The 288358-nt window shown below is 38.6% G+C and overlaps 1 protein-coding gene and 1 long non-coding RNA gene across 28 annotated transcripts, besides 1 other annotated feature; both read right to left on the reverse strand.

Moving 5' to 3' along the window:
* Nucleotides 1–689: 689 nt before the first annotated feature.
* On the reverse strand, nucleotides 690–5234 carry LOC124902900 (uncharacterized). Its single transcript, XR_007063247.1, has 3 exons — nucleotides 4886–5234; nucleotides 2248–2571; nucleotides 690–828 (listed from the first exon to the last, which is right to left on the reverse strand). It is a non-coding gene; the product is annotated as an uncharacterized LOC124902900 (long non-coding RNA).
* A 5589-nt stretch (nucleotides 5235–10823) lies between these two features.
* On the reverse strand, nucleotides 10824–183320 carry LMNTD1 (lamin tail domain containing 1). 27 transcript variants are annotated; one of them, XM_011520575.2, is made up of 13 exons: nucleotides 127237–127677; nucleotides 120693–120854; nucleotides 119163–119353; nucleotides 117164–117205; nucleotides 87613–87731; nucleotides 84068–84288; nucleotides 81116–81296; nucleotides 61511–61697; nucleotides 60841–60960; nucleotides 54600–54817; nucleotides 53537–53709; nucleotides 38480–38542; nucleotides 10824–11202 (listed from the first exon to the last, which is right to left on the reverse strand). In XM_011520575.2, the coding sequence occupies exons 5-12, from the start codon at nucleotides 87699–87701 to the stop codon at nucleotides 38502–38504; spliced, it is 1230 nt and encodes a 409-aa protein (XP_011518877.1). In that variant the 5' UTR covers nucleotides 87702–87731; nucleotides 117164–117205; nucleotides 119163–119353; nucleotides 120693–120854; nucleotides 127237–127677; the 3' UTR covers nucleotides 10824–11202; nucleotides 38480–38501. The 27 variants fall into 27 exon arrangements, 25 of the variants coding, with proteins under 25 accessions (XP_011518877.1, NP_001243195.1, NP_001139200.1 ...); XM_011520576.3 differs by lacking the exon at nucleotides 10824–11202 and adding an exon at nucleotides 31058–32536; XM_047428410.1 differs by lacking the exon at nucleotides 10824–11202 and adding an exon at nucleotides 31058–33626.
* Nucleotides 245534–246733: an enhancer, noted in NCBI's record as "MED14-independent group 3 enhancer chr12:25863726-25864925 (GRCh37/hg19 assembly coordinates)". NCBI's record gives its function as "activates an origin of replication core promoter dependent on BRD2, BRD4, P300/CBP and CDK7 cofactors, and independent of MED14, by STARR-seq in HCT116 cells {active_cell/tissue: HCT116}" and the evidence as "EXISTENCE:reporter gene assay evidence [ECO:0000049][PMID:35650434]".

Raw genomic sequence — 288358 nt, forward strand, 5'->3', positions numbered from 1 at the left:
TGAATAGTGCCGCAATAAACATACGTGTGCGTGTGTCATTATAGCAGCATGATTTATAATCCTTTGGGTATATACCCAGTAATGGGATTGCTGGGTCAAATGGTATTTCTAGTTCTAGATCCCTGAGGAATCACCACACTGACTTCCACAATGGTTGAACTAGTTTACGGTCCCACCAACAGTGTAAAAGTGTTCCTATTTCTCCACATCCTCTCCAGCATCTGTTGTTTCCTGACTTTTTAATGATTACCATTCTAACTGGTGTGAGATGGTATCTCACTGCGGTTTTGATTTGCATTTCTCTGATGGCCAGTGATGATGAGCATGTTTTCATGTGTCTTTTGGCTGCATAAATGTCTTCTTTTGAGAAGTGTCTGTTCATATCCTTCACCCACTTTTTGATGGGGCTGTTTGTTTTTTTCTTGCAAATTTGTTTGAGTTCATTGTAGATTCTAAGGGCTCTGTTCTGTTCCATTGGTCTATATCTCTGTTTTGGTACCAGTATCATGCTGTTTTGGTTACTGTAGCTTTGTAGTATAGTCTGAAGTCAGGTAGTGTGATGCCTCCAGCTTTGTTCTTTTGACTTAGGATTGACTTGGCAATGCGGGCTCTTTTTTGGTTCCATATGAACTTTAAAGTAGTTTTTTCCAATTCTGTGAAGAAAGTCATTGGTAGCTTGATGGGGATGGCATTGAATCTATAAATTACCTTGGGCAGTATGGCCATGGTGAATGTCTATACTTTCATGTGATTCTTTGAAACATTAAGGGTTTGGATTTCTCATCACTAGGGTCAACGCTTGGCACATAGTAGGTAGTCAAACATTATCTGTTGAATAACAAAATAAATAAATAACTGGTGTCCTTAACTTTACTGTGAAGTTGAAGATACGGTATTATTTTTTATTCACCAGACTAGACACTATTAAAGCTTCAAAAAACTCTACTGAGATCTATGTAGGGTTGGGTTAAAAATTCCCGCCCTGCCACAGCAACTCTCTGATCCTGCATCTTTTCCCTTCCTAGAATGACATGTACCTTGTAAGGTAGGCATGAAAGTTAAAGGAGAGGGGGTGTACGCAAAGCACACGGTAAGTTCTCAGTGAAAATGGGAGTTCTTGCCGTTCTTGGTGTGCTGAAATAATAACCATACATTGATACAGAGATTTTGTCATTCATGTGCTTTTTATATATGTATCTTATATAATCCTAACAATTTATTTCCCCCAAATAATTAATCAGCATTGTCATAAAGCAAATGAAAGTCCACAGAATCTTCCAGAATAATAAAAAAATAACTGGCTAAAATTGGAATATTTGGAGACTTGACAACAGAGCTTTGCTTGTATGGAGGTCTCTTAAACACCACCTCTATTTCTGGTTTTCAAGAAGAACATCTGAGCTTGCATGATAGACCTTGTCTCTCAAGTTTTCTACCTGTTCTTTCTCATCTAGTTGTGTGTGCCAAAAACTATTTCTCACACACTCTCCTTTGTACTCACCTTTTATAATGTGAGGCCTAAAGTTAATAGTATGTGCTGTCTTGACATCTGGTAAAATTGGGAAGGCCTTGAATGGCCTAACTGCAAGTTCTCCTCCCTACTCTCCTCTCACAGATGACATCCCCCCAGCCAAACAACCCTCCTTTTTGAGGGGACCAGGTGCAGTTCCTATTTAACCCTGAGTAGTGGGTTTTAATTTCCTCCTAAGCAGTTTTTCAAACAAGCCAATTACATCCTCCTGTGGGAACCAGGAGGCACCACACCCTCTTGACACTACAAAGCCTGCCTCTCACAGCCCCTGGTTATTCATTCTGTTCCCGATTGCAACCCCTGTGTGGCCCTGAATGGTGTGCTGTGTCCTCCTCCCCTAGGCTGGGGTATATGTGACTAATGAACTGCTGTTGGTCTCATCTGTCCAATGCTTAGTGTCGTGTGTTTGGCCATCTTCCTAACCCTAAGGGGGAATCTCTCTGTCACTGATAGGATGAATAGAAACCCATTCAAACCCACTATGCCTCCTACTTGCATTGCCGCTCCCAGTCTTTCAGTTCTTATAGTGAAATGTCAAGGCAGTGCCTCCAGATTCACTCCATTGAACACGAAATTTAGGTTAAAGAGTGTGAAGGGGAGGAATGGGAGGAAGAAATATGGCATTTAAAAATGTGCTTGCTAATACTTTGAAAACTCTGGAGGTTTAAAGATAGGTTCCTATAAGAGATCAGGGAGGAGGGAATAAGAAGTGAGACCTGGTTTCTCTTGCTCTGGCTTTGCCATATGTTGGGAGAGGATAACCTGAAGTTTGGCAGACAGGATGCTCTTCCTCTTCACTCTATTCTTCTCTTCATTCGCACCCATCAGGGGAAGGAGTCTTTAAACCCCATTATATATCCAAATTATGCTGTGAGATGTGGCCGGTAATTGGGAAGAAGAAACCTTGCTTGTTTAATGACCTCTTTGGTCAAGGCTCCCAATAGGAATATTGGAATCCACTGTTACATCCCAAAATAGAACCAGAAGCAATGGTCTGGTTGTCTTGAAGAGCTAGTAGGTAGGAGGGACGGAGCCAGAGTCTTTGGGTGAGAAAAGGGAGGGAAAAACAGAAGTATCAGTACAGCATCTGTCCTATTGGAACTGATCTATTTAGGGGTATAAAATATAATTTTTACCACATATATAAATAATAAGAATATAATTAAATTAAAAAATATGATGTTTCTGTCTATAGTGTATTTCCTCATAAAATTCCTAGTTTTAGACACATTTGATTGAATACTTTCAGTTAAAAGGAGAATTTTAGATGAATCTGGGAACTTTTCATAGGTAGCTGAATTTATAGTTTTCCTGCTAGCTGGTAAGATGTGTAATTGTCTCAGCTGGCAAAGATCTTCTTTCACCTTGACTAAGAATGGTCTTTCCTAAGATAATGAGAGAGAATTCTACTAATATTCATCGAACAGTCTGGGAACCATACAAATAATACACCAGGCTCTATGCTAAGTACTTGCTTCCACGTGTTAACCCATTTAGTCCCCATAAAACCCTACAAGACAGACGGTGTCACTGGTTGTTACTTAACTTCTCTGGGCCCCATCTATAAAATGGGTGGAGTCACAGTACCCATCTCATTGAAGTTCTTGTGAAAACGAAGTGACAGAATCAATGTAAAGCACGTCACCCAATTCCTAGTACACACTAATTGCTAAAAACATTAGCAAAAAAAAGCTACACTAATTTTATTCCTGACTATTCATGGGAAGTGTTCACAGATGTTAAAAATATTTGAAATTTTTAAAGCACTCAAAATGTTACACATTTCATCACTGGGCCATGATTTGAGCACAAGCTTGGATCAGTACCTGTTACAGCTAGGTCATCTCTCAGACCACAGAGGTGTGTTGTGTTTTCTGGCCCACGGCACAGGGTAGGCAGTGCAGTATTTGGGCTAGCACAGGGGCTAAGACAAGGACTGTGGAGCCAGATTGCCGGCCGTTTAGTAGCTGAGTAACCTTCGGCATTTACTTAAACTTCCTGCGCCTCAGTTTTTGTAAAATGGAGAGAACTAGTACAAACTTCAGAGGATGGTCATGAGGATGAAAGCAAACAGTGCATGTAAAGTGTGCCTGGCATGTAATGAGCACTTATAAATGGTAGTTATGACACCTCGATGAACAGCATTTGAGTAGATCCTAATACAAATACTAACAAGGCATGAGACCCGGAGTTCTCACCATTATCATGTAGAGAAGCCTTTGATAAGAATGGGTTTGGGTGTTTAAAGAGCCAGCATGTATTATTTGCAAGGCATCATGTTAGCACTTTACCCATTTTATTTAATCTTCATACTAATGCTGTATGATAGGCACTATTGTTCTTCCTATTTTACAGATGAGGAAACTGAGGCACAGAAAGGTTAAGCACCCATTACTCCAAGCAGTCAGCATGACTCATTACACTGAAGGGCCATACAAATGTGGTTTAGGGTACAGGGTACAGCGCTCACTCAGCGATAGTGTTCACATGCTCAATGCTGGGCCGTTGATCAGGAGGCAGCAGCCTGGTCTTGGAGGGCAGAGGGCATGCTAAGCCCTTGCAAATTCATTTGTTTGTTAGCAGAGAGGGCCAGATGTGGTGGTGACGGTCTGCGGGCACATTTCTTACCCGTTCGCTGAGAAGCCACTGTCTCAAGAGGCCACCTCACCGAGCCTATTAGCTAAGGAGATACCAGAGAAAGTCTTTCCCAAACTGTGGGTACCTGGCCTTAGGGTGAACTGAAAAAAATCAAGGGAGAAAGGGATGGATCATGTTTCCTAGAGTAACATGCCTCCCAGTACAACACTGAGATGAGTCAGTGATGGCTTGTTTCTGCCCAGAAATATCCATCCTACCACCTATCTAAAAACCTCTCTATTTCCAGAATTCCCCGTTACAAAGGGAAGGACACAGGGGCCATGTTTAACTATCTTCAGTTAATCCCTCAGAGTAGCTGCTTTATGTATATTTGCTGAAAACATCAAATTTAATGTCATCCAGCTGAGGACAACAAAGGTAACAAGGATGGGAAACTAAAGGGTGTTTGTGGTTGGGGATAGGGTGGTGTGAGAGAAAGGATGGGGATGGGGAAGGAGGAAATCTGAGAGGGAAATTGGTTGAGCACCAAAGACAGTCCCGCTGGCTTCCAATTTCTCTTAAGCAGCCTTGGAAATGGCATTCAGGAGGACCTCGTGATTTCTTGGCATGTGAGTTGTACAACACTGACCTTAGAAGAGGAGTATTGTTTCTTTCATCTTTAAAAACACTTTACTTTCTATTCAGCAGCTGTCTTATTGCAATTTGAGTACCCATCAGTCAAGTAGACATTAAGTGGTTTCTTATATAAATACTTACAGAGTTCTGACTTTGCAAGCATCTCTGAAAAGCATTCTGTTCCTTCTAAGTTCTTTGAAATTTTCTTTTGGCTCCACCAAGTGTATACAGACATATCCAGAGATGGAAACTGTTCCTGTGCAAATTAACTTCACAATCACAAAGTTAGGACAAAAGATAATGCTCAAAATTCACTACTGGAAGCCCTCTGGAGGATCATCACCAGGCAACATGATTGGGAAATTTCTTTTGCTATAAATTATTGACCTCGTTTAGAAGAGAAACTTTAAGAACTGTTTTTCTTGACTTAAAATGGTCTTGATAAAATGGTGTCCCGGCTCAAGCTATCCTCCCGCTTCCACCTCCAGAGTAGCTGGGACTACAGGCGCGCACCACCATGCCCAGCTAATTCTCTTTTTTTTTTTTTTTTTTTTTTTTGTAGAGACGGGGTTTTGCCTTATTGCCCAGGCTGGTCTCAAACTCCTGGGCTCAAGCGATCTGCCTGCCTCCACTTCCCAAAGTGCTGGGATTACAGGCGGGATCCACCGTACCCCATTAACAAATTTTGTTCAGATTTTTTTCTGTATTCTTATCTTTGTCTCTATTGATCTACCAATTGATCGATGAGCACAATACCATTTTGAGATATTAATAACTTTTTATTATGCATTTTATTGAAGTATCGTATATAGACAGAAAAGTACATAAATCACAAGTATACTAAATGTGTTTCTGTAAGCTGAACACACTTGTGTGCCTAATACCCGGCTTAAGAAACAAAACATTACCAGCACTGGTGTGTATCTCCTCTGAATTTACTTGTACCCCAAGGCCCTTTCTTCACCTCAAGCATGTAGGATTTTCCACCTTCATGCCTTGGGAAAAGGAGACATTAGCAGATGTAGAAAAAAAGAGCAGATGTAGAAAATAAGCCAAGGGATTTGGAAGAACATGAATCAGTTTGAGCTGATATTTTGAACCTTAAGTCTTGATAAAGGATTCTTGTTGAGGGGGAGGAGAGAAGACAATAAGGAAATGGTGCATAGACATTGGTGAGTCTCCCAGAAGTGCCATTGGTCCTGCTTTAAGTTCAGAGATTCTGTAAGAGAAGCTGTGGATATGAATTTTGATGCATATGGAAATATTTCCAAATCTTCCTACTTCAATAGGGTGAAGGCCTGAACTCTTGTTCAATTCAGCCAGAGCAGCCCCCAGTGTTCCACTTCTCAATGAAGCCTTCCATGTCCTAATGTGCACATCTCAGACATGCAGGTGACTCGGATGCAGACGGTCCTTGGTTCTCACTTGCAGAAACGTAAGTATAGGTTTTTGTCCATGCCATGACCATGGTTCTCAGGCTTGTCTGTACATCAGAATTACCTGAGGATCTTATTAAAAACAGATTCCTAGGACCAGCAGCTGACTTTTATCAGGTCTGGCAATCCGAATGTTCACCAACTCCCTAAGTGATTATTATACACCAGTCTGGCATCCATTGAAGGGTTAGATTTGGGATGGCTCGTCCCTATGGCCTACGAACTGTATCGTTGTATGAGGGCAAAGATTCAGTGCAGTGCTGTCCAAGTGACCCAGCAGATCCCATCTGATGTTGATGGGAGGAGAGGAGAAGGTGTTGATGGGAGGCGAGAAGCTCAGATGGTAAGGCTCCTTACCTGCCTCTTATTCAACCAGACCAGTCCCTTCTACCTAACGGATACTTGCAGAAAGGATTCCAAGGTCAAGAGAGGTTTTCAAATCACTCTCTATGCCACAATACCAACCATTATCAACCATACCTTTTGCTCTGTCATTTGTTTTATCAGCAGAGGAATTTATGTGAGGATAAGGGCACCCCCTTTGTAGGCCAAAGTCCTCTCTTATTCCCTGAAGAAGATCAGCACTATCAGCTCTGATACTGCTGATCTCTTCTTTTTAGCACCATGCCAGCATCTTCAGGCCTCCTGAGGCTCCTAAGAGATGCTGTCACGGATTAGATTATGTCCTTTGATTACAAGGTCCCCTGAGCATGGATGTGGAGGCTTTTAGAATTCTGTTGTCAATTATTAAAAATGTAGTAAGGGTCCAGAGAACACTTACAATTAAAAAAGACCTTTAAAAGCCACAGTTATAACAGAGCTGTATGTATAATTTTTTTTAAACCCCTCTAGGGGAGCTACTCTAAAGTGAGAACTCCAAGTGCAATGGACTGTTAGGATAATATATAAGCCATTGATCAGTTACATTTAGAATATGTTCTGCTAAAGCCAGCACCTGGCACCACTAATGATGGGGCATGTCTTCTTGTTTAGGGCAGCTGCTGACTGGGATGAAAGTACAATTGAGACTCCATGTGTGTCAATGGGAGCAAATGGAAAAAGGAGAAACAAGATAGAGCAAAAACTGAGAATTTCAGACCCCCTCAAAACAATCCTTCAAATTTGATACTGAAGGATAAGTTAGAGAGGATACAAAAGAACTCACAGGAGCCAGGTGATTTTCATTCAAAATATGGAACTGGCCAGCAAAAACAAAGGATGATGAGGTCATCATTCTGTCATTCAAAATCCTGGTACTGGCTGTAGGGTAAGATGGTGTCTTAGTCTGTTTTGTGCTGGTATAACAGAATACCTGGGACTAGATAATTTATAATTAACAGAAATTTATTGGCTTATAGTTCTGAAGGTTGGAAAGTCTAATACTAAGGTGTCAGCATCTGGCCAGGGCCTTCTTGCTGCATCAGAACATAGTGGAAGGCAAAAATGTGAGAGTGCAAGAGAGCAAACCCATTTTCAAAAGCTTTTTAAAATAATGTTTTTACTCAATTCATGAGCGCAGAGCCCTCATCACCTAAACACCCACCATTAGGCCCCATTTGCCAACTCTGTTGTATTGGGGATTAAATTTCCAACACATGAATTCTGAGGGACACATTTGGACTATAGCAGGTGAGGAACATTCTAACCTCTCAACTGGATTTAAGAAGCAAGGATAGGAAAATCAGAATCAGGTGGTGTTTTGTTTTTAAATTTTCTTTTTTCCAAGTAAACTTCGGTGGTTTTTTTTTGAGACATCGTCTTGCTTTTTCACCCAGGCTGGAGTGCAGTGGCTCAAACACAGCTCACTGCAGTCTTGACCTCCTGGGCTCAAGCCCCTCCCACCTTAGCCTCCTGAGTAGCTGAGACTAACCATGCTTGGCTAACTTTTTTTTAGTTTTTGTTGAGGCAAAGCCTCACCTTGTTGCCCAGGCTGGCGTCAAACCCCTGGTATCAAGCAATTCTCCCTCTTCAGCCTCTCAAAGTGCTGGCATTACAGGTGTGAACCACCACATCCAGCTCCAAAGTGGACTTCTTACTGAAGAATATTGTACATACATGAAAGTACTAAATCATGAATGAATGGCTAGGTGAATTTTGATAAAGCAAACTTGTCATTTTACAAAGCGAGCACAAGATGATAAGACAGGACATTCACAGTTCCTCAGAGGCCCCATCTTGCCTTCTGATCACTGCTTCCCAGGAAGGAGACTCCTATTCTAATTACTAACACAACAAATTCATTTTGCTTATTTCGAGCTTATATAAATGGATCCAGACAGTATATACTTTAAAAATCTTCTTTAGCATTATACTGTCATTCATCTATGTATTTGTGTGCAGCTGTTCATTTTCATTACTGTAGAGTGTTCCAACATATGAACACACCACACATCCTCTATTCTGTTGTCAGACCATTTAGCTATTCTCAATCTTTTTCTATCACAGATAATGCTACTATAAACTTATGCATTTTTAAAATAATTTTTATCCTTTATATTATTATAAAAAGAATTCAACTACTTTTATTGAAGGAGAAAATGTAGAACAAACAGCAAAATATTTTCTTAGAACTAGGAGCCACATTACAGCAATACTATTTTTTCTATAATAATAAAATATAATTAGCATACATATTATTGATTAATCATGATCTTTTTTACATTTGAAATAGTGGTAGAAACCCACAAACACACGATTAAGGGACTGAGAAAGTATTAAGTGGCAATACAATTACATTTATGGGTGGAGCTTCTTTAGTTGAGAAGACAAATGTATAATGTAGTTTTCTGCTTTCCTTATTGTCTATAATCTCAGTGATCTTTTCATGATAGGAAATTCTTAAACCAATTCATAATACGTTATAACTGTATCTTTTTTTTTTTTTGAGACGGAGTTTCGCTCTTGTTGCCCATGCTGGAGTGCAACCTCTGCCTCCCGGGTTCAAGCGATTCTCCTGCCTCAGCCCCCCGAGTATCTGGGATTACAGCCACCCACCACCACGCCCAGCTAAATTTTTTTGTGTGTATTTTTAATAGAGATGGGGTTTCACCATGTTAGCCAGGCTGATCTCAAACTCCTGACCTCAGGCAATCCACTCACCTCGGCCTCCCAAAATGCTGGGATTACAGGCGTGAGCCACCGTGCCTGGCCTATAACTATATCTTAAAGTTTCATTCGAAACTGTTATTTCCCCATGTGTGTGTTCTAATTCTGGTCTTGTCTTTATAAGCACATAATGAATGAGTATTAACTCACTGCTGTTTCTCCCCATTCTCTGTAACTTGCAGGTGATCTCCGTGTCTCAGGGTTAAGCTCAGCTCCACATGACAAAACGTCAATATGGAGCAAACAAAAAAATAACTGGTTTAAACACAACAGAAATGTATGTTTCTTAAGCAGTCTAGGGATATAATATGATATCTTAAAGGTAATATCAGAGATACAAGCTTTTATCTTTCTTATCTGTCATCTTAAGCACATGGCTTCCATTTCTGTGGCCATTTTGTGGCTCGGCATGGTTGTTAATGATCTAGCTGACAGCATATTCATGTTACAAGCTAGAAGCAGGAGGGAAGAAAGAAGGGCATGCCACCTCTGTCTAGAAAGATTTCCTGAAAGTCACATGTACTTCCATTTACATCTCACGGGCCAGAATTTTATTGGGAAATATGGCCACCCCATATGAATTGCAGCTATATTGAGGAATGGGAAAATTGGTAGAAGTAGGCATTAAAAATGTTTGCCACATCTTTCAAGGCCCCAGGAAAATTCTGGATTTTGCTCAGGGGTGTTGGGCCAATGCTGTGTAGCAATGTGATGGATACCAGAGAAAGACACAGAAGGCTGCAGAGATATAACTGTATCTGAGAAATACCAGGTGTTAGGCCTTACCTGGCATAAGGAACTCTAGATTACTCCTGTAGGGGCACCTTCCTTAGTGCCATGCTCTTTCAAAATACAAAAGATAAGTGAAGGGAAAAGAAATACCTTACTTTGATTAGGAGCATGAAGAGACAATGTGTTTTTGTTTGTAGATTGGTTTTGCTTTTGCCAGTGAGGCAAAGAAAGACAATAGAACCACCTCTGCGGACTTTTATTAATTAAAAAATATATATCTGGCTAAGTTGGTGTTAAATATGGTCCTTTCTGAAGGAAGGAGTATTAACTAGATTACATTGTAATGGATTTTTAAATCTAGTAGGAGAAAAGAAATCTAAGTTTAAATAGCTCTTACTGGATTTTTAAAATATTTAGCAAATGACTATTATTTATTAGTATTATATAGTGTTCTCACATTGTAAAAACTTAAAAAAAAAACAAAACATTTAAATTTATTTGAAATATAGCTCTCACTGTATATATATCCAGAAAACAATTTTTGAATATTTTCTCTAAACTGGCTTGGGAATTCTGTACTATTCATTTCTTATATAATTTGTTTGGTGTACTTATAACAACAAGAAGAACAAAAACAATAATAAAATCGTGTTACCCTTTAAGTAAAAATGAGCATGTAGGTTGAGAACAATCTGAAAAAATCAGGGAACAACATTACTTACTCCAGCTTTGGGAATATGCATGGATCCGGATCCCATAATGGAATCAAAACCTCCACTGAATATTTAATGAAATGTGGCACAGTTATGGAAAAAAGAGATTTATCAGTCAATGTAAAATGGTTAAACAATTGCACGTGCTCTTCTTTTGTGAGTTCTGTACCCAAAATAACTTTGTTTACAAAAAGAGAAATCTAAGGCAAATAGCAATTTTATCCATTGAATAATACTAACCATCTGCTTGTTTTCTGCAGGGATTTGGAAGGCAGGAGTGGTAGGACTTGTGATTTCATCAAGCATCTATAATTCACCAATTCTACAGCAATACAAATTTTGGATCCTTTTTCCATATAGAAATGTGATGTCTTCACCCTCTCATGGAATAGCAGGGAGGTTGCAGAGCAGGCCTCAGGGATTTGAGTTCTCTTTTGCTTTTCTAGTAGCTGGTTGAGGGTGGACTAGATTACTAGTAATTATACAAAATGAGAGTGATCTGTTATTGAGCTCTATGTGTCAGACTATGCTAAATTCTTTACACTACTGTCTCAATTAATTTAATCCATACCATAGTTCTATGAGGTACATGTGCTTACTCTCTTCATTTTACAGATAAAGAAATCAAAGAAGAAAGAGATTGAAACTGACCAAAGGTTGCATGGATGCTTGGGTTGAATTGGTAGAACTGAGAGCTCTAGACTAAAGGATTTCTATGATTTTCCCCAGTTTTGACCTTGACTTCTAGAGTTTTTTTAATGTGGATATTTAAACCATGTTGGAAAGTCATCTATGAGCACACTGGGCAGAACTCCTGACTGAAAGCAGCCCTGGATAACTGACTAATGGAATAATGTCCTCAGTGTTTATGTTGTTGGAATTATTTACAGAAATAATTTTTTAAAATCTCCCAGGGTCTCCAGGACAAATCGAATAGATAGCCGAGGTGCAGCTACTGCCATGGCCAGGGTAATCCAGGGCCATTATCACCACACCAAGGTGAGTTTCCTGAGGCAGCGTGACCCATATTCCCTCTGTGCCCATCCCCAGACCCTTGGAGAATCAACACATGGGCCTCACGGAATCCATTAACCTCCTGAAAGCAGATGAGACATTTGAATGTAGGCTATATGAACGTTTTTCTGAGAGGAAACTGACAGCTTTTCTATGGAGAACTATTACATTATTATTATTTTTTAAAAGAAGTTTGTCAATGAAGAGAGAATAAGATGGTAAAGACATCTTGAAGGGAAATTGGGGCTGACAGAAAGTTTATTTTAACATACGAAGGAGCTGGGGACATCTTTGACTTCAGGGGAAAAAGGCGACAGAGAGAGGGAGAGAGAGAGAAAGTGAAGAAATAAGAGGAAAAGAGTCAATAGAACATTGTTCTAGTGGGGATTGGTGGGGATAAAATCGGTCGTAGAAAGCAACCGTAGAAAGTGACTCTTTCCCCTGAGAGAAAGGAGAGGATGGTGAAGATGGAGGATAATAGTTGGAAGGAAGAAAAATTGAAAGGTAAGTTACTGGTTAAGAGTAAGAGATCAGGGATGAGATTAAAGTCAGGAGAAAAGTAGACAAGTTTGGAAAAGCTGTCTTGAGGGATGCCACCAGCATAAGGAGCCAGCTGGGATGGAAGAACAAAGATTTGTTTTTTTCCTGGTGGAGTGACCCAAACTTTCATTCCTGAAGGGCCTGGGTGATTTGTAGTTCTGCCTGGATTGGGCTATTGTAGTTTCCCATTGACCTTTATCACAGGGCATGGTAATAGTAAGGGATACCATATATATACATATATATGCAGGGATTTGGAAGCAAGAGTGGTAGGACTCTTATTATTATTAAAACTTATTAAGTTTTAAGTCACACGATCACAAGGTCCCACAATATAGGCTGTCTGGAGGCTGACAAGCAAGGAAAGCCAGTCTGAGTTCCAAAACTGAAGAACTTGGAGTCCGATATTTGAGGGCAGGAAGCATCCAGCGCAGGATAAAGATGTAGGCTGGAAGGCTAGGCCAGTCTGTCTTTTCACATTTTTCTGCCTGCTTATATTCTAGCCGTACTGGCAGCTGATTAGATTGTGCCCACCCACCCAGATTAAGGGTGGGTTTGCCTTTCCCAGCCCACTGACTCAAATGTTAATCTCCTTTGGCAACACCCTCACAGACATACCCAGGATCAATACTTCAATCCAATCAAGTTGACACTCAGTATTAACCATCACAAGTCCACCCTTTGTCAACTTGAACCCATACACATCTCCTGAGATCATACATAATCTTCAAATAAAGACAATAATAAGGTCATAATTACACCTAAGATAATATAACTATCCTTCATACAACCGGAAATGCACCAATCCCCAACCCAAATACTATTACATAAAGTTAACAATACTTTATGCTGATGTGATGTGCTGATGTGAAGTCAATAAATCTTACATGATAAAAGAGAAAGGAAATAAAATGAAGATATTTTCTTAGTACAAGTGTATACATGCACAAACAAGTTTTTAACAAAAGAAGGTGGCTCATGCCAGTAATCCTAGCACTTTGGGAAGCCGAGGTGGGCGAATCACCTGAGGTCAGGAGTTCGAGACCATCCTGGCCAACATGGTGAAACTCTATCCCACTAAAAAGTACAAAAATTAGCCCGGTGTGTTCGTGGGTACCGTGTAATCCCAGCTACTTGGGAGGCTGAGGCAGGAGAATCACTTCAACCTGGGAGGCGGAGGTTGCAGTGAGCCGAGACTGTGCCATTGCACTCCAGTCTGGGCAACAAGAGCGAAACTCTGTCTCAAGAAAAAAAAAGCTGGTATTGATGACTACCTTCTTCTACTACCCCTTCTGTATTCCCTTTGCCTTCAGCAAACATCTCAGCAGGTCATGATTTTTTTTTTTTCTTGGTGGAATGACCCAAACTTTCATTCCTAAAGGGTCTGGGCCATTTGTAGTCCTACCTGGATTGAGCTGTTGTGGTTTCCCATTGACCTTAATCACAGGGCATGGTAATACTAAGAGATGCCCTAAGGGATCTCCTGTATTCCATGAGTACTCTTCCCTACCTCTGTTGTGGAGTAGTAAACTGATTTCATTTTGATAGCTCGAGTCAATCACCCCAGCCAACACTGTAACTCCCTTCTTAGCCTGTTGACTTAAAGGTAGGAGGAGCCCAAAGTGTACAGGTGGCAATCTTAACTTCCAGTTTAATGGAATCGCTGTTGTGTCTACTGGTGGAAGCATTCCTCCTTCTGGAACTAAGACCTCTAGACTAGCAGAACGTATTGTCGTGGGAATAGGAATCAAAAATTTTGCTAGTGGATCACTAGGGGTGATGGTAAGTGGTACTACTTCTACTTCTACCCCTTGATTCCTAGCCCTGTGAATCCTGGCTATGGGAGAAACAGTACCATATATTAGATGCTGATTCAGAACATACACAGCCTTCTGGAGAACTTTGCCCTAGCCCTGCAAAGTATTGTCATGTAGTTGGCATTGTGATTGTGACTTCAAAAGGCCATTCCACTGTTTTATCAATCCAGCTGCTTCAGGATGATGGGGAACATGGTAAGACCAGTGAATTCCATGAGCATGAGCCCACTGCCGCACTTCTTTAGCCGTAAAGTGAGTGCCTTGGTCAGAGGCAATGCTGTGTGGAATACCATGACGGTGGATAAGGCCTTCCAATGAGTCCACAGATGGTAGTCTTGGCAGAAGTGTTATGTGCAGGATAGGCAAACTCATATCTGGAGTAAGTGTCTATTCCAGTGAAGACAAATCGCTGCCCTTTTCATGATAGAAGAGGTCCAATATAATCAACTTACCACCAAGTAGCTGGCTGATCCCCTGAGGAATGGTGCCATATCAAGGGCTCAATGTTGGTCTCTCCTGCTGGCAAATTGGGCACTCAGCAGTGGCCGTAGCCATGTCAGCCTTGGCGAGTGGAAGTCCATGTTGCTGAGCCCATGCATAACCTCCATCCCTGCCACCATGACAACTTTGTTCACAGGACCATTGGGCAATGACAGGGGTGGCTGGGGAAAGAGGCTGAGTGGTGTCCACAGAGTGCATCCTATCCACTTGATTATTAAAATCCTCCTCTGCTGAGGTCACCCAATGGTGAGCACTCACGTACAATACAAATACCTTCACACTCAGATTAAATAGTTCCTATCCAGACTTATTCACACCTTCTTCTACATGTGTGGCTGCCACACATGGTTGTATGGTTTGTGCAGTGTGCAACTTGAGGGCATGCACTCCCATTGTAGGCATGGTGCATTTGTATTTTATCATGATTTTCTGGCAGATGGCAGTAAAGCATCTTGTTCTCACAACATCAGTATGCCACAGCTTTCCAGTGCTGAAAGTAGTGTCTTGAAGGGACACTTGAGCCTTTCTCAAACTTGCAGAAAGGTGTTCTGTGGCCTAGCAGCAGCCCTAGGTGCAGAGGGATAGCAGAAATAATGTAGTAGGTGGAAGGATGCAAGGCGGCTCCTGATCCTATGCTGTAGTCAAAAAGGTCAATCCTCTGTCTGCTCAATAGACCTGGGCTTTTCTGTCTTGGCCAATGCAGATCATCTTACTTTGTGCTGCTCTTTCCAAATACCAAGGATGGTTAAAAACCTAGACCCATTCTCCCTTTATCCTAAAATCCTTTCCAGAATTGAATGCCTGATTATTTTTCTCTGCTAAGTTTATTTGCCAGCACCTTATCTGCTTCTAACAAGGCACTACCTTGTATTAATATTACTATATTTTCAGATGCATATGTCTTTATAGTCCCTAAATAATTTGAAATCCACAGATAACAGCAAAGCTAGTTGAGCCAACAAGGCACTATTGATCCATGTGGGTCAACCATGAGGTAAAGATACCCTATCTCACAGGTGGGCCTGTCTAGCTTGCTGTCCAAATAACTGAGGCCTATACTATTCCGTAAAGTCAAGAATCTTTAGGCATCAAGGTAATTTATTTCACAAGGCTCTACAAGACCTGCTCTACTGGTTGCCTCTCTGATCTACTCTCCTCCCATACTCACTGGTCCCAGTTATACCCCCCTCTTATTCCTCCCACCACAGAGTCTTTGGGCTTGCCATTTCTACTGCTGAACTCTTCACTCCACATCCCACGTGGCTTGTTCCCTTGCCTTCTTCAGTACTGGCTGACATGTCACCTTCTTAGTGACACCTTCCTTGTCCATCCTATTTGAATCAAAGTAAACCTCCTTCAGCAGTTCCTTATCATCCTTCTCGGTTTATTTTCCAGCATATCACCACCTTCCAACATGCTATCTTAAAGTATTTATTTTGTATATTGTTCGTTTCCCATCACTAAAGTACAAGCTTCATGAAGACAGATAATTTTGTCTGTTTCTTGCCCTTGGCACCAGTCCAGGATCTCCCTAGCACAGAGAACATAGCAGGCAAGTCATTCTATATTTAAGTTGTTTGCAAATAACTTCATATATTACTCTCCTAGATTGTGTGTACAACCACCAAAGTATTTTCTAAACCAAAATTTGATACACGTGTCTGACGTTTTAAAGACACTTCCAGATTTCTGTGCAGCCTCAACATAGACTTTGGGCACTAATGCTGCCATATTTTGGGAAAATTTTGAGGATTCAAAGACAATAAAATGGTGATTTGAAATCAGGATCGTTCTGTAAAACATAGAACTTATCACTGCTAAACTGTGGCTGGATAGACAACAGGCTAAATCCCAATAGAAATTCTTTAAATCTCTGAAGAGGGTATCTTGTGTGACGGCTGTGGCTGTAGAGAGATTCTCGAGCACTCAGGTTCTTTCAAATCGCAACCTAACTACCTAGTTTACTTACGTGAGGTCATCAACATATAGTAATATATTGCCTCTTCACACACACACACACACACACACACACACACACACACACACATATAGTGAAAGGTGGTTGAAAAATTTCTCTAGGTTTGTATTTAAAGACCCTCAGTTGAGCAATAATGTTTCTTTGAAACCTAAGTCTCTTCAGCAGTATTTTCCTTCCCTTGTGGTAATGGAAAATAGCTGACTATAGAAATAAATGAAATAATTTGGAAAACATTTCAGGATAAGTATGAGGATAAAATGGATGCAAAAAATGAAGAAGTAATTTCTCATATTCTGCTTTAAACTTTAGGCTATACAATTGCTGTCATCAGCATGTACACATTTGAAAGTTATGAGGTAAAGTGATGAACTGGCTGTGTTTGATTAGAATCAATAGAAGATAACATGTTAAGAACAAATAACTTAACCCTGCATGTTAATCCCAGAACCACATTAACTTCAGCAATCTCCATCAGCTTTAATTTTACATCCCCCAGTAACTATATTTTTTTATAGTTGTCAGAGACAGTCAATCTTAAAGTTCTAAGATAGTCCATCTACTTTCATGAAGAAAAAAAAGAAACTGAAGCCTTCGATTTAACACAAATCTAAGTGCTACAATAAGGGATTATTAATACAGATCTGTTGACCCATTATGCTTTTTGACAATGAATTGGGGATGTCTCTTTTCCTTTGAACAAAATCAGCTAAATTTTGAATATATCTTTGAAAATGTTTCCAAGTGTCAATCAGTCATAAAATTTAAGCGTTAGAAACAAGTGGCTGCTCCTAAAATGAAGAAACAGGAAGTGGTATCCATCTTATTTTCAGTTTTTCCAGAAGCCTCTCTTGTGTGTCCAGAGCAAGCACAGAATGTCTGCAGGACCCTTCTCTAATCCTCCTGGTGCTGAGTTGGTGAGTGTGTTTATGTCCTGCCTCTCACTTGAAGAGGCACACGCTTAGGAAACAGCTGTTGACAATTAAATTAATTATCATTTGTCAACAGCATTCTGAGGCCCAGAAAGTCTGTGTTCACGGAAAAGAATGCTGTCGGGCCGCAGTGCACTTTGGAGCGTGTGTTCACTTACAGGACCCATCTAGTTTGGTAAAGTATCTTTAAGATTAAGGTTTTCAAAGCAGTGACAATAACAACTGCCACACAGTTCAGTAATCTCTGCCTCCTAACTTTAGGGTACTTGCTCATCACTTATTTCAGCATTTGTGTTTACCTTGCATTTTAACACAACCCTTAAAAATTAAGGACAAAGAGCAGAGACTAAAATGGATATAAGAAGTCTTAATGTGGGCTGGGCGTGGTGGCTCATGCCTATAATCTCAGCACTTTGGGAGGCTGAGATGGGAGCACTGCCTGAACTCAGAAGTTGGAGACCAGCCTTGGCAACATGGCAAAACCCTGTCTCTAAAAAAATACAAAAATTAGCCAGGCGTGGTTGTGCGCACCTTTAGTCCCAGCTACTCGGGAGGCTGAGGAGGGAGGATTGCTTGAGTTCAGGGGTTGAGGCTGCAGTGAGCTATGATCATGCCACTGCACTCCAGCTTGGTGACAAAGGGAGATCCTGTCTCAAAAATTTATATTAAACAATTATTTTAAAAAGGAAATATCAATGTGGGCATTTAAGAATGAGTAGTTAGGCTGGGCATGGTGGCTCATGCCTGTAATCCTAGCACTTTGGGAGGCCGAGGTGGGTGGATCATTTGAGGTCAGGAGTTCCAGACCAGCCTGGCCAACATGGTGAAACCCCGCCTCTACTAAAAATACAAAAATTAGCCGGTCATGGTGGCGCTTGCCTGTAGTCCCAGCTACTCAAGAGGCTGAGGTTGAAGCATCATTTGAACTCAGGAGGCGGAAGTTGCAGTGAGCCAAGATTGCGCCACTGTACTCCAAGCCAGGGCGACAGAGTGACATTCCATCTCAAAAAAAAAAAAAAAGAATGCATAGTTGACGGTTAAAGCTTAAGTTCCTTGGGTAATAACCCCAAACAATCTATGAATGAGAAATCTAACCATTTAACTCCTTGGTTAAAACACTTGGACATAAATAGTCTGAAGAGCTAAATATGACAGAGGACCAAGAGCTTTAACTTGCTGACTAACCTTTCTTGGTTATGTCTATTTCTACAAAGTTCAGCCAAAAAGCGATTAACCTCAAACTTGACAGATGACTGAGAAAAAAACAAGTGTATTTAAGTCACCCGGATAGTTAACTTTTGTGTTTTTCTTTTGTAAATTAAAAAAAAATGTTGGGAGTTGAGAATGAAAGAGACATATTTAGAAAATATACTTTATCCAATTAGAGCTTTCAATTAAAGTCAACTTCTTTCTAAATTATTTTTGTTTTTAAAATAAAAGTGTTTACGTAGAAAAATAATTTGCATGAATATGCTTCTTGAAGCATTGTTGTTTTTCGTTTTTTTGTTGTTTTAAGAGACAGGGTCTCTCTATGTTGCCCAGGCTGGTCTTGAACTCCTGAGTTCAAACAAACCTCTGGCCTTAGCCTTCCAAAGTGCTGGGATAACAGGTGTGAGCCACTGCGCCTGGCCCAGCATTGTTTGTAATAAGAAACATTTGGTAAGGAATTTAAATACCCCCTAGGTGAATGGGTGAGTACATTATGAGAGAATTGACCCAATAGCCATTTCTTTTTAAATTTATTTTTTTATTATACTTTAAGTTTTAGGGTACATGTGCACATTGTGCAGGTTAGTTACATATGTATACATGTGCCGTGCTGGTGCGCTGCACCCACTAACTCATCATCTAGCATTAGGTATATCTCCCAATGCTATCCCTCCCCCCTCCCCCCACCCCACCACAGTCCCCAGAGTGTGATATTCCCCTTCCTGTGTCCATGTGATCTCATTGTTCAATTCCCACCTATGAGTGAGAATATGCGGTGTTTGGTTTTTTCTTCTTGCGATAGTTTACTGAGAATGATGATTTCCAATTTCATCCATGTCCCTACAAAGGATGTGAACTCATCATTTTTTATGGCTGCATAGTATTCCATGGTGTATATGTGCCACATTTTCTTAATCCAGTCTATCATTGTTGGACATTTGGGTTGGTTCCAAGTCTTTGCTATTGTGAATAATGCTGCAATAAACATATGTGTGCATGTGTCTTTATAGCTGCATGATTTATAGTCCTTTGGGTATATACCCAGTAATGGGATGCCTGGGTCAAATGGTATTTCTAGTTCTAGATCCCTGAGGAATCGCCATACTGACTTCCACAATGGTTGAACTAGTTTACAGTCCCACCAACAGTGTAAAAGTGTTCCTGTTTCTCCACATCCTCTCCAGCACCTGTTGTTTCCTGACTTTTTAATGATTGCCATTCTAACTGGTGTGAGATGGTATCTCATTGTGGTTTTGATTTGCATTTCTCTGATGGCCAGTGATGGTGAGCATTTTTTCATGTGTTTTTTGGCTGCATAAATGTCTTCTTTTGAGAAGTGTCTGTTCATATCCTTCACCCACTTTTTGATGGGGTTGTTTGTTTTTTTCTTGTAAATTTGTTTGAGTTCATTGTAGATTCTGGATATTAGCCCTTTGTCAGATGAGTAGGTTGCGAAAATTTTCTCCCATTTTGTAGGTTGCTTGTTCACTCTGATGGTAGTTTCTTTTGCTGTGCAGAAGCTCTTTAGTTTAATTAGATCCCATTTGTCAATTTTGTCTTTTGTTGCCATTGCTTTTGGTGTTTTGGACATGAAGTCCTTTCCCATGCCTATGTCCTGAATGGTAATGCCTAGGTTTTCTTCTAGGGTTTTTATGGTTTTAGGTCTAACGTTTAAATCTTTAATCCATCTTGAATTGATTTTTGTATAAGGTGTAAGGAAGGGATCCAGTTTCAGCTTTCTACATATGGCTAGCCAGTTTTCCCAGCACCATTTATTAAATAGGGAATCCTTTCCCCATTGCTTGTTTTTCTCAGGTTTGTCAAAGATCAGATAGTTGTAGGTATGCAGCATTATTTCTGAGGGCTCTGTTCTGTTCCATTGATCTATATCTCTGTTTTGGTACCAGTACCATGCTGTTTTGGTTACTGTAGCCTTGTAGTATAGTTTGAAGTTAGGTAGTGTGATGCCTCCAGCTTTGTTCTTTTGGCTTAGGATTGACTTGGCGATGCGGGCTCTTTTTTGGTTCCATATGAACTTTAAAGTAGTTTTTTCCAATTCTGTGAAGAAAGTCATTGGTAGCTTGATGGGGATGGCATTGAATCTGTAAATTACCTTGGGCAGTATGGCCATTTTCACGATATTGATTCTTCCTACCCATGAGCATGGAATGTTCTTCCATTTGTTTGTATCCTCTTTTATTTCATTGAGCAGTGGTTTGTAGTTCTCCTTGAAGAGGTCCTTCACATCCCTTGTAAGTTGGATTCCTAGGTATTTTATTCTCTTTGAAGCAATTGTGAATGGGAGTTCACTCATGATTTGGCTCTCTGTTTGTCTGTTGTTGGTGTATAAGAATGCTTGTGATTTTTGCACATTGATTTTGTATCCTGAGACTCCTGAAGTTGCTTATCAGCTTAAGGAGATTTTGGGCTGAGACGATGGGGTTTTCTAGATATACAATCATGTCGTCTGCAAACAGGGACAATTTGACTTCCTCTTTTCCTAATTGAATACCCTTTATTTCCTTCTCCTGCCTAATTGCCCTGGCCAGAACTTCCAATACCATGTTGAATAGGAGTGGTGAGAGAGGGCATCCCTGTCTTGTGCCAGTTTTCAAAGGGAATGCTTCCAGTTTTTGCCCATTCAGTATGATATTGGCTGTGGGTTTGTCATAGATAGCTCTTATCATTTTGAAATATGTCCCATCAATACCTAATTTATTGAGAGTTTTTAGCATGAAGGGTTGTTGAATTTTGTCAAAGGCTTTTTCTGCATCTATTGAGATAATCATGTGGTTTTTGTCTTTGGCTCTGTTTATATGCTGGATTACATTTATTGATTTGCATATATTGAACCAGCCTTGCATGCCAGGGATGAAGCCCACTTGATCATGTTGGATAAGCTTTTTGATGTGCTGCTGGATTCATTTTGCCAGTATTTTATTGAGGATTTTTGCATCAATGTTCATCAAGGATATTGGTCTTAATCCTGAGTTCTAGTTTGATTGCACTGTGGTCTGAGAGACAGTTTGTTATAATTTCTGTTCTTTTACATTTGCTGAGGAGAGCTTTACTTCCAAGTATGTGGTCAATTTTGGAATAGGTGTGGTGTGGTGCTGAAAAAAATGTACATTCTGTTGATTTGGGGTGGAGAGTTCTGTAGATGTCTATTAGGTCCACTTGGTGCAGAGCTGAGTTCAATTCCTGGGTATCCTTGTTGACTTTCTGTCTCGTTGATCTGTCTAATGTTGACAGTGGGGTGTTAAAGTCTCCCATTATTAATGTGTGGGAGTCGAAGTCTCTTTGTAGGTCACTCAGGACTTGCTTTATGAATCTGGGTGCTCCTATATTGGGTGCATATATATTTAGGATAGTTAGCTCTTCTTGTTGAATTGATCCCTTTACCATTATGTAATGGCCTTCTTTGTCTCTTTTGATCTTTGTTGGTTTAAAGTCTGTTTTATCAGAGACTAGGATTGCAACCCCTGCCTTTTTTTGTTTTCCATTTGCTTGGTAGATCTTCCTCCATCCTTTTATTTTGAGCATATGTGTGTCTCTGCACGTGAGATGGGTTTCCTGAATACAGCACACTGATAGGTCTTGACTCTTTATCCAATTTGCCTGTCTGTGTCTTTTAATTGGAGAATTTAGTCCATTTACATTTAAAGTTAATATTGTTATGTGTGAATTTGATCCTGTCATTATGATGTTAGCTGGTGATTTTGCTTGTTAGTTGACGCAGTTTCTTCCTAGTCTCGATGGTCTTTACATTTTGGCATGATTTTGCAGCGGCTGGTACCGGTTGTTCCTTTCCATGTTTAGCGCTTCCTTCAGGAGCTTTTAGGGCAGGCCTGGTGGTGACAAAATCTCTCAGCATTTGCTTGTCTGTAAAGTATTTTATTTCTCCTTCACTTATGAAGCTTAGTTTGGCTGGATATGAAATTCTGGGTTGAAAATTCTTTTCTTTAAGAATGTTGAATATTGGCCCCCACTCTCTTCTGGCTTGTGGGGTTTCTGCCGAGAGATCCACTGTTAGTCTGATGGGCTTCCCTTTGAGGGTAACCCGACCTTTCTCTCTGGCTGCCCTTAACATTTTTTCCTTCATTTCAACTTTGGTGAATCTGACAATTGTGTGTCTTGGAGTTGCTCTTCTCGAGGAGTATCTTTGTGGCATTCTCTGTATTTCCTGAATCTGAACGTTGGCCTGCCTTGCTAGATTGGGGAAGTTCTCCTGGATAATATCCTGCAGAGTGTTTTCCACCTTGGTTCCATTCTCCCCATCACTTTCAGGTACACCAATCAGACGTAGATTTGGTCTTTTCACATAGTCCCATATTTCTTGGAGGCTTTGCTCATTTCTTTTTATTCTTTTTTCTCTAAACTTCCCTTCTCGCTTCATTTCATTCATTTCATCTTCCATTGCTGATACCCTTTCTTCCAGTTGATCGCATCGGCTCCTGAGGCTTCTGCATTCTTCACGTAGTTCTCGAGCCTTGGTTTTCAGCTCCGTCAGCTCCTTTAAGCACTTCTCTGTATTGGTTATTCTAGTTATACATTCTTCTAAATTTTTTTCAAAGTTTTCAACTTCTTTGCCTTTGGTTTGAATGTCCTCCCATAGCTCAGAGTAATTTGATCGTCTGAAGCCTTCTTCTCTCAGCTCGTCAAAGTCATTCTCCATCCAGCTTTGTTCCGTTGCTGGTGAGGAACTGCGTTCCTTTGGAGGAGGAGAGGCACTCTGCGTTTTAGAGTTTCCAGTTTTTCTGTTCTGATTTTCCCCATCTTTGTGGTTTTATCTACTTTTGGTCTTTGATGATGGTGATGTACAGATGGGTTTTCGGTGTGGATGTCCTTTCTGTTTGTTTTCCTTCTAACAGACAGGATCCTCAGCTGCAGGTCTGTTGGAATACCCTGCCTTGTGAGGTGTCAGTGTGCCCCTGCTGGGGGGTGCCTCCCAGTTAGGCTGCTCGGGGGTCAGGGGTCAGGGACCCACTTGAGGAGGCAGTGTGCCCGTTCTCAGATCTCCAGCTGTGTGCTGGGAGAACCACTGCTCTCTTCAAAGCTGTCAGACAGGGACATTTAAGTCTGCAGAGGTTACTGCTGTCTTTTTGTTTGTCTGTGCCCTGCTCCCAGAGGTGGAGCCTACAGTGGCAGGCAGGCCTCCTTGAACAGTGGTGGGCTCCACCCAGTTCGAGCTTCCCGGCTGCTTTGTTTACCTAAGCAAGCCTGGGCAATGGCGGGCGCCCCTCCCCCAGACTCGCTGCTGCCTTGCAGTTTGATCTCAGACTGCTGTGCTAGCAATCAGTGAGATTCCGTGGGCGTAGGACCCTCCGAGCCAGGTGTGGGATATAGTCTGGTGGTGCGCCGTTTTTTAAGCCGGTCTGAAAAGCGCAATATTCGGGTGGGAGTGACCTGATTTTCCAGGTGCGTCCGTCACCCCTTTATTTGACTCGGAAAGGGAACTCCCTGACCCCTTGCGCTTCCCAGGTGAGGCAATGCCTCGCCCTGCTTTGGCTCGCGCACGGTGCGCGCACCCGCTGACCTGCGCCCACTGTCTGGCACTCCCTAGTGAGATGAACCTGGTACCTCAGATGGAAATGCAGAAATCACCAGTCTTCTGCGTCGCTCACGCTGGGAGCTGTAGACCGGAGCTGTTCCTATTCGGCCATCTTGGCTCCTCCCCTCTCAGTCCCCAATAGCCATTTTAAGTAGTTATGAAGAAACTCGCTTGTAATGAAATTGCAAAAGAAATGAAATTACAAAAGAAAACCTGGTGATATTATTGAAAAATAAAAAGGTGAATGACGATTCAGGATATAAGGATTGTATGTACTGATTTCAAATATTTGAAAGCACTTCCAAAATCTTTATGTTGAAAAAGCTTCCAAAATCTTTATGTTGTGGCTATAAATTTATTGGTTTCACTTGAAGTAATATATCAGAAAGATTTATTTTGATGCCAAAGAGAAACTGTAAAAACGGTACTGATAAAAATCTAAAGGAAACCAGAAAGCTTAGTTTCTTTTTAAACTATTTGACTGTAAATAAAAACCAGTTCAGCAAATATCCTTTCTAACTCTCTGCTTCTCCACCCCACAATTTGTTCGGTATCTGAAGGCTTTGGATAAGCCTGTAATGTGTAATGTATTCTTCTGTAACACTATCCCTTACTTTTCTCTAATCCCTCCTGTTTAAAAAGTTAGCAAGAAATAAGCAAGCAAACAAACCTACAGCTAGCGAAGAAACTATGGAAAATGACAGATATTCACAATGGGTTTTTTGCTAGTTGCAAAAGAACTAGCAAAACTCCACTTGGGAAGTTCAAAGAGGGTCTATTGACCATAATATTTTTTTTAACATTAAGTGAAGTTTAAACTATAATATCCTTTTTCAAGGGCCTCATTTCTAAAACACTTGGCAATTACAAATCTGAACAAGGTATATACTCTTTAGTTGCCAATGAGCAAAAGTAGTAAATCTATTATCTAGGTGGAATGGATCATTCTATAAAAGTTAGAAGTGAAGCCCTTACATTCTTACATTTAAGGTATGGAAAAAGGAAACCTCATTTTACAGAGGTGCGGAAGGGAACTATAAACATGAAAATCAGTTTTTAAGTTTTTGCAAATAGTTTAAATTCAGAACTAAAGCCTTCCCTTTATTTTTGGACAGTTATTTTGCTGCTGCTTCTGGAAATATAGGGTCATCAATGTCCTCTAATGCTGAGCCAGCAATCCTAATTGAATACAGACATTAATCAACAAGAATCTATAAAGATACTGTGAACCTAGTAATATATGGAGATTTGTGCTTCTCTAAATCTGATGTGCACACTAACCACCCAGGAAGAGAGTTAAAATGTGGATTCTAATTTGGTAGGTCTGGGTGGGTTCTAAGATCTTGGAGTTCTAACAAACTCCCACCTAATGCAATGCAACTGCTGTAAGGACTAGTCTTTGACAAACACAATTCCAGGGTTACAAAAGGCAAAGTGGCATGCCTTTATAAAAGTGAAATCAATAATTGACTGAGGCAAACCATATGGCTCTTGCCAGATAGAGATGGAGCAGCTACAGATGAGCTCTAGCTGGCTACTGGTGTTGGGGCCCAGTGCCGCCTGAGGATGAAATGATAACTAGTTAAAAGTATCTAGTTCAGTGGCTGATTACCACATAGGTGCTTGATCATTTTTTCCCCTTTTTTCTATAAAATAATTACCAAAGGAAACTTAGCATTTTATACGGAGAAAATCAAATGTTGATCAAGAGAGTGGGGCAATGGGTATAATGCAGTATGAAGCAGACATTGTATCTGAAATGTGTTTCTTTTGGAACAAGACTAACCTTATTTAACCAAAAAAGCTTGAAAGAGAAACTTTCTATAAGAGAAGTAACAGGAAAGTCTACAGAGGGGTGGTGGGGAGGAGCTAGAACTGGACTATGAAGCTAAGGAAAAGAGACGAGAAAGGAAGGTTGATGGAGCAACGTAACGTGCCTGTATGGGGAGAAAGTCCTTGAGAAATTGCTAGAGATGGGAATGCCCAAAAGACTTCAGAGACAATAAACTTTCAGTTCTAAGTTATTTGCTGGGTTATAGACCAAGTAACAAATTCTCTCTATTGCCCCAAGGCAATGTGGGCTGGACACATACAGTCTTGTGTAGAAAGTAGTTTGGTGCTGGAGGATTTGAGGTGGTGCCAGCCTGATGGTGATGTGCTGCTGGGAAAGAACAGCATGCACAGAAGGCAACACAGGGATAGACCATGGGGAATTCACCAGGAGGTCATTAGTGACCAGGGAAGCTTAACCCCTAAACAATCAACATTCCTCAGAGTTATTAGGAGAGACAATAGGTTTCCCATTGTGGGGGCAGGTTACAAGCCAATTTTTTGTTAGCCTTTTAAAAGGATAAGGTAACTTTAGCAAGCTGGAGTCCTTGGGAACATTTAGGGAGTTGATAATTTACATAAAATAAGGTGCTAATTGAGGCAGTGATTGCACAAATAAACACAGAAGGGAGAGATATACGTCCAGAAATCAACCAGAAAACTTAGCAAACATTAGAGTTTACTTTAGATTTCAAACTATGGGAAAGTAAGAGTCATTGTGGGATCTTGAACAGTAATGTGAACTAAATGGTGCAGCATTTTGGCAAAACCAGCAGGACAAGTTTAGAAGAACATATCAGTCAATCTTATGAACACATTTTTTCAAAAGTCTTAAGACTGGAATATCCATCAAGTTTTTACCTGAAAATGTTATAGCATAGGCTTAGCATAATAATTCAAGCCAACTTTTCAATTTAGGTTGATACTCTTAAAGGATGTCCTTCTTACTTCCTGAGACAGCTCCTTGCACATGTCAATTTCCCTATAGCATATTTTCATAGCGGAGATGGAACAATGTGTAATTTATTAATTAGGGATCATGAGTTGCATTGTATAGATTGATATTGGCTTAACACTGAATTTTTAGGGGAAAAAAACTTGTCACGAATATTTTATGCTTTGTTCATTCAGATAGTAGATGATAAAGGAGAGAAGAATTTTAAGAAGTCTATGCTGATAACAAAGGCAGACATTTACTCTGAAGCCAAAGCTAGATGTCATCACTGTATTTGATCAATCAATGATTTTTAGGTTTTATATCTATACATGTGAGCTAGAAATGCTATGATCCATATTTTCTTTGGTAAACCTTTTTTCAAGCAAGTCATAAAAAGCAAGATTGAAAAGGTTGAGGTTTCTTAGAAAAATAACCGCTATTTTATAGTGGAACAAATTCTATCTTCATCTCTCACTATCCTACATGCTGCTGGATTCCAAAGGAGAAGCTGGGATTACTCTTTCTCTTCTATAACTTATGGGAGCATGTTCAAACACTTGGCCCCAGAATACAAAGCTCACAATCTACTTTTCTGGACTCATCTCCTTGTTCCTTCTTTTATTCCATATTCTAAACGTACCAACATAAATGACCATTCCTTAAAGCTGCCCAGTGTGTTCCATGTATTTGCTGCATGTCCTGATCAGCCTTCCTTTTCTCCATTAGCCTGAAACATCTAGCCTGTCTCTTAAAATCAGCTCCTTGGCACCTATCTGCAATTATTGTTCTTCAAAGAACCCTCAGGATTTTGTATTTGGTTTTGTTGTAGTACTTCTATGATTCTTTAAATATTTGATTACAAGTATCTTTCCCACTGGTCTATGACTTCTTTAAAGGTATGAACAATGTATTATTCTTACACATTATTTTCATGCTTAGTGTATAATAGATGCTCAAAAAATATCTGATGATTACAATGCATAACAGGGAAAAATAAGCTTGAAAGGTAAAAACTAAACAAAACTACAAGCCCTTCACAGTATATCTCCAGCTAATCCCACTGGATTTTAGTGACTAAACGAAGAGGGAAAGATGTTGAGGGGTCCTACAAAGGTGGTGCGAGGAATTAAGAGTTAATTTATAATCTGTAGAACCAATTGTTGCTTCAGAGAAGTATTCAAACAGATTCTCCTTGTTTCAATTAAATTCACAATATACCCACCCAAAACATAAAAGGCCATAGTCTCTTCCTTTGTTCTGATTCTTTGAAACATCAGGATTCAATGGGTCCACCAACTGAATTTGGGGTGGACTTGGAATATATTTTATTGTCAGTGATTGGGGCAGACATTCCCGTTCCCAATGCATTTAGAAAGGCAAGATCAAGTTGAAAAGTAGTAATTGGTTGGCAATTTACAAATAATAATGGGTTTAAAATGGCACACAATCCTTTGACAGGCCTTCTACAGAGAGGTGAGTTCTATATTCCCTCCCTTTGAATCCAGGCTCTGTAACTGCTTGACAAATAGAACATGTCTGAGGGATGCTGTTGGTTTCTGCATCCATACCCTAAGAAATAGGCAGCTCCCACTTCCTGTTTCTTAGGCCACTCACCCTTGGAACTTAGGGACCAGGTGTGAGGAAGCCCCAGCTGCCTTAAGGAGAGGACGTTGTGGACAGGAATGTGCTGTCAGGACCGCTTTGCCAACCATGTGAATGGGGAGTCGTGGAAGTGGATTCCTTCCCCACCCCAACCTATCCAGGAGGCTCCTTGTTTTCTGCATAGTAGGAGGCATAAGACATAAACTTGAAAACCATTTCTTGTGGTAGTTATGCTCCTGTGACTACGTTCCTCCTTCTGTCTGAACTCTATTCATTGACTAATATAAAACACAATGTGCTATGCAGATAGAAGGTAGAGAAGAGTTTTATTACTGACCTTTGCAATCTGTTGATATTAAGGTAAAATTTGGTCACTTCGTAATCATATTGACTTCTTATTTAGAGAAACTTTCCCCTCATTTTCCGGACCATAATCCCGATACATACATAACTTATTTAGGACAGAATAATACTATTCTCAAACAATTCCAAAAGTTTTACATTTTTTCATATTGCTGTAAAATTTAAATAACAGGCTGATAATCTTATGGCATTGAATATACTGAAACTATCGTTGGCCTACGAAAAGTAAAAGTTTAGGAAAGCAAAACCTCAAAAATAAAACAAAATTTCTACTTGTCTCTGGTTTGTCTCCATAATGTATTCCAAAGAATATGATTATGAATAAATTTATATAGATATATTTTAAGTCAGTACTCTCATAAGCATAATTAAGTGGTAACCATCTATATTGTCTAAGCACAAAGTCACATTATTTTTTTCCCCCAGCTTTATTAACATAGGATTGAAAAATAAAAATAGTAAATATTTACAGTGTACAACATGGTATTTTGAGGTATGTATACATTGTGAAATGATTAATTATATATTGTGAAATGATTAATTCAATCAAAATAACATTTATGCTCACATACTTAACATTTGTTTCGTGGCAAAAACATATAAGATCTACTCTTTTAGCAACTTTCAAGTATACAATACATCATTATTAACTGTCACTGGGGTGTAAAATAGATTTCCAGAACTTGTTCATCCTGTTTAACTGAAGCTTTGTACCCTTTGAGCAACAATTGCTGCAAAGTTGTATTGTTATTACGAATGTAAAACTTAGATTGGTTAAGTGCTAATGTCCCCTCTACTTAGACACTGGAGGAAGGGCCAAGAATAGCAAAAGTTTGCCCTCTAAAAGAACTCTAGCCCTGATACTTATCTGAGAATTTGGATTTCTCTTCAAAGCTCATTGGTAATTAATCAAAAACATTATCATAGGACCAGTGCTTACCATTTCATATTTTCTTTTACTATTTCCTGCCAAAATCATAAAGTGTGTACGTGTGTGTGTGTGTGTGTGTGTGTGTGTGTGTGTAGGCAGGATAGTTTAAAATGCTTATCTATTTGGGGGTATAAAGCAGTAGGTAAAGTTTTGGATTTATTTTTCATTGTATTCATCTAGTTCATCCATCTGTAGATGAATTTGTTTCCCTAAAATGAATATTATTAATGCTACTCATTCAAATGTTAATGAAGTAACACTCACAATTCCTGCAAGATATTTATAAACAGAGTGCTGTTGCTAACTTGCAGAGGGCGATGATGAAGTGGCAAATTTCTGACACCATAAGATAAAGCCCATTGCTATCTAAGGCTGTTGAAACCTAAAAATCAATCTTTTAGCTTTTATTCATAGAAACTTAGGAAAATAAAATGCTGCAAAAACACATTCTTTCTTTATAATGCCTGAATAGTCCTGCATGAACATCAACATTTAGGCAGTTAATTATTTATACCATCAGAGATGAGTCTATCTTCCCTCACCTATGCCTTACTAGACAGTTCCTGAGCAGCAAGATAGTGGAGGCATTGTGCTGGAATGCCCTGTGGTGATGTAACTGACAAGGAATCTACCACAAATCCCAGTGCTGAGCATTCATTTCTCTCTTTCTTGCAAGGGCAAAGGTTATATACTTTCTAAGAGCACACTTCACAAAATAAATACTTAAATATACCACATTTTTGGCTACTCATGGAGGAAATAATTGTGTAGAAGAGCTCCAAGGAGATGCTTTATTGATGAAGATCAATGAATCAGAGATATGTAGATGAAATTTTCCTGAGATAACACCATCTTCAAAAATAAGGAAAACCCTTTGAGCTGAAACATGTTTTGGATCCAGGAAACCTCTGTTCATAGGAGGGAAATAATTGAAAACACCTGAACCTTACATACCACTTGTTTCACGTGTTCCTATTACAAATCTTTGAGGAAAAGAGGTTGGGAGGGAAGTCTGTTAGGGGTGAGATGGCTTATTGGCCATAGTCACCAGAGCCCTTTTGGTTGTATGTTTATACTCCCAATGTGAACATGATAATCATCACAAATGGAGACAGCTGGAAGAAATTTTAAACCATGAAATAAGTTAACTTTTATTGTACACTCTTAAATTTCCTGCTAGTCTCCTCAAAACATTATGACTGCACAGTTTCCATAGTAACCATGAACAAAACGGAACAGTCTACACGATTTGGCCAACACCTGATTCAAAGATAACACTTAATGGTGCAAAGTGGCAAAAAATGTTATTGACAGTTTTCTGAAAATGTACAAGTCTGCTCCGGAGTGTCCAAAAATGAGGAAATAATGTCAACGGTGTGGCCCAGCAACTAGAAAATATTTATGTTGCAGTATAACCAGAAAGTATACGTAAAGTTGTTTTGTTGAGCAATGGATATCTTCTCAGAGGCTTGAGACTAGAATATGATTTTCTTCCATCTTGGAAATACTAGCTATATTTTATTAGAAGTACTTTGTAAACCATTTTAACCATTTTAGTGTACAATTCAGTGGCATTAAGTACATTCACAATGTTGTGCAACCATCATCTCTATCCATTTCCTGAATATTTCTCATCATCCCCAACAGAGACTCTATACCCATTAAATAATAGCTTTCCATTCTCCCCTTTCCAGCACAGCCCCTAGTAAACTCTGTTATACTTTCCATCTCTATACATTTTTTATTCAGATAAGTGAAATTACATAATATTTATCCTTTTGTGTATGGCTTATCTCATTTAACATAATGTTTCAAAGTTTATCCACGTTGTAGCATGTATTAGAACTTCATTTTTTTAATAACTGAATAACATTTCATTGTATTATACACCAGATTTTAAAAAACCCATTCATCTGTCGATGAACACGTGTTGTTTCTATTTTTGGGCTTTTGTGAATAATAGTCTATGAACACTAGTACAAAAGTGAGTCAGCCAGGTGGGAGGGGTTCCCTGGAAAAACTCCAATCAGCCTGCAACTGAGGTGGAGCCTTGGGTTCCTGCCCTTTGCAGCGAGGATGAGACCGGCCCCTCCTCTTCCTGTGTGGAACCTGGTATTTCAACGGCCGGCGGGAAGCACTGTAGCAGGGGACTGGCCTTGCAGAGGATCCCTGTTTCTCCCATTTAACCCCCCTTTCACCCAATAAAACCCTGCTTTACTCACCCTTTAACCATCTGCGAGCCTAAATTTTCATGGCTGTGGAACAGACAAGAACCCCGTCTTTAGCTAAACTAAGGAAAGGTCCTGCAACAAAAGCATATGTTTGCGCCGGGCATGGTGGCTCATGCGTGTAATCCCAGCACTTTGGGAGGCCAAGGCAGGCAGATCACCTGAGGTCAGGAATTCGAGACCAGCCTGGCCAACATGGTGAAACCTCGTTGCTACTAAAAATACAAAAATTAGCCATGCAGGGTGGCGGATGCCTGTAATCCCAGCTACTCGGGAGGCTGACGCAGGAGACTCACTTGAACCTGGGAGGCGGAGGCTGCAGTTAGTGGAGATCACACCACTGCACTCCAGCCTGGGCAACAGAGTGAGACTCCATCTGAAAAAAAAAAAATGCATATGTTTGAATCCCTTGGCATATTTTTAAAAATATATTTTTAGCTCTTGGTGCTTGGGTGTAATAAACCAACAAAACTCAATGAATTTCTCTTCATGGTCACCACTGATAAAATTTTTGGGTTATTTTACTTTTAATCTTTTAAAAGAAGATATTGGGGAAAAATTCTCACTTCTCTCCTTCCCCTCAAACTCCAAGAAAGTATGCACCATATCTTCCTGTATATGCTATATAAATATACATGAATCAATTTAAATAGAGCTACAAGGAATAGGCAGGATATTGTCACAGAATCTGAAGCAATCATACTTTCTCACTACAAATAGGGTCAACATTAATAATTGGCATATTTCATTTTTTTAAACTTTTAGACTGTTGATAGGTATAGAATAAGATAGCTGTAGAATAAGGACTGAGGATGGCATTTTTAAAAGGTAGCTCCATTACATTATTTAATTAAAATATTTTTGTTCCTTTGTCATTTCCTGTTCTGTCCATGGGATTTTGCACATAGTAAGTATCACAAGCTGAAAGGTGAGACTTTTTTGGCAAATTTTAGATAAGTGTAGGCAGGTTTAAAAACTCCCAGCTGGTTACTCCGTAGAAATTTAACTCATTCTTTCATTAGGAAGCTGAATTAACCCCATACTTCAAGGAGACAGATTCCAACTGTAGAGAATCAGACAGACTCCAAGATTCATAATTCCTGACACATATGCTTTTGGAAAATGCATCTGTAGAAACTGTGGAAGTTGTAGACTTGATAGTTGGGTTGGATATAAAAGACTGAAGTCACAAGGGCACTTCATGTGAACAAAATAAAGACTGTGCTGGTTTTGCTTTTGACCAATGTTTTTTTCTCAACTGCTTAGAAAACAAATACTTTAACTTGTCCACTAACTCTAGCTTTTTCTTTCAGAAATGGTGACAGTAAAGTCCTAAGGAATTATTTTTTTTATCTAAAAGAAACTATTTTCTTGCTTGCTTGCTGCTGGCTTCCTCTCCTGTGTGATGAAGGTTGGTTGCAACATGCTAGGCATCTTCATTTTCTCTAGACTTGGATATTATTGTCCTGAGCAAAAAAATTAATGGCAATGCCTGGTGAAATGTAATTCTGACCGGAATGCTTCAGTTGTTATAGCAATATGAAGTAAAGGTGTTCAGAGTCTTTCCATTCATATTAACCTTAAATTAAGACCCAGAATCATCAGGTCTTGATCATACTCACAGATGCACGACAGTAACAGCAGGAAAGAAATTCTTTTTTGTTGTCTTTTCAGACAGGGTCTGGCTCTGCTGCACAGGCTGGAGTGCAGTGGCATGATCCTAGCTCACTGCAGACTTAACCTCCTGGGCTCAAATGATCCTCTAGCCTCAGCCTCTCAAGTAACTGGGACTACAGCCAGGTGCCAACACACCCGGCTGTTTTTTAAATTTTTTTTGTAGTGACAGAGTTTCACTATGTTTCCCAGGCTGGTCTTGAACTCCCACCTCGGCCTCCCAAAGTGTTGGGATTACAGGCATGAGCCACAGTGCCCAGCCATGGGAGGAAATTATGAGAACTCAACTTTTGCCAAGGTGAAAGGATTATTCATTTTTTTTTCCCTGTGAACTCAACTCTGTAATGTGCACTTGTTTAGTTTACAGTTTAATGGTGATTTATGATGTTCAGGGCTCTTTTATGCCTAAGCAGCTTAGCTATTATATTTCATTATCTGGGTATGGATACTGTTTACTTCTGGTTTTGAATATGGGGATCAAAATTGTTTGGAGGCAGCCAGTTTACTGACCCATTTTTAAATGTTCACACCCTTCATTTTCTTCTTGCTGGTACTTGAGTAGTGCCTAATTATCTTTTCCTTTAAATATTTTAGGTGTGCCCCAGACTTGAAAGAAACCAGGTAACATACTTAAAGTGTGATAGAAAAAAAAAAAAACAAAAACAAGCTTTGTTTTCCTGTGTGCAGCAGGCTTGAATTTTCTGTAGAAGTCTTAGTAGGAGGCATTACAGCCTGAGATGTTTGTGTTCTATGCCTCCTCTATGAAAGCGGAACCCGCTACGTTTGCTCAGGCATTTGATTTTCTTTAAGTTGTGGAATGTCTTTGGCCAGCATGGCAGGGAGCCTAGATTGCAGGTCTTTTTACTCTTCCATACAACTGGACCATGACACCATAAAGGTAAAGCTGGGAAAACAAGAACAGGGTAACTAACAAGAAGTGCACAGTGTACTTCTTTGAAAGAAGGAGGTTGTGGGAAAAAAAAATTCATGAAATTTCAACTGACTGAAAAATTTTGGAAATTGATAGATCAGCTTGGGGCTGAGAGGAGAAACATATTATCAGTGCAGAGATTGAAGGAATATGCCACAAAGTAGAGATAGAAAACACTGATATCAGAAAATGTAACTATTAGACTTTCAAAACTCCTTTAGGGCAGGTTTCACATTAAAGAGCATTAAATATTAGTCCCTCTCTCTGGGGGTTAAATACCAACTCCCCATTGACAAAAAGTGGCCCCAGGAGAAACTGTTATAAAAACTTCTTGTCAGGTCCCAAGGAACACTCCTTGGAGGGCTAGAAGAATATCCCATGTTTGGACTGTCCAGTTTAGACCACTGAGGACAGTAAGAGATATGTGAACATAGCTCAGTTCATGAAAAGACTCCATCACCAGCACTTTTATTAGGAATGCCTCCTATGTGTAAGAGCGTTTACTGGTTGTGAGTTTATATGCTGTGTTTGCAATGTTGGTGCTTTCTATGGGTCCTAAGCAATTGCATACTCTTGAGGACAGTTCTGGTGATCTGTAACAAGACCCATTTGTTCCCCTGCTCTTTCTTCCATTTTTATACTTTTTTTGAGAATCCTCAGTATTTCCTAGCAAGTCTAAACGTTCACACGACAGGTGGCAGCCACACAGGAAAATTACCTGGCCTTTCCAGAATTCTCTTAACTTGCGAAAAGTTCTGTTTCTGTGGCATTCTTTGGCATCGCCCACAGACACTGTTCATTAGTCACACAACAGAATGCCCACACATTCTTTGTAAGGTACTGAGTAAGGAGAGCATTTGAGAGCCTGACTCTGAGCACATTGCATGCTTTTAATCAGTTGTTGCACAGAAATGTAATTAGTGGTCAAATAAACTCGAGATTGAACTTTGTTTTTGTCTGTTTGTTTGTTTTTGTTGTTGTTTTGAGACAGAGGCTCACTCTGTTGCCCGGGCTGGAGTGCAGTGGTGCAATCTCAGCTCACTGCAGCCTCCACCTTCCGGGTTCAAGCATTTCTCTTGCCTCAGCCTCTCGAGTAGCTGGGACTACAGGAATGTGCAACAATGCCCAGCTAATTTTTGTATTTTTAGTAGAGATGGGGTTTCAACCATGCTGACCAGGCTGCCTTTGAACTCCTGACCTCAAGTAATCCACCTGCCTAGGCCTCCCAAAGTGCTGGGTTTACAGGTGTGAGCCACTGTGCCCAGCCATGAGATCGAACTTTCATTGCTTGTTTGTCTCTGTAATTGGCATTCTGTTAAATTAGCAATTTTAGAAGTAGAACCTAAATCTTTCTTGCAGTTTGGAACAGTGGTAGCCCACTCCTCCTTTTGTGAATGAAAATGTTTCTTCTGGTCCTGCTTCTAAATGTGTGGTGTTTCTTTCTTTCAGACAAATTTGAGTGGGGAAAAAAGACAAAGACAATCTTAAAGGTTAATTAGCAGAGTGGTGTGGAAGAGCAATGGCATCATGTTGAGATTCTAGTCTTAACTTTGCTACTTACTATCTAAGTGACTTTGGGCAAGTCACTTAATCTCTCTGATCTGAAGGTTCTTTAGCTATAAACTGGAGATAGTATCAGCCCTGCCTACCTCAAAGGCTCAAGTGACATAATGTAAAGCCATGAAATGCTATCCAAATGTCCAGCATTACAGGTTGCCAAGGATGCTCATGAATACCAGTAAGAACCAAACAAACAATTGCCTCATCTCTGAACAATTTTCCACAAACTGACAAGTCCGACTCAGGAGCTGATAGCAATAGATAAATCATCCACTCATGAACAGTTAAACTGAATAAGTAAAATTTTGCTCCCAGTAAGGCTTCAGAAGGGCACAGTGAAGGGCACATTGATGATCAACTCTGAAGATACCACCAGAGGGGGGTGGGAGCTCTGAGAAAACAGAAGTAAGGCATCTTAGGAGGCCCAGAACTTTTCAAAACAGGGTGGGCAGATTTTTTTAAAAAATCAAAGCTACCAAAGAATATGCCACAGAGAGGATCAATGAACAAGTCTTTTACCGTGGTAGTTAAGCAAAATAATAACCGAGGAAGATCAACGAAGGCTAAAAACCTCTGCCAAATTGTTATTCAATATCCAATGGGATGATTCAGAACATTTTTTTCCAAGCAAAACATAAAAAATTCCCCCCCTTTTTTTTTGTATACAATAAAATGTCCCCTTTCCAACTCATATGCAAATTCAGTAGAATTCTCTCTGGCTACAGGGAGTGAAACATAATCAAATTATGGAAGTGCTGTTGCTAAATGCCTGGGCAGATTTCAGACCTCATTCTTTGCATTTCAATTGCACACTACTAAAGCTTATGACAACTGAAGGAAATTGATCACCAGGTAGACATAACTCAGGATCTCCGGGAGCAAGGACTATATTACTAGGAGCCAAATCTGAATTCTTGGCTCCCAGTAATACAATTCTTGCCATTAAAATACCTTGGGATTAGTTCTGGCTTTGTGGTTAATTACTGGTTAATTTTGGTAAATAACCTCTTCAGACTGCAGTTTCTTTTGCCCTAAAGGAAAATGGTTGGATAAGTCCCTTTTCAGTCCCAATGTCCTAGAAATGTCTGTGAAGGAGGCTTTGAATAGAGAAGTTGTGGCTATCACATTTTCAGGAAGTTGGCAGTTCAAGGATATGATGCTATAGGAATGGAGAGAGTGGGCTTGACAAAGAGCAGTTGACTTTCAGAAAAATAGAAGATGACAATTAGGGAAAATCTAGGGAGAGACAGGCTGAAAGAAACTGGACAGCTGAGCAATCAGACAGAACCTGATAGGCTTGTGCATACATGAGGAGAGCTGGAGAAACCCGGAGAGCCAGTAGGCTGTATGGAGTAGTAAAATTAAGTCATTTCTACCAGGAGAGTCCAGAATACCAACAAGTTAGGGTTCACGTGGCTGTAGTTTTCATCTTAAGTCAAGTAAAGAATAGGAAGCCTAGGCAGAAAACAACAACAACAACAAGAAAACATATAAATAGACCAGTAGTGAACGAGGGCAACAAAGAATGTGAACTAGAGAAAGACACAAACCAAAAGGAATCTTCATCAAAACACCACCTTGTCATTAGCTATTTAGGGAAGCATTTAAACTCAACCACTTAAAAGACAGAAAACCAACTTTGTTGAGATATTCCTCAATTACTTAGTTGATATCATCGTGAAAAAGAGATGATACAACATAGGAATTGACTCATTAAATGATACAATATCATTTAGCAAGTGAGAACAGCTGCAGTCTCATTAGCCAGAGTGATTTCTGTGATGTAATTAATACTCTCTTGCTCATAGGAATTAAAATGTACTGGTGTAGTTGCAGAGTTGTTTTTTGAGTGTTTGAAGTGACTCTGGAGTTCAAGGGCTCATTGCTTAGCCATCAACAAGGATAAATTGAGGATATGGGGCAAAAAGTAAAGATGTGACATTTCCAATTTCCCATTCTTAGAAAGCTTATCATTCAACATGAAGACAAAAACTGATGGCTCTAAAGGCAACATAAATATTTAACAGAAAATTAGTGACTATGGAATATATAAGGACAACCCATGTTCTGATGACTTTCAAAGACATTTCTGCCCATTACTTTAGTCATATTATTTTTCTGTGGAGAAAGCAAATTTGCAATACAGTTACTTACCTTTAAAGGTTGAGTTGACTGCTTATTGCTTTTGTGACTCAGATGTCTTCTTTTTCTTAGACCCTGAAAATTAAAAAAAATAATTAAAAAAAGGAGAGAGGCTAGGTAGGGAAGGGCAAGAGTTCAGTCCAGTATTCCAAGTATTGATTTTTCCATGTTAAAACAAATCCTGGAATAAGCTAACAACAAAAGGATTTTCTTTCACTTGAAGAAGAAATTTGTGGCTTCAGGATAGTATTTAGGGGAGACTTGAACAAAGTGGTTTAAAAACCACCTGAAAAGTATTATTTGATTCTTATGAAGTTCAAGTTTCCAATGAATCATTCTAAAAGGAAGCATATATTTCAGGACATAATTAGTCAAAATTTTGGGACACAAAATATCCATCTGGAAGATATATTTTTTAAAATGGAGGTTTGCAGAATAATTTTACCAGCCTGTAAAATTCCTCAAATGCTTTCTATATGTAGAACTGCCATAACGACAAAGTAGCTAGGGGAGGGAGGTCCAGCAATTGGCTGCATCAGGAGGGATGTGACAGAAGGGGATGATGCTTCGCCTGCTATGTCAGTCAACTCCAGCCTGGTGATGAATGAGGTGACAGATATGGTGGCCTTCCTTACTCTCATCTACTTAAGCAGGAATTGAAAGTCACTTTGTTTAAATATAATTTCCAGATATGAAGCAAGTGTATCAAACTAAAATAGTGTTGAATTGAATGATACCAAGTACAAATTACTTCTAGACCAAAGATGAGTGTTATTTTTATTCCTGTAAAACAAAAGAGAAGAAAACGAAATAATATCCTAGGTGTAGACGATAATGAGCTCCTTTGGAAAAAAACAAAATAAAACAGGAAAATATCCTCAGTCATACCTAAGCCTTTCTTTTTCCATGCAAGCTCAGAAGAATTATCAAGTTAAATTGCTGGTATTTTATTACAGAGAAACAATATCCAAAGCTGGAAGTGAAAATGTGATCTACAAGGAAGATTAACAAAAATGAAGAGTGTTTCTGATTATCACGGTAATTTTCTTAGCCACAAATAGGATTCTGAATCTAAAGAATCAGGATGCTGTTTGGCACATCACAGTATAAACTTGCTAAATAGTAAGTTATGAACCTAGAATATAAATAGGCTTCTAAGATATTTTCCTTACTATAAGCAGTGGCTTAGATATAAGAAGACTCTGGCTAATCTTCTAGAGCAGTTTGTTGGCATGAAATAGACCTTGTAAATATTTTATGTATGTCCTTCCAGACTGACTAATCTAAGAACAAAGGTTTTCAATTGTACCCTGAAAGTTTATCCTCAAGAAATGGTGTACTCTATATTTTAGAGCTACAAACATCTGTAGAAAATTCCCATCTACAAGTTTTTGAAATTGAATGACAGGACTGTCAGTAGTGGTGGTGTCTGTCTGTTTCCATGTCAGTGGGTAATGGCAATTTTGGGTTTTTTTTTGAGCCTCAAGCATTTAGCACCTAGTAACTTTAATCTAAATCCCCTGAATTTCTGAAATCATATTTTTTACTTGTGTAAAGAAATGGACATCTATTTCTGTAAAGAAGGTTACAATCTTTCATAACTAAAGGACAATTTAAAACACTTGTTTTGTAATATTGAAATGTTTTGAAATAAAATATCTGGTCATAATGTTACCTAATTATTCTGTTACTAAGACTAATACCTTGGAATTCATTATTCAGCCATTAAAGAAACGTTTATTTCAATTGTAAGAAGCAGCACATAAACTGTTCTTACTTGTCTATTCTTTTTTTAAAAAGTCCTGCAGAAATATGGTGACTTTTTAATCTAAATTTTCTGAAAGTAAGCAAGGGAAGAGAAAAATTATTACTTTTGAATATACGATGCAGTAAAATTTTCCTTTATATAAAAGTTTCTTTTGGAAAAATTATTTGATAATAGAATATGCACAGGACCCGTTAGTATTTTGCAATGTTCCTTCAAATTATTGTTTTCTACTCAGTCTGATGATAAGTGGTCCAATACAGTAATGAGTTTTTTCTATCCCTCTGGATAGTCAGTTTTTTTCATTTAACATTTTTTATACATTAACTCATATAATTTCTAGTTATGTCATTGACTAATTTAGCCATATATGTTTATATGTATATAATATTGACTAATACTCTGCCTATTCACAGAAACGTCATGTTATTCCAAATTCCTAGTCTGACAAATTTAAACCATGCAATACATGCAAACATCAATAAACAGAACAGACACTAATCTGAGGAATATATAAGGAAAAACTCAAAAATCTCAAACTTGTATTGGAGGCAATTTCTTATGGGAAAAATATACTTTGATCCTAAGACAGATAAGTCAGATCTATTAAATTATAATGAGCCCACAGTCCAGCTTAAGTAAAATTCTATAGATATGATCTTAATGTGGAGCTCACATTGATGAGATTTTAAGTGTTTCATTCCTGCGTAAGGTTATCTATGTTCTGCTTTTATTTATTTTCTAGCAGTTAGTTTTTCACAGTGTGGCTTTGCCACACTCAGAAACAAAGGAGCATCATCATTATTATTACTATGATAACATTTACATAGAAGACAGTAGCAGGTGCAGAGTCCACAATTAAGATGAATTCCACTGCAGTATATGAGATGGATTGCAGAAGACAGGCAAAGCGCATTCAACCATGAACAAATAAAGTACATTAAACTGAATATGCTCACAATATCAACTCGAAACAATGCAAAATACTATCTTCAGACTAGTTTCTGTCATTTAACTTGAATTACAGAAGAACGCTGGCAAAATTGTCGATAATCTACAAGCTAATCAGAGCAAGAAGAAAGCACATTCTCTCTAGGTGTAGGATGAATAATGGCAACACAATGTAAACTTATCTGCTGTGTTAAAGGGCCGTTAGCCTTCATTCTGACGACTCCTTCGTGCTGTACTCAGGGCCTTGCCTTTGTGCTCTAACAGCTCCTGGTACATACTAGATTCTATCAAAAAATTGGTCTTATTTATTTTACTATTTCAAATTTTTATTGTGAAAAATTTAAACATACAGAAAATGTTAATGAATAATATAACCAAATTTGTATACTTATCACCCAGATTTAATCATTAATATTTGCCAAATTTGCATTATCTTATTTATTTATTTATTTTTTGAAATGGAGTTTTGCTGTTGTTGCCCAGGCTGGAGTGTAATGATGCGATCTTGGCTCACTGCAACCTCCACCTCCCGGGTTCAAGCAATTCTTGTGCCTCGGCCTCCCGAGTAGCTGGGATTACAGGCATGCTCCACACCTTGCTAATTTTGTATTTTTAGTAGAGACAGGGTTTCACCATGTTGGCCAGGCTGGTCTCAAACTCCTGACCTTAAGTGATGCACCCACCTCGGCCTCCCAAAGTGCTGGGATTACAGGTGTGAGCTACTGTGCCCAGACACATTATATCTATATATGCCTACATGACCAGACCATTAGAGAGTAAGATTTCAGTATGAATCTCCTAAGAACAACTAACATAACCACAACACAATTAACACACCTAAGAAAAGCACAATGACTCAATGTCTAATATTCATTCTGTATTCAAATTCACCTAATTATCTTAAAAAATGTCTGTTCTGGCTGTGATTTTTGTTTTCTTTTTAACCAATAGCCTATTAAGGGAAACTAAATCTTGAAATGGTAGCTTAATTCTATGGGCCATCTGGCTCAGACACAGATCCAACTTAAAAATGGCATAAACAAAAGTATTTCTCTCTCATTTAACAGTCTGGACATGTGCCAGTACAGGGCACTTTGGGTGGCTCTTCCATCCTCAGCTCATGGCTTCATCTCTCAGTTGAAATGTGGCAGCTCTAGCCCCATGGTCATGCCATAGAGAAGGCACAGGGGAGCACACACTCCCAGGGCATGATCCAGATGTTGTAGATACAAGTTCTGTTCACATTCCATTATATAGGATGTTGACACATAATCCTACTATTTGCAGCAGAGGCTGAGAAAAACAGTTCTTATTATTGATGGCCATGTGTCTAAATTTCCCTGGACCTGTGAATCTTGTGTATAAAGGAAGAATATTTTAAGGGCTGCAATTAGCTTTCTCTGCTATGAGGTATTTCTGGAAATGACTGAGCTATGACAAACTATATTAAAATTAATTCCCAAGACACTGCAACATAATGATGGGTTTAAGCTTATTAATGGTTAAGACTGTTTTTCTCTTACACTGAATAAGCTTCATGTTATTAATATTCATTTTGAGTTCATCAACGTGTTTTTTTTTTTAGATTTTCTTTGTCCCTCCTTGTCAGTATATAAGCTGTCCATGCTCATTAATGGAACCATGCTTTCTTCCCTTACCAGTTTTTATTGTTAAGTTTTTTAAAATAAAATGTATTTAAGTATTAATATACATGAAGGAAAGTTCACAAATCATAATTTACAGCATGGTGAAGCCAGTAAAACATACTTGTAAACACCACTTGGATCAAGAAATGGAACATGTCAGTGTTCTAGAAGCATTTTTGGTAACCTCTAAATATTACTCCTTTCTTCTCCCAAAGATAACGATTATTCTGACCTTTGACACCATGGTTCAATATTGTATGTTTTTGAATTTTATATACGCAAAAATCATTCAATACACATTCCTTTTTGTCTGACATTTCTTGTTCAATAGTATGCTTATGAGATTCACTGATATTATTGCATGTAGCAGTAGTTCATTCATTTTCATTGCCTATGGGATTGTATGAACACAGTATAATTTATTTATCCATTAAATAATTGATGAACACCTGGATTGCTTCTAGTTCTTGGCTACTACAAATACAGTCACTCAGACCATTATTGTATGTATATTTTGGTGCACATATGTATATATTTGTTAAATATATATAGTTCTTGGGAATGAAATTGCTGGTTTATGGGGTAATTAGTATGTGTATATTCATTTTTCTTGCCTTATTTCACGCAGACTTCTAGTACAATGTTGAATAGAAGTCATCATAAAGAGAATTCTTGTCTTGCTCAGGACCTCAAGGAAAAATCTTTCGCCACTGCACCTACTTCACCGTTAAGTATGATATCGTTTGCTTTAGGAGTTTTGCAAATATCATTCGTCAGATTAAGAAAATTCTTTCTAGTCCTAATATTCTAAGGTTCTCTTGTGGGTATGGAGTGAATATTTTATCAAATGCTTTTATTATTGAGGTGATTATATAATTTTCCTCTTTATAACCAGCCTTGCATTCCTGAAATAAACCCAATTTCTTGGTGATATATTATCCCTAAATATCCCATGTATCAAAGAAGATATTACGTTGGAAATTATATATGTTTAACTGAATTATAATGAAAGTATGACATATATCTTTTTGTTTTTTGAGACAGAGTTTCACTCTTGTCGTCCAGGCTGGAGTGCAATGGCGTGATCTCGGCTCACTGCAACCTCCGCCTCCCAGGTTCAAGCGATTCTCCTGCCTCAGCCTCCAGAGTAGCTGGGATTACAGGTGCACACCACCATGCTCAGCTAATTTTTGTATTTTTAGTAGAGATGGGGTTTCACCATGTTGGCCAGGCTGGTCTCGAACTCCTGACCTCAGGTGATCTGCCTGCCTCGGCCTCCCAAAGTGCTGGGATTACTGGCATGAGCCACTGTGCCAGGCCGACATTCTTCTACTATTCTTTTAGTTTCCATCCTATATTACAACATGTATTTTTGATTTATTAAAATCTAATATAAGTTGCTATTTTTACAACCTATTGGAAAAACAGAAAATTTAGAGAACTTTAACTCCATTTAGTCCTCTCCCAACTTTTGTTCTATTTCTGTTGTAATGGATTGAATTGTGTCTCCCTAAAAGATGTGTCCTAACCCTTGGAACGTGCGAACATGACTTTATTTGGACATAGGGTATTCGGAGATGTAATAAAATTAAGATGAGGTCCTGGTGGATTAGTATAGGCCCTAACCCAGTGACTGACATTCTTATAAAGAAGAGAGAAATTGGACACAGACACACAGGAAGTTAAGGCCATATGAAGACAGAGGCAGAAATTACAGCGATGGATCAACAAGCCAAGGAGTATCAAGGAATGCCGGCAATGACTAGAAACTAAGAAGATGCAAGGAAAGATAATTTTCTAAAGTCTTCAAAGTGAGCATGGCCTTGCCAACACCTTGCTTTTAGACTTCTGCCTCAGTATTGTGAGAGAATAAATTTCTATTGTTTTAAGACATCAAGTTTGTGGTGCTTTGTGAAGGTAGCCCTCCCTAGGAAACTATACAGTTGTCATGTATTTAAATTCTATCTAAATTTAAAACCCTGTAAGACAACATCGGTATTATTTTGTGTAGTAAACATTTATGTTTGTTCATGTTTTGATTGTTTCCAATTTTTTTTTACTTCTCTCTATAGCTCTGCGCATTCATGTGGGATAATTTTCTTTCTATTTGAAGTATTTCCTTAGTGTGGATTTGCCATTAATGAATCCTTCCAGTTTTTTTTTTTTGTCAGAAAATGTCCTTATTTTACCTTCACCCTTTCAGTTATATTTTTCCTCAATATAGAACTCAGGATTAGAAGTTCTGCTAGCACATTGAGGCTATCATTCCATTATCTTATGACTTCCATATTTTGTTTTCTGAAGTTTTATTATGATGTACATAGATGTGGTTTCCTTTGTATTTATGCTGCTTGGGATTTATTATTATTCTTAATTCTATGGCTTGATGTCTTTGTATCAGTTTTTGAGAATTTTTGCCATTATTTATTTAAATATTGTTTCTGTCCCAACCTCTCCATCATCTCCTTTTGGGATTCAAATTACAACTCTACTAGACTTACTTGTGCTCAGTCTTTCTCTCTAATCTTTTTTTGTTGTTCCTTTCTTTCCTTATCCTTTGCTTCCTTACTGCTTATTTTTTTCTAGATTTGGGGATATTTTGTATTCCATTTTATTTTTTATATTCCTTCTAAAATTCTCATTAAAATACCAGTCTAACTCTATGAGATGTCATTTAAAAATCTTCGGTGTCTCTTTTTCAGTCTGTCCTTCAGTATACACATATTAACTCCTATGTGTCATGTACTGAGTTTGGTGCAAGTGACAAAAAGACAAGCAAAATAAAAGCAATTTAACACTTATAGTCCAGAGATAAAAGAGAATTTACAATACAGTGCAATAAATGCTTTGCTTGGTGAGTGTAAGATATTACTGAGAACACATATTAGGAGCAAAAAACTCATTTGGTGGGGACCAGAGAGGGGTTCTTTGGAGATAGTGACATATAAGTGAAACTTTAAGGATGAAAAAGAATTATCCATGAAAAGAGGAGGGGTGAAAGAATGTGTGAAGGCCTGGAGGTAGTCAGGGTGTGTTTGAAGAACTGAAAGAACTTCAAGATGATTAAAGCATAGAATGCAAGAAGGAGAATGTGTGATGAGATAGGACAGCCCTGGCTCAAAGATACTTAAACAATTTTATGGATTTGGACTCCACCATGAGGGCAATGGGGAGAAAATGAAGATTTTTAAGTAAGAGAAGAAATGTTTAGGATACCTAAACAAGATTGATTATACTTGGGAGTTGAGGAAGGAAAAGGAGTAGAGAAAGACCGTTAGGATACCTCAGGTTTCTGAATGGCATTCACTTATATAAGGAAAATCAGTGGAATGACAGACTTTGAAGGAAAGACAATGATGAGTTGTTCTGAACATTCTGAGAATGAGACACTTGTAGGGCATCCAACTAGAGATTATAAGTAATTAGCCTCATAAATCAGAAGTTCAGAATAGAATGTTGGGCTGGAGATAAAGAGTTTGGAATCTTTCCTACTCCATTTCATTTTTCACATTGCTTTTAAAATTCTCTTTTAAACACAGATCTAACTATATGAGACTATTAACTATAACTATTAACTATTAACTATAACACCTATTTAAAATCCAATTGTTGCCTCGTCAGTATTTTCATAATACAGTTGAAACTCTAACATGGTGGTGTACAAATACCTCTAACATCTAGTCCTTACCAAACTTTCTGGACTAACACCTCAATTTCTACTTATATTTCAGTCGGATACAATTTCTGTCTGTTCACTGAACCCAAAGTTTATTCTTGCCTCCTTGTGCTTTTAATATGTACTGTTTCTTCTACTCAGAATGCTTTGCCCCCCCTCTTTTCAACCTGAATAACTCCTATTCGACCTTCAATACCTTAGTTCCAATGCTATCTCCCCTGAGCCTTTTCCATTGCTCTCGTCTTTTCATAAATATTTCTAAAGCAATGTTTCTTAAACAGCAAATCTTTCCCTCTCTATTGGTTATGAAATAAATTTAGAAGGTCATGGCAAGTATTTTAAAATGAAATAAAAGAGTAGGAAATATCAGAATCTGTCATACTTAGAAAAATCAGTATTGTCTTTTGCAACATTTGCTTTGGTTATATAGGTTTGAAATACATATTTGCAGCTACAGCTGAGTTTTTTGAGCTTCAACAGTTGACAGTGGAAAAATGTTTGAATTTGAAGTTAGATTTGCATTAAGCAGCAAAAAACGAGACAATAGCAAAAAGAAAAAATATCCCTAGTTCATGGATGTTGCTTTAGGGAGCAAAGGAGGGGAATAGGACTAGGACTAGAAAAAGAAATCTAGGAGACGTTTGACATGTAATGCTTATTTTAAAAAATAATTAATGCAAATACGACAATGTATTAATATTTTTCATTTGGGGAAGTGGGTAGAGAAGTGTCTTTTTTGTTCTTTACGTATTTTATAACATTAAAAAAAGATTCAAAAGCGGAAAATTTTCTAGCTCCATCACTTACTAAATTCTTATTTGTGAAGTCGAAATAATAGTGGAATTTATAAGGAGGTGAAAATGTTTCCTCTTGACATCTGCTGTCAAATTCCTCTTAGGATAGGGGGAGGATACCTTACCAGGCTTTTGGTAGAAGGTATGGTGACTCCTGAAGCTATGGGAGTGAGAGCTTCTGAAAGAGACAAAGAGGGCAATTATGGCAAGAGCTTTGGTAGTGCATGGGGTAAGGGGCCAAGGGTAATCCCTCTTGGGGCCAGTTGAAAGGATTCTTAGGAGAATCTACTCACAATTTTTTTTTTATGGGGGGGGGCTTTAATGAAACCTCTTCTCATGACTCCCAAAACATCAGAAACATTTATTGCCCATGAGTGGTTTCTGGCATTTTAGTTTGTTGTGAACACCGAGGGGCAGGATGAGTGTCACATCGTATTTAATCCTTTAATAATCCATAGCCACAAACTTAGCTAGAGGCCCTGTGCATTTGATCTGTATTATACTGAATAAAATTCCTAACCGCCTACATTGTAGAATTCAGAACATTCCCCCAAATTTGTGCTAATTCCCACAGGAACAAATTCTCAGCAAAATGAATGCTCAGTGGTGACTTTCAGCACATCTTCCACTAAGATGCATCCCGATTAAAAATATGAATAAGACAAAGTTGGCCATGCTCATTGGAACTATCTCGCATTATTGCCAATGCAATAATGCAAGAACACGATATAAATTTATAAGCATTGGAAAGAAAGGATGTCATTTGTACACAATTACACAATACAGAGGGGAAAAAACAACCCATGTGGCCAGGCACAGTGGCTCATGCCTGTAATCCCAGCACTTTGGAGGGCCAACACTTGAGGTCAGGAATTTGAGACCAGCCTGGCCAACATGGCAAAGCCCTGTCTGTACTAAAAATACAAAAATTAGCTGGGTGTGGTGGCGTACACCTGTGATTTCAGCTACTCGGGAGGCTGAGGCACGAGAATCACTGGAACTAGGGAAGCAAAAGTTGCAGTGAGCTGATACCGTGCTACTGCACTCCAGCTACAGTGAGAGAGTCAGACTCTGCTTCAAAAACAAGCAAGCAAACAAACAAGCAAACAAACCCATGAGACTACAAGCTATCAAAACTAAAAAGTTCAGAAAATTTGTTGAAACAAAAGCAATATACAAAGATAATTTTCCTCTTCTTTAAAAAAGTGAAAAAAAGTTATAGAAAGAGATAGCATTTTCAAAAGCAGTAGCAACAATAATAACAAATCAATACACCTGCCTGGGTGAGAAATCTACAAACGATATACAAGAATTTTATGGAAAAAAATGAGAAAATATCAATGAAAGCCATGAAAGAAATCTGAATGAACTGACAATTGATTTCATATACCATGACTCAGTATCATAAAGGTATCAACTCTCAACATGACCTTTAAAATTCTTACCATTTTAATCACACTACCAACAAGATGGTTTTTCTATGTGAAACTTGATAAAAATGATTCTTGTAAAGAGGAGTAAAAAGTTTAAGAAAAGCCAAATCACACTGAAAGGGAAGAGCAAGAAGAGAGCAAAAGAATGATTACGTACCAATAACAACAGGAACAGTGTTATTGGCACAGTGATAGATCAATAGAACAGTCTAGGGAGCACAGACCCAGACCCAAGCATAGGAGGGAGGTGGTACTAGAAATCAGTGTGCACGTGATGGACACACTCTCTGGTGTTGAGACAAATGGTTTTCCATATCGAAGAAATCTGAGGTCACTATTTCATACCATACATAAAAACAACTTCAAATATATTAAAGACATATACAAAAAGCAAATTGGAAAAACTATCATAAATAAATATAAACACACAATGTTCTCACTTATTTGTAGGATCTAAAAAGTAAAACAATTGAACTCATGGACATACAGAGTAGAAGGATGGTTGCCAGAGGCTGGGAAGGGTAGTGGGGGATTTGCAGGGCAGGGAGGTAAGGATGGTTAATGGATACAAAAAAAAAAAAGAAAGAATGAATAAGACCTACTATTTGATAGTACAATAGGGTGACTACAGTCAATAATAACTTAATTGTACATTTTAAACTAACTTGAAGGGTGTAATTGGATTGTTTGTAACTCAGAGGATAAATGCTTGAGGGAACGGATAATCCCCAAAAATTAATAAATATAAGCACATAACTTTATTATTATGAGAATTATTATGAGATAGGGAAAGATTTTTTATTTTTTTACATATGAAAATATGCACAACACCACTATTAAAGAAGAACTTCACATTAAGATAATGAGTTACTAGTTAATGTCCATCAGATTGGCACATAATTTAAGATTCTGGCAATATAAAGTTAGGTGAGAATAAGGGGAATGGGAAATATTTTACTATGTTGGTGGGAGTATAAATTAGCAAAATTCTTCCTAGAGCAGTTGAGCAAAATCTAATAAAGTTGAAGATACAGGTACCATACAACTGAATAAGTACATGTAGGAATTTTAGAAGATTTTAAAAGTTTAGGTATGAACCCCAAAGGAACCTTTGTATGTATGCACAAGTAGACTTGCACAAGGATAATCATTGCCGTAGACATAACATTTTCTTGGATGCATTCAAAGACTTGGTAAATTTTTTTTTAAGTAAAAAAGAAAATTAAAATATTTAAAAATTTTTTCATCTATATTATTGACGAGAAAAACATTAATAGGGGAATAAACAAGATACAGTAAATTTGTATAATAAAATACTACATAATGGTTAAAGTGACTGAATTAGGTCTCTCTATATTACTATAGTTAAATCCCCCAAATTACAGTAAGTCAAAAAGAGCTGGCACATTTAGCATGATGCCATTTATGTAAATTAAAAATACACAAATTATTTTAAATATATATATATGGATCCATATGCATGTAAACAAAGTATAAAATGAGAACCAGAATGATTTATTCCAATATCAGATCAGAACTGCAAATACAATTAAAGGGAACTTCAAATTTATGAATTTTTCTTTTTGGTAATGTGAAACAATACAATAAAATATTAACATGCATTCATTCTGCATGATTAATATATGGGTGCTTTTAACATTATACTTGCTGTATTTTAACATGTTTTTAAAAACAAAATGTGTTCAGCATGAGTTGGAAATACAGTGTGTAGATGTTTCTTTAAAATTATCCTATTTATTAGTCTCTAGGCTCCTCTGTAGCATATTTGAGAGACACAGTTTAAAACAAGGCAACCATTTTCAGATAGAAGATAGATTTCTTTCTATCTAAGATTCTTCTGTAACTCAGCAAACTAGCCTATTTATTATTTTAGGGTAAATGGAGCAGGATTAAACAACTTCCAAGTATAATTACTTTTTGTTTTGTCTGGTTTTTTTTCTTTGCCAGCTATTGTGTGTGCTAATGGTGGCAAATTTTCCAGTAGCAGGCAAATTAAAAAGATAGTGGATAATTAACAAACCATGTAACTTTCCCTTGAAGAATCATGTTACAAATCCTTTCAAGGAGATGAACTGGTAATTCAGGGATTACTTGATTCAATCAATCAGCAACCAATCATTCATAACATCTGTTTCTTTGTGGCCATCTTTTGTGGTAGAAATCAAAGAAAAAATCGTACAATTCTGATGTATATCTGTTCATACTGAAAATTAACTGAATGGAAAAAAAAGTTATGTAACGATGTATAAAGACTTTAGAGGTATCAAAGCAACTATTTTTGAATTACTACTACAAAATATGCACATACGGTGAAGTGCTTTGTGTTGAATAGCAAATGTTATTGAATAATCAAGATAAGTTGCCACCATCATATTATAGAAAAGTGCCTCAAAAATTTTGAAATCAAATTTCTCTGGAAAATAAGTTGTTCTGAATAAGTAAACTAGTGAAGATGATCATTAATTAAAGAAAAACATAAATTAATGTATTTCTTGAAAGCCTCAAATTTAAGTCATAAAGTACTAAAGATTATAAAGGGCTAAAGTTGTTTACATCTATCTAATATATCTATATCTATATCTAAAGTTCACACACATGCACAGAGTTTATTGCTAAAGAGACCTTCAATTTCAGAACCATATCTTTACAGATGAGGAAACTCAGACATAGAGCTACATGGTACACAATTTTATGAAAAAGAAATATAAACTAAAGAGCTTCTGCACAGCAAAAGAAACTACCATCAGAGTGAACAGGCAACCTACAAAATGGGAGAAAATTTTTGCAACCTACTCATCTGACAAAGGGCTAACATCCAGAATCTACAATGAACTCAAACAAATTTACAAGAAAAAAACAAACAATGCCATCAAAAAGTGGGCGAAGGACATGAACAGATACTTCTCTAAAGAAGACATTTATGCAGCCAAAAAACACATGAAAAAATGCTCACCATCACTGGCCATCAGAGAAATGCAAATTAAAACCACAATGAGATACCATCTCACACCAGTTAGAATGGCAATCATTAAAAAGTCAGGAAACAACAGGTGCTGGAGAGGATGTGGAGAAATAGGAACACTTTTACACTGTTGGTGGGACTGTAAACTAGTTCAACCATTGTGGAAGTCAGTGTGGCGATTCCTCAGGGATCTAGAACTAGAAATACCATTTGACCCAGCCTCCCATTACTGGGTATATACCCAAAGGACTATAAATCATGCTGCTATAAAGACACATGCACACATATGTTTATTGCGGCACTATTCACAATAGCAAAGACTTGGAATCAACCCAAATGTCCAATAATGATAGACTGGATTAAGAAAATGTGGCACATATACACCATGGAATACTATGCAGCCATAAAAAATGATGAGTTCATGTCCTTTGTAGGGACATGGATGAAATTGGAAATCATCATTCTCAGTAAACTATCGCAAGAACAAAAAACCAAACACCGCATCTTCTCACTCATAGGTGGGAATTGAACAATGAGAACACATGGACACAGGAAGGGGAACATCACACTCTGGGGACTGTTGTGGGGTGGGGGGAGGGGGGAGGGATAGTTTTAGGAGATATACCTAATGCTAAATGACAAGTTAATGGGTGCAGCATACCAGCATGGCACATGTATACATATGTAACTAACCTGCACATTGTGCACATGTACCCTAAAACTTAAAGTGTAAGAATAATAATAATAATAATAATAATAATAATAATAATAATAAAAGAATTCTAAGCAGGAAAAAAGAAAAAGAAATATATTCAGTGATTTACAAAATTTCCATCATTCCACTTCTAAAAGGTACTGTTTTGGGGGTGCCATTTCCCAGTGATGTGCTAGCATATTAACACAATGGTTGTCATATTGTTTCATGGAGAATCTTGTGATTTCGTGGTGTCTTAAAGATCACAGGCAAAGAGAAATGGAAGAATAAGGGGGTCATGAGTAGTGGAAATTGCTACATCCTCCTCACCTTGGGTAGATCTGTTTTTATGCATTTTATATATTGGGATCTCGCTTAAGATTTCATTTTTAAAAAAACAAGCTCTTCTTTCCTAAGTCAAAGTTTGTGAATCATTACAACTTCACCAGGATATTGCTGGTGTACTAAACAGGCTTTCTCCAATAGTTGAGTCTGGTTCCTTCTTGGCTTTATGTTCTTCTACTCCAGTTCTTGTTAAATACTTGTGGACATCTGATGAACTTCATGGACTCTCTCCCCAGAAAAAATCATATAGACACACACAATTTTGTGAAAAATGTAGCAAGTGCATGGATTTCCTAAAATCCATTCACAGAGTGTGTGTTAATCATACTAACTCTAAAAGCTTTATTTAGAGGACTTAAGAAACTTCTGAAGGAGAAAGAATTGGGGATTAACATTAGAGTGTGTTTGGAAAAGGTGGAATTTTTTTCAACACAGCATAACTTGTAAGAACAGTTTTTGCTGCCTGATGAAAAAACAAAAAGTGTTTTTTCATTGAACTTCAAGAATCATACATACTCTTGCTGGCCACGCTGTTCTTTTAATTCATTGATTCATTCAACAGATATTTATCAAAGACAGATGTTTATCTAGCACAGTGGAAGACACTGTGCTAGGGGAAATGTAAGTGAATGGTTAACAATACTTCCTTTAAGAGCCATCTATTCTTGAGAATATGAATCATCTTTAACACTTAGCACATTTTAACCACTTAACCCACTAGTTAACACATGTGCATGCACACACACGCACTCTCCACTGGAACAAGCACTCTTTTAACTGACCTGAGGCTCGATTAGGTCTGGTTGACCGAGTCCTGGGCTGTCTATCCAATCTGCCTCCAGCGGTGGATGTATTGTGTGGTTCAATCAGAGGACAGTAAGGATGTGCAGAGACATAGGGATTCTGGCACCAAGGGCTGCGATTAGGGAAAACGGTTGGTGGGATTTCCTTCTCTCTGTAAAAGAAAAAAGCCTAAATGGAACTCAAAAGCCATTTTATGCTGTGGTGTTAATGTTGAAGGCACAATTAAAGGGGAAGCATATTTCAAAACCAAGAGAATATGACTTTTTAAACTTTGTGGGCAGAACTTTTATTATAACTTCAGAAGCATTTGCTACAAATGAATAATATATTCTGCACCTCTGTCCATAGGCAGCTTTTGATCCAAGATAAAATTCCTGGATAATGCACCTCTCCCTCCACCTAAGCACTGCTAAAGACTTGGGGATACCTCACCTTTTCACCTCTCTGCAGCAGCCTTGCCTCTAATAACAGTGCCCATGAAAAGTGAAATGGCGGCCGGCCGCGGTGGCTCACGCCTGTAATCCCAGCACTTTGGGAGGCCAAGGCGGGCGGATCACAAGGAGATCGAGACCATCCTGGCTAACACGGTGAAACCCCGTCTCTACTAAAAATACAAAAAAAATTAGCCGGGCGTGGTGGTGGGCGCCTGTAGTCCCAGCTACTCATGAGGCTAAGGCAGCAGAATGGCGTGAACCGGCAGGGCGGAGCCTGCAGTGAGCCGAGATGGCGCCACTGCACTCCAGCCTGGGTGACAGAGCGAGACTCTGTCTCAAAAAAAAAAAAAAAAAAAAAGTGAAATGGCCAGAGGGGTCTCAATACTACCTAGTGAAGATCGCCAGCCTTCATTGCCCTATGAGTATTTACCTGCTCATTCTGTTTTCGTGCTTTTCCTATGAGTTCTATTCAAAATAGTAGTTTCCAAAAATCACTATTGATTTAATTTATACATCACACATCCATTTGTCATCTAGTCGTTCCCACATGCTTAGTTACTAATTGTGGGAAGGACCCATTAAAACAAACAAACCAAACAACCCTTACCTCTTAAGAAGAACTTGAGCTTGTTCCACCTGATAATTTGAGATATCTTTCTTAGGTTGATCTTGTTTTTCTTTAGTTATTGTAGCTGTAGATGCTGTCCACTGAAACACACGCTTTCGGAATGTTGGAGATACTACTGAACATCTGTTAAATTCAACGTCAGCATCTAATTTTTCCCACGCTTGCTTCCAGTGGATAGGGGTGTACCACGCAATGGCCTAATGAAAATGATTTATTAATGTTGGCTATGTATATTTGAGGTTTACAACATGCTGTTATGAGATATACATATATATATATATATATATATATATATATAGTAAAATGGTTACTATGGTGGAGCAAATTAAGGTATTTATTGTCTCACGTAGTTACTTTTTTATGACAAGAGCAGCTAAAATCTACTTAACAAAAATCCCCAACACAATTTCATTAACTATAGTCCTTATATTGTACACTAGATCCCTAGACTTCATCCTACAAATCTCTGCTACTTTATATCCTTTGACCTACATCTGCCTATTTCCTCCCCTGCTCCCATCCCTGTGAACCAGTTTTATTCTCTTTCTCTGTATGTTTGACCTTTTCAAAAATTCCACATATAAGTGAGATCATGCAACATTTTTCTTTCTGTGTCTGACTTATTTCACTCAGCATAATGTCCTCCAGGTACCTCCATGTTCTTTCTTAAGGCTGAATAATATTCCATTGTGTATAGCTACATTTTCTTTATCCATTTGTCTGTTGACAGACACTTAGGTTGTTTCCATATCTTGGCTATTGTGAATAATGCTGCAATGAAGATGGCTGTGCAGATACCTTTCCAAGGTGGTGATTTCATCTTTTTTGGGTATGTACCCAGAAGAGGGATTGCTGGGTTGTATGGTAGCTCTACTTTTAATTTCTTTAGGGACTTCCATATTGTTTTCCATAAAGGCTGCACCAATCTACATTCCTGCCAACCATGTACTGGGGTTCCCTTTTCTCCATACTCTCACCAACATTTGTTATTATATCTCTTGTCTTTTTTGGAATAACCATCCTTATGAAGTGTGAAGTGATAGCTCATAACGATTTTAATTTGCTTTTATTTGATGCTTAGTGATGTTGAGCATCTTTTAATGTATCTGTTGGCCATTTTTTAAATGTCTTTGGAGAAATGTCTATTCAGGTCTTTTGCCTGTTTTCTAAATCAGGTTATTTGCTTTTCTGCTATTGAGTTGTAAGAGTTCCTCATAGATTTTGAGTATTAGCTCCTTCTCAGATATGAGGTTTGCAAACTTTTTTTTTTCCCAGTCGGTAGGGTGCTATTTTATTTTGTTAATTGTTTCCTTTGCTGTGCAGAAGCTTTTTAGCTTGACATACTCCATGCCCACTTTTATTTATTTTTGTTTTTGTAGCCTGAGCTTTGGTGTGATACCAAGAAATCATTGCAAAGGACCACGTCAAGGAGCTTTTCCCCTATGTTCTTTCCCAGCAGTATTATGGTTTCAGGTCTTACGTTTAGGTCTTTTAGCCATTTTGAGTTGTTTTTTATTTACCATGTAAAATATGGTACAACAGAATTTAAAAACTGAACTATATAATGCCATTTACCTGTGTGTGCGGCTTAGCGAACTACATGATGAGGATACAGAGTAACGCATCTTGGCCTTAGTTTCCTGTTCTGAAAATTACAAGCAGCATAATCTCAGGTAGGTAAGTTACTTTCTAACTTGAACTGTGACTTCATGTGTAAAACTGAGAGGGTGGTATTGGGAACTGCTTTATTGAAGTGTTGTAAAATTCATCCAGCTATTGAATTTCACAACTCTAAAGAACCGAGCAAAAAGTAATGGTAACATGAAAAAGTTAAGATTTTAAACATTTAAGACACTGTGTGTGTGAGTGTATCTTATCTGAGATGGGAAAATGGACAGTAGAGCTAGAGACATGGACAAGAAAACACGTTCTTCAGGCTAGAATCCTAGGTGAGAGTATTAAGGAGACCCATAAGCACTGAAGCTGGAGTTTGTTTGGATTTCCTGAATATGTGACATGTGCACAACATACACGTGCAAAAATTATTCAGGAAAATCCTGTATAGACACTAACAGTTATATTTCTATTCAACATGAAAAACGTGCCCTAACATTCTACTTGTTCTAGTGATCTGTTTTTAGTTTACCAAATTAGAGGTTTGGACTTCACACTGTAACCTTTGAACATCCCTCTGCTTGGCTTGACAAATAACATAGACATAAAGACAACACAAGGTCAGTTCAGCTAGGCTAAGCTTCTAGCAGAGAAAGAAGATGAATTCTTTTTTAAAAAGTTTATTTTCATAGATTATGGCAAAAAAATGGACTTTTGCTACAGATCATTAGTTACGAATCCTCCCTTTTTAGTAGCTCAAACATATTATATTTTGAAAATATGTTCATGATCTTTTTAGTGTGATCTCCCTTATTGAGGTGTGTGCCTTTCCTAGACAAGGCAATATTTTATTTTCCCCTGTATTGTAGGAACTTGAGAGAATTTTCGATGACAATGATGATAATGTGATAAAATTTAGCCTCAGCTCTAGAATGTCGGCCACATGAAACTTACAAACTATTTTTAGTGCAATAGAAAAATTATTGAGAGTTAGAAGATATGGTTTTATTTTAGTTCTATCACATTACTTATCATGTGACCTTAAGCAAGCCATTTAACTTTCCAAGCCCCATTTTTTTTCCCCAAGATACTGAAACATTACTGAGAATCAACTGTAATAAGGCATATATAAACAGCCCTTCAATGAGTTCCTATTGTATAGGACTGGTCTGTTCCACATCTGGATGTCTAATGCAAAACAATGTATTGGGAAAGTACCAGGCATTGATAAACATGAGACATTTATTAATTATTTGACATGTAATTTAGAGGCTGCAAACCTGTCCCTGCTTTAAAGGTCCATAGACTCATGGAATCTTAGTGATTATATTATACAGTCTCTTACTTTACAGATGGGAAAGTAGAATAACAATTATGTAGTTAATACATGGCAAAGCAAAACTAAAAGCCACTTTTATATTAAGCCATAAGATTTGTAGCTGTATCGAATATTAACCACTGCCATGTTAGTGACAAGATGACTCAAAAAGTAGTCTAAGACATACTTTATTTTAGCCTCCTTTTAATTTTTTAAATTTGTTTTTATTTTTATTTTTTTTCGAGACAGAGTCTTACTCTTCGCCCAGGCTGGAGTGCAGTGGTGCAATCTTGGCTCACTGCAACCTCCGCCTCCCAGGTTCAAGCAATTCTCCTGTCTCAGCCTCCCTAGTAGCTGGGACTACAGGCGGGCACCACCACACCCAGCTAATGTTTGTATTTTTAGTAGAGATGGGGTTTCACCATGTTGGCCAGGCTGGTATCAAACTCCTGACCTTGTGATCCGCCCGCCTCGGCCTCCCAAAGTGCTGGGATTACAGGCATAAGCCACTGCGCTGGCCTAGGCTTCTTTTTAAAAATGACCCATAATATAACTTCTCTTTGCCCCATCTTACAAATATAAAATATTATTCAAGTCCAGAAACAGGTTCTATTCTGATCTGTATAGCTGGCTATTATTTTAGACAGTAGATTACAGGCTTTGTGACTTTTTCCACAAGATATGGATTATTTTCTACATACAAATAGAAAGCAATTCCAGGGTCATGATGACACTTTGAGTTCGTGTTTCAGCATGTCTATGAGAAGGCAGTAAATTGTCTTTTTAAGGAAAATTTACCTGGCGGTTGCAGATAGTAATATCCAGTGCTATGAAAGTGAGAATGAAAATGAATTTATTAGAAAAGGAACTCTATACTTACATTAGGGTTTCAAGCTGATTTTAAAGTCACATTTCCACCTATTTAAGGGAAATACTTTCTAGTCGAATTAAATAATGCATATGGCTTTACCATAAGGTAGAATTTCCAATGGGATGTGACTCAGGTAAAAAAAAAAAAAAAAAAAAGCTTGAGCTGAGTTCTGAAGGGCAGGTAGGATTTAATAGGTAAAAAGGGAGGGAAGAGAGCCTATTGAGAGGCAAGAGCATGCGCAAAGGCCCTGTGGCATGAAGGAGCAGTCAAGCACTGGAAAGCAAAAGTAGTATGAGAAGTAGGGCAGTGTGGCTAGAACAGAGTGCATGAAGAAGCATGGAGAGAGGAGAGTCCAGAAGGTGAAAATGGGCAAGATCACCATGGTTCAAGTTAGGTGGGCAAACTCCTCTCCACTACAGATTCACAACACATGGCTCTTCCTCTCAATGCTTTTTCTCATGCTCTCCTTTACAGAGTTGATATTTCTGACCTGGGCTGCCCATATTTTATTAAAGCATTGTTTCACTGTATTGCAATTACTTATTATTACATATCAGTTTCTACTAGCAGACTCTGAGTTTCTTGAGGACAAGAAGTGTGCAATATTTATGTTCTTTTTTCTAGCACCTAGCGCCATTCCTGACAGATACGAAATATATTTAAATATTTTCCGTATGGATCAATCAGTCAGGTTTAGTCTTTCATTAGCAGGCACAGTTACTTGTGCTTACATCACCCCACAGAAATGGTCTGATTCTATATGTGCAAAGTCATTAAAATCACTGGGTAAAAGGAACAGTCTAAGTACAAAGCCTAATTCAGTTGCAAGAAATGAAAACTTTTTAAAATCTGCATTCCAGGAGCTCAGGGACCTGGTCTGTCTGGTTCAATGCTCAGTGCCTGGAGCAATGCACATACAAAGTAGAAATCACAAACTGGTTTACAGAGTGGATAACTATGATGAAAGTTCTGAGATAAGAATGTCTTAATCCTAAACTGGGTTTTGCTAATGATTTCTTATGAGGCTGAGTAAATAACTCACATTGTGTATCCTCATTTTCTCCATCAATGAAAATTAATCTAAGTAAATAACTTAGATTGTGTAGCCTTATTTTTCCCATCAGAGAAGTATTATAAAATTCAGTTCGAGCCCACAAGGAGATCTAAAGCTGAGTGGGTGAAGGCTGCTAAGTTATATCTCATGGGTGCTCTCCTCATCTAACAACAACTGTTCCCGCAGAAAGACAGTAAATGGCTCTTAAGAAATTAGCCAAGTCTATTTTAAAGGGAAAGTCCATCTCAACATAGATTATATTGCAGCAAAAAAGAAACTCAGAGATAGATTCTTGTTAACATATTTTGTTAGTAGTTATATGACATAGTAAGTTAGACTGAGGGTAAGAAAAATCACAGGTATGTAAAAATGATCTAAAAATCATTTTGAAAAAGGATTCACTTTTTTGTTGTTGTAAAAAGAAATACCTTTGAACCTTATTGGTGTGTCCATGGGTATATATGTATGCTAATATTATACCGAGAGAAAGGTTGAGTGAAAATATAAAATTGTCAAATACTGCGAACAAATTACCCAAAGCTATTGCTAATGCCCTTAATTTTATAAGGAGTAAAGTATAGTCATTTCAAATTAATACTGTAAGCTCTTTCATTAGAATATTAGTTCCTTGGTGCAGATCTTAATCTGTTATATTCCCAGTACTTAGCATAGCTGTAAAATAGAGAAGAGTATCAATAAATATTTGAGAAATGAAAAAATAAATGGAAAAGACCTGTATGGAGTACCTTCCTTATCCCACTCTTCAGGCTAAATATCACAAATTAAATCTTCCCTTGACTTCGAAAGTTGAAGAGGCTTCTTAGGAATATGAGATATCAAAATTATTTTTGCCAAATTGTAAGTAACTCTTGGGCCCTTTGACATTGGGAAGAGAATGCTGTTGATTTGCCTGATGTGTTGTGGCATTTAGTGATGGTTCTTCCCAAGCTTTAAGGATAAAAAAAAATCGGGTGAGCTAAGAGGATGGGGAACATAAGGATAACTATCCATTCTATGAAAAAGTAGCCCAAATGCCCATCAGGCAACAAGTGGATAAAGAAAACGTGGTATATACGTACCATGGAATACCACCACTTAAGAACTAATGAGTGCTCTTCCATTTGACAACATGGTTATCCATGTAACCAAACACCACATGCTCCCCCAAAACGACTGAAATTAAATAAATAAATAAATTTATAAGAACCTGACAATAAAATAATCTTTTAGGCATAAAGTCAATTTTACTGACATTTATGCACTTAGACACATTGTATAAAATAAAAAGAATAAAAAATACAGATATGCTCAATAAGCACAATATTTAAAAAAAAAAAACGATTGTTAAGAACCAGAAACTAACTTGACCGTTCGGTTTGCACAGGATTGTTATACAATCAGGACTTGCTCTAAACTTGTCTTGTTCCTTCCAAAGAAAATCTGATGGAGGTTGATGCTTTGCTTCAGATGCTGCTGCCCACACCTGTAATAAAATTGTTAATGACAAATGCCACTGGAGTTGAACACAATTTTGTAAATGTCATAGGGTTACTCCAACATAATCTTTCTGAACAGATGAGGTTTTAAAATATAATGACTATATCATATACAATGTCAAGCTATGCAACACCAAACAGCTACTCTACAGGGATTAAAGGAAAAAACGAGAAAGAGAGGACCCCTCCTGCATGAGCTAATTATCTGTTCTCTAAGCAAATAATCTCTTTGCTTGTCTTTTCAGGTTTATATTTACTTGGTTTCAGGAAATTAAGAATTTCATTTTAATAGTTAAATTATAAAAACAAAAGATATTGTACACAAAATTGAAGACAGCTGTGGAAATTTAACTGTGGGTATTAATTAACATCCAGAAGATGGACAAAGTGCGGTAATTAACCACCAACAACAAAATCACATCTTACGTACAGATCCAGATAGAGTGATAACGAGACAGTGCTGAGCCACAGACTGTCAGTGTCAACAAGTTTGTCCTGTACAATTCTAATGTACAGTATTTATACTCTTATACTCACTGTTACTGTGGAATTTGCCTGCATTACGATGTTTGGAAGGAATCGGTACAAAGAAATGGTTTGTCCATTCACATTTTGCTGGAGAATATGATCTCCAATTGCCATTTCTTTGTCAAGGGAAGAGTTAATGAGCTTCACGAACAAACCCTTGACATTCACTTCAGCTATTTCAACATCTCCAAGAGAACTAGAAAATAAAACACAAAGATTGTAAGCTGCCTTCAGATAGGAGTGTCTTTGACTCACTTTAAGAAGTGATTAATAAACTGCTTGAAAGTTGTTCTTAAACTGTATATTCTATTGGGCAAGTTCTATATAGGAATAGTATATTTTGTAACCTCAGACAAATGGCTTGAGTTTTTAGTTCTATTTCTTTATCTGTGCAATAAAATAACCTATTTCACTTAAAATAAAGAAAACTTAAAAAGTATTTTAGGTGTCAAGGTATAAAAGCCACAGGAAGTTGAGAATTATAATAGTTTAAATTTCCTACTGTTCAAGATAAAATCATTGAGACATGAAACTCTCAAAAGTAGATCAAGAGACAAATCATTTACTTTATTTCTGATAAAGTGACTGAAGATAAATAGCAACTATGTGATTAAAAGATTTTTGAAAGGTAAAAACTTTAAATAAACATAGGATGGTGTTTTTCACCTTTTAACTTGCATTGAGAGCTTTCTATGTACGATCCAGGGACCAGGCTAATCATTTACATATCATTATGTATCAGCATTTTTCAGATTGTGAGTCACAACTTATTAGTGGGTCAAAAATCACTTTGGTAAGTGAGGACCCCCATCTTGGAAATAAGATATATCTGTACCAATAATAATAACAATACCACTTATATGCCAGGCACTTAATAACACTATATATATATATATATATATATATATATATATATATATATACACACACACACACACACACACACACACACACACACACATATACACACATATATATACATATATATGTATATCTATGTCTATGTTTCTATTTATTTGTCTACCTATCTCTGTATATAGTTCTCCACAATTTCTTATCCACAGTTCCAAAATCCAAAAAGCTCTGAAAAAGCAAAAAAATTTTTTTAAAACATATTTGAAGCAAAGCCTGGTCCAAAACTGAGGTGAGGCTATTTATAGTCTTTGTTCATGGTTTATGTGAATATTTATATATTTTTCTGTGAAAAGATTAATGTTTGATTTTTGATACTTTTGTAATCCCTGACAGGGTGTTATATGATATGTGTTCTAAAATTTCCTTTCCTAAAATTGTCAAAATTCTGAATTTGGAAATATGTAAGTCCCCAAGTATTTTGGTGAAGGCATTGTGGACTAATAGTAACTCATATAATTCTCACAATAACATACGTATTTCTCATTAAAATACTTCTACATGTTTCTTATTGAAGGTCACACTAAAAAAATGTGAGGAACACTGTATTATCTCATTTAATTCTTAAAACAACTCAGACAGGTAGTATTTTAGCCCCATTTTATAAATAGAAAAACTGAGGTTTAGAGAGATTAATTCCCATGTCCAAGGTCACTCAATAAATGTTAACCCTTGTCCTTCTGCCTCATTCAACAAGTAAAATCTCAAATAGGTTTGACCTAACCATTCAGGTTGTTTAAATTCTGTACACACCATGGTGGTTGAACTCTGCTAGAAAACGCACACACAAAGATTGCTGCTACCAAAAACTTAGTGGTCTCCAACCACCTGGGCCCTTGCTGATTGACAACAAGTTGTCATCTTCATGAGCCAAGTCAGCAACTTCTGCCATCCTTCAACAATATCTCTATTCTCACTCTTGACAAATTATCTCACTAAGAAAACATGGCCATCAGAGAGAATAGTGTATTTCCCTGCTTCACACTTAGAAACAGACTCTCCTACAGCTGAGCCTACCTCTTCTCCATAGCCCACCCCATTTCCATGGAAGAGGCCCCTTCTTCCATCTGCAGTGAAGCCCTCTGGTCACCAACTCCTCCTGATGCTTCAGCAACTCAGTACCCTCATTGTCCTTCCTTTCTCCTTTAACACCAACTTCTCCCTCTGGACTACCTATTTCCCCCAAATAGGTACATATCCTTGAGGGGCTACCACCTTAAAAAAGAAAAAAGAGAAGAGTCCTTCTCCAGCTTACAATTCCTACTGCCATCACAACCTAGCTTTTGGAAAAGGCTATGTCACTAATTAATCACCTCTTATTTACTTCACAACCACCTGCCTCTGCTGGAGACCCAGATGACCAATGCCCTTCACAATCGGTAAATTGAGTGGCAACTGTTAGTCTATATCTTCATGTCTCCTCAGTATTGGCCTCTTTTTGGAAACTCTTCCCTTTGTTTCTTGAAGTCAACTGTTTTGCCTCTATCAGTTTTGTTACTTTTCAGCCCCTTTTTCTTATTTCACCCAGCCCCTTCACGCATCTCCCAGATGTTGATCCCTGGGATTCTGTTCTTAGCCCTCTTTTATTTCCCTCATTTATCCTTATAGGTGATGTTATCCATGAACAGTGTTTACTAACCATTAATACACTCATGACTGCTAAAACTAAATCTTTTGCCTAGACCTTCCTACTGAGCTTCGGATCCACAGAAACAACTGACCACAAGATCTCAAAAGGTACCCCTGAACTCATCACTTTGGCCTGTTGTAAATTTACTCTCCCAACTAGGAAACTATTCCAGTGAATTGCACCATTTACTCTGTTGGCCAAGCCTGAAACTTCCAATACTGTCCCAGTTTCTTATCCTTCATTCCTTATTCGTGACCAGGTTCTGCTGATTCTTCCTCTTTAGTGGCATCTATTTACGTCTTTTCTCCATCCCTGACTGCTGCCTTTATCACGCTCTCATCATTTCTGTGAGACACTGAATCAACATCCTAACTATTATCCTCAGTCTTACCCCCTTCTAAACATTCTCCACTTTGCTTCCAGAGCAATCTTTGTACAATCCAAACCTATTTCTGCTTGCCTTGTGGAAATCCTTCAATATCTTACCATTTCCTTCTATAGAAAACACAAAAATCACAGCACTCAAACAAAGCCCTACCTTATCTGTCAACTTCTTTAACCCCTTTTTCCTTACTTCCTACCTTATGCTGAAACTGCAACCATAAAGAATTCCTTGCAAGAGCATGATTCATGCTGCTGCAGGCTTCACTCACCATGCACACACATACTATTTCCTCTTCTTGTTTCCCATGTCCTTATAAACACTTCAAATTTTCAGCCTTCTTATTATTTTCCTATCATAGGTACAAAATGGAATCTCATTGTATTTAAATTTGTTTTTCCCTGATTATAGTGCAGTTGCACAAGCTGCTTATTGGCTACTCAGTTTTCCTCTTTGATGAACTGCATGTTCATATCATTTCATTCACTTTTCTGAATTTACATTTTTATAATTTATTTATGGTATTCGTAGCATAGTATTTAATTATATGCACATATTTTCTGCAAGAAGAGACTTTAAAAATACTTCATCTATAATGTTTCTTATGGTATAGTTTACATTTCTAAAATTTTTACTGTGATAAAATTTATCCATCTTTTTCTTTATAGTTTCTGCTTTTGGTGTCCTATATAAGAAATCTTTCCCTGCTCTTATGTCATATTTTCTTTTAAACGTTTCAATAATTTGCTTTGAACAGCTTTGTTTGTATGTATATATGTGTGTGAGAGTGTATTTCATATAAGGAGCTAATTTTCCTAGTTAATTAGATTGTCCATCATCTCCCTGCTGATTTGTAATGTCACCTTAGTCAAACAGCCAGTTTCTGAATATTGTAAGGCTTCCTAGCTGTTCCGTTGATCTAGCTGTTCATCCTGTGTGTATGCCAAATGGTTTTAATTTATATTGTTTTAGATGAAGTCTTGATTTTGGTTGGACAAGTCCCCTCTCATTTTCTTTTCCAATATTGTGTTAACTCTTTTTAGACTTTAACCCTTTGTGGTAAGCAAAATAGCTGTCCAAAGATGTCTATCTCTAATCTCTGGATCCTGTGAATATGTTATGTTAGATGGCAAAAAGGACTTTGCAGATATAACTAAAGTTATGAATGTTAAGACAGGGAGAGTAGCCTAGGTTATTCAGGTGGAATTAATCTAATCAAATGAACCTTAAAATTAGAGAATTTACTCCAACTGGAAGCAGAAGAGAGCTGCAGCGGGAGGGAAGTCAGAGAGAATCCAAGCACGAGAAGGATTCGATGCACTGTTGCTGGTTCTGAGATGTAGCGGCCCATCTGCAAGGACTGGGGAGTGGCCTTTTGAAGCTAAGGGTGACTGCATGCTGACAGTTAGTAAGGAAGTACTATCACAGCAAGGAATTGAATTTGGCCAACAACCTCAAAGAGCATGGAAGCAGATTTATTTCAGTGTCCAGATAAGAGCCTATTTAACATCTTAACTTTGACCTTGTAAGACTCTTAAGAAATCAGCTGAGACAACCCAGATTTATGGCCTAGAGAACTATGTGTTAATAAGTGGGTGCTATTCATGTTATTTTAAGTCACTAAGTTGGTGGTAATTTGTTATGGCAGCAATAGGACACTAATATATATTTCTTGTGATTTTTAGAGTCAGTTTGTCAGAAATGTTGCCCTGTTGGCCTGCAGTTTCAGTCCCAATGTTTTCATTGGATATTTAGTCTAGTGTCTCGTTATTCTATTTTTCTGTTGATAAACCAACTGCCAGCCAATATTTTTGTTGTTTCTTTGAAGGTAAATGTCCTTTTTCTCTGGCTGACTTTAAGACTTTTTTTGTGTCTTCTGTTTTAAAAAGTGTTTTTGTTTTTGTTTTTTTTAAACAATGTACCTGGTTTGTTTGCTGGCTTGTTTTCTTTTAGCCTGCTAGATGTTGGTAGTGCTTTTTGAATATTTGGCTTGATGTCTTTCATTAGTCTGGGAAAATCTTCTTCTGTGTTTCCATCAATACCATTCTACCTCAATCTTTCTTCTCCTTCAGTGACTTTAATTAGAAGTAGATTAAAACAAAATCTTGCCTTATTCGTCTCTTATACTTATTTATAACCTTGCTATCTGTGATTCAGTCTAGATATTTACTTCTGAGAATATTCCAGTTCAGTGATTCTCTCTTCTGCTATATCAAATGTAATGTTAAACCCACCTACTGAAATATTAATTTCCGTTACTGGATTTTTTTTACTTCTAGAACTTGTTTATGATTCTTTTAGTTCCCAGGTTTATGTTAAAATTTTTATCTTATCATTTAATTACTTGAATATTTTAGTCATTGTTAGTTTGAAATCCTGGTCAGAAGACTACAATGTCTGGACCTTATCCACCTGTTCCTGGTGTCCACTTTTAATCTTGGTGTTTGGTCAACTCTTATCTTTTGTATACGTTGTTTTTTTTGTTTGTTTGTTTTTGTTTAGTGCCTAGTATTACAGAGAAAAAACTGCAGAGATAATTTAAGGTTCTGTATATTTTTTCACTCAAGATTTACTTTTGCTTCTGGTAGGCATCTAAGTTGGGAACAAATCACTTTAAATTAAATGTGAAATAATTGGACACTGTACTGGTCTGTTTTGCATATAGACTTACTCTTCCATCTTTCCTTGAAGTTTCAACTGAAAGCCTCAAGTGACCCTCCATTTTTTTTATAGGCCCTAAATGCCAACTTTTATTCACCCAGTCATACGAATCTTGAGAAAAACCTCTAACTTCTCAGTCTCTTAGTTGCGGCTTTCAAAATTGGCAGCTGTTTTGAGGAGAAAAGTGGCTCTAAATGTCAGGCTATCACTCTGGATTTTGTCTCTCAGAAGAGGAATTATGAAATTAATGGGTGTAACCTTCTATGAAATCTCGTGATATACATTATCAAATTCCCTTCAAAATAGTGGTCTCACCTACATTGTATGAGAATGCCTTTTTTACAGAGGTTCACTTTTGAACAATTTATGTCATAATTTCTTTTCTTCTTCTTTTTCTTTTGCATTATCATTATGGTTCTTACCAAATTTTGGATGTAGCATTTTACTCTTTGACATCCCTGGAACTCCTTTGTGTCATCCTCATCTTACTGTTACTAAATTCTCTGCAGGATGTTTTTATTTTTTGACAGAACATCCTTTTGTTTTTCAGACTTGCTTTTTCTGCCTGGGAAGATGAGCACTAATTTGACTTTTGTTTTTAAACAGATAAGACCCTGGAATAGCTCAGCTATTCCTTTGTTATTATACATATAACTGGATATTTACAGTTGCTTTTCAAAAATCCTTCATTATACAAGCAAAGTGCTTATTTATTAACCTCAAATTTTTATTTTATGCATATACATAGAATAAATGTTCTTGTCTGAAGGAAAAAACAACATTGTCCATATCAGAGCACTTTATTTGCCTTCTTTTTGATATAAGATCAATGCATGGAAATTCACAGAGGCAGGCTGTTAATCTGCTGTCACACAGCCTTTAGTAGTTATCTTTTTCTCTTCCCTGCCAGCCTTCCCATTTATCTTTAATAGGAAAGTGACCTGAGACCTCTACTTATAATTTGTGATTGACTGAGAGTGGAGAGTGATGTTGCAATCACCATCAGTAGCCTTTGCACAGTCTCTATTTGTAAAGAGATTGAGGAGAAACATGGCTAAGTCACTTTTTAAACAAAATTACTTTCCATTATTTAAGCACTAATTTATCTATTTGTTGGGCTCTCCTTGATAGCTCCATGCTATTTATTTGCTTTTAGGTTTTTTGATATTCTGCGGTTTGCTAAAATTATCTTTGAAGTTCCAGTTCTTCCAACCTGTATATACCTAACATTTCCTATATAGGTGTTTGTAGTTGGGGATATATGGGCTGATGAAAGGGTACAGCATTTAAGAGTCCTTAAATTTTTAAAGGACAAAGTTAGAAAGATTCAGGGAACTTAATTCAGTTCATTGGTACTACAAGAGCCCTCACGCCTGAAAGTTTTGATGGTAGATCCTTAATGTAATGGAGATGTAAATTTGTACATCACTACGACAAGGTTCTAAATCATCCAAGGGAAGAATAAATGGGGTTTAGTCTGAATAAGAATCCTTTGGGAAGATGAGGATATTTGCAGCCTCAAAATTGTTTTAAACCAGAACCATTCGTGTGTTTATCATGATCTCAGTGAGGCCCATCTGAATCCAGAGCTTACTATCATTTTGACTCTAGACTTGTAGGATGCAGAATTTCTTAGAGGTTGAGATGGAGGATGAATGAGAAGTTAGCCTTCTTAATATAGTTTGATCACACCTGAGACATCTAGAACTAAACTTGAAGCCAAGGTAAGGTCTTGGATATAGTGTAACTAGTGAAAATCCTAATAATGTCTCTACTTTGTTTCCTGTTTGCCTACAACTCCTTTTTTTTTCCTTCTGCTGTCAGATATTAAACAAATCCCTAGAGATAGTGGGTGGTAGTAGGAAAGAAACAACAGCTTTGATTGAAAACAACCAAATTGAGAATCAGCTTCTGTTTCCAGCCTAGATGAAGTTACAAGAAGTGACTTTAGCCTTCCATCTGAAACAACTAAAAATCTGGAAAAATATATGAAACAATATTTTTGAAGATATTTGATACTTGTCAACAAAGAATAGTGATACTTGAGAGACAGAAGAGAAATGTAGTGAGACTTAAAATTTCCCCAGATTATTTCTCGAGAAAATTTCAAGGCTGCATCATGGAGGGTGCATCCTCTCTGACTTGAGGAGATGGAGCTGAGAGTCTGGGGAGACCAAGGTGGCTGGAGGTCACAAGGAGAGTATCAGACATGGGAAGCTGCAAAAAGAGCGCTGGCGATTTTCAGATGGTCCCCTTTGAGTATTTAGCAGAAGACTGATCAGCACATGTATTTGAGTAAATGCCCCAAGACTGTAGAAAAAGACTATTTTGAAAAGATTAGAAGGAACAGTACTTGAAGCTGTCACAGGGTAAGGAAGTTCCCACCAGCCAGACTGAAAAAGCTCATAATTAATGGGGCCTTGTGTACAGTACTAAGGAGACTTTTGCCTCACTAGTGGAGAATAATTAATAACAAAGTGAAGACATTGATTTGTTTCCACCTAACAAACTGTAAAAGCTAGTCCTTAAAGCCTCAAACTATTTCCAAGTAACTTAAGTGGGTCCCAGAACAAAACTCAAGAAATGAAAATTCATAGAAATACAAAAATATTCTAGCCCCCAAACAAGGCAAAATCCACAATTTCTGACATACAATAAAAAATTACCAGGCATGCAAATAAATTGAAAAATACAACCCATAACAAGGAGAAAAATCAATAAAAAATGATGCAGAACTGACACAGATGTTAGAAACAGTAGAAAAGGAAAAATCCTTATAACTGTATTTGTATGTTCAAAATGTAGAGACATGACTGAGATTTAAAAATACACTGGATGGGATTAACATAATAGTAGTCATTGCAGGTGAAAAGATCAGTGAACATGAAGACATAACAATATACACCATCCAAAAAGAAACAATCAGAGGAAAAAGTACATAAAAAGATAAAAAATAACAGAGCATTAGTAAACTATGGTACAACTTCAAGTGGCCTAATATATGTGAAATTGGAGTCCCTTAAAAGGAGAGAGGAAGCAGGGACAAAAAATATTTGAAGAAATAATGGTAAAAATTTTCCCAAATTTTTAAAATTCAAAATATATAAATATGCTAATCAAAAAGCATAACAACCCCAAGCATAGGAAATTTGAAGAAATTTACACCAGGCACATCATAATCAAATCTCCCAAAAATAATGATAATGAGAACATCTTAAAAGCAGAATATTTGTGCAGAGGAGCAAATACAAAAATGAAAGAAAATTTATTGAAACAATTTAGACAAAAGTAGTAGAGCAAGATCTTGAAAATATTGAAGAAATGAGAAAAACTGGGACAAAGAAAAAACAAATAACAAGATGGTAGACTAAACCTAATCATATTAATGATAGCCTTAAATGTAAATAGTTTAAATGCCCCAATGAAAAGACAGAGATTTTTCAGATTGGCTAAAAGAGCAAGTCTCAACTATATGCTACCTACAAAACATTCACTCTAAATATAAAGACACAAATAGTTAAAAAGTTAAAGTATGGAAAAATATATACCATGCTAACACCAGTAAAAAGAAAGCTCCTGTGGCTATATTAATATCAGACAAAATATATTTCAGAACAAAGAATATTGCCAGGATAAAGAAAGTCATTTCATAATGATACAAGGATCAATTCATCAGAAGGATGTAACATTCCTAAATGTTTCTGTTTCTACATCTAATAACAAAGCTTTAGAATACATGAAACAAAAGTGATTGAATTGCAAGGGAGAAATCAACAAATCCACAACTTTGGTAGATATTAATACCCCTCTCTCAATAATTGATACAACAAGTAGACAAAAAAATCAGCAAAAAGACAGTAGACAACACTATCAACCAACATGACATGGTTGACATGAAACATTCTACTAAACAACAGCAGAATACATATTCTTTTCAAGTGTACTTGGAACATTTACCAGAATAATTAATATCCTGGCTATAAAAGAAGTCTCAGTCAATATAAAAGGATTCAAGTCATACAAAGTATGTTCTTTGACCACAATGGAATTTAATTAGAAATCAATAACAAGAAGATATCTGGAAAATCACTGGAACTGAAAAATCTGTAAAACACTTTGAAACTAAATAACACACTTTTCAATTACCCAAGGATAAAAAAGAAAATGAAAATTAGAAAGTATTTTGAACTGAATGAAAATAAAAATACAATATATTAAAATTTGTGGGATGCCACTAAGCTGTACTTAGAGGAAAGTTTATAACACCAAATATCTGTAGTATCAAAAGAGAAGAAGGTATCAAATCAATGACCTCAAATTTCACCTTAAAAAATTAGGGGAGAAAAAAAAAGCAAATAAAGCCCAAAGTAGGGGAGGAGCCAAGATGGCCAAATAGGAACAGCTCCAGTCTACAGCTCCCAGCCTGAGCGACGCAGAAGACGGGTGATTTCTGCATTTCCATCTGAGGTACCAGGTTCATCTCACTAGGGAGTGCCAGACAGTGGGCGCAGGTCAGTGGGTGCACGCACCGTGCGCGAGCCGAAGCAGGGCGAGGCATTGCCTCACTCGGGAAGCACAAGGGGTCAGGGAGTTCCCTTTCCTAATCAAAGAAAGGGGTGACAGACGGCACCTGGAAAATCGGGTCACTCCCACCCGAATACTGCGCTTTTCTGACGGGCTTAAAAAACGGCGAACCACGAGATTATATCCCACACCTGGCTCGGAGGGTCCTACCCCATGGAGTCTCCCTGATTGCTAGCACAGCAGTGTGAGATCAAACTGCAAGGCAGCAGCGAGGCTGGGGGAGGGGCGCCCACCATTGCCCAGGCTTGCTTAGGTAAACAAAGCAGCCTGGAAGCTCGAACTGGGTGGAGCCTACCACAGCTCAAGGAGGCCTGCATGCCTCTGTAGGCTCCACCTCTGGGGGCAAGGCACAGACAAAAAGACAGCAGTAACCTCTGCAGACTTAAATGTCCCTGTCTGACAGCTTTGAAGAGAGCAGGGGTTCTCCCAGTACGCAGCTGGAGATCTGGGAATGGGCAGACTGCCTCCTTAAGTGGGTCCCTGACCCCTGACCCCCAAGCAGCCTAACTGGGAGGCACCCTCCAGCAGGGGCACACTGACACCTCACACTGCAGGGTACTCCAACAGACCTGCAGCTGAGGGTCCTGTCTGTTAGAAGGAAAACTAACAAACAGTAAGGACATCCACACCAAAAACCCATCTGTACATCACCATCATCAAAGACCAAAAGTAGATAAAACCACAAAGATGGGGAAAAAACAGAAGAGAAAAACTGGAAACTCTAAAAATCAGAGCGCCTCTCCTCCTCCAAAGGAACGCAGCTCCTCACCAGCAACAGAACAAAGCTGGATGGAGAATGACTTTGACGAGCTGAGAGAAGAAGGCTTCAGATGATCAAATTACTCTGAGCTATGGGAGGACATTCAAACCAAAGGCAAAGAAGTTGAAAACTTTGAAAGAAATTTAGAAGAATGTATAACTAGAATAACCAATACAGAGAAGTGCTTAAAGGAGCTGATGGAGCTGAAAACCAAGGCTCGAGAACTACGTGAAGAATGCAGAAGCCTCAGGAGCCGATGCGATCAACTGGAAGAAAGGGTATCAGCAATGGAAGATGAAATGAATGAAATGAAGTGAGAAGGAAAGTTTAGAGAAAAAAGAATAAAAAGAAACGAGCAAAGCCTCCAAGAAATATGGGACTATGTGAAAAGACCAAATCTACGTCTGATTGGTGTACCTGAAAGTGATGGGGAGAATGGAACCAAGGTGGAAAACACTCTGCAGGATATTATCCAGGAGAATTTCCCCAATCTAGCAAGGCAGGCCAACATTCAGATTCAGGAAATACAGAGAACGCCACAAAGATACTCCTCGAGACGAGCAACTCCAAGACACATAATCGTCAGATTCACCAAAGTTGAAATGAAGGAAAAAATGTTAAGGGCAACCAGAGAGAAAGGTCGGGTTACCCTCAAAGGGAAGCCCATCAGACTAACAGCGGATCTCTAGGCAGAAACCCTACAAGCTGGAAGAGAGTGGGGACCAATATTCAACATTCTTAAAGAAAAGAATTTTCAACCCAGAATTTCATATCCAGCCAAACTAAGCTTCATAAGTGAAGGAGAAATAAAATACTTTATAGACAAGCAAATGCTGAGAGATTTTGTCACCACCAGGCCTGCCCTAAAAGAGCTCCTGAAGGAAGCGCTAAACATGGAAAGGAACAACCGGTACCAGCCGCTGCAAAATCATGCCAAAATGTAAAGACCATTGAGACTAGGAAGAAACTACATCAACTAACGAGCAAAATAACCAGCTAACATCATAATGACAGGATCAAATTCACACATAACACTATTAACTTTAAATGTAAATGGACTAAATGCCCCAATTAAAAGACACAGACTGGCAAATTGGATAAAGAGTCAAGACCCATCAGTGTGCTGTATTCAGGAAACCCATCTCACGTGCAGAGACACACATAGGCTCAAAATAAAGGGATGGAGGAAGATCTACCAAGCAAATGGAAAACAAAAAAAGGCAGGGGTTGCAATCCTAGTCTCTGATAAAACAGACTTTAAACCAACAAAGATCAAAAGAGACAAAGAAGGCCATTACATAATGGTAATGGGATCAATTCAACAAGAAGAGCTAACTATCCTAAATATATGTGCACCCAATACAGGAGCACCCAGATTCATAAAGCAAGTCCTGAGTGACCTACAAAGAGACTTCAACTCCCACACATTAATAATGGGAGACTTTAACACCCCACTGTCAACATTAGACAGATCAACGAGACAGAAAGTCAACAAGGATACCCAGGAATTGAACTCAGCTCTGCACCAAGCGGACCTAATAGACATCTACAGAACTCTCCACCCCAAATCAACAGAATATACATTTTTTTCAGCACCACACCACACCTATTCCAAAATTGACCACATACTTGGAAGTAAAGCTCTCCTCAGGAAATGTAAAAGAACAGACATTATGACAAACTATCTCTCAGACCACAGTGCAATCAAACTAGAACTCAGGATTAAGAATCTCACTCAAAACCGCTCAACTACATGGAAACTGAACAACCTGCTCCTGAATGACTACTGGGTACATAACGAAATGAAGGCAGAAATAAAGGTGTTCTTTGAAACCAACGAGAACAAAGACACAACATGCCAGAATCTCTGGGACGCATTCAAAGCAGTGTGTAGAGGGAAATTTATAGCACTAAATGCCCACAAGAGAAAGCAGGAAAGATCCAAAATTGATACCCTAACATCACAATTGAAAGAACTAGAAAAGCAAGAGCAAACACATTCAAAAGCTAGCAGAAGGCAAGAAATAACTAAAATCAGAGCAGAACTGAAGGAAATAGAGACACAAAAAACCCTTTAAAAAATTAATGAATCCAGGAGCTGGTTTTTTGAAAGGATCAACAAAATTGATAGACCGCTAGCAAGACTAATAAAGAAAAAAAGAGAGAAGAATCAAATAGACGCAATAAAAAATCATAAAGGGGATATCACCACCGATCCCACAGGAATACAAACTACCATCAGAGAATACTACAAACACCTCTACACAAATAAACTAGAAAATCTAGAAGAAATGGATAAATTCCTTGACACATACACTCTCCCAAGACTAAACCAGGAAGAAGTTGAATCTCTGAATAGACCAATAACAGGATCTGAAATTGTGGCAATAATCAATAGCTTACCAACCAAAAAGAGTCCAGGACCAGATGGATTCACAGCCGAATTCTACCAGAGGTACAAGGAGGAACTGGTACCATTCCTTCTGAAACTATTCCAATCAATAGAAAAAGAGGGAATCCTCCCTAACTCATTTTATGAGGCCAGCATCATTCTGATACCAAAGCCGGGCAGAGACACAACCAAAAAAGAGAATTTTAGACCAATATCCTTGATGAACATTGATGCAAAAATCCTCAATAAAATACTGGCAAACCGAATCCAGCAGCACATCAAAAGGCTTATCCACCATGATCAAGTGGGCTTCATCCCTTGGATGCAAGGCTGGTTCAATATATGCAAATCAATAAATGTAATCCAGCATATAAACAGAGCCAAAGACAAAAACCACATGATTATCTCAATAGATGCAGAAAAGGCCTTTGACAAAATTCAACAACCCTTCATGCTAAAAACTCTCAATAAATTAGGTATTGATGGGACATATTTCAAAATGATAAGAGCTATCTATGACAAACCCACAGCCAATATCATACTGAATGGGCAAAAACTGGAAGCATTCCCTTTGAAAACTGGCACAAGACAGGGATGCCCTCTCTCACCGCTCCTATTCAACATAGTGTTGGAAGTTCTGGCCAGGGCAATTAGGCAGGAGAAGGAAATAAAGGGTATTCAATTAGGAAAAGAGGAAGTCAAACTGTCCCTGTTTGCAGATGACATGATTGTATATCTAGAAAACCCCATTGTCTCAGCCCAAAATCTCCTTAAGCTGATAAGCAACTTCAGCAAAGTCTCAGGATACAAAATCAATGTGCAAAAATCACAAGCATTCCTATACACCAACAACAGACAAACGGAGAACCAAACCATGAGTGAACTCCCATTCACAATTGCTTCAAAGAGAATAAAATACCTAGGAATCCAACTTACAAGGGATGTGAAGGACCTCTTCAAGGAGAACTACAAACCGCTGCTCAAGGAAATAAAAGAGGATACAAACAAATGGAAGAACATTCCATGCTCATGGGTAGGAAGAATCAATATTGTGAAAATGGCCATACTGCCCAAGGTAATTTACAGATTCAATGCCATCCCCATCAAGCTACCAATGCCTTTCTTCACAGAATTGGAAAAAACTACTTTAAAGTTCATATGGAACCAAAAAAGAGCCCGCATCACCAATTCAATCCTAAGCCAAAAGAACAAAGCTGGAGGCATCACACTACCTGACTTCAAACTATACTACAAGGCTACCAAAACAGCATGGTACTGGTACCAAAACAGAGATATAGATCAATGGAACAGAACAGAGCCCTCAGAAATAACGCCACATATCTACAACTATCTGATCTTTGACAAACCTGAGAAAAACAAGCAATGGGGAAAGGATTCCCTATTTAATAAATGGTTCTGGGAAAACTGGCTAGCCATATGTAGAAAGCTGAAACTGGATCCCTTCCTTACACCTTATACAAAAATCAATTCAAGATGGATTAAAGACTTAAATGTTAGACCTAAAACCATAAAAACCCTAGAAGAAAACCTAGGCATTACCATTCAGGACATAGACATGGGCAAGGACTTCATGTCTAAAACACCAAAAGCAATGGCAACAAAAGACAAAATTGACAAATGGGATCTAATTAAACTAAAGAGCTTCTGCACAGCAAAAGAAACTACCATCAGAGTGAACAGGCAACCTACAAAATGGGAGAAAATTTTTGCAACCTACTCATCTGACAAAGGGCTAATATCCAGAATCTACAATGAACTCAAACAAATTTACAAGAAAAAAACAAACAACCCCATCAAAAAGTGGGCGAAGGACATGAACAGACACTTCTCAAAAGAAGACATTTATGCAGCCAACAGACACACGAAAAAATGCTCACCATCACTGGCCATCAGAGACCTGCAAATCAAAACCACAATGAGATACCATCTCACACCAGTTAGAATGGCAATCATTAAAAAGTCAGGAAACAACAGGTGCTGGAGAGGATATGGAGAAATAGGAACACTTTTACACTGTTGGTGGGACTGTAAACTAGTTCAACCATTGTGGAAGTCAGTGTGGCGATTCCTCAGGGATCTAGAACTAGAAATACCATTTGACCCAGCCTCCCATTACTGGGTATATACCCAAAGGACTATAAATCATGCTGGTATAAAGACACATGCACGTGTATGTTTATTGCGGCATTATTCACAATAGCAAAGACTTGGAACCAACCCAAATGTCCAACAATGATAGACTGGATTAAGAAAGTGTGGCACATATACACCATGGAATACTATGCAGCCATAAAAAATGATGAGTTCATGTCCTTTGTAGGGACATGGATGAAATTGGAAATCATTATTCTCAGTAAACTATCGCAAGAACAAAAAACCAAACACTGCATATTCTCACTCATAGGTGGGAATTGAACAATGAGATCACATGGACACAGGAAGGGGAACATTACACTCTGGGGACTGTTGTGGGGTGGGGGGAGGGGGAAGGGAAAGCACTGGGAGATATACCTAATGCTAGATGACGAGTTAGTGGGTGCAGCACACTAGCATGGCATATGTATACATATGTAACTAACCTGCACAATGTGCACATGTACCCTAAAACTTAAAGTATAATAAAAATAAATAAATTAAATAAAAAAAGAAGAAAAAAAAAGCCCAAAGTAGACAGAAGAAAGGGAATGTAGCCCAAAATGAAAATCAATTAAATAAAAAACAAAAAATAGGGGAAACCAATATAACCAAACACATGTTCTTTGAGGAGCTCAATAAAACTAAATCTCTAGTGATATGATCAGGAAAAAGAGAAGATACAGATGACCATATGAGAAATGAGAAAGGTGATACCAATAAAGATTCTACAGTTCTTAAAAGGATAAGAGAATATTATAAATGACATTATGCAAATAATTGGACAACTTAGATAAAAATGGACACATTTCTTGAAAGACAAAAACTACCCAAGCTTATTCAAGAAGAAATAATTAGAATAGCCTAATATCTATTTAAAAACAATTTATAGTTTTAAAACTTTACCACCAAGAAATTCCAGGCCCAGATGGCTTCACCAATAAGTTCTATAAGACATTTATGAAAAAAAATTACTTCTACACAATCTCTTCTAGAAAAGGATAAAGGAGAGACTATATCCCATCTCATTCCATAAACAGTGGAATTACCGTGATACCAAAACAGACAAGGACATTACAGGGAAAGAAAACTACAGACCAATAATCTTTACAAACATTGATGCAAAAGTTTGAAGCAATATTTTAACAAATGGAATTCAAACAGTATAGTAAAACATAAACATTATGACCAAATATTTATGGTAAAAGTGAAGGGATGTTTAACATTAAAAAAGAAAAACCATATGATCATCTCACTAGATGCATAGAAAGTATTTGATACAATCCAACACCATGGAAAAAAGCCAACTTTTTGTTTGTTGATCTATATTTTTTGGTCTCAATTTCATTTATTTTTCTCTGATCTTTATTGTTTCTTTTCTTCTACTAATTTTCAGTTTGTTTTTTTTTTCTTGCTTTCCTAGTTCTCCTTGAGATACGTTGTTAGATTGTTTACTTGAAGCTTTTCTTTCTTGATATAGGTATTTATTGCCATAAACTTCCCTTTTAGTACTGCTTTTTTTTGTGTCCCAGAGATTTTGGTATGTTGTGTTTCCATTTCCATTTGTTTCAAGACATTTTTAAATTTTCTTCTCAGTTTCCTCACTGATCCATTGGTTGCTTGGAACTGTGTTTCTTAATTTCCATGTGTTTGTGTATTTTCCTAAGTTCCAAGAATTGATTTCTGGTTTTATTCCAATGTGGTCACAAAAGTACTTGACATAATTTTTACTTTTTTGATATTTGTTTTGTGGCTTAAGAGAGAGTCTATTCAGGAAAATGTTCCACGTGCTGATGAAAAGAATGTATATTCTGCAGCAATTGGGTGAAATGTTCTGCACATGTCAGGCCTCATTGGTCTAATGTGCAACTTAACTCTGATGTTTCTTCGTGATTTTTGTGTCTGGTTCATCTGTCCATTACTGAGAATAGGATGTTAAAGTGCCCTACTACTGTACTGCAGTCTATATCTCTGTTTAAATCTATTCGTTTGCTTTATATACTTGGGAGCTTTGGTGTGGGGTGTACAGATATTTATAATTATTATATCTTCTTGCTGAATTGACCCCTTTATCATTATATAGTGACCTTCTTTGTCTCTTTTTATAGTCATTGATTTGTAGTCTATTTTATCTAAGTATAGCTACTCCTACTCTTTTTTGGTTTCCAGTTGAATGGAATAGTTTTTCTATCCCTTCACTTTCAGTCTGTATGCCTTTGTAGGTGAAGTGGGTTTCTTCTAGGCAGCATATAGCTGGATTTTGTTTCCTTATCCCTAAGCCACTCTATGCCTTTAAATTGAGTATTGAGTCCATTTACATTAAGTATTATTATTGAAAAGAAGAATTTATTTCTTGTTTTTGGGTTGTTTTATAATTTGTCTCTTCCTTTTGTCCTTTATTACTATATTCTTTTGTGGTTAAGTAATTTTCTTTGGTAGTATATTTTAATTCATTGCTTTTTATTTTTTGTGAATCTATTATAGGTTTTTGCATTGTGGTTACATGAGGCTTACAAAAAACATCTTACAGCTATAACAAGTTACTTTAAAGAGATGAATACTTACCTTGAATCACAAAGGAAAGAATAGAAAAAAAGAAAGAATAGAAACAAAGAAAAAATCTCTAGACTGGAACTCCATCCTTCCATATTTTGACTGTTAGTTTTCTCAATTTACGTATTTTTATACTGCCTATCTCTTAGCAGACTGCTATAGCTATTACTGTTTTTGATAGATTTGTCTTTTGGGATTCACGCTAGAGTAATGAGTGGATTGTATACCACAATTACAATTCTGGGTTTTTCCATGTACTTAATTTTACCAGAGGTTTTATACTTTCAGGTGTTTTCTTTTTGAACATTAGTGTTTTTTTGTTTCAGATTGAAGAACTCTCCTTAGCATTTCTTATAAGATAGGTCTCGTGGTGGTGAATTCTCTTAGCTTTTGTTTGGGAAAGATTTTATCTCCTCATATTTGAAAGATAGCTTGGCTGGATACACTATTCTTGGATAGCAGGGTTTTAACACATTAAAAACATTGTCTCATTACCTCCTGACCTACATGGTTTCCACTGAGAAGTCTGTTGCTAGACAAATTCTTTTCTCTCACAGTTTTTAGCTTCTTCTCTTTGTCCTTGACCTCTGGGGAGCTTAATTATTATACGAGTGTTTCTCACTTCTCTGTGGCCTCAGGAATTGTCTCATCCTCATATTTGAGTTCTGAGATACTGCTGATGATAATGATAATCTTGGCACTGTATATTTGTTTTTGTTTTCTGGGGTGGCTGGATAGGGATTGAAGACATCTTGCTTCTACACCACCATTTTTAATAGGATTGCATTTTAACAGAAGCTTTGAACATTTTATTTTGTTCCAAACTGCTCATCATTTTAACATAGTAGGTACTGAATGAAGGATCTGATGAGGTGTTTTTAGACAGTAGAGAAAAATGCTTAGGTATTCTCCACTGTTAAATTGTAATAGGGCATGGGTGATTGATTTTAGGAAACATGGCATAAAGGGAGAGAAAATTTCCTTCATATCTGACCCTCAACTCTGATTTCTTTTAGCCATCTAACAACTTCTATCAACATGTCTTATTACTAGCATTTCAAATTCAGTATGTTGTTCATGTAATAAGTAAGGCATGGTTATATTAATATAAATGAATTGATCATAACTCTTTTATTTTAGTCTTAATATCAACTTTCTTCCTGATCAATTTCTTTTTGCATAGATACTAACAGTCATAAAAATGGATCAATGAAGTAAAAATTTATCTTTCTCCTTCTGTCTTGAACTCAAGAGCTACTAGAAGAAAATATATATATTAGATCCATCTAAATAATTCAACAACGATAAAAAAGTGCCTTGAATAATTGAGTTGACCCTATTAGTAAAGATTATGTAGCATTGTTTACTCTGGCATCTTTGAAGAAGTCACATTTCTTGTTTGGTTCTTTAGACCATTATATCAATTTATTTTAATTGCTCAGAAGATGAAACAGTTATATTTCAATGAACTGATTAGTGTTTTAGATAAAATAATGCATATAACTACAGATTAGAACTTTGTTTTCTGCTGATTTATTGGTCCTACCCCGACAGAAGATACTAAGTAGTTCAAATAAAATATGTACCTGGAGGTAAATTGGCCAACTTCTTCAAGAATCATAGAAAAGTATTTTAAAGTTTTCTGAGTGTAGTTTGAGTGTGCTGTAAGTTTCTTTGAATCACCAAACAAAGAAAGGAAATAATCTTCTCCATCCCCAATCATGGGTGATTCATCCTGTTTCTTCGGAACTGAGAAGGGGCTGGCATCTTTCAAGTAGACAGAAGAAAGAAGTAACCAGGAAAGAAGTAAATAAAATGACATTAAAAGGACCTAAAGCCATTATCTTTATTCTCTGCTTCTACAAAATTATATTTTTACATTTTAATATCACTATCAAACTTAATGAGAATAGTTAGAAGCTTTAAACAAAAGCCTATAAAATAATCAGTAAGTGGATATTTATAGTGACATCTTCAGTTCCTAAAGAGTATTTCAGTTATCTTAAACAATAAATTATATCATTAGAATAATGACTATTTAACTGATTATTTAGTTGTACTAGAAGCATCATCCATTTTGAAATAGGGAAAACATTTTAGTCTGTCAAATTTAGATATGTTACATATAAATATAGCCTTATTCTACTTCATGTATGCTAAAATTCCCAAATGGCTACCCATAAGTTAAAGCCTCATATGAATCCTTTCCTGCAATGGTTAGTACTCTTGCCAGGTAAAGACTTAAACTTCCTCTATTTAATTAAAATACTTTATTAGAAAGATAAAGTCATGCTTAATCAGATTCCAGTGTCCTATTAGAAGTTTGCTCTTTTAAATCCTCACTACTTTGATTCAAATACAATATAGTTTTCATAATTTTAAGCATAAAGAGCCATTCTGGACAAATCTAATAATATATCCGCAAAGGGGGAGTTACATTACAAAGACGCGTCGTGATGAAGTGGAAAGAACAACGTGTCTTGCATTTAGACAGACTTGTAATTATATTTCAGTTCTGCCATTTACTAAGCCACGTGATGTAAGTTTTCCAAGTTTCCGTTTTCCTGAACATAAAATAAAGATACCATCACCACCTTGTGTAAGGAGATAAGAGAGCTGGAGATCATGTAAGTGTCTAGCATAATATTTAATATTTATCTGCTAATAAATGATAGCTATTATTACAGTACAGAGTTTTGGTTAATGTGACTCTCGGTCCAAAATCCTCAAAGGATTAAGACAATCTAGAGTTTAAATCTTACATCTTTAGCAAAACCAAAACAAGGTGAAAGATATAAAGAAATAAAATCATCGTTTTTAAAGCAGATTCCTCAAAGTATTTTGCTGAGAAAAAAAAAGCATTTGGAATTACATTAGTTCATTCTCAGTCAAGTACTTCCTTAATCCTTAAATTCCTTTGGGGAAGGATAATATACAGCATCTTTCTTAACAGCTCATCTTGAGAAATAAAAGCCTTGGTATTCCAAAAGAAAAGAAGACACATTAACTTTGGTCCCAGTTGTTATTTTGTCTAGAACAAAAGATAACAATGAACCAAGTGCAACAAATCTCAGTGAACCTATACATCTATCTAGAGAAGTGGAATCTACAGTAATGGAAGGAGAAGACTACATCCCAATTCAGCTCCCATACCATAAGGGGAAGCCACTGTATTTCATTTTTTTGCCCCATTACAAGGAGCCAAAGTTTAACCCAAATATAGAACATATGCCATGATGATATAATGATGAATGATAGAAAATCTTTTCTTCCCAGATCTAAAATTTGTATTTTCATTTTCAGTATATGGGTTTTGGTCATCCTAAAGGTCAATGTAAACTTAGGAGGTTTCTTGGGAAATTTTATACTTGTCATACAAAAAATGAAACATAGGGAATCTGACCATAATGGCAGGAGAAAAAAAAACCCTATATAACCCATGTCAAAGATTTTTTTAAAATATCAGAAACAAAATGAAATATATTAGAAACAAAATGAAATATAGATGAGGGGCAGCCAGGCTGTAAATGGGCACAGAATGTTAGAGGATAATGGAGGCATCAGATAGTCACTGGACTATTTGTGCTACCAGTTTTGAAACTTGAAACTTGTTAGTTGATTGGCAATTGAAACACAAACCCCAAATCTCATCTATTTTAAAAGAAGGTGCTTACAGGTAAGTTCAGATTCATAACTAATGTTTATTGAGTATTTATTATGTGCTAGGTAATTTTCATAAATATTTAATCTTTAGGATAGCCCTGTGACATTTCTATTTTAATCCCCATTTGCATTTGTGGAAAATGAGATGCAGAGATGTTACGTACTCTACCTGGTGCCTAACATTGTAGAAAAACAGTAGGTCCTGTGTTTCAAAGGATGATAGTGTTTTCAGTAAACCACGGAAACACACCCTCAAAGTTCCCTAAACATGGTGAGAAACAAACACCCTAGAGCATGGGTATTGCTGAGCACATTGTTGATAATAGTCAAAACTTTACTTTTTCTGATCATAGTACTGTTTTCATTTTCCTCTCCTTCAAGTTCTCTTTATTGTTTTACCATTTTCTCTCCATTATTTTATACCTACTTTATGTTACTTCTTTGTCTCATCTACCTGTCTATTCGTTACTTAAGCCATACATCTCGTAAAGGCACAAAATACACAATCCTTCTGGTATTTAATCCTTCTGGTAGTGTTCAGAGGAAGGGCAGTTAATGCTATACATTGGAATTTTTAATTCTCTAGCAATTCTAATGTATGTTAGCGGTCAACTCATGAACCATCATGATAACTCAAGATACCTTAATTATAAGGATGATATATTTGGCACATGCATGTATGTGGCCTGAATTTAATACCCCAGTTCTAGGATCAGTGATGACCATAGTTAAGTTACTTTTCATAAGATGCTAGGAAGTTAGCATTTTGGGGGAGTAATAATAAAACATCATTCTGACTGAGAGTCATATATGCAATCTATTGAAATATAAGCTTTAAAAGTACTCTAAAAATATGGGTTCCATATTTTGCTTACCCAAGCTGTTTTCCACTCTGGAACAGCTACCTACAGTAGCTTTAGAAGTCAATTGTCCAGTTGTTGATATAGTTACTCTACTAATCTGAGGACTAGACAGATAGTAACCAAGAGGCATTCCACTGGAATTTGAAGATGACAATGGCAGTGTTGTGGCAACTGAACCCAACATCTTTGGGGAAAAATGTACTAAAGAATATACTCCAAGTTTGTCTTCTCTTCTGTGTACAAAAAATATAATATAAATAAATAAATAAGAAAGTAAAAGTGGCTGTGAATAAAAGAAGCATGGGCTATTATTATTACCCAGAATTCTGCTTTTCAAAGGTAATATGCATCCAACACAAGCACAATAACATCTTGTATTTCTAGTTTTAACAATCTAAATAAAACACTTTATTATCAATATGTTGTATGCTTTAAAAATATTTGAAAATTAACAAATTTCTATTGTAGATAGTTCTGAAAATGTGTAAGTAGAAAAAAGATAATACTAATCATTACAATGCCACCAACAAGACATTTTACCATCTCCTTCCAGGCTTTTAAATGTACTTTTTACTCTAAGTGGAGACTTTATAAGCCATTTATACCTCCACTTTGATCACTTACCATTATTTTCCCTTTCCGTTATCATAAAATCATGATTATAATTCTGGTTTAATATATCATTGTTTCCTATATGCTTTTCCTTTAATTCTTGTTGCTGCTTAACTAACTTTTCTATATTAATTAAGATTGTTTAGTGAATGTCTGCCTTCAAATAAACTGTACATGTTTGTGTGTGTGTATGTGTATTGGAGGGAATGACAGAATAGAGGGAGAAGAAAGATCATTTTCGTGTACTATTTTTATAAGTGAATCTTACTATGAACAAAGATTTCCTTTTTATATCTAAAGGAACATTTGTTAACTAGTGCACAATCATTTGAACAAGGTTCATAAGCTTCAGTACAATTATTTTACAAGTTAAACAACACTTCATTGACATGAATCCTGAAAAGACTTAGGACGTTTCATTTTATGAGTCACACTGAGGCTCTTCCCAGTGACGTCAAAGCAATTTTTGTGGGTGCATGTGTGTATGCATGCGTGTTCAGTGCTTAAATTGTGAACAAAATCCTCCAATCCAAACCCTTTATTTCTCTGAAAAATGAGACAAATGGCCAGTTCAGCCATCCCCTTTCTGGGGGTCCACATATCTATCCACTATAAGTCAGGAACTAATTATTTTGCCTCCATGAATTATCTCTGTTTTGATCTATTTCCCAAAGCTCTTATAAGATTATGTTAGCCAACCTCTCCTTGTTGTTCTTTCAGGTTCTTACAGGAGAATGAGGGCCTGGAGTTTCCTACTCTGCCATCTTGCTGCTGTCACCCTCAATATCTCTGTTTACCAAGAGGTATTCACAATCATTTTGTTCTACAATGTGAAAGTTCCTTTATCAGAAATCTTATACCTGGAGAGTTTTGTATTCAAAACTAGACTGCTCTTTAATGTGCCTCTCAGCAGACACAGACATCTCAGGCAAATTTTTAAAATAATTAAATGGCATTGGCTTTGAAAATGTCATGATTACTAGCCCAGTGCTTAAGAAGCATGTGCACTTAACATCCTGCTGACACTCCAAGCATTCATATTTGTCAGAAAAGCTCTAACCTATGAAGATACACTATTGAGTATGACCGTAGAGGTAGTGGGAAGGAGACTTTAGAGGTAAACTGTCAGATTACAGATATTTCATCTGTGTTCAACATGAGACAGGATTGTAAGACACGACTTCTCCCTGACATTGACTACAACAGCAGAGAAATGCAGAGAAATGCTTTTCTCTTTCAACATTCCTTACATCTGGGCTTCATAACAGACTGGCTATTCTTTTCAGCATGTTCATTTTATAAGATCTCAATTTTTTTCCTCTAGTAAAACAATAGCACTTTAAAATAAATTTAATTCCACAGAAGACTCCCAAGAAGGCTTAACAAAATCTTTGCAATCACAGAAACCTGTCCTGGAGCTATAGGGTGTTCTTATTTTGGTAGGTGAATAAGAAATTTTTTTCTTTTCTTTTCTTTTTTTATGAGACAGGGTCTCTCTCTGTCATCCAGGCTGGAGTACAGTGGTACAATCATAGTTTACTGCAACCACCAACTCCTGGGTTCAAGTGATCCTCCCGCCTCAGCCTCCCAAGTAGCTGAGACTACAGGCACATGGCACTATGCCTGCTAATTTTGAAAAAAATTTTGTAGACATGTGGTGTTGCTATGTTGCCCGGGCTGTCTCTAATACTCCTGGCCTCAAGTGATTCTTTTGCCTTGGCCTCCCAAATTGCTGGAATTACAGGCATGAGCCACTATGCCTGGCCGAATAAGAAATTTCTAATGGCTGCACACATCTTTGAAAGAGCTGAGACATTTCAGGAACAAACTCGTGTGATACAGCCCATCACCTGAACCTTCCACTTGCCTACCTATTAGTCTTCTTTTGGAAGATGAGAGATTTTTCTCAGTGGTTAGTTAACTTTCCCTTAAGCATAAGTAATTTTCTAAGCCCCTTCTTGGTATCTCACTCCCTCCGTAATTGATTAACATTAAAACAGGGGCAGTTACAAAAGCTCAAGTCTAGCATTTCAATGTTACTTTGGGAGACGCTGCATTGATAATATTGACGACAATCATTTCTCAGAGGACCTCTAAGAACAAATATTTAAAAATGGACTTGGACTGAACAATAAACATAGGACTTGTAGGTCCAAAGTAACAATAGCTTTAAATTATGTATACTCAATAAGTCAATTTTAAAGAAAACATTGGAAAACCAATGGTAATGCTTTAGTTGATGAATGATTTATATTAAATGTAAAAATAGGGATTATAATTTTATATAACATTCTTACGGACATTTCCAAAACCAATATTCTGGTAATTTTTTTGTCCCCAGTTCTGTAAAATAGTTCTAGAAAGAAACTATTTCTGTAAATTGACTTAACATATTAAATGGGAACTTTGGAGGCCAGGCGCGGTGGCTCACGCTTGTAATCCCAGCACTTTGGGAGGCCGACGCGGGCAGATCACGAGGTCAGGAGATCAAGACCACGGTGAAACCTCGTCTCTACTAAAAATACAAAAAATTAGCCGGGCGTGGTGGCGGGCGCCTGTAGTCCTAGCTACTCCGAGAGGCTGAGGCAAGAGAATGGCGTGAAACCGGGAGGCGGAGCTTACAGTGAGCCAAGATCGCGCCACTGCACTCTGTCTGAAAAAAAAAAAAAAAAAAAACGGAACTTTGGCTGGAATCTCAGCTAGGTCTTATACTATGGAGATCTGTCCAGGTGGATTTTTATACTTCTCAAGGACTAGAACCTTCTAAAACAGTAGTTGTGGAAGTAGTTGTATGCTACAGTCCATTATTTCTAGAAAATTTGTGAGATATATTCTAGTTCTAACTGGTTCATAAGAGTATTGAAACAAAAGAGGTCAAGCATGCCATCATTCCTCCTCTATAACTCAGCTCTAACTCTGCTTCCATCGCATCTATGCATGCTCACTGTTTTTGTTTCTCATTCTTATCTTCCTGCTCATGGACTTTATTCTGCATTGCCTTCGAAGCTTCCTGAATGTCTTGTGTATCTTTCATCTTGGCTAGAAAAGAAGTCTCTTTTCTTTCCTAGGAAAGCAGATCATGACATCAGATGACGAATATGGCTGAGGTTCAAGGCAGATTTTTCTTTTCAAAGTGACCTCACCTGTTAATCCAACTACCTTCAAGCATCAGCTAGGTTTAATAATTTCTTTACCAAACTAGTACCAGAACCACAATTCTCATGAGGATATGTAAGTACCAACATAGCCAATCCTGATCTTGGCTAAGGATGTCGGACAAACCATGGTGCAGGTGTGTAGCATTCACTGGAAGCAGCTTGAGAGGGCAGTAACTTGGCAAAGAGACCTTTATGACTACAGTTGTTGCTTCTGGCCAACACTGCCTCTTAGAACTATGAGGTAATGTCTCCATAGTAACCAAGTTCCAGTTTCTGAACAATTCCTATGTTGATGCTGTACCTTCTTTGCAGTTTGCAGACATTAAATAAAGTAATTTGCTCTTAGGAAAGCCATATCTTCCACTAGACTTTGCCACCAAAATTATTGATATCTTGTTTTGTATTTCTAAGAGTCAAGGCCAGTATGTACATACTGGGGAAATTAATCACAACTCTTTTCTTCTTTTTTTTCTTTCTCTCTCTCTGGACAAATACTTTGAGCACATGGAAACAGCTAGGCAGCAAGAATAGAAACCATAAAACTTCAATGCAAAAAGAAGTCTATTGGTAGAAATCATAAAATCAAAGCCAGAACACCTAAATTCTTCTCCTAGTTATGCCAGCAGTATGATTTAGAAGAAATCACTTAATTCAGTTTCTCCTCTGTGTAAAACACTCACACTTAATGTTTCATGATAATGATAGTATGGCAATAAAATTAATAACTATGAAAGTACATGATTATATACAGTAATAAGATATATAAATGATGATTACTGGATGAGTAAGCTTATTAAAAATAGTTAATAAGATTCTACTATTTCTTAAAAACTGGCTAGGTACCATGAATAAACAATACCTGCTTTCAGAAATAATACTAAAATATCTTCTAATATAGATTTGAAAATGATTTTTAAAGACAATAAAGTAACTGTCTTAAAAAGCCAAAAAGAAAAAGTCAAGACGTGTAACACGTAATAAGGTAAGTTAAAAGGAAGTAAACGTTTGACCGTATTTCCTCCCTCTCAGAGATGAAGCACAATTCCTTATGAACATTATGGGCCAATTATGTAAATATAGCATCAGAAGGTTTATAAATTTTTACTTACGCTTAGTAAAGAATTAAAAATGGGCTTGTCATTTCTTGTCACTCTCCCAGTCTCCCTACCTGTACCAGTCTGGATGGCTTTCTAGCTGTTAAAAATTTCTCTACTTGAACTGCATATATTAGCATAAAGTCGTTATGACCTCATTGGTTTTATCAGAGAGCCTGCTCATATTTTCCAACATATTTTGGAGAAATAAAATTCTGTCAGCTGAGAAAAACTTTTGAAGGCTTTGAAGTTGTGAGTGTTTCAATACTCATTCCCCATAGTAGACATTTTTCTTATTTCCTTTTCTTAAATTACTGTATATATGCAATGAAAACCAATTTCCTCTTTTGTTGTTGCTTAAACTAATTTAGTGGTTTTCAACAGGGGCCAAAGTGAACCATAGAGAGCATTTTGTAAATGTAAGAGGATGTTGATAGTAGTCATTAAAGATTCGGGTCGGGTATTAGTGGCATTTGGTAGACAGAACCCAGAGATGCTAGACTTTCCACAATGTGGCAGATAATCCTACTTAGTAAATAGTGTTCCCACATGACACGTGCCTTTCTAGGCATTCATGCAGGTGAAAAATAGATTACAATTATCTGGCCAGGCACAGTGGTTCCCACCTGTAATCCCAGCACTTTGGGAGGCCAAAGGGAGTGAATTACTTGAGGTCAGGAGTTCAAGACCAGTCTGGCCAACATGATGAAACCCCGTCTCTACTAAAAAAATACAAAAATCAGCTGGGTGTGGTGGCGGGTGCCTGTAATCCCAGCTACTCTGGAGGCTAAGGCAGGAGAATCGCTTGAACCGGGGATGTGGAGTTGCAGTGAGCTGAGATCGTGCCACTGCATTCCAGCTTGGGTGACAGAACCAGTCTCCGTCATTAAAAAAAAAAAAAAAAGATTAGAATTATATGAACCTAAAGCCTAGCTCTATATGTCATATAAATACAAAATATTTTTGCAGTTTTAGTATATACCAAAGTCTTTAGGATGTAACTATTTATTGTTTAAATTCCGGAAAGACTCTATATTGATTTGTTCAGACGTTTCCAAGAGTTATCAGTTTGGAAAAAATTACATCACCAATAGCAATACAACTTGGTAGTATTCATGTGGTTGATACAACTTATTGGACAGAGAATAACAGTAGCAATAATACCATCAGCAGCAACAAAATCAACCTGAATCTGATGAATCCTCTGCTTTACATGTAATACAGGAAACAGAAGAGCACATTAGCTAATCAACTAAGAAATTTAAAAGACACTTTTTGTAATTTGTGGATATAACATATCCTAATTCAAGCAAACTGTAGAAATTTATAAGACAGTAGAAACTTAAGCACATGGTACTTAATGATATTAAGGAATAACTGGTAAATATTTTAGGTGTGATATGGTGTCATGATTATGTTTTTTGAAAAGGGTTCTTATCTTTTAGTGATACATACTAAAACATTTATAGATAAAATGATATGACGTCCTCTGTTTCTAATGAATACAGACAGTAGGAAGCAGATGAGAATGTAGATGAAAAAGTTGGGCCATGACTTGTAATTATTAAAGCTGAGTAATAGTTACATGGAGATTCATTATAGATTATGATTATTTTTGACTGCAAATATCTAAGTTCTCCATAGCAAAAAGACTAAAATAGAAGCCTCAGTTTGGGATGCACAGACTCAAATGTTAATGGTGTCATCAACATGGCTGTGTCTGCTCAGGAAGGAGAGGGTCAGCAAGAACTGAAAGGAAGAAGCAGAGGTGCATGAGGTGCAATAATCTTTTTTTTTTTTTTTTTTTTTTTTTTGAGATGGATGTCGCTGTGTCATCCAGGCTGGAGTGCAATGGTGCAATCTCGGCTCACTGCAACCTCTGCCTCCTAGGTTCAAGTGATTCTACTGCCTTAGCCTCCCAAGTAGCTAGGACTACAGGCATGTGCCACCACGCCCGGCCAATTTTTGTATTTTTAGTAGAGACGAGGTTTCGCCATGTTGGCCGGGCTGGTCTTGAACTCCCGACCTCAAGTGATTTGCCTGCCTCGGCTTCCCAAAGTGTTGGGATTACAGGTGTGAGCCATTGTGCCAGTGCAATAATCTTTATACGGTTCTTTCACCACAGCTCTAGAAGATGAGAATTTCCCCATTTTCCAAATGAGGAAGTGGAAGTTCCAAGAGATGAAATACCTCTTCCAAGCTTATACAGCCAGTAAATGGCAGAGCCAAGATTTAGTCTCATCCATCTATTAGAGAGACCTCCTCACTGTACTTGCTGTTTCTGCTTTACTCTTGTTCCATATCTTCCTTTTTCTGTGGTATCTGCCTAAATGCTTGTCCATTCCTGAACCAGCTTCATCCTGCTTTTTCTGGTCTGGTCTCAAATCATCTCAAATCACTCTCTCCTCTGTCTTCTTGGCACTCTGTCAATTCTCTTTGCCTTTACCCCGCGTTGGGAAAGTACGAGAATTTTGCTGGGGAATTGAAGCCCCATAAGAGTAGATGTGGGTCAAATTAGGGTAATGAAAACTGAGTTTCATGTTGTGAGATTTCTACCTTAAGAAAAAATTAAAAGTGGCAAAATTCCATATTCTTAAGTTTAAAAAACAGACAAAATATTACATATACACAATTTTTAAAGATTTGAAGAACACAAAGAACTGGCTTTATATATTTTAGTTCTCTGCCTCCACATGTGGAGAAGATTTGCACAGCAAGAGATTTTATTAAATTGGTAATACAAATAAAATGTCTTGTGTGAATGAAGGCAGCATATATAAAGATAGTTTTCTTCCCCTCTCAGGCCATGGGTAATATGCAGTTGAGTAATAATCAGTTCAGGACTACAATTTTAAACACTATGACATGTTCCATTATCTAAGATTCAAAGAGTTTGGAATACAATTGTAGGAATTCAATTTCATATTTACACCCACATAAAAATAGTATAAATTCCTATTATAAAGCCTTTTGCTAGTCCAAAAATGTACTCAGTCAATTCATTTCTTTTACACAGATCCACGTGTAATAACAGCCTCAGACACAGATGCTATTATTTTACCTTCAAGTTAGAGTCACATTAAGCTCCTACGAGGGGTATTTCAAGAGAGGCTAGAGGACATGTATTGGAAGTTTCAAGTTTCAGACAGTTTGTTCAAAGTAATCTTCATGGAGCTTCCCAATCACAAAATCCTGTTGAAAAACAACACTAAGGTCTTAGATCTGCATTTCTGAGGCTGAGTCTCAAACACTGGTTTGAATCCTCAGACATACCAATTTTAGCAATAGTTCAAAATAACTGTCTAATTACTTTACACATTACATGTATTTTAGGAGTAGTCTGTCTGCAAATCTTTTCTATTCATACTCTTTAGAGGAATATAGCACTTATTTTTCCAAGTCAAGTCAGGACACCTCAGACTTGTTCAGGAGACAAAGATTCATAACATTTGCTCTTATTTGCAGAACACTATATTCTGTATAGTAATTTTTAAAAAAATACAAACCAATACATTTATTTCACCTATACTCTTTTAATCTATCTTATGAAATCACAACCACCAGCCCATGTGTCTTGAAACAAAATAACACCCAACAAATGGTTGAACCAAGAGCAAATAGTTAATTTTGAGGTTTCCTATTGATATAAATTTGCAGTTTCATTTTCTTCTATCATATATGGGCAATCTCTAGCAGAAAAGTAGTCTGGAGCCAAAGCCTGTAACACATTATTGGAGAACAATTTGAATTGAGAAATTCTATTCATTAGCTTTTATTCCCTCTGCAAACAGGATAAAGGCAGTCATTATTCAACATAACAGCCAAATATTGATTCTCTAGTTTATGGAACACTAGCGCCCCCTAGGAACCCTGTTTAAAATATGTAAAAATTTTAACCTATGAGAGGAGCACTCAATTAAAGGAGTAAGAAAGATCAGTATCAGTTGTAATGTCTCCTTTTTCATCTCTGACTTTATTTATTTGGATCTTCTCTTTTATTCTTAGTCTGGCTAAAGGTTTGTCAATTTTGTTTAACTTTTCAAAAAACCAACTTTTTGTTTTATTGATCTTTTGTATTGTTTTCATTTCAGTTTCATTTGTTTCTGCTCTGATCTTTATTATTTCTTCTACTGATTTTGGGTTTGGTTTGCTCTTATTTTTCTAGTTCTTCAGATGCATCATCAGACCTGTTATTTGAAATTTTTCTTCTTTTTTGACGTAGGCACTTACAGCTATAAAATTCCCTCTTAGTACTGCTTTTGCTATATTCCATAGGTTTTGGTATATGTGTTTCCATTATTTGTTTCAAGAAATTTTCAATTTTCTTTTTAATTTCCTCATTGACTCACTGGTCATTTAGGAGCATATTGTTTAATTTCTATGTTGTATTAGTCTGTTCTCATGCTGCTAACAAAGACATATCCGACACTGGGTAATTTATAAAGAAAAGACGTTTAATGGCCTCACATTTCCACATGGCCGGGGAGGCCTCACAATCATAGCGGAAGACAAAGGAAGGGCAAAGGGTTGTCTCACATGGCGGCAGGCAAGAGAGCATGTGCAGGGGAACTCCCTTTATAAAACCATCAGATGTCATAAGACTTAGTCACTATCATAAGAACAGCATGGGAAAAACCCACCTCCATGATTCAATTACTTCCCATTGAGTCCCTCCCATGACACGTGGGGGTTACTACAATTCAAGGTGAGATTTGGGTGGGGACACAGAGCCAAACAATATCACGTGTATTTGTATAATTTCCAAAATTTCTCTTGTCATTGACTTACAGTTTTTTTTTTTGAGACAGTCTTTTTTTTTAGAATGCTAATCCCCCAATTTTATTTAATCACTATACTTCCTGCATAATTATTATAATTATTATTATACTTTAAGTTCTAGGGTACATGTGTACAACATGTGGGTTTGTTACATATGCATACACATGCCATGTCGGTATGCTGCACCCGTTAACTCGTCATTTACATTAGGTATATCTCCTAATGCTATACCTCCCCCCTGCCCCCACCCCATGAAAGGCCCCAGTGTGTGATGTTCCCCACCCTGTGTCCGAGTGTTCTCATTGTTCAATTCCCACCTATGAGTGAGAACATGGGGTGTTTGGTTTTCTGTCCTTGCAATACTTTGCTCAGAATGATGGTTTCCAGCTTCATCCACGTCCCTTCAAAGGACATGAACTCGTCCTTTGTTATGGCTGCATAGTATTCCATGGTGTATATGTGACACATTTTCTTAATCCAGTCTATCATTGATGGACATTTGGGTTGGTTCCAACTCTTTGCTATTGTGAATAATGCCGCAATAAACATGTGTGTGCATGTGTCATTATAGCAGCATGATTTATAATCCTTTGGTTATATGTCCAGTAATGGGATGGCTGGGTCAAATGGTATTTCTAGTTCTAGATCCTTGAGGAATCACCACACTGTCTTCCACAATGGTTGAACTAGTTTACAGTCCAACCAACAGTGTAAAAGTGTTCCTATTTCTCCACATCCTCTCCAGAACCTGTTGTTTCCTGACTTTTTAATGATCGCCATTCTAACTGGTGTGAGATGGTATCTCATTGTGGTTTTGATTTGCATTTCTCTGATGGCCAGTGATGATGAACATTTTTTCACGTGTCTGTTCACTGCATAAATGTCTTCTTTTGAGAAGTGTCTGTTCATATCCTTTGCCCACTTTTTGATGGGGTTGATTTTTTCTTACAAATTTGTTTAAGTTCTTTGTAGATTCTGGATATTAGCCTTTTGTCAGATGGGTAGATTATAAAAATTTTCTCCCATTCTGTAAGTTGCCTGTTCACTCTGATGGTAGTTTCTTTTGCTGTGCAGAAGCTCTTTAGTTTAATTAGATCCCATTTGTCAATTTTGGCTTTTGTTGCCATTGCTTTTGGTGTTTTAGACATGAAGTCCTTGCCGATGCCTATGTCCTGAATGGTATTGCCTAGGTTTTCTTCTAGGGATTTTATGGTTTTAGGTCTAACATTTAAGTCTTCAATCCATCTTGAATTAATTTTTGTATAAGGTGTAAGGAAGGGATCCAGTTTCAGCTTTCTACATATGGCCAGCCAGTTTTCCCAGCACCGTTTATTAAATAGGGAATCCTTTCCCCATTGCTTGTTTGTGTCAGGTTTGTCAAAGATCAGATAGTTGTAGATATGTGGCATTATTTCTGAGAGCTCTGTTCTGTTCCATTGATCTATATCTCTGTTTTGGTACCAGTACCATGCTGTTTTGGTTACTCTAGCCTTGTAGTATAGTTTGAAGTCAGGTAGCATGATGCCTCCAGCTTTGCTTTCTTGGCTTAGGATGGTCTTGGCAATGAGGGCTCTTTTTTGGTTCCATATGAACTTTAAAGTAGTTTTTTTCCAATTCTGTGAAGAAAGTCATTGGTAGCTTGATGGGGATGGCATTGAATCTATAAATTACCTTGGGGGATATAGCCATTTTCACAATATTGATTCTTCCTATCCATGAGCACCAAATCTTCTTCCATTTGTTTGTGTCCTCTTTGATTTCATTGAGCAGTGGTTTGTGTTTCTCCTTCACATCCCTTATAAGTTGGATTCCTAGATATTTTATTCTCTTTGAAGCAATTGTGAATGGGAGTTCACTCATGATTTGGCTCTCTGTTTGTCTGTTATTGATGTATAGGAATGCTTGTGATTTCTGCACATTGATTTTGTATCCTGAGACTTTGCTGAAGTTGCTTATCAGCTTAAGGAGATTTTGGCCTGAGATGATGGGGTTTTCTAAATATACAATCATGTCATCTGCAAACAGGGACAATTTGACTTTCTCTTTTCCTAATTGAATACCCTTTTTTTCTTTCTCTTGCCCGATTGCCTTGGCCAGAATTTCCAACACTATTTTGTTGATCTTTTCAAAACACCAGCTCCTTGATTCATTGATTTTTTGAAGGGTTTTTTGTGTCTCTATCTCCTTCAGTTCTGCTCTGATCTTAGTTATTTCTTGCCTTCTGCTAGCTTTTGAATTTGTTTGCTCTTGCTTCTCTAGTTCTTTTAATTGTGATGTTAGGGTGTCAATTTTAGGTCTTTCCTGCTTTCTCTTGTGGGCATTTAGTGCTATAAATTTCCCTCTACACACTGCTTTAAATGTGTCCCAGAGATTCTGGTTCATTGTGTCTTTGTTCTCCTTGGTTTCAAAGAAATCTTTATTTCTGCCTTCATTTCGTTATGTACCCAGTAGTCATTCAAGAGCAGGTTGTTCAGTTTCCATGTAGTTGAGCAGTTTTGAGTGAGTTTCTTAATCCTGAGTCTAGTTTGATTGCACTGTGGTCTGAGAGATAGTTCCTTATAATTTCTGTTCTTTTACATTTGCTGAGGAGTGCTTTACTTTCAACTATGTGGTCAATTTTGGAATAAGTGTGATGTGGTACTGAGAAGAATGTATACTCTGTTGATTTGGGGTGGAGAGTTCTGTAGATGTCTATTAGGTCTGCTTGGTGCAGAGCTGAGTTCAGGTCCTGGATATCCTTGTTAACTTTCTGTCTCGTTGATCTGTCTAATGTTGGCAGTGGGGTGTTAAAATCTCCCATTATTATTCTGTGGGAGTCTAAGTCTCTTTGTAGGTCTCTCAGGACTTGCTTTATGAATCTGGGTGCTCCTGTATTGGGTGCATATATATTTAGGTTAGCTCTTCTTGTTGAATTGATCCCATTACCATTATGTAATGGCCTTCTTTGTCTCTTTGATCTTCGTTGGTTTAAAGTCTGTTTCATCAGAGACTAGGATTGCAACCCCTGCTGTTTTATGTTTTCCGTTTGCTTGGTAGATCTTCCTCCATCCCTTTATTTTGAGCCTATGTGTGTCTCTGCACATGAGATGGGTCTGCTGAATACAGCACACTGATGGGTCTTGACTCTTTATGTAATTTGCCACTCTGTGCCTTTTAATTGGAACATTTAGCCCATTTACATTTAAGGTTAATATTGTTATGTGTGAATTTGATCCTGTCATTATGATGTTAGCTGGTTATGTTGCTCATTATTGATGTAGTTTCTTCCTAGCATTGATGGTCTTTACAATTTGCCATGTTTTTGCAGTGGCTTGTAACGATTGTTCCTTTCCATGTTTAGTGCTTCCTTCAAGAGCTCTTGTAAGGGAGGCCTGGTGGTGACAAAATCTCTCAGCATTTGTTTGTCTGTAAAGGATTTTATTTCTCCTTCACTTATGAAGCTTAGTTTGGCTGGATATGAAATTCTGGGTTGCAAATTCTTTCCTTTAAGAATGTTGAATATTGGCCCCCACTCTCTTCTGGCTTGGAGAGTTTCTGCGGGGACATCCGCTGTTAGTCTGATGGGCTTCCCTTTGTGGGTAACCTGACCTTTCTCTCTGGCTGCCCTTAACATTTTTCCTTCATTTCAACTTTGGTGAATCTGACAATTATGTGTCTTGGAGTTGGCTCTTCTCGAGAAGTATCTTTGTGGCGTTCTCTGTATTTCCTGAATTTGAATGTTGGCCTGCCTTGCTAGGTTGAGGAAGTTCTCCTGGATAATATCCTGAAGAGTGTTTTCTAATTTGGTTCCATTCTCCCCGTCACTTTCAGGTACACCAATCCGATGTAGATTTGGTCTTTTCACATAGTCCCATATTTCTTGGAGGCTTTGCTCATTTCTTTTTACTCTTTTTTCTCTAAACTTCTCTTCTCCCTTCATTTCATTCATTTGATCTTCAATCACTAATACCCTTTCTTCCACTTGATCAAATCAGCTACTGAAGCTTGTGTATGCATCACGTAGTTCTCGTGCCATGGTTTTCAGCTCCATCAGGTCATTTAAGGACTTCTCTACACTGTTTATTCCAGTTATCCATTTGTCCAATCTTTTCTCAAGGTTTTTATCTTCTTTGTGATGGGTTCGAACATCCTCCTTTAGCTCAGAGAAGTTTGTTATTACCAATCATCTGAAGCCTTCTTCTGTCAACTTGTCAAAGTCATTCTCCATCCAGCTTTGTTCCATTGCTGGCGAGTAGCTGCGTTCCTTTGGAGGAGAAGAGGCGCTCTGATTTTTAGAATTTTCAGCTTTTCTGCTCTGGTTTCTCCCTATGTTTGTGGTTTTATCTACCGTTAGTCTTTGATGATGGTGACGTACAGACAGGGTTTTGGTGTGGATGTCCTTTCTGTTTGTTAGTTTTCCTTCTAACAGTCAGGACTCTCAGCTGCAGGTCTGTTAGAGTTTGCTGGAGGTCCACTCCAAACGCTGTTTGCCTGGGTATCACCACCAGAGGCTGCAGAACAGCAAATATTGCAGAACGGCAGATGTTGCTGCCTGATCCTTCCTCTGGAAGCTTCATCTCAGAGGGGCACCCGGCTGTATGAGGTGTCAATTGGCCCCTACTGGGAGATGTCTCCCAGTTACGCTACTCAGGGGTCAGGGACCCACTTGAGGAGGGAGTCTGTCCGTTCTCAGATCTCAAACTCCATGCTGGGAGAACCACTACTCTCTTAAAAGCTGTCAGACAGGGATGTTTAAGTCTGCAGAAGTTTCTGCTGCCTTTTGTTCAGCTATGCCCTGCCCCCAGGGGTGTACTCTACAGAGGCAGGCAGGCCTCCTTGAGCTGCAGTGGGCTCCACCCAGTTTGAGCTTTCAGGCCGCTTTGTTTACCTACTCAAGCCTCAGCAATGGTGGGCGCCCCTCCCCCAGCCTCGCTGCCACCTTGCAGTTCAATCTCAGACTGCTGTGCTAGCAGTGAGTGAGGCTCCGTAGGCGTGGGACCCTCCAAGCCATGCGTGGGATATAATCTCCTGGTGTGCCGTTTGCTAAGGCCATTGGAAAAGTGCAGTATTAGGTATTAGGGTGGGAGTGTCCCAATTTTCCAGGTACCACCCATCATGGCTTCCCTTTGCTAGGAAAGGGAATTCCCTGACCCCTCGCGCTTCCCAGGTGAGGCAATGCCCCGCCCTGCTCCATGGGCTGCACCCACTGTCTGACAAGCCCCAGTGAGATGAACCCGGTACCTCAGCTGGAAATGCAGAAATCACCCATCTTCTGCATCACTCACGCTGGGAGCTGCAGACTGGAGCTGTTCCTATTCGGCCATCTTGGAACCTCCTCCTTCAAAAAGAGTCTTGCTCTGTCACCCAGGCTGGAGGGCAGTGGCACAATCTCGGCTGACTGCAACCTCTGCCTTCCAGGTTCAAGAAATTCTCCTGCCTCAGTCTCCCAAGTAACTGGGATTACAGGTGCCCACCACCACGCCTGACTAATTTTTGTATTTTTAGTAGAGACATGGTTTCACCCTGTTGGCCAGGCTGATCTAGAACTCCTGACCTCGTGATCCACCTACCTCAGCCTCCCAAAGTGCTGGGATTACAGGCATGAACCACCATGCCCGGCTTGATTTATAGTTTTATTCTGTTGTGATCAGAGAAGATGCTAGACATTATTTCAATTTTTTTAATGTTTTAAGATTTGTTTTGTGACTCAACATATGATCTATCCTTGAGAATGATCCATGTGCTGAGGAAAAGAATGTGTATTCTGCAGCCATTGGGTGAAATGTTCTGTAAATATTTATTAGATCCTTCTGGTCTATAGTGTATATTAAGTCTGATGTTTATTTGTTGATTTTATGTCTGGAAGTTCTGTCCAGTGTTGAAAGTGGGGTGAAGTCTCTAGCTATTATTGTATTGGAGTCTATCTCTCTCTTTATCTCTAATAATATTTGCTTTATATATCTGGGTTTTTCAGTATTGGGCACATATATATTTTAAACTGTTATAACCTCTTGCTGAATTGACCCCTTTATCATTATATAGTGACCTTCTTTGTCTCTTCTTATAGATTTTCTCTTGAAATCTATTTTGTCTGATATAAGTATAGCTCTGCCTGCTCTTCTCTTGGTTTCCATTGGCATATAATATCTTTTTCCATCCCTTTATTTTTAGTCTATGTATGTTTTTATTCATGAAGTGTGTTTCAGCCACTCTATGTCTTTTGATTGGAGAGTTTAGTCCATTTGCATTCAATATTATTATTTATAACTAAGAACTGACTTCTGCCATTTTATGTTTTTTTTTGTGGTCTTCTCTTTGTTCTTTCTTTTCTTTCTGTCTTCCTTTTAGTGAAGATTATTTTCTCTGCTGATATGATTTAGTTTCTTGCTTTTTATTTTTTGTGTATCCATTATCTGTTTTCTTATTCTGAGGTTATCATGAGGCTTGCAAATACTATCTTATAACCTATTATTTTAAGATGATAACAACTTAACATTGTGGTATAAACAACCTAACAAGCAAAAAGAAAACTAATAAAGACTCTGTGCCTTAACTTTGTCCCCAACTTTTTCACATTTTGTTGTTTCTATTTATATCTTATTGTACTGTCTGTGTCATGAAAAGTTGTTGTAGTTATTATTTTGGATTGGTTCATCCTTTAGTCCTTCTACGTAAGAGTAGCTTAAACACCATTGTTACAGTGTTATAATGTTCTGTGTTTTTCTGTATATTTACTATTACCAGTGAATTTTGTATCTTCAGATGACTTCTTTTTGCTCATCAACATCCTTTTTCTTTCTGATTGAAGTTCTCCTTTTAGCATTTCTCACAGGACAGATCTGGTGTTGAAATCCCTCAGCTTCCGATTGTCTGAAAAAGTCTTTATTTCTCCTTCATGTTCGAAGAATATTTTTGCTGGTTATACTATTCTAGTGTAAACGTTTTTGTTGTTTTTCTCTTCAGCACTTTAAATATGTTATGCCACTCTATCCTGGCCTGTAATGTTTCCACTGAAAAGTCTGCTGCCAGGCATATTGGAGCTCCATTGTAGGTTATTTCTTTTCTCTTACTGCTTTTAGAATTCTTTCTTTGTCCTTGATCTTTGGGAGTTTGATTATTAAATACCTTGACGTAGTCTTCTTTGGGTTAAATCTGCTTGGTGTTCTATAAGCTTCTTATACTTGCATATTGCTATCTTTTTTAGGTTTGGGAAGTCCTTTTTAATTATCCCTTTGAATAAACTTTCTACCCCTCTCTCTTTCTCTACCTCCTCTTTGAGGCCAATAACTCTTAGAATTGCCCTTTCAAGTCTATTTTCTAGTTCCTATAAGTGTGCTTCATAGTTTTTTATTCTTTTTTTCTTCTGTCTCTTCTGACAGTGTATTTTCAAATAGCTTGGCTTCAGTTTCTTTATTCACTCATTGATTGATGGCCATTTGGGTTGGCTCCACGTTTTCGCAAGTGCCAATTGTGGTGCTATAAATACGGAAGTGCAAGTATCTTGTTTGTATAACGACTTCTTTTCCTCTGGGTATGTACCCAGTAGTGGAATTGCTGGATCAAATGGTAGTTCTACTTTAGTTCTTTAAGAAATCTCCACACTGTTTTCCATAGTGGTTGTGCTAGTTTACATTCCCACCAGCATGAGCTCTATCAATGGCTTTAGGCGCAAATATAAGACTGTGTTGAGCCCAACGAACACCAGTGTAAAAACACAGGCAGGGAGAGGCCTCAACCCTGTCTTTTCTTCCTCCCTGGTAACCATGCATATAACAAATTTGAAGTTAGGATTTGTTGTTAGGGTTGCTCACTGTTGATGAACAATCCTATCATTGTTTGATGATAGCAACGGGCGTCAATGAAGGGTACAGTTCACCAAAGGCAGATTATTCTTAAGAATTCCATGATGCTGTTTACTAAATGAAACTGTTTTAATTATTCTCTTGACAATTTGAAGTGTAAACAAATTTAGGCTGGTAAATAGAAACATCTCCCTTGTGTGCAAATGAGAGAATGGAAGAAATTGGGAGAATGCTAAGGATACTAAGGCCCTGAGGTTCCAGTTATGTCTTTTGTAAGTGCAGGACACCTCCAACTTTCACTAGGAACAGAAAAGAGAGTACTAGGGTGGATGACATAGTGTCTGAAGTGACGCTGGGTTGTTTGTTTGAGACCATGTGTGTGAGAAAGATGTGAAAAACCAGACATCTGAGATAGAATAAGAAAATTCATGCATTGTTAGGAAACTGAACTCTAAGAACCCTATGGTCAGATATGGACTAGTCTGCAGTAGAAGAAAGACAACTTAGACATCTTTATTTTCTTGAAATTTTCTTCAGCTGTTCTATTATTCTTAGTGTTTATTGTTGTACTGTTTGCTTCTGTTTCTCCCTTAGTTTTCTGAGTAAATACTTCTACAATTCAGAGTCAGCCATACTCAATAGTGAGTAAATACTATTACACCACTACTATATAGCTATTATTTACCATGATTCCTATATGTGTTAAATACTTTACATATATTATCTCATTTTATTCTTATAATGATGTGATATGGCTTGGATATTTGTCCCCTCCAAATGTGTTGAATTGTAATCCCCAGTGTGGATGAGGGGCCTAGTGGGAGGTGATGGGATCATGGGGATTGGTCCCTCGTGAATGGTTTAGCAGCATCCCCTTGGTGACAAGTTGGTTCTTGCTTGGTTAGTTCACATGACATCTGGTTGTTTAAAAGAGTGTGGCACCTCCTCCCTTGCCATCTTGCTTCCACTCTCACTGTGTGACATGCTGACTCTGCATCACCTTCCACCATGATTGTAAGTTCCCTGAAGCCCTCACCAGAAGCAGATGCCAGCACCATGCTTCCTGTACAGGCTGCAGAATTGTGAGCCAACTTAAATCTCTTTTATTTATAAACTACCCAGTCTTAAGTATTTCTTTATAGCAATGTAAGAGTGGCTTAATACAGAAAATGGGTACTGAGAAGTGGGGTGTTTCTATAAAGATACCTGAAAACGTAGAAGCAACTGTGGAACTGGGTAACGGGCAGAGGTTAGAGGGGTTTGGAGGGCTCAGAAGATAGAAAGATTAGGGAAAGTTTGGAACTTCTTAGAGACCACTTAAATGGTTGTGACCAAAATACTGATAGTGATATGGACAGTGAAGTCCAGTCTGAGAAGGTCTCAGATGGAAATGAGGGACTTTTCAGGAACTGGAGCAAAGGTCACCTTTGTTATGCCTTAGCAAAGAACTTGACTGCATGGTGTCCATGTCCTAGGGATCCGTGGAAGTTTGAACTTAAGAGTGATGACTTAGAGTATCTGTTGGAAGAAATTTCTAAGTAGCAAAACGGTCAATATGTTGCCTGGCTGCTTCTAACATCCTACTTTCAGATGTGAAAGCAAAGAAATGACTTAAAATTGGAACATATATTTTAAAAAGAAGCACAGCCTAGAAGTTTGGAAAATTCACAGCCTAGCCATGTGGCAGAAAAGAAAAGCCCATTTTCAGGGGAAGAACACAAGTGGACTGCAGAACAACAACTTGCTAGAGAGATTTGTATGACTGACAGATAGCCAGGTACTGATAGCCAAGACAATAGGGAAAAGGCCTGGAAGGCATTTCAGAGACTTATGAGGCAGCTCTTCCTATCAGAGGCCCAGAGATCTAGAGTAAAGAATGGTTTAATGGGCCAGGCTTGGAATGCCAAAGCCCTGCATCACCTGGGGGTGCTTCTCCCCTCATTTCTGCAGCTCCAGCTTCAGCCATGGCTCAAAGTGCCCCAGATACAGCTTAGGCCACTGCTCCAGAGGGCACAAGCTATTTATTCCTTGGCAGCTTCCACATGATGTTAAGCCTGCAGGTGCACAGAATCCAAAAGTAAAGGAGGCTTGGCAAATTCCACCTAGATTTCAGAGGATGTATCAGAAAGCCTCCTAGGCTTCTGCCTAACCCCTAACTCAGGTAGAAGCCTGCCACATGGGAGGAGCTTCCACAAGAACCTCTACTAGGGCAACACCAAGGGGAAATATGAAGTCGGAGCCCTGACACAGAGTTCCAACTGAAGCACTGCCTGGTGGAGCTGTGGGAAGGGGGCTGATGCCCTCTAGACCCCAGAATGGTAGAGCTACTGGCAGCTTGCCCTCTGTGCCTAGAAAAGCCACAAGCACTCAACTCCAACCCATGAAGGCAGCTGCAGGGGCTGCACCCGGCAAAGCCATGGAGGCAGAGCTGCCCAAGGCCTTAGGAGTCCACCCATTATACAGTGTGCCCTGGATGGAGGACATGGAGTCAAAGGAGATTATTTTGGAGCTTTAAAATTTAATGACTGCCCTGCTGGGTTTCAGACTTGCATGGGGCTATTGGCACTTTCTTTTAGGCAACTTTTCCCTTTGGGAATGGGAATGTTTACCCAATGCCTGTACCACCATTGTATCTGGGAAGTAAATAACTTGTTTTGATTTTGTAGTCTCATAGGTAGAAGGAGACAAGTCTCAGATGAGACTTAGGACTTTAAACTTGATGTTGGAATGAGTTAAGACTTTGGGGGACTGTTGGGAAGAGATTATTGTGTTTTGCAATGTGAGAAGGACATGAAATTTGGGAGTTCAGGGGCAGAATGATATGGTTTGGATATTTGTCCCCACCCTAGTGCAAGACGTGGGGCCTGGTAGAAGATGACTGGATCACAAAGACAGATCACTCATGATTGGTTTAGCACCATCTCTTTGGTGATAAGTTCTCATTCAGTTAGTTCACATGATATCTGGTTGTTTAAAAGTGTATAGCACCCCCTGCCCACCTTGCTCTCTTGCTCCCACTCTTGCCATGGGAGATGCCTGCTTCCCCTTTGCCTTCCACCATGATTGTAAGTTCCCTGAGGCCCTCACCAGAAGCAGATACTGGTACCATGCTTTCTGTGCAGCCTGCAAAACCGTGAACCAATTCAACCTCTTTTATTTATAAATTACCCAGTCTCTGATATTTATTTATAGCAATGCAAGAACAGCCTAATATATGATGTATTATTGTCTGCCTTTCACAAATGAGGCAATCGATGCCTTTAGCAGTCAGATAATTGTCCAAAGCCACACAGCTGTAAAGTAGCAGAACCAGGACCAGAGTTCAGTTTTGTCTGACTTCAGAGGCTGCATTCTCAATCATTATATTATACCATTCCCTGCAAAATACTGAGCGCCATCGTTTACAAGGCAATTGAATAGATACTCTATAATATATAAACATGTTTCAGGCATGCTCCTTGGTCTTCTGGAATTTATTATTTAGATGAAACTATAGTAGCTGCGAATAAAAAATAAATATAGTGCATGACAGAATGTGATAAGAACCAAAGGAATAGTTTTTTCAAAGGCTCAAATAAGGGAAGCAATTACTTTGACTGTTGTAGTTAGAAAGACTTTATAGAAGAGGTGACATGAGTGGGCCTCAAAGGTTGGATAGAACTTTGAAAGGTAGAGAACAGGAAGGAAAGCATTTGTTAACTAATTTCTTTATGCATGCATTCAATCAATCAACAAATACACATATTAAGTGTGTGCAGTGGCTAGGCAGTGTTGTATGTACTTTTCTGGCATGCATCAAAATGCAGGGATGAAAGTACAAGCAGATACAGCAAAGATGAACTAATTGGCTGAGGCAAGAGATGGCATGGGTGGGGAGTGCCAAGTAGAGCCAGAGAGACAGGGAAGACCAGACTGTGGAGAGCCTTGAACACCAGGCCTAGGAGTTGAATGCATTCCCAGTATGCATTATGTAACCATGTGTTTGTTCCTAGTGGATCAATAATTAGACGAATTATAGGATACTAAAAGAAACTTTTGCTAGCCCACTCCATTCTTTGGTTGGTGGCTCTAGAGGCAATCTCTTTAAAAGGCTCTGCAGTACATTAATACTACAAGCAATCATTTGCACATTATGGGAAAGGTCCTCTTTGTTAGTTCAGTAGGAGTAAAATTCATTCTGCTGTTATTAGTAATAGATAGGATGGAGTAAATGCTGAGCAGCCTTAACAAATCATGTTTAAAAGTACACCCAGGGCCCACTTTATGGGCCTGTGACCTGTACAGTCATAGGTGGCTCAGTGCTCAGCAGAGCCCCATGCTTGGTTTAATGATCTGTTGTTGCTGCCTTGAAATCCTTAGTAATTTTTAACAAGGGGTCCCGTAAATTCTATAACTAGTTCTGAGTAGACCAGTTTTAAAATTGGCCCCTTAGGATAGGAGACAAATTACCTCAGCAAATGAAAACTAAATTTAGTTATTTAGGAAATTAAGGTAAATGACATTCCTGAAAAATAAAAGATCTGAAAGATTTTGTTCTCGTATCAATGTGAAATGATTTTTAGCTTCAGTCACCATGGGGATTTCTTTTTTCAAAAAAGTATTTTTATTTATTTATTTATTTATTTATTTATTTATTTATTTTTTGAGACGGAGTCTCGCTCTGTCACCCAGGCTGGAGTGCAGTGGTGCGATCTCGGCTCACTGCAAGCTCTGCCACCCAGGTCCACGCCATTCTCCTGCCTTAGCCTCATGAGTAGCTGGGACTACAGGCACCCACTACCACACCCGGCTAATGTTTTATATTTTTAGTAGAGACAGGGTTTCACTGTGTTAGCCAGGATGGTCTCGATCTCCTGACCTCGTGATCCACCCACCTTGGCCTCCCAAAATGCTGGGATTACAGGCATGAGCTACCATTCCCAACCTTTTCAAAAAATATTTATTTATTTAGAGACAGAGTCTTGCTCTGTTGCCCAGGCTGGAGTGCAGTAGTGCAATCATGGCTCACTGCAAGCTCTGCCTCCCGGGTTCAAGCAATTCTCGTGCCTCAGTTTCTCAAGTAGTTGGGATTACAGGTGACCACCACCATGCCCAGCTAATTTTTTGTATTTTTAGTAGAGAAGGGGTTTCACTGTGTTAGCCATGCTGGTCTCAAACTCCTGGCCTCAAGTTGATCCACCTGCCTCAGTCTCTCAAAGTGCTGGGATGACAGGAATAAGCCACCACACCCAGCTCAACCAAGTGGATTTCTATAAAGGTAGGAAAGGTGGAGGTGGCATGAATGGAGACCAGAGGTTCCTCCCCTAGGTTTTGGAGCCAGATACGTTTCAGTGCAAATCAGGGATCCTCCATTGATTTGCTATGAGAACTTATGTAAAATAACTTCATAGGTTTCAATCTCTTCTTCTGTAAAATGGGGATAGAAAGAGCATTGTCATAAGAATATGACATAAATTAGGTACTCAAAAACTTACATCTATTATTTAATCATCCATCTTATTAACTTTAATCATTTGAACATTATGGGAAAGGTCCTTTAGTGCTAAAAAGAAAAAGTATTTCCCCTTCCATTATATTCAGAGTATTGTGATTTAATTTTATTTGATGCAAATGGCTAAGTTGTATCTATTTGTGAGACTGTTTAAATGATTTGATGGCATACAAGAATGTTTTTATATTCTTTCCAAAGCGTCAATATAAATTAAAATCCTGTTGGGGAAACCTATGTGTGTACAGAAATCCATCATTTTCATAGTGTCACTAGTCAAATGAAGACCATATACAGATAATACCAATCAACAAAAAATCCAAACTCACAACATTGAAACCTGCAGGGTTACACTGGGGAGGAGGGGAAGGAATGAAAAAGGGAGAGAGTTGAGAATATTAACAAAAATACCATGTGACATGAAGTAGAGGCAGTAAGACAATGGAAAATTAGAGGTTGCAGACTTAGAACAAAGACCTGAAAATCAAAACAAAAAGCAAAAAACCCCTCAGAGCTACTGTGCTAGCATATTTCCTTCCTCTCTTCCTCCCTCTCCCAATCCATCCATCCCTCCATCCCTCCCTCCCTCCCTCCCTTCCTTCTGCCAGATAACTTTAGGGAAAAAAACAGCTATACTGCTTTATTTCTTTACTGCTCACTCGCATTTCCCATTGTGCTATGCTTTCTTCCCTTGCAGGTAAGTCACGCCTGCTCTCAGGGTCACAGTGTCCTCCTAGTAGATCCATCTAATGACTTTAATCCTCAGTCTCCTTCTGCAGCACTGACATGATTAATCCCTCTTCTGTTTGCACTTTCTCCTCTGTTTGTCTATATCGCTCTTTCTTGTTTTTCTCCTCTAAATTCTCGTCCAACTCCCCGACCTCCTGTCTTTCTCCAAATTCAGAGAATCCATCTGGTCAGTCCTTGGCCTTTTCTCTGTTTGTTTTCCTTTCTTATTTCAGTAACTTCACTCCTTTTCTTATCTTCAACCATTACATCTTTTTGACTCTAAAATCTCTGATTATACGTGTCTCCTAAGCTCTAGTCTAACAATTCCAATTGCCTACTACAAGTTCCAGATTTTTCCAACCCTTCTCAGCTGTCTCTAATTATTAGGTACCTCACTAGAGGCAGCAGAGCCCAATCCAGTCCTAGAATTAATGAGAATTCAGGCTGGCAGGAGATGTCAGCTACTTTGCCTATGAACAAAGAGGATCTAGAAATAATGCAGTCTTTTAACTTCCCCATGCCTAAAGTCTGAGCACTCTAAAACGGACAGAGCCCTAAGTTGGCCACATATGGTCACAACATAACATGCCAGGGAAAGATGAAAAAACTGCAAAATCATGCCCAGAAGGGTGTTCAGCTGGTCCTTTTGCCCAGGTCCGTGATGCCTATTTTGTTTTTTGCCAGTTCACTAGGAGCAGAATTGGAAGTATCTTTGTTCCCTAGGAAATTGGCAACTTGTAATGGGGAGGATAAAACTGACTTCTTAGCCTAAATCAATCCTTTTCCTCGCGGCTTGATTTTGATCTTTCACTTTTTTCATCAGGCTCTGAAAATCTTCCCTGATGAGTTAATCTTCACCTACCACATGAGTCTCCCTGTCTCATGCTATGAGGATCACTTTCGGAGCATCGTGGGACCTGCCTAACTGGACTTGAGTTTGCCTCACCCTGCCCTAGATATCCCTCTAGGGAGACTCTATCCTTGATGTTCAGAACTTTTATAAACCTACCACTGTTGATTATTACTCAGACCTTGCTTGCCTCTCCCCTCAAGCCTTTTCTCAACTAGCACAGCCAGTATCAGGACATTTATAATTCAGCTCTTTAGGACAGAACTCAATGCCCCATATTCTCTTGTGTTTACTAGTTCTTCTCCTCATATCACTTTTTCCCAGACATCCAATCTCCAAATCATTTGTCTTTGACAAACTTTCTTCTTTGCAACTCTAGAACCCTTTGCCACCTTATTTTATTCCATCTCCATGACAACTCCCATCTGTTCCTCCATTACCTAGCTCAAACAAAATATTCATTTTTATCTCTCTTGTTACTTGCCTTGACCCAGCTCATCCTCTAACCAAATTAATCTGTGTGGTATCTTTGCCAGTGACCCTTGCCCTCCCCCATCCAGGCCTTTATTCTGACTGTTCTCACAGATGACAACATTTTTCCCACACCGCTTCTGACTCCAAAGTTGTATTCAGTTTTCAAAGCCAGTTTTCTAATCTGTAAAATGAAATTAATACCCATGTCATGAAGGATTAAATAAATAATGTGAGTAAGGCACTTGAAATATAATTATTGTTATTATTAATGTTAATATGATTATCACTCATCTCTTTCATAAAGTATTTTCTGATTCTCCCCAAACTAGAAATAATTCCTCTCTCCTGAATATTCATGGGGGCACACTTGCTATTCCGTCCCCCAGTGTCATCACTTTCTATATTTCATTACCGTTGTTTTTGTGTATGCCTTATCTAATCATAACGGGTCCTAAGCTCCCTGCGGTCATGGATCGTTTATTGAGCATCTTTATTCCTTCTCCAGTGCACAGAATAGACACCTTGTAAGTATTTGCAAAAAGAAGGAACAAAATCACCACACTGGTAATTATAGCTTTGGTACAATCTCTACTCACAAATTACATCTTGATGAAATTACAAATTAACAAATCCCATTATACTTACAAATTACATAGTGAATCATTCATCTGGAGGGTGATTACCTGGCTCTTTGAGAGGTGTTGGCAGGCTCTAAAAGACAGGCAAAGACCTGAAGAAGGCGTTGCTGCTGCTCAGAAGTAAGAAACTGGCAAGGCTTTTTGTCCCTGGTGAACTTCTTCACTTCTTATATTGAATTTCTTCCATTCTTTTGACTATAAGATGCACCATTATTCTATCAGCTACCAAGAAAAAAAGCCCCAAAATAGGGAGTCTAATAGGAAACTCTGGCATGAAGCTGGGACACCCCACACCCCAAGGGATTTTTATTTCTCAACCTTTGCAATGAGAGGAGGGAGAAAATAAAAATCTCCTCTGAGATTTTGAACCTCAAGCCATTAGTCACATCAGCATGAGGTCTGAATACACACTATTGGTGTGATGAAAAACCTCTAGAAGAGAATTTAATTTGAAGTGGTCTCTGACTGGTAGTGTCCCTAGTTAACTGTTGGAAATAAATGCTTCCATAAGAGATTCATTCCAGGGCAACAGCAATGCCATAAAATGCCATTGATTGTACCATGCATCCCAATGTCAGAGGTGTTAAATTGTGAAAAATGTCATCTTAGAACTAATGCTGTATGTTGCTTCCATTAAAGACAAAGAAAGGTCTGCAAATAGCTCAATGGGGAAGATATAAAATAAAAACAAACCTCTGCTTCTTTGACATTTTAACCAGGCCAATTGCCTCTTTTCCAGGAACAAGGGAGGCAAGAACCCTAGCTCTATTTTCTTTTTTTTTATAATTATACTTTAAGTTCTAGGGTACATGTGCACAACGTGCAGGTTTGTTACATAGGTATACATGTGCCATGTTGGTGTGCTGCACCCATTAACTCGTCACTTCCATTAGGTATATCTCCTAATGCTATCCCTCCCTCCTCCCCCAACACCATGACAGGCCCCAGTGTGTGTAATGTTCTCCACCCTGTGTCCAAGTGTTCTCATTGTTCAATTCCTACCTATGAGTGAGAACATGGGGTGTTTGGTTTTCTGTCCTTGCGATACTTTGCTCAGAATGATGGTTTCCAGTTTCAACCATGTCCCTACAAAGGGCAGGAACTCATCCTTTTTTATGGCTGCATAGTATTCCATGGTGTATATGTGCCACATTTTCTTAATCCAGTCTATCATTGACGGACATTTGGGTTGGTTCCAAGTCTTTGCTATTGTGAATAGTGCCGCAATAAACATATGTGTGCATGTGTCTTTATAGCAGCATCATTTATAATCCTTTGGGTATATGTCCAGTAATGGGATGGCTGGGTCAAATGGTATTTCTAGTTCTAGATCCTTGAGGAATCACCACACTGACGTCCACAATGGTTGAACTAGTTTACAGTCCCACCAACAGTGTAAAAGTGTTCTTATTTCTCCACATCCTCTCCAGCACTTGTTGTTTCCTGACTTTTTAATGATCGCCATTCTAACTGGTGTGAGATGGTATCTCATTGTGGTTTTGACTTGCATTTCTCTGATGGCCAGTGATGATGAGCATTTTTTCATGTGTCTGTTGGCTGCATAAATGTCTTCTTTTGAGAAGTGTCTGTTCATATCATTTGCCCACTTTTTGATGGGGTTGTTTGATTTTTTTCTTGTAAATTTGTTTAAGTTCTTTGTAGATTCTGGATATTAGCCTTTTGTCAGATGGGAAGATTGTAAAAATTTTCTCCCATTCTGTAAGTTGCCTGTTCACTCTGATGGTAGTTTCTTTTGCTGTGCAGAAGCTCTTTAGTTCAATTAGATCCCATTTGTCAATTTTGGCTTTTGTTGCCATGCTTTTGGTGTTTTAGTCATGAAGTCCTTGCCCATGCCTATGTCCTGAATGGTATTGCCTAGGTTTTTTTCTAGGGTTTTTATGGTTTTAGGTCTAACATTTAAGTCTTTAATCCATCTTGAATTGATTTTTGTATAAGGTGTAAGGAAGGGATCCAGTTTCAGCTTTCTACATATGGCTAGCCAGTTTTCCCAGCACCATTTATTAAATAGGGAATCCTTTCCCCATTGCTTGTTTTTCCCAGGTTTGTCAAAGATCAGATGGCTGTAGATGTGTAGTATTATTTGTGAGGGCTCTGTTCTGTTCCATTGGTCTATATCTCTGATTTGGTACCAGTACCATGCTGTTTTGGTTACTGTAGCCTTGTAGTATAGTTTGAAGTCAGGTAGTGTGATGCTGCCAGCTTTGTTCTTTTGGCTTAGGATTGTCTTGGCAATGCAGTCTCTTTATTGGTTCCATATGAACTTTAAAGTAGTTTTTTCCCATTCTGTGAAGAAAGTCACTGGTAGCTTGATGGGGATGGCATTGAATCCATAAATTACCTTGGGCAGTATGGCCATTTTCACAATATTGATTCTTCCCCATGAGCATGGAATGTTCTTCCATTTGTTTGTGTCCTCTTTTAATTCGTTGAGCAGTGGTTTGTAGTCCTCCTTGAAGAGGTCCTTCACATCCCTTGTAAGTTGGATTTCTAGGTATTTTATTCTCTTTGAAGCAGTTGTAAATGGGAATTCACTCATGATTTGGCTCTCTGTTTGTCTGTTATTGGTGAATGCTTGTGAATTTTGCACATTGATTTTGTACCCTGAGACTTTGCTGAAGTTGCTTATCAGCTTAAGGAGATTTTGGGCTGAGACAATGGGGTTTTCTAAATATACAATCATGTCATCTGCAAACAGGGACAATTTGACTTCCTCTTTTCCTAATTGAATACACTTTATTTCTTTCTCCTGCCTGATTGCCCTAGCCAGAACTTCCAACACTATGTTGAATAGGAGTGGTGAGAGAGGGCATCCTTGTCTTGTGCCAGTTTTCAAAGGGAATGCTTCCAGTTTTTGCCCATTCAGTATGATATTGCCCAGCTCTATTTTCTAAGTTCAGTAAATAGATTCTGCGCGTGTGAGGCATCAGGGTCTGTGCTGATCCCACTTCCCTGTCCTATCATGCCCATGGTGGGAGCATATATGGGGTTGGTAGCAGGTGGTGAGATTGGGTTTCTCTAATCCCACTGGACTGAATCCTCCTACCTACTAGCACCTTGACTTCACTCCATGGACAGGCTTCTTCCCTTGTTCACCTGCCTAGTTGTCCACGTGCTTATTTGTTCTCCTTTCTCCCATTTTGCAGAACACAACAGGAAGCAGCTCATTCATCTAAGAAGACATTCTATGTTATAGGGTACACATGTGCACACATGCACACACACACACACTTTAAGAAGATTGTCCAATCATGTTTACACTACTGTGAATAAACTGAAATCCCTAAAATATAGCATTTACCCTAAATATGAGTTTAAATGACACCTAGGGAGGAGGAGCAAAGGTGATCTGTATACGTGGGTGAAATACTGCAATGACGGTTACTGGGTAAGTAGAGCTAGTTTAAGGGCTGTAGGTTGGAAAATAGTGGCACCAGTAAGTGAGAATGTGCCAAAAGTAAATTACTCAACTCCATAGCTTTTTTTTCCTGGAGATCCTCATAGGAGCAAGTAACCAAATAAAAGTAAAATATGATTTCAATGTGATTTGAGATACAGTCACACAATGTATTACATATGTATGTGAATCAGTTTAATGCAAAACTATGTAAATGAGGGATCTGTTTAATACTATACTGCTCCTTGATATGAAGATTCACTACCACTGTGTAGACTAGTGCAGATTCAGACTATGAACCAAAACTTGGCAATTCCCACAGTTGCCATTTGCCAAGTCAGCATTGAATTTTTATGTGCAGCCTGTTACTATAACACAGCATATGCAATCTTGAAATTCACTAAAGCAAAATAATGAAAACATCCTTCAAAGACCTGTCTCAGCGATCTTTGCAAATCAAACTCACCTGTAAAGCAGTCAAAATCTAACTTTGGCCTTAACAGTACAATGAAATCCAAATAAGCAAAATTAAGTTTTAAAATACATGTTGATATTTATAAAATATGATGTGCAATCTATAAATTGACCCAAACCATCTAACCAAATTAAGCTGATCTAATTTAGGCAGATCTGTTCAGCATCCTGATTCTGTTCTTAGACAAATGAAAACATGGTGGAAAAAGATAGCATTACGCTCAGAAAAAGCACTAACCTAATCCATGTTATTTTCAACATAACTTCTCCTAAAGGAGGAGTAATTACATATTTTAGTTTTCAAGTTTCTCCTTCCTAGGCTATGAGTTATCTGTCAAGTAAGTGTAAATATACACAGTCAGCCCTCTATTTCTGTGCATTTTGCTTCTGTGGATTCACCCAACAGCAGATCAAAAATATATATTTTTTAAAATGAATAGTTGCATCTGTACTGAACATGTACAGACTTTTTTCTTACTATTATTACCTAAAAAACACAGTATAACAACTATATATATAGCATTTACATTGTATTAGCTATTGTAAGTAATCTAGAGGTAATTTAAAGTATACAGGTGGTATGTGTAGGTTATATGCAAATATCACACCATTTTATATCAGGGACTTTAGCATTTAAGGATTCTGGCATCTGCAGAAGGTCCTGGAACCAATCCCCCATGGATACCAAAAGATGACTATACAAGGCATCGACTAATAAATAGGGCAGGTGCTATCAGTTATCTATAATAATACTAATTGCCTCTTTGACTTCTCTATCTAGGTGTTCTGTATGGCACACTATGCCCCAAACCAAGCTTATTATCTTGCTCAATTTCCAAACATCCTGGAGATGTTATCTCCATCTCCCTGTGCTATCTCAGTAAAAACCAACTAAATTGCTCAAGCCAAGAGCTTTGGACTCATTCTTGATTCCTCCTTTCCCTCTCTCAGTATACTCAACCAACCACTACATATTATCAAATGCCTCTTGCATCCATCCCCTTCTCTTTTCAACAATACCGGTATAGACTCCAATCGCATCTCTCCAGAACTACCCAGCGAGCCTCTGAGCAGTTTTCCCCTGCCAGTGCATTCTCTATTGTACCCCACAAATTATCTCAAGCATAGATGTAATTATTTGGGTTCTCTGATACCCAGAGAAGAAAGTAAAAACTTATTAGATTTGCTAAGGCCCTTCATGATTGGGCCTAAGACAAATTTCATTATCATGTGCAACTACTCTCTGCAAGCCCTGTGATCTAACCACAGTAGGCTACTAGACACTTCCCTATGCCACCCAGGCTTTGTTCAGTTTAGTTGTGTCCTCTGCCTAGAATGCCATGTCCTCTTTTGTCCAATGGAAAACTCCCACTTATCTGTTAAGGTTCAGATCATGCATCATCTCTATTTTGTAGTTTTTCATGACCCCCTCTGGCCCCTCCTTCCATCCACCTTTCCATTGATGTTTTCATGTATCTCTATTTCAGTATTGATTCCATTGTTAAGGCAAAACTGATACGCAATCATTTGCACTGTGGCCATCCATACCAGCTGTATATAGTCAGTCTCCATTCTGATTGGTGGGTACTTGTTCAGCACAAGTATTAAATATTATGAATAACACTCCCAGTTGCTGGCATTATTTCAAATCTATCTTTACCATGATGCTACGAGATTAAGGGCAAGGGCTGTGCTTTATTCATCCTATTTCCAGGGACTGGCATAATATCCTCATATAGTTGTACCCTTATATGTTTGATAAAATGAACAAAATATAGACAGTCTTTATAGTAATTCTTTCTAAAACAGAATTACTTTTATCTAAATAATTGTGAAATTTGCCTGATCTATACCAAAATTATCATCAACCTGTTTAACGATCAAAGCTACACTATGGATTTGGTAAGTTCAGAGGTCAGATATAGTAACCTCTAGTTTGGGTAATTTCATGACTTTTCCTTCTTTGAACCTGGGTGGGAAAATCCTGGACTTTGAAATCAGACAAACCGGAAATTGAATTGAGAGCAATCTCTTAAACCTATGAGACTTTGGTAAGCTGTTTAACCTCTCTGAGATCTATTTCTTCCTTTTCAAAATGGGGAAATGGATACCTCCCTTACCGGGTTGTTAAGAGAACAAGTAAGACCATGTATTTAAGGACATGGCATATAATCCCCCATGAACAGTAAGCTTTAGCCTACTTGGAACTAATTTAAGTTAGTAGAGAAGATTTCTATTCTGAACAGCAATCTCTCCAATCAAAAGAGAGGAGGAAAAGGCAGATAAGGCTTATATTTCCTGGAAGCATCCTGTAGCAGCGTACATAAGACATCACAATGGACTGCATGCCTATTATTATGAGCCAGTGCTGACTGTGCTGCTGAGAAATGGTCATATGGCCAGAGTTATATACTAGGGATAAGCTAAAGGCCCCGCGCAGTGCTTTATTTGTCAAACAGAACTACTGTTGTTTTATCTCCAAAGCATCTGCGTTTAAAACATCTGGATTCATTTTCAATGGAGGCATCTCTTTTGCTGATAAAATGTGAGGAGCAACAAGGTAATGTAGTTGGCAGGTCAGCTGTCAAGATGGGTAATGTTATCATAGTTATGTTGTTTCTCTGACTCTTTGAACCTATTAGGATTAGGAAAGGCGATTCTAAGACAAGAAATTGAGCACCTCTAAATCACAGAATTTAATAATGAAGCCATTATTTTTCAAATATATTACTCTTTTGATTAAACTTTATCATCATAGGTATCAAATTCTGACATAAAAACTGACAAAAATAATTGATATTATAAAGAGTTAAATCTAGTTTAGAAAATATACAGTTGTGTGTTGCTTAATGATGGGTATATGTTCTAGTTCTGAGAGATGCATCATTAGGTGATTTTGGTTGTGCAAACATCACAAAGTGTACTTATGCAAACCTAGATGGTATGGCCTACTACACACCTAGGTTATATGGGATAGCCTATTGCCCCTAGGCTACAAACCTGTATAGCATGTTACTGTACTGAATACTGCAGGCAATTGTAACACAATCTAAGTATTTGTGTATCTAAACATAGAAAGACTACAGTAAAAATGCAATAAAATGTTATGAGACCACTGTCATATTTGAAGTCCATCATTGATCGAAAGATCTTTATGCAGGACTTGGCTGTATTTACTTTTATTTACACCTGACTTCCTTTATTCCTCGACTTTTATCTCATCCTCATCCATGTGAAGGGGCAAAAGCCTGGTATCATGGGTCCCACAGCCAACAGGTCTGAAATGTTTCTTCACTGAGGGAGAGGAAGATTATATGGTAGCTCCATATGGATTTTCAGGATCTAACTAGGATGCCAGAGTGACCAAAAGAAGAATTACAGGCAAGATCTTGCTGTGGTTTCTTCCCTTCACTTCCAAGTACTGTCTGCTTCACATTTTCTACAGCCACAAATAACCCTGTCTATGTATCTGTGTCAACAGAGGACGGTCATGACAGGGAATATTATGCAAAGCTCACTTCCAAGCTTATCATCCTATGATGTAATAATTAAATTAAATCAGCTGTTATTTTTCATACCTGTTAATCGGTAAATTGCATACAAATTTATAACTCACTTTAGATAAGTCTGTCTCCAAATGGTGATCTTGCTCAGAAGCCTATAAAGAATCAAACAAAACACTTAGATCATGAGAAAAGTGGAATATTCAATAGGAGACCTCAAAGTGCGGAAACATTAAAACTTCATGGGCTCCGAATAAATTTTTGGAAGTTGCAGATGGCTTCTCATGAAACCATACATCTGGAAAAAACTTTTTAAAATATGACAACCTAAATTTGATATTTAAATAAGACTGTGTCAATACTCTATAAGCAGAGTTATGTGAGAAATCATCTGTATTTGATTTTCATAATCATTTTTATAGTATCTGCTAATTATAGAATTTTAGAGTTAGGAGATAGTTTGCAATGCTAACTACGAAATGCACACCAAACCTATACCTGAAAACTTTTGTCACCTAATATATAATAAGTTATTTAAGCAGTTTATTTATTTATTTGAGAGTAGGTCTCACTCTGTTGTCCAGGCTGGAGTGCAGTAGCACGATCATGGCTCACTGCAACCTTGACCTCCAGGGCTCAAATGATCCTCCTGCCTCAGCCTTCTGAGTAGCTGAGACTACAGGTTCGTGACACCATGCCTGGATAATTTTTTTTTTTTTTTTTGAGACGGAGTCTCGATCTTTCGCCCAGGCTGGAGTGCAGTGGTGCTATCTCGGTATCTTGGCTCACTGCAAGCTCTACCTCCCGGGTTCACACCATTCTCCTACCTCAGCCTCCCGAGTAGCTGGGACTACAGGTGCCCGCCACTGCGCCTGGCTAATTTTTTTTTTTTGTATTTTTAGTAGAGACGGGGTTTCACCGTGTTAGCCAGGATGGTCTCCATCTCCTGACCTCGTGATCCACCCGCCTCGGCCTCCCAAAGTGTTGGGATTACAGGCGTGAGCCACCGTGCCCGGCCGGTAATGTTTTTAAAAAATTTTAGTAGAGCCGAGGTCTCACTATGTTGCCCAGGCTGGTCTTGAACTGCTGAGCTCAAGCAATCCTCATTCCTTCTGCCTCCCATAGTGCTGGGATTACCAGGCAACCACACCTGGCCAAAAATATCTTTAGACAATATAGGAACACAGATTTTATTTTTACCCTTTTTAATCCCCTTGCTCCTATTTGAGATATCATATCTCATTCTTAAATGTGCCTTGGATTTCCCCGTATCTTTTTGAATCTCAGTGATTCAATTCTAATATTTTGTCCTTGTAATCTTGTACCTGGGTTAATGCACCAGCCTCCGCTGGTAGAGGGAGCCACAAGTGCAGAGATCTGAGATAGGACCTGGCAAAGAGCCTAGTAAGGCTGGGAGAGGGAGCAGAGAGTGATGGGGATGGGCTTAGACAGTGATAAGAAATGAGTGAGAGGCGAAGGAGAGGCCAGAGCCTCAGGGTCTTATCAGTACAGGGGGAGGACTTTGGCTTTCCTCTGAGAGAGAAGGAAAATCACAAGCCAGGGAACCTTGAGCCAATGAGTGTCATGATCTGGCTTGTGTCTTTAAAGGACTACTTTGGCTTCTGTGTTGAAATTAAGAGAATAAGAAGCAGAGAGACCAGAGAAGATGAGACTGCTTCCATCATCCAGGGAGAGCCTATGGCACCAACCTCCAGAATGGTGGCAATGGAGGTGATGAGATGTGTTCGGACTCTGGATATAGTTTGAAAGCAAAGCTGGCAGAATTTGCTGGCAGATTAGATAGGAAGTGTAAGAGGAAAAGAGAAGACAAGATGACTCCAGGGATTTAGACCTGAGCAATGAGAGGAATTGAGCTGCCAATTTATATATATCAATAATATATGTGATGAATATATATGATGTATACAATATATTTATGATTTTTCTCACTTAAAGCACAATTGAAACAATCAAAAATTAACTTTGAGGTAGGCTAAGTGGTTGACCCAAGGTTGTCTTGCTAAGAAGGGACAAGCTTGGCCTTGAGCACTGCTCAGTGTAACCACTGAACCTGTACTCTTTAAGCTATGGCACATCAGCTCCTACACATACCTTTAGTTTTTGGTCAGCAAAAGTCCTATATGATGTTTTGACTTTCGAGAATTGACTTCTAATGCACGGATTTTATATGCCTGAGGACATTTTATAGACCTAATCAGGTATGCAGAATCCAGGTTGCCAGCTCTAGTCCAGAACTCCAGAACTCCAGGTCTCCCATCTTGCAAATGTGACTACATGTAATGCTTTGACAAATAGTAAAGAAACGCATTTTAACATCTGGTTTGACATCTGCAAAGAATGATTCCTTTTAAAATACAACTAACAGGGTTAAAACTTATTTGGAGACTTAAGGAACATAAAATCATAGCTTCAAAGTCGATTATATCATGATGGTATTATTTGCATTTGTTTTCTTTTGGCCACGTGGAAAATTTTCATCATAGACTGGGGTCTAATACTTATTCAGTAAGGAGTGTTTTTCCATGGCTGAAAAATACAAATTTGGTCCTAGAGGTCGTAGATGTGAGTTCTAAAATATTTTATTTATATCATATTTTCAAACTTTCTTTGCATCAAAAGAAATACTAGTTGAAACACTTCTCAAGTAAAACGGATTATACTTGCTGAAAGCATTACTGGTTTTTATTTAAGTTGCTGATTTTTTAATAAAGGGTCTGACCTTGAGGACAGCTGCCAGTTGGCAGAAAGCACAGAGGAGATGAGAAGAGAGTCTGGGGCCAAAATAAACACCCGAGTCTGACAGTTGTGTCCCATGGACTCTTTCATGTGTCTGTAAGACATTCAGGGTCTTGGATTTGAACATTCCTTCATAAAGGCTCACCCTCAGCAAACTCTCTGCTCTTCCAGTTTCATTGGCAGTCTAAAAACCTGGCAGCATCCTTGGGTTCTGCTTGTTAAGACTTGTGAAATACTATGGACTTGGGCTGCAACCTTCAGCTGAATTTAGATGTAGGAAATTAGCAATTACAAAGTGTTCTTTCTGCCAAAAATCACATGCTGCTGCGATTACCTTACTCTGTGATGAAACAGGTCATTTTAATCCTTTGTAGTAGGTGGAACATTATGTACTTAACCAACCAAAAGGAAAAAACTTCTTAACTCAAGGGAGATATTTTCAGCAACCACATGTAGGCTTATGCACATAATAGGAAAAGTAATCCTTTTCCCCCCAGGTAAAATCTTTTAAAGTAATTTTGAAATGCAATTGGCAAAACCCTCTTCACTTTAATAAAATACTTTGTAAATGTGCCAAAGTTTAATACCAACAGACCACACGAAACTAGGTTTCCAACAGCCAACTGAAGAGATGTGATGTCTAATTAGGAAATTGTGTTTTACCTGACCTTTAAGTTTTTGCCTCAATTATCTTTTCTCATTGGTGAGTTATGCATGGCTGGGGTGACACAAGGTTGTTCATTTTTTTGTGATGTTGATTAGCGTGGGTGATTGCTATGATTAGTGAATCCAAGAATTCTATAGCTGAATGAGATCACAAACATTAGCTAGTTCAACTTTCATATTTTACAGATGAAGAAACTAAGTCGCAAAGGATGAACTCACTTGCCCTCGGTCATTGGTCCCGTTGGTGACAGTTAGGTCTGGAATTCAGTTTTCCCATCTCACTGTCTTGAGTAGAAGGAAAAGGCCCAGTGTTCTATGTCATTTGGATGTTGGTGTCTTCCCTTCTGCTGGTAAGGATTATCTAAACCTTTGGAGGAAGCACTAGGGGAAGGGTAGTGTCAAAGGCAAGTAGATTTTATACAGTAAAAGTACTATTTGATTTTTTTTCTTGTTTTAATATTTGTTTTTTTTTCCCCTTCCGTTTGTTTTATGTTGAAAATTCCCCATGATGATACCTCTACCTACTCAGCTACTCAAGCCAAAAACCAAAAGCCATCACCCCATCCACTAGATCACCAACTCTTAACCACTCTGCTGCCTAAATAGCTCTCAGGTCCTGCTTCCCTTTCCATTCTCACCAACACTACCTTCATGCAGCCCTTGTTATCTCCCACTGAAATACTGCAGTAATCTTTTTATTGGTCTTCCTCACTTCCAATGTCTTATTTCTTAGTAGCAAAAACTGCCAGTTGTCCTCCACTTTCATTTTTTCTCCTCCCAGTTTACCTTGGGTTTGGGTGTGACCATGTGACTAAGTGCTGACCAACGGGAGGTAGGTTGAAAAGTCATGCGGCACTTTCTGAGGATCTTCTCAGAAAGACCATTGGCAGGCACAGTTTGCCCTCATTTGCTTTGTCCTTGCTTAAGCTTGCTGCATGGACTGTGGATGCCCTCCTAGACATTAGATTGGGGCTGACATGACAACCAACAATATAGGAAGGGGCTGAGTCTCTGATACGATGGTGAACTGGATCTCTGGACTAGCTTTTTAAGTGGTGAGTTACTGTCAGTCAAGCCAATCCTAACACTTAGTGTATAGCTGATGACCTAAATTCCACAACATCTTGGAGGTTATATTTCTAAAACACAAACTCCTTGACAAACCACATAGCATGCCCTTTGTGACCTGACTTAAGACTTCTCTGTAGCTTCATCTCTCTTCAGGCTTCCCCTTGTGATTAAAGATCCAGCAGCACTGAACCACATGTAGTTCACTTAACCCATTGTAAGCTCTGGCTTTTGCCCATCCTGTTTCTCTCAGCTGGAAAGTTTCTATTCAACCTCTTAAAACCATCTTGGATGGCTCCTTCTTCTGTGATGTCATTTCTTAACACACTGAACTCTAATAGAGTGAATTTATCTCTCCTCTATGTGATTTTCACCTGTTCTTGCTTCTATTATTGCCCCTGTACTCTATGTTGTCTGTACCTATGTCTTCTTTCCTGGATTATTTTCTGTGTCAGTTCGTTCTATTATTGCTATAAAGAAATACTGGAGGCTGGGTAATTTATAAGGAAAAGAGGTCTAATTGGCTCACTGTTCTGCAAGCTGTGCAGGAAGCATGGTGCCAGTATCTGCTCTGCTTCCAGGGAGGCCTCAGGGAGCTTTTGCTCACAGCAGAAAGGGAAGCAGGAGCAGGCACGTCATATGGCGAGAGCAGAAGCAAGAGAGAGGTGGGAGGGTGCTACACACTTTTAAGCAACCAGATCTTGTGAGAACTCACTCACTCTTGTGAGGACTCACTCAATCTTGTGAGGACTCACTCTTGTGAGGACAGCACCAACCGGATGGTGCTAAACCATTCATGAGAAATCTGCCCCCCATGATCCAATCACCTCCCAATGGGCCCTGCCTTCAACACTGGGGATTACATCCCAAAAAGAGATTTGGAGAGGGCATCCAACTATATCAACTACGAATCCATTGAAGAAGAAATCACTATTTTTTTCTTCTTTCTTCCTTTTTAATGGTTAAGGGAGGGCATATTGCCTAGGCCCTCAATAATTGTTTGTTGAACTGAAGTAATATGAATTAAATTCAGAGGGTATTTTAGGAAAGAAGATCAGAAACAAAAAAGCTAGGTGAATATCAGTACATTTTTTAAAAAAATTAACTCACTTATGTATAATTGGCAACATCCTTGGGCCCTAATTATTAATATTTACCAGGCACCATGGTCTTGGGCAGCAAATTTGTTTAGTTATAACTTGTCAAGCTGTTTCATACTAAGAATCAGAAGTTCTTCTAAGGTACGTAGTTAGGCTACTGGTATTAAGGAAAAAAGAAAATAAAAGAACTGGCCATGTCTCAGAGATAGTAAATGTGAAGTGTGGGTGTATAAAAGTTAATTACTGATTATACTAAATGGAAAATGTTCAGGAATAAGGTACCAATAAAACAAAAATAAATCTGCTACTATAGCAACTAACTAGAAATTTAATCAAATCTCCTGACTCATCTGGAATTAACATGGAGAGATTTGTAAATTTGGGTAAAATGGGAGACGTAAGTGGAATTCGATGAGTACTAGTTTGTTTTAAGTTTATTTAAATTTCAACTCAGATAATCCCATGTAAATCTGAGTTATAGGCCAAGCTGTAGGGCTAAAATAAGATAGACCACAAATTCTGGACACTTCAAGATGAGCTATGAAATCATGCTTTCACAAGTATAATATTGATGTAAAGAAGTAAAAGCCAAAAGTATAAAAATAACATACAGTTCAAAATAGACCACATTAAACTATATTGTTCAGGGATGCATACATAGTAAAACTATCAAAAAAGCAAAGAATTGATTGTCAAAAAAAAATCAAGGTAATGATTCCTTCTAGAGCAAAAGATGGGATTGAATTAGCAAAACGTGGGGTTTCTGAGGTCCTGGAAATATTTATTTCTTGTCTTAGGTTGTCCTTACACAGCTATTTCCTTTAAATTATTTATTAAACTGTACATAGATGTTTTATGTATTTTTGCAAATTATTTCACAATTAAAAAGGGAGGAAAGCCTATATATCAATAAGTAAAAGTCAAATACTCAGAAGAAAATGGGAAAAAAATCAGAACTCAATGTTCATTAAATATAAGAAATATGCTCAACATTATTAGTAGCCAGGGAAATTCAAATTAAAATCACAATGAGATACTATTTAATACTCATAAAATATGTTTTAAAAGTCACAATAAGACAACATTAAGTCTTAGTAAGGGTATAGAGGAACAGAAATTCTTACATTGCTAGAAACCGAATTAGAAAACAACTAGGGATTATCTAACAGAGCTGGAGACATAGGTACCCATAACCCAGCCATTACTGTCCAAGGTACATGTACAATGACGTTCATAGCAACATCATTTATTATAGCAAAGTTCTGGAAACAACCCAAATGTTCATCAGTTGGAAAAAGAATAAAATGTCTATGTATATAACAGTCAGAAATCAATTAGAGCCACACACACCTACATGAATGAATCTCATAAACATGTTAAAGAAAACAAATTATTGGGAAAAATATGATGTATTTTACATAAAGTTAAAAACTTACAAAATTATAGGCACACACATATATGCACGTTAGGGATACATACAACAGTGGTAAAACTGCAAAGGAAAGCAAGGAATTGATAAATAGAAAATTCAGGATAATGGCTGAGATTGCCTTTTATAGGGGCTGGGATTGGGGATGGAGGGAGACACAGGTGACTTCAAGACATAGTTAATGCTGTATTTGTTTTGTTTCTTAAGCTGGGTGGTAGGCATGAGTTTGTTCATTTTACTTATTTTTAAATTACATATACTTTATGTATACTTTTCTCAATATGTTATCTATTTCATTTTATACTTTTTACATTAAAAATTAGGAATTTGATTATTGTTTTGATGCTCCAGACCAGCCAAATTTCCAGGAAGGGATGATGAGATTTAAAATCTTCATGGCACAAATATTCTCCACAGAATAACTATAAAAATGCTTTCTTGTCTATAAACTAGGCTGAAGAGAGTGTAGATGGTAAAACTTAATTATTCATTGTGTAGATCTCTTAGAACCAGTTACTCTGTGAGTATCTGCATTCGCAGAAAAAGAATTATCCACCAAGGCTGAGCTTGAAGTAGCCACCACCTGTCTCACCCAGTTTACTAGGTACAGGGAGTTGGCACATTTGTGGGAATTACAAACCCAGAGAAGGGGCAGAGCAAGACAGTGGAAGAGAAGTTTCCACCAATCATGCCCCCTACAAAGACACCAGTTTAACAACTATCTACATGCTATACACAAAAGAAGCACCTCTATAAGAACCAAAAATCAGCTGAGTACACACAATACTTGGTTCTAACTTCATATTGCCAAAAGAGCCACTGAAAAGGTAGGATAAACAGTCTTTAGTCACTGACACCAACCGTCCCCCACTTCCTGGCAGCAGCAGTGTGGTGAGGAGAGTGTTTCAGTGTGCGTGGGAGAAGGAGATCACAGCAATTGTGAGGCACTGAACTCACTGCTGCCTTATTATAACAGAAAAAAAAGGACCATCTCTATTGATGCCCACCATGGAGAGAGCAATTAAAGTAGCCTAGCCAGAGAGGAATTTCCCATCTCAGCAGTCCGAACTTGAGTTTCCCAAAGCCTTGCCACTGCAGGCTAAAGTGCTCTGGGGCCCTTAATAAACTTGAAAGACAGTCTAGGCCACAAGGACTGCAACTCCTAGGTGAGTCCTAGTGCTGGACTGGTCCCAGAGCCAGTGGACTAGGGGGTCATGTGACCTACTGAGAAACCAGCGAGGTGTCTAAGGGGGTGCTAGCATCAACCCTTCCTTAGCCCCAGGCTGCATAGCTTGTGGCTTAAAAACAGACCCCTTGCCTCAGCTTGAGGAGAGGAGAGGGAAGAGTATGGAGGACTTTGTCTGGCATCTTGAACGTCAGCCACAGCAGGATAGAGCTGTGATAGGCAGCTCAGCCCACAACAGGATAGAGCACCAGTAAGAGTTGTGAGGCCCCCTTTCCAGGACTTAGCTCCAGGAAAGGGAGGACCCTGGACGAGAAGGGAATCTGCTGTATTGAAGGGAGGGACCTAATCCTGGAAAAATTCATCATTTGCTAACTGAAGAGCCCTTGGGTCCTGAATAACCAGCAGCAATACCCAGGTACTATGTTGAGGGCCTTGAGTAAGACTCTAACACTGGCTGGCTACAGTTAAGGCTTAGCACATGCTGCATTGGCTACAGAGTGAGACTCCTTTACTTGAGAAAAGTGAAGGGAAAAGCAAAGGAGACTTTGTCTTGTACCTTAGGTACTAGCTTGGCCACAGCAGGGTACAGCACAAAGCAGGCTCTTGGGGTCCCAGATTTCAGGACATGGCTCTTGGATGGCATTTCTGGACCTGCCCTAGGCCAGAGTGGGTTACCAGGCAAAGATCCTTGTTTTCTTCCCTTACTTTTCCCAAATGAATGGAGTCTCTCACTCTGTTCTGAGCCACCTGGGAGTGGTATAACACAAGTACCCCTGTGGCTACCACCACTAGCACTGCACTGGCAGGCAGCATTCACCACAAGGTGGCTGAAGAGCCCTTGGGCTTTAGCAGCAGTACTCCATGTGGGCCTGTGGTGGTGGTGGCCACAGGGTGAGGCTCCTCTGCCTTTGGAAAGGGGATGGAAGAGGGGGAAGGACTGTGTCTTGTGGTTTGAGTGCCATCTCAGCTGCAGAACAATATAACAAAACACTGGATAGACTTCTAAGATTTTTGATTCTAGTCCCTGGCTCCTGGACGGCACCCCTGGACATGCCCAGGGCCTGGGGGAACTTGTCACCCTGAAGGGAAGGACACAGGCCTGGCTGGCCTTACCACCTGCTTTTATAAAGCTCTGGGGCCTTTAGCAAACATAGGGCATAGCCAGGGAGTGGTAACAGCAAGCCTTAGGCAAGACTCAGCTGTGTACTGGCTTCAGGTCTGACCCAGCACACTTGTAGTGGTGGTGGCCACAGGGGTGCTTCTGTCACACAACCTCCAGCTCCTAATAGCTCAGAACAGAGAGAGAGAGAGAGAGAGAGAGAGAGAGAGAGAGAGAGAGAGAGACTCTATTTATTTGGGAGAAAGTGAGGGAAGAGAACAATAATCTGCCTGGTAACCCAGATAATTCTTCCAGATCTTGTCCAAGGCCATTAAAGTAGTACCTCTATGAGTCTGCAAGAACCACAGAGTTATTGGGTTTGTGGTGCCTTCTAAAGCAGATACAACTTAAATTATAACGCCTAAGTTCTCTTGAATATCTAGAAAGCCTTCCCAAGAAGGACAGGTACAAACAAGCCCAGAGTGAGAGGATTCCAAGGAACACCTAAGTCTTGAGTGCCCAGACACTGAAGAATATCTACAAGGATCAACATCATGCAGAAAAACATGGTATCAGAAGGAGAGGATCATGGTGGACAGGAGGCAGAACTAGATTGCAGCTCCCAGTTGAATGGACAGAGCAGCACGTGGAGGCTTGCATCGTGAACTATTGCTCCAGAATGACTGCAGGCATACATTAGGAAAGCCAAGAGAACCCACAGACCCTCTGAAGGAAGCAGATTGCTCCTGCAGGAGTCAGGAGACACCCCAAATACTGTGAGTGCCCAAACTTTGGAAGTGGGAAAGGGAGATCATTTGCCCTGGAACACCCCCACTAGGGAACCTGAAGGTCTAGATTATGGCAGAAAATTCTGACCTTACCTGGAGTTGAATCAATTTAGAGAGCCAAACAAAATACAGGGTAGAGGAAGCAGCGGGAAAAGCCCTGTGGACTCACTGGGTCCCCTGGCAAGCCATTTCTGCCCTGCCTCACAGGGTCCTTGGGGCGGGGGGCAGTCAGAGGCACTGGAAAAAGGCCACAGGGAGCAGGAAACCTCTAGCTGAACTTTGTAACAGTTTGAACTGATTGAGAAGTCTCCTGGCCAGGACTTGGAGAAAGATATGAATTCAGTGTGCAGACTCCACAGGCCTGGGAAGAACAAACGTCCTACTTGGTTTTGCAGCTGGTAAGTGGGTAGCCTGGGGCAAGTTCTCAGCCCTGTTCGCCCACTGCCTGAAAACAGACTTGGTGCTGTTGTAGGGGGTGGGCCACAGTGGGAGTGAAACCAGCCCTTTGGGTTGTGTGGGAGCTTAGTGAGGCCTGTGACTGCCAGCTTTTCCCCACTTCCATGACAACCTGCATGACATAGTAAAGGCAGTCATAATCCGCCTAGGAACACAACTCCATTAACCGGAGAATCTCACCCCCCACCCCCCACAGCAGCTGCAGTAAGACCCGCCCAAGAAGAGTCTGAGCTCAGACATGCCTCACCCTGCCCCCACCTAATGGTCCTTCCCTACCCACCCTGGTAACTGAAGACAAAGGACATATACTCCTGGGAGTTCTAGGGCCCCACTCACCACCATACTACCATAGCTAATGCTCTACTGAAAGCTCCAATCCTGGCAAGAGGCCAACCATCACAAAAATAGTGCATTAAGCAACCAAAGCCAAGGACCCTTACAGAGCACATTTTCCTCCCCTGCCACCTCCACCAGAACAGGTGCTGGCATCCATGGCTGAGAGATCCACAGATGGTTTACATCACAGGACTCTCTGCAGACAACCCCCAGTACCAGCCTGGAGCCTTGTAGATTTGCTGGGTGGCTAGATCCAGAAGAGAGATAACAGTCACTACAGATCAGCTCTCAGGAAGCCATATCCCTAAGAAAAGGGGAGAGTACTATATTAAGGGACCATCCCATGGGACAAAAAAATCTGAACAGCCTTGAGCCCTAGGCCTTCCCAAAGACACAGCCTACCCAAATGAGAAGGAACCAGAAAACCAACTCTGGTAATACGACAAAATGAGGTTCTTTAACACCACCTAAAAATTACTCTAGCTCACCAGCAATGGGTCCAAACCAAGAAGAAATCCCTGATTTACCTGGAAAAGAATTCAGAAGGTTAATTATTAAGTTAATCAGGGAGGCACCAGAGAAAGTCAAAGCCCAATCTAAGGAAATTAAAAAAAAAAAAAAGAAAGATACAAGAAGTGAAGGGAGAAATATTTGATTAAATAAATAGCATAAACAAAAAACATTCAAAACTTCAGGAAACAATGGACACACTTATAGAAACGCAAAATGCTGTGGCAAGTCTCTGAAATATCATTGAACAAGCCAAAGAAAGAACTTCAGAGCTCGAAGACAAGGTCTTTGAATTAACCCAATCTAACAAAGACAAAGAAAAAAGAATAAGAAAATATGAACAAAGCCTCCAAGAAGTCTGGGATTAAACGACCAAACCTAACAATAATTGGTGTTTCTGAGGAAGAAGAGAAATCTAAAAGTTTGGAAAACATACTTGGGGAATAATCAAGGAAAATTTCCCCAGCCTTGCTAGGACCTAGACATCCAAATACAAGAAGCTCAAAGAACACCTGGGAAAATCATTGCAAAAAGATAATTGCCTAGGCACATTGTCATCAGGTTATCTAAAGTTAAGATAAAGGAAAGAATCTTAAGAGCTGTGAGGCAAAACCACCAGGTATCCTATAAAGGACAACCCATCCAATTAACAGTAGATTTCTCAGCAGAAACCCTATGAGCTAGAAGGGATTGGGGCCCTATCTTCAGCCTCCTCAAACAAAACAATTATCAGCCAAGAATTTTGTATCCAGTGTAAGTAAGGATCTTATATGAAGGAAACATAGTCTTTTTCAGACAACCAAATGTTGACAGAATTCGCCACTACCAAGCTGAAACTACAAGAACTGACTTAAAAAAATCTCTAAATCTTGAAACAAATCCTGGGAACACATCCAAACAGCACATCTTTAAAGCATAAATCTCACAGGACCTATAAAACAGAAATACAAAAAAAAAAAAAAAAAAAAAAAAACCCAAGGCATACAGGCAACAAATAGCATGGTGAATGGAATGGCACCTCACATCTCAATACTAACTTTGAATGTAAATGGCCTAAACGCTCCACTTAAAAGACTCAGAATTGCAGAATGGATAAAAATTCACCAAACAACTATCTGCTGCCTTCAAGAGACTCACCTAACACATAAGGATGCACATAAACTCAAGGTAAAAAGGTAGAAAAAGACATTCCATGCAAATAGACACCAAAAGCCAGCAGGTGTACTATTCTTATATCAGACAAAACAAACTTTAAAGCAACAGCAGTTAAAAAAGATAAATAGGGACATTATATAATGATAAAAGGCCTTGTCCAACAGGAAAATATCACAATCCTAAATATATATATGCATCTAAAACTGGAGCTCCCAAACTTATAAAACAATTACTAAGAGACCTAAGAAATGAGATAGATGGCAACACAATAATAGTGGGGGACTTCAATACTCCACTGACAGCACTAGACATCAAAACAGAAAGTCAACAAAGAAACAATTGATTTAAACTATACCCTGAAACAAATGAACTTAACAGATGTATAGAGAATATTTTACCCAACAACCACAGAATATACATTCTATTCAACAGCACATGAAACTTTCTCCAAGATAGACTATATAATAGGCCACAAAATGAGCCTCAACAAATTTAAGAAAATTAAAATTATATCAAGCACTCTCTCAGACCACAGTGGAATACAACTGGAAATCAACTCCAAATGGAACCTTCAAAACCATGCAAACACATGGAAATTAAATAATCTGTTCCTTAATGATCATTGGGTCAAAAATGAAATAAAGATGGAAATTAAAAAATTCTTTGAACTGAATGACAATTGTGATACAACCTATCAAAATCTCTGGGATACAGCAAAGGCAGTGCTAGGAGGAAAGTTCATAGCCTTAAATGCCTACATCAAAGGTCTGAAAGAGCACAAACAGACAATCTAAGGTCACACCTCAAGGAACTAGAGAAACAAGAACAAGCCAAACCCAAACCTAGCAGAAGAAAGGAAATAACCAACATCACAGCAGAACTAAATGAAAGTGAAACAGCAACAGCAACAAAAAATTACAAAAGATAAATGAAACAAAAAGCTGGTTTTTTGAAAAGAAAAACAAAAATTGATAGATCATTAGCAAGATTAACCAAGAAAAGAAGAGAGAAAATCCAAATAAGCTCAATTAGAGAGGAAATGGGAGATATTATAAATGACACCACAGAAATACAAAAGATCATTCAAGGCTACTATGAATATCTTTACATGCATAAACCTAGAAAACCTAGGGGAGATGGATAATTTCCTGGACATATAAAACCCTCCTAGCTTCAATCTGGAAGAATTAGATACCCTGAACAGACCAATAACAAGCAGTAAGATTGAAATGGTAATTTAAAAATTACCCACAAAAAAAGATCCTGGACCAGATGGATTCACAGCACTCAAAGAAGAATTGGTACCAATCCTGTTGACACTATTCCAGAAGATAGAAAAAGAGGGAATCCTCCCTAAATCATTCTATGAAGCAGTATCACCCTAATAACAGAACCAGGAAAGGATATAACCAAAAAAGAAAACTACAGGTCAATATCTCTGATGAATATAGGTGCTAAAATCCTTAACAGAATACTAGCTAACCAAATCCAACAACATATCAAAAAGATAATCCACCATGATCAAGAGGGGTTTCATACCAGGGATACAGGGATGATTTAACATTTGCAAATCAATAAATATGATACACCACATAAACAGAATTAAAAACAAAAATTACATGATCATCTCAATAGACCCAGTAAAAGCATTCAACAAAAGCCAGCATTCCTTTATGCCACGTTTACAGTAGAATAGCATATCCAGCAAAAATAATCTTCAAACATGAAGGAGAAATAAACACTGTTCCAGACAATCAAAGGCTGAGGGATTTCAACACCAGATCTGTCCTACAAGAAATGCTAAAGGGAGTACTTCAATAGAAAGAAAAAGGATTTTGATGATCAAAAAGAAATCATCTGAAGATAAAAAAACTCATTGGTAATAGCAAATATACAGAAAAACACAGAACATTATAACACCGTAACAGTGGTGTTTAAGCTACTCTTACATAGAAGGACTAAAGGACGAACCAATTCAAAATAATAACTACAACTTTTCAAGACATAGTACAATAAATGTAAATAGAAACAACAAAATGTGGAAAAATTGGGGACATAGTTAAGGCACAGAGTCTATTAGTTTTCTTTTTGCTTGTTAGGTTGTTTATTCAACAGCGTTAAGTTGTTATCAGCTTAAAATAATAGGTTATAAGATAGTATTTGCAGGCCTCATGATACTCTCAAAACAAAAAACAGATAATGGATACACGAAAAATAAAAAGCAAGAAACTAAATCATATCACCAGAGAAAATAATCTTCACTAAAAGGAAGACAGAAAAGAACAAAAAGACCACAAAAAAACCCCACATAAAATGCAGAAGTCAGTTCTTAGTTATAAATAATAATATTGAATGTAAATGGACTAAACTCTCCAATCGAAAGACATAGAGTGGCTGAAACACACTTCATGTATAAAAACACACATAGACTAAAAATGAAGGGATGGTAAAAGACATTCCATGCCAATGGAAACCAAGAGAAGAGCAGGCAGAGCTATATTTATATCAGAAAAAATAGATTGCAAGACAAAATCTATAAGAAGAGACAAAGAAGGTCACTATATAATGATAAAGCTGTCAATTCAGCAAGTGGTTATAACAATTTAAAATATATATTCACTCAAAACTGAAGCACCCAGATATACAAAGCAAATATTATTAAAGAGAGAGATAGACTCCAATACAATAATAGCTGGAGATTTCACCCCACTTTCAACACTGGACAGACCTTCCAGACATGAAATCAACAAAGAAACATCAGACTTGATATACACTATAGGCCAAAAGGATCTAATAAATATTTACAGAACTTTTCACCCAATGGCTGCAGAATACACATTATTTTCTTCAGCACATGGATCATTCTCACGGATAAATCATATGTTAAGTCACAAGACAAATCTTAAAACTTTCAAAAAAATTGAAACAATGTCCAGCATCTTCTCTGATCACAATGGAATAAAACTATACATTAATAAGAGAAATTTTGGAAATTATACAAATACATGTGATATGGTTTGGCTGTGTGTCCCCACCCAAGTCTCACCTTGAATTGTAATAATCCCCACTTGTTGTGGGAGGAGCTCAGTGGGAAGTAATTGAATCATGGAGGTGGGTTTTTCCCATGCTGTTCTTGTCATAGTGAATAAGTCTCATGAGATCTGATGTTTTTATAAAGGGAGTTCCCCTGCACATGCTCTCTTGCCTGCCACCATGTAAGACAACCCATTGCCATTCCTTCGTCTTCTGCTATGATTGTGAGGCCTCCCCAGCCATATGGAAATGTGAGGCCATGAAACATCTTTCCTTTATAAATTACCCAGTGTTGGGTATGTCTTTGTTAGCAGCATGAGAACAGAATAATACAACATATAAATTAAACAATATGCTCCTGAATGACCAGTGGGTCAATAAAGAAATTAAAAAGAAAATTGAAAAATTTCTTGAAACAAATAATGGAAACACATATACCAAAACCTATGGAATATAGCAAAAGCAGTACTAAGAGGGACCTTTTTAGCTATAAATGCCTACATCAAAAAAAGAAGAAAAATTTCAAATAACTAGTCCAATGATGCATCTTAAAGAACTAGAAAAGTAAGAGCAAACCAAACCCAAAATTAGTACAAGAAAAGAAATAATAAAGATCAGAGCAGAAACAAATAAAATTGAAATGAAAACAATACAGAAGATCAATAAAACAAAAAGTTGTTTTCTTGAAAAGTTAAACAAAATTGACACGCTTTTAACCAGACTAAGAAAAAAAGAGAAGATCCAAATAAATTAAGTCAGAGATGAAAAAGGAGACATTACAATTGATACTGCAGAAATAAAAAAAAAATCATGAGTAACTACTATGAGCAACTATATGCCAATAAATTGAAATATGTAGAAGAAATGGACACGTTACTGGACACATGTAACCTTCCAGGATTGAACCAGAAAGAAATCCAAAACCTGAACAGACCAATAACAAGTAACAAAATTGAAGCCATAAAAAAAATGTCTCCCAGTAAAGAAAAGCCCAGAACACAATGGCTTCATTGACGAATTCTATCAAAAATTTAAAGAAGAACTAAGACCAATCCTATTCAAACTATTCTGAAAAATGGAGGAGGGAAAACTTCCAAACTTATTCTACGAGGCCAGTATTATTGAAAACTACAGGCCAATATCTCTGATGAATATTTATGCGAAAGTCCTCAACAAAATGCCAGCAAACAAACTTCAACAATACATTTAAAAGATCATTCATCATAACCAAGTGGGATTTATCCCTAGGATACAAGGATGGTTCAATATTTATATATCAATCAATGTGATACATCATATCAACAGAATGAAGGAAAAAAATGATCATTTCAATGATGCTCAAGAAAAATTTCATAAAATTCAACATCCCTTCATGAAAAAAACCCTAAAAAAGCTGAGTACAGAAGGGACATACCTAAACGTAATAAAAGCCAAATATGACAGACCCACAGCTGCTATCATTCTGAATGGGGAAAATCAAAAAGCCCTTCCTCTAAGATCTGGAACACGACAAGCATTTCACCACTGTTATTTAACATAGTACTGGAAGTCCTAACTAGAGCAATCAGATAAGAGAAAGAAATGAAGGGTATCCAAATTTGAAAGGAAGAAGTCAAATTATCCTGGTTTGCAGATGATATAATCTTAAATTTGGAAAAACCTAAAGACTCTACCAAAAAACTATTAGAACTGCTAAACAAATTCAATAAAGTTGTAGGATACAAAATTAATATACAAAAATCAGTAACATTTTCATATGCCAACAGTGAACAATCCGAAAATGAAATTTAAAAATAATCCCATTTATAATAGCCAGAAATCAAGATTAAATACCTAGACATTAACCAAAGAAGTGAGAGTGCTATAATAAATAAAAACTATGAAACGCTGACGAAAGAAATAGAAGTGGACACCAAAAAGTGAAAACATATTCCATGTTCATGGATTGGGAGAATAAATATAGTTAAAATGTCCATACTACCCAAAGCCATTTACTGATTCAGTGTAATCCCTGTCAAAATACCAATGACATTCTACACAGAAATAGAAAAAACAATCCTAAAATTTATATGGAACCACAAAAGACCCTGAATACCAAAATTATGCAAAGTAAAAAGAACAAAACTGGAGGAATCATGTTACCTGACTTCAAATTATACTACAGAGCTATAGTAACCAAAACAGCATGGTACTGGCATAAAAACAGACACATAGATGAATGAAATAGGATAGAGAGCTGAAAAACAAATCCACACACCTACAGCGAACTCATTTTTGAAAAAGGTGCCAAGAACATACACTGGGGAAAAGACAGTCTCTTCAATAAATTGTGCTGGGAAAACTGGATATTCCTATGCAGAAGAATGAAACTATATCCCTATCTCTCACCACATACAAAACCACAATCAAAATGAATTACGGACTTAAATCTATAATCTCAAAATGTGAAAGTACTACAAGAAAACGTTGAGGAAATTCTCCAGGACATTGGTCTGGGCAAAAATTTCTTGAGTAATATCCCAGAAGCACAGCCAACAAAAGCAGAAATGGACAAAGAGGATCAAATCAAGTTAAAAAGCTTCTGCACAGTAAAGGAAACAATCAACAAAGTGAAGAGACAGCTCACAGAATGGGAGATAATATTTGCAAACTACCCATCTGACAAGAGATGAATAACCAGAATATATAAGGAGCTCAAACAACTCTATAGGAAAAAATCTAATAATCTGATCAAAAATGGGCAAAAGATTTGAATAGACATTTCTCAAAAGAAGACATACAAATGGCAAACAGGCATATGAAAAGGTGCTCAACATCATTGCTCATCAGAGGAATGAAAATCAAAACTACAATGAGATACCATTTCATCTCAGTTAAAATGGCTTTTATCCAAAAGACAGGCAATAAGAAATGCTGGTGAGGTTGTGGAGAAAAGGAAACCCTGGTACACTTTTGGTGGGAATGTAGATTAGTACAGCCACTATGGACAACAGTTTGGAGATTCCTCAAGAAAACAAAAATAGACCTACCATATGACCTAGCAATCCCACTGCTGAGTATAAGCCCAAAAGAAAGGAAATCAGTATATCAAGGAGATATCTGCACCCCCATGTATGTTGGAGCACTGTTCACAATAGCCAAAACTTGGAAGCAACCTAAGTATCCACCAACAGATGAATGGACAAAGAAAATGTGGTACTATACATAGTGGAGTACTACTCAGCCATAAAAGGAATGAAATCCTGTCATTTGCAACAACATGGATGGAACTGGAGATCGTTATGCTAAGTGAAATAAGCCAAGCATAGAAAGACAAATATTGCATGTTCTCACTTATTTGTGAGATCTAAAAATCAAAACAGTTGATCTCAGGAAGTTAGAGAGTAGAAGGACAGTTACCAGAGGCTGGGAAGGGTAGTGGGATGGTGGAGGTTGGGAGAGGTAGAGATGGTTAATGGGTGAACAAAAAAATAGTTAGAAAGAATGAATAAGACCTAGTATTTGAAGGCACAATGGGGTGACTATAGTCAATAATAATTTCATTATACATTTTAAAATAATTTAAAGAGTATATTTGGATTATTTGTAACTCAGAGGATAAATGCTTGAGGGGATGGATACCCCATTTTACATGACGTGATTATGAAGCATTGCATGCCTGTATCAAATCATCTCATGTACCCCACAAATATATGTACCTACCTACTATGTACCCACAAAAATTAAAATAAAAATTTTTTTTAATCCCAGAGAAGATTCCATTCTAAAACAAAGCTAATGCTTTTGGAACACAAGATACAAGTTTATAAAGAAAGAAAATCAATACCTAACCATCACCTTATGCTTCACAATTGCTGCAAAATAAGTTAATCCTTTTCTTTGACTTATTTATTAATTTATTTACTTTTTAATCAATATACAATAGTTGTACATATTTTGGGGGTACATTTGGTATTTTGATACCTGTATGTGTAATGATTACATCAGGGTAGTTGGTAAATCCATCACCTTAAACATTTATCATTTCTTTGTGTTGGAAATATTAAAAATATTTCCTTCTAGCTATTTGAAATGTACAATAAATTATTGTTAATTATAACTTTTTTACCAAAGTATTAATGCCTACTTTATAATGTTAGAAACCATGTTTTAGGTAATAATGTCAGAAAATTTGACTATATCTATCCATGCTTCTTTTATATTTAGAAATTTGTCTTAATTAATTAATGATACCAGAAAGAAGGGGTACTGACTGGGCCATAATTTAGTATCTTTTAGCCTCTTCATAAATCTCTCAGAAAAGCATGAAATCAGACCTGTAATTAGGCAGCATAACTCTGGTTGCCACTTGTTAATCCTAAATTTTTATTTTCTTTCTTTTCTTTCTTTAGGGGGCATGCATCCAAAGAAAAAAGAAAGAAAGAAAGAAAAAAAACCTCAACCTTCCTGCTGACTGTTCTTGACCCACATTGTATTGACTTTCTTCTGTTTAGGTGGAGAAGGAAGGGACATTTGAGAAAAGGGCAAAGTAGCAGAAAGCCCAAAATGTGCCTAGAGGGAAATAATTGATTTTTTGTTAATTCCCCAGGTGCTGACATGGTCAGGAAGTCATAGGACTACCTTTTCTTGGCAAGTCCACAACTGCCTCAGACCCACATGAAAGAGCTTTCTCTGGGAATTTTTCTAAAGGGCTTTTAATTGCTGACAGTCAAAAGATCCAGAAGTTTACTTCCCAAGAAATAGCAAGAGTAAAACTCTTACTCCTGATCTGATACAACTGCCTTTAGACTCCAATACATTTGGATTTTTCTGGAGGCTACAGTTAAGCATGTCAACTTGTGATATGACTTTTAGTCCCTGCTAATTTCAGTCAATAGAGAACTAAAGGCAGATGGGAAGAGGAGAGGGAAAAAAAAATCAGCTGAAACAAACGAAGAATTCAGGCTTATTTTTCAATGTTAGTTGCTCTGGTTTTCTTGTTTTATCTAACCTATTCTAACAGTCCTTCCTTTGAATTTTGTACAATGCACGTTTCTATAAATTCACACTGAAAAACATCTGGAGTATTGCCAGCAATTTGCCAAACAGAAACCTGCAGCAATGGAAATGTTCTGTAAGACTATAAAGTTCAGGAAGAAATGGTAGAGGTGAGTGGTAAAAAATTCTGACACATCACAATAAGGTGTTCCCCCTCTTAAGTCTTGCCAGGATTCATTGCTTACCTCATTGATGATGTTCTTAATTATATTATCTTTTACTTTGTGGAGCACTTGATTTAGTGTCAGTTAATTTCATAAGAATATAACCAGATGTACAATTCCTTTAATATTCAAAATTCTATCAGGAACATGTGTGTTGAATATCTCAATAGGAATATTGCAAAATGTTTGAAAAATAGTTATCTACCTTTTTTAAAAGATGGGATCTCACTGTGTTGCCCAGGCCGGAGCACAGTCATTATTCACAGGTGCAATCCTACTACTGATCAGCATGGGAGTTATCTGCCTTTTGAAGTCAGATTATAAACACTTTCTTACAGAACCAATTTGACATTGGTATATCTGACTGTTTGTACACATAGTCAGTAAAGAGGTCCTTGTATTATTAATTAGGAAATAAGTTCTAGAACCAGATTAATACACCTTTTTTAAGTTGGAAGGCCCCTAAGAGGTAAGTACAGTCTTTTCATCCTAAAGAAAAAGAAATATTTGTTGAAAAAATAAAGAAATTCTATTATACTAGGTCTTATAGGGGATTAACAATACAGAGACGATTCCTGTCCTCACGAAGCTGACATGCTAGTATGTAAGACAATAAATATACACAAATAGCATAGGGCAGAATAATAAGTGACTTAAAATGCATAAATGAAGTCTGCAGTTTTGGAATAGAACCTGTCTATTTGTGGTGGTATCTGAAGTGGGGAGAAGGGAAATTTTTCTCAAAAAGTGACATACGATTTGATCACCGAAAAATGGCATGACATTTTAAAAGGGGAAACTGCAAGTCAGGGAAATTGTAGATATAAGAAATACCAGAGACACATACGAATATTGGGGGGGAAGGCTGACAAGTGGATCAGTCTTACATGTCAGGCTAATAAAGAGCTATGCAAACAAACAAGCAAACAAACAAAAAGAACTGCATGATTAAAAGAGTCATATTTATGAATCAACCCTATCACATTCCCACAAAGCCATCTAGTTTAAATGGTCACCTCTAGTGGCAGAGAATCTGCTTCCTCTTAAGAGTACCTGCCCCAACTTTGTTTAGTTCTATTTTTTACATTATATTGACTTAAAATCCTTTTTCTTACAGCTTTCACTTCTTTGTTTAAATTCTACCACTTATGGCCACATGGGACAAAAGAAGTCCTTTTCCAAAGGACAATTACTCAAGTATTGAAGTCAGCTTTAAACATTTTAAAAATCATGGTTCTTTATTTATTTATTTTTAAAATTTTATTATCATTATACTTTAAGTTTTAGGGCACATGTGCACAACGTGCAGGTTTGTTACATATGTATACATGTGCCATGTTGGTGTGCTGCACCCATTAACTCGTCATTTAGCATTAGGTATATCTCCTAATGCTATCCCTCCCCACTCCCCCCACCCCACAACAGTCCCCGGTGTGTGATGTTCCCCTTCCTGTGTCCATGTGTTCTCATTGTTCAATTCCCACCTATGAGTGAGAACATGCAGTGTTTGGTTTTTTGTCCTTGCGATAGTTTGCTGAGAATGATGGTTTCCAGCTTCATCCATGTCCCCATAAAGGACATGAACTCATCATTTTTTATGGCTGCATAGTATCCCATGGTGTATATGTGCCATATTTTCTTAATCCAGACTATCATTGGTAGACATTGGGTTGGTTCCAAGTCTTTGCTATTGTGAACAGCGCTGCAATAAACATATGTGTGCATGTGTCTTTATAGAGGTATGATTTATAATCCTTTGCGTATATACCCAGTAATGGGATGACTGGGTCAAATGGTATTTCTAGTTCCAGATCCCTGAGGAATCACCACACTGACTTCCACAATGGTTGAACTAGTTTACAGTCCCACCAACAGTGTAAAAGTGTTCCTATTTCTCCACATCCTCTCCAGCACCTGTTGTTTCCTGACTTCTTAATGATTGCCATTCTAACTGGTGTGAGATGGTATCTCATTGTGGTTTTGATTTGCATTTCTCTGATGGCCAGTGATGATGAGCATTTTTTCATGTGTTTTTTGGCTGCATAAATGTCTTCTTTTGAGAAGTGTCTGTTCATATCCTTCACCCACTTTTTGATGGGGTTGTTTTTTTCTTGTAAATTTGTTTGAGTTCATTGTAGATTCTGGATATTAGCCCTTTGTCAGATGAGTAGGTTGCAAAAATTTTCTCCCATGTTGTAGGTTGCCTGTTCACTCTGATGTTGGTTTCTTTTGCTGTGCAGAAGCTCTAGTTTAATTAGATCCCATTTGTCAATTTTGGCTTTTGTTGCCATTGCTTTCGGTGTTTTAAACATGAAGTCCTTGCCCATGCCTATGTCCTGAATGGTATTGCCTAGGTTTTCTTCTAGGGTTTTTATGGTTTTAGGTCTAACATGTAAGTCTTTAATCTATCTTGAATTAATTTTTGTATAAGGTGTAAGGAAGGGATCCAGTTTCAGCTTTCTACATATGGCCAGCCAGTTTTCCCAGCACCATTTATTAAATAGGGAATCCTTTCCCCATTGCTTGTTTGTGTCAGGTTTGTCAAAGATCAGATAGTTGTAGATATGTGGCATTATTTCTGAGAGCTCTGTTCTGTTCCATTGGTCTATATCTCTGTTTTGGTACCAGTACCATTCTGTTTTGGTTACTATAGCCTTGTAGTATAGTTTGAAGTCAGGTAGTGTGATGCCTCCAGCTTTGTTCTTTTGGCTTAGGCAAATGTGGGCTCTTTTTTGGTTCCATATGAACTTTAAAGTAGTTTTTTCCAATTCTATGAAGAAAGTCATTGGTAGCTTGATGGGGATGGCATTGAATCTATAAATTACCTTGGGCAGTATGGCCATTTTCACAATATTGATTCTTCTATCCATGAGCATGGAATGTTCTTCCATTTGTTTGTATCCTCTTTTATTTCATTGAGCAGTGGTTTGTAGTTCTCCTTCAAGAGGTCCTTCACATCCCTTGTAAGTTGGATTCCTAGGTATTTTATTCTCTTTGAAGCAGTTGTGAATGGGAGTTCATTCATGATTTGGCTCTCTGTTTGTCTGTTATTGGTGTATAAGAATGCTTCTGATTTTTTCACATTGATTTTGTATCCTGAGACTTTGCTGAAGTTGCTTATCAGCTTAAGGAGATTTTGGGCTGAGACGATGGGGTTTTCTAGATATACAATCATGTCATCTGCAAACAGGGACAATTTGACTTGCTCTTTTCCTAATTGAATGCCCTTTATTTCCTTCTCCTGCCTGATTGCCCTGGCCAGAACTTCCAACACTGTTGAATAGGAGTGGTGAGAGAGGGCATCCCTGTCTTGTGCCAGTTTTCAAAGGGAATGCTTCCAGTTTTTGTCCATTCAGTATGATATTGGCTGTGGGTTTGTCATAGATAGCACTTATTATTTTGAGATACATCCCATCAATACCTAATTTATTGAGAGTTTTTAGCATGAAGGGTTGTTGAATTTTGTCACAGGCCTTTTCTGCATCTATTGAGATAATCATGTGGTTTTTGTCTTTGGTTCTGTTTATATGCTGGATTACGTTTATTGATTTGCATATGTTGAACCAGCCTTGCATCCCAGGAATGAAGCCCACTTGATCATGGTGGATAAGCTTTTTCATGTGCTGCTGGATTTGGTTTGCCAGTATTTTATTGAGGATTTTTGCATCAATGTTCATCAAGGGTATTGGTCTAAAATTCTCTTTTTTTGTTGTGTCTCTGCCAGGCTTTGGTATCAGGATGATGCTGGCCTCATAAAATGAGTTAGGGAGGATTCCTTCTTTTCCTATTGATTGGAATAGTTTCAGAAGGAACGGTATCAGCTCCTCTTTGTACCTCTGGTAGAATTCGGCTGTGAATCTGTCTGGTCCTGGACTTTTTTTGGTTGGTAGGCTATTAATTATTGCCTCAATTTCGGAGCCTGTTATTGGTCTATTCAGAGATTCCACTTCTTGCTGGTTTAGTCTTGGGAGGGTGTATGTTTCCAGGAATTTATCCATTTCTTCTAGATTTTCTAGTTTATTTGCGTAGAGGTGTTTATAGTATTCTCTGATGGTAGTTTGTATTTATGTGGGATTGGTGGCGATATCCTCTTTATCGTTTTTTATTGCATCTGTTTGATTCTTCTCTCTTTTCTTCTTTATTAGTCTTGCTAGCAGTCTATCAACTTTGTTGATCTTTTCAAAAAACCAGCTCCTGGATTCATTGATTTTTTGAAGGGTTTTTTTGTGTCTCTATCTCCTTCAGTTCTGCTCTGATCTTAGTTATTTCCTGTCTTCTGCTAGCTTTTGAATTTGTTTGCTCTTGCTTCTCTAGTTCTTTTAATTGTGATGTTAGGGTGTCAATTTTAGATCTTTCCTGCTTTCTCTTGTGGGCTTTTAGTGCTATAAATTTCCCTCTACACACTGCTTTAAATGTGTTCCAGAGATTCTGGTTCATTGTGTCCTTGTTCTCATTGGTTTCAAAGAACATCTTTATTTCTGCCTTCATTTCTTTATGTACCCAGTAGTCATTCAGGAGCAGATTGTTCAGTTTCCATGTAGTTGAGCGGTTTTGAGTGAGTTTCTTAATCCTGAATTCTAATTTGATTGCACTGTGGTCTGAGAGACAGTTTATTGTGATTTCTGTTCTTTTACATTGGCTGAAGAGTGCTTTACTTCCAACTATGTGGTCAATTTTGGAAAAAGTGTGATTTGGTGCTGAGAAGAATGTATATTCTGTTGATTGGGGGTGGAGAGTTCTGTAGATGTCTATTAGGTCCACTTGGTGCAGAGCTGAGTTCAGGTCCTGGATATCCTTGTTAACTTTCTGTCTTGTTGATCTGTCTAATATTGTCAGTGAGGTGTTAAAGTCTCCCATTATTATTGTGTGGGAGTCTAAGTCTCTTTGTAGGTCTCTCAGGACTTGCTTTATGAATCTGGGTGCTCCTGTATTGGGTGCATATATATTTAGGATAGTTAGCTCTTCTTGTTGAATTGATCCCTTTACCATTATGTAATGGCCTTCTTTGTCTCTTTTGATCTTTGTTGGTTTAAAGTCTGTTTTGTCAGAGACTAGGATTGCAACCCCTGGTTTTTTGCTTTCCATTTGCTTGGTAGATCTTCCTCCATCCCTTTATTTTGAGCCTATGTGTGTCTCTGCACGTGAGATGGGTCTCCTGAATATAGCACACTGATGGATCTTGACTCTTAATCCAATTTGCCAGTCTGTGTCTTTTAATTGGGGCATTTAGCCCATTTACATTTAAGGTTAATATTGTGATCTGTGAATGTGAACCTGTCATTATGATGTTAGCTGGTTATTTTGCCGGTTACTTTATGCAGCTTCTTCCTAGCATCGATGGTCTTTACAATTTGGCATGTTTTTGCAGTGACTGGTACTGGTTGTTCTTTTCCATGTTTAGTGCTCCCTTCAGGAGCTCTTGTAAGGCAGGCCTGGTGGTGACAAAATCTCTCCGCATTTGCTTGTCTGTAAAGGATTTCATTTCTCCTTCACTTATGAAGCTTAGTTTGGCTGGATATGAAATTCTGGGTTGAAAATTATTTTCTTTAAGAATGTTGAATATTGGCCCCCACTCTCTTGTGGCTTGTAGGGGTTCTGCTGAGAGATCTGCTGTTAGGCTGATGGGAAAGAAACCCGACCTTTCTCTGGCTGCCCTTAGCATTTTTTCCTTCATTTCAACCTTGGTGAATCTAACAATTATGTGTCTTGGGGTTGCTCTTCTTGAGGAGTATGTTTGTGGCATTCTCTGTATTTCCTGAATTTGAATGTTGCCCTGCCTTGTTTGGTTGGGGAAGTTCTCCTGGATGATATCCTGAAGAGTGTTTTCCAGCTTGGTTCCATTCTCCATGTCACTTTCAGGTACACCAATCAAACGTAGATTTGGTCTTTTCACATAGTCCCATATTTCTTGGAGGCTTTGTTCATTTCTTTTTAGTATTTTTTCTCTAAACTTCTATTCTCATTTCATTTTATTCATTTGATCTTCAATCACTGATACCCTTTCTTCCACTTGATTGAATCGGCTACTGAAGCTTGTGCATGCATCGCATAGTTCTCGTGCCGTGGTTTTCAGCTCCATCAGGTCATTTAAGTGCTTCTCTATACTGTTTATTCTAGTTAGCCATTCATCCAATCTTTTTTCAAGGTTTTTAGCTTCTTTGCGATGGGTTCGAACATCCTCCTTTAGCTAGGAGAAGTTTGTTAATACTGACCTTCTGAAGCCTACTTCTGTCAACTTGTCAAAGTCATTCTCCGTCCAGCTTTGTTCCATTGCTCGTGAGGAGCTGCAATCCTTTAGAGAAGAGGTGCTCTGGTTTTTAGAATTTTCAGCTTTTCTGCTCTGGTTTCTCCTCTTCTTTGTGGTTTTATCTACCTTTGGTCTTTGATGTTGGTGACCTACAGATGAGGTTTTGGTGTGGATGTCCTTTTTGTTGATGTTGATGCTATTCCTTCCTGTTTGTTAGTTTTCCTTCTAACAGTCAGGTCCCTCAGCTGCAGGTCTGTTGGGGTTTGCTGAAGCTCCACTCCAGACCCTGTTTGCCTGGGTATCACCAGCGGAGGCTGCAGAATAGCAAATATTGTAGAACAGAAAATATTGCTGCCTGATCCTTCCTCTGGAAGCTTCGTCTCAGAGGGGCACCTGGCTATATGAGGTGTCAGTCAGCCCCTACTGGGAGGTGTCTCCAAGTTAGGCTACACGGGGGTCAGGGACCAACTTGAAGAAGCAGTCTGTCTGTTCTTAGAGCTCAAACACCATGCTGGGAGAACCACTGCTCTCTTCAGAGCTGTCAGACAGGGATGTTTAAGTCTGCAGAAGTTTCTGTTGCCTTTTTTTCAGCTATGCCCAGCCCCCAGAGGTGGAGTTTACAAAGGCAGGTGGGCCTAGTTGAGCTGCAGTGGGCCCCACCGAGTTCAAGCTTTCTGGCTACTTTGTTTACCTACTCAAGCCTCAGCAATGGCGGACGCCCCTTCCCCAGCCAGGCTTGCCACCTTGCAGTTCTATCTTGGACTAGCAGTGAGCAAGGCTCTGTGGGCATGGGACCTGCTGAGCCATGCATGGGATTTAATTTCCTGGTGTGCCATTTGCTAAGACTGTTGGAAAAGTGCAGTGTCTAGGTGGCAGAGTCCCAATTTTCCCAGTACAGTCTGTCATGGCTTCCCTTGGCTAGGAAAGGGAAATTTCCAGGCCCCTTGTGCTTCCTGGGTGAGGCAATATCCCGTCCTGCTTCAGCTTGCCCTCTGTGGGCTGCACCCACTTTCTGACCAGTCCCAATGAGATGAACCAGGTACCTCAGTTGGAAATGGAGAAATCACCTGTCTTCTGCATCAGTCACACTGAGAGCTGCAGACCGGAGCTGTTCCTATTTGGCCATCTTGGAATGGACCCCGCACCTTCATTTAGATTTAATTTATTGGACAACACAAGGCTATTAATGTTTTTTACAGCTGGCAGTGGGTTAAGGATGGATCAAAGAAAGAGAAGAATGAAAGATGAGGAGATGAGGAGATGATTAGGAAACTAGGATTGTGGTCCAGGAGAAAGGCAATGAGAGGCTGAATTGAAGTGGTGATCATATAGATGGAAGTGGAGGGGACCCAAGGGGTAGAGTAAAGGAGACAACATGGGGCTTGGCATCTCACTAATCCAGGGTTAAGAAGAAACCACAGAAACTTCCAAGGTTATTAGTTTGGACTGGGAGAATAGTGGTCTCATTGATTAGATATAAGGAAGTCTCAAGGCTCAGCTAGCTTCAGAAGAAGGTGTTGGGTTTGGTTTGGGCATAAGAAATTTGAGAGGACAGCAGAGGCTCAGACTGAAGGAAAATTGGGAAGCCACTTGTCTTCAACAGTCACAACTGTGGGGGTGAGAGATTCTCAAGTAACGTCTTTAAGGAGAGCAGAGACCCCTTGAGTAACACCTATTTCTAGGCGCACAGAGGAGTCAAAGAAGCAGAGAAGGAAAGTGAAGAGAACGAAGAGAACCAGTATAAAGCAGGGCAGGACGTCAAGGGAAGGACAAAGTTTTAACCTCAAATACCAGGGAAGTCAAAGAGGACAAAAATTGTAGCAAAGCTATGCCATTTGGTGATTAAGAAGAAATGTTATTAAAGGGCAATTTTAATGGCGTACTGGAGACAGAAATCATATGTTTAGGTGTTATGATATGATTAGATCATGAGGGCAAGGAGACCACGAAGATAAATAATTTTTAAAAACATTACTAATCAGTGCAAGAAGAGGATTAACAGGATCAAAGGAAGCCTTTGGTGTTTTGATGGTTTTAGGAGGGGTTGTTTTGTTTAGAATGGGAACATTTAAGCACAGGCTGTGAGGAATACAGTGATGAGGAGGGACTAGGATGAAGGAAGTTTGTCCACACTGGAATCCTCGACTATGTAGCTGAGTTCAGATGGTTAAGTTTAATCCCACTCATCATTTTACTCAGGTATAATGGTTTAGCTCCAGTGTTCCACTATTCCATTTGAGAACATTTACAGTATATTGCCTTAAAGAACAAAAACATAATGAGAATGCTTCCAAAATATGATTGAGAAGTAAAGGATTGACTCCCTTTCTCTTTCTCATACACATACGTACACACACACAGTCATAGCCATGAGTACTGCTAAAATATTTATTTGATTTTATTTTTCCAGTCAAGTGGTCTTGGAAAATGAGCCTGATCCCATTTCCTTAGAGAGCAATAGCAATGCATTCAAAAGTTAGATTAGAATGGACCTCATTTTATGCCAGTCTGATTTAAATGGTTCTTTATACACTTGGATTTCCTTTGCTTGCCAGTTCTGATCCATAACATTTCCTCTTTGGTTGCTTTCTCTTTATTCTGTGTGGTGGAATTTAAGAGTAAACTTCTATCCGTTGGAGTATTTTCTTCATGGAACAGCAAAAAATTTCCATCCAGGGATAGAGTGCTTATTAAGCTTGTTTTACCATCTTAGCCTTTAACATAATTGTACCTATTCAAAGGTTTTTGTGTGTGTTCAGTGAAGTAGAGGGCTTTTCACTGCCAACTAAAGAAATAAGAAAAATACTGTGGCTTTAGATGGAGAGATAGCAAAATTAAATTTTTTTAGATTAACTCAAATGCTTCTTGTTAAAACAAATGAATGAACAATCTGGAAAAAAGTATATCATTTCCTACAATTAACCAGTTCTATCTGAGTCTCTAAGGTCCCTCACACACACACACACACACACACACACACACACACACACGCGCTCCCACTGTCAACAACACTGAACCACTACTCACAGCCTGGATGGAATTCACTGTGGATTTTACACTTTTAGGCTTTGGACCATCTCTGTCCCTTTTTCTAGACTTCTTTCTTTTGATATCTGCCTAACAAACTCCTACTGCTATTCAAGGCTTAGGTCAAGCAATTTTACATCTAGGAAACCTTTGCTGAGTCACTCAGGTAATGTAAACTCGCATCAGATCTTATTTTTATCTTCACCACTGTTATCTGCTTGTTGTATGCCCAGTATCTAGCATGGTGCCTGAATCCCTTTGGCTGAATGAATGAAGCTCTGATGAACTGATCTAAATGCAGGGAAACAGAAAAAGGAGTCTAGAGCTGGAATGACTTTATATATATATATATTTTTAAATGTCCCCCGTGTATAGAGTTTAAAGGCTACCATATGTGATAGGTTGAATAATGGCCCCAAAGACATCTAGGTCTTAATTTCTGGAACCTGTGAAAGTTACCTTATATGGCAAAAGTGACTTTCAGATGTGAATAGATTAAGGATCTTGAGGTAAGGTGATCTCCTGCATTATCTGAGTGGGTCCTGTGATGTAGTCTCAAGTGTTCTTATAGGCAGACAGAGGGAGATCTGCTAGAAGAGGAAGAAGGCAATGGGATGATGGCAGCAGCAGGAGAAAGAGCAATGTCATGAGCCATGGAACGAGGACAGATTCCAGAATATAGGAGAATGCAGTGAAAGGGATTGTCCCCTGGAAGCTCTGGAGGAAGTGCAGCCCTGAAGACACCTTGATTTCAACCCAGTGAGACACTTGTTTTGGACTTCTGACATCCAAAACCTTTAAGAGAATAAATGTCTGTTGTTTTAAGGCATGAAGTTGGTGGTAATTTGTTATAGTAGCAACAGAAAGTCAATGCACCACACAGATCCTGTTCTTCTTCTAGACTTTAAAGCACTCTTATTGCTGGTTCTGACATGACGGGTAGAAATGAAATCAAGATAAGCTTAGGAACCAAAAGACCTGTGTGTGTTTTGACTCTACCGTTTTTTAGCTAGATCTTTTAGTGGGAATCACTGGGCCTTGGTTTCCTGAGGTTAAAACAATACCTGATCAATCTACTTCTTGCAGTTGTTATGAGCATTATATGGCATAAATTACACAAAAGCATTATGTAAACTGCAACAAAAATGTTAACTCTATGATCATGACTTACTTCTTTGGACCTAGGAATTGAAGGCTTCTGGCAAAATGTAAATGAGCCTCATTTGATAATTAACATTGTAGTGCAGTGCTCTGAATAGTGTCTGGCACATAAAACCTTATGCATATTTGTTAAGGGAATTAAGAGATGATTGAATGCATGCATAAATTAAATTAGCTTATTAGAAAAAATATTTAATATCAATAGAATCTTGCTGTCAACAGGTCATAGGAAAAGTAAACATTGGAAAGAGAGAAAGTATTTGGAAATACTTTCACTTTTTTCACAGAACCCCACCTATGAAAGAGATGGATGATGTGGGAGGAGGGTGTGGAGTCTAAAGGGGCTCCTTTAGAAATGGGATTCAAGCAGATTCCTAAATACAGCTGGCAGCTGAGGGGCAACTAAGGGAGAAGATAGGCGGAAGCATTGGGAGAGGAGACAGAAGGACAAAGGGAAAAGCAGAGAGGAGTATCATGGACAAAGGAAGAGAGTGGTTTCCAAAATGAAGGAGAATGATTATTAATGTCAATTGCTGCTGGTGGGTAAAAAAAAAAAGTATCTAAAAAAAGTGTCCATTGGGTTTATCAAGACAAGTCATCAGTCGCCAGTGGGAGTAGGGAGACTGACTGAAGGGTGGGGTAAGCGATGTCCTCTTTTTTTTCTGTCTATTCCTTGTTAAGCTTCCTACGCATTTTTCTAGTTCTCTTCTGGCCTCATCAGTTGCTTCTTCTGCTTCATTTCCAACTTCTCTTACTCTTGCCTCCACCAGCCCTGGAGATTTCTATAGCTCAGTTCTCGGTACTGAGCACAGACACATTCCCTTGATGAGCTCCCTACAACCCAAATCCTCAATTACCAGGTATCTGGGTGACACCTTAAATGCTGACCTCCAGCTCAGCACATCTGGAGAAGCTGCTTCTCCAGACATCTTGCAGAGTAGTCATCCATGAACTGAGTTCAAGATTAGAGTTTAATCTACCCTCCAAGATACTATCACATGCAATAGACTTTGTGCCTATTCCTTTTGGGGTGTTTTCCTCCTAAAGTTAGTTTTCAGAAACCCAAAAGAGAACAGTATTTCTCTTCTGTTAACAGAGGTTAACTGCGGTAGAACAGACTTGGCAGATTGCAGAGTCTAGCACCTTGGGAGACAGAATCAGACTTGAAAGTGTGCTTGGCAAATAGGGAAAGTGGCTATATTAGTTTGCTAAGGCTGCCACAACAAAGTATCACAGACTGGGTGACCTAAACAACAGAAATTTATTTTCTCATACTTCTGGAAACTGGAAGTCCAAGACCAAGGTATTGTTAGGTTTGGTTTGTTTCTTCTGAGGCTCTTCTTGGCTTAAAGATGGCCATCTTCTCCCTGTTTTCACACTGTCTTCCCTCTGTTGATGTCTGGGTTCTAATCGCCTCTTCTTATAAGGTCATTAGTCATATTGGATTAAGGCCCAATCTAATGACATCATTTTTAATTAATTACCTTTGTTGAGACCCTATCTGCATCACCGTCACAATCTGAGGTACTGGGGGAAAGGACGTCAACCGATAAATACAGGGGGGCACAATCCAGCCTGTAATAGTGGCCAAACAAAATGAGGCTCAGCTAAAAGGGAGAAATTTAGGTAGCAGAACAAGCTTCTTGCTCACGAGATGAGAGATGGGGATGGGTGAATGCAGAAGATGAGGTCATTGTGGGTCACATGCTGACCATGAGTCAGCAACATGGTGCAGTAAAACACATGAGCACAATTCCTGGATATAGAAATAGGAGAAGCAGAGTAGAGTGTGTGAGGTAATTCAGTTCCCTTTGCAGTAATTGGAAGCACCTTTCCAATTCTGAACTCCAAGCCAGAGAAGGTTGTGAAGATTCTGGACAACGTTCAGAAGAGAGCCATATAGCAGAACCATATCCTTTTTTTAATTTTTTAATTTTTTTTTTTGAGACATGGTCTCACTCTTTACTCTTGTCGCCCAGGTTGCAGTAGAGTGGCATGATCTGGGCTCACTGCAACCTTTGCCTTCCAGACTGAAGCGATCCTCCTGCCTCAGCTTCCTCAGTAGCTGAGATTCAGGTGTGTGCCACCACACCCAGCTAATTTTTCTATTTTTGGTAGAGACAGGGTTTCAACATGTTGCCCAGGCTGGTCTCAAACTTCTGAGTTCAAGCGATCTGCCTGCCTTGGCCTCCTAAAGTGCTGGGACTACAGGTGTGAGCCATGGCGCCCAGCCTAGTGTCATAAATTATTTCTTAATAATTAGAACTTGAGTTGTCATAACAAAATATTAACAGTGTAAGTTGTTAAAACTGGAGTTTACTAAAGTAGATTTTTTAAAAATAAATTATTCTTTATTTCAGTGATTTTAGTATGATTCTGCCTAAAGTTATATGTGGAAGATCATTATTCACTCATGTATATTCAACACACATTTATTAAATGCCTACCAGGTAGCAGGCACCATTCCAGACCCAGTGGTGAACCAATTAAGTTCCTGTCCTCATGAAGTCTACTTCTAGTAGGGGAGACAGACTATACCTCACCCTCCCACCCCGACACACACATAACACACACACACACACACACACACACAGTGTGAGATAGTGAGAAGGCTTATGAAGTAAATCAATAAAGCAGGGTAAGAGAAAGAGGGTAACATAGCTGACTATTTTTAGACAGGGTGGTAGGGGAAGTCTCTAAGAAAAATATTTAATTATTATTATTGATGAATCAATAATAATAGTCAATATTTATTTAGGCAGACATTGTGCTAAGCTTTGTATCATTTAATCCTTGCAATAACTTATTTTACAACAACTCAACAATAAAAAAGAATGAACTATTGACACACACAACAACCTGGATGAATCTCCAAAGAATTATGTTGAGTAAAAAAAGCCAATCCCTAAAGGTTACATACTGTATGATTACACTTACGTAACATTCTTGAAATGACAAAATTATGGAAATGAAGACAAGATTCAAGTTTGTCAGAGGTTAAGGAGGGGGCAGAGTAGAAGGGAAGTGGATCCTGGTGGTGATGGAAATGTTCTGTATCTTGACCAGATCAATATCTATAACCTGGTTGTGATATTGTACTGCAGTTTTGTGAGATGTTACCATTGGGGAAAACTGAGTAAAGGGTATGGGGGATCTCTCTGAGTTATTTCTTAAATTGCATATGAATCTACAATTATTTCAAAATAAAAAGGCCACGTATGTTATGATTTCCCTTATATAATAACATTCTGGAAAAAAAGCGAAACTATAGGGACAGAAAACAGAGTTCTGTTTCCCAGGAGCTGGTGGTGAGGTTGACTTGTAGCTGACTACAAAGGGGCACAAGGTGATTCTTTGGAGTGACAGGAATGTTCTATATCTTGAATCTAGTGATAGTTACATAAACATGGGATTATCAGAACTCAGAACTGTACACTAAAAAGGATGAAGTATACTGTATGTAAATTATACCTCAATATAATTTACATTATGTAACTCAATATAGCTGTTTTAAAATAAGGACTAATTTATTTCACAAAGGAGGAAATGGAGACTCAGAGAGGTAAAATAACTTTCTCAATAACTTACACGTCTAGTAAGACTCAGAAGCTCTGAGTCAGCCTTGCTCTTTCCCTAGCTGCTAATATTGACTTTAATTAGCTATAGTATTTAATGTTAATGTTAACTTTATGCTGAGGCCCTGATGGGCACAGAGTTTATGTTTATTCACTTTAGTGGGTAGTGCCTAGGTAACAGGTGAATTTTACAGAGCTCCAGTGTCCCTGTGCAGTCTTGGGTACTATCTGCCTCTTGGTTCTGAGGTGCCACCAAAACCAGACACTTCACTGACATCAGTCAAACCTATAAGGCAGGTGTCTACTGTAGACAAGAGGGGGATGTGATCTCTTGGACAAGTGGAGGGGTTGGCCTTTAGCAGGAGAATGGGCAGCTTATCCGTGGTAATAGAGGGAAGGCAGGGTACACAGACACAGAGGCAGGTGACAGGTATAGGTGGTGGGAGCTTGCAGAAGAGCCCATCTGATGGTTTCTATTTTTCTAGAGAGTGAAAATGGGGAAGGGGGGACAAAGAAAAACATTTGAAACAGTAAGAATTGATAGATATTTCCTTAACATAATAAAATGATCTTCTTTCTTTCAAAAGTTCACCACGCTTAACAGAAAATGATCATGATGGGAAGACAGACAAGAAACTCTATCAATTGCAATGCCACGTGATACACAGGTAAATAATATTAATCTTGATTGATGGTGTGTGAGGCCACAGAAAGGAGTGGTTTATTCTTCTTGCATGAGGCAAGAGATTTTGCAGAGCAGGTGAAATCTGAAGAAGTACTTGAAGGATACAACAGTAATGAAGATGCACTGTTCTATGTATTTAATATTCATAAGGGTCCTGTGAGAGGTAGGTGTCGTTGTTGTCCCCATTGTGCAGGAAAGGGGTTGATGTACAAGCTCACACAGCCAGTGTATGCAGTGCTGACACAAACTTATCTCATCTGACCCCTGAGCCTGCTCTCTCAATTATTTCCCCAATCTCTACTTTTTCTGACAATTATCCCCAAAATTTAAAAACTGCTTTTGTAACTTCCTGTTTGTCTCTCTGTGGTTGTATGTGTGTCAGAGAAGTGTGGGATTTTACTCACAATGGACATTTTGATTGATCTCAGCCAAGCCTGCCCATTAGTCAGTAGGGGAGCTTTTAGAAAGTTCCAAGTGCCAGGCTATACCCTTGGGAATTCTGATTTAATTGCTCTTGATTGGAGAGCAGGCATCAATCTTCTTAGAATCATTCGTCAGGTGATTCTACTGTGCAGCTGCAAGTGAGGACCACTCACTCAGGTGAAAGAAAAGGGTTTTAAGGGACAGATAGAAGAATTTGATACTTGCAGTACCTTAGTGATACTTGCAATACCATTGCTTCGGGTTAAGAATTTTCTCCTCAAAATGTAGATTGCTCTTTAGGTTGGAGCAACATGTTAAGACTCTACAAAGACCTTAGTGGGAGTGATTTTATAATTCTCCTTTCTCCTTGTGATGAGACTGTGGGAGGGGCTGGCATTAGCACATTTAGGCCTGGAAAGGAAAGGGAACATAGGAATCGGAGAAGCCAAGGTTGAACAGAAAACAAGAATTTACTCTATACTTGGTAAAAGAATTTAACATCAATTTGAATACTAATAATTTAATAATTGACTTCAAGACCAAACCAACTGCTAAAATGATCTAATTAATGATAAGCCTAAATAAGCTTCAACATCATATTTTGGCTAGTAAAGTACAAAGATGGCTAAGCTATGAGCTTCTTGCCTTATCCATGGTACATGGCACAGTACTTAAAACCTAATAGCCATTCACTGAATTTCACTGAATGAGTGAAATTCATCAACTGACTTAATCAATGTGAAACGATTTACCGCAAAATAGGAAACAGGTTTGGTGATGGGTTAACAGTCTTTGCCCTGCCATTGTAAGAGCATTCTATAATATGCTTCAATTTATTTACTCATTTCCCCATTCAGTGACATTTAGATCATTTTCAATTTCTTTACTGTTAAAAAAATACTGCAAAGAGCACCTTTGTATGTGTTTGCCTGTGTACTTGTACAGGAGTTTCTCTAGAATATATCTGTAGAAGTAGAATTGCTGGGTAAGGGATACATGCTTTTCAACTCTCTCTCTCTCTCTCTCTCTCTCTCTCTCTCTCTATATATATATATATATATATATATATGTATAGCTAACTAGTTTTCCAACTTTCTACTCCAAATAAAACAAAAAACAAAACCTAAAGGAAAAGATTATCAATTTGACTTAAAATGTAAAAGTTCTATACGCAAAACATACAACAAAGTTAAAACACATTATAGCCCTTTTCACTTCTTTCCAGTGCATGTTAAATGCACCATAAACAAACTTCAATTTCTAAGTTTGCCTTTTGTAATCAGTTCACAAGACAGTTGAGAGAGGCCTGGGCCCTCTTTTCTTGCCTGCATTTGCTCTGTGAAGTTTGAGAGAGTTTTCCCATCTTCAGATGGTTCCTCAGGGCAGCCTGGCTGTTGGTAGGCAGGCTGTGATCCAGGAAAGAATGATCTAAGACTGCAGGTGCTTGTTCTGCCATTTTCCCAAAGCCAATTCCCAGTGCTCCGTGGGCAGGACGGCAGGTGGGGCTGGAGCCCACACAGCCATCTCTGTCTCTCCCTTCTCTGCTCATCCCCCAGGGATGGACTAGTTTTGGCAAAATGGATGGTCAAGCTGTCTTGGGCATAACTAATGCGAAATAATTCTCACCAAGACTGATCACAGATTTGCCAGTTGTTCCTTTTTTGAAACATTGGTTATGAGACTTTTATCCTACATGTAAATTCTGGCTTTAATAACTCAAGAGTTTGAATAGAAGTGCCCAGCCCTTCAAGGGAATCCTTTGAACTTAGTATCTCCAAAAGCCTTAGCTTTATAAATATTCAGATGCACAATATATACATATGTGACCATGTTATTCCATAATTTAGATTCTCTTTTAACTCTGCTTTAAATTTGAGTGTACTACACTAAAAGAACAAAAAGGGACTAGCTACTGTCATAGTTTAAGTTACAACAGAGCTGCTCTTCCAGAAGAAACTGTGTTTTCCCACAAGTGATTGCGTTTTAGATGGAATAGCAACACCATCAGTGATTCCCCATGCAATGTTTTCAAAGGGCATTTCAACAAAAAAAGGCCTTTTTTAATGTTAACGGAACTCCACAGTTTTCTAATTCCATTTAATTCTGTTCTCAATTCCAATTTTCACAGTTAGCAAAACAAATTTTATAACTTACAAAATTATAAAATATACTTTTAAAATACAAGTATTTTAAATATATAATTTCTATAATTTTAAAATGATAAATTTCTAGTTTCTTTTTTGTTGTTTCTCTGAAGGATGAGAAAGGTGGTAAAGTATACCTTTTCAATATAAATGCTTCTTTTCTTCAACAAGATAGGAGTACATTTTCTAGCTTTTCTTGCCACATCAAAAACTCTGCTGCTATTATGTGACTCTTCCACGTGTCTATGATCCAGGTATACATGAGTTTCTCACAGAGCAGGGCCAGTTTTCTTTTCTATGAGCTGATTTTCTTTCCTTAGGTTGAACTTGAAAGTGCTAAACTGAGCACCGCAACTTCAGGCACTGGGTCCCCGCTTCTCTCCTAAAGCCTCCTGTGGATTGTACTCCACTCCGTAGCTACTACTGTTTAGCTTCCATGTCTTCATTTGCTCTATTAATGTCAATATCTATGAATTCTTGCCACATGTCAAGTGCTTTATACGCGCTCTACCATCGTTCTATCATAATCCCCACCAACACTATGCAATAGGTGTGTTACCCCAACTTTACAGATGGAGAGAAACCAAAGCAATCAAGGCTTCAGTAACTTGTTGAACATAGTCTGGTAAGTGGCAGGGAAGAGATTCAAACCCAGGTGAACTGACATCAGACACTGGGCTCCTAACTACTGTCCTTATCTGCTGTCTTCATCTCTATTCATTAGCTGTTGACCTTCACAAGAGGAAGTTTCTTCTGATTTGGTCACTGGAGTATTCCAAGGGCCTAGAACAGTGCCTGGCTTAGAGTTAACACATGTTAACTAATAACCGCATCTATTAACATGTTAATACATTGGCAGGGGTAACTTTTTTTATTTAGAGAGAAAGAGAGACAGGGTCACACTCTGTCACCCAGGCTGGAGTGCAGTGGCATGATCATGGCTCACTGCAACCATGAACCCCTGGGATCAAGCAATCCTTACACCTTAGACTTCCAAAGTGCTGGGATTACTGATGTGAGCCACTGCACCCAGCCACGTAGTTTTTAAAACAAATTTTATTTTAAATATTTGATTAACAAATAAGGGTTGTATAGATTCAAGGTATATAGCATAATATGATATACGTTTAACTTGTGCAATAATTACCACAATCAAATTAATAAACACATTCATCACCATTCATGCTGTGCCTTAGATCCCTAAAACATGTTTATATTATATCTGAAAGTTTGTATCGTTTGACCAACACCTCCTCATATTTCTTAAATGAATAATTCTGTTCCCCTATTTTTCCTTTCAGTTATTCATTTGTTTGTACCTTAAACAAATGTTGACTGAACCCCTAAAACATGGCCTTATTCTACACACTTGAGATATAAAAATGAATAATCAAAGTCTCTTCTGTCAAGAAGATTACACTCTTGAGGCAGGAGATAGACTAATAAATATGGTCAGCAAAGACAAGGAAGAGAAGTGGGCCGTGGAGAAGACTTGCGCTTTTATGCTGAATGAGATGGGAAATCAACAGAGGGTTCTGGACAGAAAACTGATGTGATTGCCTCCATAGTAAGAGGATCACCCTGGCTGCTGTTAGAACAATCAAAGTTACTGTAGTATTCTGAGCCAGAGGCAAGTGGGTTGGATCAAGGTAGTAGCAATGGGGATAATGAGAAATATTTAAATTCTATACCTTTCAAAAATGATATGATTTGCTGATGGAGCAAATGCTGGATATGAAAGAAAGAGAGGAACAGCCCCAATGTTTTGGGCATTAGAAGGGGGCATCCCCAGGGAAGGCTGCAGAGGAACAAGCTTGGGATTGGAGGGGAGTCAAGAGTTTGGGTTTCGAATATGCTTCTCATCATCTGGTATTGCCTTGTATGATAAAAACACTCAATAATGATTCTATTAGCTCCTCAGGGGCCTGAAAATCCAAACACCCTCAGGGTACAGCAAACAGCTAACTTCACCGTATGACTTAGCCAAGTGTAAAACAACAAAACAATGGTACAGCCTGTGAACTGCAGAGTTCATGCATGACCCACAGGCACTAACATAAAAAGAAAAGTTGCGCTGGTCACTGTTGCCCTTGACCTTGAGTTTGTGAGCCCGCCCCCCCCCGCAAAATAATATCAACATCATTGGCTTTTATCCACATTGTCCTTAACACTTACATATTTTCTGCCTTCTACTAAACTGTGTATGCAGCTGAATTTAGTAGAGCAGAAACTGCACACTCTGCCTCATTCATCATTATATTATTTGTACAACAAATATTTAGTAAGCCTTTACTCTATGCCAGTCACAGTCCTACAAAAGACGTGACAGCAAATGTATAGTGTCCAACAACATTTAAGATTACACTCTGACCTCACGTATTCAGAGATGATCCCTCTGAAGCTCAACTATGAAAACAAACAAAACAAAACAAAACACAAAGGCGCCAAAAGGGTCCTGAGTAGGTAAAATAGATGTTTGAAGTCTGATGTCCACACACTAAGTTTCTGTGCTGAATTCATAAGACATTTTGCCAGGATGGCCTCTCTTATTTTACATACCATCTTAATGAACCTAAACATCTGTTTTTCTAGCCCCAAACAGATAAATCAGAAATAAGCTGGCGGACGACGGGGAAGGAGAAAAGCTCTAATAGAGATGGGCACACTGAAAAGAGTTAGCTGTAATAAGAAATGCTGTCTCCCTGCCAGAGGAAAAAAAATTAGACACACAAATAACACAAGAATTTTTTTTAATGTGGCAGTCTGAGAAAACTCTATCGTTTCCTGTAAAGGCAAGAAGCCTGTCAGAGCTCAATAAACCTGAGGGTGTTGCTATGTTAAAGCACAGTACAGTCAGGGCTGGTCATCTAGTAAAGCTTACATTAAACTCATAAACTGCTTAAAAATGAGAGAGGTCAGGCACGGTGGCTCATGCCTATAATCCCAGCACTTTAGGAGGCCAAAGTGAGTGGATCACTTGAGGTCAGGAGTTCGAGACCAGCCTGGCCAACATGGTAAAACCCCATCACTACTAAAAAAAAATACAAAAATTAGCTGGGCATGGTGGCATGCACCTGTAATCCTAGTTACTCCAGAGGCTGAGGTGAGAGAATCACTTGAACCCAGGAGGTGGAGATTGCAGTGAGCCAAGATTGCGCCATTGCACTCCAGCCTGGGTGATAGAGCAAGACTCTGTCTCAAAAAAAAAAAAAAAAAAAAAAAAAAAAGGAGAGAAAGCATGCAATCCACTCAAAAGGCATCCCTGAAAATGCTGAATGTATGCATTTAAAAGAATTTTGTTCTGGGATTTAGAAAGTCCACCCAAATGAAATGCCTCATTCTCCAATAACATTGGATATCTGCTACCATCCCACACTCTTGCCTGTGTGCCACACCCATGGCCAACAGATGCTAAAAACATACCCCTGGACATGCCTTCCTGCTTAGAGAGAGATGGTGGCAGACCCTCTTATATCACCTGCCTCCTTCGTCTCTCCCATCTGCATTCCAGGGTCTAGCCAGCTTTGGATCTGACTGCCATGGCCTGCTCTTTGCTGCCTGTACTCACAGGTTGGACTTGATGGCAGAATTCAGCTTCCCTGGTTCTGACTTGGGTGCTCAGAATTCATCATCCCTTGAGTATGATGTGTGCACATAGGTATTAATCATACTTTCCTCCTGGGCCTGTGTGCCTCAGAGCCCAACCTATCTTTGGCATAAACTTGGCTTATACTTGGATTGGACCTCCAGCAATGCTCATTGACTGTTCTTATCTTCAACATGTACTGAAAACACCTTTCACATATGAAAAAGACAACCATTGTACTGTCAATAGGGATTGTTCTCAAATATGTGTTCTTTTCAGAAGTAGTTAACTCCCAGAATCATAAATCTTTGAGTTAAAATAATCCTTAAAATTTGCCATCAGTCTTAATCCGAATACTGCCTACAAAGCTATCAAACTCTCCTGATTTTCATTGGTTTCCCTTATTTTCAGAAATGCTCATTTATGAAACAGATAACTAGGAAAAGGTACCCATTCCATAACTGTGATATAGAGCAAAGCTAAAGGATTAATGTAAAGATTAAACCAATGACCTTGGCTGTTAAAGTAGAAAAAAGAGCTCACCAGCCACAGCTAGAGAGCCTGATGGTGTGGATTTATATGAACAGCCCACATCACCCATTTTCACTTAGAAAATAAAGTACTACTTCTCAGTTATAGGACTTTTAGGAGTCATTGCCTATCATTTGAGTAGGTAGAGTCACTACTATAAACTGGGCACATTCAAATAGAGTATAAGGTTTTCATAAGTTTTATAAGTTTCTGAAGTTACTATAGTTGTTGTTCAAGGTAAGGGGATTGCACTATTATTATTTGCATTATTTAGTTGTGTACTCATTAGCTTAGGATTAATTACATTTAACCATATGACCTGGGTTTTAAAATACCTCCAGGCCACAAAATCACTTCTACAAATAAGTTACTGTTATCCTCCCTCTAAAGGCAAATACAAAAGCAAGTATCCCAGCATTCACAAATTGCCTTTGCAATGCAAACTTTTTATTATTTTTCATTGCTTTGTGGAAAAACGGAGTCCTGTAGATCAAAAGTGAATAATAGCATTACAATAATCACAATAGAGCTACCAGTGTTGGGCACACATATATACACATGCACACATTCACACATATACCAGACACATACATGCACACACATATGTCAGAGCAGAGTGTTAATGGGCATAGCTCTGGAGCGAGGTCCTTTTCGTTTTCACCTACTCCTCATTTTTTCTTATCAACTGAGGATAAAGTGACCATGATGAACTTTGAGTAATAATATGACTATGATTTCACACGACCCTTCAAAACTCCCTCAACCAATAGCTTTCATCCTTGGTTTCATCCTGCCTCATCCTTGGTTTCAACTTGCATTTTTCAGGCCCCTAAATTATACATAACATCTTCCTACCACAACTCATTAGTACCAGATGGTAAAAATGATCCCTCTTGAGTAATAATAAAGAACAGAACGAGCTCTGAAAGCCAGGAAATGGGTATTCTGGGTGGAGTTTCACCATTGACACTCCAGCAAATGGGGACATCCCTTAGGCCTATGTTTCTATATCTATGATGTCAGGGTGGTCACTGAACAATCATGGGTCCTACACCTCACAGCTGGTCTGCTGTCTCTGGGGGGTTCTAGAACCTTCCATGCCTTCTCCAATTGAGCCCCCTGCTCAAGTGCCTTCAGGTCCTGTGTAGCCTATTAAGCTAGTTCTTTTCAGACTCCCCGGCTTACTACTCATCTTTCTGTCATCATCTAAGTAGAGGACTTCCTTTTTCCCAAAAGTTTTTCTGACCTGGTGGTTGCCAGAGCCCTGCCTGGCTGGGGTTTGTTGAAACCCATGACTGCTGGGCCTTGGCCTCACCACCACCAAGACAGGCTGGAGAGACAACCCCAGAGCCTGGGATGGCACCTCTGCCTCCCACTGTGGTGGCCTCCTGCCACCTGGGCTGTACACAGCCCTTGTTCCTCAAGGTCACAGACTTGGAGGGGCTTTCAATTTAAAACGAATGATTCAGGCCTCTTCACAAATCGGTTATTTCTTTTGTGGTTTTCTATAAATTCCTCCTCCTTTACTGAATGGAAAAGTAGCATTATATTTATGTCTTCTTCCCTTTCAAGGAAAAAATAAGGTAGCATGGGGCTGTACTTTTTCATCTGTTTGAAAGTGTATGACAAATACTTTGGGTCTCTCTAAACTGTCTAAAACAATGTGTCAGAAAAACAGCTATTCGATTAGCCTTTCACATTTCTAAACAAGCAATATCAAATTCCTTTTTAAAAAATTTAATGAAGGAGGTTCCTGAGATGCTGTGTCTAGACCCAGGTGCTGGTTCCACAGATGTGTTAAGTTTGATAAAATTAACAGACCTGAATATTCATGATATCTCTATTTTGTTGTATGTGTGTATATATATATACACACACACACACATATATATACATACATATATATAATCCTTCAATAAAGACATCCTTAAAAGTTAAGTGAACAGACCATGATTTGAAAATGCTGGTTATCAATGATATTTTCCCTTATGCATTATAAATAGTAACTATAACTCTTACTTCCATAAGAGTAGGGATTGTTATGACTTTTTTTGTGAACTGAATTCAGTATAATTTGACTAATATACCTAGTGATTCTTTAGGCTGAATTTCCTAACAGTACTCAGTAAAAGCTAAAAGTTTTGTCCTTTCCTGAGAAGGGAATGCACATAGTATTTAAAAGATAGGATACAATGGAGATTGGAAACCTTGTTCTATAATTTTTTAGCACGTGTTTCACCTACTACTTCTACATATTTATTTCTGGGCTGGGGAGTTCTAGGCAGTTGATAGAACTTTCAGCAGAATAAACATAAAGATTGCTCCCACCCAAGCTGAAACCTCAAAAACCAATTCTCAATAAGCTTGACCATCACTTGAGAATACATCAAATAATGTTTTTCCTTGATCAAAAAGATTTATTTTGTGATTCTTTTAAAGGAGGCCTTTAAATGCAATAGTGTAAGGAAATGTTTGATGCACTCTTGCACTGTTTTTATAGAATAGTAGTAAATCAGTAAGTCAGACAAAGAACATTCTACAATAAAAAAGGATCTATTCCACAGAAACTAGTTCTGCACCCAGAAAACACCATCATGCTACCTTTTTCTCCCAACTCTCTGAGCTGATACCACAAAGGTAATTGTACACGCTAACAAGAGGGTTAGGTCAAATCTGGCAGCGTATTCTAGCCCTTTCAAGGGCCAGATTCTTTCTCTGTAACTATTGTTTATAACTCACAATAACTTATTGTTCATCTTCTTATTCAGTGATGAGGATGAGCCTCTGAAAGGCATCCATGGAGGGAGGTTTGTTCTTTTTTTCTTTCAGTTCTTTTTTCTTTTTTCAGTGAAATAGCTTTGAAAAACTCTAAGCGCAGACATTGTTAAAGGGAACTGTTCCAACTTTCATGATGACTTTTTTCCCCAAAGTACTGTGCTCAGTCGTTAATCAGTTCTTCTCATGGGTCATTTTATGTCACAAGAGAAATGTTAGCATGCCCTGAATGTCCTTCAGGTGCTGGGGGATAAAACAATCCTAGAGAAAAGTGCTGGAAGGGATCACGCTTTGTAAACTCGAATCAGTGAAAATATTTTGGGAGAGAGATCCTCACATGTCACACACAGTTAATTCACCTAAATTTTCCAGGTTCCTTCTGAACGTGTGGATGCTTTCTCTCATCTGGTATCACCACAGGACACATTATCCATAAATTAACTAAAGGTGCATATGTTTATTCCACAACACATGTGGTAATAACTACATTTTATTGCACATATTCATGAACATGAATTAAATTAACTTTGGGGAAAACATCTTTCTTGTAGCCAATCCTTTTCTTTAAAAGGCAAAGGATGGGCCGGGCGCGGTGGCTCACGCCTGTAATCCCAGCACTTTGGGAGGCCGAGACGGGCGGATCACGAGGTCAGGAGATCGAGACCATCCTGGCTAACACGGTGAAACCCCGTCTCTACTAAAAATACAAAAATTAGCCGGGCATGGTGGCGCGCGCCTGTAGTCCCAGCTACACGGGAGGCTGAGGCAGGAGAATGGCGTGAACCCGGGAGGCGGAGCTTGCAGTGAGTCGAGATCGCGCCACTGCACTCCAGCCTGGGCGACAGAGTGAAACTCCGTCTCAAAAAAAAAAAAAAAAAAAAAAAAAAAAAAAGGCAAAGGATGTTATAAAAGGTGAAATTTGAATACAATGATTGAATTGCATATATTACTTGAAGTTGACTTCAGGTAGTTAGTTTTGATAAAAACCAATCTGTGCCTCCATAATTCACCATTTTTATATTTATGTTTCGGAATAGAATTCATAAATAATATGGATTTTATTTATTTTTTGGATCATTCAACTATATCCCAAAACAGGAGTTCAGAGGCCTAATTCTAGCTCTATCTCACACTAGCTAAATGATTTTCAGTAGGTTTGTAACAAATCTGAGCTATGATTTTTTTCATCTAAAAAGACTAAATCACCTTCCAAACATCAGAATTGTAGATTCTAATAATCACTTCCCCCAAGATGTTTACATACTAATTCCTGGAACCTGAGAATGGTACCTTATATGGCAAGGGGAACTCTGCAGATGTGGTCAAGTTAAAAATCTTAAAATTGGTGACTCTCCTGAATTACCCTGGTGGGCCTGACATAATCATAGGAGTCCTCATGAGAGGGACATAAGAGTCAGAGTCAGAGAGAAGGCCATGCGACAATGAAGCAAACATTTGAGTTATGTGGCTACAAGCTAAGGTATGCCAGCAGCCTCTAGAAGCTAAAAGAGGCAAGGGATGAATTCCCCTCGTATCACCAGAAGGAACCAGCCCTGCCAACACCTTGACTTTAGCCTAGTGAAACTGATTCTGGGCTTCTGGACTCCAGAACTGTGGGAGAATAAACCTGTATTGTTTTAAGCCATCAAGTTTTTGGTAATTTGTTAAAGCAGCCATAGGAGGCTAATTCATCATGTTAAGGAGAAGCACTTCCCAAAGGTGGTATGAGAAGCTCTGTGGACACTCTTCCCAGCAAAACAACTATAAATAATGAAAATTGTAAAAACAACAACCATTTAAAGTGTCTGGAAGGTATCCTAATAACATACTGAAGATGTAGAAATGTTTATTAAAGAAAATTAACTAAATCTTATTAGGAAAAGCGACTCTCTGGGATTCGAGCCATAACTTGCTCTCCACCTCCAAGTTCAGTGTGATGGAGGTTCTACTGGGTATGGCCAAGAACATGAGTTCATTTTTCTTCTAAACGATAGTAGAGTTACGGTTTCTCACAGAGTGGCCCAGGTCACCAATATTTCTTACTTTCTCCTATCTCCTTACTGCAGAAACTCTACTTTAGATAAGTGCAAACAAGAGGTCTGGGGCTTCTGTTCTTCACCAAGCCCCTAACTCGTAAAGTGGAAGTTTTACCTCAGGCTTGATAAGTCAAGACTACTGAGTCCTAATCAGCCCGAATCCAAATTGCTTTTAGGATGAAAAGTTTCATACCAAGAGAAACAATCCAAGAGGACCAGTGGCTACCACCCTCACTAAGTGCCCTATTCATAGACTCTGGTGTTAATCCAAGGGAGTTCCAAATCAATAATGCAGAGGTCATGCCTCTGGGGATTAGGCAGACTGTAAAAACAAAGAGCTCTGTATCTCTCTCTAAGGGGATTGATTTTATTTGGAACGGAGTGTGAGGAATTTCAAGCCTAAGTGCACTATTGAAAATAATGGAAATTTTGATAGTGAGCAATTAAGTTTATTGCTATCATGGCTATTAATTCCATGATAGCAGTAAACAAAATGGCAGACCAGGTAGAAGCTTAACAGAGAGAAAGAAAAATATATATAGAGAGAGAGACAGTTGAAAAGAGTCCTCATGGAGTTGGAGTAAGCCACAAAACTCACCCCAAAGAGATCTGACTTTAATTAGATCAGACTGTGAACTAATTTGTGACCCAGGACATAGTCATAAACAATAAAGTAATTAGCAAGCAATTCGTGGATGCTAACCAATGGAAGCTGACCAACTAGATCCTTAATAGGGATATCAGGGAAATAAGCAGTAAAAAAGATCCTGGCTAAAACCATTGCCACTTTTGGGGGGAGGAGAAAATGAGGAGTGGTTAGGGTGCCTGCACATGCTCAAGATTATGGAGCATCCAACGCTATATGCTCTGGAGGAAAGAAACTTAACCCAACCAGCTAATCAAACAAATAAAAAAACAAATAATCAAACAATTACACAACAATAATAATAAGCCCTGGGAGAGGATCAGTATCTGGAGTTGCTACAATAAATTATCTAAAATGTTCCATTTTTGAGGATCATGGTGGACAGGAGGCAGGACTAGATTGCAGCTCTGACTCGGACAGACAGAGCAGCATGTGGAGGTTCGCATTGTGAATTTTAGCTCCAGGTCAACTGCAAGAACAAATCAGCAGTCCCGAGAAGACGCACAGACCCTCTAAAGGAAGTGGAATGCTCCTGCAGGACCCAGGAGACACCCCAAATACTGAGTGTCCCAAATGCAAAAGTGGGAAAGAGAGCCTCCTCTCCCAAACACACACCCCCGCTGGAGAAACTGAAGGTCTGTTTGCAGGAGACGTTTCCAACCTTACCTGGAGCTGAGTCAATTTAGAGAGCTGAGTGAAATACAGGGGTAGAGGAAGCAGCAGAAAGGCCCCTTGAGCTTGCTGGGTCCTCAAGCAGCCCATTCCTGCCTGGCACCACAGGGATCCATTGGGAGGGCGACCGGAGGAGCAGGAGGAGGAGGCAGAAAACTTCACAGGGAGAAGGAAATCTCCAGCTGAACTTTGTAACAATTTGAATGGGGCGAGAAGCCTCGTGGCTAGAACTCAGGGGAGGGCACAAATCCATTGAGTAGACATCACAGGCAGAGGAAGAAACAAGCTCTTATCTTTCGCAGCTGGGAGGCGGGTAGCCTGTCTCGCCCACTGGCCAGAAACAGACTCAGGGCTCTTAGTCGGGGCAGAGTGGGAGTGAGACCAGCCCTTCAGTTTGAGTGGGAGCTGGGTGAGGCCTGTGACTGCCGGCTTTCTCCCACTTCCCTCACAACCTGCATGACTTAACAGAGGCAGCCATAATCCGCCTAGGAACATAACTCCATTGGCCTGGGGACCTCACCCCCATCCCCCACAGCAAGACCCATCCAAGGAGACTCTGAGCTCAGACATGCCTAGCCCCACCCCTACCTGATGGTCTTTCCCTACCCACCCTGGTAGCAGAAGACCAAGGGCATATAATCTTGGGAGTTCTAGGGCCCTGCCCACTGCTGGTTCTTCTGCACGCTACCACAGCTGATGCTCTCTGGAAAGCGCCACCTCTTGGCAGGAGGCCAACCAGCACAAAAATAGAGCATTAAACCACCAAAGCTAAGAACCCTCACGGAGTCCATTGCACCCACCCCTTGCCACCTCCACCAGAACAAGCACTGGTATCCACAGCTGAGAGACCCATAGACAGTTCACATCACAGGACTCTGTGCAGACAACCCCCAGTATCAGCCCAGAGCCAGGTAGACTTGAGGGGTAGCTAGACCCAGAAGAGAGACAACAATCACTGCAGTTCGGCTCACAGGAAGCCAAATCCATAAGAACAGGGGAAGAGTACTACATCAAGGGAACACCCCGTGGGACAAAAGAATCTGAACAACAGCCTTCAGCCCTAGACCTTCCCTCTGACAGAGCCTACCCAAATGAGAAAGAACCAGAAAACCAACCATGGTAATATGACAAAACAAGGCCCTTTGACACCCCCCAAAAATCACACTAGTTCATCAGCAATGCATCCAAACCAAAAATAAATCCCTGATTTACCTGAAAAAGAATTCAAGAGGTTAGTTATTAAGCTAATCAGGGAGGGACCAGAGAAAGGTGAAGCCCAATCTAAGGAAACCCCAAAAAAGATACAAAAAGTGAAGGGTGAAATATTCAAGGAAATAGAGAGCTTAAAGAAAAAACAATAAAAAATTCAGGAAACATTGGACACACTTATAGAAATGTAAAATGCTCTGCAAAGCCTCAGCAATAGAATTGAACAAGTAAAAGAAAGAAATTCAGAGCTCGAAGACAAGGTCTTCAAATTAACCCAATCAAACAAAGACAAAGAAAAAAGAATAAGAAAATATGAACAAAGCCTCCAAGAAGTCTGGGATTATGGTAAATGACCAAACCTAAGAATAATTGGTATTCCTGAGGAAGAAGAGAATTCCAAAAGCTTGGAAAACATATTTGGGGGAATAATCAAGGAAAACTTCCCTGGCCTTGCTAGTGTATCCAAATACAAGAAGCACAAAGAACACCTGGGAAAATTCATTGCAAAAAGCTCTCTGCCTGGACACACTGTCATCAGGTTATCCAGAGTTAAGACGAAGGAATCAATCTTAAGAGCTGTGAAACAGAAGCACCAGGTAACCTATAAAGGAAAATTGATCAGATTAACAGCAGATTTCTCAGCAGAAACCCTACAAGCTAGAAGGGATTGAGGCCATATCTTCAGCCTACTCAAACAAAGCAATTAACAGTCAAGGATTTTGTATCCAGTGAAACTAAGCATCAAATATGAAGGAAAGATACAGTCTTTTTTGGACAAACAAATGCTGAGAGAATTCACCACTACCAAGCTACCACTACAAGGACTGCTAAAAGGAGCTCTAAATCTTCAAATGAATCCTGGAAACACATCAAAACAGAATCTCTTTAAAGCATAAGTCACACAGGACCCATAAAACAAAAATACAAGTTAAAAAGCAAAAACAAAAAATAAAAAACCTAAAGTACAAGGGCAACAAATAGCAAAATGAATGCAACGGTACCTCATATTTCAATACTAACATTGAATGTAAATGGCCTAAATATTCCACTTAAGAGATACAGAACTACAGAATGGATAAGAACTCACCAACCAACTATCTGTTGCCTTCAGGAGACTTGCCTAACACATAAGGACTCACATAAACTTAAAGTAAAAGGGTGGAAAAAGGCATTTCACGCAAATAGACACCAAAAGTGAGCAGGAGTAGCAATTCTTATATCAGAAAAAAAAAAACAAACTTTAAAGCAACAGCAGTTAAAAGAGACAAAGAGGGACATCATGTAATGGTAAAAGGCCTTGTCCAACAGGAAAATATCACGATCCTAAACATATATCCACCTAAGACTGGAGTTCCCAAATTATAAAACAATTAATAATAGACCTAAGAAATGATATAGACAGCAACACAATAATAATGGGGGCCTTCAATACTCCACTGACAGCACTAGATAGATCATCAAGACAGAAAGTCAACAAAGAAACAATGGATTTAAACTGTATCTTGGAACAGATGGACTTAACAGATATATATAGAACATTTCATCCAACAACCGCAGAACACACATTCTATTCAACAGCACATAGAAATTTCTCCAAGACAGACCATATGATAGGCCATAAAAGGAGCCTCAATACATTTAAGAAAATTGAAATTATATCAAGCACTCTGTCAGACCACAGTGGAATACAACTGGAAATCAACTCTAAAAGGAACCTTCAAAACCAAGCAAACACAAGGAAATTAAATAACCTGCTCCTGAATGAGCATTGGGTCAAAAATGAAATCAAGATGTAAATCTAAAAATTATTTGAGCTAAACAACAATAATGACACAACCTATCAAAATCCTGGGATACAGCAAAGGCAGTGATAAGAGGAAAGTTCATAGCCCTAAACACCTACATCAAAAAGACTGAAAGAGCACAAACTGACATTCTAAGGTCACACCTCAAGGAACTAGAGAAACAAGAACAAACCAAACCCAAACCCAGCAGAAGAAAGGAAATAACCAAGACCAGAGCAGAACTAAATGAAACTGAAACAAAAAAATTACAAAAGGTAAATTAAACAAAAAGGTTTGAAATCTATCTTTGAAAAGATAAATAAAATTGATAGACCATTAGCAAGATTAACCAAGAAAAGAAGAGAGAAAAATCCAAATAAGCTCAATTAGAAATGAAATGGGGGATATTACAACTGACGCCACAGAAATACGAAAGATCATTCAAGGCTGCTATGAACACCTTCATGCACATAAACTAGAACACCCAGAAGAGAAGGATAAATTCTTGGAAAAATACAACCCTTCTAGCTTAAATTAGGAAGAATTAGATACACTGAACAGACCAATAATAAGAAGTGAGATTGAAATGGTAATTACAAAATTACCAACAAAAAAAGTCCAGGACTAGATGGATTCGCAGCAGAATTCTACCAGACAGACCTTCAAAGAAGAATTGGTACCAATCCTATTGACACTATTCCACAAGGTAGAGAAAGAAAGAACCCTCCCTAATTCATTCTATGAAGCCAGCATCACCCTAATACCAAAACCAGGAAAGGACATAACCAAAAAAGAAAACTACAGACCGATATCCTTGATGAACATAGATGCTAAAATCCAAAATACTAGCTAACCAAATCCAACAACATATCAAAAAGATAATCCAACATTATCAAGTGGGCTTCATACTAGGGATGCAGGGATGGTTTAACAGACGCAAGTCAGTAAATGTGATACACCCCATAAACAAAATTTAAAACAAAAATCCCACGATTATCTCAATAAATGCAGAAAAAGCATTCGACAAAACTCTCAGCAAAATTGGCATACAAGGGACATAGCTCAATGTGATAAAAGCCATCTATAACAAACCCACAGCCAACATAATACTGAATGAGGAAATGTTGAAAGCATTCCCTCTGAGTACTGGCACAAAACAAGGATGCCCACTCTCACCACTCCTCTTCAACATAGTACTAGAAGTCCTATCCTGAGCAATCAGACAAGAGAAAGAGAAAAAAAGAGCATCCAAATCAGCAAAGAGGAAGTTAAGCTGTCACTGTTTGCTGACGATATGATCGTTTACCTTGAAAACCCTAAAGACTCCTCCAGAAAACTCCTAGAACTTATAAAAAAAATTCAGCAGGCTGGGCGCAGTGGCTCATGCCTGTAATCTCAACACTTTGGGAGGCCGAGGCCGTGGCTCACCTCAGGTCAGGAGTTCGAGACCAGCCTGATCAACATGGAGAAACCCCCATCTCTACTAAAAATACAAAATTAGCCGGGCATCGTGGCACATGCCTGTAATCCCAGCTACTCTGGAGGCTGAGGGGGGAGAATCGCTTAAACCCAGGAGGTGGAGGTTGTGGTGAGCCGAAATCACACCATTGCACTCCAGTCTGGGCAACAAGAGTGAAACTCTGTCTCAAAAAAAAAAAGAAAAAAAAAAAAAAGAATTCAGTAAATCAGCAAATTTTCCAGTTACAAGATTAATGTACAAATATCAGTAGCTCTTTTATACACCAACAGTGACCAAGTGGAGAATCAAACTAAGAATTCAACCCCTTTTACAAAAGCTGCAATAAAATAAAATACTTAGGAATATACCTAACCAAGGAATTGAAAGACCTCTACAAGAAAAACTGTAAAACACTGCTGAAAGAAATCATAGATGCACACAAACAAATGGAAACACTCCCATGCTCATGGATGGATAGAATCAATATTTTGAAAATGACCATACTGCCAAAAGCAATCTACAAATTCAAGGCAATTCCCATCAAAATACCACAATCATTCTTCACAGAATTAGAAGAAACAATTCTAAAATTCATATGGAACCAAAAAAGAGCCCACGTAGCCAAAGGAAGACTAAGCAAAAAGAACAAATCTGGAAGCATCACACTACCTGATTTCAAACTATACTATAAGGCCATAGCTACCAAAACAGCATGGTACTGGTATAAAAACAGGCACATAGACCAATGGAACAGAATAGAAAACTGAAATAAACCCACATACTTACAGGCAACTGATCTTCAGCAAAGCAAGCAAAAACATAAATTGGAGAAAGGACACCCTTTTCAACAAATGGTGCTGGGATAATTGGCTAGCCACATGTAGGAGAATGAAACTGGATCCTCATCTCTCACCTTATACAAAAATCAACTCAAGATGGATCAAAGACTTAAATCTAAGACCTGAAACTGTAAAAATTCTAAAAGATAACTTTGGACAACCCCTTCTAGACATTGGCTTAGGCAAAGATTTTATGACCAAGAACCCAAAAGCAAACACAATGAAAACAAAGATAAATAGTAGGGACCTAATTAAACTAAAGAGCTTTTGCACAGCAAAAGGAACAGTCAGCAGAGTAAACAGATGACCCACAGAGTGGGAGAAAATCTGCACAATGTATACATCTGACAAAGGACTAATATCAAGAATCTACAATGAACTCAAACAAATCAGTAAGATTAAAAAAAACATCCCATCAAAAAATGGGCTAAGGTCATGAATAGACAATTCTCAAAAGAAGATATACAAATGACCAACAAACATGAAAAAATGCTCAACATCAGTAATGAACAGGGAAATGCAAATCAAAATCACAAGGCAATACTGCCTTACTCCTGCAAGAATGGCCATAATAAAAAAATCAGAAAATAGTAGATGATGGCATGGATGCAGTGATCAGGGAACACTTCTACACTGCTGATGGGAATGTAAACTAGTACAACCACTGTGGAAAACAGTGTGGAGATTCCTTAAGGAACTAAAAGGAGAAATACCATTTGATCTAGCAATCTCACTACTGGGTATCTGCCCAGAGAAAAAGAAGACATTATACGAAAAAGACACTTGCACATGCATGTTAATAGCAGCACAATTCACAATTGCAAAATCGTGGAACCAACTCAAATGCCCATCAATCAATCAGTGGATAAAGAAACTGTGGTATATATATATATGATGGAATACTACTAAGCCATAAAAAGGAAGGAATTAACAGCATTTGCAGCAATCTTCACTTAGAATAATTGGAGATTATTATTCTGGTGAAGTAACTCAGGAATAGAAAACCAAAAGTCATATGTTCTCACTGATATGTGGGAGCTAAGCTATGAGGACACAAAGGCATAAGAATGATACAATGGACTTTGGGGACTTGGGGGGAAGAATGGGAGGGGGGTGAGGGATAAAAGACTGCAGATATGGTACAGTGTATACTGCTTAGGTGATGGGTGCACCAAAATCTCACAAATCACCACTAAAAAACTTGCTCATGTAACCAAATACTACCTGTACCTCAATAACTAATGTAAATAAATAAATTAATTAAAATAAAATGTTCCATTTACAATATTAGAATTATGAGACATTTAAAGAAACAGGAAAAGGTCACCCATACATGGTGGGGAGGTGGGGAAAGAAAGCAAGCAACAGAAAATGCCTTTGAGAGGACCCAGATGTCGGAATTAGTAGGCAATGACTTTAGTCATTATAAATATGTTCAAAGAAATAAAGTAAACCAAGTTTACAGAATTAAAGGAAAGCCTGATGACAGTGTCTTATCAAATAGAGAATACCCATTAAGAAATAACATTATTTTTAAAAGAACCAAAAGGAAATTCTGGCATTAAAAATATGGTAACTAAAATGAAAAATTCACTACAGAACTTTAACGATAGATTTAATCTGGCAGAAGAATCAGTAAACCTGAAGATAGATTGATAGACATTATGCAACATAGAACAAAGAGAAAAAAAATGAAGAAAATGTATCCTCAGAGAACTGTGGGACACCATTAAGCACACCAACTTCATTAAGCACACCAACTTCATTAAGAAGTCATATTATATTCAATATATAAAGAACTCTTTACATTCAATATATAAAGAACTCTTCCAATTCAACAATAAAAAGACAATGCAATTTAAAGATGGGTAAAGGATTTGAATATACCCTTTTTTTTCCAAAAAAGATATACAAATAGCCAACAAGCACATGAAAATATCATTAATCATTAGGAGAATGGAAATCAAAACCATATTAAGAAGCCATGTTACACAAAACCAAAGACATCACAAGAAAACCACAGACTAATATTCCATATTCACATATATGCAAAAATGCTCAACAAAATGCTAGCAAATTGAGCATAGCAACACATACACCATGACTAAGTGAGATTTATCCCAGGAATGCAGGATTGGTTTCACATTAAAAAATCAGTTAATTTAATATACCACATTAATAAAACAAAGAAAAAACACATGATCACCTCAATAAAAAAACAGAAAAAAAGCTTGATAAAACCAAATACCCTTTTCTGGCAAAAAGACTTAACAATCTATGAATAGACAGGAACTTCCTCAATCTGATAAAGAACATCTACAAAAAAACTCACAGCTAACATACTTAACGGTGAAAGACAGAATGTTTTCCCTCTAAGATCAAGAACAAGACAAGGATGTCCACTCTCATCACATCTATTCAATATCAGACCAGAAGTTCTAGTCAGGGAAAATTAGGCAAGAAAATAAAATAAATAACATCCATATTGAAAAGAAAGAAGTAGTAGTTTATCTATTTGCAAATAACATGATCCTGTATGTAGAAAATACTAAACAACTTACTAAAAGCCTATTAGAATAAATGAGCTCAGCAAAATGATAGGATAAAAGATTAATATACAAAAAATAATTGTATTTATATCAATTTCAATGAGCAATCCAAAATCAAAATTAAGAAAATAATTCCATTTACAATGGCACCAAAACGAATAAAGTACTTAGGACTAAATTTAAAAAAAGAAATGTAAAACTTGTGCTCTGGAAATTATAAAATATTAAGAAAATTAAAGAAGACCTAAATAAATGGAACACATTGCATGTTGATAGATAAGAAGACATAACATTGTTAAGATGGCAGTACTCCCTACATTGATCTACAAAGTCAATGGAAAATTCCAACTGCCTTTTTCTTTGCAGAAACTGAAGAGTTTATCTTAAAATTCATGTAGAAAAGCAAGAGAGCCAAAATAACCAAAACAATCTGGAGAAACAAAGAACAAAGTTGGAGGACTCCAATTCTGGATTTCAAAACTTGCTACAAAGAGCAATGAAATGTGGTCCTCTGGCAGTGGGTTATACATATAGATCAGTGGAACATAACTGAGACTCCAAAAATAATTCCTATATTCATAGTCAATTGATTTTTGACAAGGGTGCTAAGGCAATTCAAGGGAAAAAGAGTGGTGTTTTCAACAAATTATACCCAGATAACTAAATATCTACATGCAAATGAATGAAGTTGGACCCTTCCTCAAATTACACACAAAAATTACCTCAAAATGGATCATAGACCTATATGTAAGAGTTAGAACTATGAAACTTTGAGAAGAAAATGTAGAAATAAATTGTTGTGGCTTTGAGTTGGGCTAAGCCTTTTTAGATATGACACTAAATGTACAAGTGACAAAATAAAAAAATAGATAAATTTGACTTCATCAAAATTGAAAACTTTTTTGCTACAAGGAATACCATCAAGAAAGTGAAGAGACAACTCACAGAATTAAAGAAAATATTTCCAAAGCTGATAAAAATCACGTGTCCAGAATACATAAAGAACCCTTCCAACTCAACAATAAAAAGACAAACAATGCAATTTAAAAATGGGTAAAGAAGTTGAATAGACATTTTTTCAAAAAAGATATACGAATAACCAACAAGCACACGAAAAGATCATTAATCATTAGGGGAATGGAAATCAAAACCACAATAAGATCCTGTTCTCAAACACTAGCCTGGGTATAATTTTAAAAGACAGAAAATAGCAAGTCTTGTTTAGTATGTGAACAAATGGGAAGCTTTGTACATTGTTTGTGGGAATGTAAAATGGTGTCGCTGCTTTGGGAAACAGTTTGACATTCTGAAAGTGTTAAACATATAGTTACCTTATGACTCGGCAATTCCACACCTAGATCTATACACAATAAATATAAAAACACATATCCACACAAAAGCTATATGTGAACATGCATAGTAGCATTTGTCACAATAGCCAAAAAATGGAAACAACCCAATGTCCATAAATTGATGAATGAATAAACAAAATGTGGCATATCCATCCAATGGGATATTATTCAGCAATAAAGAAATGAACTACTGATACATACTACCACATGGATGAACCTTGAAAACATGCTAAGTGAAAGAAGACAGACATAAAAGACCACAATTATATGATTCCATTTATATGAAAAGTCCAAATTAGGCAAATCTACAGAGACAGAAAAGAGATTAGTAATTGCCTCAAGCTAGGTGACTTGGGGGGAGAGGAGTGGGAAGTGACTGCTAACGAGTGTGAAGTTTCTTTTAGAGGTGATAGAAAATAGAATAGGTAATTAAGATTGGGTGCAGTGGCTCTCACACCCATAATCCCAGCACTTTGGGAGGCCAAGGCGGGCAGATTGCTTGAGTCCAGGAGTTCGAGACCAGCCTGGGCAATGTGGCAAAACCCTGTCTCTACAAAAAATACAAAAATTAGCCGGGCATGGCATGTCTATAGGCCTAACCTACTCAAGAGACTGAGGTTGGAGGATCACTTGAGCCCAGGAGGTGGAGGTTGCAGTGAGCTGAGATTGCACCACTGCACTCCAGCCTGAGTAACAGAGTGAGACTGTCTCAAAAAAAAAAAAAAATCTAAAATTATATTGTGGTGATCACATAACTATGTGTATATATTAAGAATCATTAATTACATTAAATAATGTTATTTAAAAATTTATTAGTTATCCATGACATTACAATTGTAATAAAATATCAGCTTATTGAAGAAAAGAGGTTTTTTGTTTTTTTTTTGAGACGGAGTCTCGCTCTGTCGCCCAGGCCCTGGAGTATAGTGGCGCAAACTCAGCTCACTACAAGCTCCACCTCCCGGGTTCACGCCATTCTCCTGCCTAAGCCTCCCGAGTAGCTGGGACTACAGGTGCCCACCACCATGCCTGGCTAACTTTTTTTTTGTATTTTTTAGCAGAGACGGGGTTTCACTGTGTTAGCCAGGATGGTCTCGATCTCCTGACCTCGTGATCCACCTGCCTCGGCCTCCCAAAGTGTTGGGATTACAGGCGTAAGCCACCGTGCCCAGCCAGAAAAGTGTTTTTAATTTGAAGTATATTTAGTTTTCTTTTCTGTTCATTTACTCATACTACAAACATTTACAGGACATCAAAAAGTGCTTGGTACTAGCAATACTCAGATGAAAAATAATTTCTGCAACTAATACTGTGTTTGGCATGTAGTATGTACTCAACCAGTATGTTTTGGATGGATGGATGGATGACTATAGAATAGATCTGATAAGTGCAAGAAGGTAATAGTATTCTGTTTTTATTAATGTTCATAAGGCTGTACTAATGTAGCAAAATTTGAATTTTACCAAGACTAGGTAATATTGATGTCTTGATTTCCTTTCCTTTATAAGGTGCATGTATAAACCAGCAGTTTGGCTGAAAAAAATGAACAGCAATAAGAAAATTATTGGCTGATACAGTAAGCTACATGCCATGGAAAGGTTCTGAGGTTTATTGTCAGGAAAAAAATAATGGGTTCAAATATTGTCTGTGGCACTTACTATCAATGTGACCTGAGGTAAGTATTTAAGCCTTTGTTCAGTTAAAGGGGAATAACATAACATCTTTCCTACTTGGTAAGATTATTAATAATGTGTATTTAGAAACCAGCATAATGGTCAATAAATGGAAGTTATGATTATTAAGCTTAACTTCAAATAGATATACTTTTTATAAAAGTAATATAATAACTGCTTGTACTATTATTTATCCACAAGGGTAAACATTTAAAGTGTATATTTCATATGTCACATCAAACTTTGTAGTAAATAATAAAAGAAACATTATGAAACTCTGCAGTTCCACAGAATATAATATAAGAGATGCACAATTTGGAAATTAAACAACTGCTGAAAACCTGGTCTTATCCATTTAGGCTTCTCTGCTTTCCCATCCTAATTTTTTTTCACTCTTGAATAATAAATATATCATTATTATTTGTACTATTACTTACAACCATAGTAGGACTTTTCACTTTTTAAAAAGTAGCTTGAAATTATTTATACTAAACCAAATTTGCGAATTTCAGTCAGAAATTCTAAAACTCAATTCAGCAACCCAAGAGTTTTCCTTACTGTACAGTCTCCTCATTAACCCAACCATACTCCATCCAAATCTTTAAAAAACATTTCCCCAAAGTTAGTGGAATGAATTTTATGATTTAGATGCCATTTACAAAATAATATATGTTAAAGGGTCCAGGTAAGGAACTATATTTTTGTTTTGGGCCTTGAGAGAAGGAAGCTTATGAACTGAATGTTTGTGATCCTTCCCCCAAAATTCATCTGTTGAAGCTCTAATCACCACTGTGAGGGTATCTGAAGGTGGAACCTTCGGAGGGTAATTAGGTTTAAATAAGGTCATGAGGGTTGAGCCCCCATAATGTGATTAAATATATCTTTATAAGGGGGTGAGAAAACTGGGGCTCTCTCTCTGTTGTGTGAGGATCTCATGAGAAGACAGACAGCCATCTATGAACCAGAAGGAGGGCCCTCACTAAGAACCCAACCATGCTGCACTCCGATCTTGGACTTCCCAGCTTCCAGAACTGTAAGAAAGAAATGTTTGTCGTTTAATCCTTCTGGCCTGTGATGTTCTATTAAAGTAATCCAAATGGACTACAACACTCCATCTGTCTTTGGTCATCTCTGCTTTAGTACTGAAGGTGCCAAAAATTAACATTAGCTTTATTCTCCAAATATAACTTTCTTCCTTTCAAAAAATATTTAAACTTGTTCAATCTTTTAAAATCTTTTAATCTCTTTTAATCTTCTTTCTCCTCATCTCAGAAAAGAAAAGCATGGAGAGCCTGTTTCTTAAGGACATTATTTGAGTCAGAGCTACCTTAGCTGATGCTCAGTGGATTAACTTCACTCTGGTGCCACAGCCCCAACCTGAGCTCAGTACAGCCAATTGGAATTTTATATATGTCCCACAAGTCAGATTTCTCAGGACTGTATTTTCAAATCTTCTATTTAGTCATGCCACGTCTATGATATATTTTCGATATTAGAGGTCAGTATGCATTCAACAATTCAGTTAATGCAACGTTCCAAGCACTGTTCTAGGCTCTGAAAATATAGCACAAGATCATAGCCTTGAAGAAGGATTAATAGTCCTTTAAGAATAAGCTTCTCTAAGATCTTATGATCCTTGAGTGAGACAGAAAAAAACATATAACATGGTAATTTTAGATTGTAATAAGAGTCATACAGCAAGTCATGACAGAAATATAAATAAAACTTACATTATCATTTATGATTATAGTGGGATGAGCAGGGGAAGCCTTTCTAAACAGATGACAGTTGAGTTGAATCCTGCATGACAAGAAGGAGCAAGACATGCAAAGAACTTTAAGAAAGGTATTCAGGGGAAGCATCCAGCAAGGCCAGAGACCCCGACACCTGGTGGGTTTGAAAAATAGAGAGGAGGCCAGTGTGCTGAGTAAGCAAAGAAAGAATGACATGAGATGAAAAAGGTTAACAAGGGCCGGATGATAGAGGGCTTTATAGACAATAGAATATAGGATAAACAAGGAAGAGACTTACATATTCCTTTTTAATAGCAAGGAAAATATCCCAGGAAGTTCTGTAGCAGATTTTCCTTTCAACTCATTAGCCAGAATTGTGCCACATGTGCATTCCAATTTTTAAACCGATTGCTGACAACAGGAATTGAGCTGCCATGATGGGGCCATGACTAATCGAGTGTCACTTGGATGACCAGTCACCCTGAAGACCATGGCCCCCTGGGAACTGCATAAAATCAAGGTTCTGATGGCAAAGAAGAAGGGAGGAGTGGCTGTTGGACAGGATCCTGATGGAAAGTGCCAGAGAAGTCAATGTTTGTTATCAAGTGGAGGTACCAGGTAGTTAGTTGATTATGAGTCCAAAATTCAGGGTGTCGGATGAATGGCAAATGGCACATAGCTGACATTTATGGTCAGGAACTGGACAAGATCACCTGGAGAGACTGCACATAGATTTAGAAGTCAGTCCAGTATTGAGATCAGATAAAGTAAAAGAAATAAAGAAAGGATTGGCCAGAGCTAGATATGGGAAAGCGTTCATCATAAAAGCCAAGAGAGAAAAGTTTTCCATGAAGGAATTGGACAGCTGGATCAGTTGTGGCTGTGAAGAAGGTGAGTATAATGAAAACAGGAGAAGTGCACATAGGATCTAGCAATATTAAGATTGTGGTGGCCTTGACAGAGCAGATTCAGTAAATGGTTAAGTAGAAGCTTGAAGCCAGGTGTGATGGCTCATGCCTGTAATCCCAGGACTTTGGGAGGTCAAGGCAGGAGGATCACTTGAGCCCAGGAGTTCAAGAGCAGAATGGGCAACATAGTGATATCCCTTTCTCTACAAAAAAAAAAAAAAAAAAAAAATTAGCCAAGCATGGTGGCATGTGCCTGTGGTCTCAGCTACTCAAGAGGGTGAGGTGGGAAGATTGGTTAAGCCTAGGAGGTTGAGGCTGCAGGGTGCTGCCACTGCATTCCAGCCTGGGCAGCATAATAAGACCTGTCTCAACAACAAACAAACATACAAACAAACGAACAACAACAAAAAAATCCACACACACAGAAACAACAACCACCAAAACAAACAAACAAACAAAAACAGAATCTTGATAGAGTAACCAAAAAAGAGAATGATGAAAACCAAGGAAGTATTTTGAGGTTTTTTTTGTTTTTGTAATTTGGGAGTTCACAGAACTTGCGTATATGTTGCCTGGAATGACACCATGTGGAGAAAGCCATAGATGCTGCAGAATAGAAGGAGTTTAACTATAAGAACAAGAATCCTTGGAAAGGTGAGGGTGGGTAGGATCAGAGTAGGACCGGAAGGATTCACCTCTGATAGGAGCAGACACATTTCTCCTGTTTCAAAAACAGGGAAGGCAGAGACAATATGGGCACAGAGACTGAGGTACATAGATTTGACGAGATGAAGGCACTCTTGTCCAATATTAGATTTCTTTTTCAATGAAGTATGAGTCTAAGTCATCAGCTATGAATAGGGAGGGAGAAGTGTGAGAGGTTTTGGGAGAGAGGAAATGTGAAATCGTCATTTCAAAGACTCAAAGGGGAACTTTATTAGGGAAAACTAGTAGGACTCTTTCGCAGTACTAAGGGCCTATTTGAGGCCTGAGATTGCAAATTTAAAGTGCAGCCAGGACAACAGATGTGATTAATCTCTAGGCATAGAGAAAATGGCTAGTTAGGCTCATGAAGAGTTGGAGTCTAGCCAGGTAAGTACAGGGAGAGTGGGGCCAGAAAATTGAGCATGTTTTCAATTAAATGATTTTAGAAATGGGTCATGAATTGTAAGCTGGGCAAAAAGAGAAGCAAGGTTTCGAGAGTAGTGAAAATTGTGAAAGAGTGACAGCATCAATGGACTAGAGGTTTCAATAATTAAGGAATAATTGCAATGGAGATGTGAGGGTAAGGGAGTTGAAAGGAGAGGTGGTTGTGACCATTAGACATATTTCCACTTTGAAAGGTTACGTTGCTCATACATTATTACTGGATGTTCACTGCAGCCTTTAAAAAAAGATCAAAGTAACTGCTGAGCCCAGCTCGCTAACATAGAGTAGAATTATGTGTGGCTAAGAAGCAGCCATGTGATTAGGGAATTGATAATGTGCTAATTCAGTGATACCATGGTAAAATGGGCCACAGAACATTAGATCTGAGCGATACAGCAACATCACAGCACAAGGAAAAGAGCTGGGGCCTGCTTCAAACCCAGCCGTGACATGTAGCAGCTGTATGTGTTTCAGACTTTCTGAACCCTTCTGCATTTCAGTTTGTCCTTTTAAACTGGGATATGGCTACCTCCTTCACAGGGTTGTTATGCACATGAAGAAGGATAATGTATGTAAAGTAACTGTAAATAGCAGGTTCTCAGTAAATATTAATCACTGTGAAAATAAGGAGCCATGTCACTACTGCTGCATGGTAGTTTTGGAGTCACTTTGGGAAGCTTGTAGGTGTTGAAGGAATGTGACACTCAGAAGGACAATGAAAGGATTCTCCTTGTAGGGCCCTCATGGATGAGGACAAATCCTGGGTTGGTTATTGCATTGTATCTAATAATTCTGATGATAGGATTGAAGTCCTGTTTGTTGGCTATTGACAGTGTAGAGGTCAAAAATAAAATCACAATACCTGGGTTAATTTTTTTTAAATAAATAGTAAACCCCAAGCTATGAGGGATGGCATTGTTCAAGATGGTATGGGGTGGAAGACGTACCCCTTGCCCACCAAGAACAGGCCTGTTGTTCATTGACAGCATATGGAAAGTAGAGCTCAGTGTCCCTAAATGAGTTCCAAAACCATCCTAGTCTTTACCCTCCTCTCAGCTCCCTCTCATCTCTCCTGGCCCTCTCCCATCACTCTGGCCCTCATCTGCCCCCGATTTGTCATTTGATTGTTCTGTCTTCTCAGATTCATCTTGGTTTCCAGCATCTGATCTCTCTTTCCAATGGTCTTCTGCTTTCCTCTTGAGGGACTGCCAGTATCCAACCTAGCCCTAGGATCATTTTTTTTTCTCTTGTGCTTTTCTCAAAGCCCCTTAGAGGGGCAGCTGGGTCAAGAGGGGTGATGTCTGCCACTCATGTGTGTTAACCCAAAGTCCCTGGTTTTTCAGTACTCCCTGGCTTTGATGATTGCTGGAGTAAAAGGTAGCCTGGGAGTATGCAGAAAGGAAGCATCAACCATAGTTCAGAGATAGGTCACCACCGACTGAACAGGTGGGCAAAACAAAATTCTAACAGTAGTAAGCTGCCAGTGTTTAAAAATATAATGTCCTGGTGGCCTTAGAAAATCCTTAAAAGGTAGGTAAGGATCTATTGGAGCTTAGAAAATGTAAATGCAAACCAGCTGTTTGCCAGCAATGTTGCTTTCAGAGTATTTGCATTTTAGTCTTTCAACTTTGAAATTCAAATAATATGAAAACTTCTCTATGACATGGATCTATTAAATCTGAGAGGTTGTTGATGTACCTTGTTTAAGACCCATCAACTAGTAAAAAGCAGAATTAAAGTGGCAGACTTTTCAAATGTCTTTCCTAGTATTCTGGGATGAAAATAATTTGGATTTTCTTCTGGTGACTTCTCAAATCCTTACAATGTCATTTTCCAAAACGATTGAATAGGTTTTTGATACCTTTATATCTAATAGATCATTTGACTATTTAATAATGTCTACAATAATAATATTGTCTACAATAATAAATATGTTTCTGATAAAATTTCTACAATCTGGCTGGGTGCAGTGGCTCATGCCTGTAATCCCACCAAGGCAGGTGGATTGCTTTGAGCCCAGGAGTTCAAGATCAGCCTGGTCAACATGGCAAAACCTATCTCTACCAAAAATACAAAAAAATTGGCTGGGCATGGTGGCCTGTGCCTGTAGTCCTTCCCAGCTGCTCTGAAGGCTGAGGTGGGAGGATGGCTTGAGCCTGGGGGGGCAGAGGTTGCAGTGAGCTGAGAATGAGCCATGGCTCTCCAGCCTGGGTGACAGAGCCAGATCCTGTATTAAAAAATAATAATAAAAGTAAAAAATGAAAAAATAAAATTTCTATAATCCAGCACAAATCATTTTTGGAAGTAGTTAAAATATAAGTTTAAAAAATAAAATGTATAGTTAAATCTGTGTTCATTTATTCATCCTTTTATCTCTAGCATGTTGCATGGTTTCTAACATTTACCAGTTGAATAAATACATGAATACACCAATTACTAATTCATCATCTTCTGAGTTCTCAGTACTATACATAAAAAAGCATTTGCTATTATTTTAAATTAAATTTATTTCATCTGAAATCTTGAAACTGGGTAATCTGTCTCTAGTTGACCAAAATGGTTCCTCTTGACTATTACAGATTGGTAAAAACAGCCAATTTCATAGGAACTGTCAAATAACGTTCAAAATTGGTAAAAGTGGAGACTTTAGGACAAATTATCTGAGGATGTTTTCTCTTTCTCTTCCTTTCCTTCCTTCATTCCTTCCTTCTTTCCTTCCTTCCCTGCTATATTACTATATTACTATTATTATTACCAAAGGATTATTTAGTCAAGATAGAGAATGTAGTTTTTTAAAATGTAAAGTTTTTCATCATAAAAGTAATGCATATTTATTGGAGGGAATTTGGAAAACATAGGCAAGCCAAAAGAAACAATGAAAATCACTGAAAATGTTACTTCTGTAGGATACCTCTTTTTACACACTAATATGTCATTCTTGTTTATTCTATACATACGTGTTCATTTCGACAGTCATGGGTTCCTGCTACACATACCATTTCAACATTCTTTTTTCACTTCAAAATCGTCTGTACAATGTTTCACTCAAAAACAGCATCTCAATTCATGCCATTTTTATTACTTTAGAAATTTCACGTTTATGAAAAAAATTGTTCTTATATCTCAGTGATGACAGATATGACCACTTTCTAAAGTGTCAGGTGTTAGTATAAAAAGGAAATGAGGGAAGCCAGCGAATTGCCTGATGGGGAAAATCCAGCATTCATTTCTCACTTACTGTGGTGGGTCTGGACTCTGGAAACACCGATGTCTCCTGCTCTCACTGGCTGTTGCATGTAGTGTCCTTAAGCTTCTTCTGTTATGCTCAGCCCCGGAGATCTGGCACACAGAGCCATAGTAACAATGCGTTCAGCCAGGTTTCCTTAGCTACACACTAGTGACAGGACAGGACGCTGCCCTAAAGTGCCTGCCGCTGACTCAGGGAGGAGGCTTGGAACACACAGCGGGAGGTGGGAATGGCTTCTGCCTCACCCAGAGGGGCTGTCACCTTAAAAGGAAGTCACTCCATAGGCTTACAGATCTCATGCCCTGGCAGGGATCTAACAAGCTTTTATGGGTTTTATAGGATCTTATCTGCTTGGTAACCCAGTTTAATCATACAGAAAATTTATTTTTTTTACTTTTACCCTGTATGAATTAGTCAGCAAGCAAAGAACTTGCAATGATTATTTTCCTAAGTGAATTCCTTTTACATTCCATATTAGGTTAATGAGTTCAGTGTCATTTCAACGATACGTGTGTGTGCCTGGGGGTTTTTGTCTTCCTATATATATGCTGCATTTCCTGATTTCTCATTTCATCTGGCTAATATGTATCAGGCACTGTGCTCAGTGCTAGGGGATCTTAGAAGGAATTCTGTAATCTCTCTCAAGAACTGAGTTGCCCAATACTGTAGGCATTAGCAACATGTGGCTATTTAAATTATTTTTCTATTTTTTTTTTTTTTTGTAACGGAGTCTAGCTCTGTCGCCCAGGCTGGAGTGCAGTGGCACGATCTCGGCTCACCACAACCTGTGCCTCCCAGGTTCAAGCGATTCTCTTGCCTCAGCCTCCCAAGTAGCTGGGATTACAGGCGCCCGCCACCACACCCAGCTAATTTTTGTATTTTTAGTAGAGACAGGGTTTCACTGTGTTGGCCAGGCTGATCTTGAACTCCTGACTTTGTGATCCGCCCGCCTCAGTCTCCCAAAGTGCTGGGATTACAAGTGTGAGCCACCGGGCCCAGCCACTAATTTTTAATTAATTAAATACAATTAAAACTTTACTTTCTCAGCCACACTAGCCACATTCCAAGTGCTCGATACACATAACTAGTGGCCACTATACCAGATAGCACAGACACAGAACATTTCTGTCATTGCATACTATTCCGTTGGACAGTGTTGGTGGAGCTACTAAGAGAATGTTGATCCTGTTAACAAATTATGTTTCTGAATCTATAAAATTGGATCCATCTTTCCAAATGTTTTGCTAATTCTCCTTTGTGATGGTTTTGTAATTACACAAACTATTCTGCAAGGAAGCTTAAGGAGATAAGCTTTAGGAAGAGAGTAATGAATAGCATATGCTCATTGTCTAGGCAGGTCTCCAAAGGTCCCCAAACTTTATATAATTGTACACCATTATAGGAAGCATTTTAAAACAATCACTCCCAATACAGGTATTTGCATTAAAAAGTAATTAATATGTGCTACTGTCAGCTAATATTTCAAAGCACAGTCTATATATTTAGGGCTCATTAATGAGAGTTGATATAAAACCATATTCCAATAATCTTCTTGATAATCTTGAATCTCAGTCCAACTACTTGTCATATCATATGTCTGTGATACAGACTGGTATGAGTGTAAAGTTAGAATCCGGAATAGTCTATATTCAGTTCCACCACTTTCATTATTTTCGGTTATACGCATCCACCAAAACTAGGTTTAACAAGCATACTAGAAAATCTCTTATGATGAATAGATAAGTGTAGTTCATAATTAGCAAACCAACAAGCCACCTTAGCACTGCTGGATTTCCACTTCTGTGGCCGTGGCTATATTTAGATATAAACAGGGAACACTTGCAAATGATTAGATTAAGTAGGTAAACTTTCCCATTATAAATTTCTTTTTCTTTTCTTTTCCTTTTATTTTTTTGAGATGGAGGCTTGCTCTGTTGCCAGAGTGGAGTGCAGTGGCCACTGGAGTGCAGTGGCGTGATCTCGGCTCACTGCAACCTCCGCCTCCCGGGTTCAAGCAATTCCCCTGCCTCAGCCTCCTGAGAAGCTGGGACTACAGGCGCACACCACCAACCCCGGCTAATTTTTTGTGTTTTAGTAGAGACAGGGTTTCACCATGTTGACTAGGATGGCATCAATCTCCTGACCTCGTGATCCACCTGCCTCAGCCCCCAAAAGTGCTGGGATTATAGGCGTGAGCCACCGCACCTGGACCCATTATAAATTTCAAACATCACGCTTGCTTCACAAATTTCTTTTCTATCAATGGAACTAATTCAGTCCTTAATATGTGACACTCCAAATGAACAGAATTATTGATTTACTCATTTTCATTTAAAAGAAATATGACAACAAATACAAAATGCAGTTAGAAAGGAATGCTACATGGATTTATATACATAGAAAATCAGCTAATTAGAACAATGCTTTTCCATGTTATATCTGTTTTCTTCTTTATTATATTGCTATGAAGTGGGCAAAGTAATTTTTTAACTCTTTAAAACTTCTGTCATAATTGTGTCTGTGCCTCTCCTCCATAAAATTAAGTATTTCATAACTCAGTATTTGTCCTAGTTTAGTCATCAATTTGCAGGGGAAAACAGACCTTAGCACGTCACTTGCTAAGGTCCTTGGGCCTTTCTTTGCTCCCCTGTCTAATAAGAGAATTGGAGTATATTATTTTTTAGTTGCTTTCCAAATCTTCATTCTCAATTTTTAAGAATAGAGAGTAGTTTTAAACTACATTATTCATCTTTTTATAGAAAATTATTTTTAAGCTATATGAGGCTTATATATGTTTATTTTAGTTAATCTTTTTTAAATTTTTTAATTTTTTCCCCCCGAGATGGAGGCTTGCTCTGTCACCCAGGCTGGAGTGCAGTGGCCCGATCTCGGCTCACCGCAACCTCCCCCTCCCAGGTTCAAGTGATTCTCCTGCCTCAGCCTCCCGAGTAGCTGGGACTACAGGCACATGCCACCATGCCTGGCTAATTTTTGTATTTTTAGTAGAGACGGGGTTTCTCCATGTTGGTCAGGCTGACCTCGAACTCCTGACCTCGTGATCCACCCACCTCAGCCTCTCAGAGTGCTGGGATTATAGGTGTGAGCCACTGGGCCCAGCCTTACACATTTTTAATTGGCTAAGAAATCAATTATGTATTCAGAAATAAAAAAAATTCAATCCACAAATCTCCCTCTGAAAATAATAATAAAGAAACATACCAGCCCATGGTACCAGGTTCCTATATGGTACCTTTATAAATCCTGCACTGATTTCTTACCTGAACAAGGTCCTTCAAGTTATGCTGTGATTTTCAATATTATGAGAGCAAAGGGCATATTCACTGAATTTCCATGGTTGATTCTGTGCAAGTTATTCTGCATATACAGCAAGCTGAATCTATTTAAAGGCCAAAATTCATTCACCAAAGTCACCTTTACAAATTTTAACAAACGTATAAGTTTGAGCAATGCTTACAGTAACTAGATTGATTAAAATTAAACTAAACACTTTGAAATTGCACTTAATTTTGAACTAAACATGAATTTACAAGGCAACAGATGAGACTGAGCACACCCTCTCCATGCTGATTGCATCAGGTGTCTGAAACAAAGCAGCAAAGGGGGTCATTAGCTCCTAAAGGAGCAATTAGGTAAAAGTGCTGTGATTTACCATATGTATAATGTATGAGGCTTCTGGAAGGGTTTCAGTCTATGCAAAACAGGTCAAAATAATAGCAGATGTTTCTTCAAGGGGTACTAACACAATTCAATAATCTATCTATATCTAAAGTTCCCTTCCTACAGGATGTTATATTGGGCAATTTAGAAATGATACCTTACAGCCAAAAATTATTTTTTAGTGCTGATGAAAATATATGATTACATAATTTAAACATTCTATGACCTGAATTTCTTATATCCTCCTTTTTTGGAGGGCAGCCTTTTCAGTGCAATAGTGTTAACATACTTCACTCCCTACACAGTGAAAGCACTCCTATAGCCTGATGAGCATGGAGGATGCCTCGGTTATGGATAATCCCATCACGCCAGAAGGACAGCATTTCAGACTCTGGGAATTTCCCTCTGGAGGGACTTGAAAGAATCTGCAAGCTGCTAAGATTAAAAGAGATGACAGGTGGTAAGAAAACTGGTGGTGAAAACACACCACTCATTTTAGTGTATTGGCTTTGAAGAGAAGATCATTAGAATGTGAAAAACAATAGGTAGAAATTATTCTCTAGAATCTGATGTATGGAGCCCATCAAAGGCAGAAAAGAAGAAGCCTGGGGAGAGGGGATATTGCTCATACTAAAGACAGGGCAAACCTGTGGGGGAACAGATGTAGGAGAGCCGGGGGCAATAGGTCAGCACTAGAGGCACAACAGCCTTGCTGATGGGCTCCCCTTCCTTTGAAAGAATGCAAAAAGCGGGGAGTGAAAGAATAAGAAACATGTATTATTGAGCTGGACACTCTGCATGGTACTGTACGTGGATTTCATCAACTGGTCATTACAAGCACCGTGAGTTGGATGGTAGTCCTCATTTTATAGAAGTCTTTAAACAAATCTATTTTATGCCTAAATAACTTATTAATATGCCATTCTGCTAATAAGTGGCAGACCCAGTCTTTTTGACCCCGAACCCATGATTTTTCCCCATTTTGCTACACTGTCTCCAGACAAAAAGGCTGAGGAGTTGGTGGAGAGAGACTGTGGGGATAGAAAAAGAAATGGAGGGCGAGATTGGCAGAGGCTTACTTTCATCCTGGCATTCAGATGACATGAAGCTGGACGTTTAAGGAGACTGTAGAAATTCTCATCTGTGATTTATACAAATGAGTCTCTCATGCAGTTTTACTTTAATCTAGCTCTTACGGAATAGCTGTGGCTGAATGAACTTTGGAAATCAAACTCTGCTGATTAAATATGCTTTGTCCTTACGTCCGCATAACTTTCAATTAGTAATGTTCTTAACACTGTTTCTCTGCCCCTCCATCGCTCTGTCAGTAGTTAAGAAATGCACCAGGAAGCTTCTATATGAAGGAACACCTGAATTTTTTCCATATATAATTCAATTTTAAAGCTATCAACTCATGCAATTCATGTGTCTTAGTCCAATTCTTTTTCATTGAGTTTTCTTAGAGACAGCCTGACTTATAATAAGACACTACAATTTGGCAAATCAAATCAGTGGCAACAGATCTTTATCGAGCACTGACATCCCTGTTGCAGCTTGGCCAGATTCATCTGGTTATGTAAAGATGGTGGAGTGTATCAGGACATTTAATGGCAAATGAAAAAAATCACTAAGAAAACAATGGCCTGAAAGGACTTTTTGTCATCAGGACATAACTAGTTCCAGGAAAGGTTCAGCTAGGAGGGCTGGCACCAGGGACCAGCCAGGCCGGGGTGGGGGTCTGTCTGGGGAGTACTGCCGCAGGGAAGAGGCAGCCTGAGGTCTGGGCAGTGGGTCAGGGTAATGGCACTAACAAGCAGAAAAGCAGGAAGTGTCCTCTCATCCTAGACACAGATGCGGTGAACGCGTGCATCCTGCCTGCACATGCCAGCTGGCAGGAAGAGGAAACAAGAACTGTGGCTCTGGCCTCCCAGCAAGAAAGTGGCCAATGGCCCAAATACACAGGCAAGAGTGGGTGTGTGAACACATAGCGGGGAGCATTAGACACTAGGGTCTACCTGAGAGTGGAGGATGGGAGGAAGGAGAGGATCAGGAAAAATAACTAATGGGCATTAAGCTTAACACCTGGGTGATGAAATAATCTGTACAACAAACCCCTGTGATACAAGTTGATCTATATAACAAACCTGCACATGTACCCCTGAACTTAAAAAAAATGGACTGGAAATATAATGGCGAATGGAATAAGAGGTCTCTGTCTTCGCAGAGCTTACACTGTAGGGTTGGGAAAATAAAGATAATTAAAAAATAAATAATGCCTCATACCAAAAAAGTAGGTGTGGCCAAATCAAGTCTGAGTCTAGCCCACATAGGTACCCAGTGGGATTCCAGGCAGAGAGGACTCCTGAGGTCAGGTGAAGAGCAGCCTCCTGTTGCAATGGATCAATCAGGCTGCTTAAAGATTACAGACAAAGCAACAGGGCTGAGCAACAGCCACAGGGCTAAGAAAAAAAAGTTAGGAGGATGGCAGGGCCCGGGTAGCCACCTGAGCTGAGATGTGATTGTATTGGCCTGCTCGGGCTGCCATAACAGAATGCCACAGACCAAGGGATTTAAACAACAGAAATGTATTTCCTCACAGTTCCAGAGGCTGGAAATCCAAGATCAAGGTGCAGCAGGGTTGGTTTCTTGTGAAGCCTCTCTTCCTGGCCTGTAGGTGATGCCTTCTCTGTGTCCTCTCTGGGCCTTCCCTCAGTGCATGCACACTCCTGGTGTCCCTGCCTCTTCTTACAAGGACAGCAGTGGAGTGGGATTAGGGCCCCATCCTTATGACTTCATTTAACCTTAATTACCTTTTTTTTTTTTTTTTTGAGGCAGGGTCTGGCTCTATTGCCCAGGCTGGAGTGCGGTAGCGTGATCATGGCTCACAGCAGCCTCTGCCTCCCAGGCTCAAGTGATTCTCCCACCTCAGCCTCCCGAGTAGGTGAGACTACAGGCATGAGCCACCACACCTGGCTAATTTTTTGTATCTTTTGTAGAGATGGGGTTTTGCTATGTTTCCAGGCTGGTCTCAAACTTGTGAGCTCGAGTGATCCATCCACCTCGACCTCCCAAAATGCTGGGATTACAGGCATGAGCCACTGCACCCAGCCTTAATACCGACCTCTTTAAAGGCCCTATCTCCAAATACAGTCGCACTGTGGGTTAGGGCTTCAACAAATGAATTTGGTGGTGGGGAGGGCCGCAATTCAGTCCATAAGAAAAAGGAAGACTTCAGGAACTGATGTGTTCAATGGAAGTCCAAGGCATAAACACAGTCGTACAGAAGGGGCCAGTGCAGCACAATACAGCCTAGAGATTAGTCCTAGATTTCTGCATCTCTCATTTAGACCTGCAAGACTAATTCCGAGCTTCACCTGCTGAGGCTGGGGCGGGAAGAGTCGGACAGGGCAAGGACTCCTCAGCTTCTCTCTGTCCTGGTTTGATTGGCATGGGCCAGGCTACATCTTCAGGGGAAATGCTTCTGTGAGTACAAAGGAGAGGGGCTAAGGAACCTAGGAGTGGACAGAAGACAAATAGCTTCTGCCCAGCTTCTTACCCCAGGTAGGTGTGGCTCAGTAACGATGACAGCCTGTAGGCATAACCTGGCCAGGACTGAGTTGCTGGGACCTGGAACTGTTCAGGGGCTTAAGCGGGTGTGGGAAGGGTCATGCCAGGTCAGTGACCCTGGCACCTGGGGCTTGGATCACTTTTCATGGTGATCTTTCAAAGCCTGGGGTCCTAGAACCAAATTAAAGAGGAACATGGGAGATTCCAGTTCACCAGCCAGCTGGTGACCTCTGAAGAACTCGCCAAACAGGATAATCCTGTGTTTCTCACTGGGGCCTGCTGAACACCGGTTAGTACACCTCTCTGCCTAATTGTTGCTTACCGAGCTCTGTAGGCAACTTCAAAAATATTTTAGCTTATATATTTTTATACACACCAGAAGCCTTTTTAGTGAGCAATAAACATGTTTTTAAATTAAACATTTTCTGGCTTGGGGCACTGGCTCATGCCTATAATCCCAGTACTCTGGGAGGCCCGGGTGGGAGGATGACTCGAAGCTAGGAGTTTGAGACCAGCTTGGGCAACATGGCGAGGGCAACAACCCTTGTCTCTACTAAGAAAATAAATAAATAAACATTGTCTGAGTGTCTACAGAACTGCAGAACTGTGCACAGTTCATTTAGCTTCAATATGCTCTCAATGAAAAGAAAGATCTTGACTTGCTCACTTTCATACGTCTCAAGTCAATAACAGTTGAATATCTATATAATTTTTCTGTTGGTTCACTAGGTCGCTCCTCCCCACACAGAATAGGCTCCTGTAGAGATTTTTTTTTTTATTTTTTTTTAGATTAACCAGTTTTACCAGCATGACAACTGAAAAATAAATCTGGATGAGTACTGGGCTTTACCAAAGCAAATGCCTATTTCCAGTACTCTCTTTGCTTTTATTTGCCATGCAGCCCCAAGATTCTCTGGATTTGGGAAGAAACCTAGCCTGGCCTGTACAGAAGTTTCCCAGGGAAACTCCCTGTTTCGTGGGAAATCTCCGTGGGAAATTGTCCAGTTCCATTATGGAGTCTCTCAAGCGCTTGAGGGAGTATTTCAAATCCCTTCTTGGATTGGGAGAATCTGCTGATACCACCAGCTTGAGAAGATTTCCACCCCAACATCTCTCTTTTACCCCTTCAGCCCACCACTATCCTTTACCACAAATACACCCAAACACACACACACATACGCACACAGGTTTTTGTTCAAATGTGAGCCCAAATTACTTTGTCATTTATATCTAATCAAATAGAATTGCAGGCAAGGATGTAAGAAAGCAACTTAAGGGATGATGCAGTATGTCAAGATAACCTGACCGCAATAATATAAACTGGTAAAGTATTGAAGACAGACAAAATATTTCAGAAATGAAGGTAGAATTTTGCTCTTCTGAGGAAGAGATGGCAGCTAAGGGAAATAGCTGATCCTTAGTTAGCTATTGTAGATTGTAGAAGGTGAATAAATAAAAGAGAAAGGCAAATTAGCCCATATGTAAGCTAAGCTGGAAATTAAGGAAAACAAAGAGAACTTGAAAGAGGCAGATGAATGCTGTAAGCCCGCAGCAAGCACAGGGCAATGCTGAGATGGTATGAATTGTAACTTACACAATCTCCATGCTGCAGTTAGAACTCCAAAGACCCTCTTATGTCCTTTTAAAAATGGTCTGTATTTCAGAATATACTAATTAATGTTGAAAGAAAAGGAGGAATGTGTTAATTCTGCAGTTTTAAGAAAAATCTGTTTCTAAACCTGAAAAAAATTACAGTCAGGCTTGTTAGCTCATTAACATTTTGACTTCAATTTTTTAAGGCTTAGAATGTGAATGGAAATAACCCTTCAGAGAGGACATGTCATAAAATCCCTGGAGCACATCTGAGCTCTGCCACTAATTAACTCACTAATGGGACCTTCCAAAAGGCTCCTGCTGCCTGTTTTGATGCAGGCTGTACTGTCAAGAGAAATGGGCTGAAACAAGGTGTTCCACCACCAAGGGCTCATGCTAATGTGATGGTGGACCCATTGCCAATATCCTGTGAATTGGAAGGGACCAAAAGGGTTTCAGAGTAAAGAGAATTAACGGGGGTGGGAAAGAGAAATGGAAGTAGAAGAGACATCCGAGCACTGGGCTACAGCCTGACAAGCTCATGGGTGAATCTTTTTTTAGTGTTTCATCAGAACTTCTATGGGTGTCGCTTTGTCAACTTTTCAGCTTGATGAGGTCCTCGAGGTCATTTGACACAACAGCCTTGAGTTCCAACTGGGGATAGATTAACCCAAGGGCAAGAGGGCATAACTCTGATATTCTGAAGTTTAACAAGCACTTAAAACAAAATAAAACTAAAAACAAAACAAAACAACATCTAGAGGAAGGATAGAGCCGCTTGTAATTCTTAAAAATTCATCTATGTGGTCTAGAATCCAGATTTCCGAAGACTTCTTGGTGATCAACCTGCGCTGTTTTACTTAACCCCAGCTACTGTAAAAACCAACATTTCAATATGGCTGCCTCGTATTTATAAAGCACTTTAGAATCATTTGCAGAATGTGATCTTCAATCCAGGAAAAGAAAGTGAACAGTTCAATTATAATCCATACTAAATGTTGATCATCAAAAAAGCAGCAGGCCTGCTCTACCACAATCACTGGAGTTGCTTCTGGCAACACAAAAATATGATGCCAACATGCTGTCCCACAAAGTTGTCAAGTCAGTGCCAGGCTCTTTATGAGACAATAAAGAATAACTATAACCTGGGAAGAACACAGAAATTGCCACATTGGGTGGTCCAGAGGGTATGCAGCTCAGTCACTGTTGCCAGCCCAACCTTGGCAGGGAAGGGAGGGCTTGGTCATCCTTCCTAACTGGAGGGCCTTTCTTAGTTCTCTTAGTCTCATGGCAGGGCCTCTGTCTTGTAGACTCCTTAGCAGAATACACACTCCAAACCTTTAAGCTCCCCTTAGTTGTTGGAATGGCTCTGCCATTTACGAAAATATAAACAGATTCTCTTCAAATCCATTTATGTTTAAGGAACTTGCTGTGAGAACTTGTAAGCCGGAGAGCAAAATGTTTAAGCCTTCTTTTCTCTGTAAGAAACTGCATTAGAATATTCCAAAGGCATTTTTTAGAGCAATAAAGCATATTTGGAAAATGTCAAGGAATTTACCCAAGAGAGATATAAAATATGGAGTTGAAAAAAATCAAAGGTCTCAAATTGAAGACTTTCATTAGCCTTATTAAGGGCTCATGGTATTTCAATCTCTGAAACCAGGTCAATATTTCCCTCTTCCCAGGAGTGATCCCAATGTCTGGCAAATAGAAGGCTCCCATCCAGTCCATATTTATTTAGAAAGATGAATGAATGAATATATTCACATGTAATCTATGTCTATCAGGCCTAGTTATAGGTAAGGTAAAATGTTGTAAGATTTAGTATTTCCCTGTTCTTTCAAACATTTTTCTACAACTATTTTAATATAATTCACTTTTTTTTCATAGCAGCTATTACTATCTGACATTATGTATGAGTTTCTCTGTTTTGTTTGTTTGTTGTTGTTGTTTTTGGCCTGTCTCTCTCACAAGAATGTGAGTCCATGAAGGCATTATTTTTGTTTCTTTATTCAAACACTGTGCCCCCTGGTGCTGAATAGTGCCTGGTATATAGCATGTACTCAACAAACACTTTTTAAATGGTGAATAATTGGATTTTTATCCACATGTTGTCACCAACCCAGCATTTCCCAGCTGAGAAATGAATACCAGAGAGAGGGCAACAAGGCCAAGTAAAGGAAATCAGAGTCCAGTGAGGCCAACCAAGAGGTCTCTGCCAGCCACTAACAGGTTACAAATGGCAAACTCATTGTCCCAAGGTCTAATTCACTTTCTTAACATCCTCTGGCTTAACTTACTTTTGTAATGTGGTTCTTATTACTGCACCTGTATTCCCAACCTTGGAGAACTTACAGACATGGATTCTTAAGCAAAATGTTTTTAATTAAAAAAATAATGAATAAATCGTTCTTCTGTTGCCTTCTGTTTAGTGATCAACCAGGCCAGAGAAACTCCAGTGTTCATACTGACAATTTGTTGCCATAGTAACAATTGCAAGCTTGATTTCTTTCTAATAAAGCAAGAACTCAGTTTTCTCAGTTGAAAACTGAGAGAATGATCTCTTGTTTTTTATATTCGTATTTTTTTCATGCAGAAGAAAAGACTATCTTATCCTTAAAAGACATAGTGTCCAATTATTATAAATCACCTTGATGTTTAATTTTAACAAAGCCTTGTTTTAGAGGAGATACCCTTTATCAGCAAGTGGAAAACAGCATCACCTTCATTTGATAGCTCTTTAAGGAAGAAACATAATCAACTTTCTTTCCATTTTACAGAAGGGTAAAGAAAAATGTCACATTGTTGGTCTATCTCAGTCTAAAATGAAAATGACTGAATCCAATGATCAGAATTGTAGTCACAGTGGATTCGGTTAAAATTCAAAAGTGATTTTTAAAGCTCTGCACATGTAATCATTTTCTCTCTTCACATTTGGTTTGTTTTTCCAATGACTCCATAAAATAAGGAGGCTCAACATAGACGCCTATTAGTAAGATGAGTAACAAATGAAGAGAGTGAAAGTGATTGAAGGGAGGGTGAGCATTTGTAAATGTTTGGGGCAAACTGGATTCTTTTGGACTGAATGATTTCTTTTTCTTTTTTTTTTTTTTTAATTATACTTTAAGTTCTAGGATACATGTGTGCAATGTGCAGGTTTGTTACATGGTATACATGTGCCATGTTGGTTTGCTGCACCCATTAACTCATCATTTACATTGGCTATTTCTCCTAATGCTATCCCTCCCCCAGCCCCCCACCTGACGATGGGCCCCGGTGTGTGATGTTCCCCTCCCTGTGTCCAAGTGTTCTCACTGTTCAATTCCCACCTATGGGTGAGAAGTTGTGATGTTTGGTTTTCTGTCCTTGTGATAGTTTGCTCAGAATGATGGTTTCCAGCTTCATCTATGTCCCTGCAAAGGACATGAACTTATCCTTTTTTTGGCTGCATAGTATTCCAGGGTGTATATGTGCCACATTTTCTTAATCCAGTCTATCACTGATGGACATTTGGGTTGGTTCCAAGTCTTTGCTGTTGTGAATGGTGCTGCAATAAACATACGTGTGCATGTGTCTTTACAGAAGTATGATTTATAATCCTTTGGGTATATACCCAATAATGGGATCACTGGGTCAAATGGTATTTTTTGTTCTAGATCCTTGAGGAATCGCCACACTGACTTCCACAATGGTTGAACTAATTTACACTCCCACCAATAGTGTAAAAGCGTTCCTATTTCTCCACATCCTCTCCAGCATCTGTTGTTTCCTGACATTTTAATGATCGCCATTCTAACTGGTGTGAGATGGTATCTCATTGTGGTTTTGATCTGCATTTCTCTGATGACCGGTGATGATGAGCATTTTTTCATGTGTCTGTTGGCTGCATAAATGTCTTCTTTTGAGAAGTGTCTGTTCATATACTTTGCCCACTTTTTGATGGGGTTGTTTGTTTTTTTCTTGAAAATTTTGTTTAAGTTCTTTGTAGGTTCTGGATATTAGCCCTTTGTCAGATGGGTAGATTGCAAACATTTTCTCCCATTCTGTAGGTGGTATGTTCACTCTGATGGTAGTTTCTTTCGTTGGGCAGAAGCTCTTTAGTTTAATTAGATCCTGTTTGTCTATTTTGGCTTTTGTTACCATTGTTTTTGGTGTTTTAGTCATGAAGGCCTTGCCCATGCCTATGTACTGAATGGTATTGCCTAGGTTTTCTTCCAGGGTTTTGATGGTTTTAGGTCTAACATTTAAGTCTTTAATCCATGTTGAATTAATTTTTGTATAAGGTGTAAAGAAGGGATCCAGTTTCAGCTTTCTACCTATGGCTAGCCAGTTTTCCCACCACCATTTATTAAATAGGGAATCCCCTCCCCATTTCTTGTTTTTGTCAGGTTTGTCAAAGATCAGATGGTTGTAGATATGCAGCATTATTTCTGAGGGCTCTGTTCTGTTCCATTGGTCTATATCTCTGTTTTGGTACCAGTACCATTCTGTTTTGGTTACTGTAGCCTTGTAGTGTAGTTTGAAGTTAGGTAGCATGATGCCTCCAGCTTTGTTCTTTTTGCTTAGGATTGTCTTGGCAATGCAGGCTCTTTTTTGGTTCACTATGAACTTTAAAGTAGTTTTTTCCAATTCTGTGAAAAAAGTCATTGGTAGCTTGATAGAGAAGGCATTGAGTCTATAAATTACCTTGTGCAATATGGCCATTTTCATGATATTGATTCTTCCTATCCATGAGCAAGGAATGTTCTTCCATTTGTTTGTGTCCTCTTTTATTTCATTGAGCAGTGGTTTGTAGTTCTCCCTGAAGAGGTCCTTCACATCCCTTGTCAGTTGGATTCCTAGGTATTTTATTCTCTTTGTAGCAATTGTGAATGTGAGTTCACTTATGATTTGGCTATCTGTTTGTCTGTTATTGGTGTATAGGAATGTTAGTGATTTTTGCACATTGATTTTGTATCCTGAGACTTTGCTGAAGTTGCTTATCAACTTAAGCAGATTTTGGCCTGAGACGATGGGGTTTTCTAAATATACAATCATGTCATCTGCAAACAGGGACAATTTGACTTCCTCTTTTCCTAATTGAATACCCTTTATTTCTTTCTCTTGCCTGATTGCCCTGGCCAGAACTTCCAACACTGTGTTGAATAGGAGTGGTGAGAGAGGGCATCCCTGTCTTGTTCTGGTTTTCAAAGGGAATGCTTCCAGTTTTTGCCCATTAAGTATTATATTGGCTGTGGGTTTGTCATAAATAGCTCTTATTATTTTGAGATATGTTCCATCAATACCTAGTTTTTTGAGAGTTTTTAGCATGAAGGGCTGTTGAATTTGTCAAAGGCCTTTTCTGCATCTATTGAGATAATCATGTGGTTTTTGTCTTTGGTTCTGTTTATGTAATGGATTAAGTTTATTGATTTGCATATGTTAAGCCAGCCTTGCATGCCAGGGATGACGCTGACTTGAACGTGGTTGATAAGATTTTTGATGTGCTGCTGGATTCGGTTTGCCAGTATTTTATCGAGGATTTTTGCATCGATGTTCATCAGGGATATTGGTCTAAAATTCTCTTTTTTTGTTGTGTCTCTGCCAGGCTTTGGTATCAGGATGATGCTGGCCTCATAAAATGAGTTAGGGAGGACTGTCTCTTTTTCTGTTGATTGGAATAGTTTCAGAAGGAATGGTACCAGCTTCTCTCTGTACCTCTGGTAGAATTCGGCTGTGAATCTGTCTGGTCCTGGACTTTTTTTGGTTGGAAGGCTATTAACTATTCCCTCAATTTCAGAGCCTGTTATTTGTCTATTTGGAGATTCCACTTCTTCCTGGTTTAGTCTTGGGAGGGTGTATGTGTCCAGGAATTTATCCATTTCTTCTAGATTTTCTAGTTTATTTATGTAGAGGTGTTTATGATATTCTCTGATAGTAGTTTGTATTTCTGTGGGATTGGTGGTGATATCCTCTGTATCATTTTTTATTGTATCTATTTGATTTTTCTCTCTTTTCTTCTTCATTAATCTTGCTAGAAGTCTATCAATTTTGTTGATCTTTTCAAAACACCAGTTCCTGGATTCATTGATTTTTTGAAGGGTTTTTTGTGTCTCTATCTCCTTCAGTTCTGCTCTGATCTTAGTTATTTCTTGCCTTCTGCTAGCTTTTGAATATGCTTGCTCTTGCTTCTCTAGTTCTTTTAATTGTGATGTTAGGGTGTGAATTTTAGATCTTTCCTGCTTTCTCTTGTGGGCATTTAGTGCTGTAAATTTCCCTCTACACACTGCTTTAAATGTGTCCCAGAGGTTCTGGTTCATTGTGTCTTTGTTCTCCTTGGTTTCAAAGAACATCTTTATTTCTGCCTTCATTTCGTTATGTACCCAGTAGTCATTCAGGAGCAGGTTGTTCAGTTTCCATGTAGCTGAGCAGTTTTGAGTGAGTTTCTTAATCCTGAGTCTAGTTTGATTGCGCTGCGGTCTGAGAGACAGTTTGTTATAATTTCTGTTCTTTTACATTTGCTGAGGACTGCTTTACTTCCAACTATGTGGTCAATTTTGGAATAAGTGTGATTTGGTGCTGAGAAGAATGTATATTCTGTTGATTTGGGGTGGAGAGTTCTGTAGATGTCTATTAGGTCCACTTGGTGCAGAGCTGAGTTCAGGTCCTGGATATCCTTGTTAACCTTCTGTCTCATTGATCTGTCTAATACTGACAGTGAGGTGTTAAAGTCTCCCATTATTATTGTGTGGGAGTCTAAGCCTCTTTGTAGGTCTCTCAGGACTTGCTTTATGAATCTGGGTGCTCCTGTATTGGGTACATATTTATTTAGGATAGTTAGCTCTTCTTGTTGAATTGATCCCTTTACCATTATGTAATGGCCTTCTTTGTCTCTTTGATCTTCATTGGTTTAAAGTCTGTTTTATCAGAGACTAGGATTGCTACCCTTGATGTTTTTTGTTTTCCATTTTCTTGGTAGATCTTCCTCCATCCCTTTATTTTGAGCCTATGTGTGTCTCTGCACGTGAGATGGGTCTGCTGAATACAGCACACTGATGGGTCTTGACTCTTTATCCAATTTGCCAGTCTGTGTCTTTTAATTGGGGCATTTAGCTCATTTACATTTAAGGTTAATATTGTTACATGTGAATTTGATCCTGTCATTATGATGTTAGCTGGTTATTTTGCCCGTTAGTTGATGCAACTTCTTCCTAGCATTGATGATCTTTACAATTTGGCCCGTTTTTGCAGTGGCTGGTACCGGTTGTTCCCTTCCATGTTTAGTGCTTCCTTCAGGAGCTCTCGTAAGGCAGACCTGGTGGTGACAAAATCTCTCAGCATTTGCTTGTCTGTAAAGAATTTTATTTCTCCTTCACTTATGAAGCTTAGTTTGGCTGGATATGAAATTCTGGGTTGAAAATTCTTTTCGTTAAGAATGTTGAATTTTGGCCCCCACTCTCTTCTGGGTTGTAAAATTTCTGCCAAGAGATCTGCTGTTAGTCTGATGGGCTTCCCTTTTTTGGCAACCCAACCTTTCTCTCTGGCTGCCCTTAACATTTTTTCCTTCATTTCAACTTTGGTGAATCTGACAATTGTGTGTCTTGGAGTTGCTATTCTTGAGAACTATCTTTGTGGTGCTCTCTGTATTTCCTGAATTTGAATGTTGGCCTGCCTTGTTAGGTTGGGGAAGTTCTCCTGGATAATATCCTGAAGACTGTTTTCAACTTGGTTTCATTCTCCCCGTCACTATCAGGTACACCAATCAAATGTTGATTTGGTCATTTCACATAGTCCCATATTTCTTGGAGGCTTTGTTCATTTCTTTTTACTCTTTTTTCTCTTAACTTCTCTTCTCACTTTATTTGATTCATTTGATCTTCAATCACTGATACCCTTTCTTCCACTTGATTGAATCGGCTATTGAAGCTTGTGCATGCCATAGTTTTCAGCTCCATCAAGTCATTTAAGGTCTTCTCTACACTGTTTATTCTAGTGAGCAATTCATTTAATCTTTGTTCAAGATTTGTAGCTTCCTTGCAATGGGTTCGATCATCCTCCTTTAGCTCGGAGCAGTTTGTTATTACCGACCTTCTGAAGCCTACTTCTGTCAACTCGTCAAAGTCATTCTCTGTCCAGCTTTGTTCTGTTGCTGGTGAGGAGCTGCAATCCTTTGGAGGAGAAGAGGCGCTCTGGTTTTTAGAATGTTCTGCTTTTCTGCTCTGGTTTCTCCTCATCTTTGTGGTTTTATCTACCTTTTGTCTTTGATGATGGTGACCTACAGATGGGGTTTTGGTGTGGATGTCCTTTTTGTTGATGTTGATGCTATTCCTTCCTGTTTGTTAGTTTTCCTTCTAACAGTCAGGTCCCTCAGCTGCAGATCTGTTGGAGGTTGCTGGAGGTCCACTCCAGACCCTGTTTGCCTGGGTATCACCAACAGAGGCTGCAGAACAGCAAATATTGCTGCCTGATCCTTCCTCTGGAAGCTTTTTCCCAGAGGGGCACCCGCCTGCATGTCCCGTTTTTCCAGGTTCTGTCTGTCATGGCTTCCCTTGGCTAGGAAAGGGAAATCCCCCAACCCCTTGAGCTTCTCAGGTGAGGCGATGCCCTGCACTAATTCGGCTCACCCTCCGTGGGCTGCACCCACTGTTCAACTAGTCCCAGTGAGATGAACCAGGTACCTCAGTTGGAAATGCAGAAGTCACCTGTCTTCTGTGTTGATCATGCTGGGAGCTGCAGACTGGAGCTGTTCCTATTTGGCCATCTTGGAACAGGATCCCCTGAATGCTATTTTGAAAATATGCATAAAGCTTTTTTTGGAAGGGGGGTTCTTAAATATATTTCATACTCTAGGCAGATTCTAATAATCAGTGATATTTTTCAATGTATGTATAAAGTAGTATATGCCACAAAAGAATATCAAAATTAATGTTTTAATACATAAACTTGAATAACAATATCCTTTTTAATCACAAAATGAATCACATTGGCCTTAATCATCATAAATATTTATGATTTTTTCTTTACCTGCTATATTTTACACTTTTTGAGAGCATGGGTCATGCCTTCTTCTTTATTTGTACCCAATAGTCAAAAAATGCTTATTAAGGCCGGGGGCGGTGGCTCACGCCTGTAATCCCAGCACTTTGGGAGGCTGAGGCGGGTGGATCATGAGGTCAGGAGATAGAGACCATCCTGGCTAACAAGGTGAAACCCCGTCTCTACTAAAAATACAAAAAATTAGCCGGGCGCAGTGGCGGGCGCCTGTAGTCCCAGCTACTCGGGAGGCTGAGGCAGGAGAATGGCGTGAACCCGGGAAGCGGAGCTTGCAGTGAGCCAAGATTCCGCCACTGCAGTCCGCAGTCCGGCCTGGGTGACAGAGCGAGACTCCGTCTCAAAAAAAAAAAAAAAATGCTTATTAATAGCTCACTTTCTCTAATAGATATTGAAAGTAATCACAGTGGTTTATTTTCCTTGGAACATAATGTTTGGTAAATTATTACTTATAATACTTTATTATTACATTGATAAATTATTATTTTACTCTAAAAATTTAGAGGAATTAGACATAATAAAAAATAAAATAAAAATTTATTATTTTGCCACCCCAAAATAACTTACATTAATAACATTTAGTATGTTTAATTTACTTGTTTTTTCTCAGTGTATATAAAACATGCTTAAAAAAAGTAAAAGCTGCAAAAGCCATATTGCTTTGCATCCGCCTCCTTTCATTTGATAAAAGTTAGTCATTTTCCATTTTCCCACAGCAGGCACAATATAAAAGCAAATAATTAAAATAGAACTCCTTATATTTTAAATTAAAATTAATAACAAACATGTGCACTGTTCCTTCTAAAATGTATTTTTTCAAACCACCCAGCTATTATTAAGCTCTGATGCAATAAACAGAATTGCCTGAAGCTGTACTCTGAAGTACAAAAAGAGGATGATCTTCAGGTCTTGGTGAATCTTACTAAGGTTCTATTAACCTAGTCTTTCCACTTCAGTTGTGGCTTGTCCTTTTGTCAAGGAGGCTCCAGTTTAAGGAAGTGGCACAGAGTGGTTCATCCCATCCTGTCCCATCATTTCTTTCAGCAATTCACATGTGCAGCTATCTTCTCTATCCCCCAATACAACAGTGCCTCAAAGCTTCTTTGAACCCTTGTTTTTAATTTATCTCAGGTCAGAGCCCCAATCAAAATTACCACTAGCATCACCAATGCGTTGGCTCTGGCTCATATCATTATAGCCTCTCCTTTGCTCTATTCATTTTCAGGAGTCATTTTATTTCATGCTTTTTTTGTTAGTTTATTTATTTTTAAAGCAAAAGTTTTGAAACTCTTTAGAGTGATGAAATGATTCCACTGTTTCTTACGAGCTATAAAAACATCTTCAGTTTACTAAAGAAATATTTTATTGTGTTATTTTACTTTTTAAAACAATCACTTAAATTATTTCAATAAACTTGTAATTTAAAAAATTGAACATAAGTTTGTGGCTTAAAAATAATAGAGCAAGGTTTTTGTTTTCCTTTGCACTTTTAAATTTCATATGAATTTGGCATATAAGACAGAAACTAAAATACTTTGTCTTATTATGGTGGTCACCAACCACCATTTTTCTGGGACTATACTACTTTAGTGGCCATTTCAGTGGAACTGAATGTCTCTTGTCCTGGGGAAACCCCTCAGTCCCAAGAAAACCAGAATGGTTGGTATTGCTCAGTCAGATAAGCTACATTTACCAAGCTACTAACATTCATGATGTTAGTTGGCATTGTCTAGAACGTGAACAATAGTTTAAACAAATCATACTTTTACCCACTTCATGGTCTGTCAAGTGTGACAATAGTCTATTGTGGTCATTCTGGGAAACATTTTCAGCCCTCTCCATTTCTTACAAAAATATATGATCTCAAAAATGTCTGCGAATTGCCAAAAAGTCCATACGTTGATGCATACATAAATAGCAATTTGACAAACTTGCAAATGCTTCATTTTCCACTGCCCTTTTGCTTCCGGCTACTGGTAGTTCTGAACTGAGTGAAAGTCTGGATAATTCCAAACTTTATGTCTTTCAGATGTGATTTTTTTCCCCCAAAATTTTTAGCAGTGTGTGCTAAAACTAACATTTTCCTATGGTTCTCCAGAGCTGCTGCTCTGCACCAATACAATGCAGCTAACAAGAGGTTTTATGGAGAATGTTCTGTTTGGCAGTGCTGTAATTGAAGGACACCTGCCAGTCTTTTGCCTATCAGTAGGTAAGATTCTGCCCCTGGGAAGTGTGTGCTTGTGTGCTCTCTCTCTCTCTCTCTCTCTCTCTCTCTCTCTCTCTCTCTCTCTCTCTCTCTCATTTTAACAGATGTTGCTAGCAATCTGTCCTCAAGTCATATTTTGTTGGTATGAAAATTCGTTACTGTTTTCACACAGGGCACAGAAAACATTTCATAACATCTGGGAAATAAATGTTTTTATGATTTAACAACAATGAAAAAATACCGACATCTCCTTTTCAGCTCATGCTAGTTTATAACTCACACCCAGGCAACTCCGGTGTGTTAATGCTTATTACTGGAGTGTCTGAGCACCTGGAAAATAGAAGCTCATTGTTTTCGGTAAATGTCTCTCATATTCCACAATGTATAACAGTTTCATATCCCTGAACTTAATTTCATTGTAGACTTGGAAAGTGCTGTCACATTTTTATCCCGATAAAAATAGCAAAGAGCAACTTTTGAAATCTCATTTACTAGATACAGGTTTGAATTTAAACGGAGACCTCAGTTTGAATGGTGACTCACATAATTACTGGGGGACCATATTTTAGTTTTAGAAAATATTTCACGTGAAGAGCTATATCATCACTCAGAGATTTTGGAATTTGTTGTGTACCTCAGATTAAAGAGCCACAACCTTAATGCCCCAATATAAAAGTCATAAGATAGTTAGAATGTTGTTTCAGAATACTGTTTAAAAAAAAAAAACCCACAAAACTCTGCAGAGTTGCATTGTATACAGCTAGATTCCTTAAAATTTGTCAGTTTATAAATATTATTTAAGGATTGTATTGACTCCATATGACTTTTAAGGGACTGCATTTTCCCTGGAATGTCAGTTGTAGATAAATAAAGAAGGATTTTGTAAAATGTCAGGTTGGAAAAATAAAGGCAATGTGGCCTCATTTAGTCATCTAGACTTTGTAATCAGTTAGACGTGGGTATAAGATTCACCTCCACCACTGACTAATTGGTCCACCTTGGAAAAGTTGCTAAATCTCTTCAAGCACTGATTTTTGTCATCTTAAATGCTCTTATGAGAATTAAATGAGATAATGTATAAAAGGGAGTGTCTAACACAATCTCTGACATGTGTTGAGCACTCAGTAAATGAAATATGCTATTATTAGTATCATTAAACACTGGAGGCATGGTTGAGCACAATGGAGGCAATATTCTTAAAGCCATTTCATGCTCCATAGAATCCTCAAAGAATGAGCCTCCCAATTTATGCCATTTGACAGCCCTGCCAGACTTCCAGGTATATCCCAAATGGCATTTTTTTTTTTCAAGAAAACTTCTTTGGTCCCCTCACCTAAATGTGAACATTCACTCTCTTAAATGCCCAAAGTATTGATCATTTGCCACATTAAGTACATAGAGGCACTGGTGTTTAGAGATCTTTGTGTTGACGGTTCTCCTTGGGTTAGGGGTTCTGTTTCACACAGTTTAGCTTTCCCCATTGTCTAAGCTCCTGATATCTGATAGGAAAGTAAAAGAGAACACAGACAACTAAAATTATTGTGTATAATATGTGCAGCAAAAGTAGTAAAACGAAGCTGTTAATATTAAGAGTAGGGAGAGATGATGGCTTGTCATTGGGTAATAAGGAGAGATTGGTTTGGAGGGAGTAGCTTTTAAGTGATTTTAAGGGCCGGAAGGGCTCAAGAGGGCTTTGCAGCGGAAAAAAATGGAGCAAAAGCAACTTCATGAAGAAACCAGTGAACCACAAAGAGTGAGTCTGTTTGATTGAAGCATGTTGAGTGTGTGACTGGTAGAAGACAATTCTGGAAAGGTAGATGTGGCACAGTTGCAGAGAACAGGAAAGGACAGGCAAAGGAGACTGGATTTTATCTGGAGGCCAATAAGGAGTTGCCTAAGCTTTGAGAGAAGGAAGTGACACAGAGAAGGGTGTCAGGTGTTTCCATGACAGCCTTTCAACACTGGACTCATCAACACTCAGATACATTTGCTGACTATCGCCAAAATACCTGCCCCCTATCTGCCCTTTAAAGACAGCTAACCATAACACATACCAAGCCTTGCAAGTATGTAAAGCAAGCAGTAAACTATAGGTCTTGTTTCTGTAATAGAAAGTTAAGTATAGTAGATGGTTAGGAGCCTGGGTTTGGGAAGCAATAGACTTGGGATTCAAATCTTAGCTCTGCCAATGACTAAAGAGTGACCACAACAAATTACTTAACCACTCTCTCACCTATAAAATTTGGTAGTTATCCTATTAACTCACTGGGTCATTGTGAGGTTTAAATGCCATGCATGTGAAGCACTTAGTACCTGATCCATAGAAACTGCTCACAGGACTCTATGACTCATGATTCCTCCCTCTCATCTCTTTGATTCTGGTTCTCTATGGCCTCCAGCGTTTGATACTGATTTCTGTTCTGCATCATGTTTAAAAGTCTGATTGGGCTTCTTTATCATCAGGGACATCTCAGGAAAAGATGATCCACTCAAAGGGCTTAATCCTGAAGAGAGTATCATAAAGGAACTACTTACAGAGATACAGACTGGGTGAAGAAGGCAAGGGATGGCAGAGCATCAATGAATGAGAAATCATGATCATTCTTAGGTGTAAAGGTGTTATTGGAGCTAGAGCTGCAGATGCCCTGTGGCCTTAGAGGAATGCAGCCAGCCTAGAACTCCAAGAGGCAGGAAGGGAGCAGTGTGTGTACAGGGGATAAACATAATCTCTTTCTCCTCCTTCCCTCTAAAGTTTTGCCACATTCATATGGCACAGAGAAAAGTGCAAGTGAGTTAACAGAAACCCCTGATGCCTCTAAAATGATGTGGTATTCATCACATCCACTCACACTCCAAGGGTCAAAGCAAGTTACACGGCCATGCCCAGAGTAAACGAGGCAGGAGATATGATCTCCTTATGGTAAAAGGAGATTGAATAATTCTGAAAAATAGTACAATCTATCACCATAGGATGTTACAACTCTGACCGATTGGAAAGAACAGAATCTTTGGAGTCAGAAAGGCTTGAGTTTGAATTTTGGTATCACCAGCTTCCTAGCTTTGTGGCCACAGAGAAGTTAGAACTCCCTGAGCCTCAATCTCTTAAAATGTAAAAACCTGCCTCACAGGATTGTGTGAATATTAAATATACCAGTACAACGCCCGAAAAATACTATGATATGTGCTTGGTAAATACCAACCTTGGCCTCTTCTTCAAGGATTAACCAGAATGTAATTATCCCAAAGGGAGAAGTCAGGGAATACAAGCCACATGTAAACACATTTTTTTTCCCTAATTTTCCTAATAAAACTAAGGTAGAGTCCCAAATGCCTAATGCTTTTATATACTATATCTCTTTGAACAGTGTAGTAATAAATCACTTAGAGTGAAGGAAGTATAGTATTACTCTTCTGAATAGGATCATTAAATGCAATCAATATCAGAGTAGAATTACTTTATAATTACCTTTATAAATTGATGATTCACTTTAACACCTATTCTTGGCTTATGAAAATGTTATCATAAAGCTATAATAATTATAGTTAGAAAACTGGCCAAATCAAACAGTGAATTATACTCTGTCCTTGGATTGTTTAGACTTCCCTTATGACTGGCCCAGATTATTTTAAAAGTTATTGTCGATTTTTAGCTCATAGTATCTATCTCTTTTAAAATAACAATTATTAGTTGTTACTTTTTATTACGTAAAAAATAACTGTATCTCATACACACACAGACACACACACAAATGAAACAGTACATTTTAATCAAAATAACTAAAAAGTCAAGTCACTCCAAACTAATCAGACAGAGTAAATTCAGTCAATGTTTTAGTATGTATTCTTTCATTTTTTTCCCCTGAATTGATAGGTGGTAGAATGTATGTGTGTATACATACACACAGACATGTATACATATGTATATGTTTATATTGCTGTGTATTTACATATACTTTAACAAAATGGGGTTATATATTTTATTTTATTATTACTATTTTTTTGAGACAGAGTCTCATTCTGTCGCCCAGGCTGTAGTGCAGTGGTGTGATCTCGGCTCACTGCAGCTTGTGCTTCCCAGGTTCAAGCAATTCTCATGCCTCAGCCTCCCGAGTAACTGGGATAACAGGCACACACCACCAACCCTGGCTAAATTTTTTTTGTATTTTTAGAAGAGACGGGGTTTCACCATGTTGGACAGGCTGGTCTCAAACTCTTGACCTTTGGTGATCTGCCTGCCTCGGCCTCCCAAAGTGCTGGGATTACAGGCATGAGCCACCATGCCCAGCATATATTTTATTTTATTGCCTGCTTTTTCATTTAGTTATATACATATATGCCCTTGTTTTAATGATTACATTTATGGTTTCTATGCATATTTTTCAATGAGTACCTTATTATTGGATGTTTGGATTATTTGTCAGTTTTCTATTATTCAGTCTCTTAAACGTAGTTTTCACTAGTCAATATATATGCACTAGAGGAAGCCAGGCCATGGGAATTGTTGTCTGGGACACTAGCTGGATTTTGGCCCTATTCACCCCTACTCACTTCTGTGATCAGATCCCATCCTTGGCAGCTCTGTTCTTAAATGTCTAAATGTATACTAGAAACGTTAAAGAACAATACACATAGAATCTCTCTCAGAATGAATAAGCCTTTTTTGAAATTTCTAGTCATTTTATAGTATCAACAGCTGCCAGATAGTATTTAAAAGTATTTACGTCTTGGTACCATTAACTGCCTTTGCCAAGATTTGTCTTTATTAACTAAGTTCTCTGTGAAAGGGCGTCAAAAATGGCTAAAGTGTTATTGGCTTTACAGGTCACGGATGCATAGAGCATCTTGTGTCCAGTGTTATCACAAAGATGCCTATGGCTAAAAAAACTCAGGTGCAGTCTTTTTTACCCCCTGAAACAAAAATTTTAAAAGCAGCCTTATGTTCTGATTCTTCTTTTGCTTCAGATCAAGGAAATGATTGCTTATAAAGTCCCCAAGAACTACCAATAATGACTCTCAAATGCCCTGAATTGTCATTGTTATAAAAACATGGCTCCTTTTATGGGTGAAACAATTACATATTATTTATTTTTTTCTACATACAAGGAATTAAATGGAAGTCTCCATCTGCATCGGTTAAGAGCTCCCTTTGGAGAGATGGGGAGGCCAATTACCCAGGAGCCATGGAGGCTGATCTTTAGCCTGGCTCCCCTGGTCCCAGCCTTCCATTGTCTCCTGGGATCCTACTGCAGCTCTTTTGATGAATGTGCTGTTGTTGATCTCCTCAGAGAGACGCTGTTAAAGGAAAGGGAAGATTATTTGCAAGTGAGTAGAAGAACGATCCAACAAAAGAATGAAATGAAGTAATTAGTTTCCTGCTATACATAAGCACCCTCACTGCTTTAGAATCTTCAGGCAGTAGTGATTGAGGAAAATAATGACCTTCCCCATGCAAGGCAGAGTCACCTGCAGCCACTGACCAATCACAGGTAAGGCCACCCTCTTTTTTTTTTTGTGATAGAGTCTCACTCTTGTCGCCCAGGCTGGAGTGCAGTGGTGCGATCTTGGCTCACTGCAACCTCCGCCTCCCGGGTTCAAGCGATTCTCCTGCTTCAGCCTCCTGAGTAGCTGGGATTACAGGTACCCGCCAACATACCCAGCTAATTTTTGTACTTTTAGTAGAGATGGGGTTTCACCATTTTGGCCAGGCTGGTCTCGAACTCCTGACCTCAGGTGATCCACCTGGCTCAGGTTCCCAAAGTACCAGGATTACAGGCACGAGCCACCGCATCCAGCCAAGGCCACCCTCTTCTTTACCACAGGAAGAATGGGAGGTTGGGTAACCACAAATTTGTCCTAGTATATTTTTTATCTTATTAAAATCTTTTAAAATGGGGACCACTATTTGACTGACTGGGAGGGCTATGTAAACTAACAATTCCTCAGGGAACTAATTTTTTTTTAATGTGCTATGTATTTTTAAAAGTAGAAAGGTAAGAGATTTGTGGGACAAGATTAGTTGATTAATAATTTTTACTATATGTAAAAGGTACTGTTGTGGCCTAGTACAGCGGGTGTCCAGTTTGGGCTTCCCCGGGCTACATTGGAAGAAGAATTGTCTTGGGCTACAAATAAAATACACTAACACTAATGGTAACTGATGAGAAAAAAAAAAAAAACTACAAAAGTCTCATAATGTTAACAAATTTGTGTTGGGCCACATTCAAAGCCATCTTGGGCTGCATGCAGCCCACGGGCCACGGGTTAGAGAAGCTTGGCCTAGAATAAAGCTCAAAGAAAGTCTAGAAACCTCACCATTATGCTAATCTGGAGAGCCTGAGGTCTGCTATGAATTTCAAAGCTATAAGGAAAGCCTTCTTAAACCTCATCTATGCTGTATCATTTTGGACCAAGGAGGGATATCATGGGTTGTCTACCTCTTAGATAAATGATTTGGACAATTTGACATTGTAGACAATTTGAAAATGTGGAAATACAGATGGGCAATTGGAAAATGGGTACAGCAGAAGGATGAAAAGGAACACCTGTGCATGGCCCTAGTTAGCTACAACTTAGCTGATAGCTTTCCCCAAGAGATGGAAGATGATGTGACTATTATACATGATGAAGTCTCTTCATTTTTACCTTGAGGAGAGACTTGAAGAAGGGGAGCTGGTGGGCTTGCCACAGGCCAGGGTGTGCTTGTATGAACATGGTTGCCACAAATGAAGAAAAAATAGTTAATTTCTAGGGGTACATTAAGAATCAACCAAAGTGTTTATTTAAAGAATGGACTGGGATGTGAAAGGGACAAGAGTTAAGAAGAGTGAGAAGGAAAATGAAAAAATTAAAGTCATCATAATGATGTACATTTTAAAGTCTTTCTTAAAGTTGCTGGCTTCTTAGCTTTCTACTTCTCTGTCTCAAGTCTAACACTCTAAATAACATTGCCCTTAGGAAGCAGCCTTCTGTTCCCAGCCTGAGTGAGACACCTTCATCCAGGCTCGTGGGGGTCCCTCTGTCTCCCCTTATCATAAAGATCTGCAATGACCTAAGTGTGCTTGTCCATCTGTCCAGTTGACACTGAGCCTTATGAGTGCAGTGATGGGCCTGCCTTGCTCCCTGTGGTGGTCTTAGGGCCTGGAATAGCATCTGGGACATAATCAGTGTTCAAAAATATGTTGAATAAATAATTTGCAGGGGGAAGTGTCAGAGATCATAGGCAGAGAGGAGAGCCTGATAGAGGGGAACAGATTCATGGGGATGGTCAAAGTTCACAGGCAGAGAAGTTGAGCAGTCTGGAAACTTAAGATGCATAACAGAGTGTGAGGGAGTGGCAAGAGAGGGTCTCAGCAGGAGAGCAGGCTTGACCACAAAGAGCTCCTTAAACTGTGTGAAAGAGATTAGAATTAACACTGAGGGCAGCGCAGAGGCATCAACAGAAAAGATGGGAAGTGATGTGGTTAAATGTGTATGTTAAGACAGAAGTATTTTGCTGCTATGTGGAAAAGTTTGGAGAGAGGCCAGCATGGAGGCAGGGAGCCCATTTGGAAGACTGTTGCAGAAATCTATGGGAGATATTACCGTGGGTTGAACCACAATAATGCAGAAGTGATGGAGACAGTGGATAGATTTCAGAAATTTTTCAAAAGTATCATTGACACAGCTTTGATATTGATTGGAAAGATGATGAGGAAGATGGAGAGTCAAGACTTATTTCTATGGTTTAGGCTTGAACAAATGGATAATCAATGGTAGCATTAACTAAGATAGGGAAAGTAAGAGGAGGAGCACTCTTGCATTTTTGTAAATTCAGTTTCAGGCAGATCAAAGTCCAGGTACCTGTGAAATATTCAAGAGGAGATGGCCACAGGCAGTTAGATAGCTGCATTTCACAGGTCAGATGAATAACAGGGCTGGAGATACAGAGCCAGTGTTCATTGTCATCGTGGTGGTAATTAAACCTGGGAAACTGAGGAGATTGCTAGAGGAGTGTGTAGAGGGAGAAGACAAGAAGAATTAGAATTGTGAAGAACAGACAGATATTTTGAAATGGCAGAAGACAGGAACCTAAAAAGAAGTGTATGTTGAAGCAGCCTGAGATGTAAAGAGGTGTCATAGAGGCTGAGAATTCATTTCAAGTAGAAAGACTGGTCTAAATATCTAACTCCACAACAAGTTAGGTTAATAACTGAAAGATGGCTGCTAAATTTAGCACTAAGAAAGTGATTGGAGACCTTGATGAGAACAACTTCAGTAAAATTTATGGGACAGGAGCCATATTACTCTGGTTGAGACGTGAACAGGAGGTAAAATGAATACAATGAGTGTAGACAAATATTTTGAGTAGTTGGACCATAAAGGGCTGAGTCCTCTTACAGTTTTCAAAGCCCTTAACATTCATTCTTTATGGGAAGAAATAATTGGCAACTAGTCGTGGGCTAAGGAAGAGCAAAGAGCAAATCATGCCCCCCACCCAAGAGCCATGGATAAATCCAACACCTTGGAGATGATGGTTCCACAGACAGAAAGCAGAGGATGATGAGTTTGTCGGGGGAAGTTCAGTTTTAAACTCTGGAATGTTAGATTTGCCAAGTGAAAACATACAAAAGCAATTGAAAAGAGAATAGAGCTAACGAAGATGCTCTGGCTCAATGGCATTTTAAGAGTTCACTGCATCAGTGGCAGCTAAGACAATCCACAGGCAAAGGCCTCCTAGGGTAAGAATGAACGAGGGCAAGAGAAGACTTATAAGGACAATGACACAACAGTCCATTGATATCTGTCACCCAGGAACCAGGCACTTTTCCTGAGTGGACACCAGGGAGCATTCCATGCAGACTTTTAAACCTTTGCTAAATTATCTTGAGTATGAAGAAAATCTAAACTTCTGATTATTGAAGACAAGTTAGCACTTCCTCACCCAACCCACCTTGTATGTTGTGCAATATTCTTGACATTACAACTTGAAATTTATTCAATTAAATTTATTCAGTTCTTTCAGCATTTTCTGAGGTATAATTTCTATGAACAATATATTTCCCACCATAAACGACTATTTTCAACAGTGAGTTAAAGTATGTGAGATACCAGTGTGGAGTTCACCACAAGTGCTCTCTGAATGAATGCTGAAAGGCATGGTGTTATGTGGGCACCAGCAAGAGTACGAATGACTGAAGCTCAGGGCGTATGGAGTGCTGTCTTAGGAGCTGAGGCCAAAAAGGTTGGGGGAAATCAGATCATTGCAGTCTGTAGTATTCTGAGTACTTTCAGCTTCATTGTAGACAATGGGAAGTCATCTGGTTTTTGTGAATAAGGGAGTGATGGGCATAGATCTGAGTTTTAAGCAGGTAATTCTGGTTAATGATGTCTGCAAAGTAGGCTGCTAAAAATATTTGTTAACTGAATGGAGAAATGATGACTGAAGACTAGAGGTTCAGATAAAAGGTATTGTTACTGTCTGGAAGATAATGGGAGATAAGGTAGAAGGTCTCTTGATAAATGAAATTGGGAACTGAATGTGGTCAGTCATTTGTAAAAATTGTTAAAGCAGGGAATAAAATGATACACACTTCTCTTACACATTATACTTTCACCTAAGACATATGTGGGCACATTCATCCAGTAATTGTATGACAGAATGCAGAGACTCTTACTTTGAATACAGGTCTGCTAATTAGAGTTTTCTACCATTTTTCTTGTATAAGCTACATTCACATTTTTGTTTCTGTTTTGTTAAATTGCAGCCAAAGGCAATCTGAGTGCAGAATCTTCCAGACATTTTTACACAGTTTTTCACAACCATTTTTGGTTTCTCTTTCCCAATACTTGGTTGGATTATAATATTTTAAGCTGCTCACTCTCTTCAAGTCTCTCCAAAGTCTTCCATTTAATTTTCATAGGAAGAGCTGTCATTTACATTCATATGCATTGGTTTACATAGTACTTAATTAAATTTTGTAACATAATAAGCACAACTGCATAGACTAGTTTCTAAACAAAATACAAGTGTTTCTTTGCAAACTCACAGATAAATTGATGGAACCAGGAAAACCCAACGTATCACTCCCTACCAGACTTCACTGACCAGTGTGAAAGAGGATGGGAGAGTATAGTTAATAAGGTGACTTGACTAACTGGGGATTGCTGACAGAGCTTCTACCACAGTGACCAGAACTAGGGCACCAGCAATGGAAACAGAGAGGAGAGGATAAATTGAAAAGACATATCAAGACACTAGCTTTGAAAACAAACGGGCTTGAGTCAAATACTGACCTTGTCACTTAGCTGTGAACCTCAAAGTTTCTGTTTTTTAATCTGTAAAATAAGAATAACGCAGCATGTAGTTGAAAAATCAATTGCAAAAATGTACCTCATGTATACTTAGCAATGTGCCTGAAACAAATAAGTAATTAATATGATATTAAGAAAGTATTATAGCATTTGATTTGAATTGAGGAAAATGCAGAGTCAAAGATGACGCCACATTTTCTACTTTGGTTGAAAAAAATATATAGTACCACTAATGGAAACAGGAAATACAAGAGGAGAAATAGGTTTGGCAGAATAGATAATGAAGTTAGTTTTAGATGTGTTGAGTTTCCTGGTGAGACACCCTGTTGAGGCATTCAGAGTGCAGTTGGAAATGTTTTTCTGGCTTCCAGTGAGAGGTCTTGGCTAGTGATATCAACTTGAAATCGCCCATACAGAAATATAAATGAAGCTATGAGAATGGATTGGATGTGGCAGACAGGGAGTGGGAACACAGCGGGCTGGTAATGGCCGGGGACAGTCACATACACATATGAGGCAAAATCCCAGATCCAGAAGGAACCAGCTGGAGCAGTGAGGAAACAGGACAGGTCCTGGAGATACAGGTATAGTTTCACCTGTGTCTTGCTCATTGTCATAGCTCAGACTCCAGAGCCTGGAGCAGTCTTTGTCACTCCAGAAGCATCTTAAAGCTCTCTAGGTAAAGTGCTAGGAGAGTAGGGGGCTGTGAAGGAGCTCTCCTCGTAGCTTGAAAGGAAAGAAAAACTGAGGGGAGTCTTCTTCAGAAAAGAGAAGACCTAAACATGTTTTCAGGCTGGAGACAGGGAACCAATGGAAAGAGAAATTTTTTAATAATTAGAAATTAAAAATGATTTTCTCTATGAGATTATAGGTGATTTTTTCATCTTTGCTCCTTTCTGTACGTTTCAAATTTTCTACATGTAGTATATTAATACTAGGTTCTGAATAAAACTATTTTGCCTCAATATGAGATATGAAATTGGGGATGGTCTCTGAAACAATGTGCTGGAAAAATGGAATACAGCAGTATCAGAAACACAGGTAGAGAATGTGGCTTAAAAGGCAGAAAAGGACGCATCTCTCACAGGAAAGAAAAGAGAATGATGGAAGATTCCAAAAAATTTTAAAGTAGGGATAAGAGAATTTGAGAAATTCACATCATTTGGCCTCTATTATTATTATTATTATTATTTTCAGTAAACTAAGAGGCAAAGTGGTTGGTTAAAACTGAGAAGGAAAGATAGGACTGGAAGTATGGGAAGAGTGAAAACATTTTAAAAACACAACATAAAAAATAGAATAAGATTTAATTTGAAATCAATAAAAGCGTTTCCAAAGAGCCTGGAGGAGCAGCGGGCATTGGACATGATGTATGTGAAGTGCAGCCAGTTACTGCATTATCTTCCATGGTGACACTTACCTGTCTGGGAACAGTAGCAGCAGTTAGAACTTGCCAGGCAGGTGTTGGGAGAGTTCATGGGGAGGAAATCTGAGCTAGCCCTCACTCCCAGGAGAAGCTGCTCCATTCTTGTGTTGTCCATCTTAGGCAACGACACCACCACACCCTCTGTTGCTCCTTGCAGAAACACTGGAGTCATCCTAGATTCTTCTTTCTCTTTGTTGAACCCCATCTAAATAATCTGCAACTTCTGCCCATTTTTTCTCCGAACACTTTGCTCACCTTTGCTGCTACTACCTTTGTCAAAGTCACTGTCATCCTCTAGCTGTTTACGGCCTTGAACTCTAATTGCTCCCTCATATCCATTCCTACCTGACTCAATCCATACTTTGTGTTACAATTAGAGTGGTCTTTTAAAAATCACATCAGTTTGGCTGGGCACAGTGGTGCATGCCTGTAATCCCAGCATTCTAGAAGGCGGAGGCAGGTGGATCACTTGAGTCCAGGAGTTCAGGACCAGCCTGGGCAACATGGCGAAACCCTATCTTTACCAAAAATACAAATATTAGCCAGGTGTGGTGGCATGTGCCTGTGGTCCCAGCTACTCAGGAGGCTGAGTTGGGAGGATTGCTGGAGTCTGGCAGGTGGAGGTTGCAGTGAACTGAGATCGCACCACTGCACTCCAGTTTGGGAGACAGAGTGAAACCCTGTCTCCAAAAAAATAAAAACCATATCAGGTATCATTTTACCCTTTTAAGAACCTTAAAAGGTTTCTGACTGCTTTTAAAATAAGGACCAAAGTTCTCAACACAGCCCACCAGGTCCTTATGATTTAGCCCTCCAACATCTCCAACTTACCCGGCATAATCCACTCTCTATTCTCTGAGCACATGGCCTTCTTGTTCTTCAAAAACATGGAGATGATAAAGGACCAACAGAGGCAGAGATAGGATGTGGGGCGGTGTCATATAATCAGACATCATGGACTTCAAAAGGAAGAGATATTGAGTTAAAGAGGAGGAAATGGTCAAAGGTAAGAAAAAGATGCTGGCATTGATTCTTAAACTTGATACAAGAAGCAGGGAGGAAAAATGAAATGGCCTTTGTTTAAAAGTATGGTGATTCAAGTAAAGTTGTCAGAGAAAAGCCATTTTTAGTTAGTTGTATCCATAGTTTTTCATTCATTTAATTAGAAATATCTTAAGTTGAATATTTCAATATATGGCTGTGAAATGACTGAGGCATTGAAGATGATATGTATTTGTTAATACGAAAGGGCCACAAATTTCTGAAAAGCTTAAATTAGTTTCATACAAAAATGACAGAAAGGATTCTCAGGTCTTTTGTTTTATGATAATAGTGTAACATTTAGGGTAGTTATTGAAGAACAAAAAAGTCACTTGAAAGTTGGTTGAAATGCAGCAACGACTCAAAGTGAAATCACCAGACAATATGAGCAATAGACGTTTTCACATGTCCCTATTTAGTGGGTGACACAGCCCTTGTTCAACAGAGCCTTAGGGATAAATTACTGCTGCCTCAAGACCACATCATACAAAGTAAGTGTTCATAATCCTTTCTTCTAGTGGGCAGAGCTCTGGCAGAACTCGCTAAAGAACTGCATCTAAAATGACTTCGCTTAGCAAAGAGCTGTACTTCCAGGCATCTTGGAAAAGGAGCCTCTTTCTGAGTTTTTGATGTGAGATGTCAAAGCGTTGTTGGTATGAGGAAATCTACTTGAACTGCTGTTATTTGACAGGTAAACATCATTTTCCAACCAGTCCCTGAATCATAGCTACCTACCTGGTAAACAAGGATATCCAGGTGCTGCCTAGAGCCTCAAAGTACACCTGTCATTTATCTACATCCAAGATTGACATCCTAGCCTGAACCCAAAGTGGTTCAGACATTCTGAACATGTGTGAGAAAGCGACAGCCTAAAACATCTTTTAAAGAGTCAGAATGATCAGCTTGATCAAGAAACACATTTGCAGTTAGAAGAGAGGAATGATTATGCATGCAGTTTGGTAGCTATCCTCAGAAGTCCCTCTGTCCTCATAAGCTCATATCTTGATAAGAAGAAGAGAAAATGAGGTGGGGGAAGGTTTCACTTTGGTCTTTCTCTAAGACACTATGACCCAGAGAGTGCTTTAGCACTGCAAGAACACTGGTGCTTTAGTGTGAGGAGGATCAGGGGCCACACTTGGCAGGAGGGAATTTGCAGGACCTCTTATGAGACCCTCACTGTGGACTATAAAAAATTGCTTGTTGTGGAAGGTAATTTTGTAGGGACAGCAAAGTCTGAAACAATTCACAAAGTTCTGGCCTGGTCAGCCAATTGGTGGTGATGTCATTTCCTGAAATAGGGAATAAAAGAGAAATAGATGATGACCAGTCTGGTCTTGGCATGTTGAATTTCCAGTGCCAATGACACTTCTCAGGGAAGGTATCAAGAAGGCAGTTGAGAGCTTTAGAGAGAGTCTGAGGTAAAACTATAAATTTGGAGTAATCAGTTTAGCGATGTTAGCTGAAGCAATGGCTGTTGAGTAGATGGTCCAGAGAAAACAGATGAAGAGAGTAAAAAAGATAGTAACACCCCAGGATTATCTACCTTAAAAGGGTAGCAAAAAGTGTGACCTCAGTGCAGGACTTTGGAGTAACAGGGGAAGCCTGGGGGTGAAAGGAGACCTGGAAGTAGATGCCCAAAGAATGTACACTTAGAACTTAATCTACAGAGTCGATTCTGGAAAATTCTATTATTTCTTTGTTTCTAGATCTTCCCTTTAAGAAAACTGACTGCAGAGTATTAAATCTACAACTGGATTTCCAAATAAAGGAAACAATTGTAAGGATTCAGTTTTAAGGATATAAATCAGCAAGTAGTTCAGCCAAGGAATAATAAACAGTCACTAGCTGAAGCAAAGCAATGTAGCTCCCAGAAATTTTTATTTCTTTTTAAAAATTGATTGTCCAGTGAGACACCAATAACATACAGTCACATTAATTGGTGCTTATAAGATGATTAATCTCTGTAATTCCCCTCCAGTCATTTGAAACGTTCTATAAGATGCCCTTGTACAAAACATAGTATTTTAACAGGAATTTTACAAGGCCTTTTATTCCACAAGGTTTTCGTGTGTGGTGGTGTGGTTCACAACATCATATTTCAACACCAGCCTACTTCAAATCAGATGTGTTTTTATGTGGGTTCAAAAAATATGCAGGACTGTGAACCCCAACACCGAAATTTTACAAAGCACAGCTTCCTTCCTCCCCACCCCAAACGTTTCATTAACTGGAAAATAAATAGACTGCTGACCTCATTGTAAAAGACATTCTACTTGATGAGAAAGGATGACAGCCTTGTCAAGTCCCTTCGTTTCCTCTCCCTTTAGGGATAAAACACCTATTGGCATTTGCCTCCATCATGTCAGGTGACATGGAGCTCTGTGCCCAAGTCCCACAGTCTCCAAGCCCTTGTCCCAGGAGGAATCCTACCCACCCCCAGCACCTGTTCTCCAGCAGAACTGAGATTGGGGAGCAGAAGACGGTGACATGTGTCAATGCAATATTTTACATTTACTCCATATACATAACCCACTGAGTGAGTGGGTGGAAACCTCCTGTGACTCCAGGATTGGCCTCTCTGCACTTCCATTCTCAGAACTCCCAAACCCTCAGGAACTGAAGGAGGAGATGCTGCACTTGGCAATTAGTGAACCCCATTTTGCCTTTTCTTGTCTTCCCCTCTTCCTCTGTCTGGTTCTGATGATCTTCCCACATAGATGTTCAGTACTACCTTTCCCAGATAGAGAGTATTTAAAGGACTTGGGACCCTTGATCTCGTCACACTCAGGAAAAATGTAATGCTAAATGTCCTTGGAGATGGTCCATGGCTTGTTGTTATGTTGGTAAACATCTCGCTGCCTGCCCTCCATCAGGGTGCAAGGCCCCAGCATGCTGGTCCACACTCTGCCTCTCACTCCCCTGTGATGTCTCCATCCTGACAATGGGCCTCTTGTACTTGCCTTGCCTTTGAGAACCAGCCCTCCTTTGCTCTTGCTGACTCTGCTGCCTGAGAACTAAAGCTTTGCTCTGCATTTCAATTCAGGGCCAAGGTCCCTTCTATTAGATTGGTGCAAAAGTAATTGTTGTTTCAGACTGTGAATTTTAAAACATTATAACTAGGCTCAAACACATCTTTATTAATCAGAATAGGAACCATTACAATCAACACATTTTTGCCAATAAGAAATAAGTTTCTTTTTTCCTGTAGCATAAAAATCCCTGCTTTGGGATTCGACGATCTCTTGGAAAGCATTTTTCTGCATCCTGCTGGTTTTGGAAGTGTTTTCCCTGCAAAAAGTTGTCGAGATGCTTGAAGAATTGGTAGTTGGTTGGCGAGTGGTCAGGTGAATATGACAGATGAGGCAAAACTTGGTAGCCCAATTAGTTCAACTTTTGAAGCGCTGGTTGTGCAATGTGCAGTCGAGCGTTGTCTTGGAGAGGAATTGGGTCCTTTCTGTTGACCAATGCCAGCTGCAGGCGTTGCAGTTTTCAGTGCGTCTCATCAATTTGCTGAGCATATTTCCCAGATATAATGGTTTTGCCAAGATTCAGAAAACTGTAGTGGATCAGATGGGCAGCAGACAACCAAACAGGGACCATGACCTTTTTTTTTTTTTTGGCTTTGGGAAGCACTTTGGAGCTTCTTCTCACTGCAGCCACCAAGCTGGTCATCGCTGGTTGTCATATAAAATCCACTTTTCGTCGCATGTCACAATCCGATCAAGAAATGGTTCATTGTTGTTGTGTAGAATAAGAGAAGATGACACTTCAAAATGATGATTTTTTTTTAGGTCAGCTCATGAGGCACCCACTTATCAAGCTTTTTCATCATTCCAATTTGCTTCAAATGCCAAAAGACCATAGAATGGTTGAAGTTGAGTTCTTCAGCAAATTCTCTTGTAGCTGTAAGAGGATCAGCTTTGATGATTGCTCTCAGTTGGTCGTTGTCAACTTCCGATGACTGGTCACTACCCTGGTCTTCAAGGCTCTCCTTTGCAAAACTTCTTGAACCACCACTGCCCTGTATGTTCATTAGCAGTTCCTGGGCCAGATGCATTGTTGATGTTGAGAGTTGTCTCTGCTGCTTTACGACCCATTTGAATTCCAATAAGGAAGTCGCTTGAATTTGCTTTTTCTCTAACATTATTTCCATAGTCTAAAATAAACATAAAATAAAAAGCAAGTAATAAGCCATTAGCAAAAAATCATAAAGGGAGGCATGCCCATTAAAATGATGTATAACCTAACCACATTTATTTAAGAATGTATTCTAATATAAAATGGCAAATTCCAACAACGCAAAAACCACAATTACTTTTGCATGCACCTTAATTCCTCTACACAAGCCAACTGGATGCAGGCTGTTAATCTCTCTAGACTTGCATCATGGACTTTGGTGGCTGCCCATTTGCTGGAGGCAGCTACAACCTTGAATCTTGGTGCTTTCTGCCTCCCTGGTGGATCCATCCTATCAGCCGTAGAATTGGCACAGGTATTCTTGGGCCAGGCCTATATTACTAAGGGGTGAATATCAGATTAACAACACTGCCCTCTGCTCTGACTTGCTAAGAATAAATATTTGTTGTGTCTCTGATAGATCCCAAACCATACCATTAACATCTAATGCACAAGAATGCTTCACTCTACATCAAAACTACACTATCGATAATCTGTGTAATGAACTTTCCTTTAATGTATTGAATGAACTTTAAAAACGTGTTAAGATCACATAGATGTGGTACCTGAGTGTTAGTGACAATCTTTGCAAATAATCAGTTTTTAGTAAATTATCTCTCAATTTTAGCACTGAAAGTCCTGCAAACTGAGATGGGTGGTCAGCCTAGGAAACGAGTCAATCTCTCTCATTGGTACTGATCTGTAAAGTAACGAAAGACTCAATTATTACTATGTATAAAATTATAACCTGATAATATTTTGTTAACTAGTCTCTTTTTGCCCATTTACACACCATAACTACACAGTATTTCCAGCTAAATGGGCTCTGAGCGGCCAGCCGGCCAGCACTGCGGGCCCCAGGCAGTGAGGGGCTTAGCACCTGGGCCAGCAGCTGCGGAAGGGGGCACCGGCTCCCTGAGCACTGCTGGCCTGCCTGCGCCATGCTCGAATTCTCGCCGGGCCTCAGCCGCCTCCCTGCGGGTCAGGGCTCGGGGATCTGCAGCCTGCCATGCCTGAGCCCCCCACTCCCCGCAGTGGGCTCCTGCAAGGCCCGAGCCTCCCTGATGGGCGCTGTCCCCTGCTCCGCTGGCCAGGTCCCATCGACTGCCCAAGGGCTAAGGAGTGCAGGTGCGTGGTGCAGGACTGGCGGGCAGCTCTGCCCGCAGCCCTGGCAGGCGACTTACTAGGCCAAGCCAGCTGGGCTCCTGAGTCAGGTGGGGACTTGGAGAACTTTTATGTCTAGCCAGAGGATTGTATATGCACCAATCAGCACTCTGTGTCTAGCTCAGGGTTTGTGGATGCACCAATCAGCACTCTGTATCTAGCTAATCTGGTGGGGACTCGGAGAAGTTTTATGTCTAGCTAAAGGTTTGTAAATGCACCAATCAGCACCCTGTGTCTACCTGAAGGTTTGTGGATGCACCAATCAGCACTCTGTATCTAGCTAATCTGGTGGGGACTTGGAGAACTTTTAGACCTAGCTAAAGGATTGTAAATACACCAATCAGCACCCTGTGTCTAGCTCAAGGTTTTTAAACGCACCAATCAGCACTCTGTGTCTAGCTCAAGGTTTGTAAATGCACCAATCAGCACTCTGTGTCTAGCTCAAGGTTTGTAAATGCACCAATCAGCACTCTGTGTCTAGCTCAAGCTTTGTAAATGCACCAATCAGTGCTCTGTGTCTAGCTAATCTGGTGGGGACTTGGAGAACTTTTATGTCTAGCTCAGGGATTGTAAATGCACCAATCAGCACCCTGTCAAAATGGACCAATCAGCTCTCTGTAAAATGGACCAGTCAGCAGGATGGGGGTGGGGTCAGATAAGGGAATAAAAGCAGGCTGCTTGAGCCAGCAGCAGCTCATTTGGGTCCCCTTGTCACTGTGGGTGATTTGTTTTTTTGCTCTTTGCAATAAATCTTGCTGCTGTTCTGTCTTTGGGTTAGCACCGTGTTTATGAGCTGTAACGCTCACCGAGAAGATCTGCAGTTTTACTCCTGAGGCCAGCGAGACCACGAACCCACTGGGAGGAATGAACAACTCTAGATGCACTGCCTGAAGAGCTGTGACACTCACCATGAAGGTCCCTGCAGCTTCACTCCTGAAGCCAGCGAGACCATGAACCCACCAGAAGGAAGAAGCTCCGAACACGTCCGAACATCAGAAGGAACAAATTCCGGACACACCATTTTTAAGAACTGTAACACACACCACGAGGGTCTGCGGCTTCATTCTTGAAGTCAGTGAGACCAAGAACCCACCAATTTCGGACACACTGGGATTACAGGCATGAGCCATTGTGCCCAGCCATGTTTCCTCTTTTGTATAGCAAGTACCTACCTGTTAGAATTGTAAGTTTTTATAAGCTTCTGCATGAAAGGCACCTGCCATGCTACCTCAAAAGATCATTGTGAAAATCTCACTCCAGTGGCTCTAGATTAACGGAACAAGACTAAAACTAAAAGCAGGAAGCCAATGTGTCGTGCTATGATTTGAGGAGGGTACATACATAAAATCCTTGACGCCCTTGCCTGTCCTTTCACAGTTCCTTTCCTTTGAGACTCAACATTTTTGTCACCTTAAATGGTTATCAGATGATCCCTTAGCACGCATTACTTCAAAGATAGTGGGAGAAAAAAATAACTGGGTAGAAAGACAACAGGAACACGGTTTGCTTTGGTTCCCTACTCAGAGACCCATAAGGCATATTAGCATAGTGAAGTCTCCCCTTGAGGAATAGATGGGTGAAAAGGTCACGGGGTGGAAAGGATAGGCTAGAGGCATTAAAGGTACACTTCACACCCTCTGCTCACTTAGCAAATGAGAAGAGGCAAGAGGGTTAGAGAGCTGATTGTTAAATTCCTGAGTCGGGGGGGTCGGGGGCTTCTGAATTTATACCCAGTCTTGTTTCGCAGACTAGATGTGTTCCGAAAAGCGAGCCTTCATACACGTTTATTAAGCACATGTTCCCAGCAGTTTTCATTATAAGAACAGAGATGGAATTCCTGGGAGAAGAGCTAGGCCTGCAATGTATCATTGTGTTATGGGGAAAGGAACCCAAACTTTTGCCTGCTGTGCGATGCAAACAATGTTATTTCCCTTCATGAGACTTCAATTTTCTCTTTAAAACAGAGGTAATAATAATGATACCCTTTCCCAGGCTGATTATGTGGATCAAATTAAATAAGTTAAGTGAAAAGCCCTGCTAGGTATCACCTCTCTGAGGCCAGACACCATGTCTGTCTCACTCATCAGGGCATTTCTAGCATCGTCTCAGGGTCCCACACAAGGCGGGCACCTAATATATCTTTGTCGAACTAGTAAATTAATATTTTATAAACTCAGCCAGGCGTGGCGGCTCACACCTATAAGCCCAGCACTTTGGGAGGCCAAAGCAAGCGGGTCACGAGGTCAGGAGTTCAAGACCAGCCTGGCCAACATGGTGAAACCCTGTCTCTACTAAAAATAAAAAAATTAGCTGGGCGTGGTGGCACGCACCTGTAATCCCAGCTACTGGGGGCTGAGGCAGGAGAATCTCTTGAAACCAAAAGGCGGAGGCTGCAGTGAGCTCATATCACACCACTGCACTCCAGCCTGGGTGAAAGAGTGAAACTCCGTATCAAAAACAAAACAAAAACAAAAACCTCAAAAGCCTTGATAAAACACTTGTTTGTTTTTTTAAAGCATTTCTTTATATAATTTAGGAGTCTTTCATAGCAGTGTTTTCAGACCTTTAGGTTTCGTTGCATTTACTGTTAATGGCATTTTATACAAGAAAGCATTTCCAAATTTTAAAAATTAAGATTGATGTCATCTCTGAATATAGGTCAATCCTTCTCATGAAAGGACAGTTGGCATCCTTAAACTGTCCAAAAATAATATTATCTAGCCTTTATTGAGCACTTTATGGTCTATGTGCTTATTAATGACTAATTTGTAGATTAGTTGTAATAGTAAGAGAATATGAGAAAACTGGGGCACAGAGATGTAAAGTAACTTCCCAAAAATCACCGGAGGCAGAATTCAAATTTGCTTCTCATAGTTCTTGGCATTGCTTTCATTTTGCACTAGAGAAAACTTCATCTTTGACCAGCACTGTCCCAAAGCCTGGGGAACTCTGGTTTATTTTACTTGAGGATTGTTTTTGCTATAACTACCTTTCTCTCTAAAATCTCAGCTCGCAGGAATTTCATCTACAACTTGGGATAAGAATGAGTAGTTCTCATCAGAAGGTAATAATGGGGAAAAAGAATAAATAAACAGAAGTGGGATTCTCTTTGTAGAGAGATGAAAATCAGAGAGATGTACTAAATGGAGGTGAAATCTGTTCTATTACAGGGGGAAATATATCCAGAGAAATTAGTAAAATTAAAAGGGTTAAGTCAGTGGACTCACATACTAGACACTAAGACATGGAAAACCTGACAGACTTCTACCTATGAGGTGGGCAACCTAGAAAATGCTCCTTGATCCCACAAGAGTGAAGTGAGCGAAGATCATGAGTACAGTCGCACCAAATGGAGCCAAGGGTATAAGTGAGAGTGAATTCTGCACCCAGGGGGCCTCTCCTCCAGTTCAGGAACTGATCAGTGCAGAGGCATGGCAGCGTGTGGTTTACCTCCCCTTAGGGACGGACTTAGCCAGGAGCAGTGAGGATTTCAGGAGCAGACACTGCTGCTTTGCCAGCTGGACCCATGCCAGGCTCTGCCAATAGCAGGCGTAAGAGGCAGCCTGGAAGGCAGAAGGAGGAAAAGGGGACTTGTTCCTCCATCTGCTTCCATTTAGCATCCTGGTGGCTTCCTATTCCTTTGAATGTCTCATCAGAAACATTTTTTCACTCTCAGCAGTTGTTCCAGAGGCTGCAGTTTTCAGGTTTCCCCCCTCACCTTCCCAGGACAAGTTTGAACACACCATCTGAGAATGACCAGCACCTGCCAGTCATCATCCTGCCTACAAGACTGGCTTCCAACTTGGCAGGGCCCCTCCTCTGAGCTAAGTCCTAATAACTCCAACCTCTTGTGTTTGCTCCCACAATGTAGGATAGGGAGCTGCTTCCTGCGGTTACCTACGGTTCCCTTTCACACTTTCACTGCTCAAATACCCGTTTGACCAATCTCTTCGTTAAAATACCTTTCTTAATTTCTTAATTTTCTTCTAAAATACCTTCGTTAAAATATCCTTTCTGTTTTTCCTGGCTGGACCTTGGTAGAACAGTGCCCGTATCCATCTTTGCTTCCTTAATGCTTACTCTTCATATCCCCACCCCTGCCACTTGGTATTTGCAGATTTGCATTATTATTGAGGTTTTTAAATGCATAAGTTCTGACTTTCCATTTAGAGAAAAACTGGAGGCACAGAGAAAACATGTTACAGTGCTTGGATTTAGAAAGAAATAGATTTAAGATCTGATTCTTCCATTTCACAAACGAAGTGATTTTGAGTGAATTGTTTAACATCTCAGTACACTACTTTCTTTTCTAGAATGATGACGATAATGCCTGCCTCATGGTGATGTTGAGAGGAAATAATGAGTAAGATATATATAAAGTACCTGATAAGGTTTGGCTCTGTGTCTCCACCAAATCTCATGTCAAATTGTAATCCCAAATGTTGGGGGTGGGGCCTGGTGGGAGGTGATTGGATCATGTGGGTGGTTTCTCATGAATGGTTTAGCACCACCGCCTTGATGCTATTCTCACGATAGTGAGTGAGTTTTCACGAGATCTGGTCATTTAAAAGTGTGTAGCACCTCCCCCTATCTCTCTTGCTCCTGCTCTGCCACGTAGAAGTGCCTGCTTCCGCATTGCCTTCTGCCATGATCATAAGTTTCCTGAGGCCTCTCCAGAAGAGGAAGCCCCTGTGACTCCTGCAAAACCTGCAGAACAATGAGCAAATTAACCTTCTTTTCTTTATAAATTACCCAGTCTCAGGTATTTCTTTAGAGCAGTGTGAGAATGGGTTAATACAGTGTCTTAATAAAAGCACTCAGTGTATAAGGGTATTCAATAAGTGACTTCTTATTTTTTGTGTGTCTGTGCACAATTGCCTATGGCACTAGCTCAGCACTAGCTTGTACGTGGTAGGCCCTCAATATATAGCAAGTGATTATGGTGATTATTTAATATCTTTGTGTGTATCTGTGTCCCATGTCATCGGACACTGGCTAGTACACAGTAGCACTCAATGAATATTTGTAGATAATAAACGTATGTTTGAACTGCTTGATTAATAGCTCATAACATGTAATAATCCATTTGTTGTGTGTTTTTTACTAAAAAATAGACTGCTGCTCTGCCCACAAAGAATTCCAGAGCATGCTCTTTGACTGGAGGTCTGTCTCACTTCTATGGGTAGAACATACCTGGATCAAGTACTGGTACGATGTGTTTGGAACAAAAGATCTGTTATCTGTTCCTGTTCCCCTACGGATAGGAAAGAAATGAAACTCTAGATGATCTTTCTTGAAGCAAAAAAAACCCAAAAAAAGCAAAAAAAGAAAAGCCTGTGACTTTGATTACTGATCTTAATTTGGATGAAAATGGGAAACATTCACCACCCACAGTTCGCAGGAATCGTGAATACCCCTGAGGACAGTGTGTTTTCACAGGGGAGCAACAGAATGCGAATTCCTGCAGCCCCTCTTGAGGAGCTGGAAAGCAGACCTGCATGTTTAATCATGGAGAAAAAATAATAGAGATCAGATGTCTGGGGAGGGAGTGCCGAGGAACTCTGGCAGACTCTACTTGACGCAATGTAGTGTAAGAATGTTTTATTGTCCCTGTGGCTTGCTTTCGTTAGATAAGGTCCATCATCCACTGGGAGTAAAGTAATTACAGTCCTTGAAGAGGTTGAGGAGAGCTTTCTTACCCAATTCAGTCAGTCTTTAGAATATATTTATGCTGAGCAGCAACAACAAATATCCAGCATATTTACATTTATATTTATAAACTAAGCTCATTAAGAGATTGGACAACCAGGGCCTCCTATTTGCTCTTGTAGGAAAGGTCTGATGTCAAAGTGAACTCGTTCAGAGAATTGACCTTCAGTTGTGGTATCTGAAAAGAAGTCGTGACTCAGGAGTTTAACTCTGCTGACGATGAAATGCTGTGCTTCCCGCTAGTGAAGTCAATCAAGAATATTTCAAGTAGAGTGGTTCTCAAGCTTTAGGGGGCATCAGAGTCACCTGACGGGCTTGCTAAAACACAGCTTGCTGGGCCTCACTCTCAGGGTGGAGCCTGAACTCACTGCCCAAGTGTGTTAGTCAGGATTCTCCAGAGAAGCAGAACTAACAGGAGACACACAGAGTATTAAAGAGATCTGTTATAAGGAATTGGCCTGCAGAATTATGGAAGCTGAGCAGTCCCAAGATCTGCAGTCAGCACACTGGAGGCCTAGGAGAGCCAACAGTGTAGCTCCAGTCTAAGTCCAAAGTCCTGAGAGCCAGCCAATGGTGTACATTCCAGTCTGAAGGCTGGCAGGCTCAAGACCCAAGAGCCAACTTTTCACTTTGTGTCTGAAGGCAGAAAAAGACTAGTGTTCTAGCTTAGGCAGGCAGGAGGGATTCTCTCTTCCTCACCCTTTTTGTTGTATTCAGGTCTTTGATTGGATAAGGCCCATCCACATGAGGAAGTGCAATGGACTTTACTCAGTCTACCAATTCAAATATTAACCTCATCCAGAAATATCCTCACAGACACATTCAGAATAATATTTGGCCAAATGTCCAGACACCCTGTGGCCCAGCTGACACATTAAAATGAACCATCACACCAAGGGATGCTGATGGTACTTGTTCAGGGTCCATGATCCGAGAGTTACTGCTATAGCAGAAATTAAGTCAGGACTGGAAACCCACCACTTACTTTATTTTTATCACAAGGCCCAGTACAAAGTGGATACTTAATAAAAAGTATATTTAATGAGTGAATAAAGTAACAGGAGGAGGGAAAGGATGAAGGAAAGGAGAGAAGGAGGTCTCTTAGATAAAGAGACCTGAGTAGATATTAGATGGCCAGAGTTCTAGTGTGGCTGGCCCTCCCTTTCCTCAGCTGTAACGTTGAGTGCTCACAGTAACTCCGTAATTCCCATTTTGTAGTTGAAAAAACTGAGTTCACACCTTAAGGAAGTAGTAGAGCGGAGTTTCCAACTCAGCTTTCTCTGCCCCCAAACCTTTGTTCTTATACTGCCTACACCACAAACATTTGTGGAACATTGAATATGGGCAAGCCACCACATGGTGAGGAAAACCTCAGGGCATTTATAAGCTAGTGAAAAGCAGGCTTTTATTTTTGTAAATACCTAAAGAAATTTGAAATAGAAGATTGTTCAAAATGTCACTGGAAAGTGGGATTAAGGCACCATGTATAGTGATTTTAAGAGTGTACCTTGTGGTTCAGTCTCTTCCGAGTCTGAATTCTTTTTCCATCACTTATGATCTGTGTCACCTTTGTCAAGTCACAGAATCTCTGTGCCTCAGTTTCTCCATCCATAAATATCTATCTCATAAGGGTATTTACACTCTTACAGGATTACACCCTTACAGGGTTAAATGAGTTAATACAGTACTCCTCTTTATCCACGGTTTCATTTTCTACAGTTTCAATTACTCATGGTCAATCACAGTCTGAAAAGATTAAATGGAAAATTCCAGAAATAAACAATTCATGTTTTCAATTGCACTCTGTTCTGAGTAGTGTGATAAAATCTGGAGCTATCCCACCCCATCCCTCTCAGGACGTGAATCATCCCTTTGTCCAGTGTATCCCTGCTGTAGACACTGCCCACCCGTTAGTCATTAGTCGCTGTCTCGGTTATCAGGTCCACCGTCACAGTAAAGCAGTGCTTGTGTTCAAGGAACCCTTATGTTACTTCATAATGGCCCCAAAGCACAAGAGTAGTGACGCTGGTAATTTAGATATGCCAAAGACAAAGTATAAACTGCACTTTCTCTACACTGGTGTAAAATTTCTCTTCTAGAGATTGTAGTAAATATCCATATAGCAATTAACATTTCCTATATAACTGTCCTTCCAGAAACACACTCCCCATCTTTGAATAGCTTCTTCCTTTCTCAAGACACCAATTTCAATAACAGTTATTACTACCCCTCAGTGTGCCTGTTTATTGCTGGTTCGGTGATGTTATATTAATATGACTTTGATGCACTACATAAATACAGATGCATATACAGTAGTCCATATACTTCAAGTGAAAAAGTGAAAGTTCTCCAATGCTGAGGTTGCTGTGATCTATAGTAAGACTGAATCTTTTATCCATAAAATTGTGAAAAAATAAATAAAATTTGTGCATAGAATATATACGGTTCAGTACTATCTGTTGTTCAAGCATCCACTGAGGTTCTTGAACATATCCCCAGTGAATAAGGGGGGACTATGGACTACTGTATATGTAAAACAGTTACATAGTATTATTTACAGGGAAATCAGTATATTGGTCTTCACTATTATTATTATTATTATTATTATATCCCCAGCACCTATCTTAATGCCTAATAATTGAAGATGATCTTTACATACGTGTTTAATGAATACTAGGAATGTTTCTGGAGATTGTAGTAAGTATCCACATAAAAGTTAAAGTTTCCTATGTAACTGTCCTTCTGGAAACTCACTCTCCATCTTTGAATAGCTTCTTCTTTTTCTCAAGGCACCAATTTCAATAACAGTTATTACTACCCCTCAGTGTGCCCGCTTATTGCTGGCTCAGTGATATTATATTAATATAGCTTGATGCACTACATAAATAGAGTAAGAAAATGAGGCAAAACCTTGAAATTTCCCTTCAATGCCTGATAAGTTTCAGTTCTCACAGGTGAAGACAATTGAGACTTCAGAGAAAACAACCAGGAAGAACTTCTGAATTTGCCTTTTAATATATACCTTATGTATGAATTGCAGCCGACGACCTCTTGCTTTGCTTGTCAGATTAACTTCATAAGAAAAATCACTTGGAAATGCAAAACTTCACTGAACCTTTCTTTAAAAAGTAGCATATTGCCAGAGAATTCTTAGCCAAGCATATTGAAGTGAGAACTGTGGTTTGTTGTCTGATATTTAAAAGTCTACCTGAGCTCTTTAGTGCATGGATACTGAATATTCAACAATGTTCTGAAATTTCCAGTGTTGCTGCTTGCTTCAGCACTTTCATTCTGAGGATATGCCAGAATTGCACATTAGCATTTAAATGGACAGCGAAGTCCTGCAGAAACCTCATGATATATGTCACACTGGAACCGGCTTCAACTCCTTCAGGGGCTGCGGAGTTTCTTGTGCCTTTTCTGATGTTCCAACTTCTCTTTCAACTTTTGCCTTTGTGGATTTGGGATGATCAGTTATCTGCAAGATTTATAACCAACAGCTTTGATGTCGGACAGATGTATGGTGTCAACATTCTGCAATTCAAGAAAATTCTCTTTCTCCTTTAGGATGTAATATGTTTTTCTCTCTGCTGACTGCTGACTTTGATATAATAAAGCAAACTTCAGTTCCCTGGGTTTCTCTTAAAGCGGAAAATTTTACAACAGTTCTCATTCCAAGTTGGAACTTAATTTGATGTAACATCCCTAACTTCACTAAAACACCATGCTAGGTCAAAAGGGCTCATTTTTTATACACCTAAAACCCATAGCTGCTTACATCTCGGTAGGAACACCACAAAGAACCAATTACTAGAGGGTTTTCATTTGGATGTGATTATCTGCCTCCTGAAACTCAGACTTAAAACATAACTTAAAGAACATGTTTCTCTGAGATGCATCACGGATCCTATCCCTTGACCTCCTGAGTGTGATAAAGATGGATCATATCAATATTCCTGGATTATACAGCCTTGTCAGTATAACAACAGATACAGAATATAAAGCTGCTGGGTTGAGTGTCATGCAACAGTGCAATCGTACTACTTCCTAGTGCATGTCCCTTGGGGCTGCTGCAAAAAGCAACCCACTGATGATCAGTTTCATGGCACCGTCTACAGCATGCTGTCCCATAGGGTAGCTGCTTTTCATACGTGGCTACTTAAAGTTCAGTCTTATGGGGCTAAAATCAGGGCGTTGGCAGGGCTTGTTCCTTCTGGGACCTTTAAGAGATAAATTATTATTTGTCTTTTTCAGCTTCTAGAGGACACTTGCATTCCTTGGCTTGTGGCCTCTTCCTCCAATCACTCTAAGCTTCTCGCTTCCCTCATCACAACTCCCACTCCTCTGTCTTTGCCTTTCCTGCCTCCATATTATAAGACTCTTGTGATTACATCACTGGGCCACCCAGACAATCCAGAAAAATCTCCCCATCTCAATATCCTTAACTTAATCACATCAGCAATGTTCCCTTCACCACATAAGGATTAGTTTGTGGACATTTTCAGGGACCATTATCTACTCTACCACATCACCTTCACCATTTGATTTTTGCTGTGTTTGCTTACCAATATACTATTAATACTATTTACTTCATATTTGTCTTAAAAGTTTTTTATTTAATCTTATCTGTGAACTCAATGGGCTAATTATTTTTTTTCTAAAACATAGTAAAGTAACATTTTAATTATGAAAATAAAAAAGTTTCATTTATCTTCCAGCATCTCCTGGGTTATGAGTGATAGGCATACCACACTGATTATAAATTCTGCTATGAATTGACTACTTGCAAGGATTGGCCAAAAATTTCTCTAAAATATTACATAATGGGGAAAGTCTAGCCGAATCTAATGAGCAAGCTTCTCTTCTAAATTCTTTAATTTCTGTCCAGGTATTATATTTGAAGGGATAGATTTTGAGTCATATTATTAAAGCCAGACATAGAAATTTCTTGACTGAGTTACAGTTTAATGTTGAGTCCTCTACCATTAGAGAAGGTCAGTGCAAGAATCATCTCCTTGAACTGACTTTCTGATCCTTTTGTAAACCTGTAATTGGAGATATGACCCATTATGTTACCGAGTGTTCTTTGCACAGGGAGGACGAGTAATACATTACAGCTTGAGTTTAGCTTTAGCCAAAAAAGATGGCCTCTAATGTTAAATTAGTTGACTTTCTTTTGTCATAAAAAGAAATGTGTTCCTCTTTTTGCCTAAGCTGCTAAGCATAATCAGATTGAAAGTATAAATGAAATTGCATTATCACTGGGACCTTGGCAACAATATTCCTCTGCTCCAGGTATGTGAAGTACATGTTGTTTTGAGACCTAGTTGTACTTCATGTTGTGTCAAATCTTATTTAAAGTAATTATATTGAAGTCCTGTTATGATAGAACTTATAGTTAGGTGCACTTGGATATTTCATATGAAACAAATTCCTGAATCTTGAACTATATTTAGTATTTTAAGAGAGTAATTGTGGTGATTATAAGGATGTGCCTTGCAGACCTCTGACTACACTGAAATTGATAAGGGCCCCAGCTGCCTTTCACTGAAATCCATTCCTGTGTCTGCACTGAGACCATCCTTCCCACTGGCTGCTCCCAGGTGAGGACTGAGTGCAGCAGGGGCACTAAGACAGCCCGCTCCTGGGAGACTCAAGACTCACCTTTGACAGTCAGCTTTGCCTTGAGGACTCCTGTTGGCCTCCCTGAACCTTCCTTAGATTTCACGGTCATCTAGAATACTTGCATCCACTCTTCACTCCTTCTTCTCACTCATTCTGCTTACATTGTGGCCAGAAGGCTCAGTCTTCTCTGGGTCCCTTCCTTTGTTCTGTTGCAGGCATTTCCTGAATTATATATCATTTAACCATTTAAGCTGTCTTGGCATCTACATCTAGGAGGACCCAGGGTAACAAACACTGGCCGGGCACGGTGGCTCACGCCTGTAATCCCAGCAGTTTGGGAGGCCAAGGCAGGTGGATGGCTTGAGACCAGGTGTTCGAGCCCCGCCTGGGCAACATGGAGAAACCTCTGTCTCTAAAAACAATGCAGAAATTAGCCAGGCATCATAGCTCCCACCTATAGTCCCAGCTACTCAAGAGGCTGAGGTGGAAAGATCACTTGAGCCCAGGAGGTTGAGGCTGCAGTGAGCAGAGATTGCGCCACTGCACTCCAGCCTGGGTGACAGAGTGAGACCTCATCTAAAAAAGTATATATATATTTATATATTATTTTTAAACCCAAATATTGTAATTTTCTGACTCTTAAAATAATCAGAACACCTTTTTTTTTTAATTTGGTGGTACGTATGCACATAATTTATACAGTGATTGTACCACGTTGTTTGGCTGTATATTTAAAAGGAGAGAGCATAATGTACAGCTTTGTCCTGGCTCCATTTAAACTTGAGGTTGTATCTGCCTCCTGGAATATGTTGATGCAGATTGCACAGTGGAACCAACAGCTTAGGATCTACATCAGTGTAGTACAGTTAGACCCTTAGGTCATCAAAAGACTGCTGATAGAATGATGAATGATGAAAACAGACTTTGGTCACTGTTACAGGTTTTTGTGATGAGATGGATAAAGAGAAATAGAGTTACAACAGTGCTTAGGTGTGAGGTAATTGAGACTAGATCTTGCTGACAATTCAGTTAAGAAACTACATGGAAAAGCCAAAACCACAACTATATCGAAAGGGGAAAAAAATGGCAAAGAAACGACATAATAGAATAGTTGTCTTGAAATTTCCTGTTAAAAAGATGGGCTACTTATAAATAATACCCAACTTGAAGAAGATATAATGCAAGTAAATTTTAGTTTTCCTCACTGCTTCAGATCCACAGATGGGGGTCACTTCATTCTTTTATCCTTTTCCAGGGACAGGAATTTTATTTCCATGCCTCAAGCCCTGACAGCATTTTAGGTTGTGACAAAGGGGCAATCTCCCATGCTAAAACTTAACCCCATGCAGGGGTTTTGAAAATATCAGGGTTATATACATACTTGCAGTTCTGATTTATAACATATTCATGCACATAAGCAGACTACAAATATGTGTTCATAATACACAGAAACTCTGAAAACTAAAATATGCATCATAGCTATGTGTTAGCAGATACAATGGTCATCTTTCAGGCACCCCAGATGGTACTCTGTATTAACAGCATAATCTCTAAATTTGACGCTATGTAGTACAGACAATCATGGACCTGACAAGACTTCTTTTACCAACATTATATTTTGGTCTAAAAAGAGATGTTGTTTGTCTGATTAGAGGTGAGTCACTGGTGCTGAACAAGATTAGCTGTACATAATGTTCAAGAGACTCTCATTCTAAATAAAACACATGAATCCAGACATTGTTGGTAGATATTAACTGTTTGAAATGTTTGTGTTTAAACTACCTGTTCTTATTAAATATAACAATGGCTTAATATACAATTTAATTGCATTTCCCCCAAAGTCCATCAATTGAGTAATTGAAAAAAAATTTTAAAAGGGGTTGGGGTTGAAAAACAGGAAAAACTATGTAGGTATAATTTCCTCATTTCTTTTTTAAAAAATGATAGCAGGACAATAACTTGCTCTAAAACATGTGCGTATTGGAAAGGAGAAGGCAGGGATTGGGAAAGAATTAGAAAACCTGCTGGAATTCTTTGCAATCATCTTAAACCATTGTGTATATATATTTTTAGTAATGGAAAACATACACTACTACTAAGATATTTATGGGATTGCAATAGAAGCCCATTTTCCATCATGGTCTTTCTGTGTTAAAAAGGAAAGAGTAGGCTCCTCCCAAGTTTAAGTCCCCTTTTAGTACTAGCATTTGACAACACCCTCAGGTTTCAAGTTTTCACTTTAGCAGACTACTACGAAACTCTCAAAAATGTTGGTGTTAAAGAGAATACCATCTGGTAAGAAGCAGGTTAATGAACAAGGAGGACTAGCAGTAAAGAGATTTTAGATTCAGGTGCATTTTAAACCAAACTGAAGTTACTTTTATGATAGCAGGCAGATAAGCATCAGTGAAATACCACCAGCACCTCTGTAAAGGGAAAAAGAAGCAAGAATGCAATTAGGTACTGGAGTTGTCCATTTACTTAAATGGTTCCTGGAAAGGAAAAGGAGTCCTACGCCCATTGGATAGAAATGGAAACTAGCAGCCAATGGAACTAAATTGTGATTTTGTTCTTCTTTAAACCCTTTAAGAGAAACATTTTGTTATACAGATAATTACTAGCACCTCCCAAAGACAATTGAACTGGTGGCAATGCCCAGAACATTCTTACTCTACCTTAATGTCATCATTGATCAATTTTATTTAATAATTGTGGTATGACTGTTGTTATTTACACAGCTGGAGTAAAATGTCTCCCTGTGTAGCATAAAGCCATATTTTTGTGTGCTTTTGTTCCTTCATGAGTATCACTTACCAGCTACCCATAATGACATCAGTTAGACTAGGAGTCCCTTGAGCTACAAAATTCTTGGAGTCTATGAGGTGCAAAAGACATGGTTTCTTCTTATAGAAAACAAACAACTGGAGATATCAGTTCTTGGCCAAAACGAAGTACCAGGGAACTGATTTTCTCCACTTGAAATTAATGTAGGCTGGACTGTGGCTCACGCCTATAATCCCAGCACTTTTGGAGGCCGAGGCAGGCAGATCACATGAGGCCAGGAGTTCAAGACAAGCCTGGCCAACATGCCAAAACCCTGTCTCTACTAAAAACACAAAAATTAGCAAGCTGTGGTGGTTCACATCTCTAATCCCAGCTATTCGAGTGGCTGAGGCACAAGAAGGGCTTGAACTCAGGAGGTGGAGGTTGAAGTGAGCTGAGATGGCACTACTGCACTTCAGCCTGGGTGATAGAGTGAAACATTGTCTCTAGAAAAAAAAAAGAAAGAAAGAAATGTAAAATGTGTGAGAAAATAGTTTTCAGACATTGGACAACAGACCAAACCAAAGGACTGAGTTCCCTGTGAGAAGAGACACAGATGAGCCCTAGGACTGCACTTGCTTACCGCCTTGGGAGGGTGTCCCAGACACAGAGCAGGGATAGATCTAACGTAGCATGATAGTCTTGCTGTGTTGACGATACAGAGATCAGAGTTCCAGGTGACTAAGATGACTAGAATTTATGAGGCAGAGTGCCAGAGTGGAGAGAGAGAGAGACAGACACAAGGAGAGGCAGAGAGAGAGAGAGAAGGAGTGCTCTAGAAATCTGCAGAGGGGGCTGGGCATGGTGGCTCACACCTGTAATCCCAGCACTTTGAGAGGCCGAGGTGGTGGGCAGATCACATGAGGTCAGGAGTTTGAGACCAGCCTTGCTAACATGGTGAAACCCCATTTCTACTAAAAATGCAAAAAATTAGCCAGGCATCATGGTGAGCGCCTGTAATCCCAGCTATTGGGGAGGCTGAGGCAAGAGAATAGCTTGAACCTGGGAGGCAGAGGTTGCAGCGAGCCAAGATGGCACCATTGCACCCCAGCTTGGGCAACAAGAGCAAAACTCCATCTAAAAAAAAAAAAGAGAGAAAGAAAAAGAAATCTGCAGAGGGTTCCCTTTGAGTCTTTCAGCTGTGTGCTAATCAGTACATGCATGTGAGAATACTACCCTAGGCTAGGGAAAGCACAAGCTACAAGAAAGGAAAGGAATAGGCATAACAATGTCTAGAGCTCACACAGGGCTGGGAATAGTTTGTGTTCCCACCAGCCAAGTAAAAATATTGCCGTATGCATGGAGCATTGGGAAGAATTATCAGGAGGCCTTAGCGGTGGGGCTAAATTAACCCAAGACCAAAGGCTGCTCAGAATTTACTCTAGCTAAGCTTAAAATTGAGTCTCTAAAGGAACTAACTGATTCCAACTAAGTTAATTGTATGCAGATAAAAACCAAATGCTATTTGAAGAACCACAACAAAATCCAGCACCAACAATGTAACATTCACCATATCTAGCATTCAATTAAAAATTACCAATATGCAAAGAAGTAGCAAAAAAGGATAATTAACCAGGAGAAAAATCAATGAAGAAAACAGACCCAGGTATGATGAAACCAGCAGACAAGAATATTTAAATGGCTAGTATACATGTGATCCACATGTTGAAAATGGTAGAGTAGAACATAATCATGATAAGGAGAGAAGTGGCAGATATAAAAAGGATTCAAATAGAACTTCTGGAGATTAAAAAATGCATTATCTGAGATGAAAAACTTTATTGTATGGTTTTAGCAGTAGATTAGGCCTTACTAAAGAAAAATATCAACGTTAAGACATTGCAACAAAATTATCCAAAATTAAGCATAAAGATTTTTTTAAACTGAAAATGACCAGTGAGACAGTATAAAGTAGCCTAATATAGGCATAATTGGAGTCCTAGAGGATATCAGAGAGAGAGGGACAGAAAAAACTGTTTGAAGAAAGAATGGCTAACGATTTTTCAAATTTGCTGAAAACTATTAAACCACAGATCCAAGACGCTCAACAAACCCAAAGAAGAATAAACATAAAGAACACCACAGCAAGTCACATCATAATCAAGTTTCTGACAACTAACAATAAACAACCTTAAAAGCAGCCAAAGAAAAACAGACACACAACATACAGAGAAACAAAGATAAGAAAGAAAACAATTGACATCTTTCAAGTACTTGTCAATGTAGAATTCTATAAACAGTGAAAGTATGTTTCAGAAATCAGGGCTTAAAAAAGACTTTTCTCAGACAAACAAAGATGAAAAATAACAGACATCTGCAATTGGCTTCACTCCTTTGATATAATTTAAATTATTTGAAAAAAAAAATAAATAAATACTTGCATTACTTAGAATTAGCAAAGGATGGCCCAGGCTTTTCTGAGGTGTAAAGCCTCATCCTCCCCGACTTTTCCTCACACATAGTGCCCTAGCGTGGATTCATACCATATAACACGATGGTAGGTGGCAAACCTGTGCATTCTTTGTAGGAGTGCGGAAGGATCATCTCATCTCGTGTATCATATGTTACAGTGTCTCAATATAAAGGTGACTGCCTCCATAATATACAAATCATAGAAAAGAATTTCCCCCCGTTCTTACTGAAATTAAACTGTATCAGTTTCCTCATATCTAAAACAAGAATATTTGTCTAGGTGATAGCTAATGTTCCTTGTTTGTCTGAAATCACATGAGCCTAATAAAAATGCTATATTTGTTCATTCTTGCATTGTTATAAAGAAATACCTGAGACCAGGCAATTTGTAAAGAAAAGAGATTTAATTAACTCGTGGTTCCACAGGTTGTACAGGAAGCATAGTAATTCTGCTTCTGGGGAGGCCTCAGGAAACTTACAATCATGGTAGAAGGCAAAAGGGAGCAGGCATGACTAATGTGACCAGAGCAGGAGCAAGAGAGAAATTGGGGGAAGGTGCCACACACTTTTAAATGACCAGATCACATGAGAACTCACTCACTATAATGAAAATAGCATCAACATTCACTCTCATGATCCAACCACCTCCTACCAGGCACCACCTCCACCATTTGGGTGGTTTCTATCCTAAATGCAAGGTTTAAAGCAGGGTAGTAATATCAGCTAGTCTTCGTTTTTAAAAGACCACTAATTTTTGGTTAGAGCAGAGCTGTCCCATAGAAATATATTGAAAGACACATTGAAAATTTAAATTTTCTATTGGTTACATTTTAAAAAGGAAAATGAAACAAATCAAATTAATTTTGATAATATAGTTTATTTGACCCCACACACCCAAAGTATTATTGTATCATTATATAATCCATGTAAAATTTTACTATTAAGACATCTTACATTCTTTCTTCATATGAAGTGTTTGAAATTTAATGTGTATTTTATACTTACAGCACTTCTTAGTTCACACTAGCACCGTACTAGACAGAGAAGCTCACTGGAATGAAGTGGAGGAGACTGGAGTGGATGCAGATCCCAGTCCAGAGATTACTTCAGAAGTCCCTGAGAAAGATAAGGACTGCTTGGATTAAGATAGTAACAATAGAGATGGCCGAAAGTGAACAGATTTGAGATTAGTTTGAAGGGAATTAAGAACCATGAAATGAAGGAATGTGAGGAACAGCATTAAAAGGCAAATTACAACAGAAATAAACTGTAAGATAATTCTAAGAATGCTCCTCATTAATACTTTGGTCCTCAATTTTCTCTTTGTGGAAGGGCCTTATTAGCAGACTACATATTTTAACTGTCATGTATGATTTTATTTTCTTTCTTATACTTACTTTTATTTTTGATCAGCTACTTTTCTGTGTTGGTCTGCTTCAAAATTCCTGCTTCTTTATCTATTCATCAATTTATTTAATTTGACTTCATTTTACAATTATTATTGAGTGACTAATTTGTGCTAGGTCTTATGCTAAACATTGGGAAGATAAAGAAAAATAAGAAAAGATACTAGTCATAGCTTTTCTTCTTTCTATATTTCAAGGGAGGCCATTTCATCAGAGACTCTAACCTACAGCCTGCTGGGTAGGGGTTCTGGGAAGTGTAGTTCCCAGTCTTCTCCCCTGCAAGGCAAGGGAAAGTATAGAGAGTGGGCACAGGCTAAGTTGAAATATATACCTAGATACCTGTACATTAGACATGTTTTTGCCTCTGGGGTAAGATAGTGTATGGCTGTAAACCTCAAATACTCAGTTTCAATTTTGTACTCCCAAGTAAATTTTTCAGTTACATTTCTAACATTTATGTCTTGAATGATGTTATTGTTTCTTTCACCAGAATCAGAAAGTATCTTAAGAAGTTTGAAGGTCATTAAGCCCTAAAAAAGTATTGAGACTGAATATTCAAACAGCCAATGGCCAGAACATATACAAAATTAGAATTCTGATCCATAACCTGCAGCAACCTGCTCAGGAAACCAACCTTACATATAATAAACCTTACATGCAATAAACATGCAATAAACAACCCAGAAAGCTAGCCTGCTAAAAGTCAAATTCACAGGAAACCACATTACTATCTCCAGTGACAATCCAGGAAGCTAAACAATAACTTTTGTAACCATCAGCCCCAAATGGCCAGGACTTGATTAATAGCTGACAGTTTTCCTATTTTTTGCCTCCCCACTTCATTTCCAACTAATGACCAATCAGAGAAAGTTAAATATGGACCCCTAACCAATCACACAGGGTGCCCCACCCCTAGTTAGCCTGCTTACAGCTTCCGCATGAAACAGCCTCCCATCAGGGCATACCCAGAGCCTTCCCTTTTTCAACTACAAAGCTTTCTCACTCCCCTGCCTGCCTTTGAGTTTTTGCCAAAGTGCAAGCAATGATGGCTAACTTCTTTACCATAGCAAGTTCAAAGTAAATAGCCTTGGCTTTTCTAATTTGGTTTTTATTCCCACATTATTGATCAAGTTAGCATTTGATCTGAAAATAAGCTGTATTTGGTAAAGGAAACAAGACATTATTTCCTGAAACCATTTTTTTCTCATATATAGCAGGCAGTATGCCACAGTGGTTAAGTACTTGAATTCTGGAATTAGAAAAGCAATCAGACTTCAGATCCCATCATTTTCACTTTCTAGCTGTGTTTTATCAGACTAATTGCTTAGCTTTGATAGCCTTGGTTTTCTCATCAATAAAATGGGTAAAATAATGGTATCTATTCTTTAGGGTTATGGGGAGGATTAAAGTAGGTGATTAACTGCATTATCTAATTTAGTATTATCATTAGTTTCTCTTTCCAACCTCATGACCTCTGATATAGTTTGGATATTTGTCCTTGCCCAAATCTCATGTTGAAATGTAATCCCCAATGTTGGAGGTGGGGCCTGGTGGGAGGTGTTTGGATCACGGGGGTGGATCCCTCATGAATGACTTGGGCTTTCCCCTTAGTGAGAAGTGAGCTCTCATTCTGAGTTCACACAAGATCTGGTCACTTAAAAGTGAGTGGCACCTTCCCGCAACTCTCTCTCTCTTGCTCCTGCTTTTGCCATGTGATGTGCCTGCTCCCCCTTTGCCTTCTGCCATGACTGGAAACTTCCTGAGGCCTCCCTAGAAGCTGAGCAGATGCCAGTAGCATGCTTCTTGTAAAGCCTGCAAAACTGTGAACCGATTAAATCTCTTTTCTTTATAAATTATCTAGTCTCAGGTAATTCTTTGTAGCAATGCAAGAATGGCTTAGTAAAATAAATTGGTACCAAGGAATGGGACATTGCTATTAAAATACCTGAAAATGTGACAGCAGCTTTGGAACCGGGCAATGGGCAGAGGTTGGAAGAGTTTGGAGGGCTCAGAAGAATACAGGAAGATGAGGGAAAGTTTGGAACTTCTTAGAGACTAGCTAAATAGTTGTGACCAAAATGCTGAAAGTGAAGTCCAGGCTGCTGAGGTCTCAGATGGAAATGAGGAATTTATTGGGAATTGGAGCAAAGGTCACATATGTTATGCCTTAGCAAAGAACTTGGCTGCATTGTGTTCCTGCCCTAGGGATCTGTGGAAGTTTGAACTTTACAGTGATGATTTAGGGTATCTGGCAGAAGAAATTTCTAAGCAACAAAGCATTCAAGATGTGGCCTGGTTGCTTCTGACAGTGGAAGCAAAGAAATGACTTAAAGTTGGAATTTATATTTAAAAGGGAAGCAGAGCATAAAAGTTTGGAAAATTTGCAGCCTAGCCATGTGGCAAAGAAAGAAAAAGCTTTTTCAGGAGAGGATTTCAAGCAGGCTGAGGAGCAAACACTTGCTAGAGAAATTTACATGACTGAAAATGAGCCAAGTGCTAATAACAAAGATAATGGGAAAAAGGCTTCAAAGGCATTTTGGAGATTTCCCATGCAGCCCCTCCTATCACAGGCCCTGAGGCCTAGGAGGACTGAATGGTTTTGTGGGCCAGGCCCAGGTCCCTGCTGCCCTGCACACCCTTGGGACAAGCTCCCTGCATCCAAGCTGCTCCAGCTCCAGCTGTGGCTCAAAGGGGCCCTTGTACAGCTCAGGCTGCCACTTTAGAGAATGCAAGCCATAATCTTTGGCAGTTCCCACATGGTGTTAAGCCTGCAGGTGCACAGAGGGCAAGAGTAAATATGGCTTGGTAGCCTCTGCCTAGATTTCAGAGGATGTGTGACAGAGCCTGGGTGCCTAGGTAGAAGCCTGCTGTAGGGGTGGAGCTTCCACAGACCACCTCTACTACAGCCATGTGGCGGGAAAATGTGGGTTTGGAGCCCCACACAGAGTCTCCAATGGGGCACTGTCTTGTGAAGCTGTGGGAAGAAGGCTGATGTCCTCCAGGCCCCAGAATGGTAAATCCACCAGCAGCCTGCACCTTGTACCTGGAAAAGCTGCAGGTACTCACCTCTAACCCATGAAGGCAGCTGTGCAGGCTATACTCTGAAAAACCACAGGAGTGGAGCTGCCTAAGACCTTGGGAGCCCACCCTTTGTACAAATGTTCCCTGGATGGAGTCAAAGGACATGGAGTCAAAGGAGATTATTTTAGAGCTTTAAGATTTAATGACTGCCCTGCTGGGTTTCAGATGTGCATGGGGCCTATTGCCCCTTTCTGTTGGCCAGTTTCTTCCCTTGGGATGTGAATGTTTACCCAATGCCTGTACCACCATTGTATTTGGGTGGTAAATAAATTGTTTTGATTTTGTAGGCTCATAGGTGGAAAGAGATGAGTCTTAGATGAGATTCCAGACTTTCAACTTGATGTTGAAATAAGAGGACATGAAGTTTAGGGAGCAGTGGGTAGAATTATATGGTTTAGCTATCTGTCCCTTCCAAATCTCATGTGGAAATGTAATCCCCAGTGCTGGAGGTGGGGCCTGGTGGAAGGTGATTTGATCATGGGGATGGGTCCTTCCTGAATGGTTTAGCACCTTTGCTTTCCATCATGATTGCAAGCTTCCTGAGGCCTCCTTAGAAGCTGAGCAGATGCCAGAGTCATGTTTCTTGTAAAGCCTGCAGAACCATGAGTCAATTAAACCTCTTTTCTTTATAAATTACCCAGTCTTGGGCATTTCTTGATAACAATGCAACAATAGCTTAATACAACTTCCATCCTGGTCCACACATAAATTACCTCTTAACCTATATCCCTTTATCAGATCCTTCCTTCAGCCCATCCAACAAGAAACAATCAAATAAGTCTTCCTTAATTGTTATTGAATTGTCTCATTCCATTACTCAAAAATACCCAGGACCTTAAACACATTCAAACCCGTCTTTCTGAATCTTCTCATGCTCTCCCTTAAAAGAATGACTCTGTGCTAGCCAAACACACACACACACACACACACACACACACACACACACACACACACACACACGCATATTCATTAGTCTAGAAGTGTCCCCCAAAGTCCTATCCCCAAAACTGTTTCCCTTCACTGCTCATGTTTGGAATGAACCACACCTTTCTCAATATCTGAATACTACATTTCATTTATGCTCCAGCTCAAATCCTTTCTCTCCCTTAAAGTCATATTAGGCCACTGCATTCCACAGCAACTTCCTGTCCCTGGAAGTCTAATCTTTTACAAGACTCATTGAATCATATTCTGATTTTCAGTATATTTAATTTTTCGTGTGCATATGTCAAAACCTCAGTGAGAGGATAACATTCCTGAAGGTAGGGACAATCATTTATTCCTTTTCCTTTTTATGTATTGCCATATAGCCAAGTATAATAACAATTATTGTTATTCAAAGCTAACTGTATTTATGGTACTGTGCCAAACACTTCATTTTATCTTATTTAATTCACCCCAGAACTCTTGAGGGAGGGACTAGAATTAGCAATTTATCAGGTGAGAACATTTAAGCACAGAGAATTTGAGTTAGAGGAGTTAGTAAGGTGGTTTGGAACCACTTAGGTATGTCTGACTCTACAGCTTATGCAATTAATTAGCATTTTATAGATTGGTTAAACATATCGCTTTATGAGATCTTACTGGACACATATACAAATTTTCTTTCAAAGGCTTCTGGGGAAACCCAAATACAGGATTCATTTTAGAGATTATATATTTCACAACAGAATTAAGTTTCTAAGACATTTTTCTTGAATTTGTATTGGAAATCTTAAAATAATCAGAAAAGCATCAAAAAATACATTTATTTAGTCTCATGGTTGTTCAGAATTGAGACACAGGAGAATAAATCATGGGAGGCCATGTGACACCTTTGTGTTCTCCATTCATATTTTGAATGAGACTTGGGAACCACTCTTTACTGTTGGGTTTTAGGCTACTTGCCGAGGTCTCAGCTAAGGAGAGGAATAATTGTAATTTATAACATTTTAATAATATATAAAGATCAAAATTAACATAAAATTTTAAATATTGAATATTCCATGAAGTTTTTGTGTGAAATAGAGAGTTGTTTTGTTTTGTTTTGCTTTTACTTGTCTTTCTCAATAATTTCAGTGCATTCATTTTTTAAATGCTGTGGGGAGGTAGAAGTATGGTAAAGTTATAATGAACCTTGTCTAAGATATCTTACAGTTTTAGATTCTTTAATCAGAGAAGTGCATGAACTCTCTTGAGCCTTACTGAATTTTAAAAGAAGCCAACCGAATTCAAAAACTTCACCATTCAAGGATATTAAACTGAACTTACCCTTTCTGTGATGCATAGTAAATAAAATTGGGAAAATCTGAACCTGATAAAGAAACTCTACTCCAAAAAGTGCAATGTCCAACAGAAATCATTCCCAAAATATACTTAAAATATTAAAAGGCCATATTTTTATTTTATTCTTGTTTGTTCTATAAAAATACAAACGGATAGGAAGGAAATGATCATTTCAATCAACATTCAGTGGTAATTAAAAGCAATCGTAGTCCTTGGGCTGTTTCTTTCAAATATGATCCAGTGATCAGAAGGAATTGGAAATGATTACATTTTAACTCAAAACACATTTCCATCCAGAACTGAGCTTCCAAGCATGAAAAAGGCACAGTGGTGGCCCCTGTTTGTGTTTCCATCTGGGGCTCTAATTTGAACTTCAGTGATTATTCTGCCAGATTTCTGACTGTGCAGAGATTCAGAAAGTCAAAGCAAGCATATTCTTGTATGCTGTTTCATGCAAAAAAAATAAAATTGCACCAATTACCATGTTTGCATTTTGTAGAATGGCTCTATTTAAATGGATTATATGTTAAACAAGAGCATTTGTAAAATTCACAGCTCAAAGTTAATCTGGCTTTATCCCAGGCACCCAATCTGAAAAGTAAGTGATTGTAATCACACTGAGAAAGGAAGTTAGCAACAGTTTATATTGAAAAACAATCTGGATCAATTAAATTTAGCTTGATTTTCAAATTAAGAAATATATCCCATGGTTGGTCTTCCATTTGACTTCTTCAAACCCCATTAAAAATGCTCATCTCTTTCTGATATTCTGTTAGTGCTTCTAGAATGACATGGTCATTAATGATAAGGATAAAAGCAGAGAAAAATATAAAGCCTCATGCCAGGAATTAGTCTTACAAAACACCTGGAGGCCGTTGTATTGCTCTGACTTCACTGCTCCTGGCACTGGGAATTTCTGTTTTCTGTGGCCAGGAGAGAACAGTGAAGTCATGAATGTTTTGATGGGAAAGAAAAGAAGATGGCTTTGTGGGCCCTAAGGAGATTGACAACTTACTATATTTGATGTGAAATGCACAATCCTTTTATTTTCTTTGTCCAAATGCCCATGACTCTCTGTTAGAAATAGATAATCGGTGCCACGAAGAAAAGTCAGCACGGAGACAAAGGACCTCTCAGCAAGGCAATCTTTGCTTTCTGCAGAAAGGGTGCTCCATGCATTTGGAACAATGGCAAGGCCACACCTGAACAAAGAAAAAACAGACATATTTATCCCTTATGCATTTGGGTCATCCTTACTGCTGTGTCCTGCATCCATTGGCTGAAGCTAGACCTTACATTCTTAAACTGATACCTGATTTGCTAATAACCTAAAACTTTCCTAAATAGGTAAGTGCATGGGAGAACAAAGAAGGAGAGGAAGTTGCTTATGAAAGGTTTAAGGAAGCAATAACATTTCCAAATAAGGAAGGGGCATAAGCTATGAGCTGAGAACTTGCCTGGGCCTGTCCAGTCATGCCTGAGTAAGTCAAAGCAACTAACTGGGCTAAAGTGTAAGAACTAATAGTTGATAGGAGGCTTTAGAGTAAGAAGCTATTATTCCTAGTGTCTATTATTTTATTTTTAAACTAAGACAAGCTTTGAAGAGGAACTTTTCTACTTTCTACAATCTCTACTCTTGATTCTTATACTGGGAATTCTAATAGTTACTTAGAATATTTAGTATATTTACTTAAATATTCTAAGTCACTATTAATATTATACATAAGATTGTAAAATAACAGAATAATATTACTACCTCTATCCATAAACATTTAGTGACTCTTTATTACCAAAACATTTTTCTCTGGAAGATAAGGAAGAGAAACGCTCTAATGGGAAAGGCAGACTGATTCTTAGGAACAAGTCAACATTCTCAGGTGGCATGTTCTTTTTATTCTTTCATTTCCTTTCCTTTCACAAACATCTATATGATGTGTCCTATTGCCAGGCACTGTTCTAAGCACTTTACAAATATTAATTCATTTAAAGTCTCATGTCAATGCCATAGAGTTGTACCTTCTTTTTTTTTTTTTTTTTTTTTTTTTTTTTTGAGATGGAATTTCACTCTTGTTGCCCAGGCTGGAGTCAGTGGCACGATCTCAGCTCACTGCAACCTCTGCCTCCCAGGTTCCAGTGATTCTCCTGCCTTAGCCTCCTGAGTAGCTGGGATTACAGGTGCCTGCCACCATGCCTAACTAATTTTTGTATTTTTAGTAGGGATGGGTTTCGCCATGTTGGCAGGCTGGTCTCGAACTCCTGACCTCAGGTGATCCACCCACGTTGGCCTCCCGAAGTACTGGGATTTTAGGCGTGAGCCACAGCGCCTGCAAGTAGTACTATTTTTAACCTCACCTTACAGATAATGAAACTGAAACACAGAGAAGTTAAGTGAGTTACCCAAGATCATACAATTGTAGAGCCAAGATTTTGAAACACTGTGTTCTGGCTCTTGTTGCTTAGACACTCTCATGGTGCAACAAGCTTGTCGCACACGGAGACCATCAATAAAAGCTGTTTGACAACATGAGGTTTGAGAGCAAATGGTAAAGTAATTTTAGGTTAGGTTGTATAAATTGTATAGCTTAGCAATGTTTGTTATATTAAAAGGTCAAATCTTTTAATGCTGCCATCCAATCTATAGCTGCATGTATGTGCTAAGAAAAGTGTATATCAGTCAGATGATCTGTCTATATGACTTTTCTTACTAGCATGATGTAATAAGGATAGATCTTTAGAACATAGTGCTAAGATGAAAAATAGGAAATAAATTTATATGCATTTATCGCAATACTATTTCTGCAAATTAAAAATATGTGCAACATAAAATCATTATATATATTTTACAAGTACATATACCAGAAAAAAATTATACACAGAAAACACATTAAAAGAGTTGTTTATGAGAGGAGACAAATGGGAAGAGAGGATGGGGATAAGAGGGAATAAGTAAAACAGGAACAGAGGCTTAAAGGGATCTTTCATCATGGACTAAGGCTTGTGATTAATTTAACCTTCTTATAACAGGTCTAAAGCAGGGAAAAAGCATCTATCTAACCACTTATCCATGCATATATATGTTCCTCTTATCTATGCACGCATGCATGCAAACAAGGGAAAATGAAATTGTTTTATGTGTTGCTGATTGTGATGGTTAGTTTTATGTGTTAGCTTGATTGGGCCGTAAGATGCCTGGATATTTGGCCAAACATTATTCTGGGTCTGTCTGTCAGGGTGTTTCTGGATGAGATCCATATTTGAATCAGTAGACTGAGTAAAGCAGATTTCTCTCCCCAGTGTGGGTGGGCCTCATCGAGTCCACTGAAGGCCTGAATAGAACAAAATCCTGAGTAAGGGAGAATTTTCTCTCTGCCTGACTGTCTTGTAGCTGAGACAGTGGTCTTCTCCTTACGCATGGAACTCAAACTGAAACTTGGACACCGTCAGCTCTCTTGGTTCTCAAGTCTAAAGACAGTGATTTGCATATCTGCTTCTACTTTCCATTTGCTGCAATGTGTTGTGTTGGTTGAAGTATATGGAGACAGTCTCACCTTACACAGCTATGTAGTTGGAAAAAGAAGAAATGTTTTAATGGCCAAAAATATTCTTCTTTGATACTATACCAAAACTTTACAAATAGTAGCTTTTTAACGGTTATTGTAATGTGGGATCTAAAACCATATCAATGAACTTTTTATATTGTGTTACATTAAAATACACTGGTCTATATTATACCTTGAATGAATCTTTTACCCATGTATGATTTTGTAATATGATGCATTTGGTCATTTGAAAAATATTGATTTATTGAGTTATGCAGATCTTCAGAATGTTGACACATTTCCTCAAACTTCAAAATATCACACTTGTTAATATCCACATAATAAACACAGATCTCATAATTAAGTCCTTTTAAGTTCTAGGAAGCTTTCAGCTCACAGTGGTAGATACAAATTTTCCAAAATTCAAATTTCCATTTGAAAGCTTTAATTTTATCATTGGCAATAAATGCCTGTTACTTTCCTAGAAGTGACAGGCTCACTTCATTTTTCATAAAATAACTGTAGCTGTTATTTTAAGCATAAATGTTCAGCTTGCAACTCAAACAATGGCTTTTCCTATAGACAAGCGTTGTACTTTGGCATGCAGAAGGGCTTAATGTGTACAGAATATTAAACAGATGTGTACTCAAGGGTAGAGATTTAATAAATTTTCACTGTTTTATCAAGGACATTATTAAGTAAAACTTAGTGCATGACAATGAAGAAGACAATATTTAGTGCCACCTCCGTGTTTCCCGCTAAGACGCCAGCAGATTTACTCACCATTGCTTTTTACTACAAATGCAGATGTCAACACAGTAAGTAGAGAATAACATCTTAGCACCATTATAAAAATAGTTTTGAAATCAAAGGAGTCCCAGGGGTCCACAGACCACACTGCTGCTCTACAATGTGATATCAATTCAAACTTGGCACCTAAAGAATTTACGTGCTAAACTTATCCCAAAAAATGACCTAATGAAATCTGATTCAGGCACTTCCCAGGTCTCAAACAAGAATTAATCTAGTGCTTTCATAGCCATCTGTTAATTAATTAATAGTGTATTTGCCTTAGTGATATTCGGGGTGCTGCTCTTTAAAAAGTTAAATATGTAAATGAATTTTCAAACTTTCTAAACTTCTTATTCAGAAGGATTTCACAACAACCCCAAATGAGATTGCCCATTAAATCAGTGAGCAATTCTTTTGCTTTATGGCTTATTCACAGGGTGGTTCTGAGGCTGTTTCAGGACCAGGCTGGGTGATCAATACTTAATAAACCCACAGACTACAATTCATGACATCACTTTTTTGGAGTCATCCGTTCAATCCTGTTCTCAGTCCTCCACTACTACATTAAAACCTACAGAAACACTGCCAAAAGTGTCCTAGTTTTTGCCCTAGAAGCAGACTCAGAGGCCCCTGAAATTAGTTCTCTGAGATATTTTCTATGTTTCTGCACCCTCCCTCCCCACCGCACCCTTTTCTTTTGGTGGTCATGAAGTTTTGTTCTGTTTTAAAATCAGCCAGAAAAGGAAAGTACTAGTGCCTTATAGCACATGTAATTCATCAAGAACGTGAATACATCCCACTTCACATTCAATCAACAAACACCTCTTGATATCCTCATAAAGATGCTGGATTTAGTGCAGGGGATTTGGGAGTGAGGACGATAGTAACAACATTATGAAGAGAGAGAAGTTACAACTCTTGGCCTCAATAAACCAAAATCATTTTTGGGAAGAACTACTTGGGCTCATGTGAAAGGTCCGTGATGAATCAAGGCAAATGTCCAAGGAGAAGTGAAATGAGTAATACCAAATCCATGCTATTCCTACAACTGCAAACACACTCCTGGTCTCATGACTTCTTCATTCAATGCTCCCTTGGCCTGGAAACTTTATCCCTCAGCTTTCCATACTTTATGCATCTCTCTGCTCAAATGCCATCTTAGTGGAGGAGGCTTTCCCCTATCAGAAATTTCTTACCCTGTTTTATTTCCTTTACAGGAGCTACCACTGCCTGACACATTATATATTTTTTGTTTGTTTGCTATTGTCTGCCTCACCCCATTTGAATGTAAGTTCCAGAGAGCAGGGATTTAATTATTCACTGCTATATCTTGGTCTAGAGAGTTTCTGGCTCATAATAGGACACAATAAATATCTGAAGAAGGCCGGGCATTGTGTCTCACGCCTGTAATCCCAGCACTTTGGGAGGTCGAGGCAGCTGGATCACCTGAGGTCAGGAGTTCATGACAATAAATGTCTGAAGACTGAATTAATAATGAATGCCATAGTAGCTTAGAGCATGGAGAGAAGACCAGTGGGTACTAACTAGATGTTAAGGAAGTACTTCACAGGCTGAAGTGCGAGCTTGGCCTTGACAGGTGTTTCCAACATGTAGGGCCAATGAGCAGAGCAGTCTACTTGTTTTACAGGGCTCAAGCAAGATGCCATCTTCTCAAGGAAGCATTGCCAGGGCTTCCAGGGCTGGGCAAGTTACTTCTGCTTTGGGTTCCTGTAACTGTCCACATTCTCTCCCATGTCCAGGTCACCCAGGTGTGTCTTATCTGTTTACCTGTCTGATTGCTCTAGTAGACTATTATTAGGTCGGAACAATAGGCACAGTGTCTTATTCATAGTTGCATATCTAGCCATACTATAGATGCTGTTATGGGATAGCAATCCCATAAATACTTGCTAACCATATGATTTAATGAACGAAGAAGAAAGCTCCTGTGGGAGGAATGAAAGGCAGGTATGGACAAAACTATGAAGATTCATGGGGCAGAGTCATGGAGTTTGGGTTTTGGTCATGGAGACGTTGTGACAACCAATTATCTTAGCAAGATCAATATGAGCATGTTGTACGTGATGAAGGAAGTTAAAAAAAATATTACAGAGATGAACTATAACCATCCTACAATGCTCTAGGCACAAAATAATAAGGGCCTGGGCCAGGCTGGTGGTGATGGGAAAAGTCTGAGGGTACAGATGTAGCCAAAAGTCTTGGTGATTGATTCAATGTTAAGAACAGCATAGGTGACTGCATATTTTAAGCCTGGATGACTATAAGAAGGTGATGGAGTCCCTCTAACCCATATTTCAAATCTCAAGGCTTGTAAGAAAAGAGTATTTGGCAAATTATTCATGATAATGGCATTATTTCCTTATTCTAGCAATACTTAATGGTGGAATCTGTAAGAATTTATTTGTACAGCCCATACACTGATATTAAGCTTTTAGACAAAACTTAAAAGTCCTAAGATTAAATTTTTTTATGAATGCTGCCAGTTATCTATGAGAAGTTGTTCAGTTCTAAGACATAAAGGTAAAGATATTAAAATATTAAATTTCATCACATTCTTCTTCAGAAGTGTCACAGAATTTAGGGCTTTGAGAAACTTCAAAGCAAACAAGGCAAACAAGATTTTATCTCTCATGAGAATGATCTAAGACTCCACACATGTGCAGTGATGCATGGACCAGGCTAGGATGGGTGTGTAGGGGAAATGGCAGCACAAGTACCAGATGTTTTCTCTTCCTGCCTTGGAAGTCAGCTTTGGTGACTCCTCTTTTGCAAATAAGAAAGTTGCAGTAAGATTAACAAGGAAGATGAACTACCCAAGGTCACAGGGCTGATCAGAGGCATGATTCCTTACACTCAGGTGAGGAGCAGAGCCTAACACTTTTAACACTTTACACAACACTACAGTTAGAGGGATAGGTAAGTTTCAGAAATGGCAAACTTTGGTCCTCTCTATCTCCTCTCCAACAAAGGAAGACAAGGGACTCAGGAGCAAAGAATAATCAGAAGTATTTAAGAAGTTATTAGAGGATACAGAAAATCTGAAATGCCAGAAAATTCATGTGAAGAAGAGGTTCAAAGATAGGGTCTCAATTGGTTTTGTATAAATTTTCTCCTCTGGCTTCTGAATCTGGATCTCTGTCAGTGTCATTTGTATCTCATTTTTCTAATCGAAAGCATCTGTATGACTTAGGAGTATGATACGGGACCCGTGCTTTCCATACTATATTTAGTTGTGTTCTTCAGCATCTGATCTGAACAGATTCAGGGATTCATTTGGTAGCATCTTGATTTCATTTTTCTTTCTCCTTCTCTCACCTCGGTTTTTTACTTTTTGATTCAGTTCTTAGATCTCTTCGAGTGATAGCAAAACAGCCACTGTTCTGTCTTCTCAACAACCACAACTAAAGGTCTTTTTCTCAATGTTCCAAGGGCCCCCAAATTGAATTTTACCGGCTTTTATTACATTATATGGTCTTCCTTGAATCAATCATTATGTTAAGAGAGTGATAATTGACCAAATGTAGGTCATGTGCTCACAGATGGAATGAATTGATGGGTCAATGACATCCACAGTTCATGAACCTTAGTGAAAAAGAATAGTTTTCCTAGACAAAAGTAAGTGTGCTGTTAGCCAAAAGAGAGAAAATAGATGTTGGGCACAGAAATGGCAGCTGTCCACTGTACCCACTCAATCTAGTTCAAGTAAAAGTGGATTTCTTCCGAGGAAACATGTTGATTGGAACTGGGCCTGGACTGTTTTCAGGAATGAGACAACTCTAAAGACCCTGCTCCCCTGCCCTTCCTTCTTTGCCTAGTTCCCCATATCCTTTCTGTTCTTTCTGGAAGATTCTTTCAGCTTAAGCATAGGTTTTGCTTTCTCCTACTTTAGTGTGGCATGGACCCAACTCTCTCTAGTGGCATCTCTCATTGCATTCTTTTAGTTTCTGCATTGTCTTCTCATTGCCTCATTCTCTCCATTTCCTAACTCCAAACTTAAGAACAGAAAGCTGGTGGTTTAAGTTCATTGTATATCCATGTCAGAGGTAATATGCCACACACTAGATATGGCAATCTGTGGCTTGCCTACCAAGTCCAGTGCTAATTCTTGTTCTAATCCGCTTAGTGGTGATAGATGCAGGAGGCAGATAAGGGGGAAGGTCTTCAGGGAATCTCCAACTAGCCTTCACACTGGGAGGATGGGGTGGAGCCTCAGGAAGTTCACTCCGTTTACAGCAGGGAGGAGCCTCTCCTGTTCCTGGGTGGCAACCTGGCATTCAGTCAGTGAGGTGGAGAGCCTGTTAGCAGGACTACATCTTACTTTGCTGAGTTGTTTTTCCTTTTTCCTTTGTGCCCAGTAAATTCCTCTTCTCACACTTCTATGTGTCCACAAGCCTAATCTTTCCTGGTCATGTGACAAGAAACTGTTTTTTTCCCACAACAGTGGGAATGGAAGGAAGATGTTCTTAACCCCCTTGGCCAGACCATGCATGGGCTGTAATATTTCTTTTAGCAAGGGGTGTTGGAAGGACAGCTTTTGTTGAATAACTTCTCATAGGTGAAGTCCCAAGCACAGTATCAATGACATTCCCCTAATAACTTTACATTCCCACACTCCAAATCAATTACTTCCCACCTTCCAGGATCCTCTCAGCACCCACCCTCCCTGCATTCTTCTCAGGGAAAGCGTATGCGGTCTGAAAGGAACCATTCTATTCTCCTGTCCCTAAATCTACCAGCCCACGTTCTTATCTAAAAGCCGTCTACATCACCTCGGCTCTGAATTCTACCCCATTCCCTTTCCCAAGGATTTCTCTCCAACCATTATCAGTTTCCTAAGATACATTACACGTTTCTCCCTGTGTTCATTATCTGTGCCTTCCCACTTATGCCTGTCCACTAGAAAACAAGGCACGAATGCAGTGTGCTTCATTTGACAAGACTCCCGGCCCCTGGATCAGCAGCTTGACACATAGTAGGCTCTTGATTAATTTTTGTGGTCTGTTTGACTAATTTGAGTGTGGTAGTTCCTCAATAAATAATACTACCCCCTTTCATATTCCCTTCCTTTAACTTTGTTCAGTGTTTATTTTAGACATTTTCTGTTTAAAGAAACTTTCCTGTAAACAAAATATGAATATCAATCCTTTTGGTAGAAAAGCATGCTTACTTTGTTGGTACTGAAGATCAGTAATACATTGATTTGCATATGTTTTCCAGAAATATGAATGTGCTCTTCTAATGTCTTTTTCTTGACTCATTTAGTTTAATTTATTAAGAATTCCGGAATGTCTTCCAACTGATGATGCATTTCATGGTACGCATATAGCAGAAATAAAATGCTTTGCTCTCAGGAAGCTTCAATCTATTAAGATAACAAAGATTGCATCTGCAAGGATGTTTATCACACTTTGGTTTATAAAAGGAAAACTCTGAAGTAACCCGAATGCCTTTATCAACAAATTAGTCAAATAAATTGTAACTGGCGAAGAAGGCTGCTTATTGTAGCAGTTCTGAAATAGCAAAAGACTAGGAAGATTCCAAATGCCCACCAATTGTGGACAAGGTGAATAAACTAAGGTTACAGCAACAAAAGGAGCACTATGCACCTGTAATCACAGATATACTGTTAAATGAGAAAAGCCATGTGTATGGTGTGTGTATGCTATGTCATCTTCCAGCTAAGGAAGAGGGACACTACAGATAGTTACACACACACACACACACACACACACACACAGAGTAGCTTACTTTAAAAATGCCAAGATATACTAAAAACTAGAGGCATGGGCTACCTTTGGGTCAGAATGGGAATTGGGTGAGGGGATGAATATGACAGTTAGTTTTTAAAAATATTTTGTAGATTTTACTCTGGAAATATATGTACATCATCCAAAAATATAAACTTAAAAATCAATTCTTAGAATAAGAAAGCTGAAAGAAAATAATAAACCTAACTATTTTTGAGTTGGTGACTTTACCACTCAGAGAAAGTTTATTTCAAAGTGACTTTAAAACAGTAATTTTGCCGTATATCCCTGGTGGGTTACATTCTAAGAACAAAAGAAGTGAAAAAAGTCTCCTCAGTAATCAAGGCTCTTCTCAGTAATCATAAAGTTAGTTTTAGTATATTGTCATTCTGATACTATTGTAATAAAAAGTAAATAAATATTTATATTATTTCATTTAAAAACAAAGGCGTTCAGTGAAAGAAGGAAAAGATACAAATACAAGTCAAATAAGTAAAAATCCTGTAACCAAAATTGGTATTGGAAGTATTAGTATGGACTCCTGAACTATTTTTCTACCTTTGACCACTGAAAAGGTCTAGAGACCTTGGTCAACCCAGCAACTAGACTAGGGATTCTAAATACCTTTCTCCATTAAAAGGAACTTTGTAGAAAGGCTTGATTCCAGATCTATGGCTTCCAAAGTCAGGACAATTTGATTATAGAAAGGAATAATAATAGCAGAGGACTTAGCATATTAAATATGTTTAAAATCATTTGCTTACCCCAATAATAATTTTAAAAAGCTCATTGTTGAATTTTTCCAGTTGTTAAGGAATAAGCTCATTATTCTAAAATTTGACTTTTAAAACTCAAGCATTTATACACCTTTTCTGTACAAAGAGCACTTCAAGGTAACCAAATAGTTAATGTAGGAAAGCCATATTTTTCTAGAAGAATTCCAGCTAATATATGAAGAAGAAATTATAGAATTGGACTATCTCAATTTTGTAATCTCTAATGAAGTAACCATTTTAGGTGGTGACCATGGATAGCTACTAAAATTATTAGTTAAAAAGCTGATGAGGAACTTTATAAGGAAAGATTTGGCTGACATTACCTGTCAAAAATTGATCACTCTTAACATCATAGACAGGGAGACAACTTAGCATTATGTTCCTCCTGATGTGATAAAATAGGAAGAATTACATTCCTCCGGATGCAATGCAATATATTGTGATCCAGTAAGAAGTACACAACAACATCTATGAAATATTCTTGCAGAAATTTTAAAAAATCAAACTTGAATCTGATTAATTTATACAAATACAAGGGACTGAGAACATAATAAATGACACCACAGGGGCATAAACAAATCAGCAAAATCCACAATGTGATATATACTCCATAAGAATTTTTTCAATAAATAAATTGCAAAGGAAAAGAAAAAATGAACCTATATATTACAAGAACACTAGAGACATAACAACCAAATGTAATATGTGAACTTGCTAGGATCCTGATTTACACACACTAACTTTTTAAAAAGAAGAGAGAAGCATATAATATTCTCAATACCATTATTACTTTTTTCAAGAGTGATAATAAGTTTGGGCATATGTTTTTTAGAAAATCTTGTAACTTGCACAGGCTCATAATGAAGTATTTACAGATACGAGAGATGATGTTTGAGATTTACTCAAAAGAACCCAGTGTGTACAGGGGAAGGGAAATGAGGGTGGAGGTGGAGATTAAAGAAGACTGGCCATGTGCGGGTAACTGCTGAAGTTAAGTCACAGTCCCATGGACCATTACAATGGTATTATCTCTACTCTTTTAATACATGTGACAATTTCTATAATAGACATTTTTTAAAGCTGGCTATATCTTTATTCCATTTTCTTTCAATTCTTTCTGGAAAACTCTAAGATGACTTAAGGAAACAATGAACTATAAAAATTCCTCTTCAGAACAGTGTGAAATAATAATAAATTCAAAGGCATTAAATCTCTACTCTTCATCAGTTGTTTTAAAAGAAGACTATTTCTCACATCAGCTGACATGATGTATTTATGTAATGGGCTCCTGACTAGTAGGTTTTTATTTCATATGAAGGGAATACAGTATTCGAGTTACAAAAATTATGCATTTTTTAAAAACACAGATTGTTTGAAATTATTTTCCCTTACAGTAACATTCCATTCGCTTGACATTCAGTAGGACTAAGCTCTATTTTCCAATTTGCCAATCAAAATTGCAATCAAAACAATAGAGCATCTTTCTCAAGACCAGAATCAATCCCCCAAATCTTTTTACTCTTCTTTTCTACAATGACCCTGTCATCAATCCTGTGTCTAAGCTGACAAGGCTTCACAAGGGTTTGGCCATCTCCCCAACCAAATGGACTGACAGCCCCATCTTGAATCATGGCTAGACCTCAACCGTCCTAGGTAGCTGTAGGAATAAAGTGCTTCAAAAGAATGAATGGATTGCAGCAAATAGCTCACTTGAAATAAACTTTACACAGTTCCATGTTTCTAGTAATCAGAAAAATAAAGACAACATTTAACAAATGAAAGATGAGGTAGAAGAAGGATGGCACCAACAACTAAGTATAAGGTTTGATAGCAACTCCTGAAAATTGCCTATCATGTCCAAATGAAAGCAGAGATATTAATTTTTTCACATACCTGTGTATGTCTGTGTGAGCATAATAAAGGCAACATCACAGAATCCCTGAGTGTTATGCCACAGTGTATGCTGGAAAATTCTTGGAAAGGCAAGGCTCCCATTCTGCTTCACTGGCAACACAGGAATATGGTTACTAGTATATGTGCAGCAATCTGACTGCCTGGGTTCAATCACCAGCTTCACTATGAACTATGTAGAGAATATAATACCTTAGTTACTAAAAACTAATTGCATGGCTTTTTCCTCTATGTACTTCAGTCTTGTCATCTATGAAATGGAATTATTTAGCCTTGATACATAATAGTAGCGCCTTTGTCCTGGATTTTCATGAGGATTTTATGATGAAGCACTTATCACAGCACCTGGTGCACTGTTACCAAAGGGGAATGTCCACATCACACTGACATTTTAAATCAGTGGATCTGGATTGAGGCTTTTCTTGCCAAAGCCCGATGTAGGCTCTGCAGTAGATGATCATTGTCTAGTCCATCATTTATTGATTCCTTTCTCCATGATAACAGAATCCTTGTTTTTAGTAGGCCACATTGTCACCTGGCATAAAAGATGACACTTCCCAGCCTCCCTTGAGTCTGGGAGTGGCCATGTACCTAGTCCCAGCCAACAAGAATCAACTAAAAATGTTGTGTGGAACTTCTAGGAAATTTCCTTGAAAGAGGTGAATCTGCCCTACTCCCATCTCCTCCTCCACTCAGCTTCTTGGGATGTTGATGTCATGACTGAAACTAGGGCAGCCCATCAGACCATGAGGCTGGGAAAGCATCCATGGCCTTTGTAATACTACAGCTGCCTTGCCAGCCCCAATCTTTCCACTTCCAGACCGCTTGCAGGTGGGAGATAAAGTTCCAGCTTATTTAATCACAGGGTTTTTACTTTGAGTTGTCTCATTATTATTGTTGTTTTGTTTTGTTCATGCAGTCAACTAAGCCCTTTAGATCTGGTCAGAGACAATAAACATTGACTGAAAAATACATGTTTCATTTATGAGTGTCTGTGCTGGTCCATGTGTAGGTGAGAGGAGAAATACGGACCTACAGAACCAAGTAGAGGGACATAGAAACCAAGTGGAGGAACAAAGGCACACAGTTTTGGGAGGATCACAAGAATCAATACATGGCTATGAATCATCATTAATATATTGCAGTATAAACAGCATACAGAAATTTCTAGGGGACTCAAGACAAAAGTAGTAGATAAAGTAAGAAGAAAAGACAACTAGAGCTATTGTTAATGGCTCTGGAGCAGGAGGAGAGGAAAAATTTATTCAATTGCTGGGGTTTGAGAATGAGCCAAAGTATTTTGGCAGCCAAGCACTGAAAGTTGGTAATCTATAATGAATGAGACCCAGAACACCAAAATTGTTCCTAGAATGAATCCATCCTGAATTTAATAAAGGAAACATTCCCATCCATACTGAGAATTGTTAGTTCAATGGCAATTTTTAAAAATTTTGTTTGTTTCTCCAGTTATGGATCAAGGCACGAGCAATGATTTATGTTCTAAGAAACTGTCGGTTGTCGTCTTTCGTAATAGCAAATGCAAATCCAATGAAATCAGCACTAAAAATCCAGTCATGCTGGCTGACCTGGAATTGTCTGTTAAAAGCTGATTGATGGGTCTCATGTTGTGTTCTGTGAACAACCAGAGCATGCCAAAATACTCATCTCTGCATTGTGGCTGACCCATCTCTTCAGTAATTGTTTAACAGATTTTTAATTGTGCAACATATCTTCCATATGCAGCGCCAGTTACATTTCAAAGCTAGAAAGAACCTTCACATTCATCTACCACAGCCCCTGGGTTCAGGTAGACACCAGATAAAAAATAGTCAGGACTGGTAATTATATACAAAGCTTAAGTCAAAACTCCCACCAAATTTCCTAGGACCGCCTCTTCATACAAAATAAAAATGTACACGATTTCAATATAATCATTTCCCTTTGGTCCTCTGTGAACACAGGAATAGTGAATTGGAATCTTCCTAGAAAACCTTTCCCATTCTTGAAAACGAGCCAATTTATCCTGGTCCTTCTAAACAATTTCAATTCTTTTGACTTTTCATCATGTCACATTTGCATGTTTGTAGTTCCCTTTTCTGAATCTGTTCCATTGCCTCCACACTTTTTTAAAGGTTTGAGCCAGGCACCAGTGGCTCACACCTGTAATCCCAGCACTTTGGGAGGCTGAAGCAGGAGGACCACTTGAGCCCAGGAGTTGGAGACCAGCCAGGGCAACATGGCGAGACCCCATCTCTATAAAATCGCTTAATTAGCCATGCATAGTGGCATGCACCTGTGGTCTCAGCTACTTTGGAGGCTGAGGCAGGAGATTCACTTGAGCCCAGGAGGTTGAAGAGGCTGCAGTGAGCCCTCTTAGCACCACTGTACTCCAGCCTAGGCAACAGAGCAAGAATCTGTCTCAAAATAAAAGGGTCTCATGACCTAAACTGCACACATTAATCTGATAAATATCTGACTAACATGAATTCATGTATGAAGGAAAAATCATTTCCCATATACGACACATAAACTTTTAACATATTTTCATATCATCTCATTCGTAGAGCACACACACACAAGCACACAGACAAACACATACACACCATGTGGTCATTGATAGAGCCAAATTTACTACTATACTTCGATCTAGCTGGTGGTCCCTGACTCGTATCTGTGTGGATGGGGTCTAAGAATACAATTGAGACCTCATCTCTTTTCACTTCCATTCTGCTTTTGTGCACGACTACAGTATTCAAATATGTTGTAATAAGATGGTTGTGAGCAGTAGCTGTGGTTTAGAAGCCTTCAAACTAGTGTGGAAATTATTTCCAGGGAAAGATCAGGAACACATAACATAAAATTGGCTTTGGTGAAAGTCGTAAACTGTGGTGGAGAGCAACATGATGATTGCTAGTTTACTACGTGCCAAGCACAGTGCTCTCCTAAGCCTTGCAACAAATGCAAGGGGTAGATATTTTATTCCATTTTACAGATGAGAGAAATGACTTCCTTTAATGAGCCTGACTACAGGAGATAGGATTTCAGCCCACAACTGTCTGAAACCTAGACTTGTGCTCTTAATCATTAAGTTACAATGGTTACCTATAAATATGGATATGTCCACATAAAGTAGAATTTGGGTGAGATTTCTCATACTAAAGAAACTGAGAAAAACTGGAACATCTTCAAGAACCAAGCAATGGTAGTTTCTTAGTTGATATGAGAGTTTTCATAGAATGCTTGCCTTTCACTTGAAATGGTTTTGGCATCAGCTCTAGAAGGATGGTGCTCAGAGGCCTCTTGATTATTGCTTCACTGGTGACAACATCTGGCTTTCTGACATGAGAGTTGAAGTGTTTTTGTAATTACATCATGGTTGTGCACTCAGAACTAGCCTAGAATCTAGGCAGGGGTGGGGAATTAGTGCTATATAATAACGAATGGAAAAAATTCAATTTTGAGTACTAGATGAAAAAAACCAAGGCAGACAATTCTGCTTCATATACACATATGAAACCTTCTGTGATTTTATTTTTAAAGTGTTCCCCAGATGGTTTGGCAAAGGAAAAGTATATGTAGAGAAAAGACTGGAATGACTGAGGCCAGATGTTAGCAGTTAAGTTAGGGCTGTCAGATTCACCAAAGAAAAACACAGGATACTTAGTTAAATTTGAATTTCAGATAGACAACAAATAATTTTTCAATATAAGTAGGTACAAAATATTGTATGCATACATAACCTTAAAAATTATTTGGCTTTTTACTTGAAATTCAGATTTAACTGGGAGTCCTATATTTTATCTGTTAACGCTGCAGTGGGTGAACACAGATAGGTGTATATGAGTATTCAGTGTTATTCATTGAACTTTGTGACTTTGAAAGCTTTTAAAATAAAAATATTAAAGTGCTTTTCAAATGTTTATTTGTGTAATGATATTTTCATGGTTCTTAATATTAATTATAAATTTTATTGTGTAGAAAAAAGAGAATGATTTATATTTTAAAACTCTATTTAGGCCGGGCGCGGTGGCTCACCCCTGCAATCCCAGCACTTTGGGAGGCCGAGGCGGGTGGATCATGAGATCAGAAGTTCAAGGCCAGCCTGGCCAAGATGGTGAAACCCTGTCTCTACTAAAAATATAAAAAATTAGCCGGGAGTGGTAGCGGACGCCTGTAGTCCCAGCTACTGGGGAGGCTGAGGCAGGAGAACGGCGTGAACCCGGGAGGCGGAGCTTGCAGTGAGCCGAGATCGCGCCACTGCATTCCAGCCTGGGCGACAGAGCGAGACTCTGTCTCAAAACAAAACAAAACAAAACAAAACAAAACAAAAACTCTATTTACAGCCCAGAGACATTCGGGTGAAGGTGGGAGGGTTGAAACTGGCCAGAAAGACCCAGCTACAGCAAGCAGCCTGACCTGGGAAGGCTGTGTTCCCGCAGGCTCCAGACTCTCCTTCCCTGTCCAGAGAGGAAATCCCGCTATGCCTCTTCCAGATCAGGAGACACACAGCAGCTTAGCTTAGGGAAACCTCTTAACCCTCTCAGGAAGCACCTGTAGGGACCATTGAGAACCCCATCAACACCAGATAAACCAAGCTGACCAAAATAATGCCTTGGGGGCTCTGAAAATTAAAGTGTATCATATAAAGCGCAACACATAAAGGTAGGTCAAGGCCGGGCGCGGTGGCTCACGCCTGTAATCCCAGAACTTTGGGAGGCTGAGGCGGGTGGATCACCTGAGGTCAGGAGTTCCAGACCAGCCTGGCCAACCTGGTGAAACCCCATCTCTACTTCTCTACTGAAAATACAAAAATTAGCTGGGTGTGGTGGTGGGAGGCTGAGGCAGGAGAATCACTTGAACCTGGAGGCAGAGGTTGCAGTGAGCCGAGATCGTGCCATTGCACTCCAGACTGGGCAACAGCACAAGACTCTCTGTCTCAAAAAAAAAAAAGTAAGTCAAGATCCACGTGCTAAACCTAAACGGGGTGATTTCCTGCTAAAATAAAAAGATTTAAATAGGATCCAGAGTCTCCTAACATCATAGACAATATGTTTAGGATACAACAAAAAATCACCCGTCATACCAAGAACCAAGAAAATTGTAACCTGAATGAGCAAAGACAATCAGTTGACACCAATTCAACATGAATCAGATGTTGGAATTATGTGATGAAGGTTTAAATCAGCCATAAGAAAAATGCTTCAACAATTGAATACAAATTCTCTTGAAACAAATGAAAAAAGAAAATCCCAGCAAAGATAATGTCAGTTCTCTCCAGGAATATACCAGTGGATAATTTCCATTTCTTAAAGCAAAATCTTTGAAGTAAATATAATGAGTAAATATAGCCAAAGTAATGTGATATAAACACTTAATCAAGTATAATCAATGTCCAGAATAAAAGAAATGATGACTGAAAGGGCGAGCAAGACATACAAACTATCTGTGCTTGCATGGAATTTCTATTTTTAGAGTACTAGTGCTAGAAACAGAGTAATAACTTCAAAGTTGCACTAATCTAAGCAACTCAATTCTTACTTGCCTTAAGGCTGTTGCCAAGAATTTCACAAAAAGATTAAATGTTAGAAGTCTCTCTAACAAACTAAAGGGCTTGGCTTTCCACATGTTGTTCCACAATGGAATTGAAGCATTGCAGAGTTATGTAAATGGTTCCCCAAGCCACGTTTTTTGTAGGCTTATGCCCTGTTGAAGTGAAATGATGTGAGTCAAGGGCAACATAGATGTAGTCTCTAGGCCCCCACCTGCTGAGAAGACATGTGCTTTGATGTGTGCTAAATTGAACTGAACAGCACTTACTCCAAAGAAGCATTTGGTAACTGTATATATGATTAAAACAAATATTTGCACTTAAGAAATTTTCATAGCCCTAATATCCAGAATCTACAATGAACTCAAACAAATTTACAAGAAAAAAACAAACAACCCCATCAAAAAGTGGGCAAAGGACATGAACAGACACTTCTCAAAAGAAGACATTTATGCAGCCAAAAAACACATGAAAAAATGCTCATCATCACTGGCCATCAGAGAAATGCAAATCAAAACCACAATGAGATACCATCTCACACCAGTTAGAATGGCAATCATTAAAAAGTCAGGAAACAATAGGTGCTGGAGAGGATGTGGAGAAATAGGAACACTTTTACACTGTTGGTGGGACTGTAAACTAGTTCAACCATTGTAGAAGTCAGTGTGGTGATTCCTCAGGGATCTAGAACTAGAAATACCATTTGAGCCAGCCATCCCATTACTGGGTATATACCCAAAGGACTATAAATCATGCTGCTATAAAGACACGTGCACACGTATGTTTATTGCGGCACTATTCACAATAGCAAAGACTTGGAACCAACCCAAATGTCCAACAATGATAGACTGGATTAAGAAAATGTGGCACATATACACCATGGAATACTATGCAGCCATAAAAAATGATGAGTTCATGTCCTTTGTAGGGACATGGATGAAATTGGAAATCATCATTTTCAGTAAACTATCGCAAGGACAAAAAACCAAACACCGCATGTTCTCACTCATAGATGGGAATTGAACAATGAGAACACATGAACACAGGAAGGGGAACATCACACTCTGGGGACTGTTGTGGGATGGGGGGAGTGGGGAGGGATAGCTTTAGGAGATATACCTAATGCTAAATGACGAGCTAATGGGTGCAGCACACCAGCATGGCACATGTATACATATGTAACTAACCTGCACATTGTGCACATGTACCCTAAAACTTAAAGTATAATAATAATAATAATAATAATAATAATAATAAAGACTCCGTCTCAAAAAAAAAACCAATTTAAGAGCAAAAATATCAAATACCGCCAAATAAATGCAATATAAGGTGTGCAAGACTTCTATAAAGAAACCTATTAAACATTGTTGAGAGAAAAAAAAAAGAAATTTTCATAGCCCAAGTAGGTGTTCCAATAACAATAAATCTAGCAGAAATTTACTGTGCACTTGCTATGTGCCAGACACTTGATTAGTTTTGATTTGTGTTATTTAATGCATATAGCATTCTTCATGATAAGTATTATTATGCTCATTTTATACATGAGGGAATTACAATTCAGAGAGGTTAAATAACTTGTCCAAGGCCACACAGCTTTGTCATACTTGCTTAGTAAAACCCCAACTCTCCTTTGAATCAAACTGTCTGTTTACTCTATAACTGCATTGCCTGCTTCCAGCTGAACATGGTATCACTTTAAATTCATGATAGTGAACTTCATGTGATCCTTTGATCTGCCAACATTCAGACTACATTTTCCTAAATTCCTAATGTTTTCACTTGTAGGTAACCATTCACAACCTCTTCTTTAACTTCAACCCCTCCCTCCCATCTTCACTCTTGGTTTATCTTTTTGCTTCTTGCTTTACTGAGAAAATACAATCAGAAGAGAAATTTGAATCCTCACACTGTGCCTTCCTGCTTGTTACTGTAGATGAACCAGCTGTACCCTGTGCACTACCTCAGACAATCTCCCCACTCCCTTGTGCCTTAGATCTCACCCTTTCCTATTCAACAGCATCCTTCAGCAATTCTCCCATTTCTCACTTGCATTATTATTTTTCCCTTTCTACTGAATCATGTCTGTCAGCATACAAACATGCAGTTATTTATTCCATCTTAATAAAACAAAATAAATACAAAAACAGAATTTCTCTTTCCTCCTCAGCCATTGCCCATGTATTGGCCCCTTTGTAGCAACATTCAAGACTTGTTTATACTTGCTCAATCCAGTTCTTGTTCTCTTTAAAACTGACTCAAAATAGGCTTTTCTCTATCTTCCCTCATTCCCGAGGTGATCCCATTAAGTCTTCTGGTTCTATCTTCTTTCTGCTGGTGACTCCTAAATTCCTGTCTTTCAGGAATTCCAGCATTCCAGACTCAAATATCCCACTGCCCATTCTCGTCTCTTCCTTGACATCTCAGTAATTCCAAAACCAAATTTCTGATCTTCCTTTCATATCAGTCCTAGTTCTGGCAAGAGAAACAAATGGCACACTTTAACTGGATAATTTGACGGCAGTTTATAAAGAGGTTATTTACAGGGTGTAGAGAAACCACAGAGGATAGTGCAGAGCCCCAGTGCTAACAAAGGCGGTTATTGTCCCACCAATCTTGGAAGGGAAAGAAGTGAAAAGAGGAAGCAGTTGTCACTAAGAGAGAGAGAGATAGAAAGAGAGAGAGGTATGGAGGTAATCGACAGGAGCTGTGACCCCCTGTGGGAGTGTAACCAGCTTAAAGCAACTCTTCCTTCCTTTGAATCTCATACCAGTGCCCCTCATTGGCTGAACATACACTGGAGACCCAGAGAGCACAAGATCAGTAATGTACTCCACAGTAGGCTTACCAGAGTACAGAACAGAATGAGGGTGAGTAGACAGTGCCTGCACAGTGGTAAATAAAAGATATCCTGCACACTCCCAAAACAATTCCACCTAGGATCTTTCCCCTATCAGTTGATGGAAAAGCCATACTGTTCATTCTTCTAGGAAAAAAACAAGGAGTCATCTTTGACTCACTTTTACATTTGACCTGTCAGATCTAATTGGTCCTCCCTTCCAAGTTATCTAGATTGACCACTTCTCACCAGGTCCAGGTCTACCCTTCTCATTGAGCCACCATGCTCTCTTGCTATTCACAGCTAACAGGTCTCCTTATTTCCACTACCATGCCTGCACATGCAATTATAAACACAGTAACCAGAGGACACTTTCACATCTTTCTAGGACTTTATCCAGTTCATTTAAGTTGTTTAATTTATTGACATACAATAGTTCATAGTGTTCCTTTACAATCCTTTTTATTTCTTTAAGGTTGGTAGTAATGTTCCATCTTTCATTTCTGATTCTAGTAATTTCAGTCTTCTCTTTTTTTTTTTCTTGGTCAATTTAGCTTAAGTTTGGCCGATGTTGCTAATCTTTTCAAAGAATCACCTTTTATTTTCATTGATTTTTCTCTATTGTTTTTCTATTCTTTATAAAATTAATTTCCTTTCTAATCCCTGTTATTTCCTTTCTTCTGCTTGCTTCAGGATTAGTTTGATTTTCTTTTTTCAGTTTTCAGGTAGATTACATTTTTGATTTGAGGTTTCTTTTTTTAAAACACAGACATTCACAGCTACACATTTCCTACTAACCACTGCTTTAGCTTCATTCTATAAGTTTTTGATATGCTGTCTTCATTTTTATTTGGAAGTATTGTATAATTTCTCTTCTGATTCTTAATTGAATCATTAGTTATTTAGGAGTGTGTTGTTTAATTTGTACATATCTGTAGATTTCCGAAATTTCTTTCTGTTGTCAATTTCTAATTCTGCTCCATTTTTGTCAGAGAACATATCTGGTATTTTTAAATTATTTCTATTCTTTCAAATTTATTGAGTTTTGTTTTCTGACCTAGTGTATGGTCTATCCTGAGAAATGTTCCATGTACACGTGAGAAGAATATATGTTCTGCCGTTGTTGGATGAAATGTTCTATTGAAGTCTGTTAGGTATAATTGGTTTAGACTGTGGTTCAAGTCTTCTATTTCCTTGTTGATTTTTAGCCTAGTTGCTCTATCCGTTATTGAAAGTGGGCTACTGAAGTTTCCAACTACTATTGTTGAATTTTCTGTTTGAGTTTACACTTCATGTTTCGTGGCGCTCTGTTGTTAAGTATATATATATATATATATATATGTTTATAATTGTGTTATCTTCCTGATATGTTGACTCTTTTATGTTTACAAAAGCTCCCCTTTATCTCTACTAACATTTTTGTTTTGAAATCTATTTTGTCTAGAACTTCAGATTTCTTTTGGTTGCTGCTCGCATGATATATCTCTTTCCTTCTTTTAACTTTAATCTATTTGTATCTTTGAATCTAAAGTGTGTCTCCTGTAGACAGCACATAGTTGCAACATTATCATTTAAGGTAATTATTGATGTAGTTGGACTTACATTTGACATTTGACATTTTGTTTTCTATAAGTCTCATGTATTTTTTTGATATTCTATTCCTCCTGTACTGCTCCCTTTTGCATTTAGTGAATATTTTCTCATGTAGCATTTTAATTTCTTTAATAATTTTTTGATACATTTTTTAAAATTGTTAAATTATGCCTTTACTGACTGCTCTAGAACTTATCAAAAATAGCTTCAGATTTATATTAACTTAATTATACATGTTATTTCTAATCCCTTTCCACATTTTTCTTGTATTATTATTATTCATTTTACATCTACAAATGTTATAAATCCAAAATTATTGTTATAATTATTATTTTATACACTTTGTCTTTAAAGAAATTGAGAGGAAAACAGATAGTTATATATATACATGTATATATACTTACTTAGAGCTTTTGTTACATTGACTTTCTTATTCATCATCCTCAGTTTTCTTTGTTTATTCCTGTAAATTTGAGTTACCAGATGGAGTCATTTCTTGAGCCCAAAACAGCTTTGTTCCTACTGTCCTTCTTCATTGCTATTATTGGCAAGTATATTACATTTGTATATGTTATAGGCCCCAAAATACATTATATGTGTATTATGTTATATAATAGCTTTTTAAATTAGTTAGGAGAAGAAAGGGGAAGAAATATTCATTTATACTGTCTTTTATAATTCATAATTATCTTTACCAATGCTCTTTCCTTTTTTAAAATGTGGATTTGAATTGCCGTCTGATTTTGCTTGCTTTAAGATTGAAGCACTACTTTTAGTATATCTTGTAAGGTAATTCTGCCAGCAATTCAATTCAATTTCACTTGAATTTTGTTTATCTGGGAATGTCTTTATTTCCATGTCCATTTTTAAAAAATAACTGCTGGATATAGGATTCTTGAACAACAGTGTTTTCATTGAGCATTTTGCATATATCATTCTACTGCCTTCTGGCCTCCACTGATTCTGATATGTCAGCTGTTGATCTTATTGGGGTTCCATCATAAATGACAAGTCATTTTTCTCTTGCCGCTTTCAAGATACTCTCCATGTCTTTGGATTTTGGCATTTTTACTATGACATGTCTATTTGTAGATCTCTTTATCTTACTTGGAATTCATTGAGTTTCCTGGATTTATAGTGTTTTAAAATAAATTTCATCTGTTTTCAGCCATTATTTATTTAAATTTTTTAAAATCTCCTTTCTCTCTTTCCTCTCCTCCTGGTACTCTCATTACATGTGTGTTGGTGCACTCAGTGATATCCCGTATTTCCCTGAGGCCCATGGTTACTCTGGGATAACAGTGGTTCTGGCGGGATATTCTTTGACTGTCTGTTCAACACCCAGCTTTTCACTCCCACTAGAAGCTGAGTGTAATGAGAGGCGTATTTGATAAGTGTGTGTTGGGAATTTGAATAATGTCAAGACACAAAAACTATTGAGTATGACTGATTAAGATACTTGTTTCAGTTAATGTTTCCTCTTCCAATGAAAATGCATTAGGCAGTGATTCTTTCACACCTCAGTGTAAATTGCTTTAACCCACAAAATATCTCACTTTTACTATTATTTTTGCATCACTCTAGTATATCAACTTTGGAAACCAAAGACTCATTCTATTTATGGCATCCTGTTTTTAGTAGTGGTATTTCCATTTACAAAATGTAATGATTCTCTGTTGCTGAAAATGTCAAATCCTAGAAAGCGCACCATTCCTATGTGTGATGTTAACATCGTTCTCAAACAGTTGTTGGCTGAAGATTCATTTGATTAATCCAAGTGTTCCAAAATAGATGATTCTGATGTAGTTCTGTTTAGAAATAACTTCAATAGCAGTTTTTATATTTTATTTTCACATTGAAAATCAGTCAGATTTGCTTCAGCCTCAGAGTGTGTTTATGTAAAATTAAATGAGCATGGGCAGTGAGCTGCATTTTTTTTTCTCAATGGTAAAGGGGTTAATGGACTTTCAGTTCCTCCTTTCACTTATCCATTTATACAAGTGTTGACCTGTATAAAGGGCATGGTGGGGCATCTGACTTCTGGAGAGGTATTTGCTTTTGGGAGTCTGTAGGGTATCAGAGATCAATGGTTGTCAGGGAGGTAAAGGAAAAGAAGCAGGAAGTGAGAGAGGAGTTCACTCCAGGTACACACATCTCCTATCTGTCCCTTGATCTTACCAAGTTTAAGGTATCTGCCTTGTCAGTGAGAATGCTCTCACCCTGATGTTCGTGCAGCTGGTCCTTCATGTCATTCAGATCTCAGCTTAGGTATCACCCCCCCACCAAAGAGGCTTTCTCTGATATCCCAAACTGAAGTGATTAGCAGTCACAACATTTTATTATATTTTAATTTAATTATAATAATTATAATAATAATTAACTTATTATAATTTAAATATAATGTTATATTTTAATTCTCCAAAAATACTTCTTATCTGATATTTTTCTACATACAGTAGTTTGCTTAGTCTTTTTTCTCATTATAAGAAAACAATGTTCATCTTGTTTACCTCTTTATCTCCAGCATCTAGAAGAGAGATACATGCAAAATATTTAATAAATATTTGCTGAATCAAATTATTCTTTCTTCTCTTCTTAGACTTCTCATCTCCTTCCACTTGCTCTTCATTAGAAGTGTTATAAGAAATGAGCACAAAGTTATCACCATGATTGCAGGCTTTTTCTATTTCTAGAACCTTCAGAACATAGTTCCTAGAGAACCACAAAGGTCAGTGGTGTAAGGGCACAAAGAGAGAAATGGGACAGACATGTTATCAGCTCACAGAGAGGTTGATGGGTCCATGAAAGGAATGAAGAAGGATTGGTAACAAAAAAGAAAAGAAGAATTTAATGCAGTATCAATTGAAAACTTTTATTTTAAGCTTAACTTCAGCTATTCATTTTTATTCAATAACTCCTTGTCAATCATCTGCTATGTGTCAGAAAATGAATATTCTCCCATTTCTTCAAAAAGGAACATTATTAAGCCTCTTTTCTATGCATTCTGTGCTGGGCATGGAAGAATACTGTTTGGATCTGACATTTAAAGAAAGAAATAAGAGACTAAAATGTTGTATCAGTGGCACAGAATGCATTCAAACACATTTAGGCAACTGTGCCTATGTTGAAAGACACTGAACAAATTGACTCAATATGAGAAAAAAACAAGGCTTTTTTTGTGTTATTCTCCAATGTATAGGGCATTCAATATATATTTATTAAATGAATAAATTTGCAAGAAGAAGAAACAAATATTGATGGTTCAAGGACTCAGGGAACTAAATGCTTTTTACCTTGCTCATGAATATAAGGATTAATGTTGTAAAGAACGTGGTGATTCAGGTTTTATGTTTGTTTTTTAGTAGTAAGAGAGTTGATAAAGAAAATCATAGAACTTATTTAGTGCTTTCAACACATTAAGTTGATTTTGTAGAATAAAATAAACGATACAAGCCATAGTGTCTTCTGTAGAAATAAGTCTGAATTCCTGAGAATGAGGAGAATGTGATTATTATTGTTGATACATTGATTTTTTTTTAATGATTGATTGTATAACAAATGTCCAAAGAAATTATATACAGGAAAAGAGAACTGAACAGTGGTTACACAAGCATCAGTGATACAACGGAGGAGAAAAAAGAGCAGCCCCAGATGATAAACACAGCCAGCTCAGATGAATCAATGGCCTCAAAGGGACTCGTTCTAATCAAGATGCACAGATCTGCTTCTAATAGGTCCCATGGATACCAGGGCAGGCCTCTAATATATGAGCTGGAGCATTCATATTTGCATATTAAATATGTAAGTAACCGGCAGTGCAGGGAACAGATAATGGGAAAATAGGAACAGGACATTGAAAGGGCATGTTTATCCGGTTATAAACTAGTTGGAACACAACCAAATGTTAGTGTGTATAGACAAAGAAATATCTTTTTGTAGCTGGGCTCAATTCCCAAACCAGATCAATGCATAGCCTTTACCTGACCAGTCCAAAACCTATTGCTGGAAGGTAACTTCCAAGCATCTAGTGTAACTATCTCCTTCACTCTCAGAGAAATAACTAAGGCAGGTCAGACCAACTCAGCTGACATTTACCAAGTATATGCTATAAACTGTGCTATGATATGTAAGTGATAAAGAAAACATGGTATATTGTTCAAGGATTTTACCATTTAGAGTGGAAAGGAGACAGATAACTAGTTAAATTCTCTGTAATGTGGTAAGTGAAGAGATACAGGTTTATACAGAATGCTGTGGGAGCCCAGAGGAGGTATGGCAGAGATGTAGACTACGGGAGAAGGAGGTTTTCTGGTACCCAGCTGCAAACCGTAGATACATAATCCAAGACAGCTTAATTTTCCGTGCCCACACCTGATATGGAGAAGATGTGAGGGGATTTGTTATTTCACACTATGCTTTGGTTCTGTGCCTGCATTTTGCCCCCTTTTGAGTTGGTATGCTGGTGCTGAATTTCCTATTTTGTGATTAACTGAGAAACTCCATAAAAAGCCACTCCAAGAAATTTTCCCAAGACTTCATGCAGGATCTGCCTTGGGGCCACACAGCACGTTTCCCCATCTAGATTTCTGGAGCAGCCCTGGCTAGGCCCCTGTCTCCAGTTACTCTTGAAACAAGAGATTGGGCTCTGTCCTTTCTGTTAAGTGGGAAAGTGAAGGGTTTGCCTCTCTGTCTGCAGAAAATAAAACAAGGTCATGTTGTCATATAACGAAGTTTATTCACACAAAGTTCAACAATCATTAATTGAGCCAAGTCCTGTGTGAGGTGCTGTGGGTAGATACAATGGCACATAGGACTGGCAAGTTCTCTCCTTTGGAAAGGACCTTGTTGGAAAGAGGCTTTGCCTAGCAGTTACAGAGAGATGTTGGAGCCAGACTGCCAAGGCTGGAACCCTGGCACCATCTCTGTACCCTTAGGCAAGTTACTTATCTCTCTACACTACAGTTCCTTTAATTATTAAATGGAAATATTAATAGTACTTATCCCATAAAATGATTGTAAAGGTTGAATAATCTACAAAGAGCACTTAGAAGAATGTTAGGCTTGTAGTAAGTCTAGTAACTATTATTATTATGGAGTATAAAAGAAAGAAAATTAGCAACTAAATCAGTAAGATAGTTTTAGAGAGTTATAAGTACTGTGAAGAAAATAAAACAGGATTATGAGAGACAGCATAATTGGTATATTAGGGCATTTTCATGCTGCTGATAAAGACATACCTGAGACTGGCTAATTTACACAGGAAAAGGGTTTAATGGACTTGTAGTTCCACGTGGCTGGGGAGGCCTCACAATCATGGTGGAAGTCAAGGAGGAGCAAGTCATGTCTTGCATGGATGGCAGCAGGTGAAGAGAAAAAGAGAGAGAGCTTGTGCAGGGAAACTCCTGTTTTTAAAACCATCAGATCTCATGAGACTTAGTCACTGTCATGAGAACAGCACAGGAAAGACCCGCCCCCATGATTCAATCACCTCCCACCGGGTTCCTCCCACAACACACGGGAACTGTGGGAATTGCAATTCAAGATGAGATTTGGGTGGGGATGCAGCCAAACCGTATCAACTGGGAAAGTTTCTTTAGGTTGGGTCCTCAGGAAAGACCTCCCACAGAGATCACGTCTAAGCTGAGTCCAGCAGATGAGGGGATCAGCATTCCAGGCAGAAGGAATTATAAATGCAAAGGCCCTGAGGCAGGATCACACTTGGGATATTCTAGAAAGAAAAGGGAGGCAATGTGCCCAGTTAAGAAAGAGAGTGAATGGTAATGAAGTCAGAGAGGTAGGCAGAAGTCAGATGATCAAAGTCTGATTATGGACTAGAGATAGGTTCTCGTTTCTCTCAATGAATGGACCTTGTACAGAGAACAAGGCCTCAGAGGGCATGGGTGCATACTCCACAAACAAGGCTCAATCCCAGCTTCCATTTTCCTCATCCCCAATGGAGGAAAAAAGGCATATCCCTCAGCCAAAAAGGGGGTCAAAGGGGAAAACTCCTCAACACTCCAGTTGGGGTATGCACAGAGAGAGAAGAGGAATTGCTAGGATTGCTGAAGGTTCTCAGGGACAATGCTCTCTCTCTGCCTGATGGAAGGAGGGCCCACAGTCCACCAGTGGGGCTGCAGGTCACCACAGCAGTGTGGCCTGGAGAGGAGGCTGCACTGGAGAGATGGCTAAGCCCCTCTAACAAGAAGACAAGACTCAGGGCCAGTGCTGAGTAACCCATCAATTATTTTTAAATACAGCTAAAAGCCAGTCAGACTAAATCCAAACTTCTGTATTATAATCAAATTGCTTCAAGCTTAGCATTTGAGGCTTATGAACTTTAATTAAATTAGCAGGTGCTTCTCCCTTCCTATAAAAATTCAAAAAGTTTTATTACCAAATTATATTGTTAGTATTTACTTAGGGTGGGGATGCTCCAGGTCACTTAAGTAGGGCAATTATATAATTTATCATCTGTTGGGACACTTTTGAGAGTGAAAGGGGTGCTATTAATAATAATCTTAGAAAAACAGTATAAGCCAGGACTGTCCTGGATGATCTAGGACCTATTAAGAAATTATCTACCCATGATTAAAAGAAGGACTTCAGATTTTACTTAAATGAGGTTGGAAGTTGTTGGCAGGTTTACTCAGGGGAGTTACCTGATCTGATTTATGTTTTCAAAGGAATGTAAATTGGTACAGCCATTATAGAAAATGGTACAGCGTTTCTTCAAAAAATTAAAAATAAACCTCGATACAATCCAGCAATCCCACTTCTGGGTGTTATACAAAGGAAATGAAATCAGTATCTTGAAGAGGTATCTTGAAGAGATATCTGCATCCTCATGTTTATTACAGTGTTATTCACAGTAGCCACAATACGGAAACAATCTGCATGTCCTTCAACAAATGAATGGATAAAGAAAATGTAGTGTATATATATATATAATAAAATATTATTCTGCCATTAAAAAGAAGGAAATTCTGCCATGTTTGTGACAACATGGATGAACCTGGAGAACATTAGGCTAAGTGAAATAAGCCAGACACAGAAAGACAAATACTATATAATCTCAGTTATATGTAGAATTTAAAAAATCACATTTATAGAAGCAAAGAATAGAATGATGGTTGCCAAGGACTGGGGGGTGGAAGGATAACGCGAAATGTTGGTCAAAGGGTACAGACTTTCAGTTATAAGATGAATAACTTCTGAGGATCTAATGTGGTGCCTATACTCAATAATACCATAGAGTTTGAAATGTACTAAGGGACTAGATATTAAGTGTCCTCACCACACACTCGCACACACACATGCGCAAACAATGGTGACTATGTATGGTGATGAATGTGCTAATTAATTTGATTGTGGTAATCATTTCACAATGTATATATATAGACGTATATTAAGTCATCATGTTGTATGCCCATTTTTTTGGAGCCTTTTTCGCCTAGGCTGGAGTGCACTGGTGCAATAGCTCACTGCAACCTCCGCCTCTGGGGTTCAAGCGATTCTACTGCCTCACCCTTATAAGTAGCTGGGGTTACAGGTGTGTACCACCATGACTGGCTAATTTTTGTATTTTTAATAGAGATGGGGTTTCACCATGTTGGCCAGGCTGGTCTTGAACGCCTGACCTCAGGTGATCCTCCTGCCTCAGCCTCCCAAAATACCGGGATTACAGGCATGAGCCACTGCACCTGGCCTAGATACATTTTGTTTGTTTGTTTGTTTGTTTTTTGTTTTGTCAATCATATCTCAATAAAACTAGAAAACGAAAAGATCACCCTTGCTTCTGGGTGGAGACTGGATTGTAGGGGGCACAGGAAGAAGCAAGGAACATTTTAAAAGGTTTTTGCAGTAGTCTAAGCAAGAGATGAAAGACGCTTGAAATAGGGAAAAGGAGGGACAATGAAGAGGATTAAATATAATAAATACATTGGCAGTAGAGCTGGCAGGACTTACTGATGGACTGGATTTTGCCAATGAGGGAGGGTGGCATCCAATCACTTGAGCTATTGAGTAGGTGAGGTTACTATTTACTGAGCTGATTTTATGTGTCAGCAAAAATATATACCATGTTTTTAGCTTGATCAGATGCCAGTAAATAACAATAACAACAGTAAAAAGCAACCTCTTTTGATTGCTTAGGTGTCAGATACTATTCTAGTACTTTACAGGTGTTAATGTAGCCCCATAACAGCCCTGTGAGGTAGGTGTTATCATTATCAACATTTTACACATGAGTAAGCTATAGAATGAAGAGATTAAGTAGCCCAAAGTCACCCAGCCAGAGAACAGCAGAGCCAGGGTTGGGTTTTACTGGTACAAGAGTTTTGATTCCAGAGTCTGCCGTTTAACCCGATGCCACACTGCCTGTCTGTTAGTTTGACTCCACGACCCAGTCTAGATCCTCAGTTCTAACCATTTGCCTCCATAGATTCATGCTGTTGGAAACAGGCATCTCAGATGATAGAGTGTGGGTTGGCTCAGTCTAGAATACTGACGGAGATCAGAGCACACACACCACTTCCCCAAGGATGTTCAGGAAGAGACACACTGAGATCAGAGCATCACACATTCATCCTAAATAGGGTTGAAATCCCATGGAGTGGCCGGGCGCGGTACGTCACGCCTGTAATCCCAGCACTTTGGGAGGCCGAAGCGGGCGGATCACGAGGTCAGGAGACTGAGATCATCCTGGCTAACACAGTGAAACCCCATCTCTACTAAAAATACAAAAAATTAGCCGGGCATGGTGGTGGGTGCCTGTAGTCCCAGCTACTAGGGAGGCTGAGACAGGAGAATGGCGTGAACCCGGGAGGCAGAGCTTGCAGTGAGCCGAGATCGCGCCACTGCACTCCAGCCTGGGGGACAGAGTGAGACTCTGTCTCAAAAAAAAAAAAAAAAAAAAAAAAAAAGATTCCATGGAGTAAATGAACACTAATCCTGTGTCTGCTACATTTTATGAACTAGGAAAAGTTCATAAAACTCTTCCTCTGCTGCATTTTCCGCATTTTACTCATTTGAAGTAATGTGAAGTACCATGAATTATTTCTCGGGGAGGAACCCCTGTACCATGGTTAAAAGTGCTGTTCGAGAGTCAGATTCCTGGGATCAGATTTTAGCTTACCACCATTAGCTGGGTGACTTTTGTATATTATTTAAACTCTTTATGACTTAGTTTTCCTGTTAGTAATGTGAAAATAATAACACTATGCCAGAGACTGGCTCATTTTTCACTAAATCCAATTCCCTTTCCTTCTGACCACAAAGATAGACTGGATTTCCCAGCTTATCTTGCAATTCAGCCTGGCTAGAGGACTCTGGCCATTAGAATAAAGGCAGAAGTAGTGGATGCTGCCTTCAGATCTGGCCCATACAGATCCTCCAAGTGACACTCCACACTCTCTCTTCCCTGTCTGCTGGCTGCCTACTGAGGATCTAGCAGAGGACTCCAAGGCCCCAGGGGAAAGCAGAGCCACAGACTGGAAAGAATCTGAATCTCTGAATGACTGCGTGGTCCCACCAAGTAGGATCATCCACCTTGTGCTGCATAAACCAATAGTAAATGTTCATTTGCTAAATCAGTAGGAGTTAGGGGTCTGTTTATTAGAGCAGCATGAATTCCTTATCCCAACTAGTATAATAAATACGTACCTGGCAGGGATACTTGGCATTAATGTATCTGTAAAGTGTCTGTGTAAATGTGCTCTCAGAACATAGGGAAAAAAGAGTATCTCTATGATTCTTTATTTCCAAATTCTTTGTTATAACTAGAGAAGAGTGTAAGACTTCTTCAAGAAGACATGAAATCATGGTTCCCCATATGAGGCATCTTACTGTGATTAACAACACAGCTTATTTGTATACAAAAATGGGTATAAACAAGTTACGTAAAATAAGCAGAACACAAGAGGTGGACAAATGTGACCTAAGAGAGTTCAAAAGACTGTTGTCTTAGTCCATTTGTGCTGCTATAACAAAATATCTGAGACTAGGTAATTTGTAAACAACAGAAGTTTATTTCTCACCATTGAAGGGGCTGGGAAGTCCAAGATCAAGGAGCTGGCATGTTCAATGTCTGGAGAGGTCCTGGTCTCTGCTTCACATATAACATCTTGAGCGTTGCATCCTTGAGAGGAGATGGACACTGTGCCCTCACATGGAAGAGGGCCAGTAAGGCAAAGGACCTAGCTAGTCACCTCCACCCCTTCTATGAGATTGCTAATCCTGGTTGTGAGGGATCTACCTCCATGATTTAATCACCCCCTAACGGCCCCACTTCTTAATACTATCATGTTAGCCATTGTGATAAATTGCACCATAAAAATTTGCAGCCACACATTCAGCTGTGCTCTGAAGGTTTCTCTGATCCTTCCCAGAATCCCTATGACCTTAGTCTGCAGTCAGGCCTATAAGATCTGTGTAGCTGGGTCTTCCCAACTTGATTGCACAGCCTCACTGGAGATTAAAATTAATAGCTTTATTACAACCCGTATCTCATCTTCAGGCTCATCTTCAGGCTTGTCATGCTGTAGCACCCCGTGCCTCCTACAGCAAGTGGGCAGGAAAGGAGACTTTAAAAGTTAGAAAATTAGTTAATTAGTTAAATCATGTAGAATCAGGAATGCCTGTTTAGAAAAGGAAATCATTCTTGAGAAATGCTTAGCTTTTCTTTTGAAAATCTTTTATTATTGCTGTAAAATCAAAGTCCCAGAAAACTTCAGAGATTCAGGAAAACATTCAGCAAGCGATCAGGTTCTTACCCACTAGAAATATTTTAAACAAAAAGAAGTCTTAAGCCATTTGGTGTCTCACTTCTGTATTTACTTGTTTCTACACATCCTGCCAAATTTTTTCTAGACTTATGTTGACAAATAAATCTCTTGAAACTTGATTTTAATTTTTTCCAGTTCACCTTCAGACTCTTAAGATGCTGTACTCTGTGATCATCACTCACCATCTTATATCTCCAACAATATCACAAATCTTATTTTATGATGTAGCACTGTCAGCAGATACACCGCTCAGGTAACACAGAGAATATCTGTGTTATGAGTATCTAAAATGGCCTTGTAGATAAATAAGTCTATCGGTTCAAAGATACTCAGGTACTCACAGAAACCTATCATTATTGGCAATTTTCCAGTGTTTCAAAATGTGTCTGAAGCAGAAAGCACCAGCAGAAAATGCCCATTATAAAAGCTTATAACTGTCATACTGATGTAATCCCCAGGAAGTCCTGATCATGTGGCTCAGTCCCGGAGAGCTGCTAACATTCAGAGAAGTACCATCCAGACAGGACATCCAATATTTATGTACATATTTCAACATTCTTAACGAGGATGCAACAAAACATTAAAATTCTCTCTTCTCAATTTTATAACATCCCAAGCCCAGGAAGTGTCTCACTTTTCTATCCCAGAATTGCTTATGCTTTCACATCATTGCATCGTCCAAATTTCTCTCTTCATGAGGTTCATTATTTGTTCCCAGAGCCCCCCAGCAAAGTATGTACCTTGCCTACAGACCTCGGGATGTTATAGTTTTTTTTTTTTTCCGTGCTTTTTGATTTTCTGTCAAAAATCCATCTGCCTTGCTTTTTGTTTTTTATCTTTGCCTCGTTCCACCAATTTTGCATAATAAAAGCTCAAAGAATTGCCTGGAAATGGTGGAGCCTTCCTCTGTGTGCAGGACAGGGTAGAGAATGAGCTGGCCAAGCCAGAGCTTTCCTCATATGTTACTCAGTTTTGTTTCATCACACCTATTAAGTATAACGTCAGCCAAAAAGTATCCTAAACGTGTACATGTTTACTGTACAGGCTCATATCCCAAGAACATTCCAATTCAACAGCAATTCTTTGTGGAAAATGAAGACAGCCATTTGCTTCTGGTAAAAGATTCAAGAAAGTTCAACATGACAGCACCATCTCTCAAAGGCTTCACACAGCTGAGCTTTAAGTAACATAAAAAGTCCCCTTCTGTTGCCTAGTAAAAGAAGAACAGCTTATTCTCCTAGCGGGACTAAAGTAAAAGATGTATCTGATCTGTCATATTTAGCAGCATTCTCATAATGCACAAAAGCTTCTAAGGCACTGATTAAAAAGAGAACATATCATGTGGCTGGTAGAGAAGATCTGTGACTAAAACAAAAGTATTCTCACCCTTGACTAAACATTGACTGATTGACTGTCAACAATCTGTCTTCTGCATGTGCCTGGAAAACAGCACTACCAAATACACACACACACACACACACACACACACACACACACATACACACACACACACACACAAATGGTCTAGTCACGATAAATCTGCTTCACGGAACAATTATGCAGGAATAATTTTTCTTTGGCTGTTAAACTAAATGCTTTGCAAATGAACATCCAGATTAAATGTGCTTTCTCCCATCAAGCAAGTTCACAGGCCACTTGTGCTAGTTTTCAACAGAAAAAAGAGAGATTATTTTCTTAGCACATTATGATCATTATATTGCCCATTATTTCCACAAATAGGTTTCATTAATCCAAATTAACTGTCTGGGATCTCTACCCTATGCTTCAATTGAGTGAAAGGCACAGGCCTAGCTTTTTGTGTGTCTGTGAAATATTCTTGCTGTAGACAAGGAATCTCTCTGTACCTTGATCTTCAAAAACTGGAATGAGTTCATCCTAACAAAGTCATCATTTACAACAACGCAGATTCTCTTTCTTGGGTTTTTAGTCTCAGTTAAGTGAGATCCAAGTGTTCAGTGACCTTGGGTTAAAGACTTCTTTCTTCTTTGTGACAACATAAATAAAATATTTCTTTGAACAATAGAAGACTTTATTTTGTTTTACTTCCTGTTAGAAATTCCTATCTAAAATATGTTAATGTTTTCGCTATTCAGGAAGCTGTCATTATAATGTTTAATTATAATTATTTCAGTTTAAACCTTTTTTATATGTTGATGAAGTGTTTTCCTTGTGAAATAAATTAGAAACAGAAAAGATCATGATAAACCAATTTCATGAATATTGCTCTAATTTTCTTATTTTCCAATGGCTTAAGACAGTATTTCAAATATCATTCATTCTTATTAATATGAACTATCCCTATACAAAGCAGGAAAATTATTTGTTACAGGTAGAAGAGAAATATGTAATTACATATTATACTTAATATCAGTAATTTCTTGATTGAGGGGTTTGCAACTCTATAACCTTCTATACCATTTAAAATTTCTTATTACTTTTTTTCTGGGGCTCTTAAATCACACCATCTGATTTATTTTTACTACTTAGAAAGGAGGTCTTTAATGCATTTATTTGTTATATATTGCCCCAGCGTGTTCAAATTGCACCTACAGATGCTTAATAAAATTATCTGAAGATAAATCACAAACCATATCTGCTGCTCACATTGTAATGAGATGTATATAGGAATAAAGACAGACTATTCCTCCAAGACCTATATTTGGAATTCAGAGAGGCTCCCATTAGAATAGTGGAGACAGTCTGGAACCTCACATTCAAAGAAGAGGGAGGTCTGGAAGCAATCCCAAAGGAAAATGATAAACATTTTCAATTATTGGGAAGAGGATCAGATGGGGAAAGCAACTGTTCTTGTTTAGCTTAGAAAAGAAAGGACTTGCTCACACATGGTTCCCAAGCATGTGAAATGAAGTGTAGTTTTAAGGAGAAAGATGATTAGCTGGGCTTTTTTCCTTCTTCTCTCTCTCTCTCCTTTCTCTCTTTCTCTCTGTATTAAGAATAGATACAAGGAAATATTAATAGAAAATAACTATATATAAATTGTCTTAAAGAGATACACTCAAGTTAGATGTGTCACAAAGAAAGGTAGGCAGTAATGCCAGCCCCACAGAAAATTGTCCAGTGAAAGGTTTATTTCTATTCTTTGGCTTTTTGTGCTTCATTACCAGTTCAATAACCATATTTTCCCATTCTGCGAGGCACTGGAGACACTTGTTATTTTTTTCCCTTCCCTACCAAATCTACCTCAATAAAATATCTGATAAAGTAATCCACATTATGATATGTGACATAGATTGTTAACACTTCAAACACAATAAATATTCAACACAATAAATATTTCTGGAGTTCCCACTGAGTATCAGGCTTTGTTTGTCACTGCTACCCAAAATCTTTGGAAACAAATGAGCAATTCTGGGGGGCAAACATACTTACATTTGAAAAAGAGGGTAAAAATTATTGAGTCAAAGGATATATCCTTGGTTATTACGTGACATTCATATATAATGGTCATAAAACTACCGACTATTAAACATTTGTTTCTCCACATACAAAGGAGTATTCTTAGCTTCATAGATGAAATGATTAAATGAAATGATGCATGCTACATGTTGATTTTGCTATTGTTACCATTACTTCTTCTTTACACCACTTTCTAGGTTCAGAGAAACTTGGAAAGAATCTGGGAATCTTTTCTGCCCCCAAAGTCAGAACCTGGGAAGGGAAAGAGAACAATATAAGCATAGGTAAGTTTTCCTAACAGAGAGAGCAGCGGTACAAAAAATAAATAAAACAATAACATTAATAGGAACTACCATTTTAAGCACTTGCAATGCACTAGACATTATGCTAATGACTTAACGTTTTCTTCTTTAACCTTCACAAAATTTTGGGAATGTTATTATCATTCCCCTTTTTACAAATGACATAACTGAGGCTCAAAGAGATTAATTCATTCCCCAGGGTTACATAGCTAGTAACTAATGGGACTGGCATTGAACCCAGACGATCTGGCTGCCTAGCCTACACTTAAATATATAGTTTCCTTTTCCTGGACCTAATACTCAGTAAGCACATAACAATCTCTGTTTCTACTCATCTCTGATGTGATTTAATTAGTTGGGTTAAAATATATGAACTCACTGGGCACTGGGCTTTGAATACTATGGACAAGTTTAATTAAAATAATTTATGTTGATTGTATTCACATTATCTCTTTGAGTATTAGGCCCTATTTTATTAATTACTTTTGTAACAATCTGAAACTTAGAGAAAAATTGCAAAAACAATACAAAACCTTTTTTCATGAACCAATTTGAGAATTAGAGAGAATGTCTGATCACTCTCAAATGTTATATTGTATATTTATCTAAGTAAGGATATTCTCCTATATACAACCACAACAAACCATCAAACTCAGGAAATTCACAGTGATACATTACTAGCACTAATCCTCAGACCCCACTGGAGTTTTTGCAAATTGTCCCAACAATGTCTTTTATAGAAGAAAGATCCAGTCCAGAATCACATGTTGCCTTTAGTTATCATTTTATCTTGAACCTTTCCTCAGTATTTACTGGACTTTCTTAATTTTGACAATTTTGCAGATTACAAATGGCCGGTTACTGTAGAATGCCCCTCAATCTAGGTATATCCAATGTTTCCTCATAATTAGATTCAGATTATTTGGCAGGAATGTCACAATTCTTATTTGTCTCATCACTGATAGTGTCAAATATCTTGAGTAAAGTGTCTGTCAGGTTTCACCACTGTAGAACTATTTTTTTCCCCCTTTGAAATTAGTAAGCATTTTGTGGGAAGATACTTTGACACTATGTAAATATCCCATCCTTCATCAAACTATCAACTTCATTTATTTATTTATATCAGTATGGACTCATGGATTTATATGTTATTCATTAGCTTTAATCCATTACTATAATTATTTCCTTTAAAGCTTAAATTGTCACAGATTTGGCCAGCAGGAGCCTCTTCAATCTGATCTCTGTGTCCTTTTGACATGTCTCCATCATTCTTTGAACAAGTCCTTGTTTCTGGCACAAAAGTGTGTTCCAGAATCATGTAATACTTTTCCTGCCTTAAACTGGGGATTGGATATTTTTCCAAGGTGCCCTCTGTGCTAGGTGTGCTCTTTGTGAATACATATCTCTCTGTCTCTATATATTGAAAACAATGAGTCCAAACAGGCAATTCTAATTCCACTTCAATACCATAGATTTCTCTTATTTAACAGTAAGGAAGCTGGCTCTCATTATCTTTAGTATATTTACTTATTGGATTAGTTCTCCATATGTAATCAATTTCTCACCGCTGCCCATCCTCTCTGCTGACACAGATGTTCTCACTCCAAAACCCTAAACCCGGCTGCCCCCGTGCAAATTCCCTCCTCATCCTATTTGGATGACAATTCCATGCCTGGACCGTCCTACTACCACTTGCCTACTTCAATCCCCGAAGCCTACTTTGCTCAGCCCAGTTTAATGGGATTGACTCAGTTGTTCAAGAAGACGAAGAAAGTGAATGTAGCATTTTTGGATATTTATACTAAACCATGTAATTCATTTTTATTTGTGGGCTGACTGAAAATAATTAGTACTTCTAATGTAAGGTGCTGCTTGAGTTAGTCTGGAATCTACTGTCTACATTAGGCTACTATCTACTATCTACATCCTAAACTAGAATAATTGATGTTGGGCTAGATTAAGAGAAATTGACTTTATTCTCACTTTTCTAATTCCAACAGGTAAAATATTCCACTGTATCTTTTAACTTCTCCTATGAAGATAACCCATAAAACCAGACTTCAAAGTCAGTCATATCGCCTATGAAGATAACCCATAAAGCAAAACTGTCATTTACAATTTGCAAAAATATGAATCCTTCTCCCTCAGGAAAGTTGACATTCATGTTTGCATCCAAGAACCTTGACCTGGCTGGTAGCTTATTATATTCTGATTGTATACTATGAATGCTCGGAAACTGCTAGATGTTTAGTCTACAACAGTCTGAAAGTAATGTGAGAGAGTTCAAAACAACATGTTATACATTTCTTTATGAAAAGTCTACTGGAATGCTTAAAGACAACTTCATCTTATAAGGATTTCTACAAGATCCAGGGTGAATTGCTTGCACATTGAGTCAGTCATGCTATTTATGTAGAAAGGGCAAGTCTTAAAATATCAGAAGCTAAATTATGGATGGGCAATAAACATATGAAAATATACTCAACCTCATGAGTAATCAGAGAAGTGCACCTTAAAATAAAAATGAGATACTGTTACTGACAATGCCAATCTTAGCAAGATTGTAGACCAATGAAAACTCTTTATATGCTCTTTGTGAGAGTATAAATTGGTACAACTTTAGAAAACAATTTGACATTTTTAGTAATGATGAAGATATATAAACTGTAAACCAGCAATTTCATTCCTGGATATATACCCTAAAGAAAAATCACAAGATTATATAAGAATACACATAGTTGCATTGTTTATATTACCAAAATAATGGAAACAAACCAAATGTTCATCAGTAGAAGAATGGATAAATAAATGGTAGTTATATGATGAAATAACAGAAAGTAATTAAAATGACTGCTTTGCAGCTAAACAACATGGATGAATCTCACAAATATAATGTTGAGTCAAAAAAGTCAGAGTTCATGTAGTAAAAATCCATTAGTATAACAGTTTTTGAAACTAAACTATACCATTTGACAATACTTGTATATGTAGTAAAAAGAGAAGCTCTAAATTCACATTACAGTTACCTTATAGGAAGGGGGTGAGAGGGATTGGGTACAGTCTCATAGGAGACCCCAAAGATATTTGTAATGTGATTAGCCAGTACACAGATGTCCATTTTATTCCATTTTTTTTAAGAGACACGGTCTGGTTCTGTCACCCAACCTGGAGTGCAATGGCATTATCATAGCTCCCTGCAGTCTCAAACTTCTGGGCTCAAATGACTTTCCCAAGTAGCTGGGACACATCCATGCCACCAAACCTGACTAATTTTTAATATTTTTTTTTGTAAAGACAAGGTCTCACTATGTTGCCCAGGTGGTAATGAACTCCTAGGCTCAAGCAATCCTCCTATCTTAGCCTCCCAATGTACTGGGATTACACAGGCATCAGCCACTACTCCCAGGCTGTTATTCTTAATATTTTACACAAATGTGGAATATTATTTTTTTGTTATTAATTATTTAATTTTTAAAAGTTTTAAAAAAAGAGCTGTCTCTTTGAGGCTCCTTGTACCATTATAACTCTATAGGTAACTATTTTATTGTTAGGAGGAGTGAATTTTCTGAGGCCAAATACATACCAGGAGTTTTTAGATGTTATTTTTCTTACCCACTTTTTAGGTAGATACTTTACTGTCTTCTACAGGTGAAGAAATAGATCCGCAATGTGTAAACTATTTCCCCAGCATCTTGTGGCTGAGTAGAGATGGGATGAGAATTTGAAACAATGTCTCTCTGATTCCAAAGTGTGGGAGCTTCCTGCTTCACCAAATGATACCAACTTTTCTCACACAAATTATCTCATTTAGTTTTCCGAATAACTCTCTGGGGGAGGGGGGAATTAACATCTTCATTTTTAAAATGAAGACAGGTTAAATGGCTTTTCCATGGTCTTGGCATACAAGAACTTAACTCCAAGTCTTTTGATTCCAAATTCAGTGATTTACCTGTCAAGAACACTGTCATCTTCCCAATCACAAATCCTAAAATAAGTCAGGGGGAGAGTAGGATTTTATATTTAAATCAACATCCAATACAAAATAGAAACATCAGAGTTATCTGATTAAAAATCTTCATCATGTTTTCAGTCTTTTTCCTCTAATAGACATAACCAAAGTAACATTTATAATTATTTTATATTCTGATAGCTTCATAAGTGCTAATTTTCCTAGTCCCCATATTCCTAGCTCACATGTTCTATTTCTTAGAATGGGAAACTCAGGCAGGAAGGTTAAATGAATTGCTCAAGGTCACAGAGAGACCTTGCAGCAGAGCTTCACCTTCCAACAGCCAGATCCAAGCTCTTATCATCTACATTGACTTCGCTCAGCTAGGAAAGAATATTCCTACATACTTCTTCATGTCCACCTCAACCTTTAGTTTATTTACTTTATCCCACACAACTTCTAGTACTTTATTCTGTCAGTCTTAAGAAACTCTTGATCTCTGATGACCAGAGAGCAGGAATACAGAATACACTCTGTACACTCTACCCTGGAAGGCTATTTTGGTTCCACTTAAACTGTGAGAGGTTGCAAAGGTTGTGCCTGCTGTGACTCTCGCTTTTTGATAATTTGTTTTTAATACAAAATAATTCACATAAACAAAAATAAAATGTACCCCATCCTAGAACTGAGGTACAGTCATGGAAATTACATTTTCTTCTCTCTGGGACACTGGTGACTTCAAGTCAGTAAATGACAAGAAAGTGACACTGGGCACTTCAAGTCTGAAAAGAATAAACCTTACAATATAGGAGATTTTGACTTCCCTCTTATTTTGACTTAATTTATATAAATGCAGAGGAATTCAAAGTCCCTGTCTCCATAGTTCTGGAAAGCAGGAAGAGCACTTTGTGAGGTCTGAGATATGGAGAGGTGCAACATGGGAGATGCAGAAAGCTCACGGGAATTGGTTGGGAGCATTAGAATATAAGCCTCTGTTGGTCAACTGATCAGTTCATTAACATATATGCAGATATAAAATGTGCAAATATTCACATACAAAGAGTAGCTACAGACATGTGTGGGTATATAGCAATGGAAAATGAAACACAAATCTCTCATTTTTCACACTGCAATCTAAATCTAAGTGAAGGTGTTGCTTGAATTAGTCTGGAATCTACTATCTACATGATGCTTTACTTTAAATGTCTAATATTTAGAAGTCTGAGCTTTTATTCTAATGTTGAATGTGAACATTTTAAATGAGATTCTGTGCCATGTACTAAGTGCATTTTACAACATTCTCTTATTTAACCCTCACGACTTTCATAGGCGATAAGTACTGCTATTATCCCCGGCATTTATTCAGCAGAGCATCTGAAGCTTGGAGAGGTTCAATGCCCAGGGTCAGAGATCTGGTAAGTGGTGGAACCAGGTTGAAATAGTTGTCCTTCTGGCCTCTCCACTGAAGCTCTTCCCCATTGTGCAGCACAGACCCTCTGCTTTTACATCCAACAATCTGATTCTATTCTAGTTGGCCTACAGCTTTCCTGTTTCCATGTGGAAAGTACTCTGTACTTTGCAGGGAAGAAATAGTGATGTTGAGGAAGAGAAGAGACTCTGCCTCTGAAAAACTGCTTAGATATTTTCCAGACTGTGTCATGGGGACAGCTTAGGCCCAGACCCAAAAGGCACTTAGGTGAGCCAGGGATAGGAATGTCCTGGGAGAGGGAAGAGTCAGGCAAATGTTCCATATCTGAGTTACAGTCATTCTTCTTATGTATTTTCTGGCTTTAGAGAGCACAGAACAATAAGGTCAGCCAACCAGAAGTGGAGGCAAAACTCACCAGGTGCTAGCTTTCTCCAGACACAAAAATGAACATCAAAGGCAGCTTTGAAGTTCAAAAGAAGTCATTAAGTCAGCCTGAGGAGCTGTGAACCTGGGAAGAGCAGTATTTCCCTGGCAGTAGTGCTAGTTTTGAAAGGGGAGAATAAAGGGAGACGTTATTGAGAACAATGAGCATATTAGGCCTTGTTCTCTAATTCTCACATACTTGATCATCTTACAAGATGATAAACTCCAAAACACAGCCAGAATCTAGAACTTCCGGTTTTATACTGTCTACCTATTTCAGAGCAGGTGCTAAATAAATAAGAATTCATTCATACTTTGTTGCATTTATTAACATGGATTGATCAATTGATAGAGCACCTCCTATATGCCTCTGTCCTAACTTGGAGATAAGAAAATAGATGAACCAAAGTCCCTGCTCTTGTGGAATAAACTAATCAATATAAATATATAGTGTGTTAGGTGGTATAAGTGCTCATAAGGAAAATAAAACAGAGAAACCAGAAAAAATGAAAACTAACGCAGAGCCAGGAGCTAAAC

Source organism: Homo sapiens, chromosome 12 (assembly GCF_000001405.40).
Source record: "Homo sapiens chromosome 12, GRCh38.p14 Primary Assembly".
Classification (NCBI taxonomy): Eukaryota; Metazoa; Chordata; class Mammalia; order Primates; family Hominidae; genus Homo; species Homo sapiens.

What these genes read in the sequence shown, in the direction of transcription:
- LMNTD1 (XM_011520575.2), bottom strand. Translation starts at nt 87,701, where the DNA reads ATGAAAGATACACAAGACATTCAGGAAGCTTCGAAGGCAATGCAGAAT. An exon ending in AGGCAAATTCCACAGTAACA is followed by an intron (nt 60,961 to 61,510) that starts GTGAGTATAAGA and finishes ATTTTATTACAG; the next exon opens with GTGTGGGCAGCAGCATCTGA. An exon ending in GCTCAAGTTCTTCTTAAGAG is followed by an intron (nt 53,710 to 54,599) that starts GTAAGGGTTGTT and finishes TTTCTTTTACAG; the next exon opens with AGAGAAGGAAATCCCACCAA.